Genomic DNA, 288358 nt, shown 5'->3' with positions numbered 1-288358 from the left:
AGGGTGTTCTAGACAGGGGGGGGGGGGGGAGAGTGTAGAAATAGCTGTTTAATCTATTAGGGTTATTCAGTCAGCGCCGGCTGTTTACTGTATAAACTGCCTACTGGGGCGCTGTGTGGCTTGCTCCATATACTCTGTGTCTCTCTGAAGGTACTCTGGGGGAAACTGTGTCTACATTTTCGTGTGTGTGTGTGTGTGTGTGTGTGTGTGTGTGTGTGTGTGTGTGTGTGCGTGTAAGCTCGCATAAACATGTCTAGGAACTCTGTATCTTGTGCTGCAGAGTGTGTATCTTCTCCTGAAGAGTCTATTCCTTGTACTCAGGACCGTAATATACTGTCTCAGCCTTCTGAATCCGAACACCCATGGGTGGATTCTATTAGGGGAATGATATCCCAGATTTCATCTAGGATAGCTCAAAATGAGACTGAAACAGGTTTTGAGAAAGTCTGTTGAGGTTTTGTCGCATTCAGCTCCCACTACCTCTTCAAAAACCCCAATTGTTTACCCTAAGAAGCGTGCTCTTGCCCAGATAATGCAAGCTGACACAGATACCGACTTTGATACAGGGGACGGTGATAGGGATATGCAGGGGGAAGATGTATCCCTTGCTAAGGGGGTGCAACTCATGGTTGAGGCTATTAGGGACATTTTACACATTACTGATCAGGTACCTGAGCAAGTAGAGGAGGCTTATTTTACTGACAATAAGAAATCCTCCCTTACATTCCCTGCGTCTAAGGAATTAAACGCATTGTTTGAAAAATCCTGGGAAAATCCAGAGAAAAGTTCCCAGATCCCAAAAAGGGTTCTCGTTGCTTTTCCTTTCCCTGGAGAGGACAGGAAAAAAGTGTGAAATCCCGCCTGTAGTTGACGCTTCTGTGTCTAGTTTGTCTAAAAAGGTAGTTTTACCTGTTCCTAGGTCCACCGCTTTAAAAGAGCCGTCTGACCTCAAGATTGAGACTACGTTCAAATCACTATACACAGCTACTGGAGTAATTTTAAGACCCACTATTGCTTGTGCATGGATTTCTAAAGCCATAGTTAAGTGGTCAGGCACATTACTAGATGAATTAGATTCTATGGATAGAAGTGACATTGAATTGTTTTTACGTCACATACAGGATTCTGCAGGTTTCATGGTGGAGGCCATGAAGGACCTTAGCCATCTTAATGCGAGAGCTTCTTCCATGGCTGTCTCGTCACGCAGGGGACTCTGGCTGCGCCAATGGTCTGCGGATGCGGAATCCAAGAAGAGTGTGGAGAACCTACCCTTCACATGTCAGGCTCTGTTTGGGGAAGCGTTAGATGTGTGAATCTCCACGGCAATTGCGGGTAAGTCAACATTTCTTCCCTCAGCAACACCGCTTACTAGGAAATCTTATCCTACGTCTACAATGCAGTCCTTTCGGACCGCAAAAGTTAAAAAGTCCAAACCACCTTCCAATTTATTTAGAGGAGGTCGGGGGAAATGCAGAAAACCTGCACCAACAGGTTCACAGGAAGAGAAACCTGGTTCTGCTTCCATAAAATCCTCGGCATGCCGGTGGACCTCCCAGCCTGGAGATCGGGCTGGTGGAAGCAAGATTAAGAAATTTCAGTCATGTCTGGGCGTCATCAGGCCTAGACCCCTGGGTACAAGATATTGTTACCCAGGGGTACAGACTGGAGTTTCAAGAACTCCCACCTCACAGGTTCTTCAAATCAGGCTTACCAGCTTTGCTGACAGAAAGTGCTATCCTACAGGGAGCCATTCAAAAATTGCTAAAGTCAAATGTCATTGTTCCAGTTCCACCTCAGCTAGCAAACAAGGGTTATTACTCAAACCTGTTTGTGGTACCAAAACCGGATGGTTCGGTCAGGCCAATATTGAATCTAAAGTCATTGAACCCTTATTTGAGGGAATTCAAATTCAAGATGGAGTTTCTGAGAGTGGTGATCTCAGGTCTGGAGGAGGGGAAATTTCTAGTATCCCTGGACATCAAGGATGCATACCTTCACATTCTGGTCTGGCCGCCTCACCAGGCTTATCTAAGATTTGCGCTGCTGGACTGTCACTATCAGTTCCAGGCACTGCCGTTTGGCCTCTCCACGGCACCGAGGGTGTTCACCAAGGTCTTGGCGGAGATGATGCTACTCCTCCGCAAGCATGGTGTGAACATAATTCCTTATCTGGACGATCTGCTGATAAAAGCGTCTTGCAGGGAGAAGCTGTTGCAGAGTATTGCTCTCTCAACTCAACTACTCCAGGATCATGGATGGATTCTGAATCTTCCAAAGTCACATCTGGAGTCGACAAGGAGACTGTCCTTCCTGGGGATGATCCTCGACACGGAAGTACAGAAGGTGTTTCTGCCGGAGGAGAAAGCGTTGGTGATACAAACAATGGTCCGGGATGTCCTGAAGCCAGCCCGGGTATTCGGTTCATCAGTGCATTCACCTGCTGGGGAAGATGGTTGCCTCCTACGAGGCTCTACAGTATAGAAGATTTCATGCACGGTCTTTCCAACTGGATCTCCTGGACAAATAGTCGGGATGTCATCTTCACATGCACCAGAGGATTCGCTTGTCACCGAAAGCCAGAATCTCGCTCTTCTGGTGGCTGCAAACTTCTCACCTACTAGAGTGCCGCAGGTTAGGGATTCAGAATTGGATCCTCCTAACCACAGATGCAAGTCTTAGAGGTTGGGGAGCAGTCACCCAAGGGGAAAACTTCCAAGGAAGGTGGTCAGGTCTGGAATCCATCCTTCCAATAAACATTCTGGAACTGAGGGCCTTGTACAACGGTCTTCTACAAGCGGAACATCTTCTGAAAGATCAGGCCATTCAGGTTCAGTCGGACGATGTAAAGACTGGCCTACATAAACTGACAAGGCGGAATGAAGAGCAGAGCTGCAATGTCAGAGGTAACAAGAATCATCCTCTGGGCGGAAAAGCACGCTGTGGCGCTGTCAGCAATCTTCATTTTGGGTGTGGACAACTGGGAAGCGGACTTTCTCAGCAGACACGATCTCCATCCAGAAGAGTGGGGCCTCCACCCAGAGGTGTTCGCAGAGGTGACAAGTCTTTGGGGCTTACCTCAAATAGACATGATGGCCTCCCTCCTCAACAAGAAGATTCAGAGGTACTGTTCCAGGTCGAGAGATCCACAAGCAGTGGCGGTGGACGCCCTGGTAACTCCGTGGGTGTTTCAGTCAGTGTATGTGTTCCCTCCACTTCCACTCTAAACTAATCAAAAGAACAAGAGTTCAGGCGATCCACATTGCTCCGGACTGGCCAAGAAGGGCTTGGTACGCGGATCTTCTGGAGTTACTGCTGGAAGATCCGAGGCCTCTTCCTCTTCGAGAGGACCTTCTGCAACAGGGACCGTTCACTTATCAAGACTTACCGCGGCTACGTTTGACGGCACGGAAGTTGAACGCCAGATCTTAGCTAGGAAGGGCATTCCGAACAAGGTTATTCCTACCCTGATACAGGCTAGGAAAGGAGTAACGTCTAAACATTGTCATTGAATTTGAAAAAAGTATGTGTCTTGGTGTGAATCCAAGAAGTTTCCTACGGTGGAGTTTCAATTAGGGCGATTTCTCCTCTTTCTGCAAGCAGGTGTGGATGTGAGCCTGCGTTTGGGCTCCATTAAAGTCCAGATTTTGGCCTTGTCCATTTTCTTCCAGAAACAATTGGCTGTCCTCCCTGAGGTTCAGACTTTCTTGAAAGGGGTTCTGCACATCCAGCCTCTCTTTGTGCCTCCTACGGCACCTTGGGATCTTAATGTGGTGCTGCAGTTCCTGCAGTCATATTGGTTTGAACCTTTACAGGAGGTTGAAGTCAAATTTCTCACTTGGAAGTCAGTCACACTTTTGGCATTGGCATCTGCTAGACGTGTGTCGGAATTTGGGGCATTGTCCTGCAAGAGCACATACTTGATTTTTCATGATGATAGAGCTGAGCTCGGGACACGTCAGCAATTTCTTCCGAAGGTTGTGTCGGCTTTTCATATCAACCAACGTATTGTGGTGTCAGTGGCTACTGATTCCTCAATTACTTCAGAATCTTTGGATATTGTAAGGGCTTTGATGATTTATGTGAAGAGAACTTCTCGTCACAGAAAGTCGGGCGCTCTGTTTGTCCTTTATGATCCCCACAAGATTGGATGTTCTGCTTCTAAGCAGACGATTTCTCGCTGGATCAGGTTTACTATCCAGTATGCTTATTCTACGGCAGGCTTGCCATGTCCAAAATCTGTTAAGGCCCACTCTACTCGTAAAGTGGGTTCTTCCTAGGCAGCTGCCTGGGGGGTGTCTCAGCTTTACAACTTTGCCGAGCAGCTACTTGTTCAGGGTCGAACACGTTTGCTAAGTTCTACAAGTTCGATACTTTGGCCTCTGAGGACCTCAAGTTTGGTCAATCGGTGCTGCAGGAGCCTCCGCGCTCTCCCTCCAATACTGGGAGCTTTGGTACATCCCCGTGGTACTAATGTGGACCCCAGCATCCTCTAGGACGTAAGCGAAAATAGGATTTTAATTATCTACTGGTAAATCCTTTTCTCGTAGTCCGTAGAGGATGCTGGGCGTCCGCCGAGTGCTTCGTTTTCCTGCATTTGTTACTTAGTTGAGTACTGCTTGATTACTTGGTTGCATTGTTACTTGGTTAAGTACTGCTGTTCAGCCGTTGCTGAATTGTTTCAAGCTGGTTAGCTTGGCTTTCTGTTGTTATGTGTGAGCTGGTGTGAATCTCACCACTTTTTGTGTATTTCCTTCTCTCGAAGTTGTGCGTCTCCTCGGGCACAGTTTCTAGACTGAATTAGGTAGGAGGGGCATAGAGGGAGGAGCCAGCCAACACTATTAAACTCTTAAAGTGCCCATGGCTCCCAAGGGACCCGTCTATACCCCATGGTACTAATGTGGGCCCCAGCATCCTCTACGGACCACGAGAAAAGGATTTACCGGTAGGTAATTAAAATCCTATATTTTTTTTGCAACGGTGAGATCGGGTCTGAAGTGCGCATGCATATGCTCCACAATGCGCCGGCGACGGAGATCACCGGACAGTAACGGATCTAACGAAGAAAGCGATCGCACCAGCGATCTCAAGAAGAATGACAGGAAGAGGACGTTTGTGGGTGTCAACTGACCCTTTCTAGGGAGTGTCCAGAAAAGCACAGGCGTGCCCAGCCGTTTGGAGGGAGGATTCCTGGCGTCAGCTCCTGGCCGGATCATCGCAGTGGCTGTGTAAGTCCTGAGTTGTGCAGAGACTGCACAAACTTTTGTTTGTGCAGCTCTCTACACAAGCGTTCACACCCCACACATAAACTATCCCCTCCCCCTGTAGGCGGCAACTACCTGATCGCAGCTATGCAAAAAAAACGCCTGCATGGGATCAGGTCTGAATCACCCCCTAACTCGCTCTCTCTGTTGTTGCATTTGTATACAATGTCTAACAAGAAGGGCAGTAAGTCTGTGGACGCTTCTGCATCATGCAGAGCATGCGCCAAAGATTTACCAGAGGGGGAAGCTGTGCATGATGGTCTGTGTACTATGGGGGTAATTCCAAGTTGATCGCAGCAGGATTTTTGTTAGCAATTGGGCAAAACCATGTGCACTGCAGGGGAGGCAGATATAACATGTGCAGAGAGAGTTAGATTTAGGTGGGGTTTGTTCAATCTGCAATCTAATTTGCAGTGTCAAAATAAAGCAGCCAGTATTTACCCTGCACAGAAACAAAAAAAAAAACCCAAATCTAACTCTTTCTGCACATGTTATATCTGCCTCCCCTGCAGTGCACATGGTTTTGCCCAATTGCTAAAAAAAATCCTGCGATCAACTTGGAATTACCCCCTATGTGTCATACATCTCCCAGTTAGTCCGCAGCTCCTGTAACCAATCAGGAGCCATCCTGGGCTGCGTTCACAAACCTACTGGGTATTCTGGTGGAACGCCTTATGCCCCCATATGGGACCACCTGTGCCATTACAGCCACAAACTTACCCTATGGTTAATCCGACTTAGGTGGAAAATTTGTCTAACCAGTTGCCGCAATTAAATCATTCCTTGGTCAGGCAAAAATTTACTCCAAATCACTCTCTTGTCTGTGGGTCATCTAAGCGGGCTGCTTCCTCCTCAAAATCCACTAATCTCTCAGATGTTTCATTTGAACTGAAGAGGAGGGGGAGCATACTGTCCTGTTAGAGTCAGGTGTTTCTGTTGAGGAGTCGCCATTGCAAATTATGTCCCCGCCCTTGTGGTTGCTATTAAGCAAATCCTACAAATCACTGATGATGAGGATTCTGGCTAAGAAAACTGATATGTTTAAACGTCAGAAGGTGGTTAAAAATCTATTACCCTATTCTGAACATTTGGTGGACATCAGGTAGGAGCCCTGGTCTAATCCAGGGAAGAAATTCCCTCTGTCTAAATGGGCCTTGACTTGCAATCCTCTCCCTGCAAAGTTATGTAACAAGTGGGAAAATTCACCGCCGGTGGATTCTCACGTCATCCTCTCTGCCTGTCACCACTGTCACTTCACTGAAGGAACCGACAGATAAGCGCGTGGAGGGATGTCTGAAGTCTATTTACTCCCTTACAGGTGCTGTACATAGACCCACGATTGTGGCCTCTTGGCTGCAAAATGTATTGAAGCATGGGTTCAGGCATTAGAGGAAGAACTGCCCGAGGATATATCTGACAATGCCAGACAATACCTGTCTCATATTACCACCGCCGCCTATTACATTCAGGAGGCATCCTCTGAGGCGGGTGTGTTGGCATCCAAAGCATCAACTACGTATTTCCTGGCTCACCATATTCTGTGGTTGAGGTCATGGAAGGGGGGCCTAGACTCCAAAAAGACTTTGGAGGTACTCCCCTTTAAGGGGGACATTTTGTTTGAGGAAGACCTAAATAAAATTGTGTCTGAATTGGCGGCTGCTATGACTGCCGTTCTCCCAAATACTAATCCTTCTGCACAGAAGGCTAAAGGTACCACTTATCGTTCCTTTCGGCCTCAAGGGAAAGCAAAAAGTCAGGCATACCCGAGACCATCTCATGCTCCCAAAACCACTAAGACCAACGCAAAGCAGTCCTGGGCGGCCCGTCAGCCTGCTTCTAAACAAGACAAGCCTCCCGCATGTCGGGGCGAGCCTACCCCTGGGGGACCCCAGGGTGGGAGGCTGACCCAGGTCTGGTTAAAGACCAATTCAGACACATGGGTGCGGGAAGTTGTCTCTCACGGGTATACAGTCTCCTTCAAGAGACGTCCCCCTCGCCAGTTTTGCACCACGGTTATCCCTTCGGATCCATTAAAGGTGCAAGCTCTACAAAAGGTTGTGGATTCCCTCCTGAATACAGGAGTGGTAGTGCCGGTTCCTCTGGCCCAGAGAGACAGAGGCTACTACTCGACCCTGTTTCTAGTTCCGAAACCCAATGGGTCTTTCCGGCTATACTCAACCTCAAATCGCTGAACAAGTTTGTGAGAGTGTCCAAGTTCTGTATGGTACACTGCGCTCAATTATACTGGCTATGGACAATTATACTGGCTATGGAACCCGGAGACTATATGGTATCCCTGGATATACAGGATGTGTACCTGCATGTACCTATTGCCATGTTGCATCAGCAGTATCTGCGGTTTGCTATTGGCATCCTCCACTATCAGTTCCAGTCTCTACCATTTGGACTGGCTACAGCTCCTCGGATCTTCACCAAGGTCATGGCCGTAATGAAGGCCCATCTCCTTCGCCAGGGAGTCAGGATCCTGCCGTATCTGGATGACTTGCTTATTCTGCCAAACTCCCACGATGTCCTCCTCAGTCATTTACAACTGACGGCAAGCTTCCTACAAGCCCACTGGTGGCTCATCAATTGGAAGAAATCTTTGCTGGTCCCAGCTCAGAGCATGGTGCACCTGGGGACACTCCTGGACACACACAGTCAATGACTGTTTCTGTCTCCAGAAAAAGTCCTGAGACTTCAAGACAGAATAATATGCATCCTTTGTCGCTCCAGAATGTCGATACACTCGGCAATGCAAGTACTTGGCCTGATGGTGTCGGCATTCAACATGGTAGAGTACGCTTAATTTCATTCTCGCCCTCTGCAGAGGTTAATCCTTTCCAAGTGGAATGGCCTACCTCATCGGATCAGATCTCACATGATCACTTTGACTCCGGAGGTTCGTCTGTTGCTGACCTGGTGGCTACAGGACCAGCAATTGAGCAGGGGCCGTCCCTTCTGGATTCCCGACTGGGTCCTGCTGACAACGGACGCCTGTCTGAGGGGATGGGGTGCGGTGTTGGAGCAACACTTTTTTCAGGGTCGCTGGACCAAGGAGAAGTCACTCCTCCCAATAAACATTCTGGAGTTGCAGGCGGTGTTCAATGCATTGACTCTCGCCCTGCCTCTGGTACAGAACAGGCCGGTTCAAGTACGATCAGACAATGCCACTATGGTGGCATACATAAACCATCAAGGCAGCACTTGAAGCTGCATGACTATGATGGAAGTGTAAAAAATCCGTCGTTGGGTGGAGCGCCGTCTGCCAGCAATATCGGCAGTGTTCATTCCGGGCATCCTAAACTGGGAAGCGGACTTCCTCAGTCGCCAGGACATGCACGCCAGAGAGTGGAGTCTTCATCCGCAAATCTTTCAACTCCTAGTGGACAAGTGGGGCCTACCAGACGTAGATCTGATGGTGTCTCGACACAATCACAAGGTTTTGGTCTTCGTATCAAGAACCAGGGATCCTCAAGTAGCGTTCGTGGATGCACTGGCAATTCCATGGAACTTTTGGCTGCCCTATGTGTTCCCTCCAGTGTAATTCCTCCCCAGGGTCCTGCGGAAGTTCAAACAAGAAGGAGGATTTCTAATTCTAATCGTTCCAGCATGGCCCAGACGGCATTGGTTCTCAGACCTGCAGGGTCTATTAACAGAGCGTCCTCTTCTACTTCCTCAGCACCCAGACCTCCTCGTACAGGGCCCCTGTCTCTATCCAGACCTGCCAGACTGGCTTTGACGGCGTGGCTCTTGATGCTTTACTCCTGAGAGCCAAAGGATTCTCTGAGGCGGTCATCCAAACTATGTTAAAAGCCCATAAACTGGCTCCAGCTCGGATTTATTACAAGGTCTGGGATTCTTACTTCAACTGGTGTGCTGATAAGAATCATGATGCATACAGATTCAGAACTTCTGGCTTTTCTGCAAAGAGGTTTGGACTTAAGCCTTCGTCTGGCCTCCCTCAAGGTTCACATATCTGCCTTGTCAGTATGGTTTCAGAGAAAAATTGCGTCTATACCTGACGTTCATACATTCACTCAGTGTCTTATGGATTCAGCCTCCCTATGGCCCTCATTCTGAGTTGATCGCTCGCTTGCTGCTTTTAGCAGCAGTGCAAACGCTAAGCCGCCGCCCTCTGGGAGTGTATCTAAGCTTAGCAGAAGTGCGAACGAAAGGTTAGCAGAACAGTGTTGACATTTTTTCAAGCAGTTTCAGAGTAGCTGCAGACCTATTCCTTCCTTGCTATCACTTCAGTCTGTTTAGATCCTGCTTTGACGTCACAAACACGCGCTGCGTTCGGCCAGCCACTCCCCCGATTCCCCAGGCACGCCTGCGTTTTCACCTGACACGCCTGCATTTTTTAGCACACTCCCGGAAAACGGTCAGTTACCACCAGGGGCGGATTGGGAACAAAAAGCGGCCCTGGAAAAATTTTTACTAGTGGCCCCACATGAGCAGCACCAGAGGTGTAAGGTCTAGCCATGGGCCATGGCAGCAGCACCCTCCCCCCAAGACTTTGCAGATAGTGGGCATGTCCAGCATTAAGGGGGAAGTTAAAAAGAAATAAAATTAAATATTATGCGCACATTATATTATATGCCTTCAGAATTTAGCAAACTATATCATTCTTTAGAAAGATATATTTTCTTGCTTATTACACCAACCATATCCCAATCACTATTCACTCAATCTTATATGTCAGCCAAGCAGGTAGACACAGCATACACTAGATCATCTGCAATCACAGGCTAAGTGGCAAAGTAATTTTCATATATGCAAATTATTTTGCATCTTATTCATTATGTCTATAAAAAGGACCACATGTCCTCAAACAAAACAGGCCCCACGGGGGCGTCAGCCCACCGGGAATCTTCCCTGTAGACCCTATGGCCAATCCGCAAACACCCACTTCCTGTCAGTCACTCACCGAGCGACGGAAAAGAGTCGCTCGACCTTGTGTAAAACTGCATAGTTTTTTGTGAAAGTACGTTGGGCGTGCGCACTGCGGCCCGTACGCATGCGCAGAAATGCCGATTTTTAGCCTGATGGCAGCTAGCGATCAACTCGGAATGACCCCCTATGTCCCTCCTGTGGCTCCGTGGGATCTGGCTGTTGTCCTGAATGCCCTGCAAGAGTCTCCGTTTGAACCTCTTGAGACGGTGGACCTTAAATGGCTCATGGCCAAGGTCTTGTTTTTAAAGGCTATTGCCTCTGCTAGAAGGGTGTCGGACTTAGGCGCATTGGGGGTCATTCCGAGTTGTTCGCTCGCAAGCTGCTTTTAGCAGCTTTGCACACGCTAAGCCGCCACCTACTGGGAGTGAATCTTAGCTTATCAAAATTGCGAACGAAAGATTAGCAAAATAGCGAATAGACACTTCTTAGCAGTTTCTGAGTAGCTCCACACTTACTCGGCATCTGCGATCAGTTCAGTGCTTGTCGTTCCTGGTTTGACGTCACAAACACACCCAGCGTTCGCCCAGACACTCCTCCGTTTCTCCAGCCACTCCCGCGTTTTTCCCAGAAACGGTAGCGTTTTTTCGCACACACCCATAAAACGGCCTGTTTCCGCCCAGAAACACCCACTTCCTGTCAATCACATTACGATCACCAGGACGAAGAAAAAACCTTGTAATGCCGTGAGTAAAATACCTAACTGCATAGCAAATTTACTTGGCGCAGTCGCACTGCGGGCATTGCGCATTAGCGACTAATCGCTCCGTTGCGAGAAAAAAATACAGAGCGAACAACTCGGAATGACCCCCATTGTCCTGTCGTCCACCCTTTCTAATATTTCATTGTGACTCGGCAGTTCTTAGAACTCGGCCAGGTTATTTACCTAAGGTGGTGTCATCTTTTCACCTTAACCAAGAGATTGTGTGTCACCAAACCCTGGCGGCAGCCGCTGCACTTACCACTCCGCCGGAGTTACTGGAGCAGACGCGGGCAAGGAGGTCCGGGATCTCTGGCGTGGAGGTCTGCAGGCAGCTGGCATCCGTCCACTGAAGTGCGGGTATGGGCGCCGCCATCTTCCCCGAGTCCCAGCTGACAAATGCGGCCAATCGGAATCCTCTCCAGCGCACGACCCGCTTGGCCAGTGAGAGCTTAGCGGGAAGTTTAAATGCAGACGGGCAGAGCTTCGGTGCCTGCACAGTGTGGCTCCGAAGCTACGTCCCAGGTTGCACCCTGCATCCACAGAGTGTGTTTCAAAGAGTTTAGGCTTCTAACCAGTCCAGTATTATTTAATCCGGTAACCAGCCCGGTCTCACTGAATCTAAATAACCAGCCTGGTCCAGATATAACCGGTAACCAGCCCGGTCCAGATATAACCGGTACCCAGCCCGGTCCAGATATAACCGGTACCCAATCCGGTCTCGCCAAATCCGTACACCCCAGTTCCTTCATCATCCTGCAAGCATCACTTCTCTCACATCAGAAGACCCTCCGAGTTCAAGCTCCACTGGTGTCGTGACAGTTTGTGCAGGCGCAATGGACCCGAAGGTTCAGGGTGCTGGAGCAGGTGCTCTGCAGGATCTAGTTTCTCGGGTACAGAGTCAGGAAGCTGCTCATGGACAAGTGTTACAGTAGCTTTAAGAACTATCAAACCACTAGGACGGGATTCAGGGGTCTCCAGTCTCCAATGTGCGAACCTCGAATAATGTAAGATCTCGTCTTCAGCTACCCACGCCGCCGCATTTTAACGGGAATCCCAGGATGTGCAGAGGCTTTCTAAATCAGTGCGAGGTTCATTTCGAACTGCTGCCCCATAATTTTCCTTCGCCACGGTCTAAGATTGCCTACATCATTTCCCTTTTAGAGGGTTCCGCATTGGATTGGGTGTCTCCACTGTGCGAATGGGCAGATCCTTTGGTTTCGAATTACACTGATCTTGTGACATCCTTCAGAAGAATATTTGATGAACCTGGTAGATCGTCTGCTGCTTCAACTGACCTGCTTTGTCTCCATCAGGGTTCCCGTCCAGTCGGACAGTATGTAGTACAATTCCAAACGATTGCTTCAGAGCTGAAATAGAATAACAATGCACTCAGGGCAGCTTTTTGGAATGGATTATCCAAGAAGATTAAGGATGTGTTATGCACACCAGTGCCTGCAGGAAAGTACTGGTGTCAGAACTGTTATGCACTCCAGTGCCTGCAGGAATGTACTGGTGTTTGAACTGTTATGCAAAACAAATGGACTCACAGACAGACTGGGGAATATGACATAACGTACACAGAAGGTGATAGGGTAACAAAATACACACAAAGTGAACAGAGAAGCCCAGAGGCTAAGGAACTGGGTATCTCCCTTGTATTAGAACTGCTCAGATGGGAAAAGCAAGATGTTGTGTTTTAATACGTAGAGAACCCGAAATGCTGTTGCTAAGGGCAACAGCAAAACCCTAAAGGGTTACCAACGGGTGTGGCAGTAAACTCCTTGGTCAGAGATGGAATGATAGACACAAGGAGAGTCTCCACAATCCTAATTCTCACTTGCAGTGCACAGGTTCAGCTTACTGCCACTAAACTGACCCCTGACACCTAGCACAGTGAGACAGGATTAGACAGGCAAGTCTTAGAATACAGCCGCAAACTTGCTAAGTTCACAGAGTAGTAACAGAACCCCAGCAAGCTAAACGACTGACTCCAGTCTTACTGCTAGGTCTGGATTGGCAGAGTGTAATACCAAATCCCCAGGCCTATTTGCAGTAAGCAACAAACAAATACAAAGCTACACAGTACTGGCTAACTTTCAGGAACTGACTAACCAACAAAGATTCAGCAGCATCTGCTTACCCTGAGAAGAGGCCTTATAAAGCAGGTGCTGTCCACGCCCCACTCAGACCTCACAGACTGTGAGCACAAAAACCAGCACCGGATCCCCTGCCGTGCACAGAGCCTATAACCACTGCACAGCAAAAGACCCGAACCGGAGTATCAGCTGCGCTCAGGTTACTCCGCTAGCACTTGTCTCCCGGTTGCCATGACGACGTGGCAGCACAGGGCAGGAGACCCTAACAGTACCCCCCCTCTGACGAGGGGTCAAAGAACCCCTACCACCGGGTTTATCGGGGAACTGCGAGAAGAAAGAGCGTATCAGTCTGGGGGCATGAAGATCACAACTGCGCACCCACGACCGCTCCTCCGGGCCATACCCCTTCCAGTGCACCAAAAATGACAGCCGACCCCGAACCACCTTGGAGTCAAGAATCCTTTCAACAACAAACTCCCTCTGGCCACGTATCAGAAGAGGGGAAGGTCTTCCACTGGAAGAAGGATTACTAATCGCCCGTTTTAAAAGGGAACAATGAAATGTTTTATTGATACCCAAAGAACGGGGCAGATCTAACTGAAATGCCACCGGATTGATAACCCTGGTGATCTTATAAGGGCCGATGAACCGGGGGCCTAACTTATGAGATGGCTGTCTCAACTTCAAATTCTTGGTAGACAACCAGACGAAGTCTCCTAATTTGAAGCTGCAGGGTCTTTTCCGCTTATCAAAAACCCTTTTGGTCACTAATGACACAGACACAAGGGCTTTCTTCACTTTCCGCCAAATACCTCTAAGGACCGAAACCACAGAGGAACCACCAGGCGTGGAGTCCAGGGGGTCAAAAGAATTGGCCTTAGGATGATGCCCATACACACAATGGAAGGGAGAGATCCCTGTAGCAGAGTGAGCCGCGTTGTTATAGGCAAACTCCGCCATGGACAGATGAGCAACCCAGTCAGTCTGACACTTGGAGACATAACACCTGAGGAACTGCTCCAAGGACTGGTTCACCCTTTCAGTCTGCCCATTAGACTGCGGATGGTAGCCTGACGACAAGCTGACAGAAATCTGGAGATCGGAACAAAATGCCCTCCAGAATTTGGCCACAAACTGGGATCCGCGGTCAGAGACCACATCAAGTGGCTACCCGTGGAGACGCACAACATGCAGCATAAATAATTCAGACAGGCGTCTGGCCGATGGCAGCCCAACCAGTGGAACGAAGTGCGCCATCTTCGAAAACCTGTCAACGACAACCCAGATGGCTGTCATCCCCGAGGATTTGGGCAAGTCCACCACAAAATCCATTGAAATGTGGGTCCATGGCTTAGATGGGATAGAGAGTGGATGTAATGGGCCAACAGGAACCCCTCTAGGAGTCTTATTTCGGGCACAGATGTCACATGCCCGAACCCACTGATCCACATCCTTAGCCACCGAGGGCCACCACACCGCCCTAGATAGCAACTCCCGAGTTCTGGCAATACCCGGGTGACCTGCCGACTTCTTGGCATGGAATTCCAGGAACACTCGCTGTCTTAACCTAGGAGGCACAAACAAAAGACCTACCGGAAGGTCTGGAGGAGCCTGCTCCTGTGCTCTAAGGACTAATGATAAGAGGTCCTGGGTAATGCCCACTTTAATACATGATGGGGAAACAATGGGCAACGGCTCCTCTGTGGTCTCCTGGATTGGAGCAAAACTCCGCGAGAGCGCATCAGCCTTGATGTTTTTTGACCCAGGGCGATATGTTATCAAAAAATTAAAGCGAGCAAAAAACAAAGCCCATCGTGCCTGCCTGGCATTGAGACGCTTCGCTGACTCTAAATATGCCAGATTCTTATGGTCAGTGAGAATTGAGACCACAAACTTAGCCCCCTCAAGCCAGTGTCTCCACTCCTCGAGTGCATCCTTAATAGCCAACAATTCCCGGTTACCCACGTCATAATTCATCTCGGCAGGCGAAAATTTACGGGAAAAGTAAGCACAGGGATGAAGGCGATTATCAGACACTTCCATCTGAGAAAGCACTGCCCCAATACCCATCTCAGAGGCATCCACCTCCACCACAAAAGGACGCTCTGGATCTGGGTGTCGCAGCACCTTGGCCGAAACAAATGCCCTTTTGAGACGGGCAAAAGCCGCTTTAGCCTCACAAGACCAGTGAGCAACATCCGCCCCTTTCTTAGTGAGTGCCACCAAGGGCGCCACTATAGACGAAAATCCAGCGATAAATCGTCTATAAAAATTTGCAAAGCCCAGGAAACGCTGAAGCGCCTTCAAACTAGTGGGCTGCACCCAATCCAGGACTGCCTGTACCTTGGAACCCTCCATTTGGAAACCTTCTGGGGAGATAATATATCCTAGAAATGCAATTTGCTGAACTTCAAATTCGCACTTCTCCAGCTTCGCCCCAAGCCGGTGGTCTCTGAGTTTCTGGAGGACTAAGCGTACATGCTTCCGATGTTCCTCCAGGGAATGGGAGAAGATTAGGATGTCATCTAAGTATACAACTAAGAATCTATCCAAATATTCCCTGAGCACATCATTCATGAAATCCTGGAAGACTGCCGGGGCATTACAGAGCCCAAAAGGCATCACCAAATATTCATAATGCCCTGAGTGGGTATTAAAGGCAGTCTTCCATTCATCCCCCTCTCTTATTCGGATTAGATTGTACGCACCGCGTAGGTCAATCTTAGAAAAAATGGTGGCAGTACGAAGCTGGTCAAACAAGACCGAAATGAGAGGCAGTGGGTATGAGTTTTTAATCGTGATACGGTTCAATTCCCTGAAGTCGATGCAGGGTCGCAACGAACCGTCCTTTTTACCCACGAAGAAGAACCCCGACCCAACTGGAGACTGTGAAGGTCTGATAAATCCCTTAGCCAAGTTCTCCTGAATGTACTCTGCCATAGCCTGAGTCTCAGGACGTGACAGGGAGTACAACCTGCTCTTGGGAAGCTTAGCATTTGGCAACAAATCAATGGCACAGTCATAGGGGCGATGGGGAGGTAGTACCTCTGCAACTTTTTTGGAGAACACGTCCACAAAATCTGCATAACACCCTGGAAATCCTGGCAAACTTAGCTGCGAGAGCCTGACTGGAAGGCTCAAGCAACTCCTGAAACAATCAGTACCCCAACTAAGAATCTCCCCAGAGACCCAGTCAAATTGAGGATTGTGGGCCCTTAACCAGGGTAACCCCAACACCAATGGGGCAAAAGTACAGACAGTCACATAAAAGGACAATTTTTCAGAGTGTGTGGCTCCAATAAACAAAGAAATCTGGCTAGTGCAAGAGGTAATTTTACCTTGGGATAATGGTTCCCCGTTTAACCCACAAATCTCAATTTCCGATGCCAAGGGTACTAAGGGAACAGAGTGTTTCAGGGCGAATTGGCGGTCCATAAAAACCCCGTCGGCCCCACTGTCCACAAAGGCCTCAGTCTTGACAGTTTGACCGAGGATCTTCAAGGTCACCGGAATGATAAAAGTCTTCTTGGGAAATTCTGACTTCTGGCCTGACAGGATATTTCCCATCACCCTCAGGCCCTGAAGTTTTCCGGCTTTTCTGGGCATGATACTACCACATGACCTTTATTCCCACAGTACAAACACAACCCCTGCTGTCTCCTCCGCGTCTTCTCACGCGAGGAGAGGCGGGTAGCCCCAATCTGCATAGGCTCCTCAGAAAATTCCTCAGAGTCTGAGGTTCCCTTGGGAAGGAAGGAAATCTCAGTCTCCCTTTCAAGCCTACGCTCTCTCAGCCGTCTATCCACCCGGATGGATAACTGCATGAGCTGATCCAAGCTATCAGGCAAGGGATATTGTACCAGTTGGTCCTTTATCTGGTTAGAAAGACCTCTTCGGTACTGGTGTCTCAGGGCTGGGTCATTCCACTGGGTATCATGGGCCAACCTCCGAAACTCCGTACAGTAAACCTCAACTGGCCTTCGCCCTTGCTTAAGGATCGAAATCTGAGCCTCGGCTGAGGCCGTCTTGTCAGGGTCATCATACAACATGCCCAGTGCCGTAAAAAAAGCATCAACACTTTTAAGCGACGGACAGTCAGGCTGCAACCCATATGCCCAGACCTGTGGGTCTCCTTGTAGCAAGGAAATCACTATGCCCACCCGCTGAATCTCCGACCCAGAAGACTGAGGCCTAAGCCGGAAGTATAGCTTGCAGCTCTCCTTGAAACAAAAGAACTGCGAGCGATCTCCAGAAAAACGATCCGGGAGATTTACTTTCGGCTCCTTAACCCCTGCAGGTGCTGCTGCTGCGGGAGCTCCGCCAGCAGCCTGGGAGGTGTGCATTTTAATGGACAAATCATTAAATTGTCGAGTCAGGACCTGCACCTGATCGACCACCTGTTGCAACGTATTTTGAGGGGTATGCTCCATATTCCCACAAAATTTCAACAGGAGTATTAGGCTGCTGAATATGTTATGCACACCAGTGCCTGCAGGAAAGTACTGGTGTCAGAACTGTTATGCACTCCAGTGCCTGCAGGAATGTACTGGTGTTTGAACTGTTATGCAAAACAAATGGACTCACAGACAGACTGGGGAATATGACATAACGTACACAGAAGGTGATAGGGTAACAAAATACACACAAAGTGAACAGAGAAGCCCAGGGGCTAAGGAACTGGGTATCTCCCTTGTATTAGAACTGCTCAGATGGGAAAAACAAGATGTTGTGTTTTAATACGTAGAGAACCCGAAATGCTGTTGCTAAGGGCAACAGCAAAACCCTAAAGGGTTACCAACGGGTGTGGCAGTAAACTCCTTGGTCAGAGATGGAATGATAGACACAAGGAGAGTCTCCACAATCCTAATTCTCACTTGCAGTGCACAGGTTCAGCTTACTGCCACTAAACTGACCCCTGACACCTAGCACAGTGAGACAGGATTAGACAGGCAAGTCTTAGAATACAGCCGCAAACTTGCTAAGTTCACAGAGTAGTAACAGAACCCCAGCAAGCTAAACGACTGACTCCAGTCTTACTGCTAGGTCTGGATTGGCAGAGTGTAATACCAAATCCCCAGGCCTATTTGCAGTAAGCAACAAACAAATACAAAGCTACACAGTACTGGCTAACTTTCAGGAACTGACTAACCAACAAAGATTCAGCAGCATCTGCTTACCCTGAGAAGAGGCCTTATAAAGCAGGTGCTGTCCACGCCCCACTCAGACTGTGAGCACAAAAACCAGCACCGGATCCCCTGCCGTGCACAGAGCCTATAACCACTGCACAGCAAAAGACCCGAACCGGAGTATCAGCTGCGCTCAGGTTACTCCGCTAGCACTTGTCTCCCGGTTGCCATGACGACGTGGTAGCACAGGGCAGGAGACCCTAACAGGATGAAATAGCTACAAGGGATGCACTAGACCAGTTGGAGGAATTAATATCTCTCTGCGTAAAGGTAGACTTATGCCTTCGTGAACGGAGTTTGGAGAAGGATCGTTTTGATCAGGACAAGTCTCGACCTCTGCCGCATGCAAGTTCTCCGGTGCAAGATAAGCCTATGCAAATTAATCGCTTTCGATTAACCCCTGAGGAACAACAACATCATTTTGAGGGAAGACTTTGCCTATATTGCGGGTTTCCACATCATTTCTTCAGAGCTTGCAAGTCCCGTCCGGAAAACTGACAAGCCTAGCTTGTTCTGGAGGAGTCAAGTTGGGTGCTGAATCAAAATCTTCTCTAGTCATGGACTGTCAAATACTCGTTATATTGAAAGAATAGACTTCTTCTCAAACTTTGTCTGCATTCATAGATTCCGGTGCTGCCTGGAACTTTATTTCCTCAACTATTGTTCAGAGAATGAGGTTGGAGCTAGAACCCTTGAACCAGTCCATTTCCTTAACAGCAGTGAATGGAACTCTTATTTCCGATGGAGTTATTACTCACCGTACTGAGAGGCTATCTTTACAAGTGGGAGCACTGCATCATGAGTTAACTGAATTCTTAGTTGTTCCTAGAATGTCCCATGACATAGTTCTAGGTCTTCCATGGCTTCGGATGCATAATCCACAGTTCAGTTGGTCTACATCTCAAATTCTGTTTTGGAGCTCGCATTGCCATACCAATTGTCTAACTCACGTTTGACCTTTGCGATTAACTACTGGCTCTGACAAGCACCTTCTTCCTAAAGCTTACTTAGAAAATTTGAGGACAAACTTCCACCGCATAGGATCTGGGACTGCCCAATAGAACTTATGCCTGGGAAAATGCCACGCAAGGGGCGAAGTTACCTATTGTCTCTACCCGAAACTGAAGCCATGTGTGCCTATATTAAGGAAAATCTCCAAAAGGGTTTCATCCGATCTTCCACCTCTCCAGCAAGAGCCGGGTTCTACATTGTGAAGAAGGAGGATGGGGGTTGCGGCTCTGCATAGACTATCGTGGTCTCAATGCCATCACCGTCAAAAATGGATATCCTCTGCCTCTCATTACCGAATTGTTCGATAGAGTCCGAGGCGCCACCATTTTTTCCAAATTGGACCTAAGAGGAGCTTATAACCTCATAAGAATAAGGCACAGAGACGAATGGAAGAATGCCTTTAATACCAGTGATGGGCACTACGAGTATTTAGTGATGCCATTAGGCCTAAGCAGTGCCCCGGCAGTCTTCCAGGGGTTTGTGAATGAACTCTTCTGAGATATGTTGTACATATGTGTAGTCGTCTACCTCAACAACATCCTCATATTTTCACACAATCTTTCTTCACATTAGCAGCAAGTCAAGGAGGTCCTACGTTGGCTTCGTGAAAATCATTTGTATTTTTGAAGTTTCAACTATTCCGTTTTTAGGATATATTATTTCTGGAATGCAACTGTGTATGGATCCAGAGAAGCTTAATTCGATTCAAGGTTGGTTGTTACCTACAACACTGAAGGCGATACAAAGAGTCTTAGGTTTCGATAACTATTATAGAAAATTCATTAAGAACTTCTCTACAATTGTAGCACCCATTACAGCTTTAACCCGGAGAGGATCCAATCCAGCTCTTTGGCCAGAGGAAGCCATTTCAGATTTTCAGCAACTAAAGCATGCCTTCATGACTGCGCCTATTCTTCAGCAACCAGATCCTGTGAAACCTTTTATTTTAGAAGTTGACGCATCTTCAGTAGGAGTAGGGGCGATCTTGTCACAGTATTCTTCGGATGGGAAATTACACCCATGTGGATACTTTTCCCGGAAATCATCGTCTTCAGAGAAGAATTATACTATCTGAGATCAGGAGCTTCTGGCTATCAAGCTAGCACTGGAGGAGTGGAGATATCTTCTGGAAGGAGCTCGGTATCCCATAGTTATTTACATTGATCATAAAATCTCCTCTATATCAAAACAGCGCAATGTCTTAATCCCCACCAAGCTCGTTGGGCTCTCTTTTTCTCACAGTTCAAATTCATAATTAAGTACCGTCCAGGCTCTCAAAGCCATAAGGCGGATGCCTCATCCCATTCCATGTTGGGAAAGGATGTTGAAATACCACAAGAAAAGTTTCATATCATCAATCCTTTGATGGTAGCCTCTTTACAAGTGCCTCCAGTCCCTCCTATTGGGAGGTCCTTTGTACTGACTGAATCTCATCCCAAGTTGTTGCATTGGGCACATGCTACGAAGTTTTCTGGTCATCCTGGAATACAAAAAACTTACGAATTCCTCCGTAGGAATTACTGGTGGTCCTCTATGAGAAGGGATATCCAAGACTACGTTAATTCCTGTAGTGAATGCACCCAACAGAAGATTCCTCAATAGCCTCCTCAAGGGTTACTTCAGCCTTTACATATTCCCACTCGACCTTGGACCCACGTGTCCATGGACTTTATCTCTGACTTACCATCTTCCAAAGGGTTCAATACCGCCTGGGTTATTGTAGACCAATTTTCCAAAATGGCACACTTTACTCCCTTAACTGGTTTACCTTCTGCTCCCAAGTTGGCACAAGTATTTATTAGAGACTGCTTTTGTTTACATGGGTTACCACAAGAAATTATCTCAGATCAGGGCGTCCAATTCACAGCCAAATTCTGGAAGGCCCTGTGTATGGCCTTACAGGTCAAGCTCAAGTTTTCATCGGCTTACCACCCACAGACCAATGGCAAACTGAAAGAGTCAACCAAGACTTGGAAACATTTCTCCGCCTCTATTTAACTCCTGCACAAGATAACTGGGTAGAGTTGTTACCCTGGGCAGAGTTCGCTCACAATTTTCATTATCACATGTCAACTAAAGAGAGTCCTTTCTTTTATCAATTACGGTATCCATCCACGAGTACCAGAGGTCGAATCTTCTCATACAATGGAAGTTCCAGCAGTGTCATCCACTGTGCAACATTTTGGGCAAATTTGGAAGAGGGTACGTACTTCACTGAAAGAAGCATCTGCCAGATATAAAATTTTTGCCGACAAGAAACGGCGTGCTGTACCTTGTTTGAAACCCGGGGATCGTGTGTGGCTTTCTACTCGAAATCTGAGACTCAAAGTCCCAACTATGAAATTTGCACCAAGATACATTGGTCCTTACCTTATTTCTCGTGTTTTAAGTCCGGTGGCTTATAAACTTAAACTACCATCACATTTATGGATTCCTATGCCTTTCACATTTCTCTCCTGCTCCCATTAGTCTTAAATAGTTTTCATTCTCTTCTTCCCAAACCTGTTCCAATTCATACAGAGGACGGAGTTGAGTTCGAGATTGATAAAATCGTAGACTCCCGCTGCTACCACAAGAATTTACAATACCTAATCGAAAGGAAGGGGTACAACCCAGAGGAAAAAACTTTGGTAAATACTTTGGATGTCTCAGCTCCACACCTGGTCCGAAGTTTCCATTCCAAGCATCCACAAAAGCCTGGAAGGTGTCCGGAAGCCACCCCTAGAGAAAGGGGTGCTGTCACTAAACTGTGGCCACCGCCACACTTACCACTCCTCCGGAGTTACTGGAGTGGACGCGGGCAAGGAGGTCCGGGATCTCTGGCGTGGGGGTCTGCAGGCGGCTGCTTCCGTCCGCTGATGTCTCCCGCCGGTGCGGGTATGGGTGCCGCCATCTTCACGGAGTCCCAGCTGATGAATGCGGCCAATTGGAATCCTCCCCAGTGCACGTGACCCGCTTGACCAATGGGAGCAGCGCGGGAGGTTTAAATGCAGACGCTGGGCAGAGCTTCGGTGCCAGCACAACGTTGCTTCCAAGCTATGTCCCAGGTGGCACCCTGCATCCACAGAGTGTGTTTCAAAGAGTTTAGGCTGCTAACCAGTCCAGTATTATTTAATCCAGTAACCAGCCCGGTCTCTCTGAATCTAAGTAACCAGCCCGGTCCAGATATAACAGGTAACCAGCCCGGTCCAGATATAACCGGTACCCAGTACGGTCTTGCCAAATCCGGTAACCAGCCTGGTCCAGATATAACCGGTAACCAGCCCGGTCCAGATATAACCGGTAACCAGCCCGGTCCAGATATAACCGGTACCCAGTCCAGCCTCGCCAAATCCGGTAACCAGCCCAGTCCAGATATAACCGGTAACCAGCCCAGTCCAGATATAACCGGAACCCAATCCAGTCTCACCACATCTGGTAACCAGTCCAATTCAGATATAACTGGTACCCAATCCGGTCTCGCCAAATCTGGTATCCAGCCCGGTCCAGATATAACCGGTAATCAGCATGGGCCAGATATAACCGGTAACCAGCCCGGTCCAGATATAACCGGTAACGAGTCCGGTCCAGATATAACCAGTAATCAGCCCGGTACAGATATAACCAGTACCCAGTCCGGTCTCGCCAAATCCGGTAACCAGCCCGGTCCAGATATAACCGGTACCCAGCCCAGTCTCGACAAACCCGGTAACCAGCCAGTCCCATTACTAGTACTTACGTTGCTTAGTCGGTCCCAAGAACTCTGCTGCTGCCGCACTAAGCAACATTCATATGAGGAGGTCTTATATCAGGCCACCCCAATTCCTTCATCACCCTGCAAGCATCACTTCTTTCACATCAGAAGCACCTCCGAGTTCAAGCTCCACCAGAGTCGTGACATTGTGGTTCTGGCCTTTATCTCTTCTTATTTGTCCTCCAAAGAGCGGTCTTTGGATGTGGCACTGGCTCTCTGTATATATGTGGAGAGGACTGCCTCTATCAGGAGGTCAGACTCCCTTTGTGGCTTGTTTGGTTTTCACAAAGGTGGCTGGTCTGCGAATATGTAAACCTTGGCCAGATGGATTAGAATGGTGACTGCACAAGCTTATCCGCAGGCTGGTCTCCCAGCTCCTGCTGCTATTAATGCCCATTCTACTCGGTCTGTTGGACCTTCTTAGGCGGCTCGCCGTGGCACATCCGCAGAACAATTGTACAAGGCGGCTACGTGGTTCTCTGTGAACACGTTAATTAGGTTCTATGCCTTTGATTCTTCAGCTTCCCAGGATGCTTCCTTTGGACATCTGTGTTCTCATACCCACTAAGGCACGTCCCCTCCCTTTAGGAACTGCTTTAGGACATCCCTGATGTTTCCCTGGAAAACCAATGTAACTTGCTGCAGAAAAGGAGAGTTATTGTAGACTTACCATTGTTAGCTCTCTTTCTGCGAGGTACATTGGGTTCCACAGGGTGCCACCCTGATGCACCTAGCTTCTATGGGTTTGTATGTGTTAGGGTAATAAGCTTACACCTCTACTATCAACGCCTTAGTAGCCCTTCTGTCTTGGAGATTCAAAGTACTGGATACAGCCGGCTGGAGAGCAAGAAGTCACACTACACAATTGTAAGTATAACACTGCTCTGTCCTGTGACAGAGAGAGCTTTTATTTATACCAAAAGAGAAGTGGGCTTTTACATGCCCTCCAATCACAGTGAAGTTTAAAGTTAGCTAATCATATATATATTACAAGTTTCAGTGACATAGAAGGTAATATTCAGAAGACACAGTCCCAAACTATTCCTGGAGTCTGTCTTGTCAAAGAATGAGGCGATTGCTGAAGATCTCTATTTCTGTCATTATCTATCTCCTGGCTTTGCATTCTTATCTTGTAAAGTATTTTAAGGAAACCACCTGTTGTCTCACACATACAATACAAGCAACGATGACCTTATAATATATGTAAAGGGACATATATACAGTCTTTAGAATATAGTGAAACATTAATACAGCAAAAGCATTTTAATCAATATTACTCTTACAACCCCCTCTTTTGATTAAAATCTAACTCTGATCCTGCCTTACACATATTGTAATAGTAATAACCTGAGCACTTATGATACCTTATATCATCTCATATGTTATCATAAGGACCACATATGGATGGATGTCAACCGATCATTCGGAACCCATACTCCGATTAAACTATGACAACACTATGTCACAACTGAGGGCCTGAGCTGACGGGAGGCAGCCTCAGTTGTAGGGGCTGAGATGTACCGGAACCTGGGAGGTTGTATCAGACCCCTGGACATGTAAATAACATGAATAATAACTGCCCGAAGGCGTGACCACGACAACTTGGATAAAAGTCAATGATGTTTATTATGACAACTCCGCAACACAGCAGCAGTAAAAGAAAACGTAAAAGTCAGCAAAGAATACATACAGTTCCTGGGTACTACAGGATGGCAGGAGCCACAGGGCACTGGTAGTGTGAGATAGTTCTTATGATCTTCTAGATGGAAAGTCCTTACCAGGCCCGACTGTAGCAATGGAGATAACCCAGGATTGTGCCAGCTGGTGTTCCAGGAAAAGCTGGGTTGCTGAAGATAAAACAGCTGCTGTGGATACTGGCTGGAACCAGACTGTTGTTAGCACGGAGTGGATACTGGCTGGAACCAGTTAAATAATAAATGAACTTGGGAGCGATGAAATATGAACTGAAATGTAGAACTTGAGAGCGGAGAAATAATAATACCGGTGGAGAGTGGTTAAGTGTAGAAAGGACACCGGCCCTTTAAGGGAAGCTGTACTCTGCTGGAAGCTGAGCTGGAAGCAGGTAATGTTGTAGCTGGAAACAGATGAATCCACAATGGATTGGAGAGTCAGGCTACACCGCAGGTGGAATGCTGGTGCGGGTCTCTATGGTGGAAGTCTTGAGACAGGAGCTGGAACCTGGAAGACAATCACAGGAGAGAGACAAACAGGAACTAGGTTTGACAACCAAAGCACTGACGCCTTCCTTGCTCAGGCACAGTGTATTTATACCTGCAGCAAGGAAGGGATTGGCTAGGCAATTATGCAGATTATCAATACTGAGAACAGATTGGTGGAAATGATCAGCTGACAGAATCCAAGATGGCTGCGCCCATGCAGACACTTGGAGGGAAGTTTGGTTTGTAATCCATGTGGTAATGAAAACAGTAATGGCGGCGCCGGCCACCGGAGACAGGAGGCGCCAGGCTGACAGATGCACATCCAACCATGCGGACACAGCGGAGGCCGCGGCTGACGTAATCGCCACTCAGACACTCTGCATGCAGAAGTTCAGGGACGGCGGCGGAGGCCACGGGAGACGCCATGCCAGGTGTAATATGGCGTTTACTGTGACAGCGTCCCAGAGTGACAGGAGAGGATACAGGAATGTACACATCAGGATAACAGATGGGATCCGGTCCTGGAGCGCTGAGCCAGCCTTAGGAGGCATCTGATGGGTAAGAAATGGCGTCCAGATACCCGGATCGTGACAGCACCCCCCCCTTTAGGAGTGGCCCCAGGACACTTCTTTGGCTTTTGAGGAAACTTGGAATGGAATCTCCGGACCAAGGCAGGAGCATGGACATCAGAAGCATTGGTCCATGAACGTTCCTCAGGACCATAACCCTTCCAGTCAATAAGATATTGTAGTTGACCGTAACGGTGACGTGAGTCCAGGATCTTGGCCACTTCATACTCAACGCCTCGTTGAGTTTGGACTTTCGGAGTTGGAGGAAGTGAGGAATGAAACCGATTCAAGATCAGCGGTTTCAACAGGGAAACATGGAATGTCCTGGGTATTTTTAAGAAGGGAGGCAACTGGAGTCTGTAAGCAACAGGATTGATGACTTGTTCAATCTTGAAAGGACCGATATAGCGAGGTGCAAACTTCATACTGGGAACTCTTAACCTCAAATTCTTCGTGGATAACCATACCCGATCACCCACCTTGAGAGCAGGAACTGCTCGACGCTTCTTATCCGCAAACTTCTTGTACCTGAACGATGCCTTGAGCAGAGCTGATCGTACGCTCTTCCAGATATTGGCAAACTGATGCAAGGTGATATCCACTGCGGGAACAGAAGTTGCTGGAAGCGGTTGGAACTCAGGGACTTTAGGGTGGAATCCAAAGTTAGTGAAGAATGGTGTTGAAGCAGATGAAGAATGATACTGGTTGTTATGACAGAACTCGGCCCAGGGAAGTAATTGAACCCAGTCATCTTGAGAGGAGGACACATAGATGCGGAGGAAGGCCTCCAAGTCCTGATTCACCCTCTCGGTTTGACCATTGGTCTGAGGATGGTAAGCCGTGGAAAACTTTAGCTTGACTTGGAGGACTTGACATAAACTTCGCCAGAATTTGGCTGTGAATTGAACTCCTCGATCTGAGATAATTTCTTCAGGAAGACCGTGGAGTCGGAAGATCTCTTGTATGAATACTTGAGCCAACTTGGAAGCTGACGGAAGACCGGTGAGAGGAATGAAGTGTGCCATCTTGGTGAACCGGTCAACTACCACCCAGATGGTATTGAACTTGTTGCACATGGGTAAGTCTGTAATGAAATCCATCGACAAGTGGGTCCATGGTCGACGGGGAACGGATAGTGGAACCAGTTGCCCCGCAGGCGACTGGCGGGATACTTTATGTTGGGCACACTTTGGGCAAGATGCAATAAACTCCAAGACGTCCTTTTTCAGAGTTGGCCACCAATAGGACCTAGAGATAAACTCCAGGGTTTTTTGGATACCTGTATGTCCGGCAAAACGGGAAGCATGGGCCCAATGCATGAGCTTCTTCCTTAGCATCGGCTTCACAAAACTTTTCCCTGATGGGGGCGTAGAGTCCATCCCTACCGTGGAGAATGCCAACGGATTTATAATAGGATGCTTGTCTGAAGACTCTGACTCATTTTCTTGCTCCCATGAGCGGGAAAGGGCATCGGCCTTGCGATTCTGAGAGCCCGGACAGAACTGGAGTTTAAAGTCGAACCTGGAAAAGAAAAGTGCCCATCTGGCCTGATGAGGGTTGAGACATTGTGCGCCCTTCAGGTATAAAAGGTTCTTGTGGTCTGTAAGTATGGTGATTGAATGAGAAGCTCCCTCCAACAGATACCTCCACTCTTCTAGAGCGAGCTTGATGGCTAGCAACTCCTGGTCGCCAATGGCATAGTTGCGCTCAGCTGGGGAGAACTTCCGGGAGAAGAAACTGCAAGGGTGTAAATGGCCATCTTTAGCCCTCTGAGATAACACCGCTCCTACTCCAACGGAGGAGGCATCCACCTCTAAGATGAAAGGAGAGTCGATGTCAGGCTGTTTCAGAACAGGCGCAGAGATGAACCTTTGTTTTAAAAGATGAAATGCTTGCATGGCTTCTTCAGACCACTTGGACGGGTTAGCACCCTTCTTAGTGAAAGCAGTAATAGGCGCCACAATGGTGGAAAAGTCTCGTATAAACTTTCGGTAATAGTTGGCGAACCCTAAGAACCTCTGGACCCCTTTGAGGGTTAAGGGTACCGGCCAATTTTGGATTGCTTGTAGTTTCTCAGGATCCATCTCTAGTCCGGAACCGGACACAATGTACCCTAGAAACGGAATGGACTTGACTTCAAAGACGCATTTTTCTAATTTGCAATAGAGATGATTGACACGGAGACGGGACAGAACCTCTTTAACCCAAAAACGATGTTCCTCTAAATCGTTGGCAAAAATGAGGATATCGTCTAGATAGACCACGACATGACGGTATAGAATGTCTCTGAAGATCTCATTGACAAAATGCTGGAAGACAGCTGGAGCATTGCTCAATCCGAAGGGCATGACGAGGTACTCATAATGTCCGTCACGGGTGTTAAAGGCGGTCTTCCACTCGTCACCCTCACGGATCCGGATGAGATTGTATGCACCTCGCAAGTCCAGCTTTGTAAAGATGGTAGCTCCGCTAACTCTGTCAAAGAGCTCAGTAATCAGGGGTAAAGGATAACGGTTCTTGATGGTAATGTCGTTCAAACCTCTGTAGTCGATGCACGGCCGCAGACCACCATCTTTCTTTTTTACAAAAAAGAAGCCTGCGCCGGCTGGAGAAGAAGAAGGTCGAATGAACCCCTTTGCTAGGTTCTCTTTAATATATTCCTCCATAGAATGCGTCTCAGGCAGAGACAACGGATAAGTTCGGCCTCGAGGTGGAACCTTCCCTGGAACGAGATCAATCGGACAGTCCCATTCTCTATGAGGAGGAAGGATATCAGCAGAAGCTTTACTGAACACATCCGTGAAATCTTGATATGGAGGAGGTGGAACATCAGACGACCTGGGGGAGGAAGAACAGACAGGCAATACTTTAAACAAACATGTCTCAGCACAGGAGGAACCCCATGCCAGGATTTGCGTAGTCGTCCAATCAATTGTAGGATTGTGAAGACGGAGCCATGGAAGGCCCAGGACCACAGGATGTGTGGCTCTTGGAATCACTAAAAGTGAAATAAGTTCGGAATGAAGAACTCCCACTCTCAGACGAACTGGTAGAGTCCTTAGAGCAATAACTGTATCAAAAATTTTACTGCCATCCACGGCAGTTAAGGAGATGGACGAAGGAAGTCTCTCGGTGGGTAGGGACCACCGTTTAACATAGGCTTCGGTAATAAAGTTCCCAGCTGCTCCGGAATCAGGGAGGGCAATGACGTTCCGATAACGTTGAGCAATTTGGAGCGACACTGGGAGATTACAATCATGAGGAGATGGAGAGGAGATCATTATTCCTAGCCGGCCCTCTCCTGGGCGAGCTAGGGTTTGGAGTTTTCCCGGACGTTCGGGACAGGCATTGATGGTGTGAGACGGAGCTGCACAGTAAAGGCAAAGAGACTCAGAGAGACGTCTTCGGCGCTCAGCAGGAGTTAAACGGGAACGGCCAAGTTGCATGGGCTCATCTTTAGATGGTGACAGTTGACGAGGAGGAGGAGCAGAGGATTTTGGAGCAGATGATCTTCCACGCTCAGTTGCTCTCTCCCTGAAACGTAAATCAACTTTCGTGCAGAGTGAGATTAGCTCATCTAACTTAGAAGGTAAGTCTCTGGTAGCTAACTCATCTTTAATACGCTCAGATAAGCCATGCCAGAATGCAGCATACAGGGCCTCGTCGTTCCATGCCAGTTCGGATGCCAGGATCTGGAACTGTATCAGATATTGTCCTACAGTACGTGACCCCTGGCGTAAACGGAGAATCTCGGATGAAGCTGAGGTTACCCGGCCTGGCTCGTCGAAGATGCGCCTGAATGTTGACACGAAGGCAGTGTAGGAAGATAGCAGGGTGTCGGACCTCTCCCATAACGGTGATGCCCAATCAAGGGCTGAGCCACTGAGAAGAGAAATAATGTAGGCAATTTTTGTACGGTCACTGGGAAAATTGCCAGGTTGTAGCTCAAACTGAATCTCACACTGGTTGAGAAATCCCCTGCAGAATCTTGGAGATCCGTCAAATTTTGCTGGCGTTGGAAGATGAAGACGTGGAGCAGAAATGGGTAAGGTGGGTGGGGTTATAGCTGGAGTCACTGTGGTTGACGCACCAGACGCGCCTGATCCACGGAGAGTTGTCTGAATCCCATCCAGCCGAGTAGAGAGATCCTGGAGACAGCGGATGATGTGGCCCTGTGCAGCCTCCTGATGTTCTAGTCGGGCTGCCAGTTCTTGCATCGGCCTGGCCGCTTGATCCTGGTCTCCGGCTGGATTCATTAGGTCAGTGCTTACTGTCACAACTGAGGGCCTGAGCTGACGGGAGGCAGCCTCAGTTGTAGGGGCTGAGATGTACCGGAACCTGGGAGGTTGTATCAGACCCCTGGACATGTAAGTAACATGAATAATAACTGCCCGAAGGCGTGACCACGACAACTTGGATAAAAGTCAATGATGTTTATTATGACAACTCCGCAACACAGCAGCAGTAAAAGAAAACGTAAAAGTCAGCAAAGAATAAATACAGTTCCTGGGTACTACAGGATGGCAGGAGCCACAGGGCACTGGTAGTGTGAGATAGTTCTTATGATCTTCTAGATGGAAAGTCCTTACCAGGCCCGACTGTAGCAATGGAGATAACCCAGGATTGTGCCAGCTGGTGTTCCAGGAAAAGCTGGGTTGCTAAAGATAAAACAGCTGCTGTGGATACTGGCTGGAACCAGACTGTTGTTAGCACGGAGTGGATACTGGCTGGAACCAGTTAAATAATAAATGAACTTGGGAGCGATGAAATATGAACTGAAATGTAGAACTTGAGAGTGGAGAAATAATAATACCGGTGGAGAGTGGTAAAGTGTAGAAAGGACACCGGCCCTTTAAGGGAAGCTGTACTCTGCTGGAAGCTGAGCTGGAAGCAGGTAATGTTGTAGCTGGAAACAGATGAATCCACAATGGATTGGAGAGTCAGGCTACACCGCAGGTGGAATGCTGGTGCGGGTCTCTATGGTGGAAGTCTTGAGACAGGAGCTGGAACCTGGAAGACAATCACAGGAGAGAGACAAACAGGAACTAGGTTTGACAACCAAAGCACTGACGCCTTCCTTGCTCAGGCACAGTGTATTTATACCTGCAGCAAGGAAGGGATTGGCTAGGCAATTATGCAGATTATCAATACTGAGAACAGATTGGTGGAAATGATCAGCTGACAGAATCCAAGATGGCTGCGCCCATGCAGACACTTGGAGGGAAGTTTGGTTTGTAATCCATGTGGTAATGAAAACAGTAATGGCGGCACCGGCCACCGGAGACAGGAGGCGCCAGGCTGACAGATGCACATCCAACCATGCGGACACAGCAGAGGCCGCGGCTGACGTAATCGCCACTCAGACACTCTGCATGCAGAAGTTCAGGGACGGCGGCGGAGGCCACGGGAGACGCCATGCCAGGTGTAATATGGCGTTTACTGTGACAGCGTCCCAGAGTGACAGGAGAGGATACAGGAATGTACACATCAGGATAACAGATGGGATCCGGTCCTGGAGCGCTGAGCCAGCCTTAGGAGGCATCTGATGGGTAAGAAATGGCGTCCAGATACCCGGATCGTGACACATTGCTCAATCCGAAGGGCATGACGAGGTACTCATAATGTCCGTCACGGGTGTTAAAGGCGGTCTTCCACTCGTCACCCTCACGGATCCGGATGAGATTGTATGCACCTCGCAAGTCCAGCTTTGTAAAGATGGTAGCTCCGCTAACTCTGTCAAAGAGCTCAGTAATCAGGGGTAAAGGATAACGGTTCTTGATGGTAATGTCGTTCAAACCTCTGTAGTCGATGCACGGCCGCAGACCACCATCTTTCTTTTTTACAAAAAAGAAGCCTGCGCCGGCTGGAGAAGAAGAAGGTCGAATGAACCCCTTTGCTAGGTTCTCTTTAATATATTCCTCCATAGAATGCGTCTCAGGCAGAGACAACGGATAAGTTCGGCCTCGAGGTGGAACCTTCCCTGGAACGAGATCAATCGGACAGTCCCATTCTCTATGAGGAGGAAGGATATCAGCAGAAGCTTTACTGAACACATCCGTGAAATCTTGATATGGAGGAGGTGGAACATCAGACGACCTGGGGGAGGAAGAACAGACAGGCAATACTTTAAACAAACATGTCTCAGCACAGGAGGAACCCCATGCCAGGATTTGCGTAGTCGTCCAATCAATTGTAGGATTGTGAAGACGGAGCCATGGAAGGCCCAGGACCACAGGATGTGTGGCTCTTGGAATCACCAAAAGTGAAATAAGTTCGGAATGAAGAACTCCCACTCTCAGACGAACTGGTAGAGTCCTTAGAGCAATAACTGTATCAAAAATTTTACTGCCATCCACGGCAGTTAAGGAGATGGACGAAGGAAGTCTCTCGGTGGGTAGGGACCACCGTTTAACATAGGCTTCGGTAATAAAGTTCCCAGCTGCTCCGGAATCAAGGAGGGCAATGACGTTCCGATAACGTTGAGCAATTTGGAGCGACACTGGGAGATTACAATCATGAGGAGATGGAGAGGAGATCATTATTCCTAGCCGGCCCTCTCCTGGGCGAGCTAGGGTTTGGAGTTTTCCCGGACGTTCGGGACAGGCATTGATGGTGTGAGACGGAGCTGCACAGTAAAGGCAAAGAGACTCAGAGAGACGTCTTCGGCGCTCAGCAGGAGTTAAACGGGAACGGCCAAGTTGCATGGGCTCATCTTTAGATGGTGACAGTTGACGAGGAGGAGGAGCAGAGGATTTTGGAGCAGATGATCTTCCACGCTCAGTTGCTCTCTCCCTGAAACGTAAATCAACTTTCGTGCAGAGTGAGATTAGCTCATCTAACTTAGAAGGTAAGTCTCTGGTAGCTAACTCATCTTTAATACGCTCAGATAAGCCATGCCAGAATGCAGCATACAGGGCCTCGTCGTTCCATGCCAGTTCGGATGCCAGGATCTGGAACTGTATCAGATATTGTCCTACAGTACGTGACCCCTGGCGTAAACGGAGAATCTCGGATGAAGCTGAGGTTACCCGGCCTGGCTCGTCGAAGATGCGCCTGAATGTTGACACGAAGGCAGTGTAGGAAGATAGCAGGGTGTCGGACCTCTCCCATAACGGTGATGCCCAATCAAGGGCTGAGCCACTGAGAAGAGAAATAATGTAGGCAATTTTTGTACGGTCACTGGGAAAATTGCCAGGTTGTAGCTCAAACTGAATCTCACACTGGTTGAGAAATCCCCTGCAGAATCTTGGAGATCCGTCAAATTTTGCTGGCGTTGGAAGATGAAGACGTGGAGCAGAAATGGGTAAGGTGGGTGGGGTTATAGCTGGAGTCACTGTGGTTGACGCACCAGACGCGCCTGATCCACGGAGAGTTGTCTGAATCCCATCCAGCCGAGTAGAGAGATCCTGGAGACAGCGGATGATGTGGCCCTGTGCAGCCTCCTGATGTTCTAGTCGGGCTGCCAGTTCTTGCATCGGCCTGGCCGCTTGATCCTGGTCTCCGGCTGGATTCATTAGGTCAGTGCTTACTGTCACAACTGAGGGCCTGAGCTGACGGGAGGCAGCCTCAGTTGTAGGGGCTGAGATGTACCGGAACCTGGGAGGTTGTATCAGACCCCTGGACATGTAAGTAACATGAATAATAACTGCCCGAAGGCGTGACCACGACAACTTGGATAAAAGTCAATGATGTTTATTATGACAACTCCGCAACACAGCAGCAGTAAAAGAAAACGTAAAAGTCAGCAAAGAATAAATACAGTTCCTGGGTACTACAGGATGGCAGGAGCCACAGGGCACTGGTAGTGTGAGATAGTTCTTATGATCTTCTAGATGGAAAGTCCTTACCAGGCCCGACTGTAGCAATGGAGATAACCCAGGATTGTGCCAGCTGGTGTTCCAGGAAAAGCTGGGTTGCTAAAGATAAAACAGCTGCTGTGGATACTGGCTGGAACCAGACTGTTGTTAGCACGGAGTGGATACTGGCTGGAACCAGTTAAATAATAAATGAACTTGGGAGCGATGAAATATGAACTGAAATGTAGAACTTGAGAGCGGAGAAATAATAATACCGGTGGAGAGTGGTAAAGTGTAGAAAGGACACCGGCCCTTTAAGGGAAGCTGTACTCTGCTGGAAGCTGAGCTGGAAGCAGGTAATGTTGTAGCTGGAAACAGATGAATCCACAATGGATTGGAGAGTCAGGCTACACCGCAGGTGGAATGCTGGTGCGGGTCTCTATGGTGGAAGTCTTGAGACAGGAGCTGGAACCTGGAAGACAATCACAGGAGAGAGACAAACAGGAACTAGGTTTGACAACCAAAGCACTGACGCCTTCCTTGCTCAGGCACAGTGTATTTATACCTGCAGCAAGGAAGGGATTGGCTAGGCAATTATGCAGATTATCAATACTGAGAACAGATTGGTGGAAATGATCAGCTGACAGAATCCAAGATGGCTGCGCCCATGCAGACACTTGGAGGGAAGTTTGGTTTGTAATCCATGTGGTAATGAAAACAGTAATGGCGGCACCGGCCACCGGAGACAGGAGGCGCCAGGCTGACAGATGCACATCCAACCATGCGGACACAGCGGAGGCCGCGGCTGACGTAATCGCCACTCAGACACTCTGCATGCAGAAGTTCAGGGACGGCGGCGGAGGCCACGGGAGACGCCATGCCAGGTGTAATATGGCGTTTACTGTGACAGCGTCCCAGAGTGACAGGAGAGGATACAGGAATGTACACATCAGGATAACAGATGGGATCCGGTCCTGGAGCGCTGAGCCAGCCTTAGGAGGCATCTGATGGGTAAGAAATGGCGTCCAGATACCCGGATCGTGACACATTGCTCAATCCGAAGGGCATGACGAGGTACTCATAATGTCCGTCACGGGTGTTAAAGGCGGTCTTCCACTCGTCACCCTCACGGATCCGGATGAGATTGTATGCACCTCGCAAGTCCAGCTTTGTAAAGATGGTAGCTCCGCTAACTCTGTCAAAGAGCTCAGTAATCAGGGGTAAAGGATAACGGTTCTTGATGGTAATGTCGTTCAAACCTCTGTAGTCGATGCACGGCCGCAGACCACCATCTTTCTTTTTTACAAAAAAGAAGCCTGCGCCGGCTGGAGAAGAAGAAGGTCGAATGAACCCCTTTGCTAGGTTCTCTTTAATATATTCCTCCATAGAATGCGTCTCAGGCAGAGACAACGGATAAGTTCGGCCTCGAGGTGGAACCTTCCCTGGAACGAGATCAATCGGACAGTCCCATTCTCTATGAGGAGGAAGGATATCAGCAGAAGCTTTACTGAACACATCCGTGAAATCTTGATATGGAGGAGGTGGAACATCAGACGACCTGGGGGAGGAAGAACAGACAGGCAATACTTTAAACAAACATGTCTCAGCACAGGAGGAACCCCATGCCAGGATTTGCGTAGTCGTCCAATCAATTGTAGGATTGTGAAGACGGAGCCATGGAAGGCCCAGGACCACAGGATGTGTGGCTCTTGGAATCACTAAAAAAGAAATAAGTTCGGAATGAAGAACTCCCACTCTCAGACGAACTGGTAGAGTCCTTAAAGAAATAACTGCATCAAAAATTTTGCTGCCATCCACGGCAGTTAAAGAAATGGACGAAGGAAGTCTCTCGGTGGGTAGGGACCACCGTTTAACATAGGCTTCAGTAATAAAGTTCCCAGCTGCTCCGGAATCAAGGAGGGCAATGACGTTCCGATAACGTTGAGCAACTTGAAGCGAGACTGGGAGATTACAATCTTGAGGAGATGGAGAGGAGATCATTACTCCTAGCCGGCCCTCTCCTTGGCGAGCTAGGATTTGGAGTTTCCCGGACGTTTGGGACAGGCATTAATGGTGTGAGACGGAGCTGCACAATAGAGACAGAGAAACTCGGAGAGACGTCTTCGGCACTCAGCAGGAGTTAAACGGGAACGGCCAAGTTGCATGGGCTCATCTTTAGTTGGTGACAGTTGACGAGGAGGAGGAGCAGAAGATTTTGGAGCAGATGATCTTCCACGCTCAGTTGCTCTCTCTCTGAAACGTAAATCAAATTTCGTGCAGAGTGAGATTAGCTCATCTAACTTAGAAGGTAAGTCTCTGGTAGCTAACTCATCTTTAATACGCTCAGATAAGCCATGCCAGAATGCAGCATACAGGGCCTCGTCGTTCCATGCCAGTTCGGATGCCAGGATCTGGAACTGTATCAGATATTGTCCTACAGTACGTGACCCCTGGCGTAAACGGAGAATCTCGGATGAAGCTGAGGTTACCCGGCCTGGCTCGTCGAAGATGCGCCTGAATGTTGACACGAAGGCAGTGTAGGAAGATAGCAGGGTGTCGGACCTCTCCCATAATGGTGATGCCCAATCAAGGGCTGAGCCACTGAGAAGAGAAATAATGTAGGCAATTTTTGTACGGTCACTGGGAAAATTGCCAGGTTGTAGCTCAAACTGAATCTCACACTGGTTGAGAAATCCCCTGCAGAATCTTGGAGATCCGTCAAATTTTGCTGGCGTTGGAAGATGAAGACGTGGAGCAGAAATGGGTAAGGTGGGTGGGGTTATAGCTGGAGTCACTGTGGTTGACGCACCAGACGCGCCTGATCCACGGAGAGTTGTCTGAATCCCATCCAGCCGAGTAGAGAGATCCTGGAGACAGCGGATGATGTGGCCCTGTGCAGCCTCCTGATGTTCTAGTCGGGCTGCCAGTTCTTGCATCGGCCTGGCCGCTTGATCCTGGTCTCCGGCTGGATTCATTAGGTCAGTGCTTACTGTCACAACTGAGGGCCTGAGCTGACGGGAGGCAGCCTCAGTTGTAGGGGCTGAGATGTACCGGAACCTGGGAGGTTGTATCAGGCCCCTGGACATGTAAATAACATGAATAATAACTGCCCGAAGGCGTGACCACGACAACTTGGATAAAAGTCAATGATGTTTATTATGACAACTCCGCAACACAGCAGCAGTAAAAGAAAACGTAAAAGTCAGCAAAGAATAAATACAGTTCCTGGGTACTACAGGATGGCAGGAGCCACAGGGCACTGGTAGTGTGAGATAGTTCTTATGATCTTCTAGATGGAAAGTCCTTACCAGGTCCGACTGTAGCAATGGAGATAACCCAGGATTGTGCCAGCTGGTGTTCCAGGAAAAGCTGGGTTGCTGAAGATAAAACAGCTGCTGTGGATACTGGCTGGAACCAGACTGTTGTTAGCACGGAGTGGATACTGGCTGGAACCAGTTAAATAATAAATGAACTTGGGAGCGATGAAATATGAACTGAAATGTAGAACTTGAGAGCGGAGAAATAATAATACCGGTGGAGAGTGGTAAAGTGTAGAAAGGACACCGGCCCTTTAAGGGAAGCTGTACTCTGCTGGAAGCTGAGCTGGAAGCAGGTAATGTTGTAGCTGGAAACAGATGAATCCACAATGGATTGGAGAGTCAGGCTACACCGCAGGTGGAATGCTGGTGCGGGTCTCTATGGTGGAAGTCTTGAGACAGGAGCTGGAACCTGGAAGACAATCACAGGAGAGAGACAAACAGGAACTAGGTTTGACAACCAAAGCACTGACGCCTTCCTTGCTCAGGCACAGTGTATTTATACCTGCAGCAAGGAAGGGATTGGCTAGGCAATTATGCAGATTATCAATACTGAGAACAGATTGGTGGAAATGATCAGCTGACAGAATCCAAGATGGCTGCGCCCATGCAGACACTTGGAGGGAAGTTTGGTTTGTAATCCATGTGGTAATGAAAACAGTAATGGCGGCGCCGGCCACCGGATACAGGAGGCGCCAGGCTGACAGATGCACATCCAACCACGCGGACACAGCGGAGGCCGCGGCTGACGTAATCGCCACTCAGACACTCTGCATGCAGAAGTTCAGGGACGGCGGCGGAGGCCGCGGGAGACGCCATGCCAGGTGTAATATGGCGTTTACTGTGACAGCGTCCCAGAGTGACAGGAGAGGATACAGGAATGTACACATCAGGATAACAGATGGAATCCGGTCCTGGAGCGCTGAGCCAGCCTTAGGAGGCATCTGATGGGTAAGAAATGGCGTCCAGATACCCGGATCGTGACACACTATTCCTTCTTAAACCATTAGGGGATGTGAGCAATACATACATGTACTTCTGTTTCCCATGTTAGGTCTTTTGCATTTGCTAAATGTTTCTTCCTTTATGCTCACAACAAGCGCTTTTTGCTGGGGTCATACTTCTAGTAATCATTTTTCTGAAACTACAGGATAGATAACAGTTCCAAAGGGCAAGCAGCATCAATAGTACTATTATCCCTATCACTGGATGTATCAGAATGTTATATGCTTTAGTGAATGATGGAGATTTACCTGTAAATATATCCCACCAATGATGCTGTACGTTTTCCCTTTAATTCTGCTGCTATTTCTGCAAATTTTGCTGGTTCTATAATTGTTTACATCTGAACGTAACAAGCTGAACAGTTCACTCTCTCTAGATGTAGTACACGTTTTATCGTCTTGTTAATGGCATTGATAATACCTTGAACCTCTTTTGAGAACATAATTTGCCCCCCTGGTGTCATCTGTTCTGTAATATCTCTAAACTAAGTATTGTTATTAACACGTAAAAAGGATTCATGGTGACTCGATCTTCACAGCCAGCTTTACGAGGCGTGTATTCAGGTCTCTTTTAGCTCAAGCTTGACTGCTGTAGGGGTTGTTAGCAGACCCTGGAATGGACCATCAAAGCGTGGTTCTAGTGCTTTCTTGACATCCACTTAGTATAGACCCAATCTCCTGGTTGTAATGAACATCCTCCTACAATGGAGACAAGATCTGGAAGAGATGAAAACACTGTATTGTGTACATTAGTCATTTGTTTGCTTAATGAGGTAACATAAGTAGTCATATCTCCATGATTACAGCACATCTGCTGGGGAAAACAACATCCTGTCTTAGGTGCTGTCTGGAATAACCCTTCATATGGTGTCAGTTTGTGTTTCTTATTGGGTGTGGTTCTGAGTATAGGGCTATAGGTAGACACTAACCATATTTTCTTTGTTTCTGCCATTATTTCCTGTATCTTTTTTAATTTAAGGCTGCTATTCAGGTGTTCTACCCTGCCACTCGCTTCTGACCTGTGGAGGTGTGTGAAATGCCTAACTGATACCCAAGTCCTGCATTATGTGTTGCATTATTTCTCCTATAAAATGAGTTCCTCTGTCTGATCAATTGTTTCTGGAACCCCTATATCTGCAGACCACATCTTCCATCAGTTTCTTAGCTGTTCAGTTTTCCACTATTATACATGCTGTTTAAAGTGCATTTTAGTTCAGCTTCTTGCGCAGAAAAGTGTGGTTGGAGTTCTTGGACCAGGACTTCATCCATTGTTGTTGCTGCAAATCTGTACATGGTGACCATTCATGATAATACCTGGTTCCATCCATAAACAGGGTAAGATCTGCATTGTCCAATACCAGTTCAGTAACATTATCAAGAGGAGACATCTCTGATCTCATAAGTTCAAAACAAACATGATGAAAATTTTTTTTTTGTTGTTGTGTATTTCCAGAGTTTGCTGTATCTTCTTCTGTCATCATATAGTTAATCAGATAAAGGCCCTCATTCCGAGTTGTTCGCTCGCAAGCTGCTTTTAGCAGCATTGCACACGCTAAGCCGCCGCCTACTGGGAGTGAATCTTAGCTTAGCAAAATTGCGAATGAAAGATTCTCAAAATTGCGAATAGAAATTTCTTTGCAGTTTCTGAGTAGCTCGACACTTACTCTGCCACTGCGATCAGTTCAGTCAGTTTCGTTCCTGGTGTGATGTCACAAACACACCCAGCGTTCGCCCAGACACTCCCCCGTTTCTCCAGCCACTCCCGCGTTTTTCCCAGAAACGGCAGCGTTTTTTCACACACTCCCATAAAACGGCCAGTTTCCGCCCAGAAACACCCACTTCCTGTCAATCACACTACGATCACCAGAACGAAGAAAAAAACCTCATAATGCCGTGAGTAAAATACCAAACTTCTTAAAAAATTTACTTGGCGCAGTCGCAGTGCGAACATTGCGCAAATTAGCGGAAATCGCTGCGATGCGAAGAAAATTACCGAGCGAACAACTCGGATGAAGGGCCAATATGTACTTTCTCCCCTCTTTTGAATCCTCTACTGGTAACAATGTAGCAGGATTCAATACCGTACAACATGAAATTGTGACATTCGTAGGATTTAACAGCACTACTTCGTATTTGGTTAATCTAGCTGCTGACAGATGTTTGGTTCTTGCTTGATTCAGAAGTTCTGTAACTGCATGCAGTACCTGTATTGTTAAGGGGTGGTTAATCACAATGTCTGAAGTCTTCTCTTTAAGTTTCAGGTGGACAGGTTGTACTGTCAATAATCCAACATCCGTCTTTCCTTTAGACCAGACTTTGGATGTTACCTGGTTTAGCCATTCTGGAAGTTGATCACCTTGTGGCTTCTGTTCTTCCACCAACATTATAGCAGCTAGTACAGCTTGTTGAAGCTTGCCGCTTGTTCTTTTGGATAATGTTATTTCTTTACTTGTATACTGTACTGTGGCTTGAATGGCTGATAACACATTGGTTCCAAATAAATTGACTTGACAGTCTTCAGAGATGAGGAACTGCACAGGTACTGAAATGACTTCTTGTCCTACACTGATTTTGCAGGCTTGCTTTTCTTTAGAGGGACTGTTGTACTTGCCATTCCTGTTCCCAATATAGTTTATTTTGCTTGCAGTTTTGTTGGTACCTCCTGTTATCTTAATATAGTTTGTCTTGCTCTGGTATCTATAATACAGTCCAATTGTTCCCCTCCCGGTGTGGTAAGTGTGGTTGCTACTTTGGGTCCAGGAGAGTCAATTACTTGTACCGAAAGGTACAGTTCTTGAGCGCCTGTTTCCTATGGGCTGGCTTCAGAGGCCGCCCTGTTCTGAGCCCATGTCTTGTGTTTGGAACATTCCTTCCTCATATGTCATTGTTCATTGCTGAAGAAACACAAACCCTTCATCTTAGCTTCTTCTAAAGAGACTTTCCTTTGGGGCTTCTTTCCTGTGTTTCTGGACATCTGTTACTTGGATCTTGTTCCTGTTTCTTGCATTACATTGACAGTTATTCTGGGTACAGAGCTCTTTTCTTTCTGTTTTCTTTTCTTCTCTTCTTGCCTTTCTTCTATGGCCTCTAAGACTTGTAGGAGTGATTCCATGGTTAAGGTAGAGGCTTCTGGTCTAACCTGGAACAATTCTCTCAGGGCTTCTTTGAGACCATTTAAGAAATGTGTTTTCAAAAGTCTTTCATGTTGGGCATTGGCCACATCAAATTCTCCATCTATATGTCTTTGATGCACCATATCATGGTACTGTCTGACAGTCTGACCACTCTTCTATTTAACATCTGGAAATGCAGGTACTCTGTCTCTTTGCTGGTTACACCAGTGTTCTAATCTGTGCATGTACTGTTCCCCGCTTATCTTTGTCTTTTGAGCATCTTCTGCTGGTGGAGCTACTATGTTTGCAGCTGCTCCTGCTGGATATCCTCTTACTTCAGCTTCAGCTGATGAACCCAATAACACTGAGTTTAGTTCTCGAAGATCTATCCAAGATCCTGTCCAAACAAGATTTATTCTCTTCATATAATTCATATATGCAATTAGACGATTGCGTGGGTCTGGAGCTTTGGAAATTATGTCATTCATGTCTGGTGCAGCCCATGGTCTGCGGTGTTCCTGTTGTCTAACAAAATTTCCTGCTAGTCCCGCGGCATTAAGGTCTCTAGTGATTTGTACAGATACTGGGTATGCTGTAATAGTCTCTTCAGGATATGGTGGTGGCTGCATCTGATAAAACATCTGGACATGTGGTGCACAGGTATTACATGAACATGGTGTACTAAGGTCCCCATATTGCATTTTCTTACACTGGTCTCTATGTATTTTCCTTGTCCCAATAGTCTGGGGACTATTTGCCAGAAACGGGTTGTTCAGAGATTATGGGTGTGTTCTGGCTATTGTCACAGTGTGGTTCGTTGGGGGATATCCAATTGTCACAAAAGGGGCAATGTTCATATCCTTCAGGTATACATTGGTGACATTGTGGACACTTTCTTTGTCTCAATTCCTTTTGCAGATCTGGATATATTGGATTGTATGGTTCTGAAGAAACTGTATACCACTTGCCATCTCTTTTCTTCAGTACCACATTAGGTTCTCGTGAGTGTAAGGGTGCTGCAGGTGTAGTCAGAGTTGGTGCTGTGTTAGGTACAAATGGTGGTGGTACCTGAATCAATGGTGTCTCTTGTGGTGGTGGGTTTACTACTGGTGTTGGTACTGGTATCTGTATGTCCCATGCTTTATCTTCTAAAAATTCTGGTTCTTTTTTGGGCAGATATTCTGTTGCTACTCTTTTCCACATTTTTACTTGATGTTTCTTTCTTTTCTATCCAAACATTCTGTTCCCTTAAAAATATTTCCCATCTCTTGAAATCTAGAGTTCCCTGAGGGGGAAATCCTGTCCTTTTGAATACTTTTTGTATTCCCTTAATGGCTTCAGGACCTTCCTTTTGTCTGACTATCTCAATGGAAGTCTTGGGCGCTAGGTCCGCCATACCCTTGCTCCCCTGTGCCTCCATATGGGTTACTGGTCACAGTTACCTTAGTGCCCCCGTATGAGTTCCCGGTCACAAATACTTTATGTATAGTCTGACCCTTTCAAGGTCCTTATATTCCCCTCTCTCTAGATTCAATTATCTTATATATATTGCAACTCCTATTACCTTCTGTATTATTTTGTAAAGACAAAAATATTTCCCCTGCTTTTGTTCCTGTACCACTTTTATTCATGGGCAAATTTAACACCAGTGATACCCAAATAATGCCTTGTTATTTCTTTAGGTAATTGTGGTCTGATGCATGTGTTCCCTGACTAATATGGTCAGTGCGTGTTATGCCTTTATTATGTGATTCTCTAATGTACACCCCTGGAGTTGTTCCTAGAAGCAGGATCCCCCGTAAGTGTGGGTATGGGATCTCCCTCTGTTTGGAATACTAAAACTCCTGTACAATACACACAACTAAGATCACTAGACCCTTATTCCACCATTCAGTATTTTCCTAACACCTTGTACCCCTTGCCTTGCTAAGTTCCCAAAGACAGTATAATATGACTACCAGCGCTAAGAGACACACTAAAGTAATTATCCCAATTTCTGTGCCCTCATCCATCTAGAATCATAAAAAGAATGGGGAAATGGGAAACACTCTGCACCAGCTAACAATTCCTTTTGTCATATCTATGAAAAGACCCTGACTAATATCCGTCAATAAGTTATGAATCTACTACTGGATATTCGGGGGTGCATACAAAGACAAAATGAGTTGAACAGTAGAAGAGAAAAGAATGTCTCTTTGTTGGTGCACGTATAATAATTAAAAATTAACTTTTAATAAATTCATAAAAAAATATGTCCAATAACGAAATAAAAAACAATATAACAAGAATATATTTGTCATACATACTTGTCAGTGAATAAAGTGCTTAATAAAGTGAAATTTAAAAAATCAAGGCTCGCTACCTGCATCATGTATTTATTCATCAAATAATTTATATATATTACTGTAGATCAGAGTCCAAATATCAGTCTCTGATTGAACCGTTATGTGTGGAGAAAGAGGGTATTAACAACCATCACCTAAGTGTTCCATAATCACACCAAGAATAATTATTCAATGTTCACATATAATGTGTCAATATATATTGTAGTCTGCCTGGTGATTATTTACCTCCATTATACTGAGCTCATACATACATATAGATTGTTCATACTATATAGATCACATTCATGTAATCTCTAAGTGAGAGCCTGCTATGACAGTTGTATCTTTATAGACTTCTTAAAGTTACCATCTATTCAATAGTGTTTACAGTTGTCACAAATTAATACAAGTGTAATTATGCCATCTGTTCAGTAATAGCTGAAGTTGTTACAGATTGACACAAATATGACTATTTATTAGAATCACAGAGTACTCCCTCCAGTTACATTTTCATAAGCTCGCTAACTTAGTTATGAATTAAGTTTTTTATTCATAATCCAAACTTTTATAATGCAAAGAAAATTAAAATTGTCACTGGTAGATGAACCTTTATATGCTCCTTAATGTGTCATCCATTCAGTAGTGGTTATACTCATAACCTATGGATATGAATGTGACTGTTGGAAGAGATAGCTGAGTGTATTCACTACAGCTATATTACAGTATATTCACCAAGCTGTTTATAAATTGTAATAAATTCCCATAACTTCAGTATATAATACCCCAGTAGATCTCATAATATGTCTGATGGTTTTATTATAAGGTATTTGACAGCTTCCCTCATTAATATAGTGAGAAAACCTTTCAATAGTGCAGCCTTATAAGTTCTCTACTGAATTCATACACATAAGTCATTCATGTTCAAAGAGTCTGTGTGTCTACTATTTCTGATACTCTGAAGTTCAGGGTATCCTCTTAAAAAATAATGTTTCCTATATATGTATGTATATCTGATGCAACAGGTATATAGGGCTGGACTATAGGACACATACTATGTTTCTATACAGAAATAAAACTTACTGGACAGTATGTGATCACCTTACACCAATCTTATCCTACAACTTGTGACAGATATTTTCTACTGAGATGTGTTCCTACAATTTTCGATGCTGCAAAGACTGAACATTTAAGCAAAAACAAACAAATGCAGTTCTAACATAAATCTGGCAATCTAGACATATAATACAAATGTCATACAAGACACCCTCCAGCCTTAGGAGCCCCGTAGGGTCACCTAGAGGAAACGTGAAGGACCCTGACCTGGAATCGCGGGTACGTATCCAGACACCTTACATAAGAATGTCCACGTATCACTTCACTCTCATGAGAGCCAAGGTCTATATGCAGAAAAGATCTTTGGACCCAGGGGCACCTATTCCCAAGAAGACAGGACAAGCCTTTAGGTTGCATTCAGGAAGGGGTAGTCTTTGGTCCTCTGATCAATTTCGCCAGCCTTTTATATACATCTCATGTACCACTCATACAACACACTCATATCATGCAGTCATACACTGATAACGAGACAACTTATACTTTAAAGACAGAAGGTTACTGGATTCTTGGATCCCGCTAACCCGTCCTCACTGAGCCCCACCATACCTCAGGAAGAGCTGAAAGAGAGTAAGAAGGTGCCAAAGCACTTGTCTTTGCTTACCCCACTGTACAGATTTATTTCAGCTGGTTCCTGGGCATCAGCGGTTGGTCTGGTCAGTGACGGCAGGAATGTAGGGGAATCCCAGACAAGACCCCCAGGAAATGTTAGGGTAATAAGCTTACACCTCTACTATCAACGCCTTAGTAGCCCTTCTGTCTTGGAGATTCAAAGTACTGGATACAACCGGCTGGAGAGCAAGAAGTCACACTACACAATTGTAAGTATAACACTGCTCTGTCCTGTGACAGAGAGAGCTTTTATTTATACCAAAAGGGAAGTGGGCTTTTACATGCCCTCCAATCACAGTGAAGTTTAAAGTTAGCTAATCATATATATATTACAAGTTTCAGTGACATAGAAGGTAATATTCAGAAGACACAGTCCCAAACTATTCCTGGAGTCTGTCTTGTCAAAGAATGAGGCGATTGCTGAAGATCTCTATTTCTGTCATTCTCTATCTCCTGGCTTTGCATTCTTATCTTGTAAAGTATTTTACGGAAACCACCTATTGTCTCACACATACAATACAAGCAACGATGACCTTATAATATATGTAAAGGGACATATATACAGTCTTTAGAATATAGTGAAACATTAATACAGCAAAAGCATTTTAATCAATATTACTCTTACATATGGCATTAGCGGCTGGTCCATTCTCCTGTCGTGAGAATGTGGTTCTATGTGACTAACATCTACCTTCTCTCTTACCTGCTCCTGCATTGGACTGGTTAATTAAACTGAGCTCACAGTGCCTGGAGGCGGGGTTATAGAGGAGGCCCCAATGCATCCTGGGACAGTCTAAAGCTTTAGCCTGTTGGTGCCTCTGGATTAGGATCCACTCTACGCCCCAATGTTTCCCTGTGGAACCCAATATACCTTGCAGAAAGAGACTTAACAATGGTAAGTCTACCATAACTCTCCTTATTTGGTTATACCTTTCCATCAATGAAGGGAAATGATCTGATACACCCCCATTGATGGCAAAACTATTCTACATCGGCCATAAACCATCCATGATTTTGAATCATCAGTGGTCGATGGCCATCCCTAGTATTAAGCCTGGAGATGGCATAAGGAAGTGATAAACCAGTGATAAGTGCAAGGTGATAAACTCACCAGCCAATCAGCTCCTAACTGTCAATTTACATATTGGAGATGATTGGCTGGTGTGTTTATCACCTTGCACTTATCACTGGTTTATCACTTCCTTATGCCTTCTCCAGGTTAATACATCTGCCCCCATGTTCGTTCAGGTTTTTATGTTTTGCAGTCTGCGCCATGTCATTCTTGTGGTATATATGGGTTCAAGTTCAGAACATGGGGCCCCCTGGGTTAGCATAACTAAACTGCTTCTGAACATCATTAAACTTGTTCAAAACATTATGTGTACCCTTGTAGACTCACTTTGCTCACCACGCTGCAGGCACAGTGGCTCACTCAGCTTTGCTTGCCACAGGTTGCCATTCCCAATAGATGTCCATGTGGATAGTTTTCTGAGGCAGTTTAGTTATGCTTGCCTAGAGGGTCCCATGTTCTAGACTTGAGCCATAGATCTGTGGGCAGGATGTGCTACCAGGTCCATCTTAACTGCAGTGTAGGCCCCTGGGGAAAGCAATGCACTAGGGCCCCTACCCATCCTTTAGTAGAGGTGGGGGGTGCTATCAGCTGCAGCTTTGATGTCCTGAGAGCAGTAGAGGGTGTTCCATCTTCCACTCAGCTAGTAGGACCTGGAGCAGTAATTTCTGTTAATTACCCTTTTACTGCACAGACGTTGGGATGGAGAACACTAAACTGTATAAGGGGGCATTTGGCTGAATGAAGGGCTCCCGATACATGACTTCCAGGGTGGTAGGGGGTGTTTAATAAACAGGGGAGGGGTGTATAGTGGAGTTGGCTTAATATTCATAATTTTTCAGTGGGAGGGCAGCTTGCTTGACTGCAGATATCTCCAGTTCATGGAAATAGATTTCTTGGCTTTCAATAGGATAAAAAAATAGAGTCACACCTTGCAGGAAGTACTGGGGACATGGGTATCAGAGTTCAGGAGCCAGAGCAATCCACCGATGTGGAGCTGGAGCAGGGACCAGCTGCTGGAAGGCCGATATCTCTGGTTCTGGACATAGTAGACACAAGCTGCCAGTGTCCACCGAAAGGGGAGATTCCCTCAGAAAAACTCTTATGCCAGAGAGTACCCAAGATATCTGGCTGGGAAGAGCAATTAACAGGCTCGAATGGGGACCACTGCTTTGAAGTAGGATATCTCTGGTTCCCCAGGAACGATTTTCAAAAATCTGGTGCCCCTGGAAAAAAGGGACCCTCAGTTGTCAGCCTAGGGTCCTTATACTCCTGGGGCCCTTGGGAAACTGCCCATTGAGCCCATACAAAAAGACAGCCCTGTGTGCTACACCTGTCCATACAGGGAATATCATACTACTACTATGCGCATGTCTGTTCTCCCATATATGCCTTGGTTCCTTGTATGTCTTATCTCCCACAGTGTAACCTTCGCAGTGTGCCCAATAGGGCTGCCTCACCTAGTATGCTTGTGTTGGGACCCTACTCCTAGCCTTAGGATGCCCCAACCACCCATTCTGTGTTTTCTCGTCTAGGCGTAACCTATTCCACTCATGGTAATCCTACATACTGCACCCAAGACGGCTGCCTCACTTAGTACCTTTTGTGGGTGGAAATTACTACCCATGGAGGTTATTACCCATGTCTGCACCAACTCTGCAATATGCTTATTGTGCCCTCTAGGTTTTGTTGTTTTTAATTATTTCTGTGCGATTCTTTTACTAGTATGCCAGCCCAGACTCCTCACCTTATTTTCTGGCCCAGAGTCTGCCGCCACCCATTATGTGCCAGTTGAGAGTCCGATTCCCCTTATGACCCATCCGGAGTCCTCTCTCCCTTTACATGCCAGCCCTGAGTCCTCTCTCCCCTTACATACCAGCCCACTCATCCCTCCCCTTATGTGTCAGCCAAGTCCTCCCTCCTCGTGTACCAGCCAAGAGACCCCTTTTTGCGCCATCCCAGAGTCCTCACTCACCTTATGTGCCAGTCCAGAGTCCCCTATCGTGTGTGCCACCCAGAGTCTGCCCCCCTCCCTTATGTCCCAGAGGTCCTCCCACCTTATGTGCCAGAGCCCTGCACACCATATGTAACAGCCCAGTGCCTCTCCCCTTGTGTGTCAAACAGAGTCCCATCCCACCGTCCTCACGCATGTGCAATTTCCCCATTGTGCTACTTACATCTCCTGGTCTGTGACTGAGTCCTGTCTCGAGCCTGCTCGTCCACTGTCACAGCCGCCGACTCGAAGTGGGTCTTCACATGCATCTACAGTCTGTGTCTGCACTCTGTAACATGCAGCTGCACATGAGGCCAGTCCAGTGACATAACCATAGCCAGCCACGCTGCTGCAACTGTCTAACTCAGTGGTTCTAAAAACTTGGTCCTCAGTGCCCCACACAGTTCATGTTTTCCAGGTCACCTAGCAGGTGCACAGGTGTAGTCATTACTCACTGGTATATTTTAAAAGATCCACAGGTGGAGCTGATTATTTTACTTGTGATTCTGTCAGGAGGCCTGGAAAACATGGACTGTTTTGGGGTCTGGGGACCATGTTTGAGAACCTGTGATCCAACCTATCTCCAGACACCTCTGGCCAGACTCCAGAAGAGTCTCGGACCAGCCAAGGGAGGGTCACATTTGGCTGTCTTTCCTTTCCAAACTAGCATTTAGTATGCAAAAAAGTCACTATTATTACATTATGTAAACATGGCATGATTGGGATTGTAGTGCTCCAAGGTCGGGGGAATTCAGTTGCCTGCGATAATCTCGCTTTACGGAGTTGGGATCTCAAAAACATTAATGCAACAATCCTTATAATTTTTTTTTAGCATTTTCCCTTGGTTTGTTTGTCAAGGCTGTTACTAATCTATACTATTAATAAAATTGTATGCAGTTTGTAATAAACTCAATAACTACTGAACCAATTTTGTTTGGGTTTTCACTTAAATGTTTCTTCTTAATTGGCTAATTAGTGAACAAAATCATCAACGCATGGAATTTTCTCATACGTCCTAGAGGATGCTGGGGACACTTCAAGAACCATGGGGTATAGACGGGATCCGCAGGAGACATGGGCACTTTAAGACTTTCAAAGGGGTGTGAACTGGCTCCTCCCTTTATGCCCCTCTTCCAGACTCCAGTTTTAGAATTGTGCCCAGGGAGACTGGTCACACACAGGGGAGCTCTACTGAGTTTCTCTGAAAAGACTTTATGTTAGGTTTTTTATTTTCAGGGAGACTGCTGGCAACAGTCTCCCTGCATCGTGGGACTTAGGGGAGAGAAGTCAGACCAACTTCTAATGAGTTTAAAGGCTCTGCTTCTTGGCTACAGGACCCAATTAGCTCCTGAGGGTTTGGAACACTAGGTACGCCTAGGGGTTCACTCTCAAAGCCCGCCGTCACCCCCCTTGCAGAGCCAGAAGACAGGTGAGTAGAAGAAGTAAAGAAGACTTCAGTGACGGCTTCTGAGGTACCGCACAGCGATCGCGCTGCGCGCCATGCTCCCACACACACAGAGGCACTACAGGGTGCAGGGCGCGGGGGGGGGGGGGGTCCCTGGGCAGCATAAAATCCTCATTTTCAGGCTGGCAAAAGTGGAATATAGTGCCTGGGCACAAAATCTGAACCCCGCCAGTATATTTTATTAAGAAAATAGCGGGGCTGAAGCGCGCCATTCAGGGGGCGGGGCTTAGCCCTCACAGCTCTCATCAGTGCCATTTTCTATTCACGGAAGCTGCAGAGATGCTGGTCCTCTCCTCCAAACACTGCTGTACAAGTAACAGGGTGCAAAACGGGGGGGGCACATCATTTGGTGCAAATATAAAAGCGCTACTGGTCTGGGGCTTTATATTAGAGTTTCAGATCTGGGATTGAGCGCTGGGTTGTGAGCTGGCAAACTCCCTCTATGGGGTAAATTTACTAAGGTGGGAGATTTTTAGAACAGTGATGTTGCCTATTGCAACCAATCAGATTATATCTATTATCTGCTAGAAGCAGCTAGATAAATGGTAAGTAGAATCTGATTGGTTGCCATGGGCAACATCACCAGTTCTAAAAATCTCCCACCTTAGTAAATTTACCCCTATGTTTCTCTGACAGGCTTTACTGTGGGTCTGTCCCCTATTTGCCCAGTGTGTCTGGGTGTTGGTACACCTGTGTCGGCATGTCTGAGGCTGAGTGCTCTTCCTAGGAGGAGACTGTGGTAGGGACAGAAACGGCTGTGGGAGTGACCCTGTCGGCACCGCCGACTCCTGATTGGGTAAATGTGTTGAATGCCTTGGATGCTAATGTGGCTCTTATTAATAAGAGATTGGATAAATCTGAATCTCAGAACCAGGCATGGAAGAAATCTGTGGAGGATGTGTTATCACAGGTCCAGACCCCCTCGGGGTCGCAAAAACGTTCATTTGCTCAGTTGGCAGACACAGATACCGACACGGACACTGACTCCAGTGTCGACTATAGTGATGCCAGATTAGACCCAAAATTGGCAAAGAACATTCAGTACATGATTGTGGCAATAAAAGGCGTGTTACATATCACTGAGGACCCTGCTGTTCCTGATACTAGGGTCTGTATGTATAAGGGAAAGAAAACTGAGGTAACATTTCCACCCTCTCATGAACTGAATACCTTTTTTGAAAAAATGTGGGAAAATCCTGACAAAATGTTTCTGATTCCCAAAAGGATTCAGGTGGAGTATCCGTTCCCCTCTGGGGATAGAGATAAGTGGGAATCATCCCCCATTGTGGACAAGGCCCTATCACGGTTGTCTAAAAAGGTGGCTTTACCGTCTCCTGACACGGCAGCCCTTAAGGATCCTGCGGATCGTAGACAGGAGAATATGTTAAAATCCATTTACGTCGCCACAGGTACGCTACTCAGAGCAACCATTGCATCGGCGTGGGTGAGTAGTGCTATTGAAAAATGGGCAGATAACTTGTCATCTGATATAGATACCCTAGATAGGGATAGCATCCTGTTAACTCTGGGTTATATCAGGGACGCTGCGGCCTACCTAAAGGAGGCGGCGAGAGATATTGGCATTTTTGGATCAAAAGCCAATGCCATGGCAATTTTCAGCTAGACGAGCATTGTGGATTCATCAATGGAATGCTGATGCTGACTCTAAGAAAACTATGGATTCTCTCCCATATAAAGGTAGTGTCTTGTTTGGTGAGGGTCTCACTGATTTGGTATCTACGGCTACCGCGGGTAAGTCGTCATTTTTGCCTTATGTTCCTCCACAACAAAAGAAGGCTCACCACTTGATGCAGTCCTTTCGGACAAATAAATACAAAAAAGGCCAAGGTTATTCCTTCCTTGCTAATAGGGGAAGAGGTAAAGGTAAAAGATCTCCGGCCGTGGCAGGTTCCCAGGAGCAGAAGTCCTCCCCGGCTTCTGCCAAATCCACCGCATGACGCTGGGGCTCCTCTGCGGGAGTCCGCACCGGTGGGGGCACGTCTCAAGCTCTTCAGTAAATTCTGGGCTCGTTCGGCCCTGGACCCATGGGTTTTAGAAATAGTGTCCCAGGGGTACAAACTGGAGTTTCAAGACGTTCCCCCTCACCGATTTTTCAAATCGGCCTTACCAGCTTCTCTTCCGGACAGGAAGGTTGTATGCGATGCAATACAAAAGTTGTGTCTAAATCAAGTCATTATCAGGGTTCCCCCATCACAACAGGGAGAAGGCTTTTATTCAAGCCTGTTTGTGGTCCCGAAACCGGACGGCTCGGTCAGACCAATTCTGAACCTAAAGTCCCTCAATCTTTACCTAAGAAAATTCAAATTCGAGATGGAATCTCTCCGAGCAGTGATCTCCAGTCTGGAGGAAGGGGATTTCATGGTGTCGGTCGACATAAAGGATGCCTACTTACACGTCCCCATATATCCTCCGCATCAGGCTTACCTGAGGTTTGCTATTCAGGTTTGTCATTACCAATTTCAGACGTTGCCGTTGGTCTGTCCACGGCTCCGAGGATTTTCACCAAGGTAATGGCGGAAATGATGGTTCTCCTTCGCAAACAAGGAGTCACAATTATCCCTTACTTGGACGAACTCCTGATAAAGGCGAGATCCAAAGACAAGCTGGAGCAGGACATTGCGCTCTCCCTGACAGTTCTGCAGCAACATGGTTGGCTCCTAAACTTGCCGAAGTCACAGTTGAATCTGACGAAACAGCTGTTGTTTTTGGGAATGATTCTGGACACGGAATTACAGAGAGTTTTTCTTCCAGAAGAGAAAGCTCTGGAAATTCAGAGTTTGGTCAAACAAATTCTGAAACCAGCGAGAGTATCAATCCATCAATGCAGTCGATTGCTGGGGAAGATGGTGGCGGCCTACGAGGCCATTCAATTTGGCAGATTCCATGCCAGAGTGTTTCAGTGGGACCTATTGGACAAGTGGTCCGGATCTCATCTGCACATGCACCGGAAAATAATCCTGTCCTCCAAGACCAGAATCTCACTCCTGTGGTGGCTGCACAGCTCTCACCTCCTAGAGGGACGCAAGTTCGGAATCCAGGACTGGATCCTAGTAACCACAGATGCGAGTCTCTGAGGCTGGGGAGCAGTCACACAGGGGGAAACCTTCCAGGGAAAATGGTCAAGCCAGGAAGTTTGTTTATACATAAACGTTCTAGAGTTAAGGGCCATTTACAACGGCCTTCTTCAAGCGGAACATCTTCGCAACCTGCCCGTCCTAATACAGTCGGACAACATAACAGCAGTAGCGCACATAAACCGCCAGGGCGAAACAAAGAGCAGGGTGGCAATGGCAGAGGCCACAAAAGTTCTCCGCTGGGCGGAGACACATACAAGCGCTCTGTCAGCAATCTTCATTCCAGGATTGGACAACTGGGAAGCAGACTTCCTCAGCAGACACGATCTCCATCCAGGAGAGTGGGGTCTTCATCAAGAGGTCTTCACAGAAGTGACAAGTCTTTGGGGAATTCCTCAAATAGACATGATGGCATCTCGCCTCAACAAGAAACTTCAGAGATATTGTTCCAGGTCGAGGGACCCTCAAGCAATAGCAGTGGACGCGCTGGTGACACCATGGGTGTTTCAGTCGGTGTACGTGTTCCCTCCGCTTCCACTCATTCCAAAGGTGCTAAAGATCATAAGAAGAACAAAGGTTCAGGGGATCCTCATTGTTCCGGACTGGCCAAGGAGGGCTTGGTATCCAGATCTTCAGGAATTACTCATAAGAGATCCCTGGCCTCTACCTCTACGAAAGGATCTGTTACAGCAGGGGCCGTGCGTATATCACGACTTACCGCGGCTACATTTGACGGCTTGGCGGTTGAAATGCCGGATCCTAGCCCGAAAGGGTATTCCCAGTGAAGTCATTCCCACACTTCTTCAGGCTAGAAAAGGAGTAACGTCTAAACATTATCACCGTATTTGGAGAAAATATGTGTCTTGGTGTGAATCCAAGAAGGCTTCTACGGGAGAATTTCAGCTAGGGCGTTTTCTCCATTTCCTGCAAGCAGGTGTGGATGCGGGCCTAAAGTTAGGCTCGATTAAAGTTCCAATTTCGGCCTTATCGGTTTTCTTTCAGAAATAATTGGCCTCCCTTCCAGAAGTTCAGACTTTCGTGAAAGGAGTTTTGCACATCCAACCTCCATTTGTGCCCCCAGTGGCACCATGGGATCTTAACGTGGTGTGGTGTTGCATTTCCTTCAGTCACATTGGTTTGAACCTTTACAGAAGGTAGAGTTGAAATTTCTCACTTGGAAAGTGGTCATGCTATTGGCCTTAGCATCCGCAAGGCGGGTGCCTGAGTTAGCGGCTTTGTCTTACAAGAGTCCTTATTTAATCTTCCATAAAGATAGAGCGGAGTTGAGGACTCGTCAACAATTTCTGCCGAAGGTTGTTTCATCATTCCACATGAACCAGCCTATTGTGGTACCGGTGGCTACTGACGCCTTCGCAGAGTCAAAATCTCTCGATGTTGTCAGGGCCTTAAAGATTTATGTCACCAGAACGGCTCAACTTAGGAAAACGGAAGCTCTGTTTGTCCTGTATGCTGCCAACAAGATTGGGACGCCTGCTTCCAAGCAGACTATTGCGCGCTGGATCTGTAATACGATTCAGCATGCTCATTCTACGGCTGGTTTGCCGTTACCGAAATCAGTGAAGGCCCACTCTACCAGAAAGGTGGGCTCATCCTGGGTGGCTGCCTGGGGGGTCTCGGCATTACAACTCTGCCGAGCAGCTACTTGGTCGGATTCAAACACTTTTGCGAAATTTGACAAGTTTGATATACCCTGGCTGATGAGGACCTCATGTTTGGTCAATCGGTGCTGCAGAGTCATCCGCACTCTCCTGCCCGTTCTAGAGCTTTGGTATAAACCCCATGGTTCTTGAAGTGTCCCCAGCATCCTCTAGGACGTATGAGAAAATAGGATTTTAATACCTACCGGTAAATTCTTTTCTCTTAGTTTATAGAGGATGCTGGGCGCCCGTCCCAGTGCGGACTCTATCTGCAGTTATTAGTTATGTTTACACACAGGTTGTGTTTCTGTTATAGTCAGCCTGTTGCTGACATGGGGGGGGTCATTCCGAGTTGTTCGCTCAGTGTTTTTTTCTCGCAACGGAGCGATTAGTCGCTAATGCGCATGCGCAATGTCCGCAGTGCGACTGAGCCAAGTAAATTTGCTATGCAGTTAGGTATTTTACTCACGGTATTACGAGGTTTTTTCTTCGTTCTGGTGATCGTAATGTGATTGACAGGAAGTGGGTGTTTCTGGGCGGAAACAGGCCGTTTTATGGGTGTGTGCGAAAAAACGCTACCGTTTCTGGGAAAAACGCGGGAGTGGCTGGAGAAACGGAGGAGTGTCTGGGCGAACGCTGGGTGTGTTTGTGACGTCAAACCAGGAACGACAAGCACTGAACTGATCGCAGATGCCGAGTAAGTGTGGAGCTACTCAGAAACTGCTAAGAGGTGTCTATTCGCTATTTTGCTAATCTTTCGTTCGCAATTTTGATAAGCTAAGATTCACTCCCAGTAGGCGGCGGCTTAGCGTGTGCAAAGCTGCTAAAAGCAGCTTGCGAGCGAACAACTCGGACTGACCCCCATGGTTCATGTCGTTGACTGGAGTTCTGTTAAATGCCATGTTGGACGGCGTGTTTGTGGTGTGAGCTGGTATGTATCTCACCTTAGTTTAACAATAAATCCTTTTCCTTGAAATGTCCGTCTCCCTGGGCACAGTTCCTATAACTGGAGTCTGGAGGAGGGGCATAGAGGGAGGATCCAGTTCACACCCCTTCAAAGTCTTAAAGTGCCCATGTCTCCTGCAGATCCTGTCTATACCCCATGGTTCTTGAAGTGTCACCAGCATCCTCCATGGACTAAGAGAAAAGGATTTACCGGTAGGTTTTAAAATCCTATTGTCTCTCTCGTCGTGCCACAGAGCATGTAATACAGAAGTGGGGAAGAGGGGGGGGGGGGGGGGGGGGCAGAGACACACATGGGTAATAGGGCACTCCCTGTCATGTAGGAGAATATTTTATTTTATTCAAGTGCACCAACACAGTGGTCAGTGTCGCGTGTCGGCATGGGAGTGGGGGGCAAGGGGATGCCAGTCAGTGTCATGGGGTGCAGGGCACTGAGGGAACTAATACCTTTTGGCTGTCACCTGCATGTCCCTGACTGCGGTGCCGCTGACTCCACCTCCTATCAGGACCCAGCTGTAAGCTGCAAGATTGGCACCCGATATAAAATGAACATTTCTCCTTCGTCCTAGAGGATGCTGGGGACTCCAAAAGGACCATAGGGGTATAGACGGGATCCGCAGGAGACATGGGCACACTATAAGACTTTGAATGGGTGTGAACTGGCTCCTCCCTCTATGCCCCTCCTCCAGACCTCAGTTAGATTCTGTGCCCAGAGGAGACTGGTCACACTCTAGGGGAGCTCTACTGAGTTTCTCTAAAAAGACTTTTGTTAGATTTATTATTTTCAGGGAGCGCTGCTGGCAACAAGCTCCCTGCTTCGTGGGACTGAGGGGAGAGAAGCAGACCTACTTCTGTGAGACTGATAGGCTCTGCTTCTAAGGCTACTGGACACCATTAGCTCCAGAGGGTCCGATCACTTGGGTCGCCTAGCTGCTCGCTCCTGGAGCCGCGCCGCCGTCCCCCTCACAGAGCCAGAAGAACGAAGACAGGTCAGTAACCGAAGCAAAGAAGACATCGGAAGGCGGCAGAAGACTTCAGTCTTCCTGAGGTACCGCGCCATTGCGCCCTCTCACACAGGCACTGCATGGGTGCAGGGCGCAGGGGGGGCGCCCTGGGCTGCAATAAAAACCTCTTTTTCTACACTGGCTGGCTATTTCAAGGTGCCTAGGCATTCTATGTGAACCCCGCCAGTATAATCTCCCGAAGCGCGCCTTTTAGGGGGCGGGGCTTCCTCCTCAGCTCTGACCAGCGCCATTTTCTCTCCACAGCTTGCTGCAGAGACGCTGGCCCTTCCACTGCTGTCACAAGTAACAGGGTGTTGCAAACAAAGGGGGGGGGCACTTAATTTTGGTGTTGGTGGTATATTACAAGCGCTGATAGGTCTGGGGCATTGTGCTTTTCAGACAGGTGTGGCGCTACGTGTGAGCTGGCAAACTCCTTCTCTGTCTCTCTGATAGTCCTTGCTGTGGGTCTGTCCCCTTTAGCCCTGAGTGTTTGGGGGTGTCGGTACGTGTGTGTCGACATGGCAGAAACTGAATGCTCTTCTCAGGAGGAGGTTAGTGTGGGAGCGGAGCAGAATGATGGTGTGACTCTGTTGGCACCGCCGACTGCTGATTGGGTAGACATGTGGAATGTGTTGAATACCAGTGTGGCTTTGTTACAACCCAGGTAGCAGACACTGATACTGACACAAAGTCTGACTCCAGTGTCGACTATAATGATGAAAAGTTGCATCCTAAGGTGGCTAAGAGTATTCAGTACATGATTGTGGCTATAAAAGACGTCTTGCATATTACGGAAGACCCCGCTGTCCCTGAGACAAGGGTCTGTATGTATAAGGGCAAGAAACCGGAGGTTACGTTTCCTCCTTCTCATGAACTGAATGCCCTTTTTGAAAAAGCCTGCGAAACGCCAGACAAAAGGTGGCACATTCCCAGGAGGATTGCTATGGCATACCCGTTTCCTTCTCAGGATAGGGTTGGGTGGGAGGCTACACCCACGGTAGACAAAGCTCTAGCACGTTTGTCCTAGAAAGTGGCGCTACCGACCCCTGAAATGGCGACCCTTAAATATCCTGCTGATCAGAGGCAGGAAGCTACTTTAAAATCATTTTATGTCACGACAGGTACTCTGCTCAGGCCGGCTGTGGCTTCGGCGTGGATGAGTAACGCGATTGAAAAGTGGGCAGATAACTTGTCATCGGATATAGAAACCCTGGATCGGGATAGCGTGCTTTTGACACTGGGTCATATCAGGGACGCTGCAGTCTATCTAAAAGAGGCGGCGAGAGATATTGGCCTTTTGGGATCAAGGGCCAATGCCATGGCGGTCTCGGCTAGAAGGGCATTGTGGACTCATCAGTGGAATGGTGATGATGATTCTAAGAAGGCTATGGAGGCTCTCCCCTACAAGGGTGGAGTTTTGTTTGGTGAAGGCCTCGCGGACCTGGTTTCTACAGCTACCGTGGGTAAGTCCTCTTTTCTGCCTTTTGTTCCTCCACAGCATAAGAAAACGCCCCCATATCAGATGCAGTCCTTTTGGTCACAGAAATTCCGGAAAGGAAGTGGGTCATCTTTCCTTGCGGCAAGAGGTAAGGGTAGAGAAAAAAGATCGCCGGCTGTGGCAGGCTCCCATGAGCAGAAGCCCTCCCCAGCTTCTACCAAATCCACTGCATGACGCTGGGGCTCCCCTGCTGGAGTCCGCACCGGTGGGAGCACGTCTTCAACTTTTAAGTCAGGTCTGGGTTCTCTCGGGCCTAGATCCTTGGGTGCTGTAAATTGTGACCCAAGGATACAAGCTGGAGTTTCAAGATGTGCCTCCACGCCAATTTTTCAAATCGGCCTTGCCAGCTTCTCTTCCGGAAAGAGAGGTAGTGTGTTCGGCGATACAAAAGCTGTGTCAGCAGCGAGTCATTGTCGAGATTCCCCCATCACAGCGGGGAAAAGGGTTTTATTCAAGCCTGTTCGTGGTCCCGAAGCCGGACGGCTCGTTCAGACCGATTCTGAATTTAAAATCCCTCAATGTGTATTTGAAAAGTTTCAAATTCAAGATGGAATCTCTCTGAGCGGTGATCTCCAGTCTGGGGGGGGGGGGGGGGATTTTATGGTGTCAGTCGACATAAACGATGCTTACCTTCATGTCCCCATTTATCCTCCTCATCAGGCGTATCTGAGGTTCGCTGTTCAGGATTATCATTACCAATTTCAGACGTTGCCGTTTGGTCTTTCCACGGCCCCGAGGATTTTCACAAAGGTAATGGCGGAAATGATGGTTATCCTGCGCAAGCAAGGGGTCACAATTATCCTGTACTTGGACGATCTCCTGATAAAGGCAAGATCACGGGAGCTGTTACTAAACAACGTTGCCCTCTCACTGCGGGTGATGCAACAGCATGGCTGGCTCCTGTATTTGCCAAAGTCGCAGTTGATTCCGACGACTCGGTTGTCGTTTTTGGGCATGATTCGGGACACGGAACTGCAGAGGATTTTTCTTCCATTGGAAAAAGCTCAGGAAATCCAGAACATGGTCAAGGAACTTCTGAAACCGCCAAAAGTGTCGATTCATCATTGCACTCGAGTGTTGGGGAAAATGGTGGCGGCCTACGAGGCCATTCCGTTTGGCAGGTTCCATGCAAGAACGTTTCAGTGGGACCTACTGGACAAGTGGTCGGGGTCCGATCTACAGATGCACTGGAAAATAACTCTGTCCCCCAGGACCAGGGTTTCTCTCCTGTGGTGGCTCCAAAGTGCTCACCTTCTAGAGGGTCGCAGGTTCGGCATCCAGGATTGGGTTCTGGTGACCATGTACGCGAGTCTCTGAGGTTGGGGAGCAGTCACACAGGGATCCAATTTCCAGGGAAAATGGTCAAGCCAGGAAGCTTGTCTGCACATAAACATTCTGGAATTAAGGGCCATCTACAACGGCCTGCTACAAGCGATACATCTTCTTCGCGACCGGCCCGTCCTGATTCAATCGGACAACATAACAGCTGTGGCGCACATAAACCAGGGCGGAACAAAGAGCAGAGCGGCAATGGCGGAGGCCACCAAGATCCTTCGCTGGGCGCAAAAACATGCAAGCGCCTTGTCAGCGGTCTTCATTCCCGGCGTGGACAACTGGGAAGCAGACTTCCTCAGCAGACACGATCTCCACCCAGGAGAGTGGGGTCTTCATCAAGAGGTCTTTGCAGAAGTGACAAGTCGTTGGGGAATTCCTCAAATGGACATGATGGCGTCTCGCCTCAACAAGAAGCTTCGGACATATTGTTCAAGGTTAAGGGACCCTCAAGCGGTTGCAGTGGACGCTCTGGTGACACCGTGGGTGTTTCAGTCGGTCTATGTGTTCCCTCCACTTCCACTCATCCCAAAGGTGATAAAGATCGTGAGAAGAACAAGGGTTCAGGCGATACTCGTTGTTCCAGATTGGCCTCGGAGGGCCTGGTAGCCGGATCTTCAGGAATTACTCACAGGAGATCCTTGGCCTCTTCCTCTCAGAGAGGATCTGTTACAGCAAGGACCGTGCGTGTTCCAGGACTTACCGCGGTTGCGTTTGATGGTATGGCGGTTGAACACCAGATCCTAGCTAGGAAGGGTATTCCCAAGGAAGTCATCCCCGCCCTACTTAAGGCTAGAAAGGAGGTAACGGCGAAGCATTATCACCGTATCTGGAGAAAATTGTTATGATTCCAGTACTCCTGACCGGAGGAGATCTAATGACAATGGCCAGAGTACTGGAAGGGGAATGCTGGTTACGGGAGCTAGAAAGACTAGTTGCCCCTGGCGCCCTAACTCTATTGTCTCACCCGTGCTATCGAAAATCCCTTGCGAGACTATGGTTTCTTGAGCCCCTGGCAGCCATGTTTGAAAGGCGGATTATGTCTGCCCAACTCCGGTGCCCCCGGTCTTAGTGAGAGACAAAGGGAAATCCGAGGCAGGATGATGACAAGAGGACCTCTGACTGACAACAGGCCAGGGGCAACAAGCTAACTAACCAAACCAGAAGTATGCGCGGAAAAACCGCCAGATAAAAGGACAACCAAAATCCACTAGTCCGTTACTCCTACCCAGCACCGCTGGATACCAGAGTGGATCTGTGGGAGCGGAATCCTCCGCAAAAGCTCCGAAACACAAATAATAAATAATAAGTAATAAAGCGGCCAAGCCGCAACACACGGCTGCGCCGTGACTCACGAACACCACTGGATGTTTAAAGGTGCTCAGTCAGGACTCCAGGAACAGATGACGACTTCCGAGTACAGGACAACTGAGGACAGGAACGACCGGGTACAGCAGGACTGGAAACACTCTCAGCAAACAGATACAGCATGCAGGAAGCTATTACCGGCGTTTGTGAGAAGCCCTGGAAGTGTACTTAACAGGGAGTCCTCCAATCAGCTGTTCAGAGGCTGATTGGATTAAATGCCGTGCAGCTGCCTTGCTGCACGGCCAGGAAACAGGTGCACAATTAATTTAAATGGACCCAGCAACGGGGAACGCGGTCCGCCAGTGGCGTCCCCGTTGCTAGGGTCCGTGCGGCTCCGTGCGCCCGGTGTCTAGCGTTGCCAGGGAGCCGGCAGCTGTACGCGCACGGCGTCCCTGGTTGCTAGGCGCCGGGCCGCACCGACGAGCGGACCCCGGCGCCTAACAGTACCCCCCCCTTGAGGAGGGGTCAAGGAACCCCTAAAGCCAGGTTTCCGAGGAAATTCACAAAAAAATGCCCTCTTGAGCCTCGGGGCATGGAGATCCTTATCCAGGACCCAAGACCTTTCCTCTGGACCATAGCCCTTCCAGTGCACCAGAAAATAAAGCCGACCCCGGGACAATTTGGAATCGAGAACCTTCTCCACCAAGAACTCCTGATGTCCCTGTACATCTACTGGTGATTTCCCCTGAGAGATCTTCCGAGGAAATCTACTGGAAGAAACGTATGGTTTCAACAGGGAGCAATGGAACGTATTTCCGATTCGGAGAGCTCTTGGTAAACGTAACCGGAAAGCAACTGGATTGATTTTTTTAATAATATGAAATGGTCCAATAAATTTGGGGCCCAATCTAGCTGAGGTTTGTCGAAGTCTAATGTTACGAGTCGACAACCATACCCTGTCTCCCACCTTAAAAGTGCAAGGACGCCGGAGCCTGTCAGAAAACTTTTTCTCTCGAAATGCCGCTTTTCTGAGAGCAAGGTGCACTTTTTTCCAAATGACTCTGAGATGAGAGGTTAAGGTTAGCGAGGAAACAGAGGAATGTTGAAAAAAAGAATTAGTTCTGGGGTGAAAACCAAAAACTGAAAAGAATGGAGACATATTAGTGGAGGAATGACAAGAATTGTTGTAAGCAAACTCCGCCAAAGGAAGAAACTCGGACCAATCATTCTGGAGTTTGGCTGAGTACAAACGCAAATACTGTTTTAATGATTGATTAACTCGCTCGGTCTGCCCGTTGGATCGGGGATGATAGCCAGATGTTAAAGACAATTTCATCTTTAATGAGGCACAAAAAGACTTCCAGAATTGTGCAATGAATTGTGGACCCCGATCAGAAACAATATCAGTGGGCAACCCATGAAGTCTGAAAACATGGCGGAGAAACAAAACAACCAATCCCTGGGCAGATGGCAGTCGGGGAAGAGCAATGAAATGGGCCATCTTGCTAAAACGGTCCACTACCACCCATATGACTCGGAATCCGGCTGACAGAGGGAGGTCTACCACAAAATCCATGGAAATATGAGACCATGGCCTGAGAGGAACATTTAAGGGCATAAGTTGCCCGATAGGCAAGGAACGGGGAACCTTATGCTGTGCACAGACCTGACAAGAAAAAACAAACTTCTTAATGTCTTTAGAAAGACCAGGCCACCATACTGAGCGGGAGACTAATTCCAAAGTCTTAGAGATCCCCGGATGCCCGGCAACTTTGCTATCATGAAACTCAGTCAAAACAGTAGCTCTCAAAAACTCAGGGACGTAAAGACGACCAGCAGGAGTATTTCCAGGAGCTTGATGTTGAAGCTGCTTTAACTGGGTAAACAAATCTTGTGTGAGGCCTGCCCAAATGACTGAAGACGGAAGTATGGGAGTAACAGGACTGTTATTATGAACTGGAAGAAAACTGCGTGACAGGGCATCCGCCTTGGTATTCTTGGAACCTGGCCTAAAAGTGATAATAAACTTGAAACGAGTAAAAAATAAAGCCCAACGAGCCTGCCGGGCATTCAGCCGCTTAGCTGATTCGATGTACTGAAGATTTTTGTGGTCAGTCAATACTGAAACGGTATGTGTTGCTCCCTCAAGCCAATGCCTCCACTCCTCGAAAGCCCATTTAATAGCCAGTAACTCCCGGTTACCAACATCGTAGTTGGATTCAGCAGATGAGAATTTCCTGGACATAAAGGCACAAGGATGTAGTTCCAGAGAGTCCGGATCCTTCTGAGATAGGATAGCCCCCACTCCAACCTCCGAGGCATCAACCTCAATAATGAAGGGCAATTCTGGGTTGGGATGTCTGAGGACTGGAGCTAAGACAAAAGCTTGTTTCAAGGCCTGAAAGGATAACTCAGCTTCACGTGACCAGTTGGTAGGATCCGCTCCCTTCTTAGTCAGTGCCACAATGGGAGCAACCAGGTCGGAAAAAGAATGAATAAATCTTCTATAATAATTTGCAAACCCTAAAAAGCGCTGAATTGCTTTTAAGTTGGTGGGTTGCGCCCAACTAAGGATGGCTTGGAGCTTCTTAGGTTCCATACAGAATCCCCGAGGGGAAATAATGTACCCTAAAAAGGATACCTCCGTGACATGAAACTCACACTTCTCCAGCTTGGCATATAGGTGATTTTCACGTAATTTTTGAAGAACCTGACGCACCTGGGTAACATGTTGTTCAATTGAGTCAGAATAGATCAGGATGTCGTCTAAGTAAACGACCACGAATCTTCCTAGAAAATCACGGAGCACATCGTTAATGAGATCCTGGAAAACTGCCGGAGCGTTAGACAAGCCAAACGGCATCACCAGATACTCGTAGTGACCCGACTGAGTACTGAAAGCCGTCTTCCACTCATCTCCCGACTTGATTCGGATGAGGTTATACGCTCCCCTCAGGTCAATTTTAGAAAAAATCACAGCCGAACGCAGCTGATCAAAGAGGACAGAAATCAGCGGCAGAGGGTAAGTATTTTTAACTGAGATCTTATTCAGGGCTCTAAAGTCAATGCAAGGTCTGAGTGATCCATCTTTTTTCTCCACAAAGAAGAAGCCTGCACTTAAAGGGGATTTAGATGGCCTGATAAATCCTTTCCCTAGGCTCTCCTTAACATACTCATTCATGGCCGCAGTTTCTGGCCCGGATAATGCATATAACCTTCCCTTTGGCAATGTGGCACCAGGAATTAGCTCAATAGCACAATCATAAGGCCGATGGGGAGGCAGAATGTCCGCATTGCCCTTGGAAAACACATCAACAAAGTCCTGGTATTCCACGGGAATGAGTTCGGGAATGGCAGCAGCTATTCTGACGGGAAACGTAATACATTCCTTATTACAGATGGTACCCCATTGTGAAATCTCCCCCGACTGCCAATCAATGATGGGATTATGAAAGGCCAGCCAAGGGTGACCCAGAACCACTGGAACTGCTGGGCAATGGGTAAGGAAAAACTCGATCTTTTCGGAATGAAGAGCTCCTACCGTAAGTAGTATAGGGGGTGTACGGAGGGAAATAACCCCATTGGACAAGGGACTCCCATCTAAACCATGCATGGTGATACACCTACCCAAGGCTAACTGAGGAATACCTAAGGCTTTGGCCCACGTTAAGTCCATAAAGTTCCCTGCAGCTCCACTGTCAACAAAAGCCGACACCAATAACGGGCAAAATGTCCCTTACCCCCACAGTACAAACAAAGACCAGAGTTTTGCCTTCTGGCTCTTTCTTCTGGAGACAGCCGGGAGAGACCCATCTGCATGGGCTCCTCTATGTCCTCAGGAATGGAAAATACACATGGAGTAGACCTGACAGGTGCTCCTTTTTCAGCCCTCCGCTCTCTGAGACGACGATCAATCTTAATAGAAAGCTCCATGAGTTTATCGAGAGTCTCAGGAGCGGGATACTGAAGGAGACTGTCTTTTATAGACTCAGATAAGCCGAGGCGAAACTGACTGCGCAGGGCTGGGTCATTCCAGCCACAGTCGTTCGACCAACGGCGAAATTCTGTACAATAAACCTCTGCAGGATTTCTACCCTGTCTGAGAGCGCGTAACTGACTCTCAGCGGATGCCTCTCTATCAGGGTCATCATACAAAAGCCCTAAAGACCCCAAAAAGGCGTCTACTGACAACAATGCCGGATCCTCTGCTTTTAAACCAAAAGCCCAGGTCTGAGGATCCCCCTGGAGCAAAGAAATAATAATTCCGACCCGCTGAGATTCAGTACCTGAGGAGATCGGTCTTAAACGAAAATAAAGTTTACAGGATTCTTTAAAATTAAAAAACTCCTTCCTATCACCAGAAAAACGGTCAGGCAAGTGCATTTTTGGTTCAGGGACTACCCTCGGGGAAGTTCGTAAAAGATCTTCCTGCGACTTCACCCGAAGGGAAAGATCCTGAACCATCTGAGTAAGTTCTTGAATCTGGCTGACTAGGAGCTGGCCAGGATTTGGCCCTAAACCTGTGGGATTCATGAGGCCGATAACTCTTACAAAACTGAATAAGGAAAAAATCAAACCCTGTTTAATTTTTAAGTTTTGGTATGGCCGGTAATAATGTTATGATTCCAGTACTCCTGACCGGAGGAGATCTAATGACAATGGCCAGAGTACTGGAAGGGGAATGCTGGTTACGGGAGCTAGAAAGACTAGTTGCCCCTGGCGCCCTAACTCTATTGTCTCACCCGTGCTATCGAAAATCCCTTGCGAGACTATGGTTTCTTGAGCTCCTGGCAGCCACGTTTGAAAGGCGGATTATGTCTGCCCAACTCCGGTGCCCCCCGGTCTTAGTGAGAGACAAAGGGAAATCCGAGGCAGGATGATGACAAGAGGACCTCTGACTGACAACAGGCCAGGGGCAACAAACTAACTAACCAAACCAGAAGTATGCGCGGAAAAACCGCCAGATAAAAGGACAACCAAAATCCACTAGTCCGTTACTCTTACCCAGCACCGCTGGATACCAGAGTGGATCTGTGGGAGCGGAATCCTCCGCAAAAGCTCCGAAACACAAATAATAAATAATAAGTAATAAAGCGGCCAAGCCGCAACACACGGCTGCGCCGTGACTCACGAACACCACTGGATGTTTAAAGGTGCTCAGTCAGGACTCCAGGAACAGATGACGACTTCCGAGTACAGGACAACTGAGGACAGGAACGACCGGGTACAGCAGGACTGGAAACACTCTCAGCAAACAGATACAGCATGCAGGAAGCTATTACCGGCGTTTGTGAGAAGCCCTGGAAGTGTACTTAACAGGGAGTCCTCCAATCAGCTGTTCAGAGGCTGATTGGATTAAATGCCGTGCAGCTGCCTTGCTGCACGGCCAGGAAACAGGTGCACAATTAATTTAAATGGACCCAGCAACGGGGAACGCGGTCCGCCAGTGGCGTCCCCGTTGCTAGGGTCCGTGCGGCTCCGTGCGCCCGGTGTCTAGCGTTGCCAGGGAGCCGGCAGCTGTACGCGCACGGCGTCCCTGGTTGCTAGGCGCCGGGCCGCACCGACGAGCGGACCCCGGCGCCTAACAGTACCCCCCCCTTGAGGAGGGGTCAAGGAACCCCTAAAGCCAGGTTTCCGAGGAAATTCACAAAAAAATGCCCTCTTGAGCCTCGGGGCATGGAGATCCTTATCCAGGACCCAAGACCTTTCCTCTGGACCATAGCCCTTCCAGTGCACCAGAAAATAAAGCCGACCCCGGGACAATTTGGAATCGAGAACCTTCTCCACCAAGAACTCCTGATGTCCCTGTACATCTACTGGTGATTTCCCCTGAGAGATCTTCCGAGGAAATCTACTGGAAGAAACGTATGGTTTCAACAGGGAGCAATGGAACGTATTTCCGATTCGGAGAGCTCTTGGTAAACGTAACCGGAAAGCAACTGGATTGATTTTTTTAATAATATGAAATGGTCCAATAAATTTGGGGCCCAATCTAGCTGAGGTTTGTCGAAGTCTAATGTTACGAGTCGACAACCATACCCTGTCTCCCACCTTAAAAGTGCAAGGACGCCGGAGCCTGTCAGAAAACTTTTTCTCTCGAAATGCCGCTTTTCTGAGAGCAAGGTGCACTTTTTTCCAAATGACTCTGAGATGAGAGGTTAAGGTTAGCGAGGAAACAGAGGAATGTTGAAAAAAAGAATTAGTTCTGGGGTGAAAACCAAAAACTGAAAAGAATGGAGACATATTAGTGGAGGAATGACAAGAATTGTTGTAAGCAAACTCCGCCAAAGGAAGAAACTCGGACCAATCATTCTGGAGTTTGGCTGAGTACAAACGCAAATACTGTTTTAATGATTGATTAACTCGCTCGGTCTGCCCGTTGGATCGGGGATGATAGCCAGATGTTAAAGACAATTTCATCTTTAATGAGGCACAAAAAGACTTCCAGAATTGTGCAATGAATTGTGGACCCCGATCAGAAACAATATCAGTGGGCAACCCATGAAGTCTGAAAACATGGCGGAGAAACAAAACAACCAATCCCTGGGCAGATGGCAGTCGGGGAAGAGCAATGAAATGGGCCATCTTGCTAAAACGGTCCACTACCACCCATATGACTCGGAATCCGGCTGACAGAGGGAGGTCTACCACAAAATCCATGGAAATATGAGACCATGGCCTGAGAGGAACATTTAAGGGCATAAGTTGCCCGATAGGCAAGGAACGGGGAACCTTATGCTGTGCACAGACCTGACAAGAAAAAACAAACTTCTTAATGTCTTTAGAAAGACCAGGCCACCATACTGAGCGGGAGACTAATTCCAAAGTCTTAGAGATCCCCGGATGCCCGGCAACTTTGCTATCATGAAACTCAGTCAAAACAGTAGCTCTCAAAAACTCAGGGACGTAAAGACGACCAGCAGGAGTATTTCCAGGAGCTTGATGTTGAAGCTGCTTTAACTGGGTAAACAAATCTTGTGTGAGGCCTGCCCAAATGACTGAAGACGGAAGTATGGGAGTAACAGGACTGTTATTATGAACTGGAAGAAAACTGCGTGACAGGGCATCCGCCTTGGTATTCTTGGAACCTGGCCTAAAAGTGATAATAAACTTGAAACGAGTAAAAAATAAAGCCCAACGAGCCTGCCGGGCATTCAGCCGCTTAGCTGATTCGATGTACTGAAGATTTTTGTGGTCAGTCAATACTGAAACGGTATGTGTTGCTCCCTCAAGCCAATGCCTCCACTCCTCGAAAGCCCATTTAATAGCCAGTAACTCCCGGTTACCAACATCGTAGTTGGATTCAGCAGATGAGAATTTCCTGGACATAAAGGCACAAGGATGTAGTTCCAGAGAGTCCGGATCCTTCTGAGATAGGATAGCCCCCACTCCAACCTCCGAGGCATCAACCTCAATAATGAAGGGCAATTCTGGGTTGGGATGTCTGAGGACTGGAGCTAAGACAAAAGCTTGTTTCAAGGCCTGAAAGGATAACTCAGCTTCACGTGACCAGTTGGTAGGATCCGCTCCCTTCTTAGTCAGTGCCACAATGGGAGCAACCAGGTCGGAAAAAGAATGAATAAATCTTCTATAATAATTTGCAAACCCTAAAAAGCGCTGAATTGCTTTTAAGTTGGTGGGTTGCGCCCAACTAAGGATGGCTTGGAGCTTCTTAGGTTCCATACAGAATCCCCGAGGGGAAATAATGTACCCTAAAAAGGATACCTCCGTGACATGAAACTCACACTTCTCCAGCTTGGCATATAGGTGATTTTCACGTAATTTTTGAAGAACCTGACGCACCTGGGTAACATGTTGTTCAATTGAGTCAGAATAGATCAGGATGTCGTCTAAGTAAACGACCACGAATCTTCCTAGAAAATCACGGAGCACATCGTTAATGAGATCCTGGAAAACTGCCGGAGCGTTAGACAAGCCAAACGGCATCACCAGATACTCGTAGTGACCCGACTGAGTACTGAAAGCCGTCTTCCACTCATCTCCCGACTTGATTCGGATGAGGTTATACGCTCCCCTCAGGTCAATTTTAGAAAAAATCACAGCCGAACGCAGCTGATCAAAGAGGACAGAAATCAGCGGCAGAGGGTAAGTATTTTTAACTGAGATCTTATTCAGGGCTCTAAAGTCAATGCAAGGTCTGAGTGATCCATCTTTTTTCTCCACAAAGAAGAAGCCTGCACTTAAAGGGGATTTAGATGGCCTGATAAATCCTTTCCCTAGGCTCTCCTTAACATACTCATTCATGGCCGCAGTTTCTGGCCCGGATAATGCATATAACCTTCCCTTTGGCAATGTGGCACCAGGAATTAGCTCAATAGCACAATCATAAGGCCGATGGGGAGGCAGAATGTCCGCATTGCCCTTGGAAAACACATCAACAAAGTCCTGGTATTCCACGGGAATGAGTTCGGGAATGGCAGCAGCTATTCTGACGGGAAACGTAATACATTCCTTATTACAGATGGTACCCCATTGTGAAATCTCCCCCGACTGCCAATCAATGATGGGATTATGAAAGGCCAGCCAAGGGTGACCCAGAACCACTGGAACTGCTGGGCAATGGGTAAGGAAAAACTCGATCTTTTCGGAATGAAGAGCTCCTACCGTAAGTAGTATAGGGGGTGTACGGAGGGAAATAACCCCATTGGACAAGGGACTCCCATCTAAACCATGCATGGTGATACACCTACCCAAGGCTAACTGAGGAATACCTAAGGCTTTGGCCCACGTTAAGTCCATAAAGTTCCCTGCAGCTCCACTGTCAACAAAAGCCGACACCAATAACGGGCAAAATGTCCCTTACCCCCACAGTACAAACAAAGACCAGAGTTTTGCCTTCTGGCTCTTTCTTCTGGAGACAGCCGGGAGAGACCCATCTGCATGGGCTCCTCTATGTCCTCAGGAATGGAAAATACACATGGAGTAGACCTGACAGGTGCTCCTTTTTCAGCCCTCCGCTCTCTGAGACGACGATCAATCTTAATAGAAAGCTCCATGAGTTTATCGAGAGTCTCAGGAGCGGGATACTGAAGGAGACTGTCTTTTATAGACTCAGATAAGCCGAGGCGAAACTGACTGCGCAGGGCTGGGTCATTCCAGCCACAGTCGTTCGACCAACGGCGAAATTCTGTACAATAAACCTCTGCAGGATTTCTACCCTGTCTGAGAGCGCGTAACTGACTCTCAGCGGATGCCTCTCTATCAGGGTCATCATACAAAAGCCCTAAAGACCCCAAAAAGGCGTCTACTGACAACAATGCCGGATCCTCTGCTTTTAAACCAAAAGCCCAGGTCTGAGGATCCCCCTGGAGCAAAGAAATAATAATTCCGACCCGCTGAGATTCAGTACCTGAGGAGATCGGTCTTAAACGAAAATAAAGTTTACAGGATTCTTTAAAATTAAAAAACTCCTTCCTATCACCAGAAAAACGGTCAGGCAAGTGCATTTTTGGTTCAGGGACTACCCTCGGGGAAGTTCGTAAAAGATCTTCCTGCGACTTCACCCGAAGGGAAAGATCCTGAACCATCTGAGTAAGTTCTTGAATCTGGCTGACTAGGAGCTGGCCAGGATTTGGCCCTAAACCTGTGGGATTCATGAGGCCGATAACTCTTACAAAACTGAATAAGGAAAAAATCAAACCCTGTTTAATTTTTAAGTTTTGGTATGGCCGGTAATAATGTTATGATTCCAGTACTCCTGACCGGAGGAGATCTAATGACAATGGCCAGAGTACTGGAAGGGGAATGCTGGTTACGGGAGCTAGAAAGACTAGTTGCCCCTGGCGCCCTAACTCTATTGTCTCACCCGTGCTATCGAAAATCCCTTGCGAGACTATGGTTTCTTGAGCTCCTGGCAGCCACGTTTGAAAGGCGGATTATGTCTGCCCAACTCCGGTGCCCCCCGGTCTTAGTGAGAGACAAAGGGAAATCCGAGGCAGGATGATGACAAGAGGACCTCTGACTGACAACAGGCCAGGGGCAACAAACTAACTAACCAAACCAGAAGTATGCGCGGAAAAACCGCCAGATAAAAGGACAACCAAAATCCACTAGTCCGTTACTCTTACCCAGCACCGCTGGATACCAGAGTGGATCTGTGGGAGCGGAATCCTCCGCAAAAGCTCCGAAACACAAATAATAAATAATAAGTAATAAAGCGGCCAAGCCGCAACGCACGGCTACGCCGTGACTCACGAACACCACTGGATGTTTAAAGGTGCTCAGTCAGGACTCCAGGAACAGATGACGACTTCCGAGTACAGGACAACTGAGGACAGGAACGACCGGGTACAGCAGGACTGGAAACACTCTCAGCAAACAGATACAGCATGCAGGAAGCTATTACCGGCGTCTGTGAGAAGCCCTGGAAGTGTACTTAACAGGGAGTCCTCCAATCAGCTGTTCAGAGGCTGATTGGATTAAATGCCGTGCAGCTGCCTTGCTGCACGGCCAGGAAACAGGTGCACAATTAATTTAAATGGACCCAGCAACGGGGAACGCGGTCCGCCAGTGGCGTCCCCGTTGCTAGGGTCCGTGCGGCTCCGTGCGCCCGGCGTCTAGCGTTGCCAGGGAGCCGGCGGCTGTACGCGCACGGCGTCCCTGGTTGCTAGGCGCCGGGCCGCACCGACGAGCGGACCCCGGCGCCCCTTACAAAAATATGTGTCTTGGTGTGAATCCAAGAAGGCTCCTACGGAAGAGTTTCACCTGGGGCGGTTTCTCCATTTTTTGCAAGCAGGTGTGGATGCGGGCCTGAAGTTAGGCTCCATTAAAGTGCAGGTTTCGGCCTTATCAATTTTCTTTCAAAGGGAATTGGCCTCGCTTCCTGAAGTTCAGACGTTCGTGAAAGGCGTACTACACATACAACCTTCATTTGTGCCCCCAGTGGCTCCATTAGACCTTAACGTGGTGTTACAGTTCCTTACGTCACATTGGTTTGCACCTTTACAAATGGTTGAGTTGACATTTCTCACTTGGAAAGTGGTCATGCTATTGGCCTTGGCGTCCGCAAGGCGGGTGTCCGAATTGCCGGCTTTGTCTTACAAAAGCCCCTATCTAATCTTCCATGAGGATAGAGTGGAGTTGAGAACTCGTCAACATTTTCTACCGAAGGTGGTTTCTTCATTTCATATGAACCAACCTATTGTGGTGCCTGTGGCTACTGAAGCCTTGGCTGATTCAAAGTCTCTTGATGTGGTCAGAGCTTTGAAAATGTATGTAGCCAGAACGGCTCGGGTGAGAAAAACAGAGGCGCTGTTTGTCCTATATGCGGCCATCCCAAGCCTATCCCAAGCATGTTTAAATTGCTCTACAGTCTTAGCCTCTACCACCTCTGATGGGAGGCTATTTCACTTGTCCACTACCCTTTCTGTGAAGTAAGTTTTCCTTAAATTTCCCCTGAACCTGCCTCCCTCCAGTTTCAGTGTATGTCCTCGAGTTCTAATATTCCTCTTCCTTTGAAGAATGTTTCCCTCCTGAACTTTGTTAAAACCCTTGGTATATTTGAAAGTTTCTATCATGTCCCCCCTTTCCCTTCTCTCCTCCAAACTATACATTTTAAGATCTTTAAGCCTTTCCGGGTAAGTTTTGTGATGTAGGCCATGCACCATTTTAGTTGCCCTTCTTTGTACACTCTCTAATGTATTTATATCCTTCTGGAGATATGGGGGTTTATTTACTAATATTCGCGTTTTTGCCGTTTTGAAGGGTGTTTGATCTCGAATGGTATCGGGTGCATTTTACTGCAACTTTTTGAATCCTGATACGGTCATTCACTAAGCTGCCGAGTTTTGCACATTCGTTTTTTCCGATGTCGATGTGATTCGTAATATCAGGCAGTGTTTTACGGGAGTGATGAGTAAAACACTGCCTGACAAAACACAAGGAATCCCGGCCGGATCTGTGAGATCCGTGCAGGGCTTCATTGTGTACCTTAAAAAGTTGATTTAAGTCTTTAAAAATCTGAAAAAAATTGTGTGGGGTCCCCCCTCCTAAGCACAACCAGCCTCGGGCTCTTTGATCCGGTCCTGGTTGAAAAAATATAGGGGAAAAAATGACAGGGGTTCCCCCATATTTAATCAACCAGCACCGGGCTCTGCGCCTGGTCCTGGTTCCAAAAATATGGGGGACAAAAAGCGTAGGGGTCCCCCGTATTTCTGAAACCAGCACCGGGCTCCACTAGCTGGGGAGATAATGCCACAGCCGGGGGACACTTTGATATCGGTCCCTGCGGCCGTGCCATTAAAACCCCAACTAGTCACCCCTGGCCAGGGTACCCTGGAGGAGTGGGGACCCCTTCAATCAAGGGGTCCCCCCCTCCAGCCACCCAAGGGCCAGGGGTGAAGCCCGAGGCTGTCCCCCCCATCCAAGGGCGGCGGATGGGGGGCTGATAGCCAAGTGTGAAATTGTGAATATTGTTTTTAGTAGCAGTACTACAAGTCCCATCAAGCCTCCCCCGCAAGCTGGTACTTGGAGAACCACAAGTACCAGCATGCGGCGGAAAACCGGGCCCGCTGGTACCTGTAGTACTACTACTAAAAAATTACCCCAATAAAAACAGGACACACACACACCGTGACAGTACAACTTTATTACGTACATGCACACCAACATCCACACATACTTACCTATGTTCCCACGAGGCTCGGTCCTCTTCTCCATGCAGAATCCTAGGGGTACCTGTGGAAAAAAATATACTCACATAATCCAGTGAAGAATCCGGCCTTTGAATAATCCACGTACTTGGCAAAAAAAAACGCAAACCCGACCACGCACTGAAAGGGGTCCCATGTTTACACATGGGACCCCTTTCCCCGACTGCCAGGACCCCCCCTGACTCCTGTCACAGAGGGTCCCTTCAGCCAATCAGGGAGCGCCACGTCGTGGCACCCTCCTGATTGGCTGTGTGCTCCTGTAGTATCTGTCAGGCAGCACACGGCAGTGATACAATGTAGCGCCTATGCGCTCCATTGTAGCCAATGGTGGGAACTTTGCGGTCAGCGGTTGACCGAAAGTAACCTCACCGCTGACCGCAAAGTTCCCACCATTGGCTACAATGGAGCGCATAGGCGCTACATTGTATCACTGCCGTGTGCTGCCTGACAGACACTACAGGAGCACACAGCCAATCAGGAGGGTGCCACGACGTGGCGCTCTCTGATTGGCTGAAGGGACCCTCTTTAACAGGAGTCAGGGGGGGGTCCTGGCTGTCGGGGAAAGGGGTCCCATGTGTAAACATGGGACCCCTTTCAGTGCGTGGTCGGGTTTGCGTTTTTTTTTTTTTTTTTTTGCCAAGTACGTGGATTATTCAAAGGCCGGATTCTTCACTGGATTATGTGAGTATATTTTTTTCCACAGGTACCCCTAGGATTCTTCATGGAGAAGAGGACCGAGCCTCGTGGGAACATAGGTAAGTATGTGTGTATGTTGGTGTGCATGTATGTAATAAAGTTGTACTGTCACGGTGTGTGTGTCCTGTTTTTATTGGGGTATTTTTTTAGTAGTAGTACTACAGGTACCAGCGGGCCCGGTTTTCCGCCGCATGCTGGTACTTGTGGTTCTCCAAGTACCAGCTTGCGGGGGAGGCTTGCTGGGACTTGTAGTACTGCTACTAAAAACAATATTCACAATTTCACACTTGGCTATCAGCCCCCCATCCGCCACCCTTGGATGGGGGGGACAGCCTCGGGCTTCACCCCTGGCCCTTGGGTGGCTGGAGGGGGGGACCCCTTGATTGAAGGGGTCCCCACTCCTCCAGGGTACCCCAGACAGGGGTGACTAGTTGGGGTTTTAATGGCACGGCCGCAGGGACCGATATCAAAGTGTCCCCCGGCTGTGGCATTATCTCTCCAGCTAGTGGAGCCCGGTGCTGGTTTCAGAAATACGGGGGACCCCTACGCTTTTTGTCCCCCGTATTTTTGGAACCAGGACCAGGCGCAGAGCCCGGTGCTGGTTGATTAAATATGGGGGAACCCCTGTCATTTTCCCCCCCATATTTTTTCAACCAGGACCGGCTCAAAGAGCCCGAGGCTGGTTATGCTTAGGAGGGGGGACCCCACGCAAAAAATTTTTTCCGACTTTACACTAAACAGACCCTTTCCCATAGATAACCATGCACAGATCTCACTGATCCGTGCATGGTTATCCAAACTCGACTGGAAAAAGCAGGTCTATTTTTTTGCTGCTTTTTTTAACGAATCGGAAAAAAACAGACCCGCACTTGAGCACTCAGAAACTAACACCCAAATACGAATGAATAGTGAATTCCCATATTCTATGAAATAACAGCCGTGTTTGACCGATGGTCTGTTCATTCGTATTTCGGAACGTTGTCATTCAAACCATTACGAATAGATCAGACACTGCCGAGATTGGTGCTTAGTGAATTCCCGGATTGGGACTTAGAAAAAAACACACAAATCGGCCAAACTCGGAATTTTAGTAAATACTGGCCATGGTCTCCAGAACTGGACACAGTATTCAAGATGCGGCCGTACCAATGACCTATACAGTGGCATTATCACTTCTTTTTTCCTGCTACTGATTCCTCTCCCTATACAACCAAGCATCTGATTTGCCTTTCTCATTGCTTTGTTGCATTGCTTTCCTGCCTTTAAGTCACTTGAAATAGTGACTCCTAAATCCCTTTCCTCCTCAGTAGTTTCCATTATAGTACCCTTGATACTATATTTAGCCTTTGGATTTTTGAGACCCAAGTGCATGATTTAGCATTTTTTAGCATTAAACTGTAGTTGCCACGTTCTTGACCATTTCTCAAGCCTAGCTAGGTCATCAATCATTTGTTTTACCCCTCCCGGTGTGTCTACTCTGTTGCAAATCTTTGTATCATCTGCAAAAACGCATACTTTCCCTTTAATACCATTTGCAATGTCACCAACAAAGATTTTAAAGAGAACTGGTCCGAGTACAGATCCTTGGGGTACTCCACTGGTAACATTTCCTTCCAAAGATTGCACTCCATTTACTACAACTGTCTGTTTCCTATCCTGCAACCAGGTTCTTATCCATTTAACTGTTTTGTAATCTGGCCCCACGCTTTCAAGTTTATTTAGCAGTCTGCGATGTGGGACAGTGTCAAATGCCTTACTAAAGTCTAGATATGCTACATCTACAGCTCCCCCTTGATCTATTATTTTCATCACAGAGTCAAAAAAGTTAATAAGATTTGTTTGGCATGATCTCCCACCAGTAAATCCATGCTGTTTTGGATCCTGTAAGTTGTTTGATTTAAGATATTCCACTACTCTTTCTTTTAATAGTTTTTCCATTACTTTCCCTACTACTGATGTAAGGCTTACTGGTCTGTAGTTACTTGCTTCTTCCTTGCTTCCACTTTTGTACAGTGGCACTACATTTGCTCTTTTCCAGTCCTCTGGAATGGCACCTGTATTTAGTGACTGGTTAAATAATTTTGTTAATGGTGCCACCAGCACCTCTTTTAGCTCTTTTAGTATCCTTGGGTGTATCCCATCTGGCCCCATTGATTTTTCCACTTTTAGGGGGTGATTCCGAGTTGTTCGCTATTTTTTTCGTTCGCACAACATATTTGCAAAATTGCGAATATATTGCACAATAGCGAATATCCGCCCCCAATGTGTTTTTGCTATTTCGTACGCAGTAGTACACAAAGTAGGCGTATGCCAAATGACATCGCACTAATGTGAACCCATCGCATTACCACAAACCTCATCGTAAAAATCCAAACTTCTCGTAGATTTACACATTCTTCTTAAAATTGCACACGCTTTTGCTAAAAAACGCATAGCAATGTTTTTTTTTCCAGTTTAATTTCAACACCTTTCAGTTCAAACTCAACAAGCCTTACTCAATTACGAGTCCAATTATTGTAATGAATGATAATGGTCATGACCAATTAGTTCTTCAAAGAATACCTGCAGAACACTTTGTAGCCATAATTGTCCATTAACATGTTCTAACATGTTATTTGTAAATTTAGTGAAATAGATGTTGAAATTGTGCCTGCCATAATGTTATCTGCTTTTTGTGTAGTGGTGTAGTGTCTGAATAAATGTGTTTACCTGTTTTTAGAAACAATAAGCTCCTAACTGTCCATAATTGTTTGTTGTTGTTTTTTTTTGGGCCCCCAAAAAAATTCTTAATTTAGATGTGCGAAATGTTTAATGTAAGCAATTTCTGCTAGCCAATCTGCTGTTCCTTTATTGCATTAATAAACACAACACCCGCTTAAATGCAAACAACATTTTTTATTTTTAAACAGTAATGTTTTTGTATTTTTTTTGTAAAAAAAAAAAAAAATTATTAAACATTTTAAAAAAACTGCTCCATGCGCTCCACGTCCCGAAGCACAGCCCGCAAATTTGCCTTTAGGCTTGCCCAGATCCCAGGAAGACTTGTGGGATCTCCAACTGCGCCATCTGAAATGAAGACCAAAAAAAAACATTACTAACTTACTCACATTACCTATTATACAAGCAAGGCACAAAGCACACTTTAATGGCAAAGTGACTACATCATGTATGTTTGAATGTTAAAACAGTAGCATACCAACACACAAGCATGCTCAGCAATGTTTGTTATTGTTACATAACAAATTAAAAAAGTGTACCACACCATGGGGTACATTTACTAAGATGGGAGTTATATTTAAGATGGGACGTTGCCCATAGCAACCAGTCAGATTCCACATATTATCTTGTAGAATGTGCTAAATAAATGAGAAGTCGAATCTGATTGGTTGCTATGGGCAACATCCCATCTTAAATAGAACTCCCATCTTAGTAAATGTAACACCATGCTGGGATTCATTCACATCTGGAGTGAAGCAGACTTCTTTTTTTGGGGGTTGGCCCTGCATCATCACACTGCATATCAACATCTTCAGAAGGTCAACATATCCTAGCATGCCCACACTCCCTGAAAGCCTGCCTTACTACATAAGGTCAAACAGGTTGTTTAAATAAAAAATATTTTTTTTTTTTTGAGTGTAACTTTCACAACACAAATGACTGTGTCCTTAGCCTGCCTAACAAAGTGAAGCATGCGAGTTCAATGTGCAAATATTGGAATACCCAGGCACAAGTGTAAAAGTCCAACAACATACCAAACTCCATTCAGGTCTAACTGTTTTGCTGATAATCTAGCACATGTAAACCCTGTTGTCCAGCCAACCCTGTCGACATAATGAGTGTCGAACTAAAGTGTGCAGCATAAACATTGCATACGTACACACTGTACATCTAATGATCCTCACACAAATGTAAATGCAACATCCATACCATGATGAAGAAGACAAACATTTTACCTTGGCACAAGATTGGCCCCAGTACAACACTGTATTTATTAGAATGTGAAGTTAAATTAGGTAACAAATTAAATGTCAATGTGTGTCAACTTACTCTCGTCTGCCACTTGAGCACCTCCCTGAAGGGCCTCCGGGGCCTCTGCTGCCCATTCAGAAGGTGGGGATGGCGGCTGGATGGGGGAAGGAGGTTGGATGGGGGAAGGAGGCTGGATGGGGGCAGGAGGCTGGATTGGGGAAAGAGGATGGAAGGGGGAGCTGGTTACAGAGGATGGGTCAGATTGAGAGGGGGAGGGTGGCGGAGAGATGGTTTGGGCCACAGAGTGGGAGGGGGGCAGAGAAGAGGATCAGGAAAAAGAGGGGGAGGGTGGCGGAGAGGTGGTTTGGGCCACAGAGGGTGAGGGGGGCAGAGAGGGGGTTTGGGAAAGAGAGGGGGAGGGGGGCGGAGAGGGGGATTGGGCCACAGAAGGGAAGTGAGGCAGAGAAGCGGATTGGGAAAGAGGGGGAGGGTGGCGGATAGGTGGTTTGGGCCACATAGGGTGAGGGGGGCAGAGAGGGGGTTTGGGAAAGAGAGGGGGAGGGGGGCGGAGAAGGGGATTGGGAAAGAGAGGGGAAGGGGGCGGAGAGGGGGATTGGGCCACAGAAGGGGAGTGGGGCGGAGAGGGGGATTGGGCCACAGAAGGGGAGTGGGGCGGAGAAGGGGATTGGGAAAGAGGGGGAGTGGGCCGGAGAGGGGGAGTGGGCCAGAGAGGGGGCTTGGGAAAGAGAGGGGGAGGGAGACGGAGAAGGGGATTGGGAAAGAGAGGGGGAGGGGGCAGAGAGGGGGATTGGGCCACAGAAGGGGAGTGGGGCAGAGAAGGGGATTGGGAAAGAGAGGGGGAGTGGGCCAGAGAGGGGGCTTGGGAAAGAAAGGGGGAGGGGGACGGAGAGAGGGAATGGTCCACAGAAGGGGTGGGGTGCGGAGAATGTGCTGGGCCTGGGCGTGTAAGTCTCTGCCTTGCAGATGCTGCTCGACGTTGTGCTTGCCCTAGAATGAGATATGTAATAATTATGTAGTGGGTTTAAAAAAAATTACATCAGCATTTTAAAATTACATTGTTCTGTCCCATGTTAAAGACACAGAACAAGTTATTGGGTTCAGGCGACAGCCTGTGTAGCAACTCAGTACAACAACATTAACTACTTACAAAGCACTTTGCTACAGTCAGTACTGCTTCCCATAACCACACACACTGTGTAAACTTGGCATGTTTGCTCTACAATAGTTTAACAGTCTGCTAATTTTCTCACTATATAACTTCTTAGTGAAAATGTGCAGACTTTACATTTAAAGTGTATGTTAATATTCTCAGTGTAATACACATATTTAATGTAATATGTTAAATTTACTGCGTATACGTATTGCCCGGATTTGTTGGCGCAATTCCGCCAACAGGTCCGGCGTGCGTCGGCGGAGGTCGCTCCAGCGCCTCTCCAACTGTATGATGGTCCTCCTGCTCCGGGTACGTGTTCACAGTAAGCGGCGGACCTCTGCGTAGGTCTCGCGCTTTACCCTATTTGGGATAAAGGGCCCTGCACGGCCTACGCGGCGGTCCATTACTGCGACCAGCACGCGCATCTCCTGTTGTGTGAAAGCAGCTGCGCGCATGGTGCCAATGGCGTTTTCCATACATGGGCATATATTTATAGTGTGTTGTGCCATTTGATTGGTTGTAAATTGATGGTGTCATCTGTAATAAACTTTATTGATATGTGTGCATTAATGTGAAATACAGTGGGTACAATTCGCATTAGCGGAAATTCGCACCCGCGGAAGAAATTAAAAAAAAACACACTCACAATCACACTCACAATCACACTCACATACACTCACACACACACACAAACACTCACTCAAAATCACACTCACTCACAATCACACTCACATACACACACACACACACACTCACTCAAAATCACACTCACTCACAATCACACTCACATACACACACAGAAACACACACTCACAATCACACACACACACACACACACACACACACTCACATACACACACACCTATTGAAAAGTAATTGTTACAATCTGTGTACTCACCACATTTTACATTAACAATCAGCTGCACAAAGTCCCAAAGTTATCGACATTTAGGATCATATGTTGTGTCATTTGTAATGTAAACAGATGCACAAGCCAAATAAACAAAAAAATATGGTTATTAACACAATTAACCAAAATATAATTAATTATAAATTACCAAACAAAAAACATTGTCAACAACAATATTCTAACAAAATACATGATACGGAGAACATTACAGATTTATTTATTAAACAAAGAATAATATAGACTCACAAAAGAAAACCAACACACTATGAACTTTACCAAGCTACCTAAATGACATCAGTTCAAAATTACAATACAAATACAGAGACTTTTGGCAAACGAAAATAAATAATGAAAAAACAAAATATCTGAAATAATCACGGACAATTCTTGCCCTTACTTCATTCCCCCGCCGGGATACACTCCCCCCACCGAATGTCCGGCCAACCCCTGGCTCCTCATCCGGCAATTCCTCCGTTTGGGGAAGCTCTACGCGACTCCTTACAGCGATGTTATGTAGGATAGCGCACAGGACCACAATTTTACTTACCATCTCCGGCGAATACATGATGTCGCCACCAGTGCGGTGGAGCACACAAAAACGCCCTTTAAGAACACCAATCGTGCGCTCCACCAGCTGTCTAGTGGCAGTAAGCGCGGAGTTAAATGCCGTCTGTGGTCCTGGCGTGGGCTTACTCTAAGGAGTCATGAGCCAGGGGGTGCAAGGATATCCACGGTCTCCTGTTTGATAAGATGAAAATATCAAAAGTAAAATTGTAAAAAACATAATGTAATACCAAAAATATGACTGTTCAAATCATAAAAAAAAGTAAACTCACCCAATAACCACATGTCTTGGCCTTCCATCGTTCTTAATCTCTGCCATATCCCTGATTGTCTAATGACATGTACATCATGGGAGTTCCCAGGGAACTTAGCATTCAGGGACAGGATCTGGAGGGATGGCCCACAAACAACCATTACATTCAGAGAATGAAACAGTTTCCTGTTTCTATAAATTTCTTCATTATGTCTTGGTGCAACAATAGCTACATGTGTTCCATCCACAACCCCAATAACATGTGGGAAGCGACTACCACCTTCCTGAAATTGCTGCTTCACCACATCCAGGGCACCAACATCCAAAGGCATTGCTATAAATTGTTTGACTCACTTTATGAAAGCATGGCTGACACGCCGCAGGACCTTACTGAACTGGCCCTGCGACATGCCAACCAGATCTCCGACCACATCCTGATACGAACCAGTGGCCACAAAATGTAACACAGCAAGGAATTGTGTCAATGCTGGTATTGTTGTAGGATACCTAATGGATTGTTCTAGATCACTCTCTATTATGGAGAGAGTGTCTAGGATTAGATGAGGTGGCAGTCTGTGTCTGCGCAACACTACATCATCAGGCATCCCAAAAAGGAGGACTCGGGTACGGAAACTTGGTTGCCTAGCACGCCTCTGTTGCCTTGGAGGATGAGGAGCCGGTTGGGGTTGGAGGGCTTGCGGTGGTTGGGGTGGGAGTGGTTCCGTGGGTTGTGGTGGGAGGGCTTCAGCTGCCACATGAATGGACATGACCAACTTAAAATGAAGGTAAGAATCATTAAAAACCTCAAACAATTAACAACACACATTGTCAACCAAAATCTAATTCAAAGTGTATGGGTGTTCACTTACTGCAGGAGCGTACTCCATTTCTTCAAGATGAAAATACGGGTCCAAAACACAAATGAAATTAAAAAATTAATAATAATTTAGCTTATTACCTCCAACATAAGTTAACATCACAAATCACAAACTTTTTGAGATTTAAAACATATCCATATAATTACTGCAACAATATATTTTAAAAATACTAAGTATGTATTATTTTTTCAAAAAATAAACCCCCCAAAAAACCCCTAAAAAAACACAGATCCGAAAAGAAAGGTGCTCCTTTTGTAGCAAATAGAGAAAAAATCTGGCCTACTTTGTCAAAAGTAAATGCTCTGTAAACAAACAAGAAAATAGACACCTACAAGAGAGAGAAATGGACTATAAAAAATCAGATACACACTTGCAACAAACACACACCTTGACACCCAGGGACAGGCAACTTACCTGCTCAATAAATAAACACTCAACTTTTGCTGAAAAAAACAATGGAAATGAGGCCTACTTTGGCACAAAATAACTTTCTGAAAAGAAAGCAGAAAAGAGACACCTACAAGAGAGAGAAATGGCCTATAAGAAATCAGATACACACTTGCAACAAACACACACCATGACACCCAGGGACAGGCAACTTACCTGCTCAATAAATAAACACTGAACTTTTGCTGAAAAAACAATGGAAATGAGGCCTACTTTGGCACAAAATAACTTTCTGAAAAGAAACCAGAAAAGAGACACCTACAAGAGAGAGAAATGGACTATAAGAAATAAAATATACACTCTCAACAATAGAACGGACACACTGTAAATTACAGGTAACAAAACTATTAAATAGTACATCATATTAAATTTATATGCAAAAACATTAACCACCACACTACTAATACCCTGTTTAAAAGGGTGGTATTCATGTGACCGCCGGTCTGCTGACCGACAGTCACATGACCTCCTCCACCATCCCGCCGGCTCAGTATCCCGATGGTCGGCATGCCGACCAACAGGGACTATTTCCACTCGTGGGTGTCCACGACACCCATAGAGTGGGAATAGAACCCGTGGCGACCGCAGCATGGTGAGCGCAGCGAGCCCGCAAGGGGCTTGCTGCACTCGCCCCTCCCCGCCGGGATCCCGGTGTCGGTATGCTGCCGGGATCCCGGCGTCGGTAAGCTGACCGGCGGTCAGGAGACCGCCGGTTAGCCAAACTACACCCGTTTAAAACACTACAAAGGACCATTGCACACCCGTACATACTTGGTTTGTTAATATCCTAATTTATTTATATTAGAATAAAAGAATTAGCAGAAAATAAATAGGCTGTACAATTACTGGAAGTATTAGCATAATTAACACCTGTGCGAATTACCACACTGGAAACCACACGAAGCTATAAATCGCTAGACACCTGTGCAAACACACATGCCACCAGCAACATGGCTACTCGTCAGCAGATGGCAGCAGAGATGGACCGGGTGCAGCAGCAGATGTCCGCTTTGACACATAGGCGCCTAGCGCTGCGGAGGCAGATGCTGGAATCTGCAAGTTCTGATTCTCAAATAGCAGGACCCAGTACTGTACAAACTCCATCTTCTGATACCCAGGAGTTAGGAGTGAATCCCCTGCCAGACATAGATACTGGGGAAACTGAGGGAGATTCCGGAATACCATCTCAAACACAAAGTACACAAGCAGCTAGTGAAGAGGAAGAAGGTGAGGAGGGACAGGACGATAGCTCACAGGCTACATCCCCCCCCCCCCCCAAAAAAAAAAAAGACAGCCCACCTTCACTAAGAGAGAGTTACGTGTTTTGGTCACACAGGCCATGGATAAAATTCATCGAGGACCCAAAAACATGATTGCTGCATCCAAAGAGCGAATCTAGAGGGACATCACTGATTCTGTTAATGAAGTCGGCTCAATAGTCAAAGGAAGTTAGAAGACGGTAAGTGTATATTGACACACCATTTTCTGAGCCAAGTATTATTATAAACTTAGCTAGATGTGATGTTTCCTACAGTAACCAAAAGCATAACATGTGTACTATCAATTAAAGCAGGTATTCCTAACTTTTCTGTACCTTGCCCCTATTTTTCATCACATATGTAGTTGGGCCAACTTCAAATCCCGCCTGAAGGGCAAGAGGTCTGCGGAGTGGAATGCCTCGAGGGCAACAGGGGGAGGTCCAGCTGCCACTGTGGAGTACACAGATCTTGAGGAGATGGTGATGGACTGTGTGAGTTACGAGGAGGGGGTTGGGGTGTCTCATATGGACACGGACCTGCCTGAAACACTGAATGCACATGACTTGCCAGGTAAGTTTACACACATATTCCTAAACAACTAATTTAGTGGTTCAAAAAGTCTCATGTTGTTTTTTTCTACTCTTTTTCCACTCATTCTTATTTCTCTGACGTCCTAGTGGATGCTGGGACTCCGTCAGGACCATGGGGAATAGCGGCTCCGCAGGAGACAGGGCACAAAATTTAAAAGTTTGACCACTAGGTGGTGTGTACTGGCTCCTCCCCCTATGACCCTCCTCCAAGCCTCAGTTAGGTTTTTGTGCCCGTCCGAGCAGGGTGCAATCTAGGTGGCTCTCCTAAAGAGCTGCTTAGAAAAAGTTTGTTAGGTTTTTTATTTTCAGTGAGTCCTGCTGGCAACAGGCTCACTGCAACGAGGGACTTAGGGGAGAAGAAGTGAACTCACCTGCGTGCAGGATGGATTTGCTTCTTAGGCTACTGGACACTAGCTCCAGAGGGACGATCACAGGTACAGCCTGGATGGGTCACCGAAGCCGCGCCGCCGACCCCCTTGCAGATGCCGAATAGAGAAGAGGTCCAGAAACCGGCGGCAGAAGACGTCTCAGTCTTCATGAGGTAGCGCACAGCACTGCAGCTGTGCGCCATTGCTCTCCGCACACTTCACACCAGCGGTCACTGAGAATGCAGGGCGCTGGGGGGGGCGCCCTGGGCAGCAATGTAATATACCTATTCTGGCTAAAATATATCACATATAGCCCCTGGGGCTATATGGATGTATTTAACCCCTGCCAGGTTCCAAAAAAACCGGGAGAAGAAGCCCGCCGAAAAGGGGGCGGGGCCTATTCTCCTCAGCACACAGCGCCATTTTCCTGCCCAGCTCCGCTGCGAGGAAGGCTCCCAGGACTCTCCCCTGCACTGCACTACAGAAACAGGGTAAAAACAGAGAGGGGGGGCACTTATTGGCGATATTTATAATATTTGAGCTGCTATAAAGGGAACACACTTTTTAAGGTTGTCCCTATATATATTTATAGTGCTTGGGTGTGTGCTGGCAAACTCTCCCTCTGTCTCCCCAAAGGGCTAGTGGGATCCTGTCTTCTATCAGAGCATTCCCTGTGTGTCTGCTGTGTGTCGGTACGTGTGTGTCGACATGTATGAGGACGATGTTGGCGTGGAGGCGGAGCAATTGCCTGTAATGGTGATGTCACCCCCTAGGGAGTCGACACCAGAATGGATGGCTTTGTTTATGGAATTACGGGATAGTGTCAGCACGCTACAAAAGTCGGTTGACGACATGAGACAGCCGGCAAACCAGTTAGTACCTGTCCAGGCGTCTCAGACACCGTCAGGGGCTGTAAAACGCCCTTTACCTCAGTCGGTCGACACAGACCCAGACACTGACACTGAATCCAGTGTCGACGGTGAAGAAACAAACGTATTTTCCAGTAGGGCCACACGTTATATGATCACGGCAATGAAGGAGGCTTTGCATATCTCTGATACTGCAAGTACCACAAAAAGGGGTATTATGTGGGGTGTGAAAAAACTACCGATAGTTTTTCCTGAATCAGAGGAACTGAATGAAGTGTGTGATGAAGCGTGGGTTACCCCAGATAGAAAACTGCTAATTTCAAAGAAGTTATTGGCATTATACCCTTTCCCGCCAGAGGTTAGGGCGCGCTGGGAAACACCTCCTAGGGTGGATAAGGCGCTCACACGCTTATCAAAGCAAGTGGCGTTACCGTCTCCTGATACGGCCGCCCTCAAGGATCCAGCTGATAGGAGGCTGGAGAATACATTAAAAAGTATATACACACATACGGGTGTTATACTGAGACCAGCAATCGCCTCAGCCTGGATGTGCAGTGCTGGCGTGGCTTGGTCGGAGTCACTGTCTGAAAATATTGATACCCTGGATAGGGACAGTATTTTACTGACTATAGAGCAGTTAAAGGATGCATTTCTTTATATGCGAGATGCACAGAGAGATATTTGCACTCTGGCATCAAGAGTAAGTGCGATGTCCATATCTGCCAAGGTGGACCCCTGGATCCTGCAGGTAGTATCTCAGGGTTACAGGTTGGAATTCGAGAAGTCCCCTCCTCGCCGTTTCCTAAAGTCTGCTTTGCCAACGTCTCCCTCCGACAGGGCGACGGTATTGGAGGCCATTCACAAGCTGTATTCTCAGCAGGTGATAGTCAAGGTACCCCTCCTACAACAGGGACAGGGGTATTACTCCACGCTATTTGTGGTACCGAAGCCGGACGGCTCGGTAAGACCGATTCTAAATCTAAAATCTCTGAACCTGTACATACAAAAATTCAAGTTCAAGATGGAGTCACTCAGAGCAGTGATAGCGAATCTGGAAGAAGGGGATTTTATGGTGTCCTTGGACATCAAGGATGCTTACCTTCATGTTCCAATTTGTCCTTCACACCAAGGGTACCTCAGGTTCGTGGTCCAAAACTGTCATTATCAGTTTCAGACGCTGCCGTTTGGATTGTCCACGGCACCCCGGGTCTTTACCAAGGTAATGGCCGAAATGATGATCCTTCTTCGAAGAGAAGGCGTCTTAATTATCCCTTACTTGGACGATCTCCTGATAAGGGCAAGATCCAGAGAACAGCTGGAGGTCGGAGTAGCACTAACCCAAGTAGTGCTCCAACAAAACGGGTGGATTCTGAATTTTCCAAAATCCCAACTGATCCCGACGACACGTCTGTTGTTCCTAGGGATGATTCTGGACACTGTTCAGAAAAAGGTATTTCTTCCGGAGGAGAAAGCCAGGGAGTTATCCGATCTAGTCAGGAACCTCCTAAAACCAGGAAAAGTATCTGTGCATCAATGCACAAGAGTCCTGGGAAAAATGGTAGCTTCTTACGAAGCGATTCCATTCGGCAGATTCCATGCACAAACTTTTCAGTGGGATCTGCTGGACAAATGGTCCGGATCGCATCTGCAGATGCATCAGCGGATAAAATTGTCCACAAGGACAAGAGTGTCTCTGCTATGGTGGTTGCAGAGTGCTCATCTGTTAGAGGGCCGCAGATTCGGCATACAGAACTGGGTCCTAGTGACCACGGATGCCAGCCTGAGAGGCTGGGGAGCGGTCACACAGGGAAGAAACTTCCAGGGCGTGTGGTCAAGCCTGGAGACGTCTCTTCACATAAATATACTGGAGCTAAGAGCAATCTACAATGCTCTAAGCCTGGCAAAACCTCTGCTTCAGGGTCAGCCGGTGTTGATTCAGTCGGACAACATCACGGCAGTCGCCCACGTAAACAGACAGGGCGGCACAAGAAGCAGGAGGGCAATGGCAGAAGCTGCAAGGATTCTCCGCTGGGCAGAAAATCATGTGTTAGCACTGTCAGCTGTGTTCATCCCGGGAGTGGACAACTGGGAAGCAGACTTCCTCAGCAGACACGATCTGCACCCGGGAGAGTGGGGACTTCATCCAGAAGTCTTCCACATGATTGTGGTCCATTGGGAAAGACCAATGGTGGACATGATGGCGTCCCGCCTCAACAAAAAACTGGACAGGTATTGCGCCAGGTCAAGAGACCCTCAGGCAATAGCTGTAGACGCTCTGGTAACACCATGGGTGTACCAGTCAGTGTATGTGTTTCCTCCTCTGCCTCTCATACCAAAAGTACTGAGAATTATACGGCAAAGGGGAGTAAGAACGATACTCGTGGCTCCGGATTGGCCAAGAAGAACTTGGTACCCGGAACTTCAGGAGATGCTCACGGAAGATCCGTGGCCTCTACCTCTAAGACGGGACCTGCTTCAGCAGGGACCGTGTCTATTCCAAGACTTACCGCGGCTGCGTTTGACGGCATGGCGGTTGAACGCCGAATCCTAAGGGAAAAAGGCATTCCGGAAGAGGTCATCCCTACCCTGGTAAAAGCCAGGAAGGAGGTGACTGCACAACATTATCACCGCATTTGGAGAAAATATGTTGCGTGGTGTGAGGCCAGGAAGGCCCCGACGGAGGAATTTCAACTGGGTCGATTCCTACATTTCCTGCAAACAGGATTGTCTATGGGCCTCAAATTAGGGTCCATTAAGGTTCAAATTTCGGCCCTGTCGATTTTCTTCCAGAAAGAATTGGCTTCAGTTCCTGAAGTCCAGACTTTTGTAAAAGGAGTACTACATATACAGCCCCCGGTTGTGCCCCCAGTGGCACCGTGGGATCTTAATGTAGTTTTGGATTTTCTCAAATCCCATTGGTTTGAGCCACTCAAATCGGTGGATTTGAAATATCTTACATGGAAAGTAACCATGCTACTGGCCCTGGCTTCAGCCAGGAGAGTGTCAGAATTGGCGGCTTTATCGTATAAAAGCCCATATCTGATTTTCCATTCGGACAGGGCAGAACTGCGGACGCGTCCTCACTTTCTGCCTAAGGTGGTTTCAGCGTTTCATCTGAACCAGCCTATTGTGGTGCCTGCGGCTACTAGCGATTGGGAGGATTCCAAGTTGCTGGACGTTGTCAGAGCATTGAAAATATATATTTCAAGGACGGCTGGAGTCAGAAAATCTGACTCGCTGTTTATACTGTATGCACCCAACAAGCTGGGTGCTCCTGCTTCTAAGCAGACGATTGCTCGTTGGATTTGTAGCACAATTCAACTTGCACATTCTGTGGCAGGCCTGCCACAGCCTAAATCTGTCAAGGCCTATTCCACAAGGAAGGTGGGCTCATCTTGGGCGGCTGCCCGAGGGGTCTCGGCATTACAACTCTGCCGAGCAGCTACGTGGTCAGGGGAGAACACGTTTGTAAAATTCTACAAATTTGATACCCTGGCTAAGGAGGACCTGGAGTTCTCTCATTCGGTGCTGCAGAGTCATCCGCACTCTCCCGCCCGTTTGGGAGCTTTGGTATAATCCCCATGGTCCTGACGGAGTCCCAGCATCCACTAGGACGTCAGAGAAAATAAGATTTTACTTACCGATAAATCTATTTCTCGTAGTCCGTAGTGGATGCTGGGCGCCCATCCCAAGTGCGGATTGTCTGCAATACTTGTACATAGTTATTGTTACAAAAAAAATCGGGTTGTTATTGTTGTGAGCCGTCTGTTCAGAGGCTCCTACGTTTGTCATACTGTTAACTGGGTTCAGTTCACAAGTTGTACGGTGTGATTGGTGTGGCTGGTATGAGTCTTACCCGGGATTCAAAATCCTTCCTTATTGTGTACGCTCGTCCGGGCACAGTATCCTAACTGAGGCTTGGAGGAGGGTCATAGGGGGAGGAGCCAGTACACACCACCTAGTGGTCAAACTTTTAAATTTTGTGCCCTGTCTCCTGCGGAGCCGCTATTCCCCATGGTCCTGACGGAGTCCCAGCATCCACTACGGACTACGAGAAATAGATTTATCGGTAAGTAAAATCTTATATTTTGCTTTGAACATAACACAGCACAGGTGGGTGAGCAGGTAGAGTCAGAGGAGGGTTATGTGGCTGAGGCTGAGGTCGGGGGACCTAGTGTCTCTGGCACTGTGGGACCACAAATTCCATCCGTCCAGATTCCAACTGCCCCACACACACACCCAACCCTCTGCTATCCCGGACATCCTGTCTCAAATTGCAAGGTATGGTGAGAGCCTGAATGCTTTTCAAGACAGGATGATCCAGGAGGTAAGCCAGATACCTGTCCGGCTCACTGAGCACAAAACCAGTGTGGAGCAAGGTGTAGCTCAACTCTGCCAAGGTCTGGCAGAGATCAGGCAGGGCCAACAGCAACTCGCCTCCTCCTTCCAACAAATTGCAAATTCCATTCTGCAAGGGCTCCAGGACATCGCTGTCTCTCTTGCCCACAGTGGCAGAGAGCCAGCCACATCTGCTCCCTCCCCTCCCTCTGCCCAGGAAGAACATCCCACTGGGCAGGGCCCTCGAAGGTCGCTTCACAGACCGAGCCGTGAAGAACTACATCAGGCGGGTAAAAAGAAGAGAAAGTGATGTCTCTCCAGATGGACAGCACCCATGTTTTACATGTTGCCTCGATGTTTTTGTTTTTTTTGGCTTGTGTGGCCAGAATGTACAACTCCCTCAAAGTGAAAGGGTATATTTGTGTTTAGTGAAATTGTAGCCTGTGAGATTTTCGTCTACACCTGAGCCATCTTCCTCTTCCTAGCGTGCTGTGTATGGTTGTGTTTGTATGTTGGTTCCAGAATCGACCTCAGTTCCCCTAACAGTTTCGTCTGGCTGGGGGTTCACAACATATACTTAGTAAATATCAAACATCATATTTTGTCAGAAGATGGTGTTACCATAGTACTGGGTTCTGCTCTGTGAATTTTGGCACTGGCATCTGCTTGTTGCTATGTCCATCTTTGTATGTGATGCTCATCTGTAGCCATGTTGTGTTTCTGAATTAATATATTTTTTGAAGTAAAAAAATATTGATTACAAAATTGATTGTGTGTTTTATTAAAGGTTATGCACTATGGAAAACTGAGCCCTGTAAACTTTAACATGGCATATAGACATTTGTGTAACAAGGGAACAATAAGAATATTCATACAAACATTGCATATTATAATTTAAACCATGTATGCCTTGCACAACACTTAACTGGGCATATAAAAAAAAAATAGGACATTGGGATTACTAGGGGCAACATGGCATAATATTAGATATGGACACATATTCCCAACAAATTAAAAATAAATTGTATTAAGTAACATTAAGTGTAGGCTGCATTATGTTGTTCATGTTATTTGGTATGTACAAAGGAATATGTCTATGTCGAGAAGATTTACCTGATGTAGTTTATAAGTTGGTTTTTTCACACTTGATCACATTTGATAATATTAAAGAAAAATTACAACATGCATTTAACATCAAAGTTTATTTTGAAATTAAAAACAAAAGTGCATTATTTGGTAGCGTGTCAGATTTATAGGTGCTAACAATTAAAATGTTATGTGCCCAGACAATTGCTGTTTGTATTATTTTGTCAGAGCAGTGTTTGCCAAGTAATTGGTCAACAGGTGAATTCATTTGCTAATTAATTGCTAATTATGGCAGACACACTTTTATCAGTACTTCGCAAGTGCAGAGTAGCTGCAGACTTACTCTTCGGCTGCGACAAGATAGCGAACATTTGTTGTGTACATTTTACCATCGGATACGCATTTCTGCTAAAAACACGCCTACTGCTGGTTGCATACTCCCACACTAGCCGCCCACTTTCACGCCCATTTCGTAAGATAGCGAAGCCAAGCCTCTGTCACGCCTCCATCACTCCCTGTTTTCGGTGGTGTAGTACGAGCAGATTTTCAGTTAGTAAGTTTTCACAAGCGTCGTATCGCTCCCTTTGCGCTCTCGCACTTCAGCATTCGCGCATGCGCAGTTTGCATTCTTTTGCCGTTTGCGATGCGATGAACTGCTGCGAACAACGCGGAATAAGGGCCTTAGTTTTGAAAGTTGTTAAGACCTTCTCTTCTGTAAATGTAGTTTCATCTACCTTATTTTTATGAATGTCCTTGCAGCTTAACTGTGGCCCCTTCACTTTTCCTTCTGTAGTAAATACGGAGCAAAAATAATGATTTAGGTGATCTGTTATTGCCTCTTCTCCCTCCACCCAATTCTCACTCTCTGTCTTAAGTGCTATTATTCCTCCATTTGATTTTTTCCTTTCATTAATATACTTAAAAAAAGTTTTGCCCCCTTTATCTACTGACTGGGCCATTTTCTCCTCAGCTTCTGCCTTTGCACGTCTGATCACTTTCTTAGCATCCTGCCGTCTGTCAAGATACACTCCTTTGTCATTATTTTGAGTCTGTTTGTATTTCCTAAAAGCCAGCTTTTTTGCTTTCACGCTAGTTGATAATTCTTTTGTGAACCACACTGGCTTCCTTTTGCTGGTGCTTTTCCTAACCCTTTTGATACAAAGGTCTGTTGCCCTTAGTACTGCCCTTTTCAGGTTTTCCCACCTCTCCTGCACGCCTTCCAAGTCTCTCCAGCCCGCCAATGAATCATTTAAACATCTCCTCATTTTTGCAAAGTCAGCATTCCTAAAATCCAACACCTTTGTTTTTGTGTGACAGGAGTTCCTGTCTTTATACTAAACCATACTGCTTGATGATCACTGGATCCCAGGTGCTCACCCACATATGTGTCTGATATCCTGTCACCATTTGTGAGAATTAAATCTAATATGGAGTCTTTGCGAGTGGGCTCCCTCACTAATTGCTTGAGAGATGCTCCCTGTAAGGAATTTAGAAATTTGCCACTTATAGCTGAACTAGCAAAAGACCCCTCCCAATTTACATCAGGTAAATTAAAGTCTCCAGTGATTATGACTTCTCCCTTTAAAGCCATTTTAGTGATGTCCAACAATAGGTTCCTGTCCAAATCCTGTCCCTGGCCTGGTGGTCTATAGATCACCCTAATGCGAATAATATCCTTCTCCCCGGTTTCTATGGTGACCCAAAGGGCCTCAGTTTTGTCTTCAATATTTTGTATTAAAGTAGCATTTATGTTTTTTTTCACATACATTGCTACCCCTCCTCCGATTCTTCCCATTTTATCCTTCCTAAATAAATTGTATCATGGTATAGCAATGTCCCAGTGATGATTCTCATTGCACCATGGTGGTAATTCCAAGTTGATCGCAGCAGGAAATTTTTCAGCAGTTGGCCAAAACCATGTGCACTGCAGGCGAGGCAGATATAACATGTGCAGAGAGAGTTAGATTTGGGTGTGGTGCATTTAATCTGCAATCTAGATTGCAGTGTAAAAATAAAGCAGCCAGTATTTACCCTGCACAGACACAAAATAACCCACCCTAACTCTCTATGCTAATGTTATATCTGCCCCCCCCCCCCTGCAGTGCACATGGTTTTGCCCAACTGCTAAAAAAATTCCTGCTGCGATCAACTTGGAATTACCCTCCATGACTCTGTAATTGCCACAATATCCAGGTTATCCCTTGTCATTATTGCAATTAGCTCTGGAATTTTGTCTCTTAAGCTCCTAGCATTGCACCACATAACCCCTAAAACATGAGGATATGGAAAGGATTTGGTAGTACACTTATACAAATACAACGAACCAAGGCTACATTCCCAATAATGTCTGCTACACAGGTCGGGGACTCTGCAGATGCTCCTGCATCATGCAGTGCTAGCGCCACGGATTTACATGAGGAAAAGATTTCAGCTGAGGGATCAGGTACTGGGTGCTCTGCACCTTCCAGTCAGCCCGTAGCACCTGTGACAAATCAGGATCCACCTTGGGCCACATTTTCCAAATATGCTGACTACGCTTGTAACACGATTTACACCCCCTGTGGGACCTCCTGTGCCATTACAGCCACACATTGTCCCTGTAGTTAATCTGCAATGGGTGGATACTCTGTCAACCCAGTTACAGCAATTAAATCAGTCCTTAGTAAAACAAAAACCTGTCTCTCCCCTTGCTGGGGCCAAAGGGTCATCTAAGCGGGCCATTTCTTCCTCACAATCCATTAATATTTTGGATGATTCTTCCAATGAGGATGGGGATTATACTGATCCGTCAGATACTGATACAGTTGTTTCTGATGAGGAATCTACAACTCAAGTTGATGTTCCTGAACTAGTGGAGGCTATCAAGCTGATTCTCCAGATTGATGATGATATTGAACCTCCTGCTACATCTAAGAAACCTGATAAGTTTAAACATCAGAAGGTTGCTAAAGTAGTTTTATCTCATTCTGACCTCTTAATAGACATACGTCAGGAGTCCTGGTCGTCTCCAGGAAAGACATTTTCCCTGTCTAAAAGGATGTTGGCTCGCTATCCTATCCCTGCGGAGCTGAGTAACAAGTGGGAAACTCCACCGCCGGTGGACTCTCATGTCGCCCGTCTAGTGGTGTCTTCTACTCTGCCTGTCACCACTGTCACCTCACTGAAGGAACCGATGGATAAGCATTTGGAGGGATGCCTGAAGTCTGTCTACACACTTACTGGTGCTGTACATAGACCCACTATGGCAGCCTCTTGGGCTGCAAAAGCTATTGAAGCATGGGTTCAGGCAACTGAGGATGAGCTACCTCTGAATTTTTCTGACACTGCCAGACAATATCTGTTGTATATTACCACAGCCTCTCACTATATTCAGGAGGCGGCCTCTGATGCAGGTGTAATTGCAGCCAGGCATCTACTACGTCCATACTGGCTCGCCGGATTTTGTGGTTACGGTCCTGGAAAGTGGACCTGGACTCCAAAACCTTGGAGGTGCTCCCTTTTAAGAGGGACATACTATTTGGGGAAGATCTGAAAAAGATCATGACTGACTTTGCAACAGACAAGACTGCATTTCTCCCAAGTACTAATCCTTCTGTTCCGAAGGCTAAGAGTAGCACTTTTCATTCCTTTCGACCACCAGGTAAAGCAAGGGGTCAGGCGTATCTGACACAGGCTTGTACTTCCAAAACCACCAAGCCCAAGTCTAAGCAATCTTGGGCCGCCGTCAGCCTGCTTCCAAACAGGACAAGCCTACAGCATGATGGGGCGGGCCTCCTCCTTGGGACCCCAGGTTGGGAGGCTGACTTCTGCAGTTCGCATAGTCTTGGTTAAAGACCACTTCAGACACCTGGGTGCGGGAAGTCGCCTCTCACGGGTACGCGATCTCTTTCAAGAGACGCCCCCCTCACCAGTTCTGCTCGGCGGTTATCCCTTCGGATCCGCTGAAAGCACAGACTTTACACTTGGTTGTACAATCTCTCCTGGATACTGGAGTGATTGTACCGGTACATCTGTCTCAAAGAGGCAGGAGCTACTATTCGACCCTGTTTCTAGTCCCGAAACCAAACCGGGCCTCACGGCCTATACTCAACCTCAAAACTTTGAACAAATTTGTGAGGGTATCCAAATTCAGTATGGAAACTGCGCTCTATTGTACTGGCTATGGAGCCCCAAGGACTAAAGGGTATCGCTGGACATACAGGATGCTTACCTGCATATACCTATTGCCATGTCGCATCAACAATATCTGCGGTTTGCTATTGGCAACCTACATTATAAATTCAAGGCTTTGCCTTTCGGACTGACTATGGCTCCCCAGATCTTCACCAAGGTCATGGCAGTCATGCCGGCTCTTCTCCGTCGTCAGGGTGTCAGGATCATGCCGTATCTGGACGACTTGCTGATCCTGGCGAACTCCCCAGAGGTTCTCCTCAGTAATCTAGAACTGACGGTCCAATTCCTATAAGCCCACGGGTGGCTCATCAACTGGAAGAAGTCCTCGCTGGTCCCTGCGCAGAGCATGGTGCACCTGGGAGTGCTGTTGGACACACACAACCAGAGGTTGTTTTTGTCACAGGAGAAAGTCCTGAAACTTCAGTACAAGATACGTTGCTTCCTCTCTCGTCCTCGTGTGTCGATACACTCGGCGATGCAAGTACTAGGCCTCATGGTGTCGGCTTTCGACATGGTGGAGTACGCTCAATTTCATTCCCACTATTTGCAGAAACTGATTCTTGCCAAGTGGGACGCCTGCCTCACCGGATCAGGTCTCAAATGATCTCCTTGTCTCCGGAGGTCCGTCTGTTACTGAGCTGGTGGCTACAGGGCCTACAGTTAAGCAGGGGCCATTCCTTCTGGATCTCCAACTGGGTCCTCCTGACAACGGACGCCAGTCTGTGAGGTTGGGGCTTGGTGTTGGAGCAACACTCTCTCCAGGGTCAGTGGACCAGGGAGGAATCTCTCCTCCCGATAAACATTCTGGAATTGCGGGCAGTGTTCAAAGCATTGACACTGGCACTGCCTCTGGTACAGAACAGGCCTGTTCAAGTACAATCAGACAATGCCACCACGGTGGCGTACATAAATCATCAAGGCGGCACTCGAAGCCGCATGGCAATGATGTAAGTGTCAAATATCCTTAAATGGGTGGAACGCCATCTGCCAGCAATATCGTCAGTGTTCATTCCGGGAGTCCTCAACTGGGCAGCGGACTTCCTCAGTCATCAGGTCGTGCATGCCAGAGAGTGGAGTCTTCATCCGGAAGTCTTTCAACTCCTAGTGGACAAGTGGGGCCTACCAGATGTAGACCTGATGGCGTCTCGGCACAATCACAAAGTTCCGGTCTTCGGATCAAGGACAAGGGATCCTCAAGCAGCGCTGCCATACGTGTTCCCTCCAGTGTCACTCCTGCCCAGGGTATTACGGAAGTTCAAACAAGAAGGAGAAGTACTACTTCTAATCGCTCCAGTGTGGCCCACATGACATTGGTTCTCCAACCTGCAGGGTCTCGCGATAGAGCGTCCTCTTCTACTTCCTCAATGCCCAGACCTCCTTGTTCAGGGCCCTTGTATCTACCCGGACCTGGCCAGACTGGCTTTGACCGCGTGGCTCTTGAAGCATAACTCCTGAGAGCCAAAGGTTTCTCTGAGGTGGTCATTCAAACTATGTTGAAAGCCCGTAAACCGGCTTCGGCTCGGATTTATTACAGGGTCTGGAATTCTTCCTTCACCTGGTGTGCCAGTAAGAACTATGATGCATATACTTTCAGGACTTCCAGACTTTTGGCTTTTCTACAACAAGGCCTAGACTTGGGCCTTCATTTAGCCTCCCTCAAGAGTCATATTTCTGCCTTGTCAGTATGGTTTCAGAGGAAAATTGCGTCTCTTCACGATGTTCATTCTTTCACTCAGGGTGTTATACGGATTCAGCCTCCCTATGTCCCTCCTGTGGCTCCATGGGATCTGTCTGTTGTGCTGAACGCCCTCTAAGAGTCTCCGTTTGAAACTCTTGAGTCTGTGGACCTTAAATGCCTTACGCTTAAGGTCCTTTTCTGATGGCTATTGCCTCTGCTAGAAGGGTGTCGGACTAAGGCGCTTTGTCCTGTCGTCCACCCTTTCTGATTTTTCACCATGACCAGGCAGTTCTTAGAACTCGCCCAGGTTATTTGCCTACTGTGGTATCATCTTTTCACCTTAAGCAGAAGATTGTGATTCCGGCCTTCATCTCTTCTGGTTTGTCCTCCAAAGAACGGTCTTTGGATGTGGTACGGGCTCTCCGTATATATGTGGAAACGACTGCCTCTATCAGACTCCTTTTTTGTACTTTTTGGTTTTCACAAATGTGGCTGGCCTGCGAATAAGCAGACCTTGGCCAGATGGATTAGAATGGTGATTGCACAAGCTTATGCGCAAGGCTGGAATTCCAGCTTCTGCTTCTATTAAGGCCCATTCTACTCGGTCAGTTGGACCTTCTTGATCGGCCCGCCATGGCGCGTCTGCAGAACAATTGTGCAAGGCGGCTACGTGGTCCTCAGTGAACATGTTCATCAGGTTCTATGCCTTTGATACTTCCGCCTCCCAGGATGCTACCTTTGGACGCCGAGTTCTTGTGCGTCCCCTCCCATGAGGAACTGCTTTAGGACATCCCCGATGTTATTCCCTGTGGAATACCAGTGTACCCCACTCAGAAAAATAGGATTTTAATTACCTACCGGTAAATCATTTTCTCGTAGTCCGTAGAGGATGCTGGGGTCCACATTAGTACCATGGGGTATAGATGGGTCCACTAGGAGCCATTGGCACTTTAAAAGTTTGAGAGTGTGGGTGGCTCCTCCCTCTATGCCCCTCCTACCAGGCTCAGTCTAGAAACTGTGCCCGAGGAGACGGACAACTTCGAGAGAAGGAAATTACACAGATATTGGCGAGATTCACACCAGCTCACACATACAAGGCAAACCAAGCTAACCAGCTTGAAAACTCAGCAACGGCTGGAACGATATTACTTAACTAAGTAAGAAAAAATAGTACTTAACCAATAACAAGTAACCACCTTAGGATCACGAAGCGCTGGGCGGGCGCCCAGCATCCTCTACGGACTACGAGAAAATAATTTACCGGTTGGTAATTAAAATCCTATTTTCTCTTACATCCTATAGGATGCTGGGGTCCACATTAGTACCATGGGGATGTACCAAAGCTCCCAGAACGGGAGGGAGAGCGCGGAGGCTCCTGCAGAACCGATTGGCCACACTTCAGGTCATCAGAGGCCAAAGTATCATACTTGTAAAACTTTGCAAACGTGTTCGACCCAGATCATGTAGCCGATAGGCAAAGCTGTAAAGCCGAGACACTCCGGGCAGCCACCCAGGAAGAACCCACCTCACGAGTAGAGTGGGCCTTAACAGATGTAGGACAAGGCAATCCTGCCGTAGAATACGCATGCTGGATAGTGAACCTGATCCAGCGAGAGATCGTCTGCTTAGAAGCAGGACACCCAAGTTTCTTGGGATCATACAGGACAGAGAGTCCGATTTTCTGTGACGAGCAGTCCTCTTCACATAGATTTTCAGAACCCTTACAACATCCAAGGACTTTGAAGAAATTGAGGAGTCAGTAGCAACTGGCACCACAATAGATTGGTTGATATGAAATGCCGACACAACCTTCGGAAGGAACTGCTGACGTGTCCTAAGCTCAATCCTGCCGTAGAATACGCATGCTGGATAGTGAACCTGATCCAGCGAGAGATCGTCTGCTTAGAAGCAGGACACCCAAGTTTCTTGGGATCATACAGGACAGAGAGTCCGATTTTCTGTGACGAGCAGTCCTCTTCACATAGATTTTCAGAACCCTTACAACATCCAAGGACTTTGAAGAAATTGAGGAGTCAGTAGCAACTGGCACCACAATAGATTGGTTGATATGAAATGCCGACACAACCTTCGGAAGGAACTGCTGACGTGTCCTAAGCTCAGCCCTATCTTCATGGAAGATCAAGTAGGGGCTCTTACAAGACAAAGCCCCCAACTCCGACACATGTCTAGCAGAAGCTAAGGCCAACAAAGTGACAACCTTCCACGTAAGAAACTTAACCTCGACCTCTGGTAGAGGTTCGAACCAATCTGATTGGAGGAACTGTAACACCTTGTTAAGATCCCATGGCACCATAGTCGGCACAAAGGGAGGTTGGATGTGCAGAACCCCTTTCAAGAAAGTCTGAACTTCAGGAAGGCAAGCCAATTGTTTCTGGATGAAAATGGATAGGGCCGAAAGCTGGACCTTTACGGATCCCAACCTCAGGCCCATATCCACACCTGCTTGCAGGAAGAGGAGATACCATCCCAGTTGAAACTCCACCGTAGGAAACTTCTTGGACTCACACCAAGACACATACTTTTTCCAAATGCGATGGTAATGTTTAGACGTTACTCCTTTCCTAGCCTGTATCAGGGTAGGAATAACTTTGTTCGGAATGCCCCTCTGTGCTAATATCTGGCGTTCAACCTCCATGCCGTCAAATGTAGCCGCGGTAAGTCTTGATAAGCGCACGGCCCCTGCTGCAGCAGGTCCTCCCAAAGAGTAAGAGCGCTCGGCTCTTCCAGCAGTAGATCCAGAAGATATGCGTACCAAGACCTTCTTGGCCAATCCGGAGCAATGAGAATTGCTTGAACTCTTGTTCTCCTTATGGGCTTCAGAACCCTTGGAATAAGTGGAAGTGGAGGAAACACGTACACCGACTGGAACACCCACGGAGTTACCAGGGCGTCCACCACCACTGCTTGCAGGTCTCTTGACCTTAAGCAATACCTCAGAAGTTTTGTTGAGGCAGGAGGCCATCATGTCTCTTTGAGGAACCCCCCAAAGATTTGTCACCTCCATGAACACCTCCGGATGGAGGCCCCATTCTCCTGGATGGAGATTGTGTCTGCTGAGGAAGTCCGCTTCCCAGTTGTCCACTCCCGGAATGAAAAGTGCAGACAGTTCCAACGCGTGCTTCTCCGCCCAGAGGATGATTCTTGATACCTGACATTGCAGCTCTGTTCTTTGTTCCGCCTTGCCGGTTTATGTAGGCCACCGTCGTTACACTGTCCGACTGCACTTGAATGGGTCGATCTCGCAGAAGATGAGTCACATGGAGAAGATCCTTGTATACGGCTCTTAGTTCAAGAATGTTTATTGGAAGGTTTCCCCCAGAGTGACTGCGCCCCAGCCCCGGAGACTTGCATCCGCGGTTAGAAGGATGCAGTCCTGAATCCCAAACCTGCGACCCTCCGGGGCATTTGTAGCCACCAGAGGAGTGAAATCCTTGCTTTCGGCGAGAGACGTATCCTCAGGTGCATATGTAGAAGAGAACCCGACCACTTGTCCAGGAGATCCAATTGGAAGGATCGAGCATGAAACCTTCCAAACTGCAGAGCCTCGTAAGAGGCAACTATCTTCCCCAGAAGACGAATGCACTGATGAATCAATACCCAGGCTGGCTTCAGGACATCCCGGACCATTGATTGTATCACCAACGCCTTCTCTACTGGTAGAAACACCCTCTGCACTTCCGTGTCGAGGATCATCCCCAGGAAAGACAATCTCCTTGTCGGCTCCAAATGTGACTTTGAAAGGTTCAGGATCCAACCATGGACCCTGAGCAGATGAGTTGTGAGAGCAATGGACTGCAACAGGTTCTCCCTGGACGACACCTTTATCAGCAGATCATCCAGGTATGGAATTATGTTCACTCCCTGTCTGCGGAGAACCATCATCTCTGCCATCACCTTGGTGAAGACCCTCGGTGCCGTGGAGAGACCGAATGGCAGCGTCTGAAACTAATAATGACTGTCTAACAGTGCAAATCTGAGATAAGCCTGGTGCAGCAGCCAAATCAGAATGTGGAGATACGCATCCTTGATGTCTAGGGATACCAGAAACTCACGCTCCTCCAGACTTGAGATCACCGCACTCATTTTGAATTTAAACTCCCTTAGATAAGGGTTTAACAATTTCAAGTTCAATTGGTCTGACCGAACCATCCAGTTTCGGTACCACAAAAAGGTTTGAATAGTAACCCACGTTGTGCATATGAAGTGGAACTGGAACAATGACCTCTGACTTTTCCAATTTCTGGATAGCTTCCTGTAGGACAGTTCTGTCAGTAAAGCTGGCAATCCTGATTTGAAGAATCGGCGAGGTGGGGTATCTTGAAACTCCAGTCTGTACCCCTGGGACACAATATCCTGTACCCAGGCCGGACGACACCCAGACGTGGCTGAAACGTTTGAGTCTGGCCCAACCAGCCACGTTCTCCAAGCTGTGTGGTCCACCATCAAGCTGTGGATTTGGAGGTACCAGAAGCAGGTTTATGGTCCTGGGAGCCCGCGGGTGCAGGCTTTTTGGATTTTGCCTCCCCACCTCTAAAGAAGGTGGTAGGAGGCTTGGACTTTTTTGTCTTAGCGGTCCGAAAGAACTGCGATGCAGATGAAGAAAAGGGTTTCTTCATAGAAGGCGTAGCTGAGGGAAGAAAGGGTGACTTACCCGCAGTTGCCGTGGAAATCCACGCATCCAATGCTTCCCCAAATGGAGCCTGACCTGAAAGGGGTTGGTTCTCCACACTTCTCCTGGATTCCGCGTCTGCAGACCATTGGCGTAACCAGAGTCCCCTGCGAGCTGAGACCGACATGGAAGATATCCATGCGCAGGCAATAGTAGGCCTAAGCTCCACCCCTGAAGCAGTGTATATGGATTTGAGTGTAGTATCAATCTTACGATCAGCCGGTCCTTTTAACGCGGTAGATCCAGGGGCATGTAAAACCATCTTGACAGTCTGGAAACAGATGCGTCAACTATGGGTGGGTTTTTCCATTTTTTCCTATCTTCCTCAGGGAAGGGAAAAGCAACCAGAACCCTTTTTGGAATATGGAATTTTTTCTCCAGGTTTTCCCAGGATTTTTTAAATAAAGCGTTTAATTATTTAGACGCAGGGAAGGTTAGCGAGGCTTTCTTATTGTCAGTGAAGTAAGCCTCCTCAACCTGCACAGGTGGTGTGTCAGTAATGTTTAACACATCTTTAATGGCCTCAATCATGAGCTGCACCCCGTTTGCAAGGGATGCCGCCCCCTTCAGCACATCCCCATCACCATCTGCCTTGTCAGAGTTGGTATCCATGTCATCTTGCATAATCTGGGCAAGTGCACCTTTCTTTGGGTATATGCTAGGGAGTTTTGAAGGGACAGGAACAGAAGCTGACCAAACTGCCATAGACTTCTTTAAAACCTGAGTTTCAGTCTCAGTATGAGCTATCCTAGTAGAGATTTGAGAGATCATAACCTTAATAGAGGATAACCACTCAGGCTCAGTAATAGGGATCTGAGACAAGACATTACATTCCTGTGTATATGGAATGGATTACTCCTGAGAGGAAATGTCCACTGCAGCATAAAACATAGAGTCCCTAGACATGGCTATGTGAGACAACAACACCCACACAGGGAAATGTCAGACACAGATTGCCCCCAAGACTGCCACAGAGAAACACAGAGATTGGAGCCAACCCACACGCAGTGCTTCCCAAGGTAGATATAATAGAACTACCTGGCGCTTACTGTGTACCTTAATAGACTACACAGTATTTACACAGCCTACCACCCCTACGCCTTCTACATCCCCCTGGTACCGCACAGGATAGCAGGAGTTGCTTGGAGGGACAGCTCTCCCTGTCAGAATCTCTGTACGGGATCTGCAGGCAGGAAAATGGCGCTGAACGCTGCTGGTTCCGCTCTGAGAAGCTCCGCCCCCTGAACATTGCGCTGCTTCCCGCTCTCCACTTCTTTATACTGGCACGAGGAATTGTGTTGGCAGTGTTACCTAGGTAAATACAACAATTTTCAGTTTCACGTGAATATATATAAAAAAAGAACAACATATATATATATTATATATATTCACGTGAAACTGAAAATTTTGGGAGGAACAAAAGAAGGGATTGAAGAACAGGAAATACGGGTGGAACCATCATTTGGGCCCGAGTAAAAGAAACCTTTTGAAGCTTGTCTCCTCCCTCCTCTCAAGTGAGTTGGGTACGCATTCTTTCATAATACGCTGGGTATATGTCTCATGTGATATCATTACTCGATATAAACTCTGGGAAATACGATTATCAGTCAGGGACCTTCTGGTAAAGGGTATACGAGGCCTAGGACAAAGAAACTGCTACGTGTACAATATACAATACTCGATTCGGAATCATTTTCCACCACAATACTGAAGACAGAGGAATAAGGAACATCATTGAGGACATATAAGGAATGTATTACTCATTTATGTATTATTAAGCGCTTATATGAGTATTTTCTCCCGCTAATATTGTTGTATTTGTTCTGGTTGGGTGTGGTGACACCCTTGAGGGGGATCATACACGTTAAAGCTGCGTTTTCTCTTGCGCACATCTCTAAGACAACTTTCCTTTGTTTTTCTAGTGTTACCTAGGTCCCTGACAGCCTTGGTGCCAGCGTAGGGTATAGGCATTGGCTCAGGGCGCCCCTCACAGCGCTGCACTATGTACCACTGAGCGTCTGGAGAGCAGTGAATACTGCACTCCCACCCTGTTGCCACCATCTTCACACCAGCTCCCCGCTTGCTATGGGGGCTGGTGACTCACTCGCCACCGGAATCTTCTGGCTCTGTTAGGGAGTGGCGGCAGTGCTGCGGGAGTGAGCGGTCGCCTGGGGCAGCTAACGATCATCACCCTCTGGAGCTCAGTGTCCTGTTAGCGGAGGTAGTGGCTCGAACCCCGCAGGGCGGACACTACTCCTCCCCTAAGTCCCACGAAGCAGGGAGGCTGTTGCCAGCAGCCTCCCTGTGCCTAAACTCTAAGAAAAATAAAAAAACCAGAGAAACTCCTATGGAGCTCCCCTAGCTGTGACCGACTCCTCCGGGCACATTTTCGAAACTGAGTCTGGTAGGAGGGGCATAGAGGGAGGAGCCAGCCCACACTATCTAACTCTTAAAGTGCCAATGGCTCCTAGTGGACCCGTCTATACTCCATGGTACTAATGTGGACCCCAGCATCCTCTAGGACGTAAAAGAAAGGAGATTTATGGTAATACTTACCATTGTTAAATCTCTTTCTGCGAGGTACACTGAATTCCACAGGGAGCCCACCTTGACGCACTTAGCTTCTTTGGGTTTGTATGGCATTAGCCGCTTGTCCCTTCTCCTGTCGTGAGAATGTGGTGTACAGTATATGACTAATATCTACCGTCTCTCTTACCTGCTACTTTATTGGACTAGTTAACAAAACTGAGCTCCAGTGCCTGGAGGTCGGGCTATAGAGGAGGCAGTGCAGTGCATCCTGGGAACAGTAAAAACTTTAGCCTGTTGGTGCCTCGGATCAAGATCCAACTCTACACCCCAATGTTATTCCCTGTGGAATACAGTGTACCTCGCAGAAAGAGATTTAACAATGGTAAGTCTTACCATAAATCTCCTTTTTATATGTTCCCTTCCCAAACCCCGCGGCCATGTTGCCTATATCAGAGTTTCCCAGACTGAACCATTGGAGTCCAGGTTTTAAGGATATCCATGTTTGAGTCCAGATGGTTAAATCAAACTGACTGAGGTCACCTCTGCTCAAGCATGGATATCCTTTAAACCTGCACTGTAATGGTGGAGTTTGGGAAACTCTGGTCTATATCAAGGCCTAAATTTAAATCTGATACTTGCATATTAGTCGTACATGGTAAATCTTCTGAACCTTTGGCGTACCGTAATCGGCACGGGTGATAGGGTTTGCCTACTTCTGCTCTATATAGATAATGAAGTCTAAGAAGTTGACTTTGAAACTACTTGCATTAAAAGATGTATGTTATTTTTTTATTATTATTATTATTATTATTATTATTATTAAGGCAGTAACAAGATTTAAATCAGGACACCAGTTGGCATAACATAGCTACGAGTGAGTTATATGCATATGGCTATTCCTAATTTTTGTAAAAAAAATATATAATTTTTCATTAAACCGAAATACAAAGCCTTTATTTATGAATGCCTTTATATCAACCTTATACATCCTTGATTGAATAAGTATTTTACTGCATCCAATCCTAAATTATGATTAATGATAGTATATGACTTGACAGCCGCAATTACAAAAATATAGTCTTCTTACCATGTGATATTATTCAGTTTATTTTAAATATCCATCATATATGTATGTAATAACCACAAATTATTATTCCTTTTCTGTAACTACAACATTTTCTTAATATGTTTTAAATCAATAACATAACCTTTTTACTATTAGCTGATTCATTTTAATTTATATATACTAGGTGATTCATCGCGCCCTACGGGCGCTCTTCACACCGTCGTAAGGGGCTACGCCCCTGTGGGCTGAGGGATGGTGGAGGGGGCAGGAGGTGTTGGGCTTGTTGGAGTTGTGGGTGTGTGTGGCAGGGGGATTGGGGAGGGTATGTGCAAGGTTTGGTACCGGTATCCCCCGTGAGGGCAAAGGCGGTAGTTAGTGCATGTACACAGCACGGCCATCCGCAGTTTGCTGGGTTTGGTCAACATGAGTGTTGGTACTCCTGTGTGGAGCGGGACATATATATGAGGGTTGTGATTATGTGGCTGCCTGTCTAACGTAGGTAGGTGTATTAGGGGTAGGGGCATCGCTGTGATGCGTGTAGGTGGTTGGTGGGTTGTGCTAGGGTGTGTACAGGGTGAAGAAAGTGGTAGTGATTTTGGAGTGGTGGTAGGGCGTGTGAAGTTGATGTTGTGGAGGGGGGGGTGTGAAAATGTGTATGTTGTCAATGTGTTAGTGTGTAGGGTAAAGGTGTAGTGTTGTGGGGTTTGTGTGCTTGTGATGGCTAAAGATAATGTGTGTTGAGGGTGAGTGTGGACGTGGTATGTGTTGTATTTAGTGGATGCTGCATGGTGGAGGGGGTGAAGGATCAATGTGTGTTTTGTTTGTGTGCTGGGAAAGGGCTATGTAGATTGTGCATGGTGTATAGAAAAATGTGTGATTGGGGTGGTGAGTACAGTGTGTTTGGAGGGTGGATGTGGTGTGGGGACTGTATAACTTGGTGTAGTGGTGAGGGGTTATGAGGTGTTACAGTTGTATGTGGGTGTTTGTGAGACTTGTTGTAAGGTGGCATAGGTGTTGGTGTTTTTTAGAGTGTGTTGTGTCTTCCCCCCTTTCTAAGCCATTCCACTCCCCCCCCCCCCTTCCAGCACAATAGCAGCCATTAAGTAATAGAAACCCCCCCCCCCCACCAGCACCACCACGACGACCAATATCAGCTTTACTCCCAAACTGGGGAAGGGGTGCGGGGTGCGTTCGCTACTGCTGGCTGCTATACTGATGGTGGTGGGTGCGGGGGGTGGATTTGTGTTGGGTGATGCTGGAGTTGGGACAGGGCTGGCGGGCACAGGCAGAACGGTGCGGGTTACGGAGGTAAGGGAAGCGCAGATGCCGTGGTAGTGAGGGAGGCTGGTGTGTCGCGGCTCCGTGAGACAGGGGGTGCAGCGGTAGTGGGGAGGGGAGGAGAGTTCTTTGCGATGCTATGGTCCGGCGGAAGACAGCTGCGGGTAACGGGGCTGGGGAAGGCCGGAGGGAGCTGGTGTGGTAGGCTCCTGTCGGCTGTCTTGTGACAGCGTGAATCGGAGCTGGCGTGGTAGTGAGGGAGCCAGGCTGTGCGATGTGGTCTGGCTCCGTGAGTGTGTGTGCATCGGTAGTGGGGAGCGATGTGTGGAGGCCGTGTAGCCGTGAGTGTATGTCCGCGGTCTGCGGCGCGGCTGCACTGTAAGAGATGGAAGGGGGGGGGGGGCGGCCTAGCGGCGGACTGGGTAGCGGCTGTGTGTGGCGCCGTGGAGGGTAAGGTGGGTGTAGTAGGTGGTGGTGGGTGTTTGCAGGGGAGGGGTGTGTGGGTCTCCTTGCTTACCTGGCAGTGTGGTGTGTCTGGCTAGTGGTCCGTTCTGCTAGTGTGCTGACACTGGGACAGGGCAGGGTCTGTGACTCCACCCAGGTGTGCTGACACTGGTACAGGGCAGGGTCTGTGACTCCACCCAGCGTTAGAAATGCAGACACAGAGTCACAGGGCTAATATATAGGAGATTTTCATAATTAATCTTAAGGTGCATACACACTTGCCTAGAAAATTAGCAACGTCGCTCATTTTCACCCTTCCTGAGCGACGTTGTTCATTTTCTCGGTGAGTGTGTATGCGTGCAACGACCAGCGGTGCGCAGCCCCATGGGTTGGTAACGATCCTTGCTGACGGGCGTGCAGGCATATCAATCTGGACTGTCGTCCAAGAGCTGCCTGCACGGCCCGGCCGCTGCGTGACGTCACTGAGCGATGTGAAAATCATATCGCTCAGTGTGCATGCCGACCGCCCGGCGCGGGAGGGGGAGACAATAGGCGACGTCGCTCATAGAGCACGTCACCTGTGTGTACCCACCATTAAACTTTCTAAAAACAAATGTAGTGCCTTTTTATGCACTGCACTTTTTTTTGTAATATTTAATTTTTATAATTTGTTTCAAAAAACAGAAATAAATCAGTGAATTCAGTTCAGAAATTAGTAACATAAGTGACAAGTAAAATAATGAGTATTTGTTGCACATATTTTGCCATAAGGAATAAGTAAAGCTTTTTAAAAGAAGACTTATTTTAAAAGAGAGGACTTATCACAGGATCTGATATTTGTGGACTTCCTTTCTGCATTCATTTCATAGTTGTCGACTTTTTGCCTGCCATCGGAAGGGGGCAGCCGGGTCGCAGGGGGGCTGGAATTAGGTGGCATCATGTGGATGTGCTGGGGGCGTGGCTGCACGATTGCGTCATTGTCATGTCCCCTGCTATACAGTGCTCGGATTACCAGCATTGTACAGCAGGGGGCGTACAATGACATGATTCAGCGCACATTGGGCCTAATTCAGAGTTGATCGTAGCAACAAATTTGTTAGCAGTTGGGCAAAACCATGTGCACTGCAGGGGGGGGGGGCAGATGTAACATGTGCAGAGAGAGTTAGATTTGGGTGGGGTGTGTTCAAACTGAAATCTAAATTGCAGTGTAAAAATAAAGCAGCCAGTATTTACCCTGCACCGAAACAAAATAACCCACCCAAATCTAACTCTCTCTGCAAATGTTATATCTGCCCCCCCTGCAGTGCACATGGTTTTGGCCAACTGCTAACAAATTTGCTGCTGCGATCAACTCTGAATTACCCCCATTGTGTCTTTGGCCTACAGATCCATCCACTTCACTTATTAGTGGGCGGCTGGGTGGAGGGCAGTGGGCCATTCCGGGAGAGTAGGCAAGTATGATTAATTTACTTCTCAATTTGGTAGGATACTTGCAACATCAACAACAGAGAATAATATACATACTTTTAAATATAAGCATTATGCAGTTACAAAAAAGGTAAAATGCCAGAGTTTTCCTCTTCTTCCTCTGAGTGACATAAACAAGAAAGATTGCTTACTAGGAGCACAATCAGCAGCTTGAATGACTGGATACAAGTTATCTATTGCATCTGAACTATTATTCCTATTGAGGAGTTCACATGTTTATCCACAGTATCCATATGAGTGGTATTGTGCAGGCATACGCAACACACATTGGGGGTAATTCTGAGTTGATCGCAGCAGCAAGTTTGTTAGCAATTGGGCAAAACCATGTGCACTGTAGGGGGGGGGGGGGGCAGATATAACATTTGCAGAGAGAGTTAAGGCCAGTACTCACGGCCCGATGCTGGAGCCGAACCGTTCAGCACACATCTCTCCCGGCGCTCAGCACAGCGCGATCTGTGCTGAGCGTGCAGGGGGAGACGGGGGGGCCGCTCACTTCACCCAGCGGGTGATAGCGATGCGCGGGGCTGCGCATCGCTATCGCTGTTAGGGCTACACACGGAGCGATCTTGCTGAAAATCTAAGCAATCTAGTCAGATTGCTTAGATTATCGCTCCGTGTATACCCCCCTTTAGATTTTGGTGGGTTATATTGTTTCTGTGCAGGGTAAATACTGGCTGCTTTATTTTTACACTGCAATTTATATTTCAGTTTGAATACACCCCACCCAAATCTAACTCTCTCTGCACATGTTATATCTGCCTCCCCTGCAGTGCACATGGTTTTGCCCAACCGCTAACAAATTTGATGCTGCGATCAACTCAGAATTAGGCCCGTTGTCTTCAACATAGATGCCTAGATGGTTTGACTTAATTCAGTAGAGAATTTCACTTGTCAAAGCATTCTACACTGTGAAGCTGACTGAGAATTGCACTGGAGACAGACATTATTATACCTGCATTGTATGCACATAGAAAAATTGGGAAATTTGCCTGTAAACCTAGTTGTACATACATAAATGCGACCGCACCGCCACTATACATGCACTTGGTTTCATAGATTACATCATTATCAGTATGCACTTTTACTAGCCCAATCCTTGGTGCAAGAGATCTGTCTGATTCATGCAGATCTCTCTGTAAACTCAGCTCAGACGAGCCTGCAATTCTGTTTATGTCATCCCTAAACCTCCTACATGCGAACATCACCCAGTTATGCACATTCATCCACAAGTGGAGATGCCACTGAGTGGCATATGGCTCAGATTCACCTGTAGATGCATGCTATGCGGCTATGGTGCATGCACAATGAAAAACCATGCAAGATTCATCTGCCAAATGGACGAATGGGCCTGATTCAATGGCAGACTCAGTAGCAATGTCGCACGCAAGCTGCTAATGTTTATGTCTGCGCATGGTTCCGAGTTGCACTACGCATTGGTCCCAATGGATGCAGGGAGAGAGAATTTCAGTGAGTGTTCCTGTGTGATAACGTTGTGGGGTGGGCAGCCAGATGCGAGAGTGTCACAGACACTTCGCCATGTCCAGACTGAGAAACTGCATCTGCCCTAGGTCTGGTGCAAGTTTGGAGGATGCGCCTACGAGATGGATTAGTGGCGCTGCTAGTAGGTATCTCACACTGGACAGAATCAATCATGGCATTAGTATAAAGACACAGCTGCGGCAAAAGACTTGGCTGCGTCTGCCTCAGAATCAGCCCCTATGATTCAACTTCTAGATTTTTTCTTCAACACATTCATTTTTTTGGATGCCCGAAAAGCATGACACAAACATTTCAGAGGAAGCACAATATATGTTTATTCAGTAAATGCAATAATTTCATGTTATTGGCACTCTTATAAAAAATACTACATTATATATTTAAGAAAAAGACACTGGATATTTTCACCAATGCAAGCTGAAGATTCTTCAAGAATAATTTTGTACCTCAGAGATATTGATGAATTGTTTTTGGACATAGTAATATAGAGAATATGTTATATATACTTTTAATGTGAAGCAATAGTTCTCAATCAGTGTCGGTTAAGCTGCCACCTTTTTAATACTATATATATCACAAAAAGCCATAGCCACACTTCCATTTGTAAGATAAAGATAAAAGCTGTGTCAAATTGGACAAAAAGCTGAAATGATAAAGCATAGCTTGTCCAGTGATGTCATTTCACTGTAATTACCTCCATTTAGCAGTTCATAGGTAGCATTTCTGTTACCATAGACATGACCGATACCTCTAGCGTGCTGAGTTATCCCTATGTTCACATATGTCTGAATGAGACACAGGCCTGCTAAATACCGTTCATGTAATCTGGGCCTAATGGAGAAGCTAGCCATAAGATACTTTTCTACATGAGTTATTGAACTAACGACTAATACCCTATAATCACTGCAAATCTTTTGTATGTTTTTACATCTTTTGTGTTTTTAGACAGGAGGCATTATATACACTGAATTCTAAATTTCATTATTATGAATAATGAGGCATCTATTTCTACACAACTTTTGTTTTTCCCCCACTTAATTATAGATTCATATTAATATTTTCCAAAGTAGAAAATGCCCGAGTTTCACTGACTACTTTCAAGATTACTTTGACATTTTTAGTTATGCTTTGTGAGTGTGTCTCACAGGCATCTTTCTGAGTGTAGGGAACTCACAAGGCCGCATTCCTTAAATCTTGGAAATTTAGCAAGTTGTTTGCAACTTCAGACCAAGCTGCATGTTGTGCTCCATCCATTTCTGGAGCCAGCCTGTTGCTTGTTTCAAGGTTGTGGTTCTCTCCCCCGATAACTGCCCGACATTCAGGACATTTGGAGCGTTCCATTGCTCCTCCACATTCTGTGATACAATATATGTGATTGTTGGGACACTTAAACCAGTGACCCTTTTGGAGGCCCATAGCTTGTACAATCAGCACTCGTTCCTTCTCTGTTATCCCCAGTCCTGAATGTGGAAGGCTACTCTTCAGCTCTTTTAATTTCCTCTTCACAAATATTTCACTGTCTTCACTGAACTTTTTATTTCCTTCTAAAACATCTCTTATGATCCCTATTTCTTTATGAATCTCTGGAGTAATCCTCCCACTCGCCTCTTTGCATCGTACAAGCAGATCTAGAAGGAAGACAAAACGCTGGACTTCACTTTGAAGATCAGATAGCTCTTGTTCTGTTAAAAATGATGATCTCTCCAACCATTTTTTAATTTCCAGCAAGCGATTCTTCAGAGCCGTCTTCTCGTTATCATCAACTTTTTTTATGTTGCTAAATAGTTTTGCCAACCTTTCATAGAATAACATCATATTTTCTAGGGTACTCAATTTCCTGAGTGAAGTCTCTGGATTCTCCAGCGACTCCTGTAACTTCAAATATTCATCAAAAAATGTTCTTTTAATATCATCCATCTGCTTTAGAGTGTTTTTGAGCCGACTCCTGGTTACAATTCTTTGATCCACTGGACCTATTATCCTTTCTTTCACCTTCTCGATCTCATCCAAAGTTTTGTTGATGGCAGTGCCGTATCTCAAGTTTTTCCTTATATAAACCTGGCATTTTGGGCACACTTTGAGTTTGATTGCAGTTTCCTCTTGGGAATCTTTATTTTCCATGTATGTATCCATGCCCGCAGTCTCAAAAATGTGTCCGCAATCCTCCAACTGCACAAATCGAGCATTTTCCTCTTCTTCAAAACCAAAGAATATTTCAGTGACCTCATCTTTGTTGCAAACCAGGCATTTTTTGGGACAGGGCTCGCCGCACAGACCAATGCAAGGGTGTCCGCATTTGAGTTTCTTTGTACAATGGACATTGCATGGTGGCCGATCACATGGCTCAGAGCATAACTTACTGCAGCTGTAGTGCTCACATCTCCAGTTACAGGGCTCTATGCATGGCACACAGCTCTCTCCACACAGCTTTTTACAACGGCTGTGGACACAGTGGTTCTGGCATTGTCTACTGCAAGGTGGACATTCAGTTGTACATGGCTCTTTGCATTTATGTGAACATATTAAAAGAGCCTTACATGGGTGTCTGCAGCTTTCATGGAAACGTCCTTGAAAGCAAGTGTCACATGTACCAGGGCATGTATGACCACAACTTAATTTAGCTCGGCAAGGAACTTTGCATTTTACGGGCATACCCATCTCTATATCAGGTTTCTGCCAGCACTTAATACGCTGACTATGTCCACACTTCAGCTCCACAGTTATATCTTTCTTACAACGTGTTTCACAGTCCTCGCCACAACTCTTTTCACATGGATGACCACACTGCAAGAGCTTGTCACATGGCATAGAGCAACAGAATATATCTACAGGGATGCTACATGGCACCGTCTGTTGGTGACCACAGATTGGCATGAGCTTCTCCACGCTTTCCATGCACTGCCCGCAGGGTTCAAAACATTTCAGTATGCACCGGTGGCCTTTATTACATAACACTTTCTGGCAGTCCTTATAACAAAGGTATTCTTTGTGCTCTTGATCATATGGATGACACATACGAGTACACACATGTCCGCAGTTCAGTCTGAAATCACAGAGTTGGTTGCAGCCCCCTTCTGGTACATTCTTAAAATCATTGGCTCTGCTTACAAGGGTGCGTTTCTCAGGATGATTCTGACAGCAAAGCATAAGCTGTTCTCCAACTTGTGCCCCCTGTCGTAGCGTACAAAGAATTAGGCTCCAGAGCTGGACAGTGCTGAGCATGTTCATGTTGCCAATACAATACAGTCCTTTCTTGGCTCTCGACAATGCCACACAGATTCGATTGGGAATCTTAAGGAAACCAACTTTTCTGTGTTTGTTGCTGCGGACCAACGAAAGAATGATGATGTCATTTTCCTCCCCCTGGTACTTATCCACAACATGCACCTTTACCCCAGAGAATGTCTGGGCTGGCATGAGCTTGCGGAGACAGAAAAGCTGCCCTGTGTAGGTAGTCAGGATAGTGATCTGAGATGGCTTATACTCTTGGTTCAGAAAGTATTTGCAGAGCGCCACTACAAACTCTGCTTCATGTATGTTCTGATGACTCTTCCCATCCTTAATCTCTTGTTCTGGGTATTCATGTTCCACAAAGAAGAGGTTTGAGGCGACTCCCTGTAGCAAAAGAATTGAAAGCTACCATTATTATAAATCACTCACAATAGCAGTTCATGTCTTGACCTACAACCTGTAAGCTGACCTGTTCTGGCTGCCTTTCCAGAAGTGTTGTTGGCTGATTTGTCTCTGCTTTATATTTATAGTCTATACTACAAAAGAATGTACCTTTCATTTTGAATGAGAATATCTTAATAATATAATATGCATATACACCTTTCACGTTATCTTTATTATTCTTGTAATGTAAGCAGAAACCTAGGGGGGAATTCCAAGTTGATCGCAGCAGGAAATTTTTTAGCAGTTGGCAAAACCATGTGCACTGCAGGGGAGACAGATATAACATGTGCAGAGAGAGTTAGATTTGGGTGTGGTGTGTTCAATCTGCAATCTAAATTGCAGTGTAAAAATAAAGCAGCCAGTATTTACCCTGCACAGAAACAAAATAACCCACCAAAATCTAACTCTCTCTGTAAATGTTATATCTGCCCCCCCCCCCCCCCCCCTGCAGTGCACATGGTTTTGCCCAACTGCGAAAAAATTTCCTGCTGCGACCAACTTGGAATTACCCCCCTATTTTGCAGTCTTGCTAAGAAACATTTGTTTTTTTCTACCTTCTACAAGTAAAAAATATAATTTAGTTTCTGAGGGTTTTTCATCTGTTTGCTTACATTTATTGCAAATGATGAAATAACCTGACACATTTTTACTTATCCTAGTGTTATTTGTACAGCTACTAGTAGAACCTTTTGTGATATTAGCTTCCTTTGGTAGACTACAGTTCATATTATCACTAAAAACAGTGCATGTATTGTAAATTAAAATAGTCCACTTAATATTAGAAAGTAAAACAAAATACTCTATTTTGAGATTTTTATTCTATATCGCACTATGGCAAATTAAGTCATCTGTTTCTAGAACACTTAAGATGTGCTATAACCTGCTCTTTACAACTACAGTAATACAACAGCAGAGGTCTGACGTACAGGATAACCTGAGTAAAACTCCAGAGGTAATCCTAGTACAAGTTGAAAAGCAAGAAATTCTGCAGCGGGGTACACTGGTATGCCACAGAGAATAACATCGGGGGGTGTAGAGTAAGATCTTGATCCGAGGCACCAACAGGCTAAAAGCCCTGAGAAGAGCTATTTTAAAGAAGATAGAAGACTTCAAGGGCTGCAGCAGAGGCACTCTGGTGCTAGATATAATTCTGATATCTCCTGCTGCAGCCCCATCACCTCCCCCAGCGGTGCCGTATACTCCTGCGTTCCCTGGTTGCCGGGTACTTACAGCGGAGGCTCCGGTTCTTCACCCAGGGCACACACACTGGCCGAAGTTCTCCGGGATCGCATGGCCGCACTCAGGGAGGAGGTAAGAAGGTCCCCCAGGCGGAACCCACTGGAAATCGCGATCCAGCACGGCCATTAGGAGGCGGGCCGCACGCGCTGGCGTGGACACTGTGTTGATACAGGGACCCAACTAGACCACCAGGGCACAGGCCCAATTAAGCTATAATCCGCTTCATTACGGCCCGCAGCACCCGGTGGTGAAGTCCAGCAAGGGGATAAGGCTCTAACCTGTAGCCCCTCCCGCAGCCCCTGGGCGCTATTTAGAGTAAATGTTCCCGCCCTGGAGCTGCATCTCCCTGTCTCCCTCACTCTCCGTCAGCGTTTGGGCGCCATTACACACAGCTGTGCTGATTCTGGGACTGCTGGGTGATGCCTCCTCTGTAAGGCCGCCTGCATCATTAGTGCTGTGCATTTACAGGACACAAGTATTCTACATGTCGTTTAGACAATGTTAGTTAAGAACAAGTGCATACTTCAGGGTTATTTAGTACAAGTAAACTGTGATATTCATCCGGTTTTTACTGTGCATTGATATATCTGTTTATATACATAGCCTTACTCAGTAATAGTATTGCTAGTCCAGTGCAGTTTTATTGTTTGTCATAATTCCTGCATTGTACATGTGACTCTGTGTGTGTGCATATAGCTGCTGGGTGATCTCTACTCCGTGTATCTCACTCCTACTGCTATCCCTATATTCTGTAACCTGAGGGGGCTCCGTGCGTCAGGGTTATTAGATAATATAGGTATTTCACAGGATATACATATTTTGTATTTTTCTCTGTGTTTTTCAGTCACATTTGACCTCAGAAATCCTCTGTTTGTGCTGTCACACTGCACAGGGGGTTTTGTGTTAGGTATTCTATCTATTATGTCAGCTACAGGGTGCGATGGGTCTGGAGCTGACTCTGCTGTGTGCGGTTATAACGTCCCAGATGCATTAGAGGATAACATGGCTGCGAAGGGTTCAAGCTTTGGGGGTTCTGTACCCCCCCAGTCAGTTTGTATCAATGGGGGCACATCAGGGCCCGCCCTGGTCGGCCTTTTCTAATTTACTGACTACGCTGGTAACTAGACTTGCGCCCCCTATGGGACCTCCGGTGCCTTATCAGCCTTATATGGTCCCTGCAGTTAATCCGCCAAGGACAGATGCTGTGTCCACTCACTTGCAGCACTTAAATAACTCTTTGGATAAACGTATTCCTGACCCTCGCCCACCTAAGACTAAACCTAAGAAGTCCTATAAGCGGGCTGTTACTTCCTCTCAATCCACGCATGTTCCGAATACCTCTTCCGATGAAGATGGCGTGTATACTGACCCCATAGACTCTGATCATGACGTTTCCGATGGGGAATCTGTTTCACAGGTGGATGTTTCTGATCTCCTAGAGGCTATCAGGCTCATTCTTCAGATTGATGATTATCCTGAGCCTGCTACTACATCTAAGAAACCTGACAGGTTCAAACGTCAGAAGGTTACTAAATTGGTTTTACCTCATTCTGACCATTTGGTTGACATACGTCAGGAATCCTGGGAGAACCCAGGAAAAAAATTCACCCCACACAAGAAGCTAGCTCGCTATCCCCTTGCACCAGAGTAGAGCAAAAATTGGGAAACGCCACCGCCAGTGGACTTGCAAATCACTCGGCTGGTGGTGTCATCTGCTCTGCCTGTCACTATCGTCACTTCTCACAAGGAGCCGACGGATAAGCGTGTGGAGGGTTGCTTGAAAGCTATCTATACCCTTGCAGGGGCTGCGCATAGGCCCACCATTGCGGCTACTTGGGCCGCAGAAGCTATTGAGGCGTGGGCTCAGGAAATAGAGGATGAGATTCCGTCCAATTTTCCTGAACATGCCAGACAATGTCTCTCTTATATTGTCACGGCATCTCATTACATTAAAGAAGCAGCTTCAGATGCAGGTGTTCTGGCGGCCAAGGCTGCTACGACATCCATTTTAGTTCGCCGTATTCTCTGGTTGCGGCCCTGGTCGGTGGACTTGGACTCTAAGAAAACCCTGGAGGTGCTCCCGTTTAAAGGAGACATCCTCTTTGGTGAGGATCTCAACAAGATTGTCGCTGACTTAACGTCTGCTAAGACTGCATGTCTTCCTAGTACTACTCCTTCGGCCTCGAAGGCTAAGAGTACTTCCTTTCTTTCCTTTCGCCCTCCAGGTAAAGCAAAGGGTCAGGCGTTCCCGAAACAGTCTTGCATTTCCAAAACCACCAAGCCTAAACGTGCCTGGGCTGCCCGTCAGCCTCCTTCCAAATCTGATAAGCCTGCGGCATGACGGGGTGGGCCTCCCCCTGGGGTATCCCAGGGTGGAAGGCAGATTGCTACAGTTTACCCAGGTTTGGTTGATGACCACTTCAGACGCCTGGGTACGGGAAGTCATCACTCACGGATACGCTATATCCTTCAAGACACGTCCCCCTCCTCGCTGTTGCCTTACGGACATCCCTTCGGATCAGGTGAAAGCAGCAACTCTACGTTTAGTGGTACAATCCCCCCTGGACACGGGAGTGGTAGTGCCAGTGCCTCTGGCTCAGAGGGGCAGGGGGTACTATTCAACACTGTTCCAAGTCCCCAAAACGAATGCTTCCTCCCGGCCCATTCTCAACCTCAAATTTTGAACAAATTTGTGAGGGTCTCCAAGTTCGTATGGAGACCCTTCGCTCTATTGTCCTGGCTTTGGAACTATATGGTACATGGACTATATGGTATCCCTGGATATACAGAATGCCTACCTGCATATCCCTATTGCCATGTCAGTAATACCTGCAGTTTGCTATTGTCAATCTCCATTACCAATTCCGGGCCTTACCGTTTGGTCTGACCACGGCTCCGCGAATTATCACCAAGGTCATGGCGGTTATGACAGCTTCACTCCGCCGTCGGGGCACCAGGATCCTGCCGTATCTGGAAAACTTGCTGATCCTGGCCAATTCCCCAGACTTTCTCCTCCGTCATATGGATTTGACGGTCCAGTTTCTGCAAGCCCATGGATGGCTCATCAACTGGAAGAAATCATCCCTGGTCCCTGCCCAGAGCATAGTGCACCTTGGAGCTTTGTTGGACACACACAACCAGAGGTTGTTTTTGTCACAGGAGAAAGTCCTGAAACTTTAGGACAAGATACGTTGCTTCCTCTCTCGTCCGCGTGTGTTGATACACTCAGCGATGCAAGTACTAGGCCTCATGGTGTCGGCTTTCGACATGGTGGAGTACGCTAAATTTCATTGCCGCACTCTGCAGAAACTGATTCTTGTCAAGTGGGATGGCCTGCCTCACCGGATCAGGTCTCAAATGATCTCCTTGTCAGCGGAGGTCCGTCTGTCACTGACCTGTGGCTACAGGACCAACAATTGAGCAGAGGTCGTCCCTTCTGGATCTCCAACTGGGTCCTTCTGATGACGGATACCAGTCTGAGGGGTTGGGGCGCGGTGTTGGAGCAACACTCTCTTCATGGTCGGTGGACCAGGGAGGAGTTTCTCCTCCCGATAAACATTCTGGAGTGGCGGGCAGTGTTCAACGCTCTGCAACTGGCCCGGCATGGCAATGATGGACGTCTCAAAGAGTCTTCAATGGGCGGAACGCCATCCTCCAGCCATATCGGCAGTGTTCATTCCGGGGGTCCTCAACTGGGAAGCGGACTTCCTCAGTTGTCAGTACGTACACGCCGGAGAGTGGAGCCTTTATCTAGAAGTATTTCAGCTCCTAGTGGACAAGTGGGGCCAACCAGACATAGACCTGATGGCGTCTCGACACAATCACAATGTTCTGGTCTTCGGAGCAAGAACAAGGGATCCTCAAGCAGCGTTCATGGACGCACTGGCAATTCCATGGAACTTCCGGCTGCCGTACGTGTTCCCTCCGGTGTCACTCCTGCCAGGGTAATAAGGAAGTTCAAGCAAGAAGGATGAATCCTACATCTGATAGCTCCAGCGTGGCCCAGACGGCATTGGTTGTCAGACCTACGGGGTCTCTTGCTAGAGCACAATGACCAGACCTCCTCGTTCAGGGCCCTTGTGTCTACCAGGATTAGGCCCGACTGGCTTAGATGGCGTGACTCTTGAAGCTTCCGTACTAAGGGCCAAAGACTTTTCTGAGGCGGTCATTCAAACTATGTTGAAGGCCCGTAAGCCGTCTTCTGCTCGGAATTACCATAGGGTCTGTAATTCTTACTTTACTTGGTGCGCATCTAACAATTATGACATTTACAAGTTTAGTACGGCCAATCTTTTGGCCTTCCTACAACAGGGCCTGGACTTGGGCCTTCGGCTGGCCTCCCTCAAGGTTCATATTTCTGCCTTGCCAGTATGGTTTCAGAGAAAAATTGCGACTCTGCCTGATGTTCATACATTCACTCATGGTGTTTTGTGGATTCAACCTCCGTATGTCCCACCCATGGCTCCTTGGGATTTGTCGGTGGTTCTGGAGGCATTGCAAGAATCTCCGTTTGAACCTCTTGCATATGCGGACCTTAAGTGGCTTTCTCTCAAGGTCTTGTTTCTGCTGGCTATTGCCTCTGCTAGTTGGGTGTCGGATTTGGGTGCCTTGTCTTGTAGGTCCCCCTATCTGAATTTTCACCGTGATCGGGCGGTTCTTAGAACGCGCCCTGGTTATCTACCTAAGGTGGTGTCTTATTTACACCTTAACCAGGAGATTGTGGTTCCGGCCTTGGTCTTTCCTGACTTGTCCTCCAAAGAGAGGTCTTTGGATGTGGTACGGGCTCTCCATATCTATGTGAAGAGGACAGCCTCCGTTAGGAAGTCTGATTCTCTCTTTGTACGGTTTGGTTTTCACAAACGGGCAGGCCTGCTAACAAGCAGACCTTGGCCAGATGGATTAGAATGGTTATTGCACATGCTTATGTACAGGCTGGTCTTCCAGCTCCTGCTACCATCAAAGCCCATTCTACTCGGTCTGTTGGACCTTCTTGGGCGGCCCGCCGTGGTGCGACCCTTGAACAATTGTGCAAGGCGGAAAGGAGATTTATGGTAAGAACTTACCTTTGTTAAATCTCTTTCTGCGAGGTACATTAGATTCCACAGGGCGCCCACCCTGACGCACTTAGATTCTTTGAGTTGGTATGGCATTTGCCGCTGATATCTTCTCCTGTCGTGAGAATGTGGTGTCTGTGGCTACTAACTGTTGTCATCTCTTTTACCTGCTACTGCATTGAACTGGTTAACAAAACTGAGCTCCTGTGCATGGAGGCGGGGTTATAGAGGAGGCGGCGCTGAGCATCTTGGGAACAGTCAAAGCTTTTAGCCTCTTGGTGCCTCGGATCAAGATCCTACTCTACACCCCCCAATGTTATTCCCTGTGGAATCCAGTGTACCTCGCAGAAAGATATTTAACAAAGGTAAGTTCTTACCATAAATCTCCTTATTTCAGCATTGCTAGTAATGTCACAGTCCTAATAGATCATTGGTTCCAGAGCCAGATTAATAAGAGGGGACCTGGGTGATTGCCCAGGTCCCCCCACATAGCTACATCACCAGCATGGGAGACACTGTGGCATATGTGAACTGGGGGTTCTGTGTGGCATAACGTGACCACCAACGTGTCATAGATCCACATGACCTAAGCCTCATGGGAAGTTATACTAGTACAAGTTGAGTATCCCATATCCAAATATTCCGAAATACAGAATATTCCGAAATACAGACTTTTTTGAGTGAGACTGAGATAGTGAAACCTTTGTTTTCTGATAGCTCAATGTACACAAACTTTGTTTAATACACAAAGTTATTAAAAATATTGTATTAAATGACCTTCAGGCTGTGTGTATAAGGTGTATATGAAACATAAATGAATTGTGTGAATGCAGACACACTTTGTTTAATACACAAAGTTATTAAAAATATTGGCTAAAATTACCTTCAGTCTGGGTGTATAAGGTGTATATGGAACATAAATGCATTCTGTGCTTAGACTTAGGTCCCATCTCCATGATATCTCATTATGGTATGCAATTATTCCAAAATACGGAAAAATCCGATATCCAAAATACCTCTGGTCCCAAGCATTTTGGATAAGGGATACTCAACGTGTATACTAAAGTCCAATATTGCAAAAAACAAACTAAGGCCCAAATGTATTAAGCCTTAAAAAGTGATAAAGCAGAGACGAATAGAGATAAAGTACCAACCACTCAGCTCCTAACTGTCATTTTTCAAACACATCCTGTAACATGACAGGAAGCTGATTGACTTGTACTTTATCACTATTTATCACTCTCCACTTTATCACTCTTTAAGGCTTAATACATTTGGACCTCAGTCGGCATATATGAAAAATGACCTTCCACCCTAATCGCCTTGTCAAGACTATTAAAATAACAATATTAACTTCATAATTTTATTCCCAAAAATAAACACAGTACACACGGGCACACTGCTATTGGTCCTTTTTTTTTATCAATGATGATACTGAAACAAGGTTCTTTTTATCAACACCAGCTACAATTCCTCATTTCACACAACCTACTTTACATCAACACAATATATTTATCACAATGTAACACCAAAGTAAAAAAATAACATGTGACAATATCAATTGGACCACAGAAACACCACACTACAACAACCTGCCTCACCAATATCCAAAACGCAACAAGGTAAATGTTCTTGGGATACAACATTGGTGACAATGCTGGAACGGAACATGTACTGAGCACGCAATGTACAAGTAAAAATAACAGTGTATGAAATCATGTCTTGTACAACCCTCTTGAACTTTTTGCACACCCAAGGGATATGATACCCCTGGTTAACTTCGGCATTAAATCTAGGTTATTGTAGTACATGTCACACGGGAGGAATCTTCAGTTAAAGTAGATTAAGGATTAGTATAATTAACATTTCAATGTAAACAAAGGTGGTTCCCAACCTTACTGTGACACTGATATTAAATAATGCATATTCAATGACACCCCAATGTGTCACTGTAATGCTTTAAAAATCTAAGTGAATTAAAGCGACTTTGTATAATTGACAGTTAAAATATATAGCTCTTGCATAGACGCCATTGTATTTTAAGAAATGTATCTGTCACCTATAAATTCTTGTGACACATCCAACCTGGAATTGTGACAATCATTTAAATGATAGTTTTGTATAAACACCTGTCTTTAAGAGCTTCTTGATATACAAAATATTGCTTACCTTGATTTTATCATAGTTGAGTACAGATGAATGATTCTCAAGCTCTTTATAGATATGTGGAGTCAATAATCTCGCTATTTCTGGCCTCATGCGATGCTACAAAGTAGAAGATATCAGCATTAGTGGATCAATGATAGTAATAATCTCAATATAAATTCTGCTAATGCTGTTACTTCACATATAGGAAAATTCTGAATCGAACCATAGGGGACACAGGCTTCATACAGCGGGTATAGGCAGTGAAGAGGAGCCATGCACCAAACCGGTACCTTTTTTCCTTCCCAGCAGTAGCTCTGGCTCTTTCTCCCCTATTCCCCGCCCCGATAGGCCAGTTTTAGTTTGGTGCCTGCAGTAGCTGGCACTGTTAAACAGGGCTGCTTTTAAGCGGCTTCAACTTTTTTATTATTATTATTTTTTTACTTTTTGAGTGCTCCAGCAACCTCCAGCACTGGCGAGTGGGTCAGCATCTTCGGCCGGGTCCCTCTAAGCACACACGGAGCCACAGCCAGAAGCCACGGGGGTACAGGTGAGTGCGGCACCCAGCTTGCACCTACAACGGAGGACACCTTATTTAAGACCATTGACGCTGAGGTCCATGTCAGGAAGGGGAGGTGGGCTCTCCCTGTTAGCTCCTCCCCCATCCCTTTGGTGCTTTACCTCTGCAGGCATCCCGTCACTGGGTTTCTCATCCTCCTCTCCCCTGCCTAGTTGAAACGCTGTGGGCCATTTTTACTGCACTGACTGCTGCAGCTTGTCTCCGTAGAGTGGGTTCCTGGTCTCCCTGTATATCTCCTCCTCAGCGGTCAGGTTATACAATTCGCTCCATCCTGCCGACTGGGGTCTGGACTGTTGAGCAATAACAGCTCATTTTTATGTGCACTGATTGTACTGCGTGCCTGTTTCTGTTAGCAATATTCTTTCCTTCACTTTCTCTGTACTGTGTCTCTATTCTTTTCTGTCGGATATCTTATTGCATTACTGACTTTGCTGTTGTGGTTTCAGTGTTGTATTCCTCCTCTGCTAGGCTCCACTCATTTGTTCATTTGTGAGGCATTTACATTCAGTGCGCTGTCCCTGGATTGCACACCACTGTTATTTAACTTTGTGTGTGGGGATTGCCTTGGATTACTACACTATCGGCGGGATGTAATGGATTCCGAGATCACCGGAGGTGCAGGATACTGGACAAAATTGGATTCTTTTTTTTTCTAAAGGGGCAAACACTTACAAGCATGGTTTTGCCTTGTAAATGATTGCCCCTTTAAAAAACATCAGCCGGCATCCCACACCTCCAGCGATCTCGGACTCCATTACATCCCGCCGCATGTTTTCCAAGAGTAAAACACCCAAGGAGGGGGGTGCTCCTGTGTGGCATCTTTGCGGGATTTGTTCTGCTGTTTTCTCCTCAGGATCCAGAACACAATGGTCTCTGTATGTGGTGTTTTACAGAGACACAACGAGAGGTATCCTCAGCCACGGTTTCCAGCCAAGAACCAGCTTGGGCGACCTCTCTTTCACAGGTAATGTCTCAAATGGTGGATCAGCTTGCAGTCCCCGCACCGCTCACCCCACTTCTTGTTCATATCTGCAACTTTTCGCTATTGAACCACCATGAATGTGCTTCTTCTTTCAGTCGGTTAAGGGATTAGTGCAGGTGTCCACCTCTTTCCAGCAGATGCTGGATAAAGACCGAGCCTCCAAGCGCAGATCTTCAAGGCGATAAGGCATCTATTACTACACAACTCTTATTTTTTGGACTCTGAGGTTTCCTCAGACCACAAGGAAAATGTGTCCATTTCTTCAGACATTGAAACCTCTTCTGTCCTAGAGAAATCCCTGTCTCGGGTGGATGTGGCAGCGCTAATTCAGGATGAGGAACAAGTCCCTAAGTCAAAGGCTCCAGTATTCAAGTGTCAAAAGAGGGTTTCAGTAGAATTCCCTACTTGCGCGCAGCTTGAGGATCTTTTGGCGGAGGCTTGGGCTACCCCTAACAGGCGCTTTCAGGTCTCTAAGCACATAGCTGCTTTTTATCCGTTCCCAGCCGATGACAGTCTCAAGTGGGAGTCTCCTCCTTTGGTGGACATACACATTGCCCGCCTAGTTGAAAATACTACCCTGCCTATTCCTAACAAGGCTTCTCTTAAATATCCAGCAGGTAGGAAGTTGGAAACCTTCCTTAAGGTTATTTATTCCCATGACAGTGCTATCACATGGCCTGCTCTGGCATTAGCCTGTGTGGCTAAGAACCCAGCTACTGGCTTTGGTGACACATGACAGGGAGACAGCTTCCTATCTTGGTGAGCCGGCTATTGATACGGGGATCTTAACCTACAAGGTGTCAGCTAGGAGAGCCCTTTGGCTGTGTTACTGGCTGGCGGGCTGACACGTATTCTAAGAAGGCACTTGAGACTCTTGCTTATTGTCTCTGAACCGGAGTTAGACAAAACTGTGGCTACAGTGGCGACATCTAAGATAGCCTTTCTCCCTTTGGCTGCAGCCACTCGGTTTCATGTGTCTAAGGTTCGCTCCTTTCGTCCTTAGGGCAAGGCCAAGGGCCATCCATTTTCCACGTTCCAGGGTTCTTCCTCCAATGACTCCAAGAATTTGGAGGCTCGCCCACTAAACCAGCCGACACGCCTAAAGCATGATGGGGCAGGCCTCCACCTTGGGGTCCGCTGCATGTGAGGCTGGTTTCTACTTTTCTCCAACACCTGGTTGGCGACCACATCGGAATCCTGGTTATGTGGCATAGTCTCCCAAGGCTAAGCTCTAACCTTCAGGGAAAGTCCTCTGCTGAAGTTTTTTCCACAGAGTTTCCCCAGCGAAAGCAATGCGGGACTCCATTCACTCTCTCTTATCCTCTGGGGTAATTGTTCCGGCCCCCCTGGCACAGAGAGGCATGGGCTGCTATGCCAACCTCTTCTTGGTTCAGAAGCCGAAAGCCTCCTTTCAGCCAATCCTCAACCAGAAGACCCTCAACAGATACTTATGGGTTCCAACGTCCCACATTGAGTCTCTAAGGTCCATTATTCTGGCGCTGGAATCTGCGGAGTTTATGGCCTCCTTGGATATACAGGATGCCTATTTGCATGATCCTATCCTCAGCAACCAGCGCTTTCTTTGATTTGTGGTTCGGGGGAAACAGTACCAATTGCCTTGTGGACTTTCAATGGCTCCTCGTGTCTTCATGAAAGTCATGGCAGTCATGGCTGCTCATTTGCGGTGCAAAAGCATCAGGATTCTTCCTTACCTGGACAATTCTCCAGATATCCTCAGGGCACACCTTGGTCTGGCAACAACTTTTCTCCAGTCTCACAGATGGCTTATCAATTGGGGGAAATCGTCCTTGATGCTATCTCAACAGATGTTCCATATGGGGAGTTTGCTGGACTCCAAAGTTCAGAGGGACTTCCTTCCAGCGGACAAGCTTTGCGACCTACAGGCCAGAATTTGCAGGTTTTTACTTCCCTGCCGAGTGTTGATTCATTTCTGCATGAGGATCATCTTCATCTTTGACATGGTGGAGTATGCCCAGTCTCGCTCCCAGCCCCTTCAGATGGAGATTCTGGCCTGATGGAACAAATACCATCAGCAAATCAAAACATAGACTATCATCCTCTCTCAGTAGGTCTTGCTCTCCCTCTTGTGGTGGCTTCAGAGGTCCCACTTGGATAAGGGCCATCCCTTTTGGGTACAGGATTGGGTTCTCCACACTATTGACGCCAGTCTGTGTAGCTCGGAGGCAGTCCCCTGTCAAGATCGGTGGACCGCTCCGGAAAACTGACTGTCGATCAACATTCCGGAACTTCAAGCGGTCTTCAGAGCTCTTTGTCTAGCTCTATCACTCCTCCAACATTGTCCGGTCCAGGTACAGTTGGACAACGTGACAGCCGTCGCCTACATAAACCATCAAGGTGATACTCGCAGTCATGGTGCCATAAGGGAGGTGAGTCACATTGGGCAGAGCGTCATCTACCATCTCTGTTGACAGTCTTCATTCCCGGAGTACAAAATTGGGAAGCGGACTTCCTCAGCCGCCAGGAAATTCACTCCGGCGAGTGGGCACTTCGCCTTTCAACTCCTGGTTCATCACTGGGGCTTGCCGGACTGATGAGTTAAAATTTGAAAAATTTGTCTCTAACAGAATGCTTTCTTCACTAGGGCATCTGGGTCTTGAGAAAGGGCCATGCTGGGCCTGAAACGTCGACACATGCTATGGTGACGTATGATGTCTTGATAAATCTGATTCTTTACTTTATTAAGAAGACTTGTGAGTGCACGCTCCATGTATTGTGTGTGTGTATGTATATATATATATATATATATATATATATATATATATACACACACACATATACACGTGTGTATGTTATTATGGCTTATATTTTTGACTAACAAACTGAGCAATGGGTGAAAGCGCTTTTTGTACACAACCACAATACCCTGACATATGGCTCATATCGGCCCCAAATTATCTGATTTCCCAGTGATTTCAACCGAAATTTAGTACACATTCCAAATACTAGGTCTTGCCATGGGATTCTGCTAGTGGCAGGAAACGCTTATCATAACATCAGCCATAATTTGTATTAATAACCACAAGCACACAGAATGCTGTGTAACATATCTTCATGTTTATGTCTGTTCCTTACCTGGTAGTTTAGACGCACGAATGGTAGATTTGAATGGATGAGACGTTCAAACAGTGATACTTCAAGGTTAAAGTTCTTGGCCAAGTCATATACATTAGCACTAGGCCTCAGCTGGAATATAATGTAAGAATGTCAATGCTTGCCCTAAATAGAGCAGTGACTTATTATTATTGTACCTGGCTTTGCTGAATTAATGTAGTGAGAAATATTCAGACATGGTTGGTGAAGGAAAATGACTACTATACTAAATGTTGAAATATAGTAAAACAATTATTTTGTTATACATGGAAATTTGTCTCTACAATAATCGAAAAAAATTTTTTAATATCAGTTGTCTGATAACATGTATAGATTGCAGTGTTATGCAAAGGCCACAGTGCAGCAACAGGCAGCAATGGGTATTGGTCTGATGTTGCAGTGGGTGGCCACAATTCCAATTTGGTGCACAATATTGATCCAACTTAGCAGTCATACCCAGGATTAGAACCCATGACCTGTTACACTGACAGCAGACACTATAGTGATGGAGCTATTTGCTCCTATACAGGAAGCATGAGAATTCTAACTATGTGAAGTTGTGTGTAGTTGTCAGAGCAATAACTCCATATAGTTAGAATTCTCATATTTCCTATACAGGAGCAAATAGCTTCATCAGTAAGGTGTCTGCTGTCAGTGTAATAGGTTGTGGTTTCTAATCCTGGGTATGATGCTTGTAAAATGTGTATCTACAGTATAATAAAAAGGGTGTGATTTGTAAGGTGCAGGGACCAGTGAGGAAGTCGGCCACTGAAGAGATAGCAGCAACTATCAATTAACTTAATTCAATGGTGTTACAGAATGGGAGGAGAGGTGCCCCCTTCAGAGCAGGAGCCCGGCGGCAGATGACTCCATTGCCTCCCAGAGTTACGCCTCTGCATACATTCAGTTGCACAATATCTGGTGGTATGAACTCCATGCCTGCCATACATCCATCTAACTTAGAAGTCAGTTGTTGCTCTTCCTCTGCGAATTACAATCTATACGTATATATGACCTCACCTGCTGATGGTCCCCAATGAGAATAAGGTGCTGACAAGCTGAACTAAGTGTGGTTATTGTATGAGCCTCAAGGACTTCTGCTGCCTCTTCCACTATGACAATACGTGGCTCTACTTCTTGCAGAATACGACGATACTTGGCAGCACCTGGGCAGAGAGTGATCATAGCAGTGTGTAAGACCCCGGAGAGCATATAAATCATCACACAGTTACTAGTTGTCAAACACTCACTGACCTGTGGTTGTCATGCCGATGACCTGAGCTTGCTGAAGAATATGCAGGTCCTGCCGTTGTCTCAACTCCACTAAGCGATCTGCTAACTCCTGATAAGTCTTCTCATGAGTCAGTATTTTCTGACGAATATCCAGCTGGTAGAGTTGTATCCAATGTCTGTATAAGGGTAGAAATAAATATACAATAGATATTGGATTTTAGATGTGATTTTTTTTTTTTTTGGGGGGGGGGGGGGGGGAATTAAAAATCCTCTTGAAAGTAAAATTACACTAAAATACACCCACTTCCCACTAACACACATAGCCATGTTAGAAATCAACCACTCCCATCACCTGTCAGTTCCCATTTGAGGATACGTTGGCATTTTAAGCCCCACTGACAGCCATCCCATTTACACAGGAGGTGTTGGGAGTAATAAAATCTAAATATTCCTGCTTACTCATGCATGCACACTGGCTAATGATTAGGGGGTTCAGGATCTCACAGGTGTATTGGATCCCGGACCCCAACAAATCTGCAAGTACATAACTATTACACAATACTGTACTCAGAAGATTTCAGTTTACCTGCATTATTGATAATTAAAATCTCATTTTGGTGCCTATGACAAAGGTGTTGATACTTGGACTTAAACTGATACTTCCAGCAATCTCTAATTATAATTTTTATAATGTCAGTGCTAATGGCCATAGAGATGCTAATTTTTTCTTTACGGAGTGCCTCTATCACCTGTACAGTCTCCAGCGCATATTTAGGTCCAGACTCCACAGATCTTTCACTTGATCAACCTCGGCTTCTGTCATTGCATCTAATTTTCTTAGTTCATTCTTCATCCTTTGTTTCCTCTTCTTCTTCTGCTTTGATGACATCTAGGAGGAAAAGCTATATGCTTACATTGGGTAAGTTTCCATTCTTTCAGAAGTGTCATTTACTAGAAGGTACACCTTGTGTAAGATAGGAGTTGTTGTGGTGAACTATTTATACCACAAAAAGACTTCTATATTCTATATACAAGTTATCGATAAGAGGATTTTTGGTACTTACCGATAAATCCATTTCTCTGAATCCTTTAGGGGACACTGGAGTCCTATACAGTAGGGGTGTGAAGCCTTGAACCGGAGGTGTGGCACAATCTTAAATTAGCATTGTCTGCACAGCCGGCTCCTCCCCCTTCACATCCCTCATCCCTCAGTTTGAAAAATTTGACTGAGAGAATAGGACATGACACTATAGCCCATGGCGAGGAACCGAATCGTACAACATATCAAACAGCGGCCAAGAACTCTTAACCGAATAACTAACGCTGTTTGCACGAACTGTTTACAACAAGAACTTTGAACACAGCAGGTCGACAGCACCGAGGCGGGCGTCCAGTGTCCCTTAGAGGATTCAGAGAAATGGATTTATCGGTAAGTACCAAAATCCTCTTTTCTCTTTCATCCACTAGGGGACACTGGAGTCCTATACAGTAGGGGACGTCCCAAAGTTTTCCCCTAGGGAGGGAGTGCTGTCGGTGGCCTGCAAAACTAAACGTCCAAACTTAGATTCTCCGGACGCAAAAGTATCAAACTTGTAAAATTTTGCGAACGTGTGGGCTGAAGACCACGTTGCCGCTCTGCAAAGTTGAGTAGTGGAAGCCCCCCTGGCAGCCGCCCACGAGGCACCCACTGATCGGGTAGTATGAGAACCCGTCTGAATCGGCACCTGTTTTCCACAGGAAATATAAGCCTACCGAATGGCAAGTCTAATCCATCTGGACAAAGTCTGCTTAGAGGCCGGCCAACCCTTCTTTGGCCCATCATAAAGAACAAACAAATGGTCCGACTTTCTGAAAGATGACGTAACCTGTACGTATACCCGTAAAGCTCGGACAACATCCAATGACACGTCCTCATCTGTGAGGCCCTGGAAAGATGGGACCACTATTGGCTGGTTTACATGAAACCCCGACACCACCTTCGGAAGGAAGTCTGCTCTTGTACGGAGTTCCGCCCTATCCTCATGAAAAACTAAGAAAGGGCTCTTACAGGATAAGGCTCCCAACTCGGAAACCCGCCTAGCCGAAGCCAAGGCAAGTAATAACGTGACCTTCCAAGAAATATATTTCAGGTCTGTACTTGTCAACGGCTCAAAGGTCGGTGACTTCAAATATTCTAACACCAAACCTAAGTCCCATGGTGCCGTGGGAGGACGAAAAGGGGGTTGAAGTCTCAGAACACCCTGTAAAAAGGTTTGAATCTCTGGCAAGGATGCTAGCCGCTGTTGAAAAAGTATGGAGAGAGCCGAAATCTGAACCTTCAAAGAGCCCAATCTGAGTCCTCCCTCTAGACCGGCCTGAAGGAACAATACAAGTCGCGATAAATGGAAATTTGATGAGTTCCATCCCCGTTCCTGACACCAAGCCATGTACCGTCTCCAAATCCTGTAGTAGTGCCTGGCTGTGACCGGCTTCCTAGCGGCAATCATTGTAGGAATGGCCGTTCGTGGGATCCCTCTGTCTCTTAAGATCCGGGTTTCAATAGCCACGCCGTCAAACGCAGCCTGTTTAGGTCGGGGTGCAGGAACGGTCCCTGAGATAGCAGGTCCTCTCTCTGAGGTAACCTCCAAGGATCCTCCGCCAGTAACCCTCGCAGGTCGGTGTACCAACTCCTGCGGGGCCAATCTGGAGCGATTAGAATAACCCACACTCGTTCCCGCTTTACTCTTTTCAGAACCCTGGGTATGAGTGGGAATGGTGGAAATATGTAAACCTTTCTGTAACACCACGGAAGTGTCAATGCGTCCACTCCTTCTGCTGCTGGATCTCGAGTTCTTGACACATATCTGGGCAGCTGATGGTTTTGTCGAGATGCCATTAGGTCCACCTGAGGTAGACCCCATCTTCTCACAATCATGTTGAAAATCCGTGGATGAAGGCACCACTCCCCCGGATGCATGTCCTGGCGACTGAGGTAATCTGCTTCCCAGTTCTCCACACCTGGAATGAATACTGCGGAGAGAATGATGTCTCGTCTTTCTGCCCACAACCAGATCTTTGTGGCCTCCTTTAACGCCATCCTGCTCTTTGTTCCTCCTTGACGGTTTATGTAAGCCATCGTCGTGACATTGTCTGACTGAATCCTGATGTTTTGATTCATGACTAAGTCTTCTGCTTAGAGAAGGGCATTGTAGACTGCTCTTAGTTCGATGATATTTATGGGTAATTTGCTTTCCTGTAGCGTCCATCGTCCCTGAAACTGAAGGTCGTCTAGGACGGCTCCCCAACCTCTGAGACTGGCGTCCGTCGTCAAGATCTTCCAATCCCAAATGCCGCATTTCTTGCCGGCTGTAAGGTTCTTGTGTGAAGACCACCATATCAAGGAGACCCTTACTTGTGGTTGAAGTCGAATTCTCCGATGGAGAAGCCAGTGTGAGCCTGCTCCCTGAGCAATGAGGTTCATTTGGAATGGTCGTGAATGAAGTCTGCCGTACTGGAGAGCTTCGAACGATGCCACCATCTTCCCGAGAAGTTGCACACAGAGGTGCAGAGAAACGGTCTGCGTCCTCAGTACCTGAGCCACTAACCTCTGTAGGTCCTGTACTTTGTTCTCTGGTAGGAACACACATAATAGGACCGTGTCCAAGATGAGACCGAGGAATTGGATCCGTTGAGTCGGTATGAGGTTGGACTTTTTGAAATTGACAATCCATCCATGTTGAATTAGAAATTGATGGGATGTCTGAACATCCTTGAGCAGTCGATTCTGAGATGGAGCTTTGATCAGTAAATCGTCCAGATAAGGTATAATCGTGACCCCCAACAGTCTTAGTCCTGCCACCATGATCGCCATGATCTTTGTGAAAATTCTTGGGGCTGACGCTAGACCGAACGGCAAGGCCCGGAATTGGTAGTGCTCCGCCACCAGTGCGAACCGTAAGTAAGCCTGGTGAGGAGTCCAGATTGGGATATGCAGATATGCATCCTTTATGTCCATGGATACCATGAACTCGCTTGGTTCTAAGCCTGCAATAACTGATTGGATTGATTCCATCTTGAATCTGTAGACTCTTAAAAACTGGTTGAAAACTTTTAAATTGAGAATTGGTCTGACCGTCCCGTCTGGTTTTGGCATGACAAAAAGATTGGAATAGAACCCCGTTCCTCTCTGAGAAGCGGGAACCGGAATAATGACCTCTGCTTGTAGTAATTTTTGAATTGCTGTCCGGAGTGCCCTTGCTTTTTGAGGGCACTGAGGCATACCTGTTGTAAAAAACTGACTGTGAGGCCTCTGTTGAAATTCCAGTTTGTATCCCTGAGAGATTAAGTTGTTCACCCAAAGCTCTGGTGAGGTTTTGGCCCAGATGTCCTGAAAACCTTCCAGTCGGCCGCCCACCAAGGGGGACCCCAGGTGAGCTGGGAGGCCGTCATGCCACGGTCTTGTCAGCAGGTTTATCCTGCTTTCTGGTTGCTGCCTGCGAGTGGCATCTACCTCTGCCCCCGCGTGCTTGTGTACCGAAACCTCTACCTCGGGCTCGAAAGGACTGTGATCTAAATGAAGTAAACGATGGTCCCGAATAACCTCTCCTAGTTTGTGGAGCGGTTCCCGTATAAGGAGTAGGCAGAAAAGTGGACTTCCCCGCTGTAGCCTGCGAAATCCACTTGTCCAGCTCTGGTCCGAACAGCATTTCACCCCCAAAGGGAATGGATTCTACCGCCTTCTTGGTGTCAGAGTCTCCTTGCCATTCTCTGAGCCATAAAATCCTCCTAGCCGATATGGCCGATGCAGATATGCGCGATTCTATTCTGCTAATATCCTTAGAAGCTTGACACAAGTATGTAGCAGATTCCCGAATGTGTTCCGCCAACTGTGTAATCTCTTCTAAGCTAATTTCCTCCTCAATAGCTTGCACTATACGGCCGGACCATGCACCCATGGCCTTGTTGACCCAAGCACAGACGATCACAGGTCTCTGCGCTGCACCTGCTGCTACAAATATTGATTTTAACGCAGTCTCAACTTTACGTTCGGACGCATCCTTTAAAGTAGTTACGTTAGGAATTGGCAAGATTGTCTTCTTTGACAACCTTTCTAGGGAAGCATCCACTACCAGCGGAGATTCCCACTTGTCCATTACACCCCTAGGTAGGGGGTAAGTTACCTGAAACCGTTTCGGAAATTGAAAACGTTTGTCAGGTTGTTTCCAAGCCTCTTCCATCTGAGATTGGAGGGATTTAGGAATGGGAAACTCTGCTGAACGCGGCTTCTGGGATTCGAACAAATCGAATTCTTTTGGCTCCCGGATTTCCGCTTCCTTAAAGCTTAGTCCTTTACTGCATCAATTAAGGAATCCAGACCCGAGATCGACGAGTCTTCTTCAGGAAAATCGGCGTCTAGGATGAGTTCAATTAACTCACCTTCTTCCGTATCCGGAAGAAAACCCTCTTCCTCCTCAGATTCTGGTATAATAGGAAGAGTTCTTTTAACAGCCTTGCGCACAGTCGTCTCAGCGTGTGCGGGCGGCGTTAACTTGATGAGAAATTCCACCATTGTCTTTGAGAATCCCGCAGCCCATTCCGATTGCTGTTTGCGGGATTCTGCCATTTCCTTGGAGATTCTATTAGCAAGGTTGTCCTCCCATGCCTTAGCCAGAGCACTGCTCCCAGGTAGAGCGTCCTTGTCTAAGCAGGAGTCGCACACCCCGGAGCTGCCGACCCGCGTGCTCTTCTTGTTACATTTCGTACAAACATAGCAGGTCTTTGAGGTCTTGGTAGCCTTAGACATGTTGTTTTTGTTATTTTAAAACCCCTTATCAGGGTATTACGCAGCGCTTTCACCCTTTAAACTAAGAAGAGAAAGACTGGGAGATGACGGTAGCGAAGGTATTGGATCCGGCTGGAATTACCTGTCCCCTTTTATAAAAGGAACAGTTAAAAAAAAAAAAAAAAATAAGAATTTACTTACCGATAATTCTATCTCGTAGTCCGTAGTGGATGCTGGGGACTCCGTCAGGACCATGGGGAATAGCGGCTCCGCAGGAGACAGGGCACAAAAGTAAAAGCTTTAGGATCAGGTGGTGTGCACTGGCTCCTCCCCCTATGACCCTCCTCCAAGCCTCAGTTAGGATACTGTGCCCGGACGAGCGTACACAATAAGGAAGGATTTTGAATCCCGGGTAAGACTCATACCAGCCACACCAATCACACTGTACAACCTGTGATCTGAACCCAGTTAACAGCATGATAACAGCGGAGCCTCTGAAAAGATGGCTCACAACAATAATAACCCGATTTTTGTAACAATAACTATGTACAAGTATTGCAGACAATCCGCACTTGGGATGGGCGCCCAGCATCCACTACGGACTACGAGAAATAGAATTATCGGTAAGTAAATTCTTATTTTCTCTGACGTCCTAAGTGGATGCTGGGGACTCCGTCAGGACCATGGGGATTATACCAAAGCTCCCAAACGGGCGGGAGAGTGCAGATGACTCTGCAGCACCGAGTGAGAGAACTCCAGGTCCTCCTCAGCCAGGGTGTGCCCCTGACCAAGTAGCAGCTCGGCAAAGTTGTAAAGCCGAGACCCCTCGGGCAGCCGCCCAAGATGAGCCCACCTTCCTTGTGGAATGGGCATCTACATATTTTGGCTGTGGCAGGCCTGCCACAGAATGTGCAAGCTGAATTGTACTACACATCCAACTAGCAATCGTCTGCTTAGAAGCAAGAGCACCCAGTTTGTTGGGTGCATACAGGATAACAGCAAGTCAGTTTTCCTGACTCCAGCCGTCCTGGAAACCTATATTTTCAGGGCCCCGACAACATCTAGCAACTTGGAGTCCTCCAAGTCCCTAGTAGCCGCAGGTACCACAATAAGCTGGTTCAGGTGAAACGCTGACACCACCTTAGGGAGAAACTGGGGACGAGTCCGCAGCTCTGCCCTGTCCGAATGGACAATCAGATATGGGCTTTTGTGAGACAAAGCCGCCAATTCTGACACTCGCCTGGCCGAGGCCAGGGCCAACATCATGGTCACTTTCCATGTGAGATATTTCAAATCCACAGATTTGAGCGGTTTAAATCAATGTGATTTGAGGAATCCCAGAACTACGTTGAGATCCCACAGTGCCACTGGAGGCACAAAAGGGGGTTGTATATGCAGTACTCCCTTGACAAACTTCTGGACTTCAGGAACTGAAGCCAATTCTTTCTGGAAGAAAATCGACAGGGCCGAAATTTGAACCTTAATGGACCCCAATTTGAGGCCCATAGACACTCCTGTTTGCAGGAAATGCAGGAATCGACCGAGTTGAAATTTCTTCGTGGGGCCTTCCTGGCCTCACACCACGCAACATATTTTCGCCACATGTGGTGATAATGTTGTGCGGTCACCTCCTTCCTGGCTTTGACCAGGGTAGGAATGACCTCTTCCGGAATGCCTTTTCCCTTAGGATCCGGCGTTCAACCGCCATGCCGTCAAACGCAGCCGCGGTAAGTCTTGGAACAGACATGGTACTTGCTGAAGCAAGTCCCTTCTTAGCGGCAGAGGCCATGAGTCCTCTGTGAGCATCTCTTGAAGTTCCGGGTACCAAGTCCTTTTTGGCCAATCCGGAGCCACGAGTATAGTTCTTACTCCTCTACGTCTTATAATTCTCAGTACCTTAGGTATGAGAAGCAGAGGAGGGAACACATACACCGACTGGTACACCCACGGTGTTACCAGAACGTCCACAGCTATTGCCTGAGGGTCTCTTGACCTGGCGCAATACCTGTCCAGTTTTTTGTTCAGGCGGGACGCCATCATGTCCACCTTTGTCTTTCCCAACGGTTCACAATCATGTGGAAGACTTCCCGATGAAGTCCCCACTCTCCCGGGTGGAGGTCGTGCTGAGGAAGTCTGCTTCCCAGTTGTCCACTCCCGGAATGAACACTGCTGACAGTGCTATCACATGATTTTCCGCCCAGCGAAGAATCCTTGCAGTTTCTGCCATTGCCCTCCTGCTTCTTGTGCCGCCCTGTCTGTTTACGTGGGCGACTGCCGTGATGTTGTCCCACTGGATCAATACCGGCTGACCTTGAAGCAGAGGTCTTGCTAAGCTTAGAGCATTGTAAATTGCTCTTAGCTCCAGTATATTTATGTGGAGAGAAGTCTCCAGACTTGATCACACTCCCTGGAAATTTTTTCCTTGTGTGACTGCTCCCCAGCCTTTCAGGCTGGCATCCGTGGTCACCAGGACCCAGTCCTGAATGCCGAATCTGTGGCCCTTTAGTAGATGAGCACTCTGCAGCCACCACAGAAGAGACACCCTTGTCCTTGGAGACAGGGTTATCCGCTGATGCATCTGAAGATGCGATCCGGACCATTTTTCCAGCAGATCCCACTGAAAAGTTCTTGCGTGAAATCTGCCGAATGGAATCGCTTCGTAAGAAGCCACCATTTTTCCCAGGACCCTTGTGCAATGATGCACTGACACTTTTCCTGGTTTTAGGAGGTTCCTGACTAGCTTGGATAACTCCCTGGCTTTCTCCTCCGGGAGAAACACCTTTTTCTGGACTGTGTCCAGAATCATCCCTAGGAACAGCAGTCTGAGACAGCTGCGATTTTGGAATATTTAGAATCCACCCGTGCTGTCGTAGAACTACTTGAGATAGTGCTACTCCGACCTCCAACTGTTCTCTGGACCTTGCCCTTATCAGGAGATCGTCCAAGTAAGGGATAATTAAGACGCCTTTTCTTTGAAGAAGAATCATCATTTCGGCCATTACCTTGGTAAAGACCCGGGGTGCCGTGGACAATCCAAACGGCAGCGTCTGAAACTGATAGTGACAGTTTTGTACCACGAACCTGAGGTACCCTTGGTGAGAAGGGCAAATTGGGACATGGAGGTAAGCATCCTTGATGTCCAGGGACACCATATAGTCCCCTTCTTCCTGGTTCGCTATCACTGCTCTGAGTGACTCCATCTTGATTTGAACCTTTGTATGTAAGTGTTCAAATATTTCAGATTTAGAATAGGTCTCACCGAGCCGTCTGGCCTCAGTACCACAATATAGTGTGGAATAATACCCCTTTCCTTGTTGTAGGAGGGGTACTTTGATTATCACCTGCTGGGAATACAGCTTGTGAATTGTTTCCAATACTGCCTCCCTGTCGGAGGGAGACGTTGGTAAAGCAGACTTCAGGAACCTGCGAGGGGGAGACGTCTCGAATTTCCAATCTGTACCCCTGGGATACTACTTGTAGGATCCAGGGGTCCACTTGCGAGTGAGCCCACTGCGCGCTGAAACTCTTGAGACGACCCCCCACCGCACCTGAGTCCGATTGTACGGCCCCAGCGTCATGCTGAGGACTTGGCAAAAGCGGTGGAGGGCTTCTGTTCCTGGGAATGGGCTGCCTGCTGCAGTCTTCTTCCCTTTCCTCTATCCCTGGGCAGATATGACTGGCCTTTTGCCTGCTTGCCCTTATGGGGACGAAAGGACTGAGGCTGAAAAGACGGTGTCTTTTTCTGCTGAGATGTGACTTGGGGTAAAAAAGGTGGATTTTCCAGCTGTTGCCGTGGCCACCAGGTCCGATGGACCGACCCCAAATAACTCCTCCCCTTTATACGGCAATACTTCCATGTGCCGTTTGGAATCTGCATCACCTGACCACTGTCGTGTCCATAAACATTTTCTGGCAGATATGGACATCGCACTTACTCTTGATGCCAGAGTGCAAATATCCCTCTGTGCATCTCGCATATATAGAAATGCATCCTTTAAATGCTCTATAATCAATAAAATACTGTCCCTGTCAAGGGTATCAATATTTTCAGTCAGGGAATCCGACCAAGCCACCCCAGCGCTGCACATCCAGGCTGAGGTGATCGCTGGTCGCAGTATAACACCAGTATGTGTGTATATACTTTTTAGGATATTTTCCAGCCTCCTATCAGCTGGCTCCTTGAGGGCGGCCGTATCTGGAGACGGTAACGCCACTTGTTTTGATAAGCGTGTGAGCGCCTTATCCACCCTAAGGGGTGTTTCCCAACGCGCCCTAACTTCTGGCGGGAAAGGGTATAACGCCAATAATTTTCTATCGGGGGAAACCCACGCATCATCACACACTTCATTTCATTTATCTGATTCAGGAAAAACTACAGGTAGTTTTTTCACACCCCACATAATACCCTCTTTTGTGGTACTTGTAGTATCAGAAATATGTAACACCTCCTTCATTGCCCTTAACATGTAACGTGTGGCCCAAATGGAAAATACGTTTGTTTCTTCACCGTCGACACTGGAGTCAGTGTCCGTGTCTGTGTCGACCGACTGAGGTAAATGGGCGTTTTAAAGCCCCTGACGGTGTTTGAGACGCCTGGACAGGTACTAATTGGTTTGCCGGCCGTCTCATGTCGTCAACCGACCTTGCAGCGTGTTGACATTATCACGTAATTCCCTAAATAAGCCATCCATTCCGGTGTCGACTCCCTAGAGAGTGACATCACCATTACAGGCAATTGCTCCGCCTCCTCACCAACATCGTCCTCATACATGTCGACACACACGTACCGACACACAGCACACACACAGGGAATGCTCTGATAGAGGACAGGACCCCACTAGCCCTTTGGGGAGACAGAGGGAGAGTTTGCCAGCACACACCAAAACGCTATATTATACAGGGACAACCTTATATAAGTGTTTTCCCTTATAGCATCTTAATATATAATAATATCGCCAAATAAGTGCCCCCCCCTCTCTGTTTTAACCCTGTTTCTGTAGTGCAGTGCAGGGGAGAGCCTGGGAACCTTCCTAGCAGCGGAGCTGTGTAGGAAAATGGCGCTGTGTGCTGAGGAGAATAGGCCCCGCCCCCTTTTCGGCGGGCTTCTTCTCCCGTTTTTCTGACAACCTGGCAGGGGTTAAATACATCCATATAGCCCCAGGGGCTATATGTGATGTATTTTTAGCCAGCATAGGTACTTTCATTGCTGCCCAGGGCGCCCCCCCAAGCGCCCTGCACCCTCAGTGACCGTTGGTGTGAAGTGTGCTGAGAGCAATGGCGCACAGCTGCAGTGCTGTGCGCTACCTCATGAAGACTGAGAAGTCTTCAGCCGCCGATTTCTGGACCTCTTCTCTCTTCAGCATCTGCAAGGGGGTCGGCGGCGCGGCTCCGGTGACCCATCCAGGCTGTACCTGTGATCGTCCCTCTGGAGCTAGTGTCCAGTAGCCTAAGAAGCCAATCCATCCTGCACGCAGGTGAGTTCACTTCTTCTCCCCTAAGTCCCTCGTTGCAGTGAGCCTGTTGCCAGCAGGACTCACTGAAAATAAAAAACCTAACAAAACTTTTACTCTAAGCAGCTCTTTAGGAGAGCCACCTAGATTGCACCCTTCTCGGCCAGGCACAAAAACCTAACTGAGGCTTGGAGGAGGGTCATAGGGGGAGGAGCCAGTGCACACCACCTGATCCTAAAGCTTTTACTTTTGTGCCCTGTCTCCTGCGGAGCCGCTATTCCCCATGGTCCTGACGGAGTCCCCAGCATCCACTTAGGACGTCAGAGAAATAAATAAAACACCAGCCGACTCGCAACCCTCACACTCCAACTGTAAATCAGCTACGATGTTAGAGTTGGCTTGCTTCCGTGTATTTTCTCCGGGATCTTTGAAACAGACGTCCCTTGAAAATATACATTTGTAAAGTCTGATTACTTTTCAGGAGATCCTCATATTGTATAATATACATTTCACCAGCAGAGGGAGCTGTTGCCTAACTCTCTCTACTATTTTAATGCCTGTTCTATCCAGGCCGTGCAGCAGGGGGAGTTTTTCCTTTATTAATAGTCTTCCTATGTACACTACTGGTGGGGGAGGGGGGGGACCCATCCCTCACCTCAGCCTGGCGCCAAAACGTAAAATGGCCTTCCTATAATAAAAAAATAAAAAATATATATGTGTGCCGCACTGTTTTTAACATCTAGTGCTTTTGCATTTACTGGTCCCCTGTGGCCGCTACACAGCGCGCTACGGACCCGCCGGCTGGCGCGCGCGCGACGGGTCCGTCTCCCGTAGCGGCGCCTGTGCTCTCTCTCTGTACTGAGTCTTCCCCCATGTGCAGCGCACCCTGGAGCCGCCGGCTGGCGCGCGCGACGGGTCCGTCTCCCGTAGCGGCGCCTGTGTTCCTCTCCGGCGATGGGCTTAAATACTTGCTGCTATTGCCGACAGGGAAAGACAGGGTGAGTCACTGAGAGAGCTCCCGCGCCGCACTAGGGCTCCCACGCGCCGGCCATACTCTGTCTGCTCTGCCCTTTCCTAATCAGTTTCTCTAAAGGGGAGTTAACAGCAAGCTATAAGAGGAAGAGAAAGGGAAAAAAAAACTTTTACTACTGAAAGACCCTAGTCTAATTTATACGACCAGTACTCACTATTTTGGAGGATCTCCTGTGGAGAGATGCAGGTCCCTTCAATAGGGATCTTTGTCTCTCTGACCTGAGGTAGCTTTGTCCCCCCTTTATTAGGGTTACGCAGCCCCCCTGTTAGTCTTTGTCAGGAGCTCTGTGCTCCACGTATTGTGCCTCCAGCACAATTTTTCAAACTGAGAGATGAGGGATGTGAAGGGGGAGGAGCCGGCTGTGCAGACAATGCTAATTTAAGATTGTGCCACACCTCCGGTTCAAGGCTTCACACCCCTACTGTATAGGACTCCAGTGTCCCCTATGAAAGAGAAAAATAAAATACTGCTGAATATACATTAGACCATATATTGGTTTTAATAGGCAATGTAGTTGTATCTGTTTTTAGCATACAGTACTCACCTGCCAACCTTCCTCTTCTTCCTGTGTGCCTTGTTGTTCATTGTTTTCTAATGACAATGCATGCAGAAGCCGTGCCACAGCGTTGATCTCTGTCTTGTTGTCCCGTTTTCTTGGTCTCACATCTTCAGCTTCATCATCAAGTACACGTTCATCCTGAATTATGTCAGCCTCCTCTTGTATCTCAATCAGTCCATCATTCTCTGGTTCCTCTTCTTCCAAATCATCAGGCTCAGGCTGGGCTGCTAGAGGATCACACAAGTATTTCACTCGCTTTTCTAGATTGCAGATACATGCAGTTACATGGCTAAATCATTTATTTTTATTTACTCAATATTCCTGTAGATGGAGGGTGTGATGCCTTAATGAGTAAATGCCTCTGACCATACTTATTTGTGACAAAATGTCTGTGTACAGGTATTTGTCATCTTACAATAAAATAAAGAAAGTAGAAATATAAAACAGGACTTTCATCCTACCAATACAGAGAACATAAGGCAAGCTGCTATCACAAATCTCTCAAAAAGCAGTCAGGTTTCAGATTATTAGAGCAAGCAATATTATTAATAAATCAGGTGTGTTTAAATGGGTGTACAATTGTTTGATAGAGGGGAGACTCCTTTTTCAAACAATGTGCCCCCTTAGTAGTTATGGGGGGTCATTCCGAGTTGATCGTAGCTGTGCTAAATTTAGCACAGCTACTATAATCTTCCCTGACATGTGGGGGTACGCCCAGCACAGGGCTAGTCCGCCCCGCATGTCAGTCCGGGCCCCCTGTACAAATACAAAAGCATCGCACAGCTCCTGCGGCTGGCCGGGAGTTGATCATCGCTGCCACTGGCCCCTCAACGGACCGCGCCCCCCTAAACGGCGGCTTAACGCCACCGTCCAGCCCCCGCCTCTGCCGGTCAATCAGGCAGAGGCAATCACTACTGAACATGCAGTGCGCCGGCGCAATTCCGACCCGATCGCTGCGCTGCAATAATCTGCAGCGAGCGATCGGGTCGGAATGACCCCCATTGTGTGGTGGTCTGAAAATACAAATTGTTCTGAAAAAAAGGTATAATTTGTGTTGGTACTGCATAAAAGAATCATTGATATTGATGTTGGAATTTGACAATGGCAAACATCGAATAATTGCCTCAGCAAGGGATAAGAAAACCTTCACCAACAAACTGATTAAATAAAATAACTATACAGAAATAGACATAAAACAAAAATAGTATTGTTTTTATTATCTGTTTCTTTTTCGTTTTTTTTGGATCCCAGGTTTTCAGGTTGGTGGTATAAAATTAGCTCCACATTTTCCTTTCATCTTTCAATAAAGGTAATTAATTAACCACAATGTATATGAGTGGGTCCCAGTGTAAATGCTTTGTGTAGCCATGTGTAAATACATCCTACTTCGTTCTTATCACATTTTGGACCATTTTGGAATTGTACTAAACAGGCCTACCCTCATAAAAGCATTCTCTTTAAGGCCTCCCCATAAGGCATCCGCTTTAAAGGTAATATATATTATTTACTGGCAGACGGGATGCCGGGAGTCACTATACCATCTTGTCTAATAATCATCCACTAGTTTCTCATTACATGTTAGTGTTATTCTAGCTACACATGGTAGCTACAGATTACCTGCTCCATTTGGATCTGTCTGCATAAACGGAGAGACACCTAGTCCAAGCCATTCAACGATTACTGATGCCTTTCCTCGTCCAGGCATGATAAAGAATTCATCATCATTCTGAATATATATGGAAACTGTATTAAGTGTCATGGTATCACTGCAGGGTTGTTGCATGCCTATAACTGGGAAAACATAAGTCGGCTGATGCATAGTTGGACGTTTGCCTGTGTGTCTTCGCACTGCGCATGCTCCAGAACTGTGTCCCTCATTCCGAGAAGATCGCTCGCTAGCTACTTTTAGCAGCCGTGTAAACGCATAGTTGCCGCCCATGGGGGAGTGTATTTTTGCTTAGCAAGAGTAGGTCTGGACTTACTCAGCCCTTGCGATCACTTCAGTCTTTTTGGTCCCGGAATTGACGTCAGACACCCGCCCTGCAAACGCTTGGACACACCTGCGTTTTTCCAAACACTCCCAGAAAACGGTCAGTTGCCACCCACAAACGCCCTCTTCCTGTCAATCTCCTTGCAATCGCCTGTGCGAATGGATTCTTCGTTAAATCCATCGCTCAGCAACGATCCGCTTTGTTCCCGTACCACGCGCATGAGCATTGCGGTGCATACGCATGTGCAGTAGAGACCTGATCGCTGCGCTGCGAAAAATGGCAGCGAGCGATCAACTCGGAATGACCCCCTGTGTGTGGGTGATAGAGAGTCATACACATTTCGCTCTCATCTACACATGTCCATGCAAATAAAGCTACGTAGAGTTGAATCTAAGCTTAAATGCCTGTTCCCATGTGTATGTTTTGCACCTAGTATATGTCAAGTGCACACTGATGATGGTGACTAGTAGCAAACCAGGGTTATGCACATTTTCCCTGTAAGCAGTTTGGGAGCAGCATTCACACAATTTCTGTCCAACTCTGCCTCAGGCCCAATGTATTCTATTGCAAAGTTCCTTTTGGCACAGGTCCTACCAAACTGAGGAATCAATACCACTTGATTGAAATAAGCTTCAGGTTTATTGAAGGCTCATGAATCCAGTACCATAGTATTTGCAGGGCATAAACTTGTACAAGAGAGGTTGTGGATCCTGGAGCCCTCTTCCCCCCTTTAAGGCAGTAAACACTATCAAATAATATACTTGTTTCCATAGTGAGAGGGCGAGGATCACTCTATCCAATGTATTTTAAATATACATTTTGCCAGGATAGATATGGGTGAATACATATATTTTGGTAGGGTATGCATTGCTAAAATAAAACATCACCATGGCATAGGTACAGTATGTTGTTGAAAAGCCCCTTTTGCTCATGTAATCGTGTGACATATCTTCTGCCAGTCAATACTACTTTTTCACCTACACAGCAAAATGACCCTCTCAGAAATGTGCAATCAACAGTACATAGCTTATACTTACCATGACTTCATGTAAGTTATCCCAGTGCTCTTCCTTTATATATCTCTCAAGGAACTTTTCATGAATGACCCCAGAGGTGGAGCACTGCAAAACCTGGGCCCCCTCATTAAGCTTCTGTTCTGATACTTTCATATTATTTATTACCTAAGAGAATTAAATATGCAGATGAACGAGGGATAAAATAAAATACAAAATGAAGAAATTAGTTAAAAGGCAACATATGAACCTTTAATTAGGAAATTTACCTGTGTTGTCTGTTTAAAATCACACTTCTAAAGCATCATATTCTTTTCCACCTCTTGTGAATGTACAGTGGGAAGAGCACTGGTGATCTTTGATTGACAAGTCTCTCAGAAATGTAAAATGTAACATATGCAACAGTACACACCTAAAATACTTACTTTAATAGCCTTACAATCATGTTTTGTGACTGCTCTGACATATCCCCATAAAATTGTAAATCACATTTCTCTCAACTTATTTTAAACCAAATGTACAAAAATAAGAATTTACTTACCGATAATTCTATTTCTCGTAGTCCGTAGTGGATGCTGGGAACTCCGTAAGGACCATGGGGAATAGCGGCTCCGCAGGAGACTGGGCACAAAAGTAAAGCTTTAGGACTACCTGGTGTGCACTGGCTCCTCCCCCTATGACCCTCCTCCAAGCCTCAGTTAGGATACTGTGCCCGGACGAGCGTACACAATAAGGAAGGATTTTGAATCCCGGGTAAGACTCATACCAGCCACACCAATCACACCGTATAACCTGTGATCTGAACCCAGTTAACAGCATGATAACAGAGGAGCCTCTGGAAAGATGGCTCACAACAATAATAACCCGATTTTTGTAACAATAACTATGTACAAGTATTGCAGACAATCCGCACTTGGGATGGGCGCCCAGCATCCACTACGGACTACGAGAAATAGAATTATCGGTAAGTAAATTCTTATTTTCTCTGACGTCCTAGTGGATGCTGGGAACTCCGTAAGGACCATGGGGATTATACCAAAGCTCCCAAACGGGCGGGAGAGTGCGGATGACTCTGCAGCACCGAATGAGAGAACTCCAGGTCCTCCTCAGCCAGGGTATCAAATTTGTAGAATTTAGCAAACGTGTTTGCCCCTGACCAAGTAGCTGCTCGGCAAAGTTGTAACGCCGAGACCCCTCGGGCAGCCGCCCAAGATGAGCCCACCTTCCTTGTGGAATGGGCTTTCACAGATTTTGGCTGTGGCAGGCCTGCCACAGAATGTGCAAGCTGAATTGTACTACAAATCCAACGAGCAATAGTCTGCTTAGAAGCAGGAGCACCCAGCTTGTTGGGTGCATACAGGATAAACAGCGAGTCAGATTTTCTGACTCCAGACGTCCTGGAAACATATATTTTCAGGGCCCTGACTACGTCCAGCAACTTGGAGTCCTCCAAGTCCCTAGTAGCCGCAGGTACCACAATAGGCTGGTTCAGGTGAAACGCTGAAACTACCTTAGGGAGAAATTGAGGACGAGTCCTCAATTCTGCCCTGTCCGTATGAAAAATTAGGTAAGGGCTTTTATAGGATAAAGCCGCCAATTCTGAGACACGCCTGGCTGAAGCCAGGGCCAACAGCATTACCACTTTCCATGTGAGATATTTTAAGTCCACAGTGGTGAGTGGTTCAAACCAATGTGATTTTAGGAACCCCAAAGCTACATTGAGATCCCAAGGTGCCACTGGAGGCACAAAAGGAGGTTGTATATGCAGTACCCCCTTGACAAACGTCTGAACTTCAGGAACTGAAGCCAGTTCTTTCTGGAAGAAAATCGACAGGGCCGAAATTTGAACCTTAATGGACCCTAATTTTAGGCCCATAGACAGTCCTGTTTGCAGGAAATGCAGGAAACGACCCAGTTGAAATTCCTCTGTAGGGGCCTTCCTGGCCTCGCACCACGCAACATATTTACGCCAAATACGGTGATAATGTTGTGCGGTTACATCCTTCCTGGCTTTGATCAGGGTAGGGATGACTTCATCCGGAATGCCTTTTTCCTTCAGGATCCGGCGTTCAACCGCCATGCCGTCAAACGCAGCCGCGGTAAGTCTTGGAACAGACAGGGTCCCTGCTGGAGCAGATCCCTTCTTAGAGGTAGAGGCCACGGTTCCTCTGTGAGCATCTCTTGAAGTTCCGGGTACCAAGTCCTTCTTGGCCAATCCGGAGCCACGAGTATAGTCCTTACTCCTCTCCTTCTTATGATTCTCAGTACCTTGGGTATGAGAGGCAGAGGAGGGAACACATACACTGACTGGTACACCCACAGTGTTACCAGAGCGTCCACAGCTATTGCCTGAGGGTCCCTTGCCCTGGCGCAATATCTGTCTAGTTTTTTGTTGAGGCGGGACGCCATCATGTCCACCTTTGGTTTTTCCCAACGGTTCACAATCATGTGGAAGACTTCTGGGTGAAGTCCCCACTCTCCCGGGTGGAGGTCGTGTCTGCTGAGGAAGTCTGCTTCCCAGTTGTCCACTCCCGGAATGAACACTGCTGACAATGCTATCACATGATTTTCCGCCCAGCGAAGAATCCTTGCAGCTTCTGCCATTGCCCTCCTGCTTCTTGTGCCGCCCTGTCTGTTTACGTGGACGACTGCCGTGATGTTGTCTGACTGGATCAGCACCGGCTGACCTTGAAGCAGAGGTCTTGCTAGGCTTAGAGCATTGTAGATGGCCCTTAGCTCCAGGATATTTATGTGAAGTGATGTCTCCAGGCTTGACCACAAGCCCTGGAAATTTCTTCCCTGTGTGACTGCTCCCCAGCCTCTCAGGCTGGCATCCGTGGTCACCAGGACCCAGTCCTGAATGCCGAATCTGCGGCCCTCTAGAAGATGAGCACTCTGCAACCACCACAGGAGAGACACCCTTGTCCTTGGTGACAAGATTATCCGCTGATGCATCTGAAGATGCGACCCGGACCACTTGTCTAGCAGATCCCACTGGAAGGTTCTTGCGTGGAATCTGCCGAATGGGATTGCTTCGTAAGAAGCCACCATCTTTCCCAGGACCCTTGTGCATTGATGCACTGAGACTTGGCCTGGTTTTAGGAGATTTCTGACTAGCTCGGATAACTCCCTGGCTTTCTCCTCCGGGAGAAACACCTTTTTCTGGACTGTGTCCAGGATCATCCCTAGGAATAGAAGGCGTGTCGTCGGGATCAGCTGCGATTTTGGAATATTGAGTATCCAACCGTGCTGCCGCAGCACTATCTAAGATAGTGCTACCCCGACTTCCAACTGTTCCCTGGATCTTGCCCTTATCAGAAGATCGTCCAAGTAAGGGATAACTAAAACTCCCTTCTTTCGAAGGAGTATCATCATTTCGGCCATTACCTTGGTAAAGACCCGGGGTGCCGTGGACAATCCAAACGGCAGCGTCTGAAACTGATAGTGACAGTTCTGTACCACAAACCAGAGGTACCCTTGGTGAGAAGGGTAAATTGGGACATGTAGGTAAGCATCTTTGATGTCCAGAAAGACCATATAGTCCCCTTCTTCCAGGTTTGCAATCACTGCTCTGAGTGACTCCATCTTGAATTTGAACCTTTGTATGTAAGTGTTCAAGGATTTTAGATTTAAAATTGGTCTCACCGAGCCGTCCGGCTTCGGTACCACAAATAGTGTGGAATAGTACCCCTTTCCCTGTTGCAGGAGGGGTACCTTGATTATCACCTGCTGGGAATACAGCTTGTGAATGGCTTGCAATACTGCCTCCCTGTCTGAGGGAGACGTCGGTAAAGCAGACTTTAGGAAACGGCGAGGGGGAGACGTCTCGAATTCCAATTTGTACCCCTGAGATACCACCTGAAGGATCCAGGGGTCCACTTGCGAGTGGGCCCACTGCGCACTGAACTTCTTGAGACGGGCCCCCACCGTGCCTGAGTCCGCTTGTAAAGCCCCAGCGTCATGCTGAGGACTTTGCGGAGGCAGGAGAGGGCTTTTGTTCCTGGGAACTGGCTATTTGCTGCAGCCTTTTTCCTCTCCCTCTGCCACGGGGCAGAAATGAGGCGCCTTTTGCCCGCTTGCCCTTATGGGGCCGAAAGGACTGCGCCTGATAATACGGCGTCTTCTTAGGTTGAGAAGCTACCTGGGGTAAAAATGTGGATTTTCCAGCAGTTGCCGTGGCTACCAGGTCTGATAGACCTACTCCAAATAACTCCTCCCCCTTATAAGGCAATACTTCCATGTGCCTTTTAGAATCCGCATCACCTGACCACTGCCGCGTCCATAAACCTCTTCTTGCAGAAATGGACAGCGCGCTAACTCTTGATGCCAGTCGGCAAATATCCCTCTGTGCATCACGCATATATAAAAATGCATCTTTCAAATGCTCTATAGTCAGTAATATACTGTCCCTATCTAGGGTATCAATATTTTCAGTCAGGGAATCCGACCACGCCACGCCCGCACTGCACATCCAGGCTGAGGCGATTGCTGGTCGCAGTATAACACCCGTGTGAGTGTATATACATTTTAGGATATTCTCCTGCTTTCTATCGGCAGGTTCCTTTAGGGCGGCCGTATCAGGAGAGGGTAGTGCTACCTGTTTAGACAAGCGTGTGAGCGCTTTATCCACCCTAGGGGGTGTTTCCCAACGTGCCCTATCCTCTGGCGGGAAAGGGTATGATGCCAATAACCTTTTAGGAATTATCAGTTTTTTATCGGGGGAAACCCACGCCTCATCACACACTTCATTTAATTCCTCGGATACAGGAAAAACTACAGGCAGTTTTTTCTCACCAAACATAATACCCTTTTTAGTGGTACTTGTATTATCAGAGATATGCAATACATTTTTCATTGCTTCAATCATGTAACGTGTGGCCCTACTGGAAGTCACGTTTGTCTCCTCATCATCGACACTGGAGTCAGTATCCGTGTCTGTGTCTGCCATTTGCTCAGCCACTCAGGTGTCGACTCCCTAGGGGGTGACAACTCTATAATAGGCAATTGCTCCGCCTCCATCTCATTTTCCTCCTCAAACATGTCGACACAATCGTACCGACACACCGCACACACACAGGGAATGCTCTGATAGAGGACAGGACCCCACTAGCCCTTTGGGGAGACAGAGGGAGAGTATGCCAGCACACACCAGAGCGCTATATATAGACAGGAATACCACTATAAAACGTGCTTTTCCCTTTATAGCTGCTGTTATTATTAGAACTGCGCCAAATTAGTGCCCCCCTCTCTTTTTTACCCTTTTCTGTAGTGCAGGACTGCAGGGGAGAGTCAGGGAGACGTCCTTCCAGCGGAGCTGTGATGGAAAATGGCGCCCGTGTGCTGAGGAGATAGGCTCCGCCCCCTTCTCGGCGGCCTTTTCTCCCGCTTTTTGGTGAGTTCTGGCAGGGGTTAAAATACATCCATATAGCCCTGGGGGTTATATGTGGTGTATTTTCGCCAGCCAAGGTGTTTACATTGCTGCTCAGGGCGCCCCCCCCTAGCGCCCTGCACCCTCAGTGACCGAAGTGTGAAGTGTGCCTGAGTAACAATGGTGCACAGCTGCAGTGCTGTGCGCTACCTTGTTGAAGACAGATGTCTTCTGCCGCCGATTTTTCCGGACCTCTTCTTGTTTCTGGCTCTGTAAGGGGGCCGGCGGCGCGGCTCTGGGACCGGACTCCGAGGCTGGGCCTGTGTTCGGTCCCTCTGGAGCTAATGGTGTCCAGTAGCCTAAGAAGCCCAAGCTGGCTGCAAGCAGGCAGGTTCGCTTCTTCTCCCCTTAGTCCCTCGATGCAGTGAGCCTGTTGCCAGCAGGTCTCACTGAAAATAAAAAACCTAAAACTAAACTTTCACTAAGAAGCTCAGGAGAGCCCCTAGTGTGCACCCTTCTCGGCCGGGCACAAAAATCTAACTGAGGCTTGGAGGAGGGTCATAGGGGGAGGAGCCAGTGCACACCAGGTAGTCCTAAAGCTTTACTTTTGTGCCCAGTCTCCTGCGGAGCCGCTATTCCCCATGGTCCTTACGGAGTTCCCAGCATCCACTAGGACGTCAGAGAAATTAGTGTTAGCGGTCGCACAGCGGCTGCAGGGAGACGTGGGTCCTGGCTGTTGCCTAGTGACCGGTATGCAGGGTCTCTCCCCGCCCAATGCCTAGCAACAGGCTGGCGCCGAGCGTTGTGCATGGTGGGAGCCACCGGGAACCTAGCAATGGGGACGCCGGAGGCAGACAGCATTCCCAGTTGTTCAGTAATTAACTTTGGGTATGCGTGCAGCAGGACAGCTGCATTAGATTAATGTAATTAGGACTCCTGAGTCTGGATTGGTGCTAGCTCCTTTTATATTCTGTTCCTGTACACTCCTCCAATGCTGGTTATAGTTCCTGTGAACCTCGTGCTGAAAGAGTTTTTGCTGGACCCCATCCTGTCTGGATCCTGTCTGCCTTAGCATCAGGTGCAGTGTGGATTCTTCCACATAATATTTATTCTTTGACTGCCTTTATCCTTTGTCTTTCTTTAGTCCTCCATTGCCTTTGTCATTTGCATACAGCTGCTTCACACATTACCACTATACTGGCCTCTTTCACCACAGTCCCACTCCACTACAGTGTCTCTCCCGGCTCCCTTGCATAGTCATACTTTATCTCAGTTCTGTCAGCCAGTCCTCTGACCCATACTTGGTTTCCGTCATTCTCTTCCTGTCCCTGTCCTCTCTACTGACAGATAACTCTAGTCATCTCGGGGGTAAGCTCGTACTGTCGCCAGTGGCGTAAGTCCTGGTGGGCATCCCAGTACTGGTAGACGTATAAAGTCTTAAGGGAAAAGCGGCTCTTATAGGCAAGAAGACCTGCTGAGTCTTACTCCCAGATGTCTGGGGTTATTGTCCAGAAGATAGACCACGTGTCAAGTTCACACACTCATCACCTGCAATCACCTGGTTTTCTGCATCATTCAGTCTAGGTACATCCCTCAGATCTTAACAATTAGAGGAAGATGAATTAGCAACAAAATGACCTACAATATATTAACTTTCTATGTCAATACATACTGTAATTAAGGTATTCTTGGAAAATAAGAATTTACTTACCGATAATTCTATTTCTCGGAGTCCGTAGTGGATGCTGGGGTTCCTGAAAGGACCATGGGGAATAGCGGCTCCGCAGGAGACAGGGCACAAAAAGTAAAGCTTTTAACCATGTGGTGTGTACTGGCTCCTCCCCCTATGACCCTCCTCCAAGCCTCAGTTAGGTACTGTGCCCGGACGAGCGTACACAATAAGGAAGGATCTTGAATCCCGGGTAAGACTCATACCAGCCACACCAATCACACCGTACAACTTGTGATCTAAAAACCCAGTTAACAGTATGATAACAGAGGAGCCTCTGAAAGATGGCTTCCTACAACAATAACCCGATGAAGGCAACAATAACTATGTACAATTATTGCAGATAATCCGCACTTGGGATGGGCGCCCAGCATCCACTACGGAATCCGAGAAATAGAATTATCGGTAAGTAAATTCTTATTTTCTCTATCGTCCTAGTGGATGCTGGGGTTCCTGAAAGGACCATGGGGATTATACCAAAGCTCCCAAACGGGCGGGAGAGTGCGGATGACTCTGCAACACCGAATGAGAGAACTCCAGGTCCTCTTTTGCCAGGGTATCAAATTTGTAGAATTTTACAAACGTGTTCTCCCCCGACCACGTAGCTGCTCGGCAGAGTTGTAATGCCGAGACCCCTCGGGCAGCCGCCCAAGATGAGCCCACCTTCCTTGTGGAATGGGCCTTAACAGATTTAGGCTGTGGCAGGCCTGCCACAGAATGTGCAAGTTGAATTGTGCTACAAATCCAACGAGCAATCGACTGCTTAGAAGCAGGAGCACCCAGCTTGTTGGGTGCATACAGTATAAACAGTGAGTCAGATTTTCTGACTCCAGCCGGCCTTGAAATGTATATTTTTAAAGCTCTAACAACGTCCAACAACTTGGAGTCCTCCAAGTCGCTTGTAGCCGCAGGCACTACAATAGGCTGGTTCAGGTGAAACGCTGATACCACCTTAGGGAGAAAATGCGGACGCGTCCGCAGTTCTGCCCTATCCGAATGGAAAATTAGATATGGGCTTTTGTAAGATAAAGCCGCCAGTTCTGACACTCTCCTGGCTGAAGCCAGGGCTAGTAGCATGGACACTTTCCATGTGAGATATTTCAAATCCACCTTTTTTAGTGGTTCAAACCAATGGGATTTGAGGAAATCTAAAACTACGTTTAGATCCCACGGTGCCACCGGAGGCACTACAGGGGGCTGTATACGCAGTACACCCTTCACAAAAGTCTGGACCTCAGGAACTGAGGCCAATTCTTTTTGGAAGAATATTGACAGGGCCGAAATTTGAACCTTAATAGATCCCAACTTGAGACCCATAGACAATCCTGATTGCAGGAAATGCAGGAATCGACCCAGTTGAAATTCCTCCGTCGGAGCACTCCGATCCTCGCACCACGCAACATATTTTCGCCAAATGCGGTGATAATGTTTGCGGTTACTTCCTTCCTTGCTTTAATCAAAGTAGGAATGACTTCTTCCGGAATGCCTTTTCCCTTTAGGATCCGGCGTTCAACCGCCATGCCGTCAAACGCAGCCGCGGTAAGTCTTGAAACAGACAGGGACCTTGCTGAAGCAGGTCCCTTCTCAGAGGTAGAGGCCACGGATCGTCCGTGATCATCTCTTGAAGTTCCGGGTACCAAGTCCTTCTTGGCCAATCCGGTGCCACTAGTATCGTTCTTACTCCTCTTTTCCTTATAATTCTCAATACCTTTGGTATGAGAGGCAGAGGAGGAAACACATACACCGACTGGTACACCCAAGGCGTTACCAGCGCGTCCACAGCTATTGCCTGCGGGTCTCTTGACCTGGCGCAATACCTGTCCAGTTTTTTGTTGAGGCGAGACGCCATCATGTCCACCATTGGTCTTTCCCAACGGGTTACAAGCATGTGGAAAACTTCTGGATGAAGTCCCCACTCTCCCGGGTGAAGGTCGTGTCTGCTGAGGAAGTCTGCTTCCCAGTTGTCCACTCCCGGGATGAACACTGCTGACAGTGCCATCACATGATTCTCCGCCCAGCGAAGAATCCTCGCAGCTTCTGCCATTGCACTCCTGCTTCTTGTACCGCCCTGTCTGTTTACATGGGCGACTGCCGTGATGTTGTCCGACTGGATCAACACCGGTTTTCCTAGAAGCAGAGGTTCTGCCTGACTTAGAGCATTGTAGATTGCTCTTAGTTCCAGAATGTTTATGTGAAGAGACATCTCCAGGCTCGACCACACGCCCTGGAAGTTCCTTCCATGTGTGACTGCTCCCCAGCCTCTCAGGCTGGCGTCCGTGGTCACCAGGATCCAATCCTGTATGCCGAATCTGCGGCCCTCCAATAGATGAGCGCTTTGCAACCACCACAGAAGAGATACCCTTGTCCTTGGAGACAGGGTTATCCGCCGGTGCATCTGAAGATGCGACCCTGACCATTTGTCGAGCAGATCCCTCTGGAAAATTCTTGCGTGGAATCTGCCGAATGGAATTGCTTCGTAAGAAGCCACCATTTTTCCCAGGACTCTTGTGCATTGATGTACAGACACCTTTCCTGGCTTTAGGAGGTTCCTGACAAGTTCGGATAACTCCTTGGCTTTTTCCTCCGGGAGAAATACCTTTTTCTGAACCGTGTCCAGAATCATCCCTAGGAACAGCAGACGTGTTGTCGGAATTAACTGGGATTTTGGAATATTCAAAATCCACCCGTGCTGTTTTAGCACTTCTTGAGACAGTGCTACTCCCATCTCTAGCTGTTCTCTTGACCTTGCCCTTATTAGGAGATCGTCCAAGTATGGGATAATTAACACGCCTTTTCTTCGAAGAAGAATCATCATCTCGGCCATTACTTTGGTAAAGACCCGAGGTGCCGTGGACAATCCAAACGGCAGCGTCTGAAACTGATAGTGACAGTTTTGTACGACGAACCTGAGGTACCCCTGGTGTGAGGGGTAAATTGGGACGTGGAGATACGCATCCTTGATGTCCAAGGATACCATAAAGTCCCCTTCTTCCAGGTTCGCTATCACCGCTCTGAGTGACTCCATCTTGAACTTGAACTTTTTTATGTACAGGTTCAGGGATTTCAGATTTAGAATAGGTCTTACCGAGCCGTCCGGCTTCGGTACCACAAATAGAGTGGAATAATACCCCTTTCCCTGTTGTAAAAGGGGTACTTTTACTATCACCTGCTGAGAGTACAGCTTGTGAATGGCTTCCAAGACCGTCACCCTGTCGGAGGGGGACGTTGGTAAAGCAGACTTCAGAAAACGGCGAGGTGGAGACGTCTCTAGTTCTAACCTGTACCCCTGAGATATTATCTGCAGGATCCAGGGATCTACCTGCGAGTGAGCCCACTGCGCGCTGAAATTCTTGAGACGACCCCCCACCGCCCCCGAGTCCGCTTGAGAAGCCCCAGCGTCATGCTGAGGCTTTTGTAGAAGCGGGGGAGGGCTTCTGTTCCTGGGAAGGAGCTGCCTGTTGCTGTCTCTTCCCCTTTCCTCTGCCTCGTGGCAGATATGAATATCCCTTTGCTCTCTTGTTTTTAAAGGAACGAAAGGGCTGCGGTTGAAAAGTCGGTGTCTTTTTCTGTTGGGGAGTGACTTGAGGTAAAAAGGTGGATTTCCCGGCTGTAGCCGTGGCCACCAAATCCGATAGACCGACTCCAAATAACTCCTCCCCTTTATACGGCAAAACTTCCATATGCCGTTTTGAGTCCGCATCGCCTGACCACTGTCGCGTCCATAAACCTCTTCTGGCCGAAATGGACATAGCACTTACCCGTGATGCCAGCGTGCAGATATCCCTCTGTGCATCACGCATATAAAGAAATGCATCCTTTATTTGCTCCAAAGACAGTAAAACATTGTCCCTATCCAGGGTATCAATATTTTCAATCAGGGACTCTGACCAAGCTACTCCAGCACTGCACATCCAGGCTGTCGCTATAGCTGGTCGTAGTATAACACCTGTATGTGTGTATATACTTTTTTGGATATTTTCCATCCTCCTATCTGCTGGATCTTTAAGTGCGGCCGTCTCAGGAGAGGGTAACGCCACTTGTTTTGATAAGCGTGTGAGCGCCTTGTCCACCCTAGGAGGTGTTTCCCAGCGCGCCCTAACCTCTGGCGGGAAAGGGTATAAAGCCAATAACTTCTTTGAAATTAGCATTTTTTTATCGGGGGCAACCCACGCTTCATCACACACCTCATTTAATTCTTCTGATTCAGGAAAAACTATAGGTAGTTTTTTCACACCCCACATAATACCCTGTTTAGTGGTACCTGTAGTATCAGCTATATGTAACGCCTCCTTCATTGCCAAAATCATATAACGTGTGGCCCTACTGGAAAATACGGTTGATTCGTCACCGTCACCACTGGAATCAGTGCCTGTGTCTGGGTCTGTGTCGACCGACTGAGGCAAAGGGCGTTTTACAGCCCCTGACGGTGTTTGAGGCGCCTGGACAGGCACTAATTGATTGTCCGGCCGTCTCATGTCGTCAAACGACTGCTTTAGCGTGTTGACACTATCCCGTAATTCCATAAATAAAGGCATCCATTCTGGTGTCGACCCCCTAGGAGGTGACATCCCCATATTTGGCAATTGCTCCGCCTCCACACCAATATCGTCCTCATACATGTCGACACACACGTACCGACACACAGCAGACACACAGGGAATGCTCTAAACGAAGACAGGACCCCACTAGCCCTTTGGGGAGACAGAGGGAGAGTCTGCCAGCACACACCAAAAGCGCTATATATGACAGGGATAGCCTTATAATAAGTGCTCCCTATATAGCTGCTTTAATATATATATAATGCCACAATTTTGCCCCCCCTCTCTTGTTTTACCCTGTTTCTGTAGTGCAGTGCAGGGGAGAGACTGGGAGCCTTCCTGACCAGCGGAGCTGTGAGAGGAAAATGGCGCCGTGTGCTGAGGAGATAGGCCCCGCCCCTTTTTCGGCGGGCTCGTCTCCCGCTCTTCAATGGATTCAGGCAGGGGTTAAATATCTCCATATAGCCCCCGGAGGCTATATGTGAGGTATTTTATGCCTAAAAAAGGTTTCTCATTGCTGCCCAGGGCGCCCCCCCCCCCAGCGCCCTGCACCCTCAGTGACTGCCGTGTGAAGTGTGCTGAGAGCAATGGCGCACAGCTGCAGTGCTGTGCGCTACCTTAAGAAGACTGAGGAGTCTTCTGCCGCCGATTCTGGACCATCTTCTGTCTTCAGCATCTGCAAGGGGGCCGGCGGCGCGGCTCCGGTGACCCATCCAGGCTGTACCTGTGATCGTCCCTCTGGAGCTTGATGTCCAGTAGCCAAGAAGCCAATCCATCCTGCACGCAGGTGAGTTGACTCCTTCTCCCCTAAGTCCCTCGCTGCAGTGATCCTGTTGCCAGCAGGAATCACTGTAAAATAAAAAACCTAGCTAAACTTTTTCTAAGCAGCTCTTTAGGAGAGCCACCTAGATTGCACCCTTCTCGGCCGGGCACAAAAACCTAACTGAGGCTTGGAGGAGGGTCATAGGGGGAGGAGCCAGTACACACCACATGGTTAAAAGCTTTACTTTTTGTGCCCTGTCTCCTGCGGAGCCGCTATTCCCCATGGTCCTTTCAGGAACCCCAGCATCCACTAGGACGATAGAGAAAAGAAGTTGAGTGAGTAGTGCAGAAATACAAATGGAAGGTGGTGATGGAAATACGGTCACAACTCACTTCTGAACATGCTCTGTGTATATGGTTGGGAAAAGCCCTGCGGATTTCTGGACGTCCTCTCAACTCTCTGAGATTAAACTCCTTCAGAACCTCACTGCTGCTGCGTCCCCCTACGCGGACAATTCCTTTTCTCAGGAACTGGTGGATTCCTGAAATGGTAGTAGGATAAGAAGAAACACAACAACAATAGATAATTAATCAATGGTCCAAATCAGACTGCATTAACGAACTGTCAGTATGCAATATAATGAGAGGCTATCATTGTAACTAATCCAAAATAGAATGACTAGAGGTGATAAACGTATATATAAAGGATTTACAATGAATGCACATAACAGTTGTGCTATCTGACTGCAGATGGAACATAAATACACTGATCACCATATTCACTGAAGCATCAGATTGGATAAGCGGAGGTATGTAACTTGTTACTTTCCATCTGTTGTGGCACTACAGCTCCTGGCATCCTCAGTTTAAGACAACTTAATGAGCATGTCAGAAACCAATGTGATACCAGTAGCCAAGGAAATGGAATCACTAGCGAAATGAAACTGATGAAATTGTAGAATTAACAAATGAGGGTATAATTCCTATAGTTTTGACTAAAATCAAATAAGATTATCTAAAATGCTAAATCTTCAAAAGCAACTTGCATGTTTGATAGTTAGAAAAAAATCCTGCCACAACAGGACCAAGAGTCCCTTGCTTGTGGCCACCAGGAGCTGAATGGGGCCTGCTGGTATAGAGGGGTGGTATTCATGTGACCGCCGGTCTGCTGACCGACAGTCACATGACCTCCTCCACCATCCCGCTGGCTCAGTATCCCGATGGTTGGCATGCCGACCAACAGGGACTATTTCCACTCGTGGGTGTCCACGACACCCATAGAGTGGGAATAGAACCCGTGGCGACCTCAGGTCGCCACCGAGCCCGCAGCGTGGCGAGCGCAGCGAACCCACAAGGGGCTTGCTGCACTCGCCCCTCCCCGCCGGGATCCCGCCGTCGGTATGCTGCCGGGATCCCGGCGTCGGTAAGCTGACCGGCGGTCAGGAGACTGCCTGTCAGCCATACTACACCCGTATAGAGAATGGGGAAGCACAAGTAATTAGCCAGACAATCAGCAGGGTGGGGCATAGAAACAAAGGGGGCGTGGGTGTGATCGCGGCAACTGCGCAATGTCACACGCAAGCCACCACGATCAGAAACATGGTGGCGGGCTAAGCTGCGCCAGCAGGATGCAACCTTAATTTCTGCTATCGAGAGGAAATTGCGATGCAATCGCAATTTCTGCTTGATGAAGGAGGGGAGGCGGCGGTCAGCATGCTGAGCGGCCTTGCCCTGCGATGGGCGGACCCCAGCATGCGAACAAAAGGATTGCAACTGAATTAGGCCCACAAATTGGTTAAATCCGTGATTTATCCAATTTGTCTGGACAACAGGTTCTGTCTGTTTTCCAGTGTTTAAGAGCAAATGGCTGATTGTCTATTCGCTGTGATATTTCTTTTCTCACTCGGCAGAAGGTTACACAAACATACATTATTCTGAAGCAACAATAGCAAATAATGGCGTCTAAGGAGACTATTCTGGATAAGCATTTTGTACCCAACCACATATTTTGAAGATAACAATAGGCACACAAATACTTCTTTTATGCTTTAAGCTAGATATATTGGAGTCTATTTTCCTGTAAATGCTATATACAGTAGGTTAATGTAGCTACCATTAGGTATTAAACATACAAATGTATTACAGTATATTAAATTTGCTCATAGGCTGTGTAGTACATACCTTCTAGAAACTGATCTAATGCATGATTGGTGTAGCAGACCACTAGCACTGGATTTGAGTGCCCATTTTGTTGCCACACATTAGTATTAGTGAGCAGAGCTTGTGCAATCTTCAGTCCCACATATGTCTTTCCTAACAAAGAGGAGGAAACAGAGATGCATATATAGATATATATATATATCATCTGACTATTCTTTCTTAAAGGGAAATTCAGTAAAAATATGTTATAATCAGTGCAATAATCACTTATAAACAATTAAATACATATTTACAAATACATTTTAAACAAGTTATTTATCAATTGGAAACCACTTGAATGAGTGAGGACTCATATTGCTGATTTTCTCTGCCGATAACCTGCTGCCTGGCCTCACTATGGTTTCAAACTGCATGTGCTCTCCACTCTGGTTGTTTCACATCTCAGTAGCACCAAGCAAGTAGCAAAGCTCAGACAAGTGGACGGATGTAATGATGCCCCAGATTGCCAGGGGAGTGAGATGCCGGCCAATCTCGGATGTTTTTTTAAAGGGGTATAACTTACAAGGCATGGTTTTTCCTTGTAAGTGATTGCCCCTATTAAAAAAATGCCGCACCTCGCACCTCCAGAAATCTCAGGCGTCATTACAGCCAGCCCAAGGTCGGTATAACATGTCAACGCGAATGCTTTCCAGAGCCATTCTAGCGGTTTTCTAATAAAAAATTTATTTATTCAACTAAAGATGCCTGGTATATAATTGCTTTAGATAATATAAGCCTTCATGTATTATTTCCTGATGATAGAAGCATAAAGATATATATTTTTATTTATTTATAAATAGTCTATATTTTCCCACTGCTCCTTAGTTAAGACATTTACCTGTGCCAGGTGGTCCCTGGATGATGGCAAGTTCCTTTGTGAGTGCCAGCTGCACAGCCTCTATCTGAGATTCATCAAAGCCAAGGATTTCTTTTGAAGGCCACTCCAAGAAATTCAGGATATTGATCTTTCTCTCCATAGCTGGAACCACCTTTAGCTCACTTATTAAACAGCTAAGGTTATACTGGACACCTGCATTAAGGTAACGTGGTGCTTCCACATTCTTCTCACATAATACAATATATTTCTGGAAAGGCACATCCTGCTCATTCATCTCCTGCAACCCCTCCAGGACATGCCGATATGCCTCAAAATAGGCAGTGGTCTCTACCATGATGAAGGAATCTGTTGGACGTGTTCTTGCCAGGCGTTCTCTGCTCTGCTCACTAAATTGCAGTTGCACAACACCATGCACCAGCTCTTTTTCATCACGATTTGAAACTGTGGCAAAGAGGAAGGATTCAAAATTATCCTTGGACAGACAGACCAAAGACCCATACAACAGACGCTTGGAGTTCTGCCATCTGATCATCTTTAATGGTGTAATGTCAAACTGCACCTTGTAAATGATGCCTGAAGGTGTGCACATTGGAGTCAGAACACGTGTGTCAAAGTAAATTCGAATGTCATCAAATTTCATTTTGCGAAACCCTCGATCGTCATGTTGCTGCAGGATCTCTTGGATCCCATTTCTTAATGGTCTCACAAAATCTTCCCTCAAGAGTCTGAAGTGAGTGTCCAGGTAGAGGCTTGTGCTTTCATACTTGTTCATGAGAGTATTTGGTCTGAGAAATGGATTTTTATTCAATTGAATTTCATCATAACTAGGGTACACACTCATGGTTCTGAAGTCTTCACCAGCGACCTCTGGTCCAAGGACCATGTGTGTGTCTACTCGTAGTGTCCCATCTCTCCTCTTGTCCTGTAAGTGCTTTATGAAATTTGATAACCTTTCTAGACTCTGCTCTATATGCTCTCCCACATCTACTCCAGATGCACGCAAAGCATTGACTGAGTCAGGAATTAGAGATACCAACATAGAGGTCTCCGGGAGGCTACTGGCAGGGAAGATGCTAATAAGTTCCTGGAGAAGACAAAGTATGTTAGAAATATGATCCGGATAACGGTATCTTCTCTCAGGCAAAGCCTCTGTCATCACTCCCACTATGTAGCGTGGGAGGCATGTGCGGAGGTACATAGATGCCTTGACCCGACCAAGAAGATACTGAATACTCTGCCTGTCTAGCTTAGAGGCACAGGCTCTGCAAAGCACTTTGCAAAGCAACTCCACAAACTCTGGCTTCATTTCTGAGGTTGATAGTAATTCACTGAGACCAGAGTGTGCACCTAGTGTAATCACTACTTCAGATGGATCCTTTTCTAGCAGTCCTTCAAGGGCTTTGTAGCCCAAATATCTAACTTGCTGTTCTCTTCCAATCTCTCCATTATGCCTGCCTCTCTGATTGTGGTTTCCTCCTCTCCAGTTATTAACCGGCTGGCCACCAGCTCTTTGTTCATTTTCTGCTCTTGGTCTATGCTCATGATGTCCACCAACCCATTGTTGATTTTGTCCACCAGCTCCATGTACATGTTGTCCACCAGCTGGTTGTTCATTGTATCGTCCAGCCCCATACTCCTGTCGTCCACCACCTCGTTGTGCATGTTGCCCTCTACCTCGTTGTGCATGTTGTCCTCCACCTCCTTGTGCATGTTGCCATCCACCTCGTTGTGCATGTTGTACACCACCTCGTTGTGCATGTTGCCCACCACCTCGTTGTGCATGTTGCCCACCACCTCTCTGCTCAGCTTGTTGGGCAATTCGACCACCAGCTCTGTGCTCATGCTGTCCTCCCCCTCCCCTCCAATCTTCATTCATTCTTTCTTGCCGCTGACACTGTATTTGCTGTGGGCCATTACTAGGATCTCTTCTTTGTCTTGATCCTGTCCTGTCTGAGAAAAATGACAAAATTCTTAAACTGACAATAATTTTTTCCCTGCAATTGTGTTATAGATAAAACATAAGTAAATCCACCAGTAAATCCTCCTTTTAAAATATTTCACCTTAAAATAATGACAGCAGAACAATGTTTCAGTTTATATTAGTCATCTACATTTAATAAGTGGGTAAAACTTTGAGTGAACACCAGAGATTAATTCATGAGCCAGAACCTATTTGACTTTTACTATTTTTCAGCCACTTTTGCTACTTTAAGTATTTATTGAATATTTAATAGTTCCTGCTAATGCAATATACAGATTATAACCTATGTCTTACTTCTTCGATATGGGCGATTATTTTGAGGGTCATCCAGAGATCTTCCCTGGCGATCCATGAGTGGTGAGAATCTCTGTAAAATAAAAATGCTAGAACTCAGTAATTCCAAAAGCATGCAGATAACAGAATAACTACTACAGAGAAGTAATGTATGGTTAGAAATATCCCTCTAGTCAATGACTACAGCAAAACACCATAACAGGAATATATGAGCAAATGGGTCGCATTATGGTGGTCATTCCGAGTTGTTCGCTCGCTAGCAGTTTTTAGCAGCCGTGCAAACGGTATGCCGCCTCCCAGTGCGAGTGTATTTTAGCTTAGCAGAAGTGCAAACAAAAGGATCGCAGAACGGCTACAAAGTTTTTTTTGTGCAGTTTCTGAGTAGCTCTAAACCTACTCAGCGCTTGCGATCACTTCAGACTGTTTAGTTCCTGCATTCGCCCAGCCACGCCTGTGTTTTTCCTGGCACGCCTGCTTTTTTCAATCACTGCCTGAAAACGGTTAGTTGACACCCAGAAACGCCCACTTCATGTCAATCACTCTGCGGCCAGCAGTGCGACTAAAATGCTTCGCTAGACCCTGTGTGAAACTACTTTGGCCGTTGCAATAGTGCGTCGCGCATGCGCACTGCGCCGCATACGCATGCGCAGAAGTGCCGTTTTTATGCCTCATCACTGCACAGCAAACGAATGCAGCTAGCGATCAACTCGGAATGACCACCTATGTTATCCTATTCTTCAGAGCTGCCGTATTTATTCTAGAAGAGTGGGCAAATCAAATATGGGGGGTCATTCCGAGTTGTTCGCTCGTTGACGATTTTCGCTATACTGCGATTAGTCGCTTACTGTGCATGCGCAAGGTTCGCAGAGCGCATGCGCTTAGTTATTTTACACAAAAGTTAGGTATAACGAAGCTTTTTCATCGCTGTGGTGATCGTAGTGTGATTGACAGGAAGTGGGTGTTTCTGGGCGGAAACTGGCCATTTTATGGGAGTGTGCGTGAAAACGCAGGCGTTCGAGTTCCAAAACGCGGGAGTGTTTGGAGAAACGGGGGAGTGGCTGGGCGAACGCTGGGTGTGTTTGTGACGTCAAACCAGGAACGAAAAGGACTGAGCTGGTCGCAATGGCTGAGTAAGTCTGGAGCTACTCAGAAACTGCGGGGTAATCGTTACGAGAAAATTAGCGAAGCTTTCGTTCGCAATTCTGCTATGCTAAGATACACTCCCAGTAGGCAACGGCTTAGCGTGTGCAATGCTACTATAAGCAGCTAGCGAGCGAACAACTCGGAATCACCCCCATGGAGCAGATCATGATCAAGGCAGAATTGAGTCATTTTAGCAATTGTAGTCATTTTAGGAGGGTCAGGTGAAATAAACAAAACTGGAGATTGTGTGAATTGAACCTTGTAGGGTAAAGATACAGTATATAATAGCAAAGTCTGTAGTTTGCAGTCAGGGCCGGTTCTAGACCTTGTGGCGCCCAGGTTTCCTTTCCCCCCTCCCCCTCTTGACAGGCAAAATAGGGGGTGCGCAGCAAAAAATAGGGGCGTGGCCGCAGAATTGTACCAATTCACATTACACCACACAGTAGTGTCCGTCAGTCACATTGCACCACACAGTAGTATCCCTCAGTCACATTACACAGTAGAGCCCCTTACACACATTACACAACAGTAGATCAGAGCCCCTTATACACGTTACGCTAGGTAGCCCCTTGCACACATTGCACCAGGTAGTCCCTTATACACATTGCACCAGGTAGACCCTTATACACATTACACTTATTAAGTGCCCCCTATGCAATGCCCTCATTAGTAGTGCCCCCAGTAGTAATGACGCAAGTGTAGTTATGCCCCAGCAAAGATGCCCCCTGTAGTGATGACCCCAGTAAAGATGTCCCCAGTAGAGATGCCCCCCGTAGTGATGCCCCCAGTGGAGATGCCCCCTGTAGTGATGCCCCCAATAGAGATGCCCCCTAGTAGCGCCGCTTATACACACACAAAAAAAAACACAAAAAAACCCAAAAACACAATACTCACCAACCCCGCTCCTGCTTCTGGACCGCTGCTGCTGTCTGGCGCACGCTCCTCGGATCTATGGGAAAGACATAATGACGTCTCTCCCATAGCGCTGCACAGCAGCACAGTGCCTGAGCCGGAGCTCAGGAGTGAGCTCCAGCCTCCGGCAGCTGCCGCTGAGTGGAAGGTGCCGGGCCGGCTTCAGTGGGCGCCCACGACACCTGCTGCAACCGTGATGCAGGGTGCCGGTGGGCGGCAGGCACCTGCGGGGTGACTGCGGCGGCACCCTCAGGCCACAGCGCCCCGGGCACCCACCCGGCTTGCCCGAGCCTAGAACCGCTCCTGTTTGCAGTTTAGGAAAAAAAGGGTGGCCCAGATTTTACAGATTTAGATATGGGAGAGGCTGAAGGCCAGATGTACTAAGCCTTGAAAAGTGATAAATTGCACGGTGATAAAGCATCATCCAGCTCCTAAAGGTGCATACACGTGGTGCGATGTATGCTTACAATTTTTACTATATAGTAAAAATCGTGAGCATAAAGTTAGTCAATATCGCACCGTGTGTGCACAGCTTGCAATACCGATGCGCACTCCCGAGTCCGTATCGCAAGAAAAAATAGACTGTGCAGGCAAGGCAATTTTGACTATCTAGTGCACAGGTTCTCAAACTCAGTCCTAAGGACCCCACACGGTCCATGTTTTGCAGGTCACCTGTAGATTTTTTAAATGTGGCAGTTGGTGATACACAGTGCAGCTGCTGGGTGACATAGAAAACGTGAACCGTGTGGGGTCCTGAGGACCGAGTTTGAGAACCACTGATCTAGTGCAAAGTATAGTATAGTCAAAATCTCAAGTAAAGATAGTCAAAATCGGAGATACAGTAGTCAATATCTCACTGTGTGTATGCACCTTTACTATAAACAGAGACTGTAACTTGGCAGTCAGGAGCTGACTGGCTGGTAGTTTATCACCATAAAAGGTATCACTTTTAAAGGCTTGGTACATCTCCCCCTGAAAGTCCTACTGTAACTCAACACGAATTTGCATTGTTAATATAAAACAGTTCAGTATCTCTGTGCTGCTGTACATGAAAAAGTAGCCAGTGTTTTTCCTTCATGCAATACACGAATTTCATTGTGCCAGATGTGTCGTAGCCCTGTTTTTTGGTGCAAATTCACACGTTTTAGCTGTGTTTACTATAACTGAGGCCCTTGGTGTTGTATCATGATTTCATGACTAAAGAATAATTTTACTTTTTTGGTTTGTGTCCCAGCATAGATAAGACGGTATCTGGTCTATTTGTCGACTACACTTAGGTCAACATGCATTAGATAGACCACTATTGGTCAACATGCTTTAGGTCGACATGACAAAAGGTCGACATGAGTTTAAAAAAAAAAAATTTGAACTTTTCATACTTTACCATCCACGTGGACTACAATTGGGAACGGTAACCTGTGCCTAGCGCAGTGGTAGTGGAGCGAGGCACCTTGCCCGATGCATGGCGAGCGAAGCCAGCCATGCGAGGGGACACGGTGCACTAATTGTGGTTCCCAGTCACTGTACGAAGAAAATATGACACAAAAAAAAACAAAAAAACAACCTCATGTCGACCTTTTGTCATGTCAACCTAATGTTCGTGTCGACCTATTTCAGGTGTCGACTTAGTTACTGTCGACCAGTAGTGGTCGACCTAGACACTGTCGACCAAAGTGTGGTTGACCCTATGAACCACACCCTATAAGACTGCTAGCTATTTCATCCAGTGTGGCATATATATAAAAATCAGAGAAAGAGATACACAGTATGAAGAGATTCAGCATGATATCCCGGCTGCCGGGGTCCCGGTGGTCAGGAGACCAACGCCGTGATCTCAACAGCCAGAATAGCGGTGGCGAGCGCAGCATGTCTGCTCACCACACATCGGAACCGGTGGTGACCTTCGGTTGCCACAGGGTTATATTTCCCCTCGGTGGTGGCATGGACCACCACCCAAGTGAGGATTTCGGGTATTCCGACTGCGGGTATTTCACAGTGTCGGGATTCCGCTGTTGGTCTCCTGACAGACGGGATCCCGACAACCGGCAAATTGACTGCCTTCCTATGGAGACATTATATAGAAATGACAGCAGAAGAGTTCCAGGCCAAAGCTACTGTTATGGACTTTAATCACAGAGGAGCATATTCATTGGGGGCTGGATGGTTAAGTATTCAGCTTGTCAAGATTTGCGGCAGGGGATATTTAAATAACAGAGCACTTCAGCATTGCTTCAGTGTGGGGAAAGCTCTGCTGATTGGCTGAAAGCAGCTGTTCACCTCTTAGCTCTTCTCTGTTCACTTCAATGACAGTGATCCATTGAAACTGTAATTTTAGGACAGTCCATGGTAACAGGTGGCTGGTTTATTCTTTTGTCAAGACCCCTGGATTACTTCATGGAAAGAAGAGGGCCAAGCACATACAAGGACTTTGTAAGTATGTATAGTGTTTGTGTGTGTTATTAATAAAGGGTTAACACAATCGATGGGTGTCATTACGGTCATTATTATAATATTGTCATTATTGTAATATTTTCTGGACTATAGGTGCCGGCGGGCTCTTAATTTCCAGGTATGCTGGCACTTGTGCCAGGGCAGGCTAGCTGGGACCTAGGGGGTTCCATGGGAAGGGGGATTCCTTTTTGGGGAGTTCCCCACTTCCCCAGGAATTCCAGGCCTGAACTGACCAGTTTGGGGCTGGTTTTACGGGATGGCAGAGGTACCCCATGATGGAAAATCAGGGGGACCCCATGCTCGTCACCCCGCCTCCACCCCCCCCCCCCCACACACACACACACACACACACTCTTTTCCATGTGCCAGAACAGGCTGAGAGATCTGGTTATGGATTTTGAGGAGGACACTTTTAACCTAAGTAGTCTGCACAGATCATAGTGACCTATGTAGTGCTTCTCTTTTGATCGAGATTGTCATCATGTTTGACTTTTAAAATCAACGGCATGTACACCTACAAATTCTGACTGACAATGACGTTGGGTTTCAATTGGATTTAGGAGTAAAAAACCTAGTTTAAAATTGATCTAAAACTGACCTTTAGTAAATGTACCCCTATATCTGTTATTATCGCCTTTGTCTTTAACATATCTAACATCCCTAAACTGACTATCTTTTTTTTTTTTCTGATTATGTCCTATAATTATTATAATGCAAATTAATTGCATTTTAAAATAACTTTATCTTTTAGAATGATTTATTGTTCACTCATTTTTTTATGGCAATATGATTGTTTTAATTTTTTTATCTCTGTTTAGACATACAACTATGGGCCTACTTCAGACCTGGTCTCTGCAGCAGCGAATGCAGGCTGAAGCCCTGTGCTGTGTGCGCATGTGCATCAGCCGCACTGCGCGTGCGCACACGTGAGCACCGAAGGCATCTGATTCGTCCGATTGCCTCTGCCTGATTGACTGCGTTTTTGGGGCACGGTACAGACAATGCAGGCATGTCCGGACCGTTTGCGGGGCGGAACGCTGCGGCCAAAAACATGGCAGGTAGCCGCCTTCCTTCACAGCTAGGCTGCGTAGGCAGGGAGCTACTCGGCAGGTGCGAAAGTGTGAAGGGTGGTAAGGCCTAGCATGCGGGGCGGACTAGCCCTGTGCTGGGCGTCCCCCCGCATGTCATAGATTTTGATTGTAGATGTGCGTTTTTTCGCACATCCATGATCAGCTCTAAATTAGGCCCTATAGAAGGTTCTGTTGTCCCACCTACCATAAATGAACAATTGGCAGATTATAAACTGCAGAAGTTAATGTTAGATGTTTCATTTATTATTGTTATTATTGGAAGCCTATCTGCATTCCTTACTAAATTAAAGAAAATATTAGTGTTTTAGCATTGACCTTTTAAAACCACTCTGATCTATGTTTTGTACTGTTCATATTTTGTTTTGTTTACCGACTATGAACACACGTAAAGTACATCAAGATAACTCACATTATGAATACCCTGGGAAGTGCAGTCATACAGGCGCAGCAATGTAGCACTGAATGAATGAATGAATGCACTCAGAGGAAGGAGGCTTGTACAGTACAACTGCTAACACTGCATGGAGGCTAACCTCAGTAAATATAATTCATTACTCTATCACCTTTAGGGCCTGACTCTGCAGCAGTATCTATTGGCAGTTGGACGTCTGCCTGTTTATGCAAATGCTGCTACAAACTCCTCCTCCTGTGTACATCTGTCCGAAAAAATATGCAAGGACGGAGACACCTACTTTTAGCATCCATGCACGCATAAAGACCGATTGGTGCATCCTTATACACCACCACTGGTCACACCATCGAAACTTGCATTGGTAGTGTTCACACTAGGCTGTTTTAGAAGGGCACCACGTCCTGCCTGATTTTTTAAAGGCAAAATCCGCCCTGCCCTTTCTGCGGCGCCCTGCTAAAGGAGCCTGCCCGCTTCCTGCTCTCCCAGCGTGTATAGATGCCGTGCGAATGCTACGGGAGAGCACTTGGGGGAAGCCCAGCACCTCCGTAGGTGCTAGGCACGCCCCCTATAGTGACGCCGCCGTCCGCCCATGCCCCCTTTAGTGATGTCTGTGGGGGCCGCACTGCCCGCTCTAAAGATGTCCTAGAGCCATGCCCCCATTTTGCATAGCCACGCCCCCATTTTCAGACGCGCGCATAATTGCCCCCACAGACCAGCGCCCTGCCCTCAAAAATTCATGGTGGGAACACTACATTAGCCTTTTGGCAGGTACAGTTTCTCCATCTGATCATGGCCTCCTATGCATGCAGCTGTGCATCTGGGACCACAGCCACCTGCAGTGACACGACCATGACATCCCATAACACGCCCACTGAATAGACCATTTTTGTGTGAACTATCCCAGTACCTCCCAGTCACTGCCAAGAAACACTTTTCTGCAACATTATTGATATCATCTGTCCTAATTGCAATAGCGTCTTTGTATAATGGGTTCTCAGAAATTTTCACAGATGCACATTTCCAAACAAGTGCTGAACACTGGCATTATGTGCGGATTGTGTGAGGCTCAGAATAAGGCCCTTAGGTTGTATATAGGTGTGTCCTCCCACGTCCTTGCTGCAGTCACATTAAACATCCCTTCTAGTCGCGCCTAGTCGTATGCACGTTTACTAATGCCGGACTACTTTTTGTGCATTTTTTACACCGAAAATGCACCTTATTCACATCGCTATGCAAAGAAGACGCACAAGCAGGCTCCAATTATATGCGACATGCCTATATTCTGTGTGTGACTGAGGCTGTATCTGCCTGTTACTTTATTTTCCTGACAGTTAGCAGAGCTGCCTGGGAACTGCCGGCTCACTCACGCCAGGCATCTAATAGTGCCTGGCGTATTGAGGCTAGATGTATGAGGACACATCTGTATATGCATACAGCAAAAAAAGAGAGATTGACCCATATGGAGGACAATATGTCCTTCTTACGGACTGATGGAATGTAGAAGGAAATGAAGCATGATCCATTCACCACAAACTCCATGTGTATATTGGGGCTGTGGTCTTCATACAGATCTATTCCTAATGGCCTCAGTGCTGATATGTACCTCCCCTTTAGATCGTAAACTCTCACAAGTAAGGCCCATTTCCCCCGTGTGTTTCCTTCCCTCACTTACAGTATACCATTTCCTCCTCTCCATTGGCCATAATGGCACCAAAACTTTTGGATCAGCTGGCGCTACTTTTGTTGGGTATTATGACTGCAGGCGTGACAATGGTTATATAACTTGTATGTCATGTTATGCACTGTTTCGTACTGAAACTCTTTTGGATGTTTTTTTCCTTGTCTTGTTTGCACTGCTTCTGTTTATGCATTATGTAATATACTGTGGATCCCTTGTGGTGTACATAAATAAAGGATATAATAATAATAATAATAATAATAATAATAATAATAATAAATCAAGGATCTAAGCTTATGACAAGCAACTTTTGTCCACAACATTAAGGTCTGTTTTGCCCTAACACTGTTAGCACTCACCTAATGAGGTTCATTTGTACATGACATACAGGCTCCCTCTCCTTCTTGTGTAGTCTGCCTATAAAATACTCTCTCTCTCTCTCTCTCTATATATATATATATATATATACTGTATATATTAAAGACGTTCATGCAAACAGTCAGTCATTATACAAACAGCAACTGTGAATGACTCAATAGTATGTGTGAAAAGGTTGGAGAGGCAGTCAGCTGGTTTCTGCTACAGAACAGTCAGCAGGGAGTTTCCAGGGTTTGCCGTTGCTGCATAGCCTGTAGTCATGACAGTGATATATCTACTATTCTAACTGGTAGTGCTAGTAGATTAGCTCTGTGCATCAGGGTGTTTAGATTATTGTAAAAAAAATACATACAACTGTGTTAAGTGTATGCCTATGGCCACGCTATCTGATGGGTTTTATGCTGTCAGACAATATGGCTGTCGGTCTGACAGTTTATACCCAGCAAAAGCAAAACAAACTTTGCTTGTAGACATAGGGCGGGATGCATGACCCATCGCATTTTCCATGCAATGCATCCCACAAGTCATCGCAAGCATAATGGGGTTTATTAATTCCTTATAATAATATCAAATAACAAAGGACAGCTCTCCCTGTAAGAGCTGTCCGTTACGATAGAAAGACTTCTGGGTTTAGGACGCACGCACGTCAGGGGGTTCTGGAAGGGATCTGGGGGAAAGATGAAAAGAAGCCCATCGCATCCAAACTCCAGAATGTATCCTAATGCGCCTTATGTCACCTGTCTGTCTCCCCCTGCCTCTAGGTTCTATGCTCCATGGATTGGAATCAGTGTGATTTAATGGTGGGCAGGAAGCCAGCTGTCCATATCCCAACAGCGGCATCCCTCCCGTCAGAATTCCAGCTGCGGGGTGACCACAAAGAGTCCCCTTGCAGGCTTGCTGTGCTTGCAACGCTGCGGCCTTGATGGCTCGCTGCGCTCGCCACAGGATCCGGGGTAGGTTATAATATTTCTGTACAAAAGAAATAAGAAATTTCCAGCCAACACTATGATAGGATAGTACTCTTGAGATACAATAAACAGTTACAATCCAGAAATCTGGATATATGATGAGGTAATAAAGGAACTACTCAGACTGATACATTTATGTTTATAGTGAAACTAGACAAATAGTAACCATTTGAATACAGCAAGAGTAACTACATTAAGATACTATGGGATCTATTTACTAAGCCCTGGATGGAGATAAAGTCGCTGGAGATAAAGTACCAGCCAAACAGCTCCTAACTGTCATTTTTCAAACACAGCCTGTGACATGTCAGTTAGGAGCCGATTGGCTGGTACTTTGTGGGTCATTCTGACCCGTTCGCTCACTGCTGTTTTTTGCAGCAGAGCGAACGGGTCTCTACTGCGCATGCGCCGTAGTGCGCCGGCGCATGCCAGGCGGCCGAAGGCCATAGCAGGGCTGCGTTTGCCTCTGCCTGATTGACAGGCAGAGGCAGTCGCTGGGCGGGGGGGGGGGGGGGGTAGTCAGAACCGCGGCGTTTGGCCGGCGTTTAGTGGGAGCGGTCCGGCCAACGCAGGCGTGGCCAGACCGAACGGGAGGCGGGCCGCAGCGGCTGCGTGACGTCACACGCAGACGCTGCGGGCCGGGGAGCGATGAGTAGCTCCCGGCCAGCACGCTAAAGCTGTGCTGGCCGGGAGCTACTCTTGAACTGCAAAGGCATTGCCGCTGTGCGATGCCTTTGCACTTCTGAGGGGGAATCGGCACTGACATGCGGGGCGGACTAGACCTGTGCTGGACGTCCCCCCCGCATGTCAGGGAACATGATCGTAGCTGTGCTAAATTTAGCACAGCTACGATCAACTCGGAATGACCCCCTTTATCTCCAGCGACTTTATCGCCATCCAAGGCTTAGTAAATAGACCCCTTTATTACAAGGAGCAATTAGATTACAAACAAGAGATATTCATCTCATGCAAATACAAAAATAACAACAGTGGTGTAGTATTTTAACATCACTTGTTTATTTTTACGTAATACTTTGTTTTTTTCACATGCACTTATATTTCGTTGGCTTTTAAAAGAAGGAAAATAAAAGTTATATTTTATTTAAATCAATGGTCACTCATCTATATGGTGGGTGATGTGAAGTATGTGCATTTATGAATAAGGTAATAGTCCGTGAGTGCCCTAAATATAAATATATGCAAGCAGATGTAAGAATATACAAATAGAACATAGAGATTTTTCAAATTTTAGTGCTGTATTCAATTACCTGCAATGAAACATCGGGAGCGGAAAAACTTTTTCGCAATTTTTCCCGATATTTCACAGATATTTTTTTCTCCTGTAAAAAAAATACTTTTTCATGTGAAAAACACACAGGTTCAGTGAAGCCTATGTGTTTTCGCAGCTGAAGCCCTGAAAAAACGGTGCTTACCAGGGATTTTGCTTCACCTGCCTGAGGCAGATGAAACAAAGGGGGTAATTCCAAGTTGATCACAGCAGGGATTTTGTTAGCAGTTGGGCAAAACTAGGGCCCTCATTCCGAGTTGTTCGCTCGCAAGCTGCTTTTAGCAGCTTTGCACACGCTAAGCCGCCGCCTACTGGGAGTGAATCTTAGCATAGTAAAATTGCGAACGAAAGATTAGCAGAATTGCGAATAGACACTTCTTAGCAGTTTCTGAGTAGCTCCACACTTACTCGGCATCTGCGATCAGTCCAGTCAGTTTCGTTCCTGGTTTGACGTCACAAACACTCCCAGCGTTCGCCCATACACTCCCCCGTTTCTTCAGACACTCCCGCGTATTTCCCAGAAACGGCAGCGTTTTTTCACACACACCCATAAAACGGCCAGTTTCCGCCCAGAAACACCCACTTCCTGTCAATCATATTACGATCACCAGAACGAAGAAAAAACCTTGTAATGCCGTGAGTAAAATTCCTAACTGCATAGCAAATTTACTTGGCGCAGTCGCAGTGCGAACATTGCGCATGCGCAATTAGCGGAAAATCGCTGCGATGCGAAGAAAATTACCGAGCGAACAACTCGGAATGACCACCCATGTGCACTGCAGGGGAGGCAGATATAACATGTGCAGAGAGTGTTAGATTTGGGTGGGTTATTTTGTTTCTGTGCAGGGTAAATACTGGCTGCTTTATTTCCACACTGCAATTTAGATCGCAGATTGAACACACCACACCCAAATCTAACTCTCTCTGCACATGTTATATCTGCCTCCCCTGCAGTGCACATGGTTTTGCCCAATTGCTATCAAAAATCCTGCTGCGATCAACTTGGAATTACCCCCCATGTGCACTGCAGGGGAGGCAGATTTAACATGTGCAGAGAGAGTTAGATTTGGGTGTGGTGTGTTCAATCTGCAATCTAATTTGCAGTGTAAAAATAAAGCAGCCAGTATTTACCCTGCACAGAAAAAAAAAAATAACCCACCCAAATCTAACTCTTTCTGCACATGTTATATCTGCCCCCCTGCAGCGCACATGGTTTTGCCCAACTGCTAACAAAATTCCTGCTGCGATCAACTTGGAATTACCCCCAAAATCTCAAATAAGCCACGGCTTGTGCCGGCTTATCAGGGCTAATAGAATAGCCCCCAGCAAAGCAATTACCCACAGCCAATTAGATACTGCCCTAGGAGAGAGATAAAGTGGAGAAAGATAAAGTACCAACCAATCAGCTTCTGTTTTCTTACAAACTGTGCCAGATAAATGACAGAAGGTAATTGGTTGGTACTTTATCTCTCTGCAAAATTTGATAAATCCACCCTTGAATGTTTTTAGCATTAAAAATATATTCCAGTGACTCATGCTATTTTCCTGTGCAATACTTACTTTGTGTATATGTCTAAATTGTTTATAATCTATACTGTTTCAATAAAAAATAATTTTTGTAAAAAAAAAACATATATTCCAGTAATATTATGCTTACCTAGTAACATTCATCAGTCATAGGTGTGCGCAGGGGGGGTGCCTGGTGCGCACAGGCACCCCCTAATGTATGGCACCCCGATCTCACATGCCTGATGCAGGGATCGCCGAGCAGGCTGATTACTGTCCCCTCTGCACTGCACCCAGTCAGGACTGCATTACTGACTGGACGCCTGGGTTAATCAAGGGTGCCACTGCCACCGGCTTTCAAACTCCCGGCTCCACCTCCATGTACAAAAACAGTGTGATGTGATGTGATTACGTCATGCTGCTCGCATGCCCACCCGTCACATACACACCTCTCTCCTTCTATGCTATGCCAACGCCAGCCACTCATGAGGAGCAGCATGCAGCCAGCGTTCCTCTTAGGAGCTTGCAGGGGAAAGAGAGGGGCACGGCGTGCCTGCGTGTACTTAATATACCATGTTATAAAACAAATGTGTTAAACATTTATACTACTTTGGCTGTTAGGATTAATTAAGAGAGAGGTGATACTAGACTGTCCACAAATAGACACTAATGCAGGAAGATAGCAATAGAATCTGCAACAAAGTGTCATGGATAACAATCTGTAACAATGTTTATAACAGCATATGCTGACAACAGCTGATGTCTCTTACTATATGCTGATGGTAGCTGACACATATTTGTATTGAATAGTAACTAAGTGAATGTCAATCTATGTTAACAGATTATCAGCATTAATATGTGTTGGTGCTCCTAATCAGATCATATCTGAAAAATTGTTTAGATGCCAGCTGGATAAAGTTGTTACAAAGAGACATCTTGAACAAATGATGAGACAGTGCTAGTACTAATAATCAACACACCACATTGTAACAAACAGTATGGTAACATTTGGAAACAGATGATAGTTGTATGACTGAATATTAGAACAGTGTAGCAAAAAAGCCATTACAAAGCAATACTTATCGGCAGTTATACTAACTAATGGAGTATTAAACTCCTTGATATACATAGATTGTGGGGCTTATATACCAGTCCCCAAGGGGTACTTAATGCATTAGGCACTATCCCACACCGTATGTTTAATCACACTGTGAAATTCATATAATTTAAAGGGACATAATATATGGGGTTGACACACATTATGAATAGGAGTGCTGTCTCCATGAATAACAACTTTGTATCTCTGAATAAAATAAACAGAGAATAAACTAGAATTATTGCATCATATTGCAGCTCACAGAACCTATTGAGGTCATATGTGGGTTATGAGAAAGTATAATTTGGGATTGCTACATTCCCTTAAAAGACCCACATAGATGTGAGGACCGCTATATCTCTTATATGTGGATTACTGAAAATTAAAATTTGGGACTGCCACATCCCCCCAAGTAATCCACACGAAGTGGGGACTGCCATATCCCCCGCATGAAGAATTTCCCCCATATATATGCCCAGATAAACATGTGTGTTATAATTAATGTGGGATAGTATATATATCCTTGTGCTGTGAATTATACTATAGATCTTGATACCCATTCTCTGAGTTGACCCTAATCTAATAGGATATCATATACAAATGCCTTTTGGCCAGAATTGAGGCTCATACACTATCTAAATAACTCTCTATTATATTTATATCCTCTGACACTCACAGTCCCTATATCTGGGAGAAACTTTTAGGGACTATTCTTGTGGAGTGAATGACGATACATACAAGATATTATTGACTCCCTGGAATCACTCACCGGGAGAGTGTTTATTTTTATTAATTGTTGTAACAGCCATCTCATAAAAACAGAATCACACCTATAATGGATTAAATATTGGTGATTCTCTGAATACAAGAATCCTATAGTGGATATATATAAAATACACGCAGGACACGCCTTTTTAAACCTCTTTATTCACCAACTCCTATCTTGTAGGTTCACATATGTTAGTTTGTTTCTGATTTTAACTCTTATGTTTCACTGCAATTTGGGTTAATGAAATTTCATTTATATTCTTAATATTAATTTAATAAAGGTTATATTTTATGACTGATTAATTCTTTCTAGTGCGTCAACTATACAGTTTCTTCTTACTTTTTTCCCCCCAATCCTAGTACATATACACTGTAATTGACAGCACCCCCTCATGTTACTGAATATTATTCAAGATAAGTTTAAATAAGAATTTACTTACCGATAATTCTATTTCTCATAGTCCGTAGTGGATGCTGGGGACTACGAAAGGACCATGGGGAATAGCGGCTCCGCAGGAGACTGGACACAAAGTAAAAGCTTTAAGGCCTAGCTGGTGTGCACTGGCTCCTCCCCCTATGACCCCCCTCCAAGCCCCAGCCAGGATACTGTGCCCGGACGAGCGTACACAATAAGGAAGGATTTTGAATCCCGGGTAAGACTCATACCAGCCACACCAATCACACCGTACAACTTGTGATCTGAACCCAGTTAACAGCATGATAACAGAAGGAGCCTCTGAAAAGATGGCTCACAACAACAATAACCCGATTTTTGTAACAATAACTATGTACAAGTAATGCAGACAATCCGCACTTGGGATGGGCGCCCAGCATCCACTACGGAATATGAGAAATAGAATTATCGGTAAGTAAATTCTTATTTTCTCTAACGTCCTAGTGGATGCTGGGGACTCCGAAAGGACCATGGGGATTATACCAAAGCTCCCAAACGGGCGGGAGAGTGCGGATGACTCTGCAGCACCGAATGAGAGAACTCCAGGTCCTCCTCAGCCAGGGTATCAAATTTGTAGAATTTAGCAAACGTGTTTGCCCCTGACCAAGTAGCTGCTCGGCAAAGTTGTAAAGCCGAGACCCCTCGGGCAGCCGCCCAAGATGAGCCCACTTTCCGTGTGGAATGGGCTTTTACAGATTTTGGCTGTGGCAGGCCTGCCACAGAATGTGCAAGCTGAATTGTACTACAAATCCAACGAGCAATCGTCTGCTTAGAAGCAGGAGCACCCAGCTTGTTGGGTGCATACAGGATAAACAGCGAGTCAGATTTTCTGACTCCAGCCGTCCTGGAAACATATATTTTCAGGGCCCTGACTACGTCCAGCAACTTGGAATCCTCCAAGTCCCTAGTAGCCGCAGGCACCACAATAGGTTGGTTTAAGTGAAATGCTGAAACCACCTTAGGGAGAAATTGAGGACGAGTCCTCAATTCTGCCCTGTCCGTATGAAAAATTAGGTAAGGGCTTTTATAGGATAAAGCCGCCAATTCTGATACACGCCTGGCTGAAGCCAGGGCTAACAGCATTACCACTTTCCATGTGAGATATTTCAAGTCCACAGTGGTGAGTGGTTCAAACCAATGTGATTTTAGGAATCCCAACACTACATTGAGATCCCAAGGTGCCACTGGAGGCACAAAAGGAGGCTGTATATGCAGTACTCCCTTGACAAACGTCTGAACTTCAGGAACAGAAGCTAGTTCTTTTTGGAAGAATATCGACAGGGCCGAAATTTGAACCTTAATGGACCCTAATTTGAGGCCCATAGACAGTCCTGTTTGCAGGAAATGCAGGAATCGACCCAGTTGAAATTCCTCCGTAGGGGCCTTCCTGGCCTCGCACCACGCAACATATTTACGCCAAATACGGTGATAATGTTGTACGGTTACATCCTTCCTGGCTTTGATCAGGGTAGGGATGACTTCATCCGGAATGCCTTTTTCCTTCAGGATCCGGCGTTCAACCGCCATGCCGTCAAACGCAGCCGCGGTAAGTCTTGGAACAGACATGGTCCCTGCTGGAGCAGGTCCTGTCTTAGAGGTAGAGGCCACGGGTCTTCCGTGAGCATCTCTTGAATTTCCGGGTACCAAGTCCTTCTTGGCCAATCCGGAGCCACGAGTATAGTCTTTACTCCTCTCCTTCTTATGATTCTCAGTACTTTTGGTATGAGAGGAAGAGGAGGGAACACATACACTGACCGGTACACCCACGGTGTTACCAGAGCGTCCACAGCTATTGCCTGAGGGTCCCTTGACCTGGAGCAATATCTGTCCAGTTTTTTGTTGAGGCGAGACGCCATCATGTCCACCTTTGGTTTTTCCCAACGGTTTACAATCATGTGGAAGACTTCTGGGTGAAGTCCCCACTCCCCCGGGTGAAGATCGTGTCTGCTGAGGAAGTCTGCTTCCCAGTTGTCCACTCCCGGAATGAACACTGCTGACAGTGCTATCACATGATTTTCCGCCCAGCGAAGAATCCTTGCCACTTCCGTCATTGCCCTCCTGCTTCTTGTGCCGCCCTGTCTGTTTACGTGGGCGACTGCCGTGATGTTGTCCGACTGGATCAATACTGGCTGACCCTGAAGCAGAGGCCTTGCCTGACTTAGGGCATTGTAAATGGCCCTTAGTTCCAGGATATTTATGTGAAGTGACGTTTCCATGCTTGACCACAAGCCCTGGAAATTTTTTCCCTGTGTGACTGCTCCCCAGCCTCTCAGGCTGGCATCCGTGGTCACCAGGACCCAATCCTGAATGCCGAATCTGCGGCCCTCTAGGAGCTGAGCACTCTGTAACCACCACAGGAGAGACACCCTTGTCCTTGGAGACAGGGTTATCCGCTGATGCATTTGAAGATGCGATCCGGACCATTTGTCTAGCAGATCCCACTGAAAAGTTCTTGCGTGGAATCTGCCGAATGGAATCGCTTCGTAAGAAGCCACCATCTTTCCCAGGACCCTTGTGCACTGATGCACTGACACCTGGCCTGGTCTTGTCGTCGGAATCAGCTGCGATTTTGGAATATTTAGAATCCATCCGTGCTGTCGTAGTACTATTTGAGATAGTGCTACTCCGACCTCTAACTGTTCTCTGGACCGTGCCCTTATCAGGAGATCGTCCAAATAAGGGATAATTAAGACGCCTTTTCTTCGAAGAAGAATCATCATTTCGGCCATTACCTTGGTAAAGACCCGGGGTGCCGTGGACAATCCAAACGGCAGCGTCTGAAACTGATAGTGACAGTTCTGTACCACAAACCTGAGGTACCCTTGGTGAGAAGGGCAAATTGGGACATGGAGGTAAGCATCCTTGATGTCCAGAGACACCATGTAGTCCCCTTCTTCCAGGTTCGCTATCACTGCTCTGAGTGACTCCATCTTGAACTTGAACCTTTTTATGTAAGTGTTCAAGGCTTTCAGATTTAAAATGGGTCTCACCGAGCCGTCCGGCTTCGGTACCACAAACAGCGTGGAGTAATACCCCTTTCCCTGTTGTAGGAGGGGTACCTTGATTATCACTTGCTGGGAATACAGCTTGTGAATGGCTTCCAATACCGCCTCCCTGTCGGGGGTAGACGTTGGTAAAGCAGACTTCAGGAACCGGCGAGGGGGAGACGTCTCGAATTCCAATTTGTACCCCTGAGATACTACCTGCAGGATCCAGGGGTCCACTTGCGAGTGAGCCCACTGCGCGCTGAAAATCTTGAGACGGGCCCCCACCGTGCCTGAGTCCGCTTGTAAGGCCCCAGCGTCATGCTGAGGACTTGGCAGAAGCGGGGGAGGGCTTCTGTTCGTGGGAAGAAGCTGTCTGTTGCAGTCTTTTTCCCCTTCCTCTGCCCCGGGGCAGATATGAGTGGCCTTTTGCCCGCTTGCCCTTATGGGGACGAAAGGACTGAGCCTGAAAAGACGGTATCTTTTTGTGCTGCGAGGTGACTTGGGGTAAAAAGGTGGATTTCCCAGCCGTTGCCGTGGCCACCAGGTCCGATAGACCGCCCCCAAATAACTCCTCCCCTTTATACGGCAATACTTCCATATGCCGTTTGGAATCCGCATCCCCTGACCACTGATTTCAGTGTACCACATTGCTTTTAATGGGTTTATTTTTGTTTAGAGCGTTACTATGGTGATGTAAGGAAAGGGAACGGACGTCATCAGTGGGCGCCCGCATCCCGGAACTGCACGCCGAGTGACACACGAGGTGGGGATCCTATTTAAGGTACATGTTTGTATTATTTGTTATACCTGATGACGGAGGGACATTAAAGCTCCGAAACGTTGTATACCACTCTGCTGTACTAGTCTATTTCTCCGAGTGCCGCCGTACACTGCTTCTATATATATATATATATATATATATATATATATTGTGACAAGAACACTGGGATAGTGTTTGAGGGCAGGTATATTTGTCCCAGGTTCTTGTCTTACATGTTTTAGAAAATGTTAACTTCTAGGAAAAATGCTTTTTGTTTTGTCTGAACCTTTTCAGTTTGCTGTAAAAGCTGGGTAAAGGCTCTGAGAGAGAGATAAGGCGAGTTCTAGACATTGGGCCCAGTTCGGGTCTTTGGCCTCACAGAGGGCTAATCAGGGTTTCAGCTGTGTAAGAGTGTTATAGTGCTTCTAACCTGATTAGTATGGGCAGACTGCCTGGGAAGGCTGCAGGATCTGTGTGTGAGAGACACGCTTTCTGATGCAAGTAAGCTATACAGTATGTACTGAAGAACTCTGTGTTTTGTTTAGTGACAGTTAGGAATATCTTATGTTTAGTTAGTGCCGGACAGGCAAGGTATTTTTATTTTGGGGTTTGTTTTATTTTCTGTTTCAATAAAACTGGCCGGGGTCAGTTGTACCAGAAACTGGACTTGTGTTGTTCCTCAGCTGCTGCGTGCGGCCATATTCCCCAGGAAAAGGCGCCTTGCACCCCTACAGTGTTACAACTTGGTGGAGAATGCGAGCACACCGTTCTGCGCATAAGTGAAAGCAGCAGCTTTGTGAGGCCTGCAGAAAACGGTGGTTTATGCAGATACAGCCCAGTGTGAAGTTACTGAGACTCACCCCTGAGGGTTTGATATATGTCCTGGGTGAAAGCTGCTACAAAGCCGCCTGAAAAATCTGTCGACATGGAGGATCTGCTTAAAGCCTTGCTGCAAGCTACAGCGGCTCAGCAGGAGGCCAACCGACAGCAGCAGGTGGCAATGGAGGAAAATAGGAGACAACAGCAGGTGGCAATGGAGGAAAATTGGAGACTACAGCAGGAGGCCAACAGACAGCAGCAGGTGGCAATGGAGGAAAATATAAGACAGCAGCAGGTGGCAATGGAGGAAAATAAGAGACAACAGCAGGCAGTTGTTGATGAACTTTACAGGCAACAGCGTCAGGATAGAGAGGCCTTAGCAGAAGTGGTGCAGAGACTTGCAGCTCGGGTTGGAGATGTGGCCGTCAGTGCTCCAACCAGCTCTAGTTCTATACGGGCCAGTCACTTCCTGCAGAAAATGACAGAGGCTGATGATGTGGAGGCCTATCTGACCACGTTTGAAAGGACTGCCGAGCGTGAGAACTGGCCGAAAGCACAGTGGGCCAGTCTGCTGGCACCTTTCCTGTCAGGTGAGCCCCAAAAAGCTTACTTTGATTTAAGCCCTGCTGAGGCTCGGGACTATGATAAACTAAAGACTGAGATCCTGACCCGCCTGGGAGTCACGCTGTCAGTACGAGCACAACGGGTGCACCGTTGGCTGTACGCCATGGAGAAGCCTCCGCGCTCCCAGATGCACGACCTTATTCAGCTAACAAAAAAATGGCTACAGCCAGAGACATTAACTGGTCCCCAGATGGTGGAAAGAGTCGTCATGGACCGCTACTTGAGATCTTTGCCCATGGTCCTGCGCAAGTGGGTGAGCCATGGAAACCCGGGTACTGCTGACCAATTAGTGGACATGGTAGAGAGGTATTTGGCAGCAGAGGAACTACTGATGACCACCCAGCAACCCATAGATCCTCGACAGCGCCCTTCAGTAAAGACTGGTAAGACTGTTCTGTGGGAAAACGTTGCTGGGCGGTTAAGAGAACGCAAGGCTGGAGAGACTGTAAACACTGGCCCTGGAGACAGGCCAATGGGGCTAGAACGGTCTATGCTGCCCAAACGGGTTGATAATCGTGTGGTTAAATGTTTTAGGTGTGGTATGCCAGGTCATGTTATTGCCAATTGCCCAGTCACGCAAGAACCCATGCAATGTGATGCTGCCTTTGAATGTCGCAGAATGTCTTTCTTTGCTAGGTTAGCCTGTACTGTGGTACCTTCACCTGAGCTGGAAAAACAAATGTGTGATGTGTTCTTAGAGGGTAACCGGGTAGAGGCCTTGCTAGATTCAGGAAGTTTAGTTACCCTCGTGAAAGCTGGGTTAGTGAACCCCTTAAAGGTCCAGCAAATACCTATTGGGGTAACTTGCATACATGGGGATACCCAACATTATGCCACTGCTGAGGTAAATATAGAAACTTGTTGTGGGTCAGCAATGGTTAAAGTGGGACTGGTCCCTACCTTGGTGCATGAGGCCATAATAGGGAGGGATTTTCCTCATTTTTGGAAACTGTGGGAATCACGGTTATCAACAGATGTGAGAAGTAAAAAGCCAGTTGATAATACCGGTGATTTTATGGATGTACGTGGGTCTTCGGAACTTTCTGGCCCTTTGCCTTTTGCTAGTTTGGCTGGGGAAGTGACAGATGGGGAGTCCAGTGAGGACCCTCTTGCCGGGAACAGAGACATAGTAGTTAGAACTGAAAGCGTGCCTGACCTGGAGGTAAAGAAGGATCTGTTTGCGTCTGAACAGTTAAAGGATCCTACCTTAATAAAGGCTAGAGAGAATGTTAAGATTGTTAATGGGGAACCTGTGGTACCAGGTGACAGGGTTACGTATCCCCACATGGCCATCTGTAATGAGCTCTTGTACCACATTGTCAAAAGGGGTGAGGATGTGGTGGAACAGCTGGTAGTTCCCCAGCCTTATCGGAGAACGGTACTAGATTTAGCTCATAGTCACGTTACCGCAGGACATTTAGGGGCAGAAAAAACCACTGAAAGAGTTTTACAAAGGTTCTTTTGGCCAGGGGTTTATAAAGAAGTGTCTGAATATTGTTCTTCCTGTCCTGAATGCCAGTATCATGCCCCTAGACCCCATTTCAGGAGCCCACTAGTTCCCATGCCTATTATAGAGGTCCCGTTTGACAGAATAGCCATGGATCTCGTGGGGCCCTTGTTAAAGTCTGCTCGGGGCCATCAGTATATCCTGGTAATTATGGACTATGCCACTCGATATCCTGAGGCTGTCCCTTTACGCACTATCACAACCAAGGCGATAGCTAGTGAGCTGGTGCAGGTATTTAGTAGAGTGGGAATACCAAAAGAAATTTTGACTGACCAAGGTACTCCATTTATGTCAAGGATCATGAAAGAGTTGTGCAAGTTATTTAAGGTCACTCACCTCAGGACGTCCATCTACCATCCCCAAACTGACGGGTTGGTGGAAAGGTTTAATAAAACATTAAAAAGTATGCTAAAAAAGGTTGTTGAGAGAGATGGGAAAAACTGGGATTGTTTGTTGCCCTACTTGTTAATGGCCATCAGAGAAGTTCCTCAGTCCTCTACGGGGTTTTCTCCATTTGATTTGTTGTATGGTAGACACCCCAGAGGGCTGTTGGATATTGCCAAAGAGACGTGGGAAGGACAGCCCACTCCTTATAGAAGCGTTATTGAGCATGTAACACAAATGCAGGATAGGATTGCAGCCGTGGTACCTGTTGTCAGAGAGCACATGGAACAGGCCCAAAGTGCTCAACAGAGGGTCTATAACCGGAGTGCCAAGATACGGGAATTTGCTCCTGGCGATAGAGTTCTTGTTTTGGTACCCACTGTGGAAAGCAAATTCCTAGCTAAATGGCAGGGTCCATTTGAGATTAGGGAAAAAGTGAATGAGGTTAATTACAAAGTATACCAGCCGGGAAAGAGAAAACCCGAACAGATCTACCATGTTAACTTAATCAAACCCTGGAAAGATAGGTTGTCTCTGTCAGCGGAGCCTTGCCCTTCGGTGTCTTCACCCCGGTTGCTTCCCGCAGTGAAGGTGTCAGAGACATTATCAGCTGATCAGAACAATCAGGTTAAAGAATTTCTCATCCAAAATAGGGAGGTATTTTCAGAGCTGCCTGGCCGAACGACCATAATAAAACATGACATTGTCACAGAACCAGGGGTCAGGGTTCATTTAAAGCCATATAGGATTCCTGAAGCTCAGCGAGAAGCTATTTCTAAGGAAGTTAAAACCATGTTAGAACTGGGAGTCATAGAGGAGTCTAACAGTGAGTGGTCCAGTCCCATAGTGCTCATCCCGAAGCCCGACGGTAGCATACGCTTCTGTAATGACTTCCGTAAGTTAAATGAGGTGTCCAAGTTTGACGCATACCCCATGCCCCGTGTGGATGAGCTTGTAGAAAGGCTGGGAACAGCCAGGTTTCTCACCGCATTGGACCTGACCAAAGGTTACTGGCAAATACCTTTATCTGATAGCGCCAAAGAAAAAACAGCCTTTTCGGTTCCGGAGGGGCTGTACCAGTATAAGATGTTACCCTTTGGGTTGCATGGGGCTCCAGCAACCTTTCAACGGGCGATGGATAAAATTTTGAGGCCCCATAGAAAATATGCAGCTGCCTATTTGGATGATGTGGTAATTCACAGTACAGACTGGGGGTCCCATTTGGTTAAAGTACAAGCAGTACTGGACTCAATCAGAGAGGCAGGGTTAACTGCTAACCCAAAGAAGTGCTGCCTCGCAATGGAGGAGGTCAAATACTTGGGCTTCACCATAGGCAGAGGTCTGATTAGGCCCCAATTGAATAAAGTTGATGCTATTCAAAACTGGCCTCGTCCAGTGAATAAAAAACAGGTAAGGGCTTTTTTGGGAATTACTGGGTACTATAGACGGTTTATTCCTAATTTTGCGACCACAGCGGTGCCGTTGTCAGACCTTACCAAAGGGAAGCAGTCAAATGTGGTGAAATGGAACCCTGATGCAGAAAAGGCGTTCCAAGCGTTAAAAGTGGCTTTGTGTTCACAACCGGTGTTGATAACACCAGATTTTTCAAAAGAATTTGTGGTACAGACAGATGCCTCAGAGGTAGGGATAGGTGCTGTGCTGTCCCAAACCAGAGATGGGGACGAACACCCTATCATTTATTTGAGTAGGAAACTCAATGAGCATGAAAAAAGGTATGCCATTGTGGAAAAGGAGGCTTTGGCCATTAAGTGGGCACTAGATACCTTGAGATATTACCTCTTGGGTAGACAATTCAGACTAGTGACAGACCATGCCCCTTTAAAATGGATGTATGTAAATAGAGGCAAGAATGCTCGTGTAACTAGATGGTTTCTAGCGTTGCAGGACTTTAAGTTTACTGTCGAACATAGACCGGGAACACAATTGGCCAACGCAGATGCATTGTCTCGCATCTTCTGTTTGGGGGCTACAAGTGTTCCGGCCCCTAGGTCGAAACAGGGGAGGGGGATATGTGACAAGAACACTGGGATAGTGTTTGAGGGCAGGTATATTTGTCCCAGGTTCTTGTCTTACATGTTTTAGAAAATGTTAACTTCTAGGAAAAATGCTTTTTGTTTTGTCTGAACCTTTTCAGTTTGCTGTAAAAGCTGGGTAAAGGCTCTGAGAGAGAGATAAGGCGAGTTCTAGACATTGGGCCCAGTTCGGGTCTTTGGCCTCACAGAGGGCTAATCAGGGTTTCAGCTGTGTAAGAGTGTTATAGTGCTTCTAACCTGATTAGTATGGGCAGACTGCCTGGGAAGGCTGCAGGATCTGTGTGTGAGAGACACGCTTTCTGATGCAAGTAAGCTATACAGTATGTACTGAAGAACTCTGTGTTTTGTTTAGTGACAGTTAGGAATATCTTATGTTTAGTTAGTGCCGGACAGGCAAGGTATTTTTATTTTGGGGTTTGTTTTATTTTCTGTTTCAATAAAACTGGCCGGGGTCAGTTGTACCAGAAACTGGACTTGTGTTGTTCCTCAGCTGCTGCGTGCGGCCATATTCCCCAGGAAAAGGCGCCTTGCACCCCTACAGTGTTACAATATATATACAGACACATACATACACACATACACACACAAGCACACACGTTCCCAGACAGTGCTATGAGTTCAGTAGTACAGGAAGCATAGTTTGTTTACAAATGTAAACCACTTATACTGTATGTGAATTTGTGTACAGTATGTTACTAGTGTTATTTTTCATTTACTAGTGTCATTTCTTACAGAAATGTAATGCAGTGCATGGCCGTGTTTTTGTACGGGCAGGAGTATAAGGGCCCTAGGCTGATAGCTGAGGGTCCCCTTTTTCCAGAGGTTTGAAAATCGACCGTGGGAAACCGGAGATATCCAACTTCAAAGCAGTGGTCCCATCCGAGCCTTTTAATTGCTCTTCCCGGCCAGATATCTTGGGTTCTGTTGGAGTTTTTCTGAGGATATACTCCAAAAGCTGGGCCTCTCCCCTTTCGGTGGACACTGGCAGCTTGTTTCTACTATGCCCAGAACCAGAGATATCGGCCTTCCAGCAGCTGGTCCCTGCTCCAGCTCTACATGCCTGGTATGCAGTTTTATATATTCGTCAGTGGATTACTCTGGCTCCTGAACTCTGATGCCCAAGTCCCCAGGACCTCCTGAAAGGTGGGGCTCTCTAGTTTTTTTTTATCCCATTAAAAGCTAAGAAATCTATTTCCAGGAACTGGATATATCTGCAGTCAAGCAAGCTGCCCTCTCACCGCAACAAATGATGAATATTTAGCCCACTCCACTATACACCCCTCACCTACATATTAAACACCCCCTATCACCCTGAAAGTCATGTACCTGGGACCCTTCTCTCAGCACAATGCCCCCATTCTACAGTCTAGTATTCTCTCTCCCACCATCTGTGCAATAAAGGTCCTACATGCTGAGCAGAAGATAGAGCACTCCCTACTGCCTGCAGGACATCAAAACTACCACTGATAGCACCCCTCACCCCTACCACTGGAGGATGGGTAGGGGTCCCAGTGCATTGATTTGCCCAGGGGTCTATACTGCTGTTAAGACGGTCCTGATGCAGTGACCCTGTAAAATACCTGTCTAATGTTCCCAGACACTCTATGCCATGGTTACCATTCGGTAGAGAAATTACAACCAACTTAATTGTAGTTAAATCTCCATGAAAATCCAGTATAGGTCATGTAAATCCAGTAAAAGGTCATGACAAGCGCTCCACATACTGTACCCACAGATATGCCAGGCTGGTTCTAGTTCTCAATTACCCAGCAATGGCTGCCAGGAAACATGAGATCTGTTCTATTATTTATTCTCATACGCTCCCTGGTCATTTTCTTTCTCAGAAATGTAAATCATCAGCACTGGATTGTCCTACAGTATCCCCTCGTCTCTATACTATCTAGCTTGCACAGTATTATATTATAAATGAATTTGTATTCAAAATATACATGAACTACTGCAGTCTCCTACCACACAGAGGAATCAGCCGGTCAGGTGCCTCCGTCCTCGGTCTCGCTGTCTCGGTGTATGCAGTAAGCTGCTCTCTGCTCCGTCCTCTGCATCAGTCCACACAGCACACACTCCGCAGCAGGCTGCAGTTTCGATTCTGGTCTACTGTCTGTACAGATTAGACCTTTGTATCCTCCCATCCATTACTTTCAGTTTCCATTCTTCCTTCTGGAGTCTGACTACAGGGGAAAAAGAAGAAGGAAGCTAATCGTAGTGAAACCAGAGAGGAGGGGAAAGTTTCTGTGCTGAAACATAACATACATAACAAAAAATAGATACAAAAAGGCCCAGAGGCAAACGAGGCTGATGTTAGCTTCTTATTCGGCCAGCTTCTTATTCACTTCTTATTCAAGCTCCAGCTTCTTATTCACTTCTTATTCAAGCTCCAGCTTCTTATTCACTTCTTATTCGAACTCCAGCTTCTTATTCAGATCATTCAGTTTCGCAAGGGTTAATGAGTCTTCTGTCACAAATTTGACACCTGAAATCAACAGAGTAGGGTCCCTTGCATATGACCCACTTGCATTTTGCCTGGCCCAACACTGTTTTGGGCATGAAATACACTGGCAAAGTGGGCACACACACCATATTTTACCATTTTGAAGAAGTAGCTGTAGTTTTGCAAGGGTTAACTAGTCTTGGGCCACAAATTTGACACCTGAAATCAACAGAGGGTGGTCGGTTACATATGACCCACTTGTATTTTGCCTGGCCCAACGCTGTTTTGGGCATGAAATACACTGGCAAAGTGGGCACAAACACCATTTTATAAATTGCCATTTTGAATAAGTAGCTGTAGTTTTGCAAGGGTTAACTAGTCTTGGGCCACAAATTTGACACCTGAAATCAACAGAGAGTGGTCACTTACATATCACCCACTTGTATTTTGCTTGGCCCAACGCTGTTGTGGGCATGAAATACACTGGCAAAGTGGGCACACACACCATGTTTTGCTATTTTGAATAAGTAGCTGTAGTTTTGCAAGGGTTAACTAGTCTTGGGCCACAAATTTGACGCCTGAAATCAACAGAGGGTGGTCAGTTACATATGACCCACTTGTATTTTGCTTGGCCCAACGCTGTTTTGGGCATGAAATACACTGGCAAAGTGGGCACACACACCATGTTTTGCTATTTTGAATAAGTAGCTGTAGTTTTGCAAGGGTTAACTAGTCTTGGGCCACAAATTTGACACCTGAAATCAACAGAGGGTGGTCACTTACATATGACCCACTTGTATTTTGCTTGGCCCAACGCTGTTTTGGGCATGAAATACACTGGCAAAGTGGGCACAAACACCATTTTATAAATTGCCATTTTGAATAAGTAGCTGTAGTTTTGCAAGGGTTAACTAGTCTTGGGCCACAAATTTGACCCCTGAAATCAACAGAGAGTGGTCACTTGCATGTGACCCACTTGTATTTTGCCTCGCCCAACGCTGTTTTGGGCATGAAATACACTGGCAAAGTGGGCACACACACCATATTTTCCATTTTGAATAAGTAGCTGTAGTTTTGCAAGGGTTAACCAGTCTTGGGCCACAAATTTGACACCTGAAATCAACAGAGGGTGGTCAGTTACATGTGAGCACCCTCTGTTGATTTCAGGTGTCAAATTTGTGGCCCAAGACTAGTTAACCCTTGCAAAACTACAGCTACTTATTCAAAATGGCAAAATATGCTGTGTGTGCCCACTTTGCCAGTGTATTTCATGCCCAAAACAGCGTTGGGCCAAACAAAATACAAGTGGGTGATATGTAAGTGACCACCCTCTGTTGATTTCAGGTGTCAAATTTGTGGCCCAAGACTAAGTTAACCCTTGCAAAACTACAGCTACTTATTCAAAATGGTAAAATATGGTGTGTGTGCCCACTTTGCCAGTGTATTTCATGCCCAAAACAGCGTTGGGCCAGGCAAAATACAAGTGGGTGATATGTAAGTGACCACCCTCTGTTGATTTCAGGTGTCAAATTTGTGGCCCAAGACTAGTTAACCCTTGCGAAACTACAGCTACTTATTCAAAATGGCAAAATATGGTGTGTGTGCCCACTTTGCCAGTGTATTTCATGCCCAAAACAGCAATGGGCCAAACAAAATACAAGTGGGTGATATGTAAGTGACCACCCTCTGTTGATTTCAGGAGTCAAATTTGTGGCCCAAAACTAGTTAACCCTTGCAAAACTACAGCTACTTATTCAAAATGGCAAAATATGCTGTGTGTGCCCACTTTGCCAGTGTATTTCATGCCCAAAACAGCGTTGGGCCAAACAAAATACAAGTGGGTGATATGTAAGTGACCACCCTCTGTTGATTTCAGGTGTCAAATTTGTGGCCCAAAACTAGTTAACCCTTGCAAAACTACAGCTACTTATTCAAAATGGCAAAATATGGTGTGTGTGCCCACTTTGCCAGTGTATTTCATGCCCAAAACAGCGTTAGGCCAAACAAAATACAAGTGGGTGATATGTAAGAGACCACCCTCTGTTGATTTCAGGTGTCAAATTTGTGGCCCAAGACTAGTTAACCCTTGCATAACTCAATTTTTTGAATAAGAAGCTGGAGCTCGAATAAGAAGTGAATAAGAAGCTGGCCGAATAAGAAGCTAACTTCAGCATCGTCAGAGGCAAGAGGTCAGGGGCGGAACTCCCGGAGGCAGCGGAGTCTGCTGCCGCCGGGCTCCAGTGCTGTAGGGGGCACCTAGATCCAGCCTCCTCCATTGCACTCTGACCGCAGGGCCTTAACTAGGGTAGTGCGGATGGTGTTCAGACCACATTTGCCCTGTGGGCACACCATCCGCAGGCACCCGCCGATGCGTGCGGTACCACGGTTACGCCAGTCTACTGTCCTCCCTCCCACCTCCTCCCCCCAGCCAGTCATCTCAATCTGCAATCTTCCACCAAACCACGCCCCCTTGTGACAATCGTGGAAGTTCTTCCCCGCCACACAGAAACAGGACACCGTGACAGGCAGCTGATCATCCTGGTGTCCACACCGCACAGGTCAGCGAATAGCTCCAGGAGTCTGTCCCATTACCTCCCGTCCTTCCCCCTACCCTCACCCACTCTCTCCCATAGCCGTCTCTACAGAGCTGTGCTGGCTGCACTGTTTATAGGGAGTGTGCTGCCGGAGAGCATCAGCCGCAGTCTGCCTGTGCAGGGGAGGAATAGTGGCTGATCACACTGATCGTGCTTCTCCCACTCTCCCTGGATTTGATCCTTTCTTACTGGTTTTCATAGCGGCACCCCATTCATCAATATATTTTTATATTACATAAGGGGGCGTGGCCTCACGGGCCGTGATTAGGCCACGCCCCCAAAAGTGCCCTGCACACTCTGACAAGTCTTCTCTTGGACCTCTTCTCCCATCCCCCTCCCACTATTCCCATGCTGTCAGCAGCAATACTGACGCTGGCATCATAATGGTGATGATCCCAACAGAGGTGAGGTAAGTATTATACCTTGCCCCCCTACCCCTTGCCCTCTGGTACTGCAACCTAACCCTATCCGTCCCCCCTTAGTGCTTAAACCTACGCGCCCCCCCAGTAGTGCCTAACACCCCCTCCATGCAGCCTAACCTGGCATATTGTGCAGTGTAAAGGGTTAGGCAGCTCATTTTAGAATAAAAGCAGTGTTAGTTAAACTGATTATTCTATATTACTGTCTTGTAAAAAAAAATCTGTACAAATCAAAGGTTACTCTTATCTGCTGTCTTTAATTCCTCAACTAAATGTAAGACTGTTGCCTAATAAGCGGCTCTACTGTGGTGCAACATGTATAAGGGACTAACGGACAATACTGTGTGGTACAATGTGAGTAACGGAGACACTACTGTGAGGTGTAATGTGACTAACAGACACTACTGTGTGGTGCAATGTGAGTAACGGATGCTACTGTGTGGTGCAGTGTGAGTAACGGACACTACTGTGAGGTGTAATGTGAGTAACGGACACTACTGTGCGGTGTAATGCGAAAAGTGGACGCTACTGTACAGCGTAATGCGAATAATGGCTGCTACTGTGCGGTGTAATGTGAGTAACGGATGCTACCGTGCTGTGTAATTAAAATAATGGACACTGATTTAGTCAGTGATTTAGTGTAGGGTATAGAGGTGTCAGTGATTTAGTGTAGGGTATAGAGAGACGGGGTCAGTGATGTAGTGGTAGGTATAGAAGGGTAAGTTAAAATACTAATCATTTTTTGTGGGGAGGGGGGCACTCAACATTTATCTTGCCTCCGGGCAACTGAGATGAAGTTACGCCACTGCAAGAGGTTATTTTATACACAGCAGTTGGAGCACTGTAATCACAAATGAGGGCAGCTAAATATGAGCACAGGTTAGAGGTAATCGGCAGTAGCGGATCTTGCCACGGGCAAGCAGGACTTTTGCCTGGGGCGCCGCCTTCCGGAGGGCGCCGCACCATGGCAAGATCTGCTACTGCTGTGCCCGCAGCTGCCCGCTGTGAAGGGAACTAGATGCATAGCATCTAGTTTCCCTTCGTGGAGAGGACCTTTACTGTGCGGTGCGCGATGACGTCATTGCGCACCGCACAGCATTTCAGCGGTGCTACTCTACTGTACAGGGGGGCGTAACTGACCACGCCCCCTGTATGAAGCCACGCATCTATTTCCCGCCCGGGGCGCTAAAAGGGCTGGAACCGGCCCTGGTAATCGCTCACGCTGATGTATCTGAACAAAATGGAATTTGAATATCATCTGAAAGAGATGCCAAGCACAGGAATTATAAACAGGAACTGACAACATTGGGAATAACGATAACATTAAAACCTAATAGATTTACGGTACTTAAGTGTTTTTACTTCTGCTGAGTAGAGCTTGGCAGAGTTGTAAAGGCCCATACACAGTACACTGGGCGATTTTGAGCTGAAAGCGGCTCAAAACCACCCAGTGTGTATACACCGGCGATGAGCGCTGATGCTCGCTCACGCTTCATCGCCAGCGGCCGCCGCTTTTCTGCTGATATTCCTGCTATGGAAAGCCGTTCACCCCCACTGTCATCGCTGGGCAGGGGGGAAAAGCGCTCAGTGTGTATGCACTGAGTGATTTTCAACCCAGCGATGTCAGCCATCATCGCTGTGCATACACGCTGGGCAAAAACGCCCTGGGTGTATGCACCTTTACTCATACTTACCGACTTTTTGGTTGCTCTCTCCGGGAGAGAGCAGCCAGGTCAGATCCGCAGGGGGCGGGGAAGGGTAGTGACGAGCAGAGGGGCAGAGCAGAGGTGGTACGGGGGCAGGGTGAAGGCATGGCTAATGTGTTGCATCATTTAAGCCATGCCCCCACTGTATAATGCCTCTATTACCGGCATTATACTGCAGGGGGCGTGGCTATGATGATGCAATTCAACAAGAATCGCGTCATCGGCTGCCTGGACCACCCACTTTACTCACTAAGTGGGCGGCCTGGAAGGCGGGAGCACAGAAATCGGGAGACTTGCCCGCTTTTCCAGGAGGCTGGGGGGGTCACCCAATTTTTGGGAGCCTCCCGGCCATTCCGGGAGAGTAGGCAAGTATGCTGTAACTAGACTTTCTCTAACGTCCTAAGTGGATGCTGGGGACTCCGTCAGGACCATGGGGGATTAGCGGCTCCGCAGGAGACAGGGCACAAAAATAAAGCTTTAGGATCAGGTGGTGTGCACTGGCTCCTCCCCCTATGACCCTCCTCCAAGCCTCAGTTAGGTTTTTGTGCCCGTCCGAGCAGGGTGCAATCTAGGTGGCTCTCCTAAAGAGCTGCTTAGAAAAAGTTTTTTTAGGTTTTTTATTTTCAGTGAGTCCTGCTGGCAACAGGCTCACTGCATCGAGGGACTTAGGGGAGAGAATTTCAACTCACCTGCGTGCAGGATGGATTGGATTCTTAGGCTACTGGACACCATTAGCTCCAGAGGGAGTCGGAACACAGGTCTCACCCTGGGGTTCGTCCCGGAGCCGCGCCGCCGACCCCCCTTGCAGATGCCGAAGTTGAAGAGGTCCAGAGGTCCAGAAACAGGCGGCAGAAGACTTTCAGTCTTCATAAGGTAGCGCACAGCACTGCAGCTGTGCGCCATTGTTGTCAGCACACTTCATACCAGCGGTCACTGAGGGTGCAGGGCGCTGGGGGGGGCGCTCTGGGCAGCAATGTGTTATACCTTTTTTATGGCTAAAATACATCACATATAGCCCTTGAGGCTATATGGATGTATTTAACCCCTGCCAGATCTCACAAACTCCGGGAGAAGAGCCCGCCGTTTTAGGGGGCGGGGCCTATTCTCCTCAGCACACGGCGCCATTTTCCTGCTCAGCTCTGCTGTGAGGAAGGCTCCCAGGCTCTCCCCTGCACTGCACTACAGAAACAGGGTTAAAACAGAGAGGGGAGGCACTTATTTGGCGATATGATTACATATGTGAAAATGCTATAAGGGAAAACACTTGTATAAGGGGTTGTCCCTGTATAATTATAGCGTTTTTGGTGTGTGCTGGCAAACTCTCCCTCTGTCTCCCCAAAGGGCTAGTGGGGTCCTGTCCTCTATCAGAGCATTCCCTGTGTGTGTGCTGTGTGTCGGTACGTGTGTGTCGACATGTAGGAGGACGATGTTGGTGAGGAGGCGGAGCAAATTGCCTGTATGGGTGATGTCACTCTCTAGGGAGTCGACACCGGAATGGATGGCTTATTTAGGAATTACGTGATAATGTCAACACGATGCAAGGTCGGTTGACGACATGAGACGGCCGGCAAACAAATTAGTACCTGTCCAGGCGTCTCAGACACCGTCAGGGGCTTGTAAAAACGCCCATTTACCTCAGTTGGTCGACACAGACACAGACACGGACACTGACTTCAGTGTCGACGGTGAAGAAACAAACGTATTTTCCTTTAGGGCCACACGTTACATGTTAAGGGCAATGAAGGAGGTGTTACATATTTCTGATACTACAAGTACCACAAATAAGGGTATTATGTAGGGTGGGAATAATCTACTTGTAGTTTTTCCTGAATCAGATAAATTAAAGTGTGTGATGATACGTGGGTTTCCTCCGATAGAAAATTATTGGAGGTATACCTTTTCCCGCCAGAAGTGAGGGCGAGTTGGGAAACACACCTTAGGGTGGATAAGGCGCTCACACGCTTATAAAAACAAGTGGCGTTACCGTCTCCAGATACGGCCGCCCTCAAGGAGCCAGCTGATAGGAAGCTGAAAAATATCCTAAGAAGTATATACACACATACTGGTGTTATACTACGACCAGCAATCGCCTCAGCCTGGATGTGCAGCGCTGGGGGGGCTTGGTCGGATTTCCTGACTGAAAATATTGATACCCTTGACAGGAACAATATTTTATTGACTATAGAGCATTTTAAGGATGCATTTCTATATATGCGAGATGCGCAGAGGGATATTTGCATTCTGGCATCAAGAGTAGATGTGATGTCCATATCTGCCAGACGATGTTTATAGACACGACAGTGGTCAGGTGATGCAGATTCCAGACGGCACATGGAAGTATTGCCGTATAAAGGGGCGGTCCATCGGACCTGGTGGCCATGGCAACAGCTGGAAAATCCACTTTTGTTACCCCAAGTCACATCTCAGCAGAAAAGGACACAGTCTTTTCAGTCTCAGTCCTTTCGTACCCATAAAGGCAGGCGGGCAAAAGGCCAGTCATATCTGCCCAGGGTTAGAGGAAAGGGAAGAAGACTGCAGCAGGCAGCCCATTCCCAGGAACAGAAGACCTCCACAGCTTCTGCCAAGTCCGCAGCATGACGCTGGGGCCATACAAGCGGACTCAGGTGCGGTGGGGGGTCATCTCAAGAGTTTCAGCACGCAGTGGGCTCACTCGCAAGTGGACTCCTGGATCCTACACGTAGTATCCCAGGTGTACATTGGAAATTCGAGACGTCTTCCCCTCACAAGTTCCTGAAGTCTGCTTTACCAACGTCTCCCTCCGACAGGGAGGCAGTATTGGAAAAAAAAAAAAAAATTCACAGGCTGTATTCCCAGCACGTGATAATCAAAGTACCCCTCCTACAACAAGGGAAGGGGTATTATTCCACACTATATTGTGGTACTGAAGCCAAACGGCTCGGTGAGATCTAAAAGATTTGAACAATTACATACAAGGGTTCAAATCAAGATGGAGTCACTCAGAGCAGTGATAACGAACCAGGACGATATGGTGTCACTGGATATCAGGGACGCTTACCTACAAGTCCAAATTTTGCCCTTCTCACCAAGGGTATCTCAGGTTCGTGGTATCAGTTCAGACGCTGCCGTTGGATTGTCCACGGCACCCCGGGTCTTTACCAAGGTAATGGCCGAAATTATGATTCTTCCTAAAAGAAATATGGACGCTTTCCTGATAAGGGCAAGGTCCAGAGAACAGTTGGCGGTCGGAGTAGCACTATCTCAAGTAGTTCTACGACAGCACGAGTGGATTCTAAATATTCCAAAATCGCAGCTTTTTCCGACGACACGTCTAATGTTCCTAGGGATGATTCTGGACACAGTCCAGAAAAGGATGTTTTCTCCCGGAGAAGAAAGCCAGGGAGTTATCCGAGCTAGTCAGGAACCTCCTAAAACCAGGAAAAGTATCAGTGCATCATTGCACAAAGGGTCCTGTGAAAAATGGTGGTTTCTTACAAAGCGATCCCATTCGGTAGATTTCACGCAAGAACCTTTCAGTGGGATCTGCTGGGAAAATGGTCCGGATCGCATCTTCAGATGCATCAGCGGATAACCCTGTCTCCAAGGACAAGGGTGTTTCTTCTGCGGTGGCTGCAGAGTGCTCATCTATGAAAGGGCCGCAGATTCGGCATTCAGGACTGGGTCCTGGTGACCACGGATGCCAGCCTGAGTGGCTGGGGAGCAGTCACACAAGGAAAAAATTTCCAGGGAGTGTGATCAAGTCTGGAGACTTCTCTCCACATAAATATACTGGAGCTAAGGGCAATTTACAAGGCTCTAAGCTTAGCAAGACCTCTGCTTCAAGGTCAGCCGGTATTGATCCAGTGGGACAACATCACGGCAGTCGCCCACGAAAACAGACAGGGCGGCACAAGAAGCAGGAGGCAAATGGCAGAAACTGCAAGGATTCTTCGCTGGGCGAAAAATCATGTGATAACACTCTCAGCAGTGTTAATTCCGGGAGTGGAAAACTGGGAAGCAGACTTCCTCAGCATAACCTCCACCCGGGAGAGTGGGGACTTCAGCGGGAAGTCTTCCACATGATTGTAAACCGTTGGGAAAAACCAAAGGTGGACATGATGGCGTCCCGCCTGAACAAAAAAATAGACAGATATTGCGCCAGGTCAAGGGACCCTCAGGCAATAGCGGTGGACGCTCTGGTAACACTGTGGGTGTACCAGTCATGGTATGTGTTCCCTCCTATGCATCTCATACCAAAAGTACTGAGAATCATAAGAAGGAGATGAGTAAGAACGATACTCGTGGTTCCGGATAGGTCAAGAAGGACTTGGTACCCGGAATTTCAAGAGATTCTCACGGAAGAACCGTGGCCTCTACCTTTAAGAAAGGACCTGCTCCAGCAGGGGCCTTGTCTGTTCCAAGACTTACCGCGGCTGCGTTTGACGGCATGGCAGTTGAACGCCGGATCCTGAAAGGGCATTCCAGATGAAGTCATCCCTACCCTGGTCGAAGCCAGGAAGGATGTAACCGCAAAACATTTTCACCGCAATTGGCGAAAATATGTTGCGTGGTGTGAGGCCAAGAAGATCCCTACAGAGGAATTCCAACTGGGTCGTTTCCTACATTTCCTGAAAACAGGACTGTCTATGGGCCTAAAATTAGGGTCCATTAAGGTTCAAATTTCGACTCTGTCGAATTTCTTCCAGAAAGAACTGGCTTCAGTGCCTGAAGTTCAGACGTTTGTAAAAGGGGTACTGCATATACAGCCTCCTTTTGTGCCCCCAGTGGCACCTTGGGATCTCAATGTTGTTTTGAGTTTCCTAAAGTCACATTGGTTTGATCCACTCACCACTGTGGACTTAGAATCTTCACCTTCCATGTGAAATATTTTATTAGCCCTGGCTTCAGCCAGGCGTGTGTCAGAATGGGCGGCTTTATCATATAAAAGCCCTTACTTAATTTTTCATTCTGACAGGGCAGAATTGAGGACTCGTCCTCAATTTCTCCTTAAGGTGTTTTCTGTTTTTCACATGAACCAACCTATTGTGGTACCTGCGGCTACTAGGGACTTGGAGGACTCCAAGTTACTTGACGTTGTCAGGGCCCTGAAAATATATGTTTCCAGGACGACTGGAGTCAGAAAATCTGACTCGCTGTTTAGCCTGTATGCACCCAACAAGATGGGTGCTCCTGCTTCTAAACAGACGATTGCTCGCTGGTTTGTAGTACAATTCAGCTTGCACATTCTGTGGCAGGCGTGCCACAGACAAAATCAGAAAAAGCCCATTCCACAAGGAAGTGGGCTCATCTTGGGCGACTGCCTGAGGGGTCTCGGCTTTACAACTTTGCTGAGCATTTACTTGGTCAGGGGCAAACACGTTTGCTAAATTCTACAAATTTGATACCCTGGCTGAGGAGGACATGGAGTCTCTCATTCGGTGCTGCAGGGTCATCCGCACTCTCCCGCCCGTTTGGGAGCTTTGGTATAATCCCCATGGTCCTGACGGAGTCCCCAGCATCCACTTAGGACGTTAGAGAAAATAAGAATTTACTTACCGATAATTCTATTTCTCGTAGTCCGTAGTGGATGCTGGGCGCCCATCCCAAGTGCGGATTGTCTGCAATACTTGTACATAGTTATTGTTACAAAAAAATCGGGTTGTTATTGTTGTGAGCCGTCTGTTCAGAGGCTCCTACGTTTTGTCATACTGTTAACTGGGTTCAGATCACAAGTTGTACGGTGTGATTGGTGTGGCTGGTATGAGTCTTACCCGGGATTCAAGATCCTTCCTTATTGTGTACGCTCGTCCGGGCACAGTATCCTAACTGAGGCTTGGAGGAGGGTCATAGGGGGAGGAGCCAGTGCACACCACCTGATCCTAAAGCTTTATTTTTGTGCCCTGTCTCCTGCGGAGCCGCTAATCCCCCATGGTCCTGACGGAGTCCCCAGCATCCACTACGGACTACGAGAAATAGAATTATCGGTAAGTAAATTCTTATTTTTTGGTGCCTTGTGCAAGAGAGAGAATTGGCGTCCCTCCATCCCCATTTTTCCAATAGGGACATAAGGCACATTCCCTCGTGGGGAAGGGGCATGACAAGATTGACGGCACTGCAGGACTTGTTAGAATCACACAGCTTTAATGCAATGTTTCGAGACGCAAAGTCTCGTCGTCAGGCTACATACATACATAAAAATGTGGCTTACCTTATATCCCTTGTTGTGTCACCGCCCACACCGCAAACAGCCGAGGAACGGAAGCAGATCTCTGCACTAGTGCACAGGTTCTCAAACTCGGACCCCACACAGTGCATGTTTTGTAGGTCTCCGCGCAGAATCACAAGTGAAATAATTTGCTCCACCTGTGGACCTTTTAAAATGTGTCAGCGAGTAATTAATACACCTGTGCAACTGCTGGGTTACCTGCAAAACATGCACTGTGTGGGGTCCTGAGGACCGAGTTTGAGAACCACTGCACTAGTGGAAGCTGCCCTTCTGGGCGTTTCCCGATGACGTCATGCGGAGTTGTCCCCTGGTTGCATAGCAACCCGGTGGAGCCAGGGAATATCATGGCAACGGCATTTGTTGATGACATCACAAGATGATATTTGTGGGTTGCCAAGCAACCACACGGCAGGGACGGACACTTGTGCTCGTAGAGGCCGCACGCAACGGTGCTTCCTGGTGCCATTTGTGGAACGCAAATAACAGGTTGGCTGGCAACCTCTACCTGTAGGCATTGTCCCTCCTCCGGCATCAGCTGTGCGGGTTGAGCCTGTGACACAAACAACAAACAAAGCATATATAAACAAAACAAAAAAATACATATATGAAAAAATTAATAAAGAGAAAGACAGGGGAAAAAAATTATGCTCAACCCGCACAGCTGATGCCGCATCATGTGCGGCAGTCCCGCCACCGCTGTATGCAACAGCAGCATGCTGCGGTTGGGCCAGATGGGAGGACGGCGGGATTTCATTGTGAACACATACATTTCTCTTACGTCCTAGAAGATACTGGGTTCCACATTAGTACCATGTGGTATAGATGGGTCCACTAGGATCCTTGGGCACTTTAAGAAATCAATAGTGTGCACTGACTCCTCCCTCTATGCCCCTCCTACCAGACACAGTTTAGAACATGTGCCCGGAGGAGCCAGTCACGTTTAGGGAAGCTCCTGGAGAGCTTTCTGCATTTATTTTCTATTTGTTGTTTTCAGGCAGGGCTGGATGGCACCAGACTGTCTGCTTCGTGGGACTTAGGGGCATACTTGCCTACCCTCCCGGAATGGCCGGGAGGCTCCCCTGAAAAACGGGTGACCCTCCCGGCCCCCCGGAAGAGCAGGCAAGTCTCCCGATATCCGCGGGTCACCCCCTGCCCGCCGCCCACTTAACGAGTAAAGTGGGTGGTCCGGGCAGGCGATGACGCAATTCTTGTTGAATCGCGTCATCGTAACCACGCCCCCTGCTGTATAATGCCGGTAATCGCGGCATTACACAGTGGGGGCGTGGTTTAAATGTCGCTGTCCAGAAGCCACGCCCCGTTCAGCCTCTGGCCTGCCCCCCTGTCACGTCACCTCACTGCCCGCCCCCCCTGCTGAGCCGACGGGCTGCTCTCTCCCGGAGAGAGCAGCCCAGAAGTCAGCAACTATGACTTAGGGGGGAGAACTTCCTGAAGAGTTAATGGTCCTGTTTCTCCGCTGACAGGACACTGAGCTCCTGAGGAGGTTTTTTGCAATCCACACCATGGCGCAGCATACCCTCCTGCAGCACGCCACCACCCCTAACAGAGCCAGAAGAGAGAAGAGTGGTGAGTACAGCGCCGGCGTCCCGGTTAGTGGGTCGCCGGTGGGAATGGCGGCACAAGGGTAGGAGCGCAGTGCTGAGTGCAGGCTGCGCTCCAGGGGGCTCAGGAGGACATGCGGCTGCGTGTGTCCCGCTGTGAGGGGCACGCTGAGCCACCAATGACTACCCACACTGGCACCCATATCTAGCAGGGGTTTTAACCCTCTGTTAGACAAAAAATTACCTCAGGCCAGTATAAAAAAAGCGTGAAGCCGAGTGCCATTAAGGGGGTGGGGCTTCACTAAGAGCGGATCCAGCAGCTCACCAGCGCCATTTTCCTTCTGCAGCTTGCATTGACAGGAATCGCAGGGAGGCGCAGCTCCTCCACAAAGACTCCAAGTCTCCTCAGTGGTACCAGGGGGTCTTAGAAGGGGGGGGGGGGGGGGAGTAGTGGTAAATACTAAGCCCTATTAAGGGACTTAGTGTGGCGACCCAGCTAATATTTTCTTGGCTACAGGGGCGCTGTGTGTGGCTGGCTCTGATTTCTGTCTCCCGGAGGGCTCTGTGTCGGTTAAAACTGTGTTTTCACCTTTTGTGTGTGGGTGTGTGTGTGTGTCCCTTCACATTACCATGTCCAGGGACTGTGTTTCCTGCACGGCTGAGTGCCTTTCTTCCCCTGGAGGCTCACTACCCTGTACCCAGGATAGTGCTCATTCTCAGGCTAGTGGGGCCGAACCCCCATGGTTAACTTCCATAAAAGGGATGATATCGAATATTTTAACTAAATTATCCAATAATGAGAAAGAGACGCAAATTTTAAGACAGTCTATGGATGACCTGATGAATAGAGATTCAGTTCCCATAGCAGTGTCTCAAACCCCCGCCATTTGCCCACAAAAGCGTTCTCTGGCCCAGCTCTTGCAGGATGACACTGATGACGATACGTCAGATCCAGAGGAGGGTGATGTGGATGTGAACGGGGGAGATGCTGTCTTATCACAGGGCATACAAGCCCCGATGGAGGCTATCAGAAATGTCCTGCATATTTCTGACAAGATGGCAGAGGTAGAGGAGGAATCTTATTTTAATGTAAAAAAGAAATCCTCGGCTACTTTTCCTGCATCAAAGGAATTGAATGCCCTGTTTGAAGAAACTTGGGCTAACCCTGACAAAAAAATTCAGATCCCTAAAAGATTGATTACATCCTTTCCTTTTCCCCTGGAATATAGAAAGAAATGGGAAAACCCGCCGAATGTCGACGCATCGGTATCTAGGTTGTCACGTAAGATTGTCTTACCTGTGCCTGGGGCTGCATCCTTAAAGGACACAGCTGATCGCAAAATTGAGAACACTCTCAAATTGCTATACATGTCGGCAGGGGTGGCCCAGAGGCCCACTATTGCTTGCGCATGGATCACTAGAGCCTTCGCAAAATGGATACCTTACCCAGTTTGGATACCTTACCCAGGGGGCAGACAGTTTTATTCCTGCAGCATATCCAAGATTCTGCTAATTTTATGGTGGAGGCCTTAAAGGAAATTGGTTTGCTCAATGCACGCACCACTGCCATGGCAGTGTCAGCACGCAGGGGATTGTGGCTACGCCAGTGGATTGCGGATGCGGACTCCAGGAAAGGAGTGCAAAGTCTACTTGGGGGATGAACTGGATAAATTGATATCAAAAGCTGTGGCGGGTAAGTCTACGTATTTTGCTTCCGCAGCGCCCCCGGCTAGGAAAACCTACTCTGCTCCAACTCTGCAGTCCTTTCGGACAGCGAAATTCAAAGGCAAATCCAAAGGTTCTTCTACAGCCTTCAAAGGTAATAGAGGTTAACCCAGAAAACCAGCAGCTGCAGGTTCTCAGGAACAGACCTCCGGGTCTGCTTCCTCAAAGCTGTTAAGTTTGATTAACTTACAGGGAAAAAGCTGTACCTTATTACAATATGGTTCGGGCCGCTGTGGCTGCTAAATGTAAACAATACCCCTACGAACTTCCGGTGGGCGGGGCACCAAGCGTGGCCGCATTTTATCTGGGCTCTGGACCTCAACATTTCAACTTGCCTGTAATAGGGAATTTTGGGACCAATTTCCCCCCTCCAAGTTGATTATAGCAGTGCTGCAACATCAAGAAGTGTTTTGTTTCTGTTGTCTGGTCTGGAGTCGCTGTTTCTCTGCCGGAGTCAAGCCTGCAAAGCACAGGCATACATGACCGCCCCCCGCCAACTTGGGCGCGAAAAGCTGGGAGATGCCGGGAGCCTCTCCTGCTGTCACTGACATCTCTGCCTTGCCTGTCTTTCCCTGCATCAGAGATTGTTAAGCTACCTGAGAGCAAGACGGTGTACAGCGTTTGTACAGCTGTCTCACAGGTCCACTGCGCTTGGACGATCTTTTCAAAAGGACTTGTGAACCGCCTACAGCTTGCGCTCTGCGGACCTCCCTGCTGTTTACATCTCCGAGGTGGGTGCGCTCCTACAATACTCTCCAGGTCTCGGTCTTTTAGTGCTACAACTTACAGGTACTGGACTTGCCGTAGTAACGTTTCTATTTTTGTCTTGTTTCTATATATTGTGGCAGCTACCACCACAACTGAAACACCATGAGCATTCACGGATCTCCCCAGTCGTGTACTAGCTACCCCTCCACACTATTTTCTACTCAGTCAGTTTCAGCACTATCTGGCATGGTGTTTGTGGATGCTGAATTTATTACTCACTTGGCAATGGAATTGAGTAACATCCTCCTATCCTACTTGGACGATCGATTTTATCATCTGCTGTCTCCTATGGGCCTTACTACAGAATTACATAATATTCCCTCTGATGCTGTCGCTCCCTTGGATGACTCCGAAATGGATGTCCCTCCCATGACAGCGGTAACTGCATCTGTCACCTTGACTCCTCTGCGTAGTAAGGGAGATGATCTCTTGAATACTCCATCATCTCTACAAGACCATGTACATTCCAGTTTCTGGACGGACTCTGATTTATCATTTGCGAGAACGGATGGTTTGGAGCATATTCCCTGCCCAGCACAGGTCCCGACCTGTACTCCTACTTTGAACCCACCCGGACTTCCATACTGTGATACTGCTTCCCTCCCTGAGAAGCAACTGGTTAACGTCTGTAACCCTGCATTTAACATTTTTCGTTCTTGGTTAAAACACTCAGATATTGGAATGTTGATATTGTTTGCCCGGCAAAATGACTTACTACCCTTTAAGTATAATTCATCTCTGTCTCAGGGTCTTTTAGGGGCCGTCACCTAAACAGATAACCAAATATTTGTTATTCTGCTTCTACTCTGACAGACCCATTTTTACGACCCTGACTTTAGCATTTGACAATTAACATTCCAGATTGATTTGCTCGTGCATTTCTTTTCATTTTAGCTCTTAATATCCCACTCCCTCCCCCCCCCCCACTCCCCTTCTTATTCCTGTTTTTTGTTTAACTACTAGTCCATATTAACCAGTTTGTTTGTTTGTTTGTTTGTTTGTGGATTCTCTCTAATTAATGCCTGGTTATGTGTTTGATCCCTTGTATTATCACAGTCAAAAAGACAAAAATCAATGTTTGTCAGAACGTGAGCTATGTATCGTTGCAGCTCCCGTTCCCCTAGCTAAAGTTTGGAAAATTTAGGAAAGTTGAAGATTTGAGGTTTGAGCATCACTTAAGTTAACTCATACTAAACAAATTTGTTACTTTAATCTTTTTTCTCTTATATACAAGTACTTGTTGTTAAATTGGACATGCTGTGTTCCTTATGATATATACAGTATAAGATGCTTGTGGTACACATTGAAGTATTATGCCTGTTATCTTATTCTTGAGTATGTATATGATCTACTTGTGGAATATATAACTTGTATTGATGCAAATGCCTCAATAAAAAATATATTTAAAAAAAAAAAAAAACAATACCCCTACGATATGTATGTACGTCGCGTTTACACGCCGACACGCTATGCGCACTATACAGCGACGTGTGGGTGAATACACTTTTATACCCAAACAAGAATGGAATGCGACACCAGTAGTTATATGTTATGTTGTGGTCCAACGCAGCAACAAATATTTACTAGAAGGGGATATACACAGAAATACAATAATATTACAGTGAATAAGCTACAACCAATAGTACATACATTGGTTCGCCTGCGCCACCCGAATCCGTTCCTCAGTCAATCTTAGCAAGATGACCTTCAGAGTATTAGCCTGAGGCCAGCCAGGAGGTCCAAATGGTCCAAAACACAATACAATGGGAAATGTATGCTCTTCTTCCATTGGTCCGGTGGTGGGACATATCCAGTGCATTGGGGATAATTGGTCAGCTCAACCGGTGGGCGATGACTAGGTCCTGAGATGTGATTACTGTTGTTTACATCTGAGTTCCTGCCCCAAGACCAGTTAAACCCACCACATTATCATACATGAATCCGGTATTGCTAATAACTTATTGCTGCAATATGAGACAATATCCTCACACCCACCAAATTACTGCTTATGTGACCCTGAACAATATGATCCCACACATGATATCTTTATACATTCCAAACCTCGTGATGTGTGTGTGTGTGTGTGTGTGTGTGTGTGTGTGTGTGTGTGTGTGTGTGTATATATATATATATATATATATATATATAGAAAACAGCTGTTACCCGGCACTCCACTAAAGGGATATGGAGATTACTTGCTGCGGTGCCCTCCGTAGGTTAGTAGCACTAACCCCATGTAGTATGCAAAGTTCGGCGGCACTCCAGCAGACTTTCAATGCGTTTTAAAATATCATAATTTTATTGTTCCAACGGCGTTTTGGGGATATACCCCGTCGTCAGGGACAGTACATCACACACAGACAATTCAAATACAACACTTATATAGCAAGACAATCCTAACTACAATTGATTGATCATACTCACCTGTCCCACGCCGCTGACCGCCCGCTACCCACTACCGGCATAGTGGGAGCTTCTGGATGACGTAATCAAACGGCGCCGGACAGGCGGACCGACGTCATGACGTTGGTTGTCATGGTGATGTAGTCTAACAAAACAATACAGAAATGTTTTTGCTTGAGTATGTATATTAATACATTTCCTCAATATAATAACAATATTATATCTGAATCTACAGGTGACATGTATTTTAACATTTAGTTTGTAGTCTGGTGTTGGTGATCACTTCTTTTTTCTTCTCTTTTACTTTTGTTATTATATTGAGGAACAAAGTCAAAATAAGGCTCAGTAGTGTGTGTGTCATTCCGAGTTGTTCGCTCGCTAGCTGATTTTAGCAGCATTGCACACGCTAGACCGCCGCCCTCTGGGAGTGAATCTTAGCATAGCAGAATTGCGAACGAAAGATTAGCAGTATTGCGAATAGAAAATTCTTAGCAGTTTCTGAGTAGCTCGAGACTTACTCCTACACTGCGATCAGCTCAGGCCGTTTCGTTCCTGGTTTGACGTCACAAACACGCCCTGTGTTCGCCCAGCCACTCCCCCGTTTCCACAGACACTCCCGCGTTTTTCCCTGACACGCCTGCGTTTTTTAGCCAACGCCGGGAAAATGCTGAGTTACCACCCACAAAACGCCCCTTTCCTGTCAATCATTTACCGAACACCAGTGCGACTAAAAAGCGACGCAGAAGCCACAGCAAAACAGCTACGTTTTTAGTAAAATATCTAGGCGCATGCGCTCTGCGTACCTTGTGCATGCGCAGTAAGCGACTAATCGCAGTATAGCGAAAATTGGAAACGAGCGAACAACTCGGAATGATCCCAAGTGTCAGGTGACTAGTGTACCTTTTAAAAGATATAAGATGTTTGGCAGATACACATTAAACCTAGTGGGCATGTGTGCAGTTATATTATGTGTGATACAGTTGACAGGTTTTAAGTTTTGAGACTTTGTGATAGTGTAGGACCTGCAATAAGGTGGGGTTTCCTGCTATTATAATTACGTTATGAAACCATGGATTAGATGTGTTAAACTATGTGTACGAGAATATAAATGTTATACATTTGATATATCATACATCAAATGTCTGGTCTGTAAATGTCAGCTTTTTTTGGTAATCTTGAAAGGTTTTAAGGAAACAATGGTCTAGCTTGTGTTTGTGTATGTCATATTGTTTTCTTGTTTGTTCTGACTTCTAGTGTAACAATGACAGTCCAGTATCTATTGACTCAATATACAACTCCCAAACAATTGGGGCAAACAACGGGGTATATTTACTAAGGTCCCGATTTTGACCGAGATGCCGTTTTTTCTTCAAAGTGTCATCTCGGTAATTTACTAAGCAAAAATCACGGCAGTGATGAGGGCATTCGTAATATTTTGGAAGTCCTAGGAAAAAATCACGAATCAATACACCATCGGTCAAATACGCCTGCAATTTGCTAGAAATCGGGAATTTACTAAAAAGTGACCGAAAGTGACCTCACCGCTGACCTGAAAGTTCCCACCATTGGTTACAATGGAGCGCATAGGCGCTACATTGTAACACTGCCGTGTGCCGCCTGTCAGACAGTACAGGAGCACACAGCCGATCAGGAGGGTTCCACAACGTGGCGCTCCCTGATTGGCTGATGGAACCTTCTTGGACTTAAGTCAGAGGGGGTTCCAGGCATTCGGGGAAAGGGGACCCATGTGAAAACATGGGTCCCCTTTCAGTGCGAGGTCGAGTATCCGTTTTTTTATTTTTACAAGTACGTGGATTACAAAAGGATTTACCGAGGAGCCGAACACACTGGATTATGTGAGTATAATTTTTTCTACAGGTACACCATGGATTCTACTGGAGAAGAGGACCGACCTGCGTGGGAACATAAGGTAAGTATGTGTATATGGAGGTGTGGATGGATGTATTAAAGTTATACTTTCAAGGTGTGTGTGTGTGTTGTCTTTATTGGGGTATTTTTTTAGTAGTAGTACTACAGGTACCAGCGGGCCCATTTTTCCGCCGCATGCTGGTACTTGTGGTTCTCCAAGTACCAGCTTGCGGGGGAGGCTTGCTGGGCCTTGTAGTACTGCTACTAAAAACAATATCATTCACTTTGAACAAAGGCTATCAGCCCCTCATCCGCAGCCCATTGGATGGGGGGGGACAGCCTCGGGCTTCACCCCTGGCCCTTGGGTGGCTGGGGGGGGACCCCTTGATTGAAGGGGTCCCCACTCCCCCAGGGTACCCCGGCCAGGGGTGACTAGTTGGATATTTGATGCCACGGCCGCAAGGCACTGTATAAAAGTGACCCCCGGCTGTGGCATTATCTGTCCAGCTAGTGGAGCCCGGTGCTGGTTTAAAAAATACGGGGGACCCCTACTCTTTTTGTCCCCCGTATTTTTGGAACCAGGACCAGGCGCAGAGCCCGATGCTGGTTGCTTAAATATGGGGGAACCCCTGTCCATTTTTTTCCCATATTTCTGCAACCAGGATCGGCTCAAAGAGCCCGAGGCTGGTTTGCCTTAGGAGGGGGGACCCCACGCATTTTTTTTTTACATTTAAACTTTTTTTTTTTTTTTTTTACAAGGTGCACAATGAAGCCCAGCACGGATCTCTCAGATCCGGCCGAGATTCATTGTATTAAAGTCGGCAGTATTTTACAAGTCACTCACGTAAAACACTGCCCAAAAAAAACGAATGACACCGACATCGGAAAACCCGAAAATGCAGAATACGGCAGCTTAGTAAATTAGTCGTAATCAATTCAAAAAGTTGCATATTTACACTTTCGATGTCATTCGTGATTGAACTTTGACCTCAAACGGGAAAATACGATTCTTAGTAAATTTACCCCAACGTATTTACACATTCCCTCAGTCCAAGGTCCATCTTCCATGATCACAATGTCTGCTATTCTTGGAAGTATCACCTTTGAATGTGTGTGTAAGAGAGATTTGCTATTTTGTGACAATATGATTTTTAATTAACACATGCCTCTTCTACCGTAATGCACACAGTAACTTGCTGGTGAAGTGTGTATTAGACTATGTGTAAATTATGCACTATATAGATAAAATATTGAATATGGCTTTGTGGTTTTTCTATGCGAATGCGTATTTCACCGTATTTACTCATACCACACTCCAATACGCAGGGCTTCGTGAGCCAATGTACGCAGCGTGTGGGTGGGTGCACGCACGGCGAGTACGCACCCGTATAGAGGCCACTCTGTGTGGTGTTTGCACGTGTTGAGTGTAGGTGTAATATTTTCGACTTCGACAAAGCCTTCAGCATGACGGTGGTCCGCACTGCCTGGAAGACAGGCAGGTGGGAGCTCGGTTACGTTATTTCAGTCACATTTGGGCAACATCTTGCCAGGATCCCTGGGTCACAGACCTTATCACCCAGGGATGCAGACTGGAGTTTCAGGAACTCCCACCTCACAGATTCTTTAAATCAGGCTTACCAGCTTCTCTGGAAGCAAGTACGACTTTACAGGCAGCAATTCAAAAACTGGTACAGACTCAGATCATTGTCCCAGTTCCACTTCAACCACACAACAAGGGTTACTACTCCAACCTGTTTGTGGTACCGAAAACGGACGGTTTGGTAAGGACCCATTTTAAACCTCAAATCACTGAACTTGTATTTAAGGGTGTTCAAGTTCAAGATGGAGTCTCTGTGAGCAGTGATCTCAGGTCTGGAGAAGGGGGAATTCCTGGTGTCTATGGACATCAAGGATGTGTACCTTCATATTCCGATTTGGCCCCCTCATCAGGCGTATCTTAGATTTGCCGTACAGGACTGTCACTACCAGTTTCAGGCCCTGCCATTTGGCCTCTCCACGGCACCGATGGTATTTACCAAGGTAATGGCAGCATAGGCGTGCGCACAGGGGGTGCCTGGTGCGCACAGGCACCCCCTAATGTCCGGCACCTCGCACGCTGCCTGCTACAGCACAGTGATAGAATAGCCAAGCCTGCAGCCCATTGCTGTGCCTCCCCCTACCGCTGCGCCCGGCGCCCGCTAATAAATGATGACAGTGCTTAGTGTACTTTACATGCCGGCGGCCTCACAGGGGGAAACTGAAGTCATCTGATGTGATTATATCATAGCGTGCGTCTGCCCATGCTCTCCTCCCGGCCGTCGCGCTTTTCCTCCTGCCCGTGCTCAGTCTCAATTCTAGGGTGCAGCCAAGCCACAGCCAGCGTTCCTCTCATGGGGACTCGGAGCTTTCGCTGGAGGACACATTCTGCTGGGGCAGTTCAGCAGAGACTCTGTCACCGAGATGGACAGTAAGTCACTGTTTCTGATATTGTGAGTTCCATTACCAGTAGCCAAATTTATCAATATCCTTCCCTATCATCATACATACAAGTATTAGAGATCCTATGAAAAAAAAAAGTGGAAAGATAATAAATAATATAATATGAATGTGACATCATTATTGGAAGTATAATTTTTTTTTCTTGCAGCCGTACTTATTCTACCAGTGGTGAATTTGCCATAAGTTACCCAAGGCACGTGCTGTGTGGCTTAATATGAATTTCGGCTCATACTGTGTGGCGTAATATGATTTGTGGCTCATACTGTGTGGCGTTATATGAATTTCGGCTCATACTGTGTGGCGTAATATGAATTTCGTCTCATACTGTGTGGAGTAATATGAATTTCGGCTCATACTGTGTGGCGTTATATGAATTTCGGCTCATACTGTGTGGCGTAATATGAATTTCGGCTCATACTGTGTGGCGTTATATGAATTTCGGCTCATACTATGTGGCGTAATATGATTTTTGGCTCATACTGTGTGGCATTATATGAATTTCGGCTCATACTGTGTGGCGTAATATGAATTTTGGCTCATACTGTGTAGCGTTATATGAATTTCGGCTCATACTGTGTGGCGTAATATGATTTTTGGCTCATACTGTGTGGCGTAATATGAATTTCGGCTCATACTGTGTGGCGTAATATAAATTTCAGCTCATAATGTGTGGCGTAATATGAATTTCGCCTCATAATATGTGGCGTAATATGAAATTCGGCTCATACTGTGTGGCGTAATATGAATTTCGGCTCATACTGTGTGGCGTAATGTGAATTTCGGCTCATAATGTGTGGCGTAATATGAATTTCGGCTCATAATGTGTGGCGTAATATGAAATTCGGCTCATACTGTGTGGCGTAATATGAATTTCGGCTCATACTGTGTGGCGTAATGTGAATTTTGGTTCATACTGTGTGGTGTAATGTGAATTTCGGCTCATACCGTGTGGCGTAATGTGAATTTTGGCTCATATCATGTGGTGTAAGGTGAATTTCGGCTCATACTCTGTGGCGTAATGTGAATTTCGGCTCATACTGTGTGGCGTAATATGAATTTCGGCTCATACTGTGTGGCATAATATGAATTTTGGCTCATACTGTGTGGCATAATATGAATTTTGGCTCATACCATGTGGCGTAATGTGAATTTTGGCTCATACTGTTTGGTGTAATGTGAATTTCGGCTCATACTGTGTGGCGTAATGTGAATTTCGGCTCATACTGTGTGCTGTAACGTGAATTTCGGCTCATATTGTGTGGCGTACTGTGAATAAGGGGCACTAATGTCAGTAGCTGGTGACCACGGGGACATATGTGACAAATGCTGGTATCCTGCAGAGGAGGTGGGATCTGATGGCATAGAAAGAGGCAAATGTGGCTCTTATGGCACATGTGTACATTTTAAACGTTACCTGTGTTATGTTAAAACTCAAACGTTTGGCCCCGTAAATCTCCCGTACTTTTCAGGATGGCTCACTCAAAATCAGGGTGTAGGTGCTGGGGGGCGCAAGGGTTGGTGATGGTGGGGAAGGGGGGTGGAATGTATATGAACCTAGGCCCACCACTCTCTAGTTCCGCCAGTGGGTCAGGGATAGGTTGAGTAAGTGTAAGCAGCGGTAGGGTGCAGCGGCAGCTAGGACTCAGGGTTATTCCGTAGCGGACAGTCAGTACGGGCCGGTGATTGCACAATTATGTTTAATTTTATTTCTCTGCGGTGTATTATATCTACTTGTATAATTAATAACTAGGGAGAAATTAGATTAAGCCATGTTACTTTACTGAGAGAATGTAAGTGCTAGACATGTCCCTGGGCGGTGCACCCCCTAATAAAATTAGCTGCGCACGCCTATGAATAGCAGAGATGATGTTACTCCTCCGCAAGCAGGGAGAGAACATAATACCGTACCTGGATGACCTGCTGATAAAAGCGCCTTCCAGGGAGAGGTTGTTGGACAGCATTGACTTCTCAACCCGATTACTTCAGGATCACGGATGGATTCTGAACCTACCAAAATCCCACCTGGAACCGACACGGTATTCCTTCCATTGGAAAAGGCATTGGTAATCCACCCGATGGTGCGGGATGTTCTAAAACCAGCCCGGATATCGGTGCATCTATGCATTCGCCTTCTGGGGAAGATGGTCGCCTCTTACGAGGCTCTGCAGTACGGTAGGTTTCATGCGAGACCCTTCCAGCTGGATCTGCTGGACAAATGGTCCGGATCGCATCTTCACATGCACCAGAAGATATGTCTGTCACCAAAAGCCAGGATTTCTCTTCTGTGGTGGCTTCAGACTTCTCACCTGACCGAGGGTCGAAGGTTCGGGATTCAAAATTGGATTCTGCTAACCACAGACGCAAGCCTCAGAGGTTAGGGAGCGGTTAGCCAGGGGGAACAGTTCCAAGGACAATAGTCAAGTCAGGAAGCCATTCTTCCAATCAACATTCTGGAACTAAGGGCCATATACTGTACAACGCCCTTCTACAGGCATTGCATCCTCTTCAAGATCAAGCCATTCAGGTTCAGTTGGACAATGTGACGTCAGTAACATAAATAAACCAATATGGCAGAACGAAGAGCAGAGCAGCAATGCCAGAGGTAACAAAAATTCTCCTCTGGGCAGAAAGACAGGCGGTAGCGCTGTCGGCAATCTTCCTTACGGGAGTAGACAAATGGGAAGCGGACTTCCTCAGCAGACACGACCTCCACCCGGGAGAGTGGGGCCTTCACCCACAGTTGTTCGAGTCCTTAACACATGATGGCCTCTCGTCTCAACAAGAAGCTAAAGTGGTATTGTTTCAGATCGAGGGACCCGCAAGCAGTGGCGGTGGACGCTCTGGTGACTCCATGGGTCTACCAGAGGGTTTACGTGTTTCCACCTCTTCCACTGATCCCAAGAATTCTCAAACGAATAAAAAGGGAAAAGGTTCAAGCTATTCTCAATGCTCCGGATTGGCCAAGAAGGGCCTGGTACGTGGATCTACTGGAGATTCTCCTAGAGGACCCGTGGCCTCTACTTCTTTGAGAGGATCTTCTACAACAGGGGCTGTTCGTCTATCAAGACTTACCACGGCTACGTTTGATGGCATGGAAGCTGAGCGTCAAATTTTAGCTCAGAAAGGCATTCCAGACAAGGTTATTCCAACCCTGATCCAAGCCAGGAAAGGGGTAATGTCTAAACATTACTACAGTATTTGGAAAAAATATGTCTCGTGGTGTGAAAACAGGAAATTTTCTGCAGCGGAATTTCAGCTGGGACATTTTCTCCTTTTTCTACAGTCGGGTGTGGATGTGGGCCTACGTTTGGGTTCCTTGAAGGTCCAGATTTCAGCCTTATCCATTTTCTTCCAGAAACAATTGGCTTCCCTCCCTGAGGTTTAGACATTCTTGAAGGGGGTTCTACACATCCAACCGCCCTTTGTGCCTCCCACACACCTTGGGATCTTAACATGGTGTTGCAGTTCCTAAAATCGGAATGGTTTGAGCCTTTACAGGAGGTTGACGTAAAGTTTCTTACGTGGAAGACCGTTACACTGTTGGCCTTAGCTTCTGCAAGGCGTGTGTCGGAACTGGGGGCGTTGTCTCACAAAAGCCCCTATTTGATTTTTCATGAAGATAGAGCTGAACTCAGTACTCGTCAGCAATTTCTTCCTAAAGTGGTGTCTGCGTTTCATTTCAACCAACCTATTGTGGTTCCAGTGCTTACTGACACCTCTGCTACCTCTGTGCCCTGCTTCAAAGCAGTTTATTGCTCACTGGATCAGGCTTACTATCCAGCATGCTTATTCATCGGCAGGATTGCCGGTTCCTAAAGTACAGGCCCACTCTACTAGGTCGGTGGGTTCTTCTTGGGCGGCTGCCCGGGGTGTCTCGTCTTTACAGCTCTGCCGAGCAGCTACTTTGTCGGGTTCGAACATGTTTGCTAAGTTCTACAAGTTCGATACTTTGGCCTCTGAGGACCTTCAGTTTGGTCAATCAGTTCTGCAGGAACCTCACCACTCTCCCACCCGGTTTGGGAGCTTTGGTACGTCCCCATGGCATACCTCCCAACTGTCCCAATTTTCGCGGGACAGTCCCGTTTTTTGGGAACTGTCCCGCTGTCCCACCCGCGGGCCACAGTGTCCCGCGGTGGAGGGGGGGGGCAGTTGGGAGGCTCTGTCACTTGCTGCGCAGCGGTGAATAGACGCTGTGCGCATGCGCACAGTGTCTATTCACTGGAGTTAGAGGGAGAGGGGGCATGCCAGCGGCTCACAAAGCGCTGGGCATGCCCCCTCATTGACGAAAATGGGGCGTGGCTCGCGATCTCGGGTCCTTTGCAAAGCCACGCCCATTTTCATAGGCCACACCTCCTTTTCAGGAGCGCAGATGGCTTCGCCGCGCATCTGTCCCGCTTTAAGACAGGTCAAAGTTGGGAGGTATGCCATGGTACTAATGTGGACCCCAGTATCCTCTAGGACGTAAGAGAAAATAGGATTTTAATTACATACCAGTAAATCCTTTTCTCGTAGTCCATAGAGGGTACTGGGCGCCCGCCCTGTGCTTCATTTTTCCTGCACTGTTACTTTGTTAAGTAATGTTGTTGGTTCAGCTGTTGCTGTTCCTGTTCAAGTTTGGTTAGCATGGCTTTCCTTTTGTTTGTGTGTGCTGGTTCGAATCTCACCACTGTTCTGTTACATCCTTCCTCAGGATATGTCCGTCTCCTCGGGCAAAGTTTGGTAGGAGGGGCATAGAGGGAGGAGCCGGTGCACTCTATTGATTTCTTAATGTGCCCAAGGCTCCTAGTGGACCCGTTTATACCCCATGGTACTAATGTGGACCCCAGTATCCTCTACGAACTTCAAGAAAAGGATTTACCGGTAGGTAATTAAAATCCTATTTTCAATGCATGTGTTCACACAGTGCGGCTGTGTTCTCTGAAATCCTGTGTGCCACTGCCTGGATCCTGTTCTGCGGTATCCCACAGAACAGGATCTGTGTGCACACGAAAAAAACCTCCCAGCCAGGCCGGAATCCGCTTGGCCGCTATGTGTGGCCCTAGCCTTATACTCCATACTCCCTTTGATGGCACCTGAATCCTGGTTTTCCATACCTATATTGTCTTGAACTCTAAATCATACTTGCCTACCCACCCGGAATAGCCAGGAGGCACCCGAAAATCGGGTGATCCTCCTGGCCCGCTGGAAAGGTGGGCAAGCCTCCTGTTTTCCCTGTCAGGCCCTCTGCACCCGCCTCGGCCGCCCACAGCAGGAACAGGTGGGCGGTCCGAGGGGATCCGATGACGCGATTCGGGTTGAATCGCATCATAGTAGCACCGCCCCCCGCTATACAGTGCCTATTTTCTCAGCACTGTATAGCGGAGGGCAGAGCCACGATGACGCGTTACCACGCCCCCTGGACTGCCCACTTCTCCGTAATCATGCCCCCAGACAGCCCACATTACCTCTAACCACGCCCCCGGACAGCCCTTCATGCCGCCGGCTATGCCCCCATGCACCTGCAACGCTGCCTCCTCCCGGAGTAGGGGGCAGCAAAGTAGGCAAGTATGCTCCAAGTGCTGTTTTCTTGTTTGCTCATTTGATTATGTACTGTGTAATGGGTGCTGCGGATCCCTTGTGGCGCCATATAAATAAAAGATTTTATATATATATATATATATATATTTATATATATAAAACCTGTGAGCCCTTGTAAAGAGTTAAATATAACAGAGGCTCTCTCGCAGCCAGGTAAAAGGACACACAGCACTGCAGGATTTGAATGGAGATATATATATATATATATATATATATATATATATATATATATATATGGTATACCGGCAGTATACCGAGGTAACGATGGACGGGATCCCGGCTGTCACAATACCAATGCTGGGATCCCGCTGAGGTACTCAGACTATGTGCATCTATGTGCTCAGACTATGTGCATCTTGCTATGGATTTTTTCGATGTTACTAGATTTTGGGTATCCACTAAATTTTGGTTGGCTCACCATGGAAACCATTTTTTTTTTTCTATTAGAGATATTTTTTTTTTGTTTAATATGTTTTTATTAGGGTTCAATAGACAGGTGAGAGCAGTTTCAAAAATGCTAGAAGACAGCAAATTATTCAGTAATGCAATGTACTGATAATAAACTGCTACGCTACATTAAGGTAAGTCCTGTTGGCTGGTCTTTGTTCACATTTAGAACAGAGTGTGGGTCGCTTACCATAATCTGAAAAGTCCATCTTTAAGCCATTCACTTTTTTTTTTATTTCAACTACTTCAGATGACTTAAGCCCCGTACACACGGGGAAGATGTGTGCTGAGCGATCTAGCACAGACCGCTCAGCACTCAGCGTGATGTGTGCTGAGCGAGGGGACGACGACGCTCATTTCACCAAGTGGTGAAATGTGCAATCTCACTAGATTTGGCGCACATCGTTGTCACCGGCACCCTACACACGGAGAGATCTCTCCGTGTATACCCCCCTTTATTGTCATCACCAAATGCCAGAGTTCAAAGAAACATCAGAGAATCTAACAGTGCAAAGCAAGGTAAGATGAAAGTCATATAAAAAAGGCATTGTAAGAAAACAAGGAGTGCAACAGTAGAACCCAGAAAAGAGTTATAATAACAGTATAAATACACGGTCGAGTCACATTATTATGACCACCTCCTACATTTGATGCCAGCAGTGCGTAGCCCATGAAGTACGTCACATGTCATGCGCTGGCTTGGTGGGTATATAAGGTATGCGATAGGACGTCTGCACACATATCATTCATTGCTATCATGGGTAAAAGGGACGATTTATCAGCTTTCAGGCCACAGTATTTCCGTAACAGCGCAGTTTGTTAACGGTTAGCGTGCTGCTGTGGTGAAGTTGTATCGTGACTGTACAAATGGCACCATTGCGAATAACAGATGTGGGTCAACCAACACGCTACACTGGAGCAGCTCACCGTCAAAATGAACCTGTCTAATACAACAGCCAGTGTACCCTGCTGCGTATGGAGCTCCGAATCGGTTACTCTAAGTTGCTGGTGGTCATATTAATGTGACTCGGCTGTGTAGCATTAGCTCACCCAGCTTAATGAGCAGACAATGGTGCATCCATTGAAGAGAGGATAGTAGAAGAAAGGAAGGTTGTGTATGAAAGATAAATACATTTCCATATGACATAGCAAGCTGGCCATTTAGAAGTTGGGGGAATTCCATTAGGTATATTGAAAACATGCTGTAAATGCTAGTATAATATTCAAAGGAAGAATTTGCAATAAAACATTTCCAATAGTGCTGGAGTCAATATATTTATTTGTTATATTAGTAGTCTCAAGCCAGTTGATCTGAAAAAGAAATAATAGTCTGCACATTGTGTGAAGGATGGTAGTGTAGTATCAAATAAGAACAGGTGGAATCCTTTACTTAAGTGCTCTGGAAAACTGCAGCTGCTCCCGTATAATGGCAGATCAGCCTATCTGCCAAAAACAATCCTATATACAGGGATTAAAGTGAGGGGGAACGAGGTGGAACTGAGTTCCATCACCTCTAATGGTAGGGGGAACTAGTTCCACCACCTCCATTTCCCTGCACAGTAATTCCAACTGAAAAACCTGCCCCGTCACCTACATCAATAGATGTGTTACTGATGAGCTGCAGCCACCTCCCCCTTCCTCAGGTCCTGGTGGCTCCATGTTCCTCCTCCATCTACAGCCTACCCCTCCTGGTACTCACACACGCTGTGTCTGTTGGACAGCATTCATCCCCTCCTCAGGGCCCAGTAGCTTCCTTTTTCATCACGGAGCCATGAAAAGGAGCAGGCTCTGTGCATCTTGGAGACAAGAAGAGAGGGGGCTGGAGAAAGAGAGAGGTGGGGAAGCTGCTGGAGGGATACAGGGCATGTAGCTGCTGGAGGGACACAGGCGGTGAGCTGCTGGAGTGACAGAGGCAGAGATGTGTATAAGGGGCACTACTATTGTGGGCATTATGTGTAAGGGGCACTACTGCTGTGGGCATTCTGTATATAAGCAGCACTACTACTGTGGGCATTATGTGTAAGGGACACTACTACTGTGGGCATTCTGTATATAAATGGCACTACTACTGTGGTCATTATGTGTATAAATGGCACTACTGTGGTCATTATGTGTAAGGGGCACTACTACTGTGGGAATTGTGTATAAGGGGCACTACTGTGGGTACTGTATATAAGGGGCACTACTGTGTGGCATAACATGTATAGAGGGTACCACTGTGTAGTGCAATGTGCATAAAGGGCACTACTGAGTGATGTAACCTGAATAAGGGCATTACTATGTGGTGTAATGTAAATACAATTGTGCTACTGTGTTGTGCAATTTAAATTGAAAGTACTATTATGGGACCATGGCCCTCATTCTGAGTTGTTCGCTTGCTGCTAATTTTAGCAGAATTGCTAATAGGCTAAAATCCGGCAGTTCTGCGCATGCGTATGCATCTCAGTGCGCACGCGCTAAGCAAATTTAAACAAAAGTATGCTATTTTATTCACAGGCGAACGAAGCTTTTCAATTGCTCTGCTGATTGACAAGAAGTGGGTGTATCTGGGCGGAAACTGGCCGTTTTCAGGGAGTGTGCTAAAAAACGCAGGCGTGCCAGGTAAAAACGCAGGAGTGGCTGGAGAAACGGAGGAGTGGCTGGTCGGACGCTGGGCGTGTTTGTGACGTCAAACCAGGAACTAAACGGACTGAGGTGATCGCAATCTAGAAGTAGGTCTGGAGCTACTCAGAAACTGCAAGGAAATTGCTTTCGTTAGCAATTCTGCTAATACAGGTATTAGCAGAATTGCTTATCTTTCGTTAGCAATTGCTAATTTTTCGTTAGCAATTCTGCTATGCTAAGATACACTCCCAGAGGGCGGCGGCTTTGTGTTTGCATTTCTGCTAAAAGTAGCTAGCGAGTGAACAACTCGGAATGAGGGCCCATGTTGCTTCTTTGTGAGATCAATGTCCCTTTATAAAGTATGCGAAGTAGGGCACTAATTTATAGTTTGCAGGGGGGTGCCGAAAACACTAGCACTGGTCCTGGCTCCACTTAATGTGAGGGAGTTGGGGGTTGGTGGCGGGTGGCTGGGTAAAGGAGTTCCACCACCTCTCCAGGACCACTTTAAGCCCTGCCTATATACAAATAGAAGGGTCTGCAGCACTGCCACCAAATAATATTTATCTCTCAATCACCAATAACACATATGGAGTTCCGTCCTTTACTGAATCTCAACATTACTTCTATAACGGGTTACTTGTCTTAGATGACTGCCCACAATGGGCCTAATTCAGAGTTGATCGCAGCAGCAAATTTGTTAGCAGATGGGCAAAACCATGTGCACTGCAAGGGGGGGGGGGCAGATGTAACATGTGCAGAGAGAGTTAGATTTGAGAGGGTCATTTTGTTTCTGTGCAGGGTAAATACTGGCTGCTGTATTTTTACACTGCAATTTAGATTTCAGTTTGAACACACCCCACCCAAATCTAACTCTCTCTGCACGTTATATCTGCCCCCTCTGCAGTGCACATGGGGGGTAATTCCAAGTTGATCGCAGCAGGAATTTTGTTAGCAGTTGGGCAAAACCATGTGCACTGCAGGGGAGGCAGTTTTAACATGTGCAGAGAGAGTTAGATTTGGGTGGGGTGTGTTCAAGCTGAAATCTAAATTGCAGTGTGGAAATAAAGCAGCCAGTATTTACTCTGCACAGAAACAAAATAACCCACCCAAATCTAACTCTCTCTGCAAATGGTATATCTGCCCCCCCTGCAGTGCACATGGTTTTGACCAACTACTAACAAATTTGCTGGTGCAATCAACTCAGAATTACCCCCCATGGTTTTGCCCATCTGCTCACAAATTTGCTGCTGCGATCAACTCTGAATTACCCCTAATGTCAGAGCCATTCTTTTGCAGCCAGTCTATCTTTATCCACGAACAAAGCAAAAAAACTTTTTTTTTTTTTTTGCAAATAATAACGGTTTATAAAAAATATACATAAAAACAGTATTTGTCAAAAAAAACACAGGGTGCTTGTAAACACCGTGGAGCATTGCGGTACATGTTATCAGGTTTTAGATGTTACACTGGGAAGAACATGTACTCACTGGACCCTCAGGCTACCGATATTCTGCGGTGATCCTCTCTAACGGGAATTACTTTACCCGTGATGCTCAGCACGTACACCGCCTGTTGTCCTGCAGTCTCAGGTGCTTCTGCTCCCCAAGCGCTGCTATGCTGCCGTCCTCCCCGCTCACTCTCTGCTGGTGTCCGCTCCCCTGTTACTCCTATTGCACAGTGACAGGTGTGCCTGTTGCCCATGTATCCACTGATGCAGGATGGATTTTCTACCTACAGCTGCTAAAATCAACAGAACAGAAGCTTCCTGTCTTGTCACGTTATATTAGGTTGGTCTGCCAAACAGCCCACTGTGGATATTTTGTGAAGTGAATGCATAGGGTTACATTACCAATAAAGTGCAAATTCATCCTAAAAGTGCATACTGTAGGTTGGCAAGGGCCAGAAACAATGAAGAGGTCAGTTTCCACGTGCAAATTTGCAGAGGAGCGATCAGGGCTGAATTGGGCCCATTGTCCTGTATGAGTGTTCTTAAGACTGAATGTAGTGGCATATCTGTATATAAGCGAACCTGCGCTGGGATAAAAATGGGAAATAGTCATCGCAGCATAGGTCATGGGTTTATGTGAGCAACCCCAATTGAGCCCATCTAGTGGTCATTCCTACCCTTCTGGAAATCCAGGTTACATCAAAATTGGAGGAAGAGGGATTTATGGAAGAAGCCAAATGTAGTCCTAGACAAGCTTTACAAGCGGGTATTATCAATTACATTGTTTATGTCAAACTCCATGATTTTAGCAGGAGTACATAGAGGGCATAGCTAAAGGTCAGAGGTCCACAAAGCTGGGAGTCTAATGGAGTATCGGCATATGTGCTTGTATATTCCTGATACATTCTATTGAAAAACGGAACAAGAATGCTATAGTATAAAATATAAGATTTGGCACGCTCATCTGTTGAACAGATTAAGTGAAGTTTTCCAGACGTATTCTATTTTTCAAACAGCTGAATAAACGTCACCAAAAATGAATGGCCCTGAGAGGCAAAATATGTATTTGGGTAAAGAGCTGCACATATCCCTAGGATCCATTCAGACTTTTTTTTATTAAAAATAAAAAAAATACCAATTAAGTGAAGAGTGTGAAGAAGAGGGTATTAATTATTAATAATGTCAAAAGCATTGAACCTGTGTGTGTACGTGCACATAGGCTGGCACTGACCCCTTTGTGTGTACATGCGTATGTAAGCTGGCACTGACCTCTGTGTGTGTGCATGCGTGTGCTGGCACTGACCCCTGTGTAACCAAACAGTGGAGGTTATAAAAATACTTTGTCAGAGGACTCATTTTAGTTGAGTCAACCAGTGTCAATGATCACAGAAATTAGTGATTTGTTTTGTGACTACACATGCCCCTCATACACAAACCCCCTCTGGCAGCATGCTTCACTTAGTAATTTAGGGGTCTATTTAATAAGCCTTGAATGGAGATAAAGTGACGGAGATAAAGTACCAGCCAATCAGCTCCTGTCCACCATGTCACAGGCTGGGTTTGAAAAATGACAGGAGCTGGTTGGCTGGTACTTTATCTCCATCTAAGGTTTAGTAAATAGAACCCTTAGTCTCCACCTTCCACTGCAGTAAACACCTCTGAGTGGCAATATACATGCCCATGGATAGAGCTAGACAGCCCTTAAGGCGGAGCATGACACGCTTCATGAGCCTCATTCTAGAAAATCTAGAAAATCCCTGATACTACTTTTCAAAAGTAAACAAAAAAATGATATACCCTGCAATTTAAGAACCAGCAGCAAGGCTTTGTTTTACCTGGCTAAAGTGAGCTCAGGTATAGAAGAACCCACTCCCTACTAAGAGACTTTATGAAAACCTGTTTTGTGTACCTACCACATATGCCCTATGAATATAGGAGTAATTTGTGGAAGGAATCCAGTGTTTGGTAGTGATGAGCGGGTTCGGTTCCTCGGAATCCGAACCCGCCCGAACTTCAGCTTTTTTTACACGGATCCGAGCGACTCGGATCTTCCCGCCTTGCTCGGTTAACCCGAGCGCGCCCGAACGTCATCATGACGCTGTCGGATTCTCGCGAGGCTCGGATTCTATATAAGGAGCCGCGCGTCGCCGCCATTTTACACGTGCATTGAGATTGATAGTGAGAGGACGTGGCTGGCGTCCTCTCCGTTTAGAGAAGAAATAGATAGGAGAGTGAGAGTGAGACAGTGACACTTCATTTACTGGAGCTTAGGAGGAGTACTCAGACAGAGAGTGCAGAATTTTGCTGATAGTATTAGTTAGTTATACTAGTGACAGAGTAAGACAGTGACACTTCATTTACTGGAGCTTAGGAGGAGTACTCAGACAGAGAGTGCAGAATTTTGCTGATAGTATTAGTTAGTTATACTAGTGACTGACCAGTGACCACCAGTGCAGTTTTATATTATTTAATATAATCCGTTCTCTGCCTGAAAAAACGATACACAGTGACTCAGTCACATACCATATCTGTGCTCAGCCCAGTGTGCTGCTGCATCATCTATGTATAATATCTGACTGTGCTCACACAGCTTAATTGTGGGGGAGACTGGGGAGCAGTTAGGTTATAGCAGGAGCCAGGAGTACATATTAAAATTAAACAGTGCACACTTTTTTTCTGCAGGAGTGCCACTGCCAGTGTGACTGACCAGTGACCTGACCACCAGTATATAGTATACTATATTGTATTGTGAATGTCTGCCTGTAAAAGTTAAACACACGTCGTGTGACTTGTGTGGTGTTTTTTTATTCTATAAAATAAAAAACTCATTCTGCTGACAGACAGTGTCCAGCAGGTCCGTCATTATATAATATATACCTGTCCGGCTGCAGTAGTGATATATATATATTTTTTATATCATTATTTATCATCCAGTCGCAGCAGACACAGTACGGTAGTTCACGGCTGTAGCTACCTCTGTGTCGGCACTCGGCAGTCCATCCATAATTGTATACCACCTACCCGTGGTTTTTTTTTTCTTTCTTCTTTATACATACTACATCTCATTATCATCCAGTCTATATTAGCAGCAGACACAGTACAGTACGGTAGTCCACGGCTGTAGCTACCTCTGTGTCGGCACTCGGCAGTCCGTCCATAATTGTATACCACCTACCCGTGGTTTTTTTTTTCTTTCTTCTTTATACATACTACATCTCATTATCAACCAGTCTATATTAGCAGCAGACACAGTACGGTAGTCCACGGCTGTAGCTACCTCTGTGTCGGCACTCGGCAGTCCATCCATAATTGTATACCACCTACCCGTGGTTTTTTTTTCTTTCTTCTTTATACATACTACATCTCATTATCATCCAGTCTATATTAGCAGCAGACACAGTACAGTACGGTAGTCCACGGCTGTAGCTACCTCTGTGTCGGCACTCGGCAGTCCATCCATAATTGTATACCACCTACTCGTGGTTTTTTTTTCTTTCTTCTTTATACATACATACTACATCTCTTTATCAACCAGTCTATATTAGCAGCAGACACAGTACGGTAGTCCACGGCTGTAGCTACCTCTGTGTCGGCACTCGGCAGTCCATCCATAATTGTATACCACCTACCCGTGGTTTTTTTTTCTTTCTTCTTTATACATACATACTACATCTCTTTATCAACCAGTCTACATTAGCAGCAGACACAGTACGGTAGTCCACGGTTGTAGCTACCTCTGTGTCGGCACTCGGCAGTCCGTCCATAATTGTATACCACCTACCCGTGGTTTTTTTTTCTTTCTTCTTTATACATACATACTACATCTCTTTATCAACCAGTCTATATTAGCAGCAGACACAGTACGGTAGTCCACGGCTGTAGCTACCTCTGTGTCGGCACTCGGCAGTCCATCCATAATTGTATACCACCTACCCGTGGTTTTTTTTTTCTTTCTTCTTTATACATACTACATCTCATTATCATCCAGTCTATATTAGCAGCAGACACAGTACAGTACGGTAGTCCACGGCTGTAGCTACCTCTGTGTCGGCACTCGGCAGTCCGTCCATAATTGTATACCACCTACCCGTGGTTTTTTTTTCTTTCTTCTTTATACATACATACATACATACATACTACATCTCTTTATCAACCAGTCTATATTAGCAGCAGACACAGTACGGTAGTCCACGGCTGTAGCTACCTCTGTGTCGGCACTCGGCAGTCCATCCATAATTGTATACCACCTACCCGTGGTTTTTTTTTTCTTTCTTCTTTATACATACTACATCTCATTATCATCCAGTCTATATTAGCAGCAGACACAGTACAGTACGGTAGTCCACGGCTGTAGCTACCTCTGTGTCGGCACTCGGCAGTCCGTCCATAATTGTATACCACCTACCCGTGGTTTTTTTTTCTTTCTTCTTTATACATACATACTACATCTCATTATCATCCAGTCTATATTAGCAGCAGACACAGTACAGTACAATAGTCCACGGCTGTAGCTACCTCTGTGTCGGCACTCGGCAGTCCATCCATAATTGTATACTAGTATCCATCCATCTCCATTGTTTACCTGAGGTGCCTTTTAGTTGTGCCTATTAAAATATGGAGAACAAAAATGTTGAGGTTCCAAAATTAGGGAAAGATCAAGATCCACTTCCACCTCGTGCTGAAGCTGCTGCCACTAGTCATGGCCGAGACGATGAAATGTCAGCAACGTCGTCTGCCAAGGCCGATGCCCAATGGCATAGTACAGAGCATGTCAAATCCAAAACACCAAATATCAGTAAAAAAAGGACTCCAAAACCTAAAATAAAATTGTCGGAGGAGAAGCGTAAACTTGCCAATATGCCATTTACCACACGGAGTGGCAAGGAACGGCTGAGGCCCTGGCCTATGTTCATGGCTAGTGGTTCAGCTTCACATGAGGATGGAGGCACTCAGCCTCTCGCTAGAAAAATGAAAAGACTCAAGCTGGCAAAAGCAGTAGCACCGCAAAGAACTGTGCGTTCTTCGAAATCCCAAATCCACAAGGAGAGTCCAATTGTGTCGGTTGCGATGCCTGACCTTCCCAACACTGGACGTGAAGAGCATGCGCCTTCCACCATTTGCACGCCCCCTGCAAGTGCTGGAAGGAGCACCCGCAGTCCAGTTCCTGATAGTCAGATTGAAGATGTCAGTGTTGAAGTACACCAGGATGAGGAGGGTATGGGTGTTGTTGGCGCTGGGGAGGAAATTGACCAGGAGGATTCTGATGGTGAGGTGGTTTGTTTAAGTCAGGCACCCGGGGAGACACCTGTTGTCCGTGGGAGGAATATGGCCGTTGACATGCCTGGTGAAAATACCAAAAAAATCAGCTCTTCGGTGTGGAAGTATTTCACCAGAAATGCGGACAACATTTGTCAAGCCGTGTGTTCCCTTTGTCAAGCTGTAATAAGTAGGGGTAAGGACGTTAACCACCTCGGAACATCCTCCCTTATACGTCACCTGCAGCGCATTCATAATAAGTCAGTGACAAGTTCAAAAACTTTGGCCGACAGCGGAAGCAGTCCACTGACCAGTAAATCCCTTCCTCTTGTAACCAAGCTCACGCAAACCACCCCACCAACTCCCTCAGTGTCAATTTCCTCCTTCCCCAGGAATGCCAATAGTCCTGCAGGCCATGTCACTGGCAATTCTGACGAGTCCTCTCCTGCCTGGGATTCCTCCGATGCATCCTTGCGTGTAACGCCTACTGCTGCTGGCGCTGCTGTTGTTGCTGCTGGGAGTCGATGGTCATCCCAGAGGGGAAGTCGTAAGCCCACTTGTACTACTTCCAGTAAGCAATTGACTGTCCAACAGTCCTTTGCGAGGAAGATGAAATATCACAGCAGTCATCCTGCTGCAAAGCGGATAACTGAGGCCTTGACAACTATGTTGGTGTTAGACGTGCGTCCGGTATCCGCCGTTAGTTCACAGGGAACTAGACAATTTATTGAGGCAGTGTGCCCCCGTTACCAAATACCATCTAGGTTCCACTTCTCTAGGCAGGCGATACCGAGAATGTACACGGACGTCAGAAAAAGACTCACCAGTGTCCTAAAAAATGCAGTTGTACCCAATGTCCACTTAACCACGGACATGTGGACAAGTGGAGCAGGGCAGGGTCAGGACTATATGACTGTGACAGCCCACTGGGTAGATGTATGGACTCCCGCCGCAAGAACAGCAGCGGCGGCACCAGTAGCAGCATCTCGCAAACGCCAACTCTTTCCTAGGCAGGCTACGCTTTGTATCACCGCTTTCCAGAATACGCACACAGCTGAAAACCTCTTACGGCAACTGAGGAAGATCATCGCGGAATGGCTTACCCCAATTGGACTCTCCTGTGGATTTGTGGCATCGGACAACGCCAGCAATATTGTGTGTGCATTAAATATGGGCAAATTCCAGCACGTCCCATGTTTTGCACATACCTTGAATTTGATGGTGCAGAATTTTTTAAAAAACGACAGGGGCATGCAAGAGATGCTGTCGGTGGCCAGAAGAATTGCGGGACACTTTCGGCGTACAGGCACCACGTACAGAAGATTGGAGCACCACCAAAAACTACTGAACCTGCCCTGCCATCATCTGAAGCAAGAAGTGGTAACGAGGTGGAATTCAACCCTCTATATGCTTCAGAGGTTGGAGGAGCAGCAAAAGGCCATTCAAGCCTATACAATTGAGCACGATATAGGAGGTGGAATGCACCTGTCTCAAGTGCAGTGGAGAATGATTTCAACGTTGTGCAAGGTTCTGATGCCCTTTGAACTTGCCACACGTGAAGTCAGTTCAGACACTGCCAGCCTGAGTCAGGTCATTCCCCTCATCAGGCTTTTGCAGAAGAAGCTGGAGACATTGAAGGAGGAGCTAACACGGAGCGATTCCGCTAGGCATGTGGGACTTGTGGATGGAGCCCTTAATTCGCTTAACAAGGATTCACGGGTGGTCAATCTGTTGAAATCAGAGCACTACATTTTGGCCACCGTGCTCGATCCTAGATTTAAAACCTACCTTGGATCTCTCTTTCCGGCAGACACAAGTCTGCTGGGGTTGAAAGACCTGCTGGTGAGAAAATTGTCAAGTCAAGCGGAACGCGACCTGTCAACATCTCCTCCTTCACATTCTCCCGCAACTGGGGGTGCGAGGAAAAGGCTCAGAATTCCGAGCCCACCCGCTGGCGGTGATGCAGGGCAGTCTGGAGCAACTGCTGATGCTGACATCTGGTCCGGACTGAAGGACCTGACAACGATTACGGACATGTCGTCTACTGTCACTGCATATGATTCTCTGAACATTGAAAGAATGGTGGAGGATTATATGAGTGACCGCATCCAAGTAGACGTCACACAGTCCGTACTTATACTGGCAGGAAAAAGAGGCAATTTGGAGGCCCTTGCACAAACTGGCTTTATTCTACCTAAGTTGCCCTCCCACAAGTGTGTACTCCGAAAGAGTGTTTAGTGCCGCCGCTCACCTTGTCAGCAATCGGCGTACGAGGTTACATCCAGAAAATGTGGAGAAGATGATGTTCATTAAAATGAATTATAATCAATTCCTCCGCGGAGACATTGACCAGCAGCAATTGCCTCCACAAAGTACACAGGGAGCTGAGATGGTGGATTCCAGTGGGGACGAATTGATAATCTGTGAGGAGGGGGATGTACACGGTGATATATCGGAGGATGATGATGAGGTGGACATCTTGCCTCTGTAGAGCCAGTTTGTGCAAGGAGAGATTAATTGCTTCTTTTTTGGGGGGGGTCCAAACCAACCCGTCATATCAGTCACAGTCGTGTGGCAGACCCTGTCACTGAAATGATGGGTTGGTTAAAGTGTGCATGTCCTGTTTATACAACATAAGGGTGGGTGGGAGGGCCCAAGGACAATTCCATCTTGCACCTCTTTTTTCTTTTATTTTTCTTTGCGTCATGTGCTGTTTGGGGAGGGTTTTTTGGAAGGGCCATCCTGCGTGACACTGCAGTGCCACTCCTAGATGGGCCCGGTGTTTGTGTCGGCCACTAGGGTCGCTTATCTTACTCACACAGTCAGCTACCTCATTGCGCCTCTTTTTTTCTTTGCGTCATGTGCTGTTTGGGGAGGGTTTTTTGGAAGGGACATCCTGCGTGACACTGCAGTGCCACTCCTAGATGGGCCCGGTGTTTGTGTCGGCCACTAGGGTCGCTTATCTTACTCACACAGTCAGCTACCTCATTGCGCCTCTTTTTTTCTTTGCGTCATGTGCTGTTTGGGGAGGGTTTTTTGGAAGGGACATCCTGCGTGACACTGCAGTGCCACTCCTAGATGGGCCCGGTGTTTGTGTCGGCCACTAGGGTCGCTTATCTTTCTCACACAGTCAGCTACCTCATTGCGCCTCTTTTTTTCTTTGCGTCATGTGCTGTTTGGGGAGGGTTTTTTGGAAGGGACATCCTGCGTGACACTGCAGTGCCACTCCTAGATGGGCCCGGTGTTTGTGTCGGCCACTAGGGTCGCTTATCTTACTCACACAGTCAGCTACCTCATTGCGCCTCTTTTTTTCTTTGCGTCATGTGCTGTTTGGGGAGGGTTTTTTGGAAGGGACATCCTGCGTGACACTGCAGTGCCACTCCTAGATGGGCCCGGTGTTTGTGTCGGCCACTAGGGTCGCTTAGCTTACTCACACAGTCAGCTACCTCATTGCGCCTCTTTTTTTCTTTGCGTCATGTGCTGTTTGGGGAGGGTTTTTTGGAAGGGACATCCTGCGTGACACTGCAGTGCCACTCCTAGATGGGCCCGGTGTTTGTGTCGGCCACTAGGGTCGCTTAGCTTACTCACACAGTCAGCTACCTCATTGCGCCTCTTTTTTTCTTTGCGTCATGTGCTGTTTGGGGAGGGTTTTTTGGAAGGGCCATCCTGCGTGACACTGCAGTGCCACTCCTAGATGGGCCCGGTGTTTGTGTCGGCCACTAGGGTCGCTTATCTTACTCACACAGTCAGCTACCTCATTGCGCCTCTTTTTTTCTTTGCGTCATGTGCTGTTTGGGGAGGGTTTTTTGGAAGGGACATCCTGCGTGACACTGCAGTGCCACTCCTAGATGGGCCCGGTGTTTGTGTCGGCCACTAGGGTCGCTTATCTTACTCACACAGTCAGCTACCTCATTGCGCCTCTTTTTTTCTTTGCGTCATGTGCTGTTTGGGGAGGGTTTTTTGGAAGGGACATCCTGCGTGACACTGCAGTGCCACTCCTAGATGGGCCCGGTGTTTGTGTCGGCCACTAGGGTCGCTTATCTTTCTCACACAGTCAGCTACCTCATTGCGCCTCTTTTTTTCTTTGCGTCATGTGCTGTTTGGGGAGGGTTTTTTGGAAGGGACATCCTGCGTGACACTGCAGTGCCACTCCTAGATGGGCCCGGTGTTTGTGTCGGCCACTAGGGTCGCTTATCTTACTCACACAGTCAGCTACCTCATTGCGCCTCTTTTTTTCTTTGCGTCATGTGCTGTTTGGGGAGGGTTTTTTGGAAGGGACATCCTGCGTGACACTGCAGTGCCACTCCTAGATGGGCCCGGTGTTTGTGTCGGCCACTAGGGTCGCTTAGCTTACTCACACAGTCAGCTACCTCATTGCGCCTCTTTTTTTCTTTGCGTCATGTGCTGTTTGGGGAGGGTTTTTTGGAAGGGACATCCTGCGTGACACTGCAGTGCCACTCCTAGATGGGCCCGGTGTTTGTGTCGGCCACTAGGGTCGCTTAGCTTACTCACACAGTCAGCTACCTCATTGCGCCTCTTTTTTTCTTTGCGTCATGTGCTGTTTGGGGAGGGTTTTTTGGAAGGGCCATCCTGCGTGACACTGCAGTGCCACTCCTAGATGGGCCCGGTGTTTGTGTCGGCCACTAGGGTCGCTTATCTTACTCACACAGTCAGCTACCTCATTGCGCCTCTTTTTTTCTTTGCGTCATGTGCTGTTTGGGGAGGGTTTTTTGGAAGGGACATCCTGCGTGACACTGCAGTGCCACTCCTAGATGGGCCCGGTGTTTGTGTCGGCCACTAGGGTCGCTTATCTTACTCACACAGCGACCTCGGTGCAAATTTTAGGACTAAAAATAATATTGTGAGGTGTGAGGTATTCAGAATAGACTGAAAATGAGTGTAAATTATGTTTTTTGAGGTTAATAATACTTTGGGATCAAAATGACCCCCAAATTCTATGATTTAAGCTGTTTTTTAGGGTTTTTTGAAAAAAACACCCGAATCCAAAACACACCCGAATCCGACAAAAAAAATTCGGTGAGGTTTTGCCAAAACGCGGTCGAACCCAAAACACGGCCGCGGAACCGAACCCAAAACCAAAACACAAAACCCGAAAAATTTCCGGCGCTCATCTCTAGTGTTTGGTACCTGGCTATTTCCTTTGTTACTGTGAGCAGGTATGCATGGAGGCCTAAGGAATGCTCTCTGTATTGTATAGAGGCCCATGAAATGCTCTCTTCACTGCATATTCATCTTAGATTATTTCTGTATTATGTTATACGGATCCCTACCCTAATGTTCATGTGACCCAGTTCCCCAACATTGGTGGGGGTTAGGGAAAATTAGTAAATCAGACTCTGTGGCCAGCCCTGAATGCAATACTGCTGCAGCAGAGTCACCACCAGTGGTACCAGGATATAGGAAACATTTTGTAGTGGTCACATACTGCTCTGGTCTTCATCCAACCATTAATATTGTGGAATGTCTCTGTAGCCACACATAACCTGTGACCACAATAAGCCGTACACTGCATAGAGCTAGGCTTTATGTAAGAGTGGCCAGAAAAAAGGCCATTTTCTTAAACACAAATCGTACCAATAATCATTTTGTAAACTGGCCCATAATTATTGAAATTACTTGGTGATCCTTTGCCTGGATTTAAGTCCAAGTGGGCACTCTGCCATCCCTAATAGTGGAACAATATGAAAAGGTAGGAGGGAGAATACGGCAAGTAATTGTAAGCTGCGGACGAGATGCTCATAAACTATCTACATTACAGATAAAACTGTCTGGCATTGCATCTTCCAATAATTCCAGTTTCTTCGTGTCTGCAGTATCCTCAGATAAGTGCTTTTTTCACTAGCGCTCTGTCAGGAAATCTGCTGCTCTCCCTGTGGCCAAGTCAGACAGTCTGAGATCATGCTGCTTTTATTTAACACTTTCATTATTTGAACTAATCAACAACTTGGAAACCAGCAATTGTATATATACATGCTTATGTTGCAGGCATTATACAGTACACCGCAATTAGAATACATATGTTTTACTGGCGGCTGTCATGATCCCAACAGCGGGATCCCGGCCACCAGCATGCCGGCAGCGGGGCTTCACTCGCCACACTGTGGGCACGGTGGCTCGCTGCACTCGCCACAGGTTCTATACTCCCTCTATGGGAGTCAAAAAAAGCCTGTCGGGATTCCGGAGTCAGTATTGTAATCGCCGGGATCCCGACAGGCGGTCTCCTGATTGCCTCCCCAGCAAATACCCTCACTGCTGAGGGTGGCTCATTGATACCCCTGCAAGCAAGTGACTCTAGGCCTAATTCTGATTTGGAAGTAAAGCAGAAAACAGAAAGTAACTGTGAACGGGGCAAATCCATGTTGCACTGTGGGTGGGGCAGATGACACATGTGCAGAGAGATTAATATTTGTGTGGGGTGTGTCCAAACTGAAATCTAAATTGCAGTGTAAAAATATATCTGTTTGCAGAGAGTGTTCGACCGCATCTCCTGGCTGTTTTTTTTTATTTTCAACATTGTCTCCCTTTGGTTTTCAAGGTCACTTTATGTCTGCAGTCAAGGCTCTATTTTCTCACCCCTCATCTATGGTTATGACCAACAGCCTATGCTCTCCATGGTTTAGTTTGTCTAAGAGCACATGTCAAGGGTGCCCACTTCACCCTTAATTTGTGCTCTCTGTACTGAAACCCTAGCAGGCCATAATAGAGCCAATGTTAATATTGGGAGGGGGGAGGAGGAGGGGGCGGGTCCTGTTGGCGCAAAACCAGTACAAGCTTCCATTGTTTGCAGTTGATGTTCTTTTAACATTATCTAACCCAGGGATGGGGATCCTTCGGCCCTCCAGCTCATGTTGAACTACACATCCCAGCATGCCCTGCAACAGTTTTAGCATGGCCAAACAGCAAAACTGTAGCAAGGCATGCTGGTATGTGTAGTTTGACAACAGCTGGAGGGCCGAAGGTTCCCCATCCCTGATCTAACCCATTGGTGTCTCTCCCCAATCTCCAATCAGAATTGTCGTTATATGGTTCCCTATCGGGTTACAAAGTATCCCATACCAAATCTGAAGCCCATGCCTTACATGTGTCCCTCCAATTGCAGATGACTCTGGCCTCCAAATTCTTCAATTTCTCTGGAGATCTTCAGCAATTAAATATCTAGGGGTATTAATTACTAAACCCTATTCCTCCCTTTACAAGGCAAATTACGTCCCTATGATTAAGAACTCACACAGGACCTGGATAGATGGAAGCATATATATATATATATATATATATATATATTTCCTAGGTGGGTAGGATTAATACTCTTACAATTAATTTCATCCCCCATTTATTATACCTATTTCAAATCTCCCTGTTTCAGTACCGGGTAAGGTCCTTGCTTCCCTGCAAAAAATTTGCAACAAGTTCATGTGGACTGGACATAAACCCCTATGCCCACCTACCTCCTTTAAATCTTTATGTGTGTACTTGATTGGCCGGAAGGGAAACATTTCGGTACTTTATAATTTAGCTTTGGCTCATGACTCCCATCTCATGAACCCCATGAATTAGCTTGGGAGTCTAATCTTTCTTTACCTCTAAAGCAAGGGTGGGCAATTATTTCAGCTGAGGGGCCACGTAACAGTTTCCAATTAGTATTCAAGGGCCGCCATAGGCACGCGCCAAAAATGTAGGGGTGTGGCCACAAAATAATACAGATTCATATTAGGCTGCACAATAGTTTATTATTTAAATTACGCTGCAAAGTAGCGCAACTTACACACATTGCTCCAGGTAGAGCCCCTATCACACATTTCGCCAGGTAGAGTCCCCTTTTACACATTACGCAGAGCCCCCTGTTACACATTACAGCAAGCAGAGGTCCCTTTTATACATTACGGCAGACAGAGTCCCCTTTTACACATTATGGCAGGCAGGGCTCCCTTTTACACATTACGGCAGGCAGAGTCCCCTTTTACACATTACGGCAGGCAGAGTCCCCTTTTACATATTCTGGACCCCTCTCCCCTGGACCCATATAGCAGCTTCTTACTCCCCCTCTCCCCTGGACCCATATAGCAGTCTCTATCCCCCCCTCCTCTCCCCTGGATCCATATAGCAGTCTCTATCATCCCCTCTCTCCTGAACACATATAGCGGTCTCTACCCCACTTTACCCTCCCCCTCCCCTGGACCCATATAGCAGATTTTAAACACCCGACTCCCTCCCTCCCTGGACACGGATTGCTGCTTCCTCCCCTTACTCGGCACCCCAGCCCCCGCAACAGGCAGTGCCAGCTATCAATTTACCAACCTTAGATTTCTTTTTGCTAACAATCACAGATCCACTGCCTGCTGCACAGATCCGCTACTGCCCACTGCCCAGATCCACACTCTTCCTGTGGCTCAGCACCTGATGTCAGACCGGAAATCCCGGTCAGCAGCCCCTGTGACGTGACCGGTCTTTCCTCAGCGGCACCGCGTCTTGGAGCTGCTGTAGCGCAATGACAAGCGGCTCAGCTAGTCGGGCCGCTTGTCATTGCGTACTGGTGGGGGACAGCGAGCAAGGCCGCATCCTGCCCGCGGGCCGCATGTTGCCCACCCCTACTCTAGAGGTTTATCTCCAATAGTGTAGTGATTAGAGAAACTTCCTAAATAGTCTATACCTGCTGATACTTAGTACCCACTAAACACGATGTCATTTTCCCGCTACATCCAATCTGTGCTGGAGATTGTGCAGGGAAGAAGACGCATTATTTCTCTGACGTCCTAAGTGGATGCTGGGACTCCGTAAGGACCATGGGGAATAGCGGCTCCGCAGGAGACTGGGCACAACTAAAGAAAGCTTTAGGACTACCTGGTGTGCACTGGCTCCTCCCTCTATGACCCTCCTCCAGACCTCAGTTAGAATCCTGTGCCCGGCTGAGCTGGATGCACACTAGGGGCTCTCCTGAGCTCCTAGAAAAGAAAGTATATATTTTTATTTTTTATTTTCAGTGAGATCTGCTGGCAACAGACTTACTGCTACGAGGGACTAAGGGGAGAAGAAGCGAATCTACCTGCTTGCAGCTAGCTTGGGCTTCTTAGGCTACTGGGCACCATTAGCTCCAGAGGGATCGAACACAGGGCCCGACCTCGATCGTCCGGTCCTGGAGCCGCGCCGCCGTCCCCCTTACAGAGCCAGAAGCAAGAGATGGTCCTGAAAATCGGCGGCAGAAGACTTCGGTCTTCAACAAGGTAGCGCACAGCACTGCAGCTGTGCGTCATTGCTCCTCATGCACACCTCACACTCCGGTCACTGATGGGTGCAGGGCGCTGGGGGGGCGCCCTGAGCAGCAATATTAACACCTTGGCTGGCAAAAAAATCACAATATATAGTCCTAGAGGCTATATATGTGAAAAATACCCCTGCCAGAGATCCATAAAAAAGCGGGAGAAAGTCAGCCGAAAAAGGGGTGGGGCTATCTCCCTCAGCACACTGGCGCCATTTTTCCCTCACAGCTCCGCTGGAAGGATCGCTCCCAGGCTCTCCTCTGCAGTTTTCAAGACTACAAAGGGTAAAAAAGAGAGGGGGGGCACTAAATTTAGGCGCAGCAGTATATATATAAGCAGCTATAAGGGAAAATCACTCAGTTATAGTGTTCATCCCTGTGTTATATAGCGCTCTGGTGTGTGCTGGCATACTCTCTCTCTGTCTCCCCAAAGGGCTTTGTGGGGTCCTGTCCTCTGTCAGAGCATTCCCTGTGTGTGTGCGGTGTGTCGGTACGGCTGTGTCAACATGTTTGATGAGGAGGATTATGTGGAGGTGGAGCAGATGCCGATAAATGTGATGTCACCCCCTGTGGGGCCGACACCTGAGTGGATGGACTTGTGGAAGGAATTACGTGAAAGTGTCAACTCCTTACATAAAAGGTTTGACGACATACCAAATATGGGACAGCCGGCTTCTCAGCCTGTGCCTGCCCAGGCGTCTCAAAAGCCATCAGGGGCTCTAAAACGCCCGCTACCTCAGATGGCAGACACAGATGTCGACACGGATACTGACTCCAGTGTCGACGACGATGAGACTAATGTAACTTCCAATAGGGCCACACGTTACAGCCGAGTGAAAAGGAGGAGCAGTGAGCTGGAACAACTGCAACTGCTAAGTGGAGTATAAGTGCCGCAGGAGAGAGTACTACGGCTGCATAAAAGTGAAGGACCAAGAACCGCACAAAGATAGATAAGTATAAGCCAGCTTAATTATTGTATAAGTGAGATTGCTTGTCTTCTATTTTTTATTTTTGCCGCTTTTTCTTTGAGTGTAACAGGGAGTTAGACCTTGCAAACAATATGGGAGGGGCTGTGATTGAGGACCTCACTCAGTGCATGTCGTGCAAGATGTATGCACACCTGGAGCTACCGGCCCAGTGTGAATACATCTGCACGAGGTGTGTGCGAACGGTTGCCCTGGAAGCCCAGGTAACTGATCTAGAGCAAACCGTTACGCGACTGAGGGAGATTCACAATCTCGAGCGTAGTTTAGACAGAACGGTGGAGGAGTTGCGGGAGGGGTCACTGGTAGAAGAGGATGATTAGGTAGCCAGTTGGGTCACAGTTAGAAGGAAGAAAAAGAGGGGGAGGCACGACATCTCCGAACTATCAAACCCGAACAAATTTGCCCGATTGGACGAGGAATCGGAGGATGATAGTGAAGAAATGACGGTGCCGGAGGAGACTGCTCCCTCTAGCATCCAGAGGTGCGGTCCCTCTGGCGCGGTTGGGATAAAAGATAGAGAGGTACCTAGTCAAATGGTGGTGGTAGGGGATTCTATCATCAGGAAGGCAGATAGGGCAATCTGCTACCGGGACCGTGATCGCTGTACAGTCTGTTGTCTCCCGGGTGCTCGGGTACGGCACATCGCGGACCGGGTAGATAGATTGTTGGGAGGGGCTGGCAAAGACCCGGCGGTCTTGGTGCACGTTGGCACCAATGACAAAGTTAGCGGAAGGTGGGATGTCCTTAAGAAAGACTATAGGGACTTAGGAAAGAAACTGAAGGCAAGGACATCTAAGGTAATATTCTCGGAATTATTACCCGTGCCACGCGCTAGTCCAGGGAGGCAGAGGGAGATTAGGGAGGTAAATGTGTGGCTTAGGGATTGGTGCAGGAAAGAGGGGTTTGTGTTCCTGGAACACTGGGCGGACTTCTCAGTCAGGCGCCATCTCTTTTGTCGTGACGGATTGCACCTGACTGAGGAGGGGGGAGCGGTGCTGGGGGGAAGGATGGTTAGAAGGTTGGAGGAGATTTTAAACTAGGAGCCTGGGGGGAGGGTTTAGCTAGAAACTACGGGTCATGCAGTGAGAATAGTGGGGATGGCGGTAGTAAACGAAATGGGGGAGAAGTTGGGGGGAGGGTAAGAGCAGGCGGTAAGGTTACTAACATGGGTACTAAAAGGGATTTTACCAAAGCACTAACCAATGACGATTACAGGTCATCCTTGCCACATAAGGAGAAAGATGTCCCTAACGCAAGGGAAAATACTTATCTTAGTTGTATGTATGTAAACGCCAGAAGCATTACTGGTAAAAAGGGTGAACTAGAAATACTTGCAGCAAGCAAACAGTATGATATTATAGGCATTACTGAAACTTGGTGGGATGAATCTCATGATTGGACAGTCAATCTAGAGGGCTATACACTGTTTAGGAGAGACAGACTAAATAAAAAGGGTGGAGGGGTGTGTCTGTACGTAAAGCCGTTTTTAAAACCTAATATATGGGAAGATATTCAGGAGGGGACTGTAGACACTGTTGAGACATTATGGGTAGAAATTGCATGCGGGGAAAAAGGAATAAAAAAAGTTAGTATTGGGTGTATGCTATAGGCCGCCTGATATCAACGCATCTGATGATGAATTGTTACTAAAGCAAATTGAAAGAGCAGCAGGAGTAGGAGACATAGTAGTGATGGGAGATTTTAACTATCCAGAGATAAACTGGAAAAACGATTCATGTGATACTGCTAGGGGCAATATGTTTTTAAACACACTAAATGATAACTACTTAGTCCAACTAATTGAGGAACCAACTAGGTACAATGCAATCTTAGACCTGGTATTAACAAACAATCAGGATTTGGTATCTGGTATTATAGTAGGGGAACCCATAGGAAACAGCGACCACAATATGGTCACATTCAATATCAGTTTCTACAAACAGCCCTATACTGGCTCAACTAGGACTTTAAACTTTAGCAAAGCAAATTTTGAAAAGATGAGGGTATTTTTCAGGGATATTGAATGGGAAGGTTTGTTTTTAGGAAAAAATACTACGGAGAAATGGGAGGTACTAAAATTCCTGCTAGCTAAAAATACACTAAAATATATTCCTAGCAAAAAAGGGAATAAAAATCATAAACCGATGTGGCTTAACAAAAAGATTAAGGAACTTATGGGCAAGAAAAGGCGAGCATTTAAAAAATACAAATCTGACGGGGAAGCAGAGTCATTTCAGCACTATAAGGAATGTAACAAAAATTGCAAAAAGGAAATAAGAGCGGCTAAAGTAGAAACTGAAAAACTAGTAGCAAAGGAAAGCAAAGCGAATCCCAAAAAATTCTTTAAATACATTAATAGCAAGAGATTAAAAAAGGAGAATATAGGCCCTTTAAAAGACAAGTTGGGAGTCTTAAGCAAAAATGATAATGACATAGCGGACACACTAAATTCGTTTTTTTCAACAGTATTCACTAGAGAGGACCCAATTCAGGGACTGACACACAATCTCAATAATGAGAATATCACACTGATAGGTACTTATTTAAGCGAGGAAGTAGTCTGTGACCGATTAAAACATTTAAAGATTAACAAATCACCAGGGCCCGATGGTATTCATCCAAGGGTTCTAATGGAGCTTCACTCTGAACTGGCAAAACCGCTATCTTTGATCTTTGAGGATTCAGTTATATCAGGTATGGTTCCCAAAGACTGGCGTATAGCGGAAGTAGTGCCTATATTCAAAAAGGGAAGTAAAGCTGAACCAGGTAATTATAGACCAGTTAGTCTTACATCTATAGTGGGGAAAGTATTGGAAGGTATTCTAAGAGATAGTATTCAGAAGTTCCTTGAAACCAATAAGGTCATTAAAAGGAATCAACATGGGTTTATGAAGGACAGATCCTGTCAAACCAACTTACTTGGCTTTTATGAAACAGTAAGCGCAAACCTAGATCAGGGTAAAGACGTGGAGGTAATCTTTTTAGACTTTGCCAAAGCGTTCGATACTGTACCACACATGTGTCACAACTGAGGGCCTGAGCTGACGGGAGGCAGCCTCAGTTGTAGGGGCTGAGATGTACCGGAACCTGGGAGGTTGTATCAGACCCCTGGACATGTAAGTAACATGAATAATAACTGCCCGAAGGCGTGACCACGACAACTTGGATAAAAGTCAATGATGTTTATTATGACAACTCCGCAACACAGCAGCAGTAAAAGAAAACGTAAAAGTCAGCAAAGAATAAATACAGTTCCTGGGTACTACAGGATGGCAGGAGCCACAGGGCACTGGTAGTGTGAGATAGTTCTTATGATCTTCTAGATGGAAAGTCCTTACCAGGCCCGACTGTAGCAATGGAGATAACCCAGGATTGTGCCAGCTGGTGTTCCAGGAAAAGCTGGGTTGCTGAAGATAAAACAGCTGCTGTGGATACTGGCTGGAACCAGACTGTTGTTAGCACGGAGTGGATACTGGCTGGAACCAGTTAAATAATAAATGAACTTGGGAGCGATGAAATATGAACTGAAATGTAGAACTTGAGAGCGGAGAAATAATAATACCGGTGGAGAGTGGTAAAGTGTAGAAAGGGCACCGGCCCTTTAAGGGAAGCTGTACTCTGCTGGAAGCTGAGCTGGGAGCAGGTAATGTTGTAGCTGGAAACAGATGAATCCACAATGGATTGGAGAGTCAGGCTACACCGCAGGTGGAATGCTGGTGCGGGTCTCTATGGTGGAAGTCTTGAGACAGGAGCTGGAACCTGGAAGACAATCACAGGAGAGAGACAAACAGGAACTAGGTTTGACAACCAAAGCACTGACGCCTTCCTTGCTCAGGCACAGTGTATTTATACCTGCAGCAAGGAAGGGATTGGCTAGGCAATTATGCAGATTAACAATACTGACAACAGATTGGAGGAAATGATCAGCTGACAGAATCCAAGATGGCTGCGCCCATGCAGACACTTGGAGGGAAGTTTGGTTTGTAATCCATGTGGTAATGAAAACAGTAATGGCGGCGCCGGCCACTGGAGACAGGAGACGCCATGCTGACAAGTGCACATCCAACCACGCGGACACAGCGGAGGCCGCGGCTGACGTAATCGCCACTCTGACACTCTGCATGCAGAAGCTCAGGGACGGCGGCGGAGGCCGCGGGAGACGCCATGCCAGATGTAATATGGCGCTTACTGTGACAGCGTCCCAGAGTGACAGGAGAGGATACAGGAATGTACACATCAGGATAACAGATGGAATCCGGTCCTGGAGCGCTGAGCCAGCCTTAGGAGGCATCTGATGGGTAAGAAATGGCGTCCAGATACCCGGATCGTGACAGCACCCCCCCCTTTAGGAGTGGCCCCAGGACACTTCTTTGGCTTTTGAGGAAACTTGGAATGGAATCTCCGGACCAAGGCAGGAGCATGGACATCAGAAGCATTGGTCCATGAACGTTCCTCAGGACCATAACCTTTCCAGTCAATAAGATATTGTAGTTGACCGTAACGGTGACGTGAGTCCAGGATCTTGGCCACTTCATACTCAACGCCTCGTTGAGTTTGGACTTTCGGAGTTGGAGGAAGTGAGGAATGAAACCGACTCAAGATCAGCGGTTTCAACAGGGAAACATGGAATGTCCTGGGTATTTTTAAGAAGGGAGGCAACTGAAGTCTGTAAGCAACAGGATTGATGACTTGTTCAATCTTGAAAGGACCGATATAGCGAGGTGCAAACTTCATACTGGGAACTCTTAACCTCAAATTCTTCGTGGATAACCATACCCGATCACCCACCTTGAGAGCAGGAACTGCTCGACGCTTCTTATCCGCAAACTTCTTGTACCTGAACGATGCCTTGAGCAGAGCTGATCGTACGCTCTTCCAGATATTGGCAAACTGATGCAAGGTGATATCCACTGCGGGAACAGAAGTTGCTGGAAGCGGTTGGAACTCAGGGACTTTAGGGTGGAATCCAAAGTTAGTGAAGAATGGTGTTGAAGCAGATGAAGAATGATACTGGTTGTTATGACAGAACTCGGCCCAGGGAAGTAATTGAACCCAGTCATCTTGAGAGGAGGACACATAGATGCGGAGGAAGGCCTCCAAGTCCTGATTCACCCTCTCGGTTTGACCATTGGTCTGAGGATGGTAAGCCGTGGAAAACTTTAGCTTGACTTGGAGGACTTGACATAAACTTCGCCAGAATTTGGCTGTGAATTGAACTCCTCGATCTGAGATAATTTCTTCAGGAAGACCGTGGAGTCGGAAGATCTCTTGTATGAATACTTGAGCCAACTTGGAAGCTGACGGAAGACCGGTGAGAGGAATGAAGTGTGCCATCTTGGTGAACCGGTCAACTACCACCCAGATGGTATTGAACTTGTTGCACATGGGTAAGTCTGTAATGAAATCCATCGACAAGTGGGTCCATGGTCGACGGGGAACGGATAGTGGAACCAGTTGCCCCGCAGGCGACTGGCGGGATACTTTATGTTGGGCACACTTTGGGCAAGATGCAATAAACTCCAAGACGTCCTTTTTCAGAGTTGGCCACCAATAGGACCTAGAGATAAACTCCAGGGTTTTTTGGATACCTGTATGTCCGGCAAAACGGGAAGCATGGGCCCAATGCATGAGCTTCTTCCTTAGCATTGGCTTCACAAAACTTTTCCCTGCTGGGGGCGTAGAGTCCATCCCTACCGTGGAGAATGCCAACGGATTTATAATAGGATGCTTGTCTGAAGACTCTGACTCATTTTCTTGCTCCCATGAGCGGGAAAGGGCATCGGCCTTGCGATTCTGAGAGCCCGGACAGAACTGGAGTTTAAAGTCGAACCTGGAAAAGAAAAGTGCCCATCTGGCCTGACGAGGGTTGAGACATTGTGCGCCCTTCAGGTATAAAAGGTTCTTGTGGTCTGTAAGTATGGTGATTGAATGAGAAGCTCCCTCCAACAGATACCTCCACTCTTCTAGAGCGAGCTTGATGGCTAGCAACTCCTGGTCGCCAATGGCATAGTTGCGCTCAGCTGGGGAGAACTTCCGGGAGAAGAAACTGCAAGGGTGTAAATGGCCATCTTTAGCCCTCTGAGATAACACCGCTCCTACTCCAACGGAGGAGGCATCCACCTCTAAGATGAAAGGAGAGTCGATGTCAGGCTGTTTCAGAACAGGCGCAGAGATGAACCTTTGTTTTAAAAGATGAAATGCTTGCATGGCTTCTTCAGACCACTTGGACGGGTTAGCACCCTTCTTAGTGAAAGCAGTAATAGGCGCCACAATGGTGGAAAAGTCTCGTATAAACTTTCGGTAATAGTTGGCGAACCCTAAGAACCTCTGGACCCCTTTGAGGGTTAAGGGTACCGGCCAATTTTGGATTGCTTGTAGTTTCTCAGGATCCATCTCTAGTCCGGAACCGGACACAATGTACCCTAGAAACGGAATGGACTTGACTTCAAAGACGCATTTTTCTAATTTGCAATAGAGATGATTGACACGGAGACGGGACAGAACCTCTTTAACCCAAAAACGATGTTCCTCTAAATCGTTGGCAAAAATGAGGATATCGTCTAGATAGACCACGACATGACGGTATAGAATGTCTCTGAAGATCTCATTGACAAAATGCTGGAAGACATCTGGAGCATTGCTCAATCCGAAGGGCATGGCGAGGTACTCATAATGTCCGTCACGGGTGTTAAAGGCGGTCTTCCACTCGTCACCCTCACGGATCCGGATGAGATTGTATGCACCTCTCAAGTCCAGCTTTGTAAAGATGGTAGCTCCGCTAACTCTGTCAAAGAGCTCAGTAATCAGGGGTAAAGGATAACGGTTCTTGATGGTAATGTCGTTCAAACCTCTGTAGTCGATGCACGGCCGCAGACCACCATCTTTCTTTTTTACAAAAAAGAAGCCTGCGCCGGCTGGAGAAGAAGAAGGTCGAATGAACCCCTTTGCTAGGTTCTCTTTAATGTATTCCTCCATAGAATGCGTCTCAGGCAGAGACAACGGATAAGTTCGGCCTCGAGGTGGAACCTTCCCTGGAACGAGATCAATCGGGCAGTCCCATTCTCTATGAGGAGGAAGGATATCAGCAGAAGCTTTACAGAACACATCCGTGAAATCTTGATATGGAGGAGGTGGAACATCAGACGACCTGGGGGAGGAAGAACAGACAGGCAATACTTTAAACAAACATGTCTCAGCACAGGAGGAACCCCATGCCAGGATTTGCGTAGTCGTCCAATCAATTGTAGGATTGTGAAGACGGAGCCATGGAAGGCCCAGGACCACAGGATGTGTGGCTCTTGGAATCACTAAAAAAGAAATAACTTCAGAATGAAGAACTCCCACTCTCAGACGAACTGGTAGAGTCCTTAGGGAAATAACTGCATCAAAAATCTTGCTGCCATCCACGGCAGTTAAAGAAATGGACGAAGGAAGTCTCTCGGTGGGTAGGGACCACCGTTTAACATAGGCTTCGGTAATAAAGTTCCCAGCTGCTCCGGAATCAAGGAGGGCAATGACGTTCCGGTAACGTTGAGCAACTTGAAGCGAGACTGGGAGATTACAATCTTGAGGAGATGGAGAGGAGATCATTACTCCTAGCCGGCCCTCTCCTTGGCGAGCTAGGATTTGGAGTTTCCCGAACGTTTGGGACAGGCATTAATGGTGTGAGACGGAGCTGCACAATAGAGACAGAGAAACTCGGAGAGACGTCTTCAGCGCTCAGCAGGAGTTAAACGGGAACGGCCAAGTTGCATGGGCTCATCTTTAGATGGTGACAGTTGACGAGGAGGAGGAGCAGAAGATTTTGGAGCAGATGATCTTCCACGCTCAGTTGCTCTCTCTCTGAAACGTAAATCAACTTTCGTGCAGAGTGAGATTAGCTCATCTAACTTAGAAGGTAAGTCTCTGGTAGCTAACTCATCTTTAATACGCTCAGATAAGCCATGCCAGAATGCAGCATACAGGGCCTCGTCGTTCCATGCCAGTTCGGATGCCAGGATCTGGAACTGTATCAGATATTGTCCTACAGTACGTGACCCCTGGCGTAAACGGAGAATCTCGGATGAAGCTGAGGTTACCCGGCCTGGCTCGTCGAAGATGCGCCTGAATGTTGACACGAAGGCAGTGTAGGAAGATAGCAGGGTGTCGGACCTCTCCCATAACGGTGATGCCCAATCAAGGGCTGAGCCACTGAGAAGAGAAATAATGTAGGCAATTTTTGTACGGTCACTGGGAAAATTGCCAGGTTGTAGCTCAAACTGAATCTCACACTGGTTGAGAAATCCCCTGCAGAATCTTGGAGATCCGTCAAATTTTGCTGGCGTTGGAAGATGAAGATGTGGAGCAGAAATGGGTAAGGTGGGTGGGGTTATAGCTGGAGTCACTGTGGTTGACGCACCAGACGCGCCTGATCCACGGAGAGTTGTCTGAATCCCATCCAGCCGAGTAGAGAGATCCTGGAGACAGCGGATGATGTGGCCCTGTGCAGCCTCCTGATGTTCTAGTCGGGCTGCCAGTTCTTGCATCGGCCTGGCCGCTTGATCCTGGTCTCCGGCTGGATTCATTAGGTCAGTGCTTACTGTCACAACTGAGGGCCTGAGCTGACGGGAGGCAGCCTCAGTTGTAGGGGCTGAGATGTACCGGAACCTGGGAGGTTGTATCAGACCCCTGGACATGTAAGTAACATGAATAATAACTGCCCGAAGGCGTGACCACGACAACTTGGATAAAAGTCAATGATGTTTATTATGACAACTCCGCAACACAGCAGCAGTAAAAGAAAACGTAAAAGTCAGCAAAGAATAAATACAGTTCCTGGGTACTACAGGATGGCAGGAGCCACAGGGCACTGGTAGTGTGAGATAGTTCTTATGATCTTCTAGATGGAAAGTCCTTACCAGGCCCGACTGTAGCAATGGAGATAACCCAGGATTGTGCCAGCTGGTGTTCCAGGAAAAGCTGGGTTGCTGAAAATAAAACAGCTGCTGTGGATACTGGCTGGAACCAGACTGTTGTTAGCACGGAGTGGATACTGGCTGGAACCAGTTAAATAATAAATGAACTTGGGAGCGATGAAATATGAACTGAAATGTAGAACTTGAGAGCGGAGAAATAATAATACCGGTGGAGAGTGGTAAAGTGTAGAAAGGGCACCGGCCCTTTAAGGGAAGCTGTACTCTGCTGGAAGCTGAGCTGGGAGCAGGTAATGTTGTAGCTGGAAACAGATGAATCCACAATGGATTGGAGAGTCAGGCTACACCGCAGGTGGAATGCTGGTGCGGGTCTCTATGGTGGAAGTCTTGAGACAGGAGCTGGAACCTGGAAGACAATCACAGGAGAGAGACAATCAGGAACTAGGTTTGACAACCAAAGCACTGACGCCTTCCTTGCTCAGGCACAGTGTATTTATACCTGCAGCAAGGAAGGGATTGGCTAGGCAATTATGCAGATTAACAATACTGACAACAGATTGGAGGAAATGATCAGCTGACAGAATCCAAGATGGCTGCGCCCATGCAGACACTTGGAGGGAAGTTTGGTTTGTAATCCATGTGGTAATGAAAACAGTAATGGCGGCGCCGGCCACTGGAGACAGGAGACGCCAGGCTGACAAGTGCACATCCAACCACGCGGACACAGCGGAGGCCGCGGCTGACGTAATCGCCACTCTGACACTCTGCATGCAGAAGCTCAGGGACGGCGGCGGAGGCCGCGGGAGACGCCATGCCAGATGTAATATGGCGCTTACTGTGACAGCGTCCCAGAGTGACAGGAGAGGATACAGGAATGTACACATCAGGATAACAGATGGAATCCGGTCCTGGAGCGCTGAGCCAGCCTTAGGAGGCATCTGATGGGTAAGAAATGGCGTCCAGATACCCGGATCGTGACAACATGAGACTTATCTACAAGCTACAAGAATCAAGGCTAGGAAGCACAATATGCACTTGGGTCAAAAACTGGTTAGATAATAGGAAGCAGCGCGTAGTGGTTAATGGATCTTTTTCAACTTGGACTGAAGTGCTAAGTGGTGTGCCGCAAGGCTCAGTATTAGGACCGCTATTGTTCAATATTTTCATTAACGACCTAACAGAAGGTCTAGAGAGCATGGTGTCAATTTTTGCAGATGATACCAAATTGTGTAAGGCTATAAATAAAGAGGAGGATGCCGAGTCTCTTCAGAACGACTTGGTTAAATTAGAAGCATGGGCAGCCAAATGGAGAATGCGCTTCAACACAGACAAGTGTAAGGTAATGCACTGTGGTAACAAGAACAAATATTACACCTACCTACTAAATGGGGTAAAATTAGGGGATTCTGTACTGGAAAAGGACTTAGGTGTCCTCATAGATAGCAAGCTAAGCAGTAGTACCCAAAGTAGGACTGCAGCAAAGAAGGCTAATAAGATATTAGCATGCATAAAACGGGGTATTGATGCTAGGGATGAGAGTATTATACTCCCGTTATATAAATCACTAGTGAGGCCACACCTTGAATACCGTGTACAATTCTGGGCACCGTACTACAAAAAGGATATCCCGGAGCTTGAAAAGGTACAGAGGAGGGCGACCAAACTAATTAAGGGCATGGAGACGATGGAATACAAGGAAAGGCTTGAAAGACTAGGCATGTTTACATTGGAAAAGCGGAGACTAAGAGGGGATATGATCAACATCTACAAATATATAAGGGGACAATACACAGAGCTTGCGCGGGACCTGTTTTTGGTTAGATCAACACAGAGGACTCCTGGACACTCGCTCAGGTTAGAGGAGAGGAGATTCCGCACAATACGGCGTAAAGGCTTTTTCACGGTAAGGACAATACGTGTTTGGAATTCCCTGCCCGAGGGAGTTGTAATGGCGGAATCTGTCAACACCTTTAAGAATGGGTTAGATAAATTCCTATTGGATAAGGATATCCTGGGGTATGGTGCATAGTCATGCATTATAGTTACTATAAATAGGGATAAAATGCAATGGCTGACAGCAGCATCAGTCAGAAATTTTAGTCAAATCATCATGCATAGGACACCACAAATAGGTTGAACTCGATGGACAATTGTCTTTTTTCAACCTCAGATACTATGTTACTATGTTACATGATTGAGGCAATGAAAAATGTGTTGCACATTTCTGATGTTACCCCAGGAACCACAAAAAAGGGTATTATGTTTGGAGAGAAAAAACTACCAGTAGTTTTTCCCCCATCTGAGGAATTAAATGAAGTGTGTGAAGAAGCGTGGGCTTCCCCCGATAAGAAACTGGTAATTTCTAAAAGGTTACTAATGGCGTACCCTTTCCCGCCAGAGGATAGGTCACGTTGGGAAACATCCCCTAGGGTGGATAAAGCGCTCACACGCTTGTCAAAGAAGGTGGCACTACCGTCTCCGGATATGGCCGCCCTAAAGGAGCCTGCTGATAGGAAGAAGGAGGCTATCCTGAAGTCTGTATATACACACACAGGTATTATACTGAGACCAGCTATTGCTTCAGCATGGATGTGCAGTGCTGCAGCTGCGTGGTCAAATTCCCTGTCGGAAAATATTGATACACTAGACAGGGACACTATATTGCTAACCGTAGAGCATATTAAAGACGCAGTCTTATACATGAGAGATGCACAGAGGGATATTTGCCGGCTGGCATCTAAAATAAGTGCAATGTCCATTTCTGCCAGGAGAGGGTTATGGACTCGGCAGTGGACAGGTGATGCAGATTCTAAAAGGCACATGGAAGTTTTGCCTTATAAGGGTGAGGAGTTGTTTGGGGATGGTCTCTCGGACCTCGTTTCCACAGCAACAGCTGGGAAGTCAGCATTTTTACCCCATGTTCCCTCACAGCCAAAGAAAGCACAGTATTATCAGGTACAGTCCTTTCGGCCCCATAAGGGCAAGCGGGTTAAAGGAGCGTCCTTTCTGCCCAGAGGCAGAGGTAAAAAGCTGCAGCATACAGCCAGTTCCCAGGAGCAAAAGTCCTCCCCCGCTTCCTCCAAGTCCGCCGCATGACGCTGGGGCTCCACAGGCGGAGCCAGGTACGGTGGGGACCCGTCTCAAAAACTTCAGCAATCAGTGGGCTCGCTCACGGGTGGATCCCTGGATCCTTCAAGTAGTATCTCAGGGGTACAAGCTGGAATTCGAGACGTCTCCCCCCCGCCGTTTCCTCAAATCTGCCTTGCCTACAACTCCCTCAGGCAGGGAGGCAGTGTTAGAGGCAATACACAAGCTGTATTCCCAGCAGGTGATAGTCAAGGTGCCCCTCCTTCAACAAGGACGGGGTTACTATTCCACAATGTTTGTGGTACCGAAACCGGACGGTTTGGTGAGCCCATTTTAAATTTGAAATCCTTGAACACATATATAAAAAAATTCAAGTTCAAGATGGAATCGCTCAGGGCGGTTATTGCAAGCCTGGACGAGGGGGATTACATGGTATCGCTGGACATCAAGGATGCTTACCTGCATGTCCCCATTTACCATCCTCACCAGGAGTACCTCAGATTTGTGGTACAGGATTGTCATTACCAATTCCAGACGTTGCCGTTTGGTCTGTCCACGGCACCGAGGGTATTTACCAAGGTAATGGCCGAAATGATGATACTCCTTCGAAAAAAGGGAGTTTTAATTATCCCGTACTTGGACGATCTCCTGATAAAGGCGAGGTCCAGGGAGCAGTTGTTGGTCGGGGTAGCACTATCTCGGGAGGTGCTACAACAGCACGGTTGGATTCTAAATATTCCAAAGTCACAGCTGGTCCCTACGACATGTCTACTGTTCCTGGGGATGGTTCTGGACACAGAACAGAAAAAAGTGTTTCTCCCGGAGGAGAAGGCCACGGAGCTGTCATCTCTAGTCAGAGGCCTCCTAAAACCAAAACAGGTGTCCGTGCATCACTGCACGCGAGTCCTGGGTAAAATGGTAGCTTCCTACGAAGCAATTCCATTCGGCAGGTTCCATGCAAGGACTTTTCAGTGGGACCTGTTGGACAAGTGGTCCGGATCGCATCTTCAGATGCATCGGCTGATAACCCTGTCTCCAAGGACCAGGGTGTCTCTGCTGTGGTGGCTGCAAAGTGCTCATCTTCAAGAGGGCCGCAGATTCGGCATACAGGACTGGGTCCTGGTGACCACGGATGCCAGCCTTCGAGGCTGGGGGGCAGTCACACAGGAAAGAAACTTCCAAGGACTATGGTCAAGTCAGGAGACTTCCCTACACATAAATATTCTGGAACTGAGGGCCATTTACAATGCCCTAAGTCAGGCAAAACCCCTGCTTCAAAACCAGCCGGTACTGATCCAGTCAGACTATATCACGCCAGTCGCCCATGTAAACCGACAGGGCGGCACAAGAAGCAGGACGACGATGGCAGAAGCCACAAGGATTCTCCGATGGGCGGAAAATCACGTGTTAGCACTGTCAGCAGTGTTCATTCCGGGAGTGGACAACTGGGAAGCAGACTTCCTCAGCAGGCACGACCTCCACCCGGGAGAGTGGGGACTTCATCCAGAAGTCTTCCAAATGATTGTAAACCGTTGGGAAAGGCCACAGGTGGACATGATGGCGTCCCGCCTAAACAAAAAGCTAGAAAGATATTACGCCAGGTCGAGAGACCCTCAGGCAATAGCTGTGGACGCTCTAGTGACACCGTGGGTGTACCGGTCGGTTTATGTGTTCCCTCCTCTTCCTCTCATACCCAAGGTACTGAGGATAATAAGGAGAAGAGGAGTAAGAACTATACTCATTGTTCCGGATTGGCCAAGAAGAGCTTGGTACCCGGAACTTCGAGAGATGATCTCAGAGGACCCATGGCCTCTGCCGCTCAGACAGGACCTGCTGCAGCAGGGGCCCTGTGTGTTCCAAGACTTACAGCGGCTGCGTTTGACGGCATGGCGGTTGAACGCCGGATCCTGAAGGAAAAGGGCATTCCGGAGGAAGTCATTCCTACGCTGATTAAAGCTAGGAAAGAAGTGACCGCAAACCATTATCACCGCATTTGGCAAAAATATGTTGCGTGGTGTGAGGCCAGGAAGGCCCCAACGGAGGAATTTCAGCTGGGCCGCTTTCTGCACTTCCTACAGTCAGGGGTGACTATGGGCCTAAAATTGGGTTCCATTAAGGTCCAGATTTCGGCTCTATCGATTTTCTTCCAGAGAGAACTGGCTTCACTACCTGAAGTTCAGACTTTTGTTAAGGGAGTGTTGCATATTTAGCCCCCTTTTGTGCCTCCAGTGGCACCTTGGGATCTCAACGTGGTGTTGGATTTCCTAAAGTCACATTGGTTTAAGCCACTTAAAACCGTGGAATTAAAATATCTCACGTGGAAAGTGGTCATGCTGTTGGCCTTGGCTTCGGCCAGGCGTGTGTCAGAATTGGCGGCTTTGTCATGTGAAAGCCCTTATCTGATTTTCCATATAGATAGGGCAGAATTGAGGACTCGTCCCCAGTTTCTCCCTAAGGTGGTATCAGCCTTTCATTTGAACCAACCTATCGTGGTGCCTGCGGCTACTAAAGACTTGGAGGCTTCCAAGTTGTTGGACGTAGTCAGGGCCCTGACTATTTATGTTTCCAGGACAGCTAGTGTCAGGAAAACTGACTCGTTGTTTATCCTGTATGCACCCAACAAGCTGGGTGCTCCTGCTTCAAAGCAGACTATTGCTCGCTGGATTTGTAGTACGATTAAGCTTGCACATTCTGCGGCTGGACTGCCGCATCCTAAATCAGTGAAAGCCCATTCCACGAGGAAGGTGGGCTTCTTCTTTGCCGAGCAGCTACTTGGTTGGGGTCAAACACATTTGCTAAATTCTACAAGTTTGACACCCTGGCTGAGGAGGACCTAGAGTTTGCCCATTCGGTGCTGCAGAGTCATCCGCACTCTCCCGCCCGTTTGGGAGCTTTGGTATAATCCCCATGGTCCTTACGGAGTCCCAGCATCAACTTAGGACGTCAGAGAAAATAAGATTTTACTCACCAGTAAATCTATTTCTCGTAGTCCGTAGTGGATGCTGGGCGCCCATCCCAAGTGCGGATTGTCTGCAATACTTGTATATAGTTATTGTTTAACTAAGGGGTTATTGTTGAGCCATCTGTTGAGAGGCTCAGTTATTGTTCATACTGTTAACTGGGTATAGTATCACGAGTTATACGGTGTGATTGGTGTGGCTGGTATGAGTCTTACCCGGGATTCAAAATCCTTCCTTATTGTGTCAGCTCTTCCGGGCACAGTATCCTGAGGTCTGGAGGAGGGTCATAGAGGGAGGAGCCAGTGCACACCAGGTAGTCCTAAAGCTTTCTTTAGTTGTGCCCAGTCTCCTGCGGAGCCGCTATTCCCCATGGTCCTTACGGAGTCCCAGCATCCACTACGGACTACGAGAAATAGATTTACCGGTGAGTAAAATCTTATTTTCATACATGGTGGACCTGCCCTTCTATCCGTCCTTTTTGGGATCAGGTCCGTTCCCTGATTTGCCATGCTCTTGGAACGGGGTGACTTTGGATCTTGTGGTGGCCCTGTTAAATGCTCATATTTTGCTTACGTCCTAGTGGATACTGGGGTTCTGTACTTTAGTATCATGGGGTATAGATCAGCTCCACTGGGGCCTGGGACTTTAAACCTTTTAGTGTATGTATGTGTGTGCTGGCTCCCCACCTCTATGCCCCTACTACCAGACTCAGATTAGAAAAAGTGTGCCCAAGGAGCCAGGTGCATTTCTCTGGAGCTGTTAGTCTTCTGTCCTGGTACCAGGGGATCATAGCAAGGGGGGAGCTCTCCAGCGACAGCGCCGCTACACTATATCAGGTTGTACACTTTTTTTAATTGAGTTTTATTTATTGATTTTCAGTTTGCAATACATACAATGTCAGACAGAAATACAAAAAGAATACCCTTATAATTACACTTATTTATTCATACAATACACTGAATATATGCTTCATTTCATAGCATCCTGGCAGAGTGTTCCCTTCTTTTATGCTCAATTCCTTTGCATACTATTGATTGCTTGCTGCTTTGCACAGATCAGTTACCATATATACTAATAGAAGAGAGTAGCAGTGCATCTAACATCTACCATTAACTTGCTACCTTTTCCCCCTACCTCCCAGTGTATAAATGTGACATTCCCAGTTTTTATATATCAGGTTGTACACTTACACTTACTTATTGGGCTGCTGTGTTTTGTGTGCTGGTCTCCGTTTCCTCAGTATCACTCCAGGGGCTCTCTAGGAGTCTGTGTGATGTTTTCAGTGAGCTGTGCTGTATTTTCAGTTGTGTAAATATGCCTGTGGACATGGGGGGGTCATTCAGAGTTGATCATAGCTGTGCTAAATTTAGCACAGCTACGATCATTCACACTGACATGCGGGGGGACGCCCAGCACAGGGCTAGTCCGCCCTGCATGTCAGTGCAGGCTCCCCCCCCCAGCAGAAGTGCAAAGGCATCGCTCCACGGCCTGCAGCGGCTGTGTGTGACGTCATGCAGCCACCGCGGCCCGACCCCCCAACGGTCCGGCCACGTCTGCATCCTAAACGGCGGCTTAATGCCTCCGCCCAGCGCCCTCCCGCCCAGCGACCGTCTCTGCCTCAGAGGCGATCACTAGGCAATGACGGCTGGCATGCGCCGGCACACTACGGCGCTGGTGCAGTTCCGACCTGATCGCTGCGCTGCCAGAAACTGCAGCGAGCGATCGGGTCTGAATGACCCCCATGGTCATGTGTGCTGCTTGTAACTCTACCCTTTCATCAGCGGGGTCCCTCATGTGTGAACACTGTTCCTTATCTCCACAGGGACACAGTTCACAGGCACCTGACTGGCTAGACAATTTTAAATGCATGATTGAGAATGTCAATTCAGAATTAGCTGCAGCTAAAAAACAGTCTATTGATTGTATTGCCAAAACAGCAGATACCAAAAAGGCTTCTCAGCCCCGTCTGTTGGTAGCACATAAACGCTCACTGCCACAGGTGCTCCAGTCTTATCAGCCTGATGTGGATGATGATGATATAGATGAGGACAGCTCTCTGTCCCCACGGGTGGAGGCCCTCATATTTCCTGTTAGAGAGGTGCTTCACATACCAGATCTGGAGGCAGAATCAGATGAGGAGTTATACCTCAATGTTAGACCAAAGACCTCAGGCACTTTTCCTGTGTCTAAAGAGTTAAACTCCTTGGCAAGGGAAGCTTGGTTAAACCCTGATAAGGAATTTAAACTTCCTCAGAGGTTGTTAACTAACTTTCTCCTCCCCTCTGAGGACAGGAAGATATGGGGAAAACCCACCCGTCAGTCAACACGTCTGTGTCCAGACTGTCTAAGAAATTGGTACTGCTGGTACCAGGGGCTATATCCCTAAAAGAACTGGCTGACCATAACATTGAGACTACTCTAAAGGCAATTTATATGGCAGAGGGCGTAGCACAGCGTCCTATAATAGTTTGTGGGTGGATTTCCAGGGCAATAGTAAAGTGGTCTGATTCTGTTATTGATGGTTTAGACTCTCTGCCCCGGGATGAGGTCATTACTCTGCTACAACACATACAGGATGCCGCTAATTTTATGAGCTAGGCTATAAAGGAATTGTGTAAGATAAATGGCCGCACTACTGCTATGGCTGTTTTGGCACGTAGAGCTCTGTGGTTACGTCAATGGTCAGCGGACACTGATTCCAAAAAGGGTGTAGAAAATCTTCCCTTTACAGGTGATGCCTTATTTGGACACAAAGTAAATAAATGGATCTCCCAGGCAACAGCGGGTAAGTCTACCTATCTGCCGACGGCTGTGCCACCTGCTAGATGTTCTTACACAGGACCCTCCTTGCAGTCCTTTAGAGGTAGGGGCCGAGGTGTCTCCACCACTCCCAGAGGATCCCGTGGTAAGTCCCGTAAACCTGCAACTGCTGCATCCCTGGACCAGACCACCGGATCCCCTGCCGCTAAGCCTTCCGCATGACGGTTGGACCCAGCAGCAAGGCGACTTTCAGGTAGGTGCTCGACTTCAACACTTCGCCCACGTATGGGCGAAGTCCTGCCAGGATCCTTGTTTGAGGGACCTCATTTCCCAGGGATACCAGCTGGAATTTCAAGCACTTCCTCCACACCAATTTTTCAAATCGGGCTTACCAGTTTTGACCGCTGCAAAAGTTACCTTGCAAGAGGCTATTCAAAAACTTTTGAGGACAGGGGTGGTGGTTCCGGTACCTTCTCAGTTACACAACAGGGGTTTTTACTCCAGTCTTTTTGTCGTTCCAAAACCAGACCGTTCGGTGCGACCCATCTTAAACCTGAAGTCTATAAACCCGCATCTGCGGGTGTTCAAATTCAAGATGGAATCCCTGCGGGCAGTGGTGTCCAGGTCTGGAGGAGGGGGAATTCCTTATGTCCCTAGACGTCAAGGATGCGTACCTACACATTCCCATGTGGCCCCCTCATCAGGCTTACCTCAGGTTCACCATATTGGATGACCATTGCCAGTTTCAGGCTTTGCCCTTTGGCCTGTCCACAGCTCCGAGGGTCTTCACCAGGGCATGGCGGAGATGGTGCTGCAATTGTGCATGAGGAGAGTCAACATAGTCCCCTACTTGGACGATCTCCTGATAAAGGCTATGTCCAGGGAGCGCCTATTGCACAGCATCGATCTGACGACTCGTCTGCTTACGGATCATGGGCGGATCCTACATTTTCAGAAATCTCACCTGGAACTGACCCGTCTTCAGTTCCTGGGAATGATACTGGATACAGTGTCTCAAAAAGGTGTTTCTTCGGGTGGAAAAGGCCTTGGCTATCCAGGCTATGGTCTGCGCAGTGCTCCGTCCTCGCAAGGTATCCATACATCTTTGCATCCGATTGCTGGGCAAGATGGTGGCTGCTTATGAGGCAGTTCATAATGGCAGATTTCATGCCCTGCCATTTCAGCTGGATCTGCTGGACAAATGGCCGGGGTCTCACCTGCACATGCATCAGGAAGTGACCTTATCTCCGAAAGCCTGGATTTCTCTATTATGGTGCTTCAAATTCCTCGCCTGGTGGCAGGAAGGAATTTCAATATCCACTAGTGGATTCTACTGACAATGGATGCCAGCCTCTGGGGTTGGGGGGCCGTGACTCAAGGGTCCTAGTTCCAGGGGATATGGTCAAGTCAGGAATCTGCTCTGCCGATAAACATCCTGGAACTCAGGGCAATTTACAATGCTCTTCTGCAAGCTTCCCATCTCCTGAAGGATTGGGCGATTCAGGTTCTATCGGACAACGCCATGGCGGTGGTGTACATAAACCGTCAGGGTGGAACAAGAAGCAGAATGGCGATGCGAGAAGTGCCAAAGATACTCCTCTGGGTGGAGGCCAACGCAAGGGCCATCACAGCCATCTTCATTCCAGGAGTGGACAAATGGGAAGCAGACTTCCTCAGCAGACACGACCTCCATCCGGGGGAATGGGGCCTACATCCCCAGGTGTTGCAACAGTTAATTTACCGGTGGGGCTGTCCGCAGATAGATCTGATGGCTTCTCATCTCAACAAGAAGCTATGCCGTTACTGTTCCAGAATGAGGTATCCGCAGGCGGTGGCAGTGGACGCGCTGATGACACCTTGGTCGTACCAGTTTGTGTACCTGTTCCCTCCTCTACCGCTACTACCAAGGGTTCTAAGAAGACTAAGAAGGGAAAGCGTTGAAGCAAATCCAATTGCCCCGGAGTGGCCTCGTCGGGCTTGGTACTCGGACCTCATAACCATGGCTCTGAAGGATCCTTGGCCTCTGCCGCTCCAAAAGGTTCTTCTTCAACAAGGTCCGTTCGTCTATCCAGACTTACCACGGCTACGTTTGACGGCTTGGAAGTTGAGAGGGAGATTCTAGCAAGAAAAGGTCTTCCCTCCCGGGTTATTTCCACCATGGTGCAGGCCAGGAAGATGGTTACATCTAAACATTATCATCGTATCTGGAAAAAGTATGTTTCCTGTTGTGAAAGTAGAAAAGTTTCTCCTGTGGAATTTAGACTTGGTCGTTTTCTACTTTTCCTGCAAGCGGGAGTGGATATGGGCCTACGTTTGGGCTCCATCAAAGTACAGATTTCAGCTCTATTTTCTTGCAATGTTGCTGGATGTACAAACTTTCCTAAAAGGAGTTCTTCATATGCAACCACCCTTTGTACCTCCCACGGCTCCGTGGGATCTCAGTGTGGTTCTGGCCTTTCTTCAATCGGACTGGTTTGAACCCTTACATAGGGTGGAATTAAAAATTTTCACCTGGAAGACGGTGATGTTGTTGGTGTTGGCTTCTGCCAGACGTGTCTCTGAATTGGGGCGCTTATCCTGTAAGAGCCCTTATTTGATATTTCATGAAGACAGGGCAGAACTTCGGACCCGTCCTCAGTTTTTGCCAAAAGTGGTGTCAGCTTTTCATGTGAATGAACCTATTGTGGTTCCAGTGTTGTCTGACGCTTCCATTGGTCCTGAGTCCTTGGATGTGGTCAGGGCTCTGAAGATTTGTCAAACGGATGGCCCGTCATCGGAAATCTGACTCGCTGTTTGTCCTTTATAATGCCTCCAAGATTGGTCGGCCGGCTTCTAAGCAATCTATTGCTCGCTGGCTCAGGTTGACCATTCAACAGGCCTATACTTCAGCGGCTCTGCCATTGCCGACGTCTGTTAGGGCCCACTCAACATGGTCAGTGGGTTCTTCCTGGGCAGCTGCCTGGGGTGTCTCAGCTTGGCAGTTGTGCCGAGCTGCTACTTGGTCTGGTTCGAACATGTTTGTTAAATTCTATAGGTTCGATACCTTGGCCAAGGATGACCTTCCGTTCGGTCAGGCGGTTTTGCAGGGGTCTCAGCACTCTCCCACCTGTTTGGAAGCTTTGGGACTTCCCCATGGTACTAAAGTATCCACTAGGACGTAAGAGAAAATAAGAATTTAATACCTACCGGTAATTCCTTCTCTCATAGTCCGTAGTGGATACTGGGCGCCCGCCTCAGTGCTTCGATCCTGCTTGCCTATGTAAGTATTTGGTTGGCCCGCCATTGCAGTCCTCGTTGGTTGTTGGGATGGCTTTGATATCCTAGTTTGGTTGGTGTTGTTATCCTCTGTTCTGGTTAGCGCCCTTCTTACGATTTTCGTTGTGTGTTGGCTTGTTGCCTCACCGGTGTTGTATTTATTCCTTCTCTCATGATAAGTCCGTCTCCTCGGGCACAGTTTTCCTAGACTGTATCTGGTAGGAGGGGCATAGAGGGGAGGAGCCAGCACACACATACATACACTAAAAGGTTTAAAGTGCCAGGCTCCACTGGACCCGATCTATACCCCATGGTACTAAAGTACAGAACCCCAGTATCCACTACGAGAAAAGGAATTACCGGTAGGTATTAAATTCCTATTTTCTGGGCTCACTATATTTCAGGGTAAATTGCTCATCCACACATGCAATACAACTAAATCCCTAAATGCTAAACACTGGAAAGATCATCATCCTTCCACGCTGACTGCACTTGTGGCAAAGATTAACTTTATTGCTTCAATGGAATATGTCACGTTTGCAAAAATAATCAGTTTGTTACTCTGTAAGTTTCAGACGACATGGTCCACCTGCTTCCAATCGCAGTCTCTTGTCACTCCTGGTCTCTGCTGACCTCTCTGCTTTACCCCCCCCCCCCCCATCCCCCCTCCCCTTTACACTTCCCCCACTGCATCTTTTTCTTTTTTTTTTCTTTTCTCTCTTTTTCCTTCTTCTATTTTCTATTTTTACTTTTCTTTTTCCTTAATGACAACCTGGTTGTAAGCAGTTTCTTTTGTGGTTTTGTATTAGAAAGATTATCACATGTTCATGACTCTGATGGTCTTCTTTTTATGTTTGGTTTGCAGTTTTTGTGTATATTTTTGAGGTTTTTAAAAAAGAATTGTAATCGGTATTGCACTTTAACTATGTTAGTTGTTTGGTCTACTCAAATAACAAACTTTGGGGGTGATTCAGACCTGATCGCTGGACTGCTAAATTTGTTGTGCTGCATTCAGATAGTCGCCCCCCAAGGGTAGTGTATATTTGCCATGCAAGTGTGCGATTGCATGTGTACGCCGACCTGCAAAAAAATCTCTCAGTCAGCGGACAGCTGCAAATCACTCACCACTGAATGATTTTTCTACTGTGTGCAGTGTGTGCACAGCCCAGGACTTACTCCTACAGGGCGACGAGAACAGCCTGATCGGGTCCAGAGCTGACGTCACACACCCTCCCTGAAAACGCTTGGGAACGCCTGCATTTTCTCTGACACTCCCAAAAAACGGTCAGTTACCACCTACAAATGGCCTCTTCCTGTCAATCAGCATGCGAATGGCTATGCGATTGAAATTTTCGCACCAGTCTGTTGCTGTTCGGCGATGCCTGTTGTTGTTTGTCGACGCGCGTGCGCATTGCGGTGCATACGCATGCACAGTCTATCCATGATCGCTCGCTGTGTGAAAATACACAGCAACGATCAGGTCTGAATCACCCCCCTAGTTTGTTATGAGGGCCACATGCAAAAGCAGACAGTATTTACCCAGCACAGGAAAAATATAAAGTATTTGCTCCCCTTGCATTGCAACATGGTTTCTTCCAGATACAAAGTTACTTGCTTTTTTTTTGTTTTGTTTTACCCTCTAAATCAGAATCAGGCCCTTAGGAGGGAATTCAATTAGCTACACTAATTGCTGCACCAGAGGTATTCAATCAGCAGTGAATCCCCCACGTGTGAATCCCCACAGAAGGACTGAACCCTGTAAATCCATTACTCCACATTAAAAAGAAAAACTCAAAATCGGGTCGTGCATGGGAAAAAAACACCATTGTTTCCACCGTTTACGCGGAATCAGTGAGTTTCTGCGCATGAATCTAGAGTTTTCGGCGTGGAAAAAAAGGCAATTTATTTGAATAGCCTTTCCCCATGCCTCAGGGATTTTTGCTGGCAATTAGTTGCGGGGTAAACCCCACCGCTAATTGAACACCCCTATAGTGTTCTGTAGGGATACATTTAGCTTTACTATGCTGTTGGACTACTATTCTATTTCTTTTGCAATCTGGCCATCACTAAAGCTGTCTGATTTTTAGTCATCCCAACAATTGAGTTTTTGACAAATCAAAGGCCCCCAATATCTGAATTACACACAAAGTGATTTATTTTTTTTAAGTAACCAATTTTCTGCCACAACACACTGAAGTTGCATGTTCCTACCCGCACAGAGGATGATGTAGTAATGGACAGCTTAGGCCAATCAATCAGATAATCAAAGGATTGTGTTTCTGACCATGATTTATTGAGTTTATCGCAAAACACAGAAACAATCGTTTATACACACTATACAATAAAACAGGTCAAGCAGCCGATTATTGGCAAATTGGTCCAATGATTGTATGTTAAAGTCTTTTCTTATTATGGAAGAAGGGATGATGCTCAAAGGAGAGCCCATGGAGAGGGAGAGAGGAGTTCCTCATGACATTAGTGAAGCAGGTGGAGAGGCATTTACCTCAAATGAGGTATTACCTCAAATGTAGGCAGGGGCACATGGGGAGAGTGGATATGTAAAGGAAACTAACAAGAAAATGGGAAGTGGACATATAAAAGATATAAGACCAGGTGAAGGAACATGGGAGAAATAACAGAAAGTTTAAGGTGTTTTGTTCATATGTTTGTAAATCCAGTCATCAGGACACAGAGACATGCGAGTTCACTGCTGTGCTGCTTTATTCCCTTACCAACTCCAGAAACACTGCACACTGGACCACCCACTTCCCAGCATCCCCCTGGTCCCAGGGACCATCACTGAAGATTCAGGCATACACATATTAGTAAGGGAGTGTCTACAAATATTAAGCATTCTAATACACTAACATCACATCCTCTTTTCTTTAAAGATAAGCCCTATACGCTTCAATGCAACAATTAACAACGTCATATTAAGAACATCATCTAACACGTTTCAATGAGTCTCTCAGGTCTGCGTATTTCCCTTTTGGGTCTTTCATACACAGTCTGTGCTTCATCGACCATGTTGGACCTTTCTAGAATCGTGGTTTGTTCACCATTATCAGGATCATCATACATGTCAGATGAACGGTATTCTTCAGTCATGTTGTATTCATTATGGTTAGGTTGAGATCTTAAATCCACCCGATTTCTTCTTACTTCCGTTCCATGCTCTGTACATATAGTATAAGATCTTGGTGCTACTTTTGCTTGCACAATACCTTTCTGCACCCAAATACCTTTCTCGTGATCTCTGAGACGGACTTGGTCACCCGATTTTAGATCAGATAAGCTTTTTGCTCGCCTGTCATGGAACAGTTTCTGTTTCGCCTGTTGACGTTCCTTACTCAGTCTGACCAACGCTGAGTTATGTATATTAAGCAGTTCATCATGTAACGGGAGATTTTCTCTAATCCTCCTTCCCATCAGCATTTGTGCAGGAGAAAGTCCATTCTGTAAAGGTGTACTGCGGTAGATTAAAAGACTTTTGTAGAAATCTTCTTTACCTTCTTGAGCTTTTTTCATGAGACTCTTTACAGTTTTTACTGAACTTTCCACCAACCCATTTGAGCGTGGATAGTGGGGACTTGACCTAGTATGGACAAATTCCCACTCATCAGCAAATTGTCTAAATTCAGCACTGTAAAACTGAGGACCATTGTCAGTGAACACTTCCATAGGAACACCATGCCTTGCAAAGATTGACTTCATGCAATTGATTACGGCTTTACTAGTAGTTGTATGTAGTGTCTTCACCTCAGGGTAGTTAGAGTAATAATCAGTCACGACAATGTACGTTTTCCCATTACAATCAAACAAATCTGCGCCAACTTTCTGGTATGGTCTCTCTGGCACTGCGTGAGTACTCAGTGGCTTGACTTGTTGTTTCGGTCTATACGTAAGACATAATTCACATGTAGCTGTAGTCTGTGCTATGTCTTGGTTCATTCTTGGCCAATACATAACTTCACGCGCTCTCTGCTTACATTTTTCTTCTCGTAAGTGGCCTTCGTGTATCTTGCACAGCATAGTTTTTCTTAGTTGTGCAGGTATGACAAACCTATTGCCTTTGTAAATAATACCATCGACAACTGTAAGGTCACTGCGGTACATCCAATAATCATGGAAAGACAGCGGGCACGCATGTTTTTCTGCTGGCCAACCTTTCAGAATGATATCTTTCAACACTTTCATTGTGTCATCTGTCTCAGTTTCTTTCCTAATCTGTTCTTGTCTTGCAAGAGACACTGGTAGAGAAGCTACAATCAAATTAACATAGGCTTCTATCTCTTCATCCATCAGACTTTTGGAACCTTCACTTTTGTCCACAGCACGAGAAAGTGTATCAGCAATGTACATGTATTTGCCAGGACAGTACAGCAAGTGTACATCATATTTCTGTAGTCTGATAAGCATTTGTTGAATTCTCATGGGACAGTCATGTAATGATTTAGTCATGATAGCTACCAATGGCTTGTGGTCAGTTTCCACTGTAAATGTTTGACCATACACAAACTGATGAAATCGCTCACATGCATATGTGATCGCTAGAAGTTTTTTTTCTATCTGAGCATACTTTGTTTCAGCACTTGTCAGTGCTCTTGATGCATAGATTACTGGTTGCCATGTATCCTCATGTTCTTGTAACAGCACTAAGCCTAGGCCAAATTGCAAAGCATCTGCTGAAATTCTTATTCTTTTCGCAGGATCAAAGAATTTTAGCACTGGTTGCTCTGTAATGATCTGTTTCAAGTTTTGCAAACTTTCTTCTTGTTCATGTGACCACATCCACTCGTTATCTTTGTCCAGCAACCATCTAAGAGAGGCTGTTCGTTCAGAGAGTTGAGAAATAAACTTTCCTAAGTAATCTATCCTAGGAATCTTCTGACGTCGTCTTTGTTGTTAGGACGTTCCATATTTACTATGGCTGATATTTTCCTTGGGCCTGGTTTTACACCTTGATCCGAGACCACGTCGCCCATAAAGGTAAGTGTATTCACACCAAATTCACATTTGTCCTTGTTTAGCTTTAGATTCACTTTCTTGACAAGTTCCATTACTTGTCTCAATCTAGAATCATGTTCTTCCTTTGTAGATCCCCAGACAATAATGTCATCCATCATTGTTTCAACACCTGGAATATGTTCAAAAATCATGTGTATCTTTTTGTGACATACTTCTGGAGCAGACAATATTCCATATGGTAGTCCAAGAAATCTGTATCGACCTTCTGGTGTATTAAATGTACAAAGCTTTGAGCTGGCCTCATCTAGCTTCATTTGCCAGAATCCTGAAGATGCGTCCAATTTACTGAACAATTTTGCTCCCGCAAATTGCACATGATTTCATCTCTGGTTGGTAGTTTGAAATGTTCTCGTTTAATATCTTTGTTTAAATCTCTGGGGTCTAGACATATTCTGAGTTGTCCATTTTTCTTTTCAACAATTACTAAGGAGCTTACCCATTCAGTAGGCTCATCAACTTTCTGTATCACACCCAAGGTTTCCATGCGATTTAACTCTTGTTTCAGTTTTTCTCTCAGCGCAAACGGCACTTTTCTACAGGGGTGTATCACTGAAGAAATTTGTGTGTCTATATTTATTGTATGCTCTCCAGGCAAACAACCTAGACCTTCAAACAAGTCTCTGTATTCTGTAAACATCGATTTGCAGTCATCTTCTACTTGTGATGTCACCATAAAAACTTTCTTTAGCAAGCTTAGTTTCTCACAGGAATTTAATCCTAGAATCGGTTGCACATTTTTATCCACAATCAGTAGAGAGGTTTTAAACTGTTGTCCCTTATATTTCAGTGTCACTAAGCATGTACCTTTCACAGGAATTTCCTCCCCAGTGTACGCTGTAACTTTCACTTTGGCTGGATGAATTTTAGGTTTACCTCTAAAAGTCTTAAATAGTCTTGAAACAATATTAAATTCACCTGCGCGCCAGTATCAAGCTTAAAGAGAATGACAATCTCGTTCACAGTTAAAGGGACAATCCATTCTTTCTTATCTGCACTGCAAAGTTCATTGCAATCCACAAATAATTCCTCTGTTTGTTTAACAGCATGCACAGTGGTTGTTTTACTTTTCATTTTACAGCATTTGGCAAAGTGATTAAGTCTACCACATTTCATGCAGGTTTTACCATAAGCCGGGCACATTTTAGGATTGTGAGCATTTCCACATCTACTACACATTTCCTTATTAGACTGTGGCTTAGACTGCTTCATTCTTGAGGATGGAGGTTTGCTTGGCTCTGTGTTCTGCACCACATGTACATCAGCATCAGCTTCCTTGTGTAATGTTTTGGCTTGAAATCTAGTTATTTCTGCAGATCTGCACATAGTCACTGCCTTTTCTAGTGTTAGGGTGTGTACACACGGTGAGATAAATCTGTGAGATTTTGACTATATAGTCAAAATCTTATGAAAAGTTAGTGCATATCTCATGGTACTAGGCAGCTTGCGATACAGATTCGATCCTGATGCGCGCTCCCGTGGGGTCGGTATCGTAAGGCTAGACAGACTGTGCAGGCAAGTCAATCTTGACTATCTAGTGTACAATCTAGTACAAAGTATAGTCAAAATTGGCACTTAGTCAAAATCGTACATAGACAAAATCTTAAGCACAGATAGTCAAAATCTGTACAATCTGTGCTATCTGGGCTCTGGGGGAGTTCAAGGGAAATCGCATAGTCAAAATCGAACATAGCAGGGATCTCACCGTGTGTACACACCCTTAGGTCTTGCTCTCTCAGCAATCTCTCTCTGAGTCCATTATCAGGTATTCCACAGACAATACGATCTCTAATCAGTGAATCCTTGAAATCACCAAACTCACAGGTTTTACTGAGTGATTGCAGCTCTGTAACATACTGCTCAAATCCATCTACAGACTTCTGATCACGTGAAACACTTATATCTTTCATATGTCTGATTTTTCCTTGGCACAAAGTAATCTTCAAACTTTTGCATTATAGAAGATAGGACCATATTCTGCCCATCAGCAAACTGAAAACTATTATAAATGTCCAACACATCCTCTCCTATCACATGGAGGAAAATGGATGCCTTCGTTTTGTCAGCTTCTGTATCAGCTCCACATGCAGCAAGATATATATTAAACCTTTGCTTAAATCGTTTCCAGTTTTCAGACAAGTTACCAGACATCAGCATGCCGGTTGGAGGAGCCAGTTTATCCATGGTTACTCACTGTTTGAAGAGAGCTGCACACGGCAGGCTTTGCAGACACCAAGTATCACAGCCTTACAGACTTCTGCAGGATTCTTTCACACTCTGAGAGCACTAGCAGTCCAAGTTAAACTTCTTCTGACACCATGTTTTGTTCATATGTTTGTAAATCCAGTCATCAGGACACAGAGACATGTGAGTTCACTGCTGTGCTTTTTATTCCCTCACCAACTCCAGGCACACTGCACACTGGACCACCCACTTCCCAGCATCCCCCTGGTCCCAGGGACCAATACTGAAGATTCAGGCTTACACAGATTAGTAAGGGAGTGTCTACAAATATTAAGCATTCTAATACACTAACATCACAGAAGGGACACAGGGGAAAAATATACAGTAGGTGCATAAAGACATGAGAGAGATAAGGAACTTGGGAGACATGTAGGAAAGGGAAGATACAGAGCAGAAATTAGTGATTACTGGAGGGACATAGGTGAGAGGTAACTAGACACAGAATAGATGAGGGACATAGGTCACATAGTCTTGCATCATTTCAAGTAATGTATCTTATACTGTTATAGTGTTAGAAAGCATCTAATATTTTGCAATCAATATCCTTAAAAACATTTGGGTGCCTGTCTGGTTACCAGGCTCCTGCCATCCATCTCACATTTCCAATCCTGGCCCTTCTAAATTCCCTCTTCAACCACTGATATAAATATTGAAGTAACGTTTATGGGATTGATTCAGAGGTGCATGTAAACTGCACCTAAGGCTGATGATCACGAAAGAAATGGGGGATTTTCACTAGCATACCAAGGAGTATCAGTAACAAGACTTCAACACTATATGGTAATAGAGAATTCAGAGATATTAGTTACATATATTTCCAAAAATATGGTTAAGCCTTTAGATCATTTCACGGCGTCTGTGATACTAGAGGTCCCTACATTGCATGATAACAGCACCCACTCTGGGCCATACAACTACCTAATGTTATGCTACATGATAATGGCACATACAAAAATATATCTAAATTGAGAGACAGCTCTCCTAATGTCACCTTTAGATCCTCTAATAGCACTACAGGAACCAATGGTAGCTGCTCAATCAATCTAGTAATACCCCTCAGGTGCTGAAAGGGAGGGGTTATTTTAAGCAAGAAACAAGGGGGGGGGGGGGGGGGGGGGGGGTTCCCCACATTCCGATGATCACGTATTTGAGCAATTACTTGCTAATGTGCATGTGCAAGGAATTCTAAAAATCCAGATGGCGCATTGGTCACCTTGCATGTACACACAAAGGCACTGTTGCATACGGCTCACATGGGATCAGAAATAGAGCAGAAAAGTGATGGGCGTTTCTGGGTGATGACCTGAAGTGGATGCAAAAAAATTGCCTTGTTCAGATGGAGAACCTTCACCTGCCATAGTGCACGTGCAATCATTGAGGGTCCATGCCATGGTGGATTTTTTAGAACCATAGGCAGTGTTACTGCCATACTTGCCTACTGTATCGGAAGTTGCTGGAGTCTCCTGATTTTTTGGGTAGTCCACCCCACCACATACTTCCTAGTGGAAGTGGGCAGGATGGAGAGATAATGCATAATTTTAGCCCCACCCCTCCCTGCAAACGACAGCATCTTTCCACATCGGGCACAGTATCTAATAACGCGGAGACTGGCCTCACCCCCAAAGCTGTCAGCAGCATCTTCTACAGGCTTCTGACGGAGAGGAGATGAATAAAGTAGGCAAGTATGGCATTGGTTACAGTGCGAACAGGTGCTGAAAGTGGGTGTCTCGGAGCTTGCACATTGAGGCACAAGCTAGTATACAATGGGAAGGCTGAAACTAATATTTACATATTACAGATGCTAGCGCATATGCAGCAGCATCCACCTCTTAATCAGGTCCTATGCATTTATGGCAATCTGTTACAATGCAATAATGTCAGTATCTGTACCAGAGTCGGACTTACTGGCAATACAGCCGATGCATTGCATCGAGGCCCGTAGGGAGTAAGGGGCTCACCAGCACCCCCATCTCTGATCGGCAGCTGCTAACCATCCGGATAGGGTCATCTAGAAAGGGTCCCACCTAGCAGCTGCTCTCATCTAGATAGGGTCATGAAAACTAACCACAACGTAGCATAGTAGCGGTGAGAAGCTGCGATGGCTTGTGCTGGTGATGAGTCCTGGACAGCTGGACTATCCCCCTACCGTGTGGAGAGCTCAGCCAGATTCCGCCAGTCACTAATACACTGTTCACGGCACACCCGACCGCTGCTGCATGGTAAACGGAGTCCCCCCTGGCCACAGCTTTCACTGAGTCCCCCGTTACAGCTTACACTGGCTGTGACTGGCTGCTGACTTTCCAGGGTGCTGCTGCCATGACTACTGCAGGTCCACCCATAAACTGAACCATTAAAGAACTCTTTGGATACATGAATAAGCCTTACACTGGTATGTACCTGGATTTCCCTTTACTGTACCTTGGATTCCAACACCCATCTGGAGAGACGTAGGGGTGATTCAGACCTGATCGTAGATGTGCTAAATTTAGCACATCTACGAACAGCTTCCCTGACATGCGGGGGGACGCCCCACATGTCAGGCCCCGCCCCGTTGCACAAGTACAAAAGCATTGCACAGTGGTGATGCTATAGTACTGGTAGAGTAGCTCCCCACCAGCGCAGCTCCTGCGTGTTGGCAGGGAGCTATTTGTCGCTGCTCGGGTCACAGCGGCTGCATGTCACGTCATGCAGTCGCCGCGGGAGGCCACCCCAATGGTCTGGGCACGCCTGCGTTGCCCGAACAGCACCCCCTAAACAGCGGCCAAACACCACTGGCCCGCTCCCTCCTGCCTTTGCCTGTCAATCAGGCAGAGGCGATCGTAGGTCTAAGACAGCCGTCGGCTGTCTGGCATGCGCCGGCGCACTTCAGACCTGCGAACACGCACAGCAGCGATCAGGTCTAAATTAGCCCCAGAGTGTGGAATTCAGTTGTTTGAAAAGTCAGTTGGGTGTCTGTTTTTTCATGTCTATTAGATAGGATAAAACAGACACCCAACTGACTTTTCAAACAATTGAATACCCCCCTTAGTGTTAGCTATTACCCAGTTACAACCCTTTCCTTCTCCACCTTCCCACATGACTGTTATTGTTTGTCTCCCTGCTTGCATGTAACCCTCTGTTCATCACCCTCTACCTATCACCATTTGCCTGTGCCTGCCACCTTCTCCCTGTTACCCTCTACCTGTCACCCCCTACTTGTTACCCTCTGCCTCTTCCCATCACCCTTTGCCCCTGCCTATCACCCTCTCCCCGTCACCCGCTACCTGTCAACATCTCCCCATCAGCCTCTACCTGTCAACCTTTGCCTGTGCCTGCCACCTTCTCCCAGTCATCCACTACCTGTTACCCTCTGCCCATAACCCTTTGCCTTGGCCTATCAACCTCTCACCCTTACCTGCTGCCCATCACCCTTTCCCTACCTGTCAACCTTTATCTCGGTCACCCTTTGACTTTCCCTGTCTCCCCCTGCCTCTCCCCAGCATTTTCTGCCTTTCACCCTGTTCGTTACCATTTGTCTCTGCCCATAACCCTCTGCCTGTCACCCCTCAGCCTTCCTTGTCACCCTCTGCTTATTGCCCTCTGCCACCTTCTAGTTTAAAGGGGTCATAGATTATTTTTCAATTAAAAGGGGGCCTGATTGGCGATCACACAATGCACTAACGTGTGGAATATTATGAACTGTTTGTGTTTGTTCTGTTCTGCCATGTTTTCTTGTAGTATTTTTCTCTGCCACTAGGGGTCATCATGCCTCCTTTGTTTGACTGTAGTATAAAGGTGCATACACACGGTGCAATGTAACCTTATGATTTTGACTATCTAGTGCAAATCGAACCGTGTGTGCGGTAAGTCAATCTGACTATATTGTATACAATCTAGTACATAGTATAGTCAAAATTGGCACTTAGTCAAAATCTCAAGTAAAGATAGTCTGTATCGGTGGTTCAGGACTCCGGAGAGTTCAGGGGAAATCGCAAAGTCAAAATCAGAGATAGTCAATATCTCACCGTGTGTATGCACCTTAAGGGGTGTATTCAATACAGGTCAGTATTCAGTGAGTGGCCAAATCTGACTGTCGGATTTGGACACTCCCGACAACTGTCACAAGTACATGGGGAGGCAGAAGCCGCTCAAAACCCATGCTGTCACGTCCTGCGGGCGGGTCCTCTATGCTGAGCGCCGGTATCTGTCCGTTCTGCTGCTGTTGTTTCCTCTCCTCACCCGGCCCGCTCCTCTCCTCACCCATCCACGCTCCACTACTCACCCGTCCCCGCTCCTCTCCTCACATGGTCACCGTCACATGCTCGCTGTCTGACGTGTCCCCGCTCCCTTGGCTCATCTCCCCGTTCCATCAATGTCAATCCGACTTTAAAAAAAGTTGGATTGACATTGTCGGAACCGGGGCCAAAACCTGTCGGATTTGGCCGCGGAACACGTAGATCTGCAGCTAATCCGACAATGTGTTTTCCGACAAGTCGGGAATTCCCGACTTGTCAGAAAAAAAAACAGCCCCCTTCCGACCTAAACCTGTCGGAAACTGCTGTCTTTCAGACAGAAATTGAATATACCCCTTAGTCTTACCTGATGTGCTGACCTCCTGTGATGTGGTCAGGTGTTGGTTAATATATCAATTATTATCAACATGGACAGCACCTGATATTTCCTCATTTAGTCTGCTGGGTTCCAGAGCTCAGTGCTTGCTGTGGTCATTTTCTGGTGTTAGAGGAAGAGGGTGTTGTTCCTGTCTGCTTTCTGGACTCAGAAGAAAAATTCAAGGCGCATATGATACACAGACAACCTTTGCTAATTAATCTGTTCCAGGGCCGGTGCAAGGTTTCTCGACACCCTAGGCAAAACTTCTGCCTACTGCCCCTTCCCCCTACCCACCCTTCAGATGAAAGGCATGCTGCTCTCACCCCCTCCCCCTTACGCTGATAAATGTCTGCTGTTCTATCCTGCCCCACCATCTGTGTGCATGGTGCTGCTCATCCCCCCAGACTGTGTGCATGCCTGCTCCTCATCCCCCCCATCCCCACCCCCACCACCACACTGCTGCTCTCGCCCTCTTTCCTTATCAATGCAGAGAATGCACTGTACAGCCACCGTACCTGCATGCTGCAGTGCAGAGTTGGGACTGTGGGGCAGATTTATTAAGCTCGGTGAAGTGATAAAGTGGATGGAGATAAAGTACCAGCCATTCAGCTCCTAATTGTCATTTTTCAAACCCAGCCTGTGACATGGAAGTTAAAATCTGATTGGCTGGTCCTTTATCACCTTCCACTTTATCACTTCACCGAGATTAATAAATCTGCCCCTGAGTAGTCTGTGAAAGAGCCTGGAATAAAGAGCAGTGCTGCATGTCACCCCCAGCCAGGACTTCAGGAGCTGTCAAAGTTACTGCCTGTGCCGGGTGGAGGTGGAGCTGGAGGCTGCAATGTGGGAGCTTAGCAGTTACTGTAAGATAAGAGCTCTGGGGGATTGCAGCTGCTGTGAAAGGTAGGACCATGCAACCTTTTTCAGGCAACGGTTGCAGGCCGCCCCCTCAGGTCCCGGCGCCCCTAGGCAGCTGCCTAAAGCTGCCTAGTGGAAGCTCCGGCCCTGATCTGTTCGCTGCTCCCAAAAAAACAGGGTATTAGCGACCCTGTAAAGCCATAGGAAAAAGAAAAGAAGAATAGGGAGCGTAAGCAGAATAATAATATATAGAAAAAATGTATTAAAGGAATTAACCCTTATGGATTGGTACAGACTGGGTTAATAGTACACTTATAAAGACACATCCACCATTTGCAATAAACAAATACACAATAACAGTTAGATATTGATAAAAATGAGTAAGATCCTCGAGGTTAATATTCAATAAACAAAAAGGGACACAATTGGTATATATGTCTCCTTATTGTAATAGTAACAGTTCCCCAAAAGATAGTGCCGCTGTAATGTTCCAATAATTAGATAAAATTCCGGATAACCGTTGTGGTAATGTTTCTGTAGTGATAAGTGATAATAGGATTTTAGTACCTACCGGTAAATCCTTTTCTCCTAGTCCGTAGAGGATGCTGGGGACTCCAAAAGGACCATGGGGTATAGACGGATCCGCAGGAGCTTGGGCACACTATAAAGACTTAAACTGGGTGTGAACTGGCTCCTCCCTCTATGCCCCTCCCCCAGACCTCAGTTAGAAAACTGTGCCCAGGAGAGACGGACATTTCGAGGAAAGAATTTATAATTTAAACACCGTGAGTGTCATACCAGCTCACACCACGAACATACCGCAAGACATGGCCTTCAACAGAATACCAGCCCACGGTATGAAAACCATACAGCCATACGCTGAGAGAATATGTAACATAACCAGTGTGTCAACCCCACCAATAATAATAAACCACATGCCATAGCATGAACAAGGTCAGCGAAAGCCTGACAGAGAAGAAACACCACAAAGTGCAACCAAAATCAATAACTGCAGACACAGTACGCACTGGGACGGGCGCCCAGCATCCTCTACGGACTAGGAGAAAAGGATTTACCGGTAGGTACTAAAATCCTATTTTCTCTTACGTTCTAGAGGATGCTGGGGACTCCAAAAGGACCATGGGGTCTATACCAAAGCTCCAGAACGGGCAGGAGAGTGCGGACGACTCTGCAGCACCGATTGAGCAAACATGAGGTCCCCATCATCCAGGGTATCAAACTTGTAGAGCTTAGCACAGGTGTTTGAAACCCGACCAATTAGCCGCTCGGCAAAGGTAACCCGCCGAGACGCCTCGTGCATCCGCCCAAGAAGAGTCCATCTTCCTAGTAGAATGGTTCTCCCCCAACTCCGGTAACGGCAATCCAGCCGTAGAACCAGCACACCGAATCGTATCACAGATCCAGCGTGTAGCGGACTGCAGAGACGCAGGGGCCCCAAGCACGCTGAGAGCCTCTGTTACCCCAAACTGAGCCCAATTGGCGACATAAACCTTCAAAGCCCTGACTACATCGAGAGACATTGAATCAGCCAATACTGAAATTACCACCTGCATTAAACTAGGCAGGATTTTGATAAACCCTGCAAACCCTTTTCGGCAGAACTATTATCCGAGTTCTCAAATCTATCCACTTGGAAGATCAAACAGGGGCTCCTGTGAGACAAAGCCGCTACTTCCGACAACCGCCTTGCGGTCGCCCAAAAAGCAAAAGCATGACCACTCTCCAAGAGAGAAATTTTAACACAACCTGTAATAAAGGTCCCAATCAGTGAGACACAAGAAACGCAACACCACGTCAAGAGCCCACTGTGCCAATGGAGCACACATGGAGGTTGGATGTGTAGAACTCCTTTCACGAAAGTCTGAACTTCCGGAAAGGAGGCCAACTCTTTTTTTTTTTTTTAAGAAAATTTACAAGGCCAAAACTGCCCTGAAACGGAGCCTAACTGTAGGCCCGCCTCCACACTTGCTTGCAAAGAATGGAGAAGAACGACTCAGCTGAAAATCCGCCGTAGGAAGCTTCTTAGATTTACCCCAAGACACATATTAACGCCAAATACGGTGTTAAGGCTTCGCCGTTACTTCATTTTTAGCCTGAAGAAGTGTGGAAATTACCTCACTTGGAATACCCGATCGGACTAAGATATGGCGTTCAACCGCCACGCCATCAAACGCAGCCGCGGTAAGTCCTGAAACACGCCCGGATCTTGCTGTAACAGTTCCTCCCGTAGAGGAAGGAGCCAGGGATCTTCTATGAATAAATTTTGAAGAACTGGATACTAAGCCCTCCTTGGCTAGACCGGAACAATAAGGATCGCCAGAACCTCTGTTCTTCTTACGTTTATCACCGTCAGCAGAGTTAAAAGGGAGGGGACACATAGACCGACTGAAAACACCCAAGGTGTCGCGAGGGCGTCCACTGCTATAGCTTGAGAGTCCCTTGACCTGGAACCATACTCCTGAGGTCTCTCGTTGAGGCGAGATGCCAACATGCCCAATTGAGGCACTCCTCAAAGACTTGTCACTTCTGTAAAACTTCTCGATGAAGACAGTATTTCTCCCGGATGGAGAGCGCGTCTGCAGAGGAAATCTTTCTCCGTCGTTTACGTCCGGAACTACGACTGCTAATATAACGTTCACCAGTCTCTCCACCCAGCGGAAAACTATTTTAGCTTCTGACATTGTCGCTTTGCTCCTTGTTCCGCCGTAGCGGCTTACTTACGCCACTGCTGCCAAGTCGTCCGACAGAATTAATATGGGCAGATCACGAAGAATATGTTCGTTGAAAATAGCTCTTACTTCAAAAAAAGCTCAGTGTAGACAAGCTTCGCAGCTTGACCTTTTCCTCTGGAAATACTTCCCATGCAAGGACTGCTCCCCAGCCTCGGAGATCTGCATACATGGACACCAGGATCTAATCCTGGATCCCGAACCTTCGTCCCTTTAGGAGGTGAGAACTGAGCAGACACCACAGGAGCGATATCCTGGCCATTAAAATTATATTCCGGTGCATGTGCCGGTGAGACCCGGACCACATTCCCAACAGGTCCCGTGAAAACCACTCTGGCAATTGACCTGCTCACCGAAAAGGCCTCTTAGGCCGCACCCAACTTCTTCATCAACGGAACATATAGATGGATTGGCACTGCAAATCTAATCCGACTCAGGATCCTCAGACCTCTTTCCACAGGAAAACACAGAACCTCAACCGTTCAGTATCTACCCTGATACCACCTCCGACATCTGGGTCGTTGGGAACAACAGCCCTTCCCTGTGTTGAAGAACAATCAGAGAAAAAAAATAACGATTTGCACCACTTGTTTCTTGACCTCGCCTCAATCAGGTGAACATCTCAGTGCAGAATAACAATGGCTCTTACTATTGAAAGAAAACCATCATACTACCATCACCCCTGTGAAATGGCAAAGACCATCCTGGCTATCCCTCCAGGTAATCTGAATGCGTAGAACAACGCATGTAAACTTATTTTTTTTTATAAACGAGACAGGAGTACAAGGCCCTGAACCTGACGCACCTCTGGTGTGGCGTCACGTATTACCTCCCCTTCCAGAGGGGAAACGGTAAGATCTATCAGAAAATCAGTGAGGGAAACCATCTGTAACTCCAGACAGCCCCCCTCAGGATTCTATCACTAACTCACGGGTCCTGGTCTATTCCCGGACTAACTGAAAGGTAGCAGACGAGTCCCCACTGGAGTGGGGTCCAGGCAGGTAGATTCAGCACCATGTGGTGGATGTGTGAGAAACAGAAAACGACATCCGCTTCTGCGAACCTAACAAGGCTGCAGAACACTTACCTTTTCACCTTCCATCTGCACAGAAAAGGAAAAAAGAACGGTATCGAACTAGTTTAAGGGACTGCATCCCACAAAGGAATGCGTCACCAACCATTGTGAGGGAATCTAATCTAATATAAAAATGTCATAAAGGGATCTCAATGCTGTATTCTCTACCAGTTATAACCACAACTATGTTGGTCAGGCTTTGTGGTCTGACAGGCTCTCCAGAACAGCAGAGACTGCTGTTCTGTAGAGCATGTCAGACCACAAAGCCTGACCAACATAGTTGTGGTTATAACTGGTAGAGAATACAGCATTGAGATCTTTTATGACATTTTTATATTGGCCTGATTCATTGTCCAATACGGACGAATTCAACGTTCTTGTTGTGTTATTTCCATACTGATATCCCTGTGGGAACAGCATTACTGATAAATCGGTTATTGATCCCATAGAGCCCTTTCAACATCTATTGATATGAACCCCTGATGAAGTCCTTTGGGACGAAACGCGTTGGGTTGAGGTTCAGATGTGAGAACATCAGACATTCATTGAAAGACATCATTGGATGAATTCATTTAGAATTTTTATGTCAGGTTGTGTATCAAAGTCTGTATTTTAAACTTTGTCAGGTACACATTACTCACTGCAAATGTACTGTTCAAGGACAATATGTGAATAAATTTATTTTAATGATTCTGTGGTCAAATAATCTTGGAAAAGAACCTACATCTAAAGTTACAATTACACAGCTCCCTTAGACATTTTTTTGTTTCTTGTATCCTACCTCAGTACCCCAGCTAACAGAGGGTACGTCTTAAGGTTGAAGCTCACTCATTAGCGCGGAATTAGGTCTTAACCACATCCATATATATATATATATATATATATATATATATATAACATATATTGCGTGTGGCCCGGCACTCTCAGCACAAATGGAGTTACTTCGTCTGTTGCCTTCCGTAATTAGGAGAGTATGGCAGCTCCCCACATGTAGCAGTCTTAAACGGCGGCACTCAGAACAAATGAGACGAGACACTGCAAGTTGTTGCCAACGTTTCAAAGCAGTTCGCTTTTTCGTCAGGGCATAAAACAATACAGACACAAACTCACCATTTTAAGTGCTCACCCTCACCATGCCGCTTCCCGCCGCCGGCCTCCTCCGTTCTGCTGTGCGCGGATTGATGACGTCACCGTGCAACCCATCACCATAGAGACAGCTGTAAACAATGTTTCTACAATGTAACAGTGCTTCAGATGTTACAGGTAAACCGTAAAGGAAAATATAATAAATATCCATCAACTTGACATAAGTCCAGTGCTGCTATGAATCTTACAGCACAGACTACTATATAAAACAAAGTACAAAATTTACCATATAATGCACAAAGAGATGGGGATTATAAAAAACTATGCAAACCACTATTTTCATTAAGACCTTTAGGACTAAGTGAATCAAGCAAAAATATCCACCTGGCCTCTCGCTGCCTTAATAATTTAGAACGATTACCCCCTCTGGGTGATGCAGGGATATGATCAATTATTTTATGCTTAAGTGAAGTAGGGGAATGTCCTGCCAATGCAAAATGTCGAGCGACAGGTTGTTCGCTTTTTCCAGACAGGACAGCCTCACGGATGGCAAATCTGTGTTGTCCCATTCTAACTTTAAATTCACAATCAGTCTTGCCCACATAGTATTTGCCACATGGGCATATCAACACATAGATTACAAATTTAGATGAGCATGACAAATGATGGTGAATTTTAAATGTTTGATTTTTAAAGGGATGTTTGATCACATCCCCAGTCAGCATATATCCACAGGTTACACAACCAAGACACTTGAAGCAACCGGGCTTTTTATTACCCAAAAAGGTGGTCATATTCCGTTTACCAAAACCCGTTATGTCTGTGCGGACTACAAGATCACGGATATTTCTGCCACGTGAATGGCAGCACATGATCTTCTTGTTATCTAGCCCAGTAAGCTTTTTATCAGAGGTAATAATTGGCCAATATGTTTTAACAGCATGTCTAACCCTGTCACTAGCTAGATTAAATCTGCTGGGCCAAATAATCCTATCGGAATTAGTTTTGACTGTTTTAGATTTAAAAGTGTCAGCTCTCGGGATAGCCATTACTTTTCTTTTGATGTCAAGGAGTGTTTTTCTGTCATAACCCCGTGCTTCAAATTTAGCAATCATCAAGTCAAGTGAGTGTAAAACCTCCTCTTCATCACTACAAATTCGTCTCACTCGTAAAAATTGAGAGAACGGGAGACCTCTACGTGTGGGCATTGGATGATGACTGGTCGCCTGCAATAGTGTATTGCGGTCAGTCGGTTTCACAAATAATGATGTTTTAATTTTGTCACCATGTCTTTGAATTCTGACATCCAAAAAATCAATGCTGTTATTGTCAGATTTACAAACCAATTTAACGGGGCTGTCACTGTCATTATGTGATTTAATCAAAGATTGCAAGGAATCTATATCCCCCAACCACAGCAATAGCATATCATCTATATAACGTGAATAATGCAAAATCTTGCTTGAAACATTTTGATCATAGAAGAAAATATCCCTCTCTGCTGCGATCATAAAAGCATTTGCATACGACGGGGCCACCGAGGACCCCATCGCACACCCAGATAGCTGAAGGAAGAATTTACCGTCATAGTAGAAATAATTCCTACTCAATACCAATTCAAGCAAATAGCAGAAAAAATTGACATCAGGTCCCTTATACCAAATGTTATTAGTAATAAGATGTCTGGTTGCTGCAATGCCCTCGGCATGCGGTATACAGGTATATAAGGAACTGACGTCAATGCTGTTAAACACAACATTAGGGGGAAGCCTATCCAACTTCATCAATTGTAGTAATAGCGATGTTGTATCCTTCAACACATATGGAGCATTTTGTACACAAGGCTGAAGATATGTGTCTAAGTAAATAGACACTGGCTGAAAAATAGAACCCCGGGCTGAGATGATAGGTCTGCCCGGGGGATTCAACCTGTCTTTATGAATCTTCGGAATTGTGTACAAAATCGGCTTAATTGGACAATCAGTCATAAGCAGACGAGCTACATCATTGGAGATGATACCACTATCGACTGATTGCAACAAAAACGTATCAAGCTGTTTCTTAAAGTCATCAGTAGGGTCACAAGACAATAACCGATAGGTACTAGTATCAGTTAACTGACGAGCAATTTCTTTTTTATAGTCAGTTAGATCCTGGACCACAATAGAGCCGCCTTTATCAGCGGCCCGTATGACAATATCCTGCCTAGATCCTAGACCCTGTAAAGCTTGATATTCTGCCTTGGAAAGGTTGGAATGTCCCCTAAATGACCTTGCCTGGTCAGTATCCACAGCTGCATCAACCAATCGAGTAAAAGTCTTAATCGAGGCATTGCTTGATACAGGATCAAAGCTAGAAGAAGCTTTTAATTTACGTAATTCAGGTGGGATAACATCTTGTTTGTTATTAGAGACCATAGTCCCAAAATGTTCCCTTAGTTTAAGTTGTCGATTTAATTTGAACATTTCTGTTTTCCAAATAAACGGATCAAATGAAGTGGTTGGTACAAAGTTTAATCCTTTTTTAAGGACAGATTCTTCAACACTGGAGAGTGGTGTACTTGAAAGATTAAAGATTACTTCTTCCTGGGGGCCGATGTTTTTTTGGGATTGCCGCTTCCACTGGCCACCTCTTCTGTTGTACCTCCGTCGGCTGCACGGTATTTCGCCCGTGTTCTCATGCCTAAAGGGAGAGATCTATACTTTTTGCCACGTCGGGACCCTTGATCGCTATCACTGGCCGAGGTAGCTGATTCATTCGTGGTATTTGGTGGTTTATTGTGATAGAACCTTCTGCCATTTCTCTGCTGGGTGGACCTATTTTGTGGACCGCCTGTTAACCATCCATACACGTTGTTGGTATCATAATCGGAGTTAACTTTTGCAAATTTTTCTCGTTTATACCGCAATAGGTCAACCTTATAGGACTCAATTTGGGCGGATAATTTATCAAGCCAGTCACAGGTTTTATCATCCTGTAACGTTTTCTTGTGAATTGCCTCATACTCTCCGATCTTAACTTTTGTTACATTATGCTCCCTGGTAGCCTCTTCAATGACTAGAAGCATTAAATCCAGGGAGCATTTATTTAAAATAGCCACCCAGCGTTTACAGAAAGTGATATTATGTCTCCCAATCGTGGGCATATTTTTAACACGGAATCCACGTGGCAGTTTTTTAGCAGTAAAGTACTCAGAAAGAGTGGCACCGTGATAATAAAAATCTATTTCACGTTTTTTAAGTTTTAAAAGATCTCTATAAATGTCCTGAACAGGAATGTTATCAGTCACTGAAAAAACTTTCTCCTTGTACACAATATTTCCAGCATCTGAATCAGAAAAAGTTAATACATCTCCAATATCTAATACAACCCGCGAAGGGATGTCAGGCATTATACTTGCATTTTCCATAATACCAGTTTATTGCACCACCACAATACACTGTATAATGAAAGTCAGCACGGATGGATTAAAACCAGTTCAGTTCCTTATGCTGTACTACTGATAAGCAGAAATGTGAAACCAGCAGTATGATGAATGAGCCCTTAATGAAATCACCGCAAGGTGCCCGAGCAATGACAAGAACAATTCCCAAGGAGAAGTACTTGCTTGTATGTATTGCGTGTGGCCCGGCACTCTCAGCACAAATGGAGTTACTTCGTCTGTTGCCTTCCGTAATTAGGAGAGTATGGCAGCTCCCCACATGTAGCAGTCTTAAACGGCGGCACTCAGAACAAATGAGACGAGACACTGCAAGTTGTTGCCAACGTTTCAAAGCAGTTCGCTTTTTCGTCAGGGCATAAAACAATACAGACACAAACTCACCATTTTAAGTGCTCACCCTCACCATGCCGCTTCCCGCCGCCGGCCTCCTCCGTTCTGCCGTGCGCGGATTGATGACGTCACCGTGCAACCCATCACCATAGAGACAGCTGTAAACAATGTTTCTACAATGTAACAGTGCTTCAGATGTTACAGGTAAACCGTAAAGGAAAATATAATAAATATCCATCAACTTGACATAAGTCCAGTGCTGCTATGAATCTTACAGCGCAGACTACTATATAAAACAAAGTACAAAATTTACCATATAATGCACAAAGAGATGGGGATTATAAAAAACTATGCAAACCACTATTTTCATTAAGACCTTTAGGACTAAGTGAATCAAGCAAAAATATCCACCTGGCCTCTCGCTGCCTTAATAATTTAGAACGATTACCCCCTCTGGGTGATGCAGGGATATGATCAATTATTTTATGCTTAAGTGAAGTAGGGGAATGTCCTGCCAATGCAAAATGTCGAGCGACAGGTTGTTCGCTTTTTCCAGACAGGACAGCCTCACGGATGGCAAATCTGTGTTGTCCCATTCTAACTTTAAATTCACAATCAGTCTTGCCCACATAGTATTTGCCACATGGGCATATCAACACATAGATTACAAATTTAGATGAGCATGACAAATGATGGTGAATTTTAAATGTTTGATTTTTAAAGGGATGTTTGATCACATCCCCAGTCAGCATATATCCACAGGTTACACAACCAAGACACTTGAAGCAACCGGGCTTTTTATTACCCAAAAAGGTGGTCATATTCCGTTTACCAAAACCCGTTATGTCTGTGCGGACTACAAGATCACGGATATTTCTGCCACGTGAATGGCAGCACATGAGGGGGTAATCGTTCTAAATTATTAAGGCAGCGAGAGGCCAGGTGGATATTTTTGCTTGATTCACTTAGTCCTAAAGGTCTTAATGAAAATAGTGGTTTGCATAGTTTTTTATAATCCCCATCTCTTTGTGCATTATATGGTAAATTTTGTACTTTGTTTTATATAGTAGTCTGCGCTGTAAGATTCATAGCAGCACTGGACTTATGTCAAGTTGATGGATATTTATTATATTTTCCTTTACGGTTTACCTGTAACATCTGAAGCACTGTTACATTGTAGAAACATTGTTTACAGCTGTCTCTATGGTGATGGGTTGCACGGTGACGTCATCAATCCGCGCACGGCAGAACGGAGGAGGCCGGCGGCGGGAAGCGGCATGGTGAGGGTGAGCACTTAAAATGGTGAGTTTGTGTCTGTATTGTTTTATGCCCTGACGAAAAAGCGAACTGCTTTGAAACGTTGGCAACAACTTGCAGTGTCTCGTCTCATTTGTTCTGAGTGCCGCCGTTTAAGACTGCTATATATATAACATACATATAAGCGGATTGTCCGGAACCTTCGGGACCCAAGTGACATTAATGTGTTCTGAATCTGTATGACCATGTACTGAATCCGCAGTTGTGGCTCTACCAGGAAACATTATAGTCGACAGAAAACCTAGTAATCGTCGACATCAGGGAGTAGTAACCAGAGAAAATAACATACTTGTGACCCAGAGGGATCCGAGGGAATTATACATATATAATTTTAATAACCATGTCTGTGCTCGAGCTACAGACTCGCGGAACCGACCCATATAAATACATATAAATATATATACAGGTATAAATAAGAATTTACTCACCGGTAATTCTATTTTTCGTAGTCCGTAGTGGATGCTGGGTAGTCCGTAAGGACCATGGGGAATAGCGGGCTCCGCAGGAGACTGGGCACTCTAAAAGAAAGATTAGGTACTATCTGGTGTGCACTGGCTCCTCCCTCTATGCCCCTCCTCCAGACCTCAGTTAGGGAAACTGTGCCCAGAAGAGCTGACATTACTAGGAAAGGATTTGGAATCCAGGGTAAGACTCATACCAGCCACACCAATCACACCGTACAACTTGTGATAACTATACCCAGTTAACAGTATGAAAACAATAATGAGCCTCATTAACAGATGGCTCATAACAAAACCCTTTAGTTACGCAATAACTATATACATGTATTGCAGAGACTCCGCACTTGGGACGGGCTCCCAGCATCCACTACGGACTACGAGAAATAGAATTACCGGTGAGTAAATTCTTATTTTCTCTGACGTCCTAGTGGATGCTGGGTACTCCGTAAGGACCATGGGGATTATACCAAAGCTCCCAAACGGGCGGGAGAGTGCGGATGACTCTGCAGCACCGAATGAGCAAACTCTAGGTCCTCCTCAGCCAGGGTATCAAACTTGTAGAATTTTGCAAATGTGTTTGAACCCGACCAAGTAGCTGCTCGGCAAAGTTGTAAGGCCGAGACCCCTCGGGCAGCCGCCCAAGAAGAGCCCACCTTCCTCGTGGAATGGGCTTTTACAGATTTAGGATGCGGCAGTCCAGCCGCAGAATGTGCAAGTTGAATCGTGCTACAGATCCAGCGAGCAATAGTCTGCTTTGAAGCAGGAGCACCCAGCTTGTTGGATGCATACAGGATAAATAGCAGGTCAGTTTTCCTGACTCCAGCCGTCCTGGAAACATAGATTTTCAGGGCCCTGACTACGTCCAGCAACTTGGAATCCTCCAAGTCCCGAGTAGCCGCAGGCACCACAATAGGTTGGTTCAAATGAAACGCTGATACCACCTTAGGAAGCAATTGGGGACGAATCCTCAATTCCGCCCTATCCATATGGAAAATCAGATAAGGGCTTTTACATGACAAAGCCGCCAATTCTGACACACGCCTGGCCAAAGCCAAGGCCAACAGCATGACCACTTTCCACGTGAGATATTTTAGCTCCACGGTTTTAAGTGGCTCAAACCAATGCGACTTTAGGAAATCCAACACCACGTTGAGATCCCAAGGTGCCACTGGAGGCACAAAAGGGGGCTGAATATGCAGCACTCCTTTAACAAATGTCTGAACTTCAGGCAGTGAAGCCAGTTCTTTTTGGAAGAAAATCGACAGAGCCGAAATCTGGACCTTAATGGAACCCAATTTGAGGCCCATAGTCACCCCTGACTGTAGGAAGTGCAGAAATCGACCCAGCTGAAATTCCTCCGTTGGGGCCTTCCTGGCCTCACACCAAGCAACATATTTCCGCCATATGCGGTGATAATGTTTTGCGGTCACATCCTTCCTAGCTTTAATCAGCGTAGGAATGACTTCCTCCGGAATGCCCTTTTCCTTTAGGATCCGGTGTTCAACCGCCATGCCGTCAAACGCAGCCGCGGTAAGTATTGAAATAGACAGGGCCCCTGCTGCAGCAGGTCCTGTCTGAGCGGCAGAGGCCATGGGTCCTCTGAGATCATTTCTTGAAGTTCTGGGTACCAAGCTCTTCTTGGCCAATCCGGAACAATGAGTATAGTTCTTACTCCTCTCCTTCTTATTATCCTCAGTACCTTGGGTATGAGAGGAAGAGGAGGGAACACATAAACCGACTGGTACACCCACGGTGTCACTAGAGCGTCCACAGCTATCGCCTGAGGGTCCCTTGACCTGGCGCAATATCTTTTTAGCTTTTTGTTGAGGCGGGACGCCATCATGTCCACCTGTGGCCGTTCCCAACGGTTTACAATCAGCTGGAAGACTTCTGGATGAAGTCCCCACTCTCCCGGGTGGAGGTCGTGCCTGCTGAGGAAGTCTGCTTCCCGGTTGTCCACTCCCGGAATGAACACTGCTGACAGTGCTATCCCGTGATTCTCCGCCCATTGAAGAATCCTTGTGGCTTCTGCCATTGCCACCCTGCTTCTTGTGCCGCCCTGGCGGTTTACATGGGCGACCGCTGTGATGTTGTCTGACTGAATCAGAACCGGTTGGTTTTGAAGCAGGGGTTCTGCTTGACTCAGGGCGTTGTAAATTGCCCTTAGTTCCAGAATATTTATGTGTAGGGAAGTTTCCTGACTCGACCATTGTCCTTGGAAGTTTCTTCCCTGGGTGACTGCCCCCCAACCTCGGAGGCTTGCATCCGTGGTCACCAGGACCCAGTCCTGTAAGCCGAATCTGTGGCCTTCGAGCAGATGAGCACTCTGCAGCCACCACAGCAGAGACACCCTGGCCCTCTGGGACAGGGTGATTAACCGATGCATCTGGAGATGCGATCCGGACCACTTGTCCAACAGATCCCACTGGAAGATCCTTGCATGGACCCTGCCGAAGGGAATTGCTTCGTAAGAAGCTACCATCTTTCCCAGGACTCGCGTGCAGTGATGCACCGACACCTGCTTTGGTTTCAGGAGGTCCCTGACTAGAGATGATAATTCCTGGGCCTTCTCCTCCGGGAGAAAGATCTTCTTCTGTTCTGTGTCCAGAATCATGCCCAAGAACAGCAGACGCGTCGCAGGAATCAGCTGCGACTTTGGGATATTCAGAATCCAGCCGTGCTGATGCAGCACTTCCTGAGATAGTGCTACGCTGACTAGCAACTGCTCTTTGGATCTCGCCTTTATAAGGAGATCGTCCAAGTACGGAATAATCATGACTCCCTTCTTTCGGAGGAGCATCATCATTTCGGCCATTACCTTGGTAAATACCCGCGGTTCCGTGGACAGACCAAACGGCAACGTCTGGAATTGGTAATGACAGTCCTGTACCACAAACCTGAGGTACTCCTGGTGGGGTGGATAAATGGGGACATGCAGGTAAGCATCCTTGATGTCCAATGACACCATAAAATCCCCCTCTTCCAGGCTTGCAATAACCGCCCTGAGCGATTCCATCTTGAACTTGAACTTTTTTATATAAATGTTCAAGGATTTTAAATTTAGAATGGGTCTCACCGAACCGTCTGGTTTCGGTACCACAAACATTGTGGAATAGTAACCCCGTCCCTGTTGAAGGAGGGGTACCTTGATTATCACCTGCTGAAGATACAGCTTGTGAATTGCCGCCAGTACTACCTCCCTTTCTCTGAGGGCAGCAGGCAAGGCTGATTTGAGGTAACGGCGAGGGGGAGTCGCCTCGAACTCCAGCTTGTATCCCTGTGATACTACTTGCAGAACCCAGGGATCCACCTGTGAGCGAGCCCACTGGTCGCTGAAGTTCCGGAGACGCGCCCCCACCGCACCTGGCTCCGCCTGTGGAGCCCCAGCGTCATGCGGTGGACTTAGAGGAAGCGGGGGAAGATTTTTGATCCTGGGAACTGGCTGTCTGGTGCAGCTTTTTCCCTCTTCCCTTGCCTCTGGGCAGAAAGGAAGCGCCTTTGACCCGCTTGCTTTTCTGAGGCCGAAAGGACTGTACCTGATAATACGGTGCTTTCTTAGGCTGTGAGGGAACCTAAGGTGAAAATGTCGACTTCCCAGCTGTTGCTGTGGATACGAGGTCCGAGAGACCATCCCCAAACAATTCCTCACCCTTATAAGGCAGAACCTCCATGTGCCTTTTAGAATCAGCATCACCCGTCCACTGCCGGGTCCATAATACCCTCCTGGCAGAAATGGACATTGCATTAATTCTGGATGCCAGCCGGCAAATATCCCTCTGTGCATCCCTCATATATAAGACGACGTCTTTAATATGCTCTATGGTTAGCAAAATAGTTTCCCTGTCGAGGGTATCAATATTATCTGACAGGGTATCAGACCACGCTGCAGCAGCACTACACATCCATGCTGAGGCAATTGCTGGTCTCAGTATAGTACCTGAGTGTGTATATATACAGACTTCAGGATAGCCTCCTGCTTTCTATCAGCAGGCTCCTTCAAGGCGGCCGTATCCTGAGACGGCAGTGCCACCTTTTTTGACAAACGTGTGAGCGCCTTATCCACCCTAGGGGATATCTCCCAACGTGACCTATCCTCTGGCGGGAAGGGGTACGCCATCAGTAACTTTTTAGAAATTACCAGTTTCTTATCGGGAGAAACCCATGCTTCTTCACACACTTCATTCAACTCATCTGATAGGGGGAAAAACACTGGCTGCTTTTTCTCCCCAAACATAATACCCTTTTTAGTGGTACTTGGGTTAATGTCAGAAATGTGTAACACATTTTTCATTGCCGTAATCATGCAACGGATGCCCCTAGTGGATTGTGTATATGTCTCATCCTCGTCGACACTGGAGTCAGACTCCGTGTCGACATCTGTGTCTGCCATCTGAGGTAGCGGGCGTTTTTGAGCCCCTGATGGCCTTTGAGACGCCTGGGCAAGCGCGGGCTGAGAAGCCGGCTGTCCCACGGCTGTTACGTCATCCAGCCTTTTATGTAAGGAGTTGACACTGTCTGGTGTCGGCCCCGCAGGGGGTGACATCACATTTATCGGCACCTGCTCCGCCTCCACATACGCCTCCTCATCAAACATGTCGACATAGCCGTACCGACACACTGCACACACACAGGGAATGCTCTGACTGAGGACAGGACCCCACAAAGTCCTTTGGGGAGACAGAGAGAGAGTATGCCAGCACACACCACAGCGCTATTTAATCAGGGATTTACACTAACATAAAGTGATTTATCCCTATAGCTGCTTTTCATATACAGTTTGCGCCTAAATTTAGTGCCCCCCCCTCTCTTTTTTACCCTTTGAGCCTGGAAACTGCAGGGGAGAGCCTGGGGAGATGTCTTCCAGCGGAGCTGTGAAGAGGAAATGGCGCCAGTGTGCTGAGGGAGATAGCCCCGCCCCTTTTTCGGCGGACTTCTCCCGCTCTTATATTTATATTATGGCAGGGGATTTTTGCACATATATAGCTTATTAGGCTATATTATGTGCCATTTGCCAATGTAAGGTACTCTAAATGCAGCCCAGGGCGCCCCCCCCCCCCCCCCCCCCCCCAGCGCCCTGCACCCATCAGTGACCGGAGTATGTGGTGTGCATAGGGAGCAATGGCGCACAGCTGCAGTGCTGTGCGCTACCTTAATGAAGACTGAAGTCTTCAGCCGCCGATTTCCAGGATGTTCTTCTTGCTTCTGGCTCTGTAAGGGGGACGGCGGCGCGGCTCCGGGACCAGACGACCGAGGCTGGGCCTGTGTTCGATCCCTCTGGAGCTAATGGTGTCCAGTAGCCTAAGAAGCCCAAGCTAGCTGCAGGCAGGTAGGTTCGCTTCTTCTCCCCTTAGTCCCTCGTAGCAGTGAGTCTGTTGCCAGCAGATCTCACTGAAAATAAAAAACCTAACAAATACTTTCTTTACTAGGAGCTCAGGAGAGCCCCTAGTGTGCAACCAGCTCGGACCGGGCACAGATTCTAACTGAGGTCTGGAGGAGGGGCATAGTGGGAGGAGCCAGTGCACACCAGATAGTACCTAATCTTTCTTTTAGAGTGCCCAGTCTCCTGCGGAGCCCGCTATTCCCCATGGTCCTTACGGAGTACCCAGCATCCACTAGGACGTCAGAGAAAGTTAGTTACAGCATGTCAATTTACACCCGGTAATAACAGTTGGTGCTGCCAGGGTCACCCACATACTACTGTGTCTCCCATACCGTGTTTACTATGAACAAGTATAACACAACCGATCTGTTGACTCAGTATCTACTGTATCAAGTACCAAACAGGTGTCGGCGATGCAGACAATGAACCCCAGAGGCGTTAGTAACAGAACATTCACACATGTCGACACAAGTGTATATCTGACAGGGAGCACACAGAGAGTATACACAACCAAGAGTACATGCCCAATTCCAAATTAAAATAAGATTTTACTCACCGGTAAATCTATTTCTCGTAGTCCGTAGTGGATGCTGGGACTCCGTAAGGACCATGGGGAATAGCGGCTCCGCAGGAGACTGGGCACAACTAAAGAAAGCTTTAGGACTACCTGGTGTGCACTGGCTCCTCCCACTATGACCCTCCTCCAGACCTCAGTTAGGATACTGTGCCCGGAAGAGCTGACACAATAAGGAAGGATTTTGAATCCCGGGTAAGACTCATACCAGCCACACCAATCACACCGTATAACTCGTGACACTATACCCAGTTAACAGTATGAAATATAACTGAGCCTCTCAACAGATGGCTCAACAATAACCCTTTAGTTAAACAATAACTATATACAAGTATTGCAGACAATCCGCACTTGGGATGGGTGCCCAGCATCCACTACGGACTACGAGAAATAGATTTACCGATGAGTAAAATCTTATTTTCTCTGACGTCCTAAGTGGATGCTGGGACTCCGTAAGGACCATGGGGATTATACCAAAGCTCCTAAACGGGCGGGAGAGTGCGGATGACTCTGCAGCACCGAATGGGCAAACTCTAGGTCCTCCTCAGCCAGGGTGTCAAACTTGTAGAATTTAGCAAATGTGTTTGACCCCGACCAAGTAGCTGCTCGGCAAAGTTGTAAAGCCGAGACCCCTCGGGCAGCCGTCCAAGAAGAGCCCACCTTCCTTGTGGAATGGGCTTTCACTGATTTAGGATGCGGCAGTCCAGCCGCAGAATGTGCAAGCTGAATCGTGCTACAGATCCAGCGAGCAATAGTCTGCTTTGAAGCAGGAGCACCCAGTTTGTTGGGTGCATACAGGATAAATAGCGAGTCAGTTTCAGGGCCCTGACTACGTCCAACAACTTGGAAGCCTCCAAGTCTTTAGTAGCCGCAGGCACCACGATAGGTTGGTTCAAATGAAAGACTGATACCACCTTAGGGAGAAACTGGGGACGAGTCCTCAATTCTGCCCTATCCATATGGAAAATTAGATAAGGGCTTTTACATGACAAAGCCGCCAAATCTGACACACGCCTGGCCAAAGCCAAGGCCAACAGCATGACCACTTTCCACGTGAGATATTTCAATTCCACGGTTTTAAGTGGCTCAAACCAATGTGACTTTAAGAAATCCAACACCACGTTGAGATCCCAAGGTGCCACTGGAGGCACAAAAGGGGGCTGAATATGCAGCACTCCCTTAACAAAAGTCTGAACTTCAGGTAGCGAAGCCAGTTCTCTCTGGAAGAAAATCGATAGAGCCGAAATCTGGACCTTAATGGAACCCAATTTTAGGCCCATAGTCACCCCTGACTGTAGGAAGTGCAGAAAACGGCCCAGCTGAAATTCCTCCGTTGGGGCCTTCCTGGCCTCACACCACGCAACATATTTTCGCCAAATGCGGTGATAATGGTTTGCGGTCACTTCTTTCCTAGCTTTAATCAGCGTAGGAATGACTTCCTCCGGAATGCCCTTTTCCTTCAGGATCCGGTGTTCAACCGCCATGCCGTCAAACGCAGCCGCGGTAAGTCTTGGAACAGACAGGGCCCCTGCTGCAGCAGGTCCTGTCTGAGCGGCAGAGGCCATGGGTCCTCTGAGATCATTTCTTGAAGTTCCGGGTACCAAGCTCTTCTTGGCCAATCCGGAACAATGAGTATAGTTCTTACTCCTCTTCTCCTTATTATCCTCAGTACCTTGGGTATGAGAGGAAGAGGAGGGAACACATAAACCGACCGGTACACCCACGGTGTCACTAGAGCGTCCACAGCTATCGCCTGAGGGTCTCTTGAACTGGCGCAATATCTTTCTAGCTTTTTGTTTAGGCGGGACGCCATCATGTCCACCTGTGGCCTTTCCCAACGGTTCACAATCAGTTGGAAGACTTCTGGATGAAGTCCCCACTCTCCCGGGTGGAGATCGTGCCTGCTGAGGAAGTCTGCTTCCCAGTTGTCCACTCCCGAAATGAACACTGCTGACAGTGCTAACACGTGATTTTCCGCCCATCGGAGAATCCTTGTGGCTTCTGCCATCGCCGTCCTGCTTCTTCTGCCGCCCTGTCGGTTTACATGGGCGACTGCCGTGATGTTGTCTGACTGGATCAGTACCGGCTGGTTTTGAAGCAGGGGTTTTGCCTGACTTAGGGCATTGAAAATGGCCCTCAGTTCCAGAATATTTATGTGTAGGGAAGTCTCCTGACTTGACCATAGTCCTTGGAAGTTTCTTCCCTGTGTGACTGCCCCCCATCCTCGAAGGCTGGCATCCGTGGTCACCAGGACCCAGTCCTGTATGCCGAATCTGCGGCCCTCTTGAAGATGAGCACTTTGCAGCCACCACAGTAGAGACACCCTGGTCCTTGGAGACAGGGTTATCAGCCGATGCATCTGAAGATGCGATCCGGACCACTTGTCCAACAGGTCCCACTGAAAAGTCCTTGCATGGAACCTGCCGAATGGAATTGCTTCGTAGGAAGCTACCATTTTTCCCAGGACTCGCGTACAGTGATGCACCGACACCTGTTTTGGTTTTAGGAGGCCTCTGACTAGAGATGACAGCTCCTTGGCCTTCTCCTCCGGGAGAAACACTTTTTTCTGTTCTGTGTCCAGAACCATCCCCAGGAACAGTAGACGTGTCGTAGGGACCAGCTGTGACTTTGGAATATTTAGAATCCAACCGTGCTGTTGTAGCACCTCCCGAGATAGTGCTACCCCGACCAACAACTGCTCCCTGGACCTCGCCTTTATCAGGAGATCGTCCAAGTACGGGATAATTAAAACTCCCTTTTTTCGAAGGAGTATCATCATTTCGGCCATCACCTTGGTAAATACCCTCGGTGCCGTGGACAGACCAAACGGCAACGTCTGGAATTGGTAATGACAATCCTGTACCACAAATCTGAGGTACTCCTGGTGAGGATGGTAAATGGGGACATGCAGGTAAGCATCCTTGATGTCCAGTGATACCATGTAATCCCCCTCGTCCAGGCTTGCAATAACCGCCCTGAGCGATTCCATCTTGAACTTGAATTTTTTTATATATGTGTTCAAGGATTTCAAATTTAAAATGGGTCTCACCGAACCGTCCGGTTTCAGTACCACAAACATTGTGGAATAGTAACCCCGTCCTTGTTGAAGGAGGGGCACCTTGACTATCACCTGCTGGGAATACAGCTTGTGAATTGCCTCTAGCACTGCCTCCCTGCCTGAGGGAGTTGTTGGCAAGGCAGATTTGAGGAAACGGCGGGGGGGAGACGTCTCGAATTCCAGCTTGTACCCCTGAGATACTATTTGAAGGATCCAGGGATCCACCCGTGAGCGAGCCCACTGATTGCTGAAGTTTTTGAGACGGGCCCCCACCGTACCTGGCTCCGCCTGTGGAGCCCCAGCGTCATGCGGTGGACTTGGAGGAAGCGGGGGAGGACTTTTGCTCCTGGGAACTGGCTGTATGCTGCAGCTTTTTCCCTCTACCTCTGCCTCTGGGCAGAAAGGACGCGCCTTTAACCCGCTTGCCCTTATGGGGCCGAAAGGACTGTACCTGATAATACGGTGCTTTCTTTGGCTGTGAGGGAACATGGGGTAAAAATGCTGACTTCCCAGCTGTTGCTGTGGAAACGAGGTCCGAGAGACCATCCCCGAACAACTCCTCACCCTTATAAGGCAAAACTTCCATGTGCCTTTTAGAATCTGCATCACCTGTCCACTGCCGAGTCCATAACCCTCTCCTGGCAGAAATGGACATTGCACTTATTTTAGATGCCAGCCGGCAAATATCCCTCTGTGCATCTCTCATGTATAAGACTGCGTCTTTAATATGCTCTACGGTTAGCAATATAGTGTTCCTGTCTAGGGTATCAATATTTTCCGACAGGGAATCTGACCACGCAGCTGCAGCACTGCACATCCATGCTGAAGCAATAGCTGGTCTCAGTATAATACCTGTGTGTGTATATACAGACTTCAGGATAGCCTCCTGCTTCCTATCAGCAGGCTCCTTTAGGGCGGCCGTATCCGGAGACGGTAGTGCCACCTTTTTTGACAAGCGTGTGAGCGCTTTATCCACCCTAGGGGATGTTTCCCAACGTGACCTATCCTCTGGCGGGAAAGGGTACGTCATTAGTAACCTTTTAGAAATTACCAGTTTCTTATCGGGGGAAGCCCACGCTTCTTCACACACTTCATTTAATTCCTCAGATGGAGGAAAAACTACTGGTAGTTTTCTCTCTCCAAACATAATACACTTTTTTGTGGTTCCTGGGGTAACATCAGAAATGTGCAACACATTTTTTATTGCCTCAATCATGTAACGTGTGGCCCTATTGGAAGTTACATTAGTCTCATCGTCGTCGACACTGGAGTCAGTATCCGTGTCGACATCTGTGTCTGCCAT

General features: G+C 46.9%; 1 protein-coding gene and 1 long non-coding RNA gene across 3 annotated transcripts; both read right to left on the bottom strand.

Moving 5' to 3' along the window:
- Nucleotides 1-76595: 76595 nt before the first annotated feature.
- On the bottom strand, nucleotides 76596-81592 carry LOC135055922 (uncharacterized). Its single transcript, XR_010243849.1, has 3 exons — nucleotides 80610-81592; nucleotides 77768-80511; nucleotides 76596-76786 (listed from the first exon to the last, which is right to left on the bottom strand). It is a non-coding gene; the product is annotated as an uncharacterized LOC135055922 (long non-coding RNA).
- Nucleotides 81593-109560: 27968 nt separating this feature from the next.
- On the bottom strand, nucleotides 109561-272533 carry ZNFX1 (zinc finger NFX1-type containing 1). Of its 2 annotated transcripts, none has more exons than XM_063960516.1 (15): nucleotides 272518-272533; nucleotides 186076-186293; nucleotides 160825-160897; nucleotides 158550-160499; nucleotides 157694-157825; nucleotides 155906-156054; nucleotides 143140-143283; nucleotides 141729-141837; nucleotides 140097-140338; nucleotides 128058-128197; nucleotides 127330-127484; nucleotides 127096-127241; nucleotides 126058-126168; nucleotides 121406-121501; nucleotides 109561-112883 (listed from the first exon to the last, which is right to left on the bottom strand). In XM_063960516.1, the coding sequence occupies exons 3-15, from the start codon at nucleotides 160880-160882 to the stop codon at nucleotides 110439-110441; spliced, it is 5877 nt and encodes a 1958-aa protein (XP_063816586.1). In that variant the 5' UTR covers nucleotides 160883-160897; nucleotides 186076-186293; nucleotides 272518-272533; the 3' UTR covers nucleotides 109561-110438. The 2 variants fall into 2 exon arrangements, with proteins under 2 accessions (XP_063816586.1, XP_063816587.1); XM_063960517.1 differs by having other exon boundaries at nucleotides 140097-140335.
- Between the last annotated feature and the right edge of the window lie 15825 nt (nucleotides 272534-288358).

Source organism: Pseudophryne corroboree, chromosome 3 (genome assembly GCF_028390025.1).
Source record: "Pseudophryne corroboree isolate aPseCor3 chromosome 3, aPseCor3.hap2, whole genome shotgun sequence".
Classification (NCBI taxonomy): Eukaryota; Metazoa; Chordata; class Amphibia; order Anura; family Myobatrachidae; genus Pseudophryne; species Pseudophryne corroboree.
This window is presented reverse-complemented; position numbering and strand designations above follow the sequence as displayed.

Bases quoted from the DNA above. Each gene is read 5' to 3' on its own strand.
- ZNFX1 (XM_063960516.1), bottom strand. From the start codon at position 160,882: ATGGATCGCCAGGGAAGATCTCTGGATGACCCTCAAAATAATCGCCCA. The intron at 128,198-140,096 runs GTGAGTACTGTA...TTTTCCTCCTAG, and splicing joins AAGAAGAGGAAGGTTGGCAG to ATGTCATCAAAGCAGAAGAA. The intron at 121,502-126,057 runs GTAAGGAACAGA...TCTACTTTGTAG, and splicing joins TCGTGCGTCTAAACTACCAG to CATCGCATGAGGCCAGAAAT.